Source organism: Mesoplodon mirus (assembly GCF_964341445.2).
Source record: "Mesoplodon mirus genome assembly, chromosome: 8".
Classification (NCBI taxonomy): Eukaryota; Metazoa; Chordata; class Mammalia; order Artiodactyla; family Ziphiidae; genus Mesoplodon; species Mesoplodon mirus.
Window position 1 is genome coordinate 44,086,525 of NC_138984.1, and position 288,358 is coordinate 44,374,882.

Genomic DNA, 288,358 nt, shown 5'->3' on the forward strand with positions numbered 1-288,358 from the left:
TGCTTGTAGCAAGGAATTCCAAGCTGGTGAAGATGGGATACAGGTTTTTTTCTACAAAGATTTGTTATAACAACTCTTATAATCTCCAGATCTCCAGAGAGGGATACTAGTCTGAAATTTGGGGGGCGAAACTAAATACACAACTATTGCTCCAACAGGTTAAGTCTGCATCTGGTTGCTTCAATCTTTTTTTTTTTTTTTTTTTGTGGTACGCGGGCCTCTCACTGCCGTGGCCTCTCCCATTGCAGAGCACAGGCTCCGGACGCGCAGGCTCAGCGGCCATGGCTCAGGGGCCCAGCCGCACTGCGGCATGTGGGATCTTCCCGGGGCACGAACCCACGTCCCCTGCATTGGCAGGCGTACCCTCAACCACTGCGCCACCAGGGAAGCCCTTATTCCTTTTATTATCAGAGCAGATAAGATTTTTAGTAAAGCTGAATGCTTTCAAGTGCTGTTTCTGGAGTCAGATAGGCCTGTGTTTGAATCCTAAATCTGCCCCTTACCATCGGATTAATATTGACCAAATCCTCTAGCTTCATTAAGCCAGGTCTCCTTGTCTGTCACTTGGAGATAAGAATGATACTTAGTCCTGGAGTGTATTGTGAGGATTAGGTAAAACAATGCATGTGAAGTTCTCAGCACCTTGCCCGCCTTGGAGTTAAAGCTGAAAAAGTGCTATTACGGGATAGTGCTATTACAAAGGCCCATTTGTAAGTTGCAATGCTGCCGAGTGGGCAGTAGAGGGAGCACCGTCATTGGGAACTGGACTTGAGAACTCTAACTTAAGATAGGTAGTAAGCCCCTGTACAAGACATTGTTTTGGTGGAGCTTGAGTGACCTATGCACAGATGAGCTACTAAGAGCCACAGCATACAGCCTTGTCCCAATAATCCTGCTGTACCACTCATTTGTTACCAGCTCCCTCCGAATCCGGTGTATATTTCTGTATGTATTGATAACGTGTTCTGTCAGTCCAGCATCCAACTCTAACTCACCCCAGGTCCCTTGGGACATACAAGAGAGGAAGCTTGGACAGGAGAGGTAAGGTGCCACCACAAAAATAAAAACAAAACAAACAAATGTTTATATTCTTTGTATAAGAATTGGGAGAATGTGGAGCTGGCTGACACCCTGTGGCAGGGAGAGTGACACCCCTTCTCTTCCGGTCTCACTGCTTCCAAAATAAGCAGCTCTACTTAGCACAGCAGAAGAAGCAGTCAGGGAGTTGACTGAATGCTCTCTGCCTCCAATTTACAGGTGTGAACCTGCTTATCTCACTTTAACTCTCTTCATCTCACCTCCATTTGAAACCCCGTCTGGACAAGATGGGGAAGGGAAGCTGGAGGGTTAACCTAGTGACCTCCAAAGTTTCTTACAACCTGGTTATGTTTATTACTCTATTAGCAATAGCTACTGACCATTTTTCCTTATCTCATTCCTGACATTAGATCTTTGAATATTCCCAGCAATTTCGTGTGAGCTATAATATCCCCATTTTACAGGGAGTTTGGGACTCAGAGGTTAGGTAGCTTAACCAGCTTGGCACTGCTAGAAAGTGGCAAAATCAGAACTAGAATCTATTTTTCTGAAAGTCTATAATCTGGTATTTCCTTCTTAAAATGAGGCAAAAAAAAATTACCTGTAGGGCTTCTAACGAGGGCAATTAGGGGACCATTTAAAGGGGAGAGAGAAATTTCTGAAGGCCTTTGACCTTGGGAAACTTTATGGGGATTGCACTTTAGAGTGTTTTTGTTTGTTTTGCTTTGGATTCTTTTGGGGGATATTTTTGGTTTGGGTTTTTTTTTTGTTTTTGTTTGGTTTCATTTTGGGGGTTTTTGTTTTGTTTTGTTTGTTTTTTGTCTTCTGGCTCTGAGGCACTGATGAGGCCAAGGTCAGTGTAAAAAAAGGTCAGGGTTGGGCTTCCCTGGTGGCGCAGTGGTTGAGAGCCCGCCTGCCGATGCAGGGGACACGGGTTCGTGCCCCGGTCTGGGAAGATCCCACATGCCGCAGAGCGGCTGGGCCCATGAGCCATAGCCACTGGGCCTGTGCATCCGGAGCCCGTGCTCTGCAACGGGAAGAGGCCACAACAGTGAGAGGCCCGCGTACCACCAAAAAAAAAAAAAAAAAAAAAAGGTCAGGGTCAAAAAATTGGGAACCTAGCTTTTTAGACTTGATTCTAAGAAAGAGAAGCAAAGTGGATATAGAGATACCCTTTCTTAGAAGCCTGGCTTAGTTCATGAAATAGGAGAGGAAACAGAGGTTAAGCATATGTTTTAACCAAGAAAAAGTGTTCATTCGGGTGGAGATTCCCTCATGACCTATACCTCTGGGTGACTGACTACCGTGGACAGGATATGGTGGACGGAGCAGGGGCTCTGAAAGTGTTGTCTAAGGACCCCTGAGGATAGTCTCCCAGGTCTTTTCAGGGGGTCCGCCAGGGTAAAACTATTCTTATAATAATACTGTTTTGCCTTTTCACTCTGTTGACATTTACACTGATGGCACCAAAGCAATGATGGGTAACGTTGACGCCTTAGCATGAACCAAGGCGATGGTGCCAAATTATCCTAGTACTCACTGCATTCTTCACCACCACACACTTAAAATTTTCTAAATGCCAGTTTGAGTTAAGAATTTTCAGTGAAGCAGGAAAACATATTAATTGTATTAGATCTCAGACCTTGAATCCATGTCTCTTAATATTCTGTGTGATGAAATGGCACATACACATATAAATATATGATGGTCATTTCAAGGAAAAGCACTTGTGTGACTGTTTGAGTTGCCCGTCCACTGTCCCGGCCACTTTTACTTGAAACAATGACTGACAAACTATGGCTATACGGACGTGGGAATTTGGAAGACATTTTCCTGAAAACGAACAAAGTGAGACTGTCACTTGAAGGAAAACAATTGGCAATATCTGTTGCCAATAACAAAATTGGAGCTTTTAAGCAAAAACTAGAATTTGGGAAACTTGTATCTGTCATCATGAGTTTCAGCTTTCAAATACTTAAAATACTTTTCTAATGAGATCAGTGGTGATATTAACTAATGTGATTATCTGATATTGTATGATGAAGTGTGTCAGCATTTGGAAGAGCTGCATAGTTCAGTGAGCCAATATTTTCCAAATGGACAGTGTGTGATATTACAAAATTATTAGTGGGTAAGAGTTCAATTCAAAATACAAGGTACACCAATGGATTTTAATGTAACAGTATATGTAAAGTTCACTGATATGGTTTCACATTCCACAATACAACTCTTAAGGAACTACCACTTTTTGAGTTTTGGTGTGGTATCAAAGGAGAATATCCACATTATCTGAACAGGCTGCTAAAATGCTCTTCCCTTTTCCGATTACATATCTGTGTGAGTCCCGACTTTCTTCAAATACTTCAACCAAAACAATATTTTGCCATAAATTAAATGTAGAAGCAGATATAAGAATCCAGCTGTCTTCTCTCAAAGCAGACATTAAAGAGATTTTTTAAAATGTAAATGAGTGCTACTCTTCTGTTTTTTTGGTGTCTATGTTGGAGAATACGCTTGATTTCCATTTTAAAAATGTTTAGCACATAATGGGTTTATGACTATAATTTTCGATGAATAGATATTTTAATTTTTCTCAGATTTAATTTGAAGTACAATAAATTTAAAAAATGAGTACAGAATAGAAATACACAAAAATTCTTTGGGCTTGTCAACAATTTTTAAGAGTATAAAGGTGTCTTGAGACCAAACAGTTTGAGAACTGCTAGGAGTGTCCCAAGGTGAGGTCTTTAAAAGCAAGAAGGGAACAAACTCTCTGCTTCGTACAGCAGTCACTGAACAGTTGAATATAATGATGATAAAGACCTGCAAAACCAATATGACTAATACTATAAGGCAGGAAGTGAAAAGTGTTAAGTGAGTAGGCTAGGTCTCCACTGTCCAGTATGGTAGCCACGAGCCACATGTGGCTACTAAGCACTTGAAATGTGGCTAGTCCTAACTGAGATATCCTTGAAGTGACAAATACACACCAGACTTCACAGATTTAGTATGAAATAAGTTTTTTAAATTGAAGTATAGTTTATTTACAATGTTGTGTTCGTTTCTGGTGTACAGCAAAGCGATTCAGTTATACATGTATATATACATATTCTTTTTCATATTCTTTCCTATTATGGTTCATTACAGGTTATTGAATATAGTTCCCTGTGCTCTACAGTAGGACCTTGTTGTTAATCTATGGAATGCTCTCTCATTAATAGCTTTTATATTGATTATATGCTGAAATGTTAATATTCTGTATTTTTAATGTGGCTACTAGAAACAAACATATGTGGCTTGCATTTTTTTTCTCTTGGACTGCACTAGTTTGGACGGGAAGTACGATGAGATTTCAGAGCAGGGAAAAGTTGCTTATGGGTTGGGGTCATCAGTGAAATCACTGAGAAGGAGAGGATTTCAATAAGTAGACAAGTTGGGGGAAGAAACTGCAGTTGAAGGGAGCCTCAATACTGAAATATGAGAGGTTCATCTAGAGAGCAGAGAAGACTGGTCTTCATCAGGTCATAGGCTTTCATTGGGGGGGGGTGGGGAAAGTTTCCAGGAGAGGTTAGGACCAAGTTGTACAGAACTTTGAGTGCCTTGAATCTGGACCTTTTCCTATAGGCAGTGACCTCTTCCCCAGAAGAAACCCAGGTTTTGCCCCGTAGCTTACGGAACAGCTCAAACGAGGCACTTTCTTCAGGTGGGGACAGAGCAAAGCAGAAGCTCCTGGAAACCGCCCAGTGAGCAAGCAGCCAGGACCATCTCCACCTGACCAGTGAATTTAGAGGGATGACTTTGAACTTAGATGCGTGACTTTGGGGTTCACTGACTTAATTTTTGTGAGTGAGGGAGAGGGGTAGTCAATTTAATCACATGATAATGTCTCCTGAAAGAGGAGGCGAATCCTGTGCGATGCTGGTCCCGACGATGGTGACGCAAGGCCTTTGACCTTGGCAGATGGCTCTAGGCATGTGCATAAGCAGATTGAGTCATTCTTCCTACCTCCTTTTTTCTATCTTCCTTTATTTTTGTCTTTATTTTCCTGAACTTCTGTAGAACTCTTACTGCGTGTTAGGATGTCAACATCTGGCTCCGAAGAGATGAAAGGAAAAGAGCACTAAGGAGGGAGTTGAAACCCCCAGACTCTTATCCAGCCTCTGCAGCTAACTCATTGAGGAACTCTGGTCACCTCTCTGGGCCTCAGTCTTTTCAGATATGAAAGAGGAATCAGAACCAGACGAAGCCAAGGCTCCCTCCAGCTCTGTGAATCTAGGACCAGCCCATGTCACAATGGGAGAAGGGCACCAGGTGTGGGGAGGGAAGGAGGGTACTGGGCTAGTAAGGGCAGGAGTCCACCTGCACAGGAGCTGGCCCAAACCTTTGGGTGAGGTTGTCCTCCTCCTGGCGAGCAGACCCTTTCGGAATCCGCGCACAGTGAAGTCTTCGATTTGCTGGGAAGCCAGGAATTTAGCTCCAGGCAAGTAAGTCTGCAGGGGGTCTCAGATGGTCTGGGGAAACCGGAAGAAAATGAGTGTGTGTGACCCCCTCCAACGCCCCTCCTCCTGACACCCACGGGCCACAGGCAGTGGCCGGAGTGATTGATGGGGATGAGGAAAGGGCGCCCTGCGAAGCGGCTTCAGCCAGACTGTTTCTGGTCTTTAGCTTTTCTAGACGAGAGAGTGGGTGGGAACGACCCAAGTAAAGTCCCAGAGACTCTTAACGCTGACGCACAGGAAAGCCTCAAGTGGGAGGAGAAATGCAAATCCCCTACTGACGATGGTGTCAGCGGCTGGGTTCTGGGGAACTTGAAGGGCGATTCTGACTTTGGACTTGAGCACCGCCTGGGACCCGGGCTGAGAGAGCCAGGTAAGGAGGCAGACCACACCTTGGCGTTGCTTCTCCGGAGCAGCGCGGGCCAGGAAGTGCTTCTGCAGGACGCTGCGGAGCCTTAGCTGTTGCCTTGCTGTTTCGACAGTTACTTCACGTTAACCTAGCTGAGGATGGGTAGTTTTAAAGAGAAGCGATCGACTCCACGATTCAAAGGTGCGCCGTGGCGGGTCTCTCAGCGAGACTCGGGCGCTCTACCCCCGAGAACGTGAACGGTGGGTGGGGCCGTGGTGGCTGCTGCGGAGGTGTGTCCTAGCGAAGGGCGGAGTGGGCGCCCCCTTCACTTTCTTAGCCGTCTTCTCTCGACTGTAATGTCTGACGTTAGATTGTGTGCCGCGGTTTCAGCAGACAGCCCCGCAGCTGAGGTAGCTAGTGATTGAGGCTTTGAGGCTTTGAGCAGTGATATTTTAGAGCAGGTCGCCTCTTTTGCATGCTGCGGCTCATCTCAGAACCAAAGCGGCACCATTAGCTGCCAGGCGGTGGGACGAAATGCCCGTTTATAGGGATCTTCTAGGACCAGGCATTCAAAGAGACTAGGCAGGCACTTAGTTTTCAAAAGAAATGCTCCATAGTTTTCTTGGGATGGGAGAATTAGCCCGTAGAGAGTGAAAGACGTTTTTAGAATCCTTTAAAGGCATTTCTAGAAGCTGCAACAGAAAAGAATGTCCTAAGACTGTGAACCTGTCTTTTCCCTTTTCAGCCTTGAGTTCAGCTCTCTGGAGGGTGGACTCAGGTCCTAGGAGTGATCTCTCTAACTTTAGGATGGGTTCAGTCCAGTTAATTCTTAGTTAGAAAACAGATTTTCGTCCAAATCATACCAAGGGTTTAACAATAGTAGCAATTACAATTGTAATGCTATTTTCAGCACCTGTTCTCTTGTCATTAACTAGAATAAATGGATAGAGCCGGGCAATGGCAATAGTAACATGGGAACAAATGTTCCAGTTTTGGGTGGAATATGGTTACACCCAGCATCTAGAAAGACAACCACGTCTGGTGTCAGGAGACCTCAGGTTGATCGTTAGGAGCTGTGCATCTTGGGCAAGATTCGTTTCGCCTATGTGTCCCTCAGATTTTTTACATTTTAAAGCTGAGGTAATGCTATCCACAGCCTCAGGAGTGCCACTCATTCTTCCCTTAATGAGCACTAACTGAGCACTTAACAACACACCTAGGATTTTATGTGTAAATATAGAGTGATAGGAAAGTGAAACATTTCTTTTTCCAGTTGCTTTCTTTAAGCAAAACATTGGCAATAATCTTTTTCTAATACATTTAGATCAGGAAAAAGGTGCCCCCAAATGGTTCCATTTGAAACCTGAGGAATATGTATATGAAATACATGAAATGTATTATCATGATGTTCTGTAGGCAAAAGTAAATCTTAACTTACCTACAAAATAGGTTGAAATACTATCGTCATTGATCACATAAAAGTTTTTTCGGTTTGATGTAGAATTACTGACAAAACAATAAAAAATTTGACTTTGAAAAAAGTAAAATACTGTAATTTCAAGGAGAGATGTCATATTAATTTCCCTGAGTTAAGAAATAGGTCTAAAGCTTCTAAACTGGACAGAGTAGGGTTATGTTGGGGAAACACGTACTTTTGTTTTATGACAGGCTGCTAACTATGTATCAAGTATGGTTTCTTCTTAAGTAGCTTGAGGCTTTAACTACTGTCCGATGCACATCAGAGACTAATTAAAAGTAGATTTTAAAAGCTTTGCCCAGCCATAGCGGATCATTACAGAGAGAAAGAAAAATATTTATTTGTCCAGAGGTATTTTGAACTGAAAAACTTAGAGCCCATGAAAGTGTATACATGAAACTCTTCATAAAGATCTGTCTGAATTAGACTAGAAGTCTTGGAACATAAGGCTGACTCTAGAAGCCAGACAAATTTGAAATAAAGAAAAGAGGATTAGGCAGTTTTATATAAAAGAAGCTTTTATTGGGTGTTTCTCACACGTAAAGCCTTAAGAGGGTCTTAGGAGGTATAGTTGAGTATGTTGTTTGCCTTCAAGTTGCTCAAAGCCTAATAGTGTAGAGGCAGCAAGGGATAGGGAAGGAGCTTGTTGAGATACAAATCTGTGTACACAGGTGTAGCGTAGGGTGAGGGGTGCTGAGCGGGAGTGAAAGCTTTCTAGAGAAGGCAGAACCAGAGTTTCTGTTAGAACAAAGAAAGACGTGGCTTGGGGGCCGAGAAAGAATCCTGTTTCCTTCACTAGTGATGACGTAGGAAGAAGCTCAGAATTACATTATCTTTGGATTGAAAACGTTTTAGCATTTCTGTTTTCTTCAATTGGGTGACTATAAGAGAAATTTTTTTCTCCAGTTACTTGATGGACAACATTGTCTTTGTTTGAAATCCAAGAAAAAAAGAAAACATGTACCATACTTACTAATTAACATCATTTTTAAACTCTAATTTTCCCTCTTCTTTGTAGTATGACTCAGTGGAATCAAGTCCAACAGTTAGAAATAAAATTTTTGGAGCAAGTTGATCAATTCTATGATGACAACTTCCCTATGGAAATTCGGCATCTGTTGGCCCAGTGGATTGAAAATCAAGACTGGTAGGATCAAACATTATTGTATTTTCCCTAGGGGTTGATGCACAAATGCTTTATGCTCTATCCACATGGATTTATTCTATGGTCCACTTTTGACTCAGTTGATATATTCTTATCAGGTAAAGAACTTTCCTTGAGGATTTGGAAAGCTTCCTTAACGGAGGAGAATCATTGTCCTTTCTGGTTTCATCCACTGTAGATGAAAACTTAATGGTTCTAGTGTTTTGTTTTTTATAAGCTAAACTCCAACGATTTCTAAGTATTAAAAGGACAAGAAGTAAGTCTATTGTTTATATCAATTCTCTATCACAGACTCAATATAAATATTTTTCTTAACATGTTTTACAAACATTTTTTAAAGCTCTATTCACCTTGTACAATTAAAAACGTTTTTTGCTTTAAATAGTTGTCTTAAAATTTTTCTTGTGATAAAATATACATAACATAAAAATTACCATTTAACCATTTGTTAGGTATACAGTTTAGTGGCATTAAGTATATTCACACTGTTGTGCATCCATCTCCAGAACTTTTTCATCTTCCCAAACTGAAACTGTGTACTTGTTAAATAATAACTCTTCATTCTCTCCACCCCGGCCCCTGGCAACCATTATTCCGTTTTCTGTCTCTGAATTCGACTAGTCCAGGTACTTCATATAAGTGTAATCACACAATATTTGTTACTTTGTGACTGACATTTTACTTAGCATATTCTTTCAAGGTTCATTCATATGAGTAGCTTGTATCAGAATTTCCTTCCTTTTTAAGACTGAATAATATTCTATTCTATCTAGAATAGAATAATATTCTATTCTATTCTATATTCTATTCTATTCTATTCTATATTATATTCTAATAATATTCTATTGTATGTATCTACTACACTTTATTTATTCATCCATCCTTCAGTGAACATCTGAGTTGTTTCCACCTTTCAGCTATTGTAAATAAAGCTGATATAAATGTTGATGTCAAGTATCTACTCAAGTCCCTGCTTTCAATTCTTTTAAGTATCTACCCAGAAGTGAAATTGTATATAATTTTTTGTTTTTAATTTGAGGAATCTCCGTACTGTCTTCTACAGTGGCTGTACCATTTTCCATTGCCACCAGCAATATATAAGGGTTCCAGTTTTACATTCTCACCAAAACTTATTTTGTGTTTTCAATAATAGCTATCCTAATAGGCGTGAAGTGGTATCTCATGGTTTGATTTGCATTTCCCTAATGATTAGTGATGTTGAATATACTTCCATGTGTACAATTTAATTTTTAAAAACCAGTAAATGCTTATCACTGTGGGATATATTTATCACTTTAAAATGATTATGGTTTTTAAAAAAAAGTAGACATTTTACTAAGTTGTTTCCTGCTGTGTAATAACACTTTTGTTTTTTAGGGAGGCAGCATCTAACAATGAAACCATGGCAACAATTCTTCTTCAAAACTTGTTAATACAACTGGATGAACAGTTAGGCCGCGTTTCCAAAGAGAAAAATCTGCTTTTAATACACAACCTAAAAAGAATTAGGAAAGTCCTTCAGGTGAGAATGCATTCTACTTTTTTTAAATATTTGGATTTACAAGTCCTAAATTTAGCAAAAAAAAAAAAAAATATGTAGCCTTATCTTAGTTCCAAACCAGATTTAAGAGGGAAAAAGCTGAATTCTCTTACTATTTTAAATTTTGTGCTCAATTTTATTTCATTACCCAATGTTTGTTTTGCACCAACTTTTGAATCTAAAATACACTACAAGTGGGAGGGTATGTGATTTACATGTGACTGTTTACTAGTTATGATCAAATTGAGAATGTGGAACAGGGATTTGAAAGATGCTAGGTTCATGGCTATCTCTCCCTCCTCCCTTGCCTTTGTCTCTTATGTAACAATATAGAGTTGGTATTGTTCTCATTCATAGGTGGAGGCATTATGGTTGTATGTATCCTTCCAGATTTGGCTCAAACTTCACCTCCTTAAAAAGCATTCTGTGGTGCCCTGTAGCTTCCTATTCCAAAAGTTCACCCAGGCAAAGCCCATCTCTCTGTGTTCCCATAACACCTCCAACACATCTGTACCATAGCATTTAGTATATTCTACATTAGTGTTATTTCTATGTTTTTCTTCTCCCTCAAATTGTGGGTTACTTGAGGCAAGGACATTATATTCAGCTTTGAATTCCCAGCGCCCACCACACAGCTGGACATATAGTGGGTGTGTAATATTCACTGATTAAAGGGATGAATGAATGAAGTAAGTGAAACAGAGATCTAAAGAATTAAGGGCAGACTAATAATGACCTAAACACAGAGATGCTTATGAAACAAACTCTGAACATGGACAGCTCTAATATTTACTGGGTGCCTATACAATGTATTAGAGAACATGAAATATACATATGTCGTTTCTCATTGAGGCATCTTTAGAATCTCAAACTTACAATTAATGCATTTTTACAAAAAGTTTCCTAGACTATAATAGAAATGTGCTTGATATTACTAACACTTGTGAGAGGGACATAGGTATTAATTTTTTATTGTTGTTTGGATTGTTGTTTTTAATTGTTGTTATTGTTTTATTGTTGTTTGGATTGGATTTTTTTCATTGTTGTTTTACTGCTACCTTTGCCCTTGTAATCCCCTACAAATTTGCAAGACACTTGGCTGGGGGTAGGAGATGAACTTGTTGCCAACAAAACAGGATTTTTCACAGTGTAAAGCAAACTGTCTATTCCGGAGGTAAGACATTTAACCTCGGCTTCGTTAGTTAGTGCTCTAATCAATAAACCTAAAACAGGGGTTTGGCATACCGCTACCCACAAGTCAAATGTGGTCGCTGCCTGTTCTTGTATGGTCCACGATTAAGAATGGCTTTTACATTAAGTGGTTGAAAAAGAATAAAAGTAAAATAAATAAGTGGCATGAAAATTATAGGAAATTCAAATTTCTGCATTTTAGTGGAATGCAGCTTGCTTAGTCACTTACGTATCGACTCTGGCTGCTTTTGCACTGCAGTGGCACCATTGAGTAGTTGTGACAGAGACTGTATAGCTCCAAAGCCTAAACTAAAAATGTGTATTGTGTGTGTGTGCGCGCACACGCGTGTGTGTCTGTATTAAGCATATTTACCTGGCCATTTATAGGAAAGGTTGCTGACCCTTGGTCTTTGCTAGAGGGACATGGGTGGGTAAAATAGGTGATGCATGGTCTTTGGAAATTCTGATTCTCAAAATGTGGCCTTGGGCAAGTCACTTAATTTTTCTAAATTCCTATATCTTTTCATGTAAATGAGGATGATTATTATCTACCTTTTGGGATTGTAAGAAAGACTGAAGCTTTTATTCTGGCAAAAAAATATAGGCTTTCAAAAAACGGACCTTTTTGTTGATAGGGAAAGTAGCAGGATCTTCTCAGTGTAAATCAAGGGTAAGTGTCCAGCCCATCATTTTTCTGAGTGGGGATAAAATTGTGAAGGAGCCCAAGAACCGGCGGTAATTCCCAGTCACATTTCAGCTCAAGCACGGACGTCTCTGCTTATGTCATGGGCCTTCCAGCATCTTGTCTCTGTCGACCTTTTCCAATAAACTGCCCCAAGCTCCTCAACATTCCTGCCCCAGAAAAATAGATCTACTCCTTGTTCCTGAGCACAGCCAGCTCACTCCTGAATGACTCTGGGCCTTTGTCCATGACAGTCTCATGGCCAGGAATGCTCTGCCATCTCTCTTCCTCCAGTCCAGCTCCCATTCATCCCTAGAGGAGCTGTGGAGGTCCCAGAGCAGCAAGGAAGCCTTCACCGGTGCTTTACCCCTTACTCTCATTCCTCACGGAGCATGGGCTGCAAGATAAGCAGTATCTCATCTGTGCTGGATGTGTCTAAGCAGGTCACAAGCTCTTTGAAGTTAAAAGTCTGAGTTCCTTTTGTGACCTTCCTCTTCCCTCCAGTACCCAGCATAGTTCTACTACGAACTAGAGACTCCCAAAACAGTTTGATTGGTTAGGATATTTTGTCTTTATTTTTATTTATTTATTTTTTGGCCTTGCTGTGAGGCTTGTGGCATCTTAGTTCCCCGACCAGGAATTGAACCCGTGCCCCCTGCAGTGGAAGCTCACAGTCCTAACCACTGGACCGCCAGGGAATTCCCTGGTTAGTATATTTTGAATGGACAAAAACATTTGCTCTTTCCTTTGATTTATAAACTATACTTATTGGGTATTTATATTAATTCAGAACATTGTCAATTATGTTAAGACAAGTCTTTTTGATAAAACAAGATCCCCTTCCCCTCAAAAGAAAAAAAAAAAAAAAACACCTCCTGCTGACAGAATAGTGACACTGTCCTTACCTGGTTTGAACATTTTCATCCTCTGGCATTTTAAATACAATCCATCATAACTATATAGCATAAAAGAGCAAACAGTATGGTATCAGGGAAACTAAGCAGGTATAAGGTAAATTTATTTTAGCTCTTGACAGAGCAACTGGGATCTCCAGTTTCAATATTTTAATTTACTATTTATATCCCACCTACTTCTGATAAGAATTTGGAATGGCTTGTTGTAAAAGACAAACAAAACCATTGAAGCAAGAGTCAAGGCAATCTCCGAGGTGGAAGCAGTGAACACTAATGTCCAGGTCGCCTTAGTCCCTCTAAGGGGAGGTAGCCTCAGGTGAAGGCCAGGAGCAAGGACTACGCTGGGTTGAATCCTGGCTCTGTGACTTCCTTGCTGTGTGGCTCAGGGCAAGATGTTTACACTCTCTCGCCTCAGTTTCCTCAGCGGTGTGACTGGAATCTCAGTGGTACCTACTCCACAGGGATGTTAGGAGCATTAAAAAAAATTGTAAAGCATGTGGTAAGGACTGTATTAGGATTTGCTAAAAATAAATATCTGTCCCAGATATTTCAAGAATGCTTCGCCCTGTTCTTAGGACTTTTTTTAAAAAAAACAATAGACTTCATTTTTTTAGAGCAGCTTTAGGTTTACAGAAAAATTGAGCAGAAAGTACAGAAAGCTCCCATATTCTCCCTCTCCACCTGCCTCTCCCCAGTTTCCTGTATTATTATCTGGCATTGGTTTTGTACATTTGTTTCAGCTGATGAACCTATTGTGGTACATTATTATTAACTTAAAGTCCAAGATTGCATTAGGGTTTACTCTTTGTGTTGTACAAGTCTATAGGTTTTGACAATGCATGATGTCATGTATCCACCATTTCAGTTTCACTGCCCTAAAAATTTCCTCTGCTCCACCAATTCATTTGTCCGTCCCTCCCCCACTCCCTAACTCCTGGCAACCACTAATCTTTTTACTCTATAGTTTTACCTTTTCCAGAATATCCTATAGTTGAAATCATACAGTGTGTAAACTTTTCAGATTGGCTTTCCTCACTTAGTAATATGCTTTTAAGTTTCCTCCGTGTCTTTTTGTAGCATGATAGCTCTTTTTATCGCTGAATGATATTCCTTTTTATGGCAATAGTACAGTTTGTTTATCCATGTTGGGGATTTATAAACAAAGCTGATATTAACATTTATGTGTAGGTTTTTGTGTGCGTATGAGTTTTCAATACATTTGGGTAAATACCTTGGAGCTTGATTGCTGGATCTTTGTTCTTGGGCTTTCTAGTGAAAATCTCTTTTCCTTATTCGTCTTCCTGTCTGTGTCTTAGTCTGTTCTGGATGCTATAACAAAAGTACAATTGATTGGGTGGATTTTAAATAAAAGACATTTATTTTTCACAGTTCTGGTTAGGAAGCCCAAGATCAAGGTGCTGGCACATGCAGTGTCTGATTCAGCTTTCTGGTTCATAGACAGCTGGCTTTTCCCTGTAACCTCACAGGGTAGCTCTCTAGGTTCTCTTTTAAAAGGACACTAATCCATTCAAGAGGGCTCTGCCCTTATGACCTAATCACTTATCAGAGGCTCCACCTCCTAATACCATCACATCAGGGGTTAGGATTTCAACATATGAATCGGGGAGACACAAATATTCAGCCTCTAACAACCCTTCTCTCTCTTTCTCCCTCAGAATGACTAAAAAAATTAAAATGGTGCATATTCATAACTTTAAAAATTGAAGCAATACAAAAATATGCAAAGAAAATATAAAATAATCCAAAATCTACTCACCAGATATAACCATATTAATATTTCATGAACATCATCCTAATATACATATATAAATATATGTGTATATATATACATACATACATATGTATACGCAGATAGTAGGGCAGGCTGCTATTGACATTTTATACTCAGTTGCTATCAGTATCTTTGTAGCGTCCTGTGCCCCCACCCCCTCTTCACTCTGCTCTCTCCCCACCTGCAGTAACCACCAATCTAAATTTTAAATTATAGAACCAAAAAAATTTTTAAACTATAAAACAGAACTGTGAGTAGGAGCTGACCTGGTGGCTGTCATATATTATTAGATTCTAGAAATACAGGCCCCAAGCATGATAAATAAAAAGAAACTGCAGGACACCAGAGAGGAAGAAAAGGTCCTAAAAGTAGCAAGGGAGACCAAATCTATTACATACGTAAAAATGAGAGAGGGGCTTCCCTGGTGGTGCAGTGGTTCAGAGTCCGCCTGCTGATGCAGGGGACGTGGGTTCGTGCCCCGGTCCGGGAAGATCCCACATGCCGCGGAGCGGCTAGGCCCGTGAGCCATGGCCACTGAGCCTGCGCATCCGGAGCCTGTGCTCCGCAACGGGAGAGGCCACAACAGTGAGAGGCCCGTGTACTGCAAAAAATATAATAATAATAAAATGAGAGAGACGCTGAAAGCCAAATTTAAAACAGTATTAAGTGAGAGATGAGTGGAATAAACTCTTCACAGAGCTGGAGTACAATATCCATCAACTTAGACTTCTATACCCAGCTCAATTATTATACAAAATTAAAAGTTCACTACAAAGATACGCTCATAGAAGGAACTACGAAAGGGAATCAGACACAGATGTTAAGCGCACATGCTAAAATTTCAAAAGTACCACTACAAAAAGTGAAAATAGAGTGCATGAAAGATTGAAAGTGCCCAATAAGATATCAGAAAAAAATATCCATTATGTGGACAAAACTTAGCAATTCTAAGACAAACTGTAGTTTTTTCAAGGATGTATCTAAAACATGAAATAACAAAGTGATGAGATCAAAGAGGTGAGCTGGGCTGTCTTGTATAGAAGCTTGTGGGCCTTGGTCAGGAATCTGAGTCTTATACTGAGTGTGATGGGAAACCATTGAGAGGTTTGAGCAGAGGTGTGACATGAACTGATTTCTGTTTTTTAAGCTTACTCTGACAAATGAATTGTAGTTAGTCAAGGAACAATCAGGGAGATCTGTTAGAAAATTCCATTGATTTTTTTAAAGCAACATACTGAAGTCAATCTTTTTCTATCACTGTGGGTTTATCAACTCTCCTAAACTTCTAGAAGTTTTTGCTTTGTATATTTGTTACTATGTTGTGAGGGGTATAAGTACAAGATAATACTGGTGAATGCAACTTTTAAAAAATCAATGTAAAATATCCTCTTTGACCCATTTATTGAGTTTGCATTTTGAAATTTTATTGTGTGGCTTTCTTCTTGTTACCATTTGCTAATAGGCACATGAATCCATCTCTTCATTTTCATACCCTGTCTGTTACTTTATACTGAGTCTTTTATAAATATCATGTAACCAATCTTATTATCTAGTCAACAAATATTTAATAAGTTCTTATGTTATCAGTCACATCTTAAGCACTAGGAATACAATTGGAGGAAGTCATGAAGCTTACAGTCTAAAAAATCCACACCTCCTGCATTTTTGTTTTAACTTATGGGAACTTCTATGGCTGTCCCTCACAAATTAGTGTTAGGGAAGTAAGGGGAAACAGGCAACAGCAAACTTGTCTGAAAGTAGAAAAAAACTCCATCTATTAGAAGGCTGACTTCAGGGTTTTGGTGTTAAGTCTGTGGTTAGTAATCCCACCACGTACAGAGCATTTTTCACCCACCAGGGTAATGAGTCTATTAGTGAGAGTTTTAGACTCTGTGTGTGAGGGGGAGTGGGCAAGGGCAACCCACACCTAGCATGTTCTATTCTCTGTACCCCCATGGCCTCTTTCTCAGAGGTGTTTGGATTTGCCTGAACAAAAATACATGTTGGAGTTGAAAGCTCCTTAGAAGTTGGGCAAACAGTGGTTCCTTCCTGTCCTGTCTGTAAAAAACCTATTGTTGGTTCTGAGTATCAGGTGATATGAGATTTTTAACATGACAAAGTGAAGAATAGGAGACACTATTTTATGATATGGGGGAGAAAAAAGTTGCTTTAACTGCTGAGCAGCTCTGCATCTGCCAGATTGTATCCTCTAATTCATGCTGCTTTCTCAGTTCACTCCTCTTCCTTCCTCTCTGTCACCACATGCAAGAGAGGCCACCTCAACCTCCAACCTGCACAGCGCCTGGTGTGGCCACTCGGTGTTAACTCTGAAAGAGCTGAATGGAGGGTTCAATCTTTCAGGTCATTTTCTGCACATGGGCGGCAGCCAGTGTGTCATTTTCAGGCCACAGTTATTTCCCCAAGTCCTCAGCACACACCCCCAAAATCTGTTTTCCTCTGAGAAAATTACCTGATGCCAATATCACAATGCTCATATTTCAAAGTCTAAGAGACCTGCATGTCGTGCCATCTAAGATGAACTCTGAGTTAGCTGTCAAGATTTTGTTTGCTGTATAATCTGGGACAGCCAACAGAAGGTAGATGGTGTGCATCACAATCCTTGTCCTGTGCACATCGCACTAAACTAGAAATCCAGCGTGATCAACTCAAGATCCCACCCACCTGAAACTTTATTCATGGATCATTTTGTGCAAATTCCCCCAAGCCTTCATCTTATCCAAACCTAGATTGCTCTCCCTCCTTATTAAGTTTTTTCTCACAGTTTATTACTTGTCTATAATGATTTGTCCTTTCCCTCTTTGTGAAATAATTACTTTGTCTGTAGTGCACATGTTTTTAAATTCCAAATGATAGTTTGGATTTCTTAAAGTAGGGCTCATATAATTTGCTTAGTAGGTATACTAAGTACCTACTTCATAGACATTTGTTGATCGAATATTGGTTTCATCATATGGATTTTAACAGCAGGCTTGTATTGACTGCAGAAAATTCAAGGGGAAAAGGACATAGATAAAACTCTGATGTTCAAAGAGTATGCAATCTAGAATGGAGACCAAAGTACAGATAAATATTTATGATGCAGTGTGGTAGGCACCACGGTCAAGGGATCTGCAGTCATAATTGGCAAAGTTGGGAACATTTGAGCTGTTTCCAGTAAGATGATTCAGAACTCTCTGAAGAGAAAAAGGGAGGAAAGGGAATCATGTACAGAGGGAAAAGCAGGAGCAAGACAGGGGAATCCCTATCGTGCAAACAAGCTTCGCACTTCAAGCATTAAAGGGGGGTTGTATGAGGACCTTGAATGCCATGCTAAGCAATTTGGACTTTGGCAATGGGGAGCCATCAAAGGTTTTTACTTATTTATTATTTTCTCTTTTTTGTGTGGTACGCGGGCCTCTCACTGTTGTGGCCTCTCCCGTTGCGGAGCACAGGCTCCGGACGCGCAGGCCCAGGAGCCATGGCTCACGGGCCTAGCCGCTCCACAGCATGTGAGATCCTCCCGGACTGGGGCATGAACCCGTGTCCCCTGCACTGGCAGGCAGACTCTCAACCACTGCGCCACCAGGGAAGCCCGACATATATATATTCTTATTCATATTGTTTTCCATTTTGGTTTATCACAGGATATTGAATATAGTTCCTTCTATGTAGTAGGACCTTGTTGTTTATCCATACTGTATATGCTAGTTTGCATCTGCTAATCCCAAACTCCCAATCCTTCCATCTTCCACCCACCTCCCACTTGGCAACAAGTCTGTTCTCTATGTCTATGAGTCTATTTCTGTTTCGTAGATATGTTCATTTGTGTCATATTTTAGATTCCACATATAAGTAATATCATATGGTATTTGTCTTTCTCTTTCTGACTTACTTCACTTAGTATGATAATCTCTAGGTCCATCCATGTTGCTGCAAATGGCATTATTTCATTCTTTTTATGGCTGAGTAATATTCCATTGCATGTGTGTGTGTGTGTGTGTGCATATATATATATACTACATCTTCTTTATCCATTCATCTGTCAATGGAGTTTTAGGTTGTTTCCATGTCTTGGCTATTGTAAATAGTTCTGCTATGAACATAGGAGTGCATATATCTTTTCAAATTATAGTTTTGTCTGTATATATGCCCAGTAGTGGGATTGCTGGATCATATGGTAACTCTACTTTTAGTTTTTTAAGGAACCTCCATACTGTTCTCCATAGTGGCTATATCAATTTACATTCCCACCAACAGTGTAAAAGGGTTGCCTTTCCTCCCCACCCTCTCCAACATTTATTATTTGTAGACTTTTTAATGATGGCCATTCTGACCAGTGTGAGGTGGTACTCATTGTAGTTTTGATTTGCATTTCTCTAATAATTAATGATGATGAGCATCTTTACATGTGCCTGTTGGCCATCTGTGTGTGGTATCTTTTTCTCTGTTAGGCTTTCTATATGATTATTGCTAGTCCATAGAAATACTACTGATGTTTGAATACAAATTTTCCTGAACTCTCTTACTGATTCAAACTTTGTGTGGACTCTCTTTTTTACTTTCTCTAGTCAATCATATCATCTGCAAATAAGGAGAGATTTGGTTGTTCCTTTTTGAGATTTATGCTTATTTCTTTCTCTTATCAGTTAGGAATTTCATTACAATATTGAAGTGAAGTAGTCATAGCAGGTGAAATGTTTTATTTAGATAATGCTTGCTATAGGTTTATGGTGTTAAGGAAATTTTCTTATAATCCTGATTTACAGATATTTTTAGAAATCTTGATGAATATTATTATTTTTTTGGCCACACCATGCAGCCTGTGGGATCTTAGTTCCCCCACCAGGGATCTAACCCATGCCCCCTGTGGTGGAAGCATGGAGTCTTAACCACTGGACTGCTAGGGAAATCCCACCAGTATTACATTTTATCAAATGATTTTTCTGCATTTCTTAAGATAATTATGTACTTATCTCCTATAATCCATACTTAAGGTGTATAACATAGATTTTCTTATGTTGAACCATTGTTACATTCCTGAGATAAACTCGTTTTTATATACTGCTGAATGATTTGCTAATATTTTATATAGGATTTTGCATCTATTGCAAATATATCCTTTTCTTTTATAGTTCTTATCTGGTTTTAATATCAGTGTTATATTAACCTTATAAAATGAGTTGGAAATGTTACCTCTTCTTTTATTCTCCAAAGTAGAGATTACTTGATAGGATACAAAGCCACAATCTAAGGTTTTTTTCTTTAATATATTTTATATATTTTTTAAAAATTGTGTACAATATGATGATTTGATATACATGTACATAGTGAAAGGATTACTGCAGTCAAGCTAATTAATATTATCTCACTTAGTTATCACTCTTGTGTGTATGATAAGAGCACCTGAAATCTACTCTCTTAGCGTACTTCCATCATTATGAACTATAGTCATCACGCTGTACATTAGATCTCTAGACTTATTCATCCTACATAACTGCAACTTTGTGCCCTTTGACCAACATCTCCCCAATCTTCCCCCACCCCCAAGCTTCTGATAATCACCTGAAACATCCATATGTTTAGGTCTTTAATCTCTCTCGGCAATGTTTTACAGTGTTCTTCTGCAGGTCTTTCATATCTTATGAATGCACCATACTTTACCCAGTCTTCTAGAACTTGGCATCTAGTTTCCAGTTTTCACTCCATTACATCTTTACAAGCACAGTGAAATTTAAAACCTCCCATCTCACTTTAGTTTGTCATTTTTAAGTGCTATAATTATCATCTTAAAGTGCTGCATTGTATCTTACACTTGCTACTCATTCTCCCCCTCCTATATTCTCATCTACAAGCAAGAAGTCAAAGGGCAAAGGATAACCCAGGGTGTCCTACTCTTTGGTTTTTAAAACCACAGCTGAACCACTTCAATCTCTTTCCTGTTATTTAAAATCTCTAGGAAAGGGTATTGCAAGAACAGACTTTGTAACCTTCTAATACCAACATGGTCATCAGAAAATGCCTTCTTTTGTCATTCTGCTGTAAATTAAACCCATTTTCCCATTGTTTACTTGTCAGTGAATGAAAAAACTTATCAGTGAATGGAAGAACATCTGGGGTTTTTTTGTTTGTTTTTTTTGTTTGTTTTGTTTTGGGTTTTTTTTTGCGGTACGCGGGCCTCTCACTGTTGTGGCCTCTCCCGTTGCGGAGCACAGGCTCCGGATGCGCAGGCTCAGCGGCCATGGCTCACGGGCCCAGCCGCTCCGCAGCATGTGGGATCCTCCCAGACCGGGACACGAACCCGTGTCCCCTGCATAGGCAGGCGGACTCTCAACCACTGCGCCACCGGGGAAGCCCTGGTTTTTATTTTTTAAAACTAGTTCTCCGTGAATTTGAAAACAGAAACTGTATTTTGGAGGCTATTAATTTCCCATGTCTTTAACTCTTTTATCTGTACATATCGGTCTTAATCTCTAACCTTGCTAATCAATTAATAAACATGCACTTGTTGGTAATCTGCTCTATAGGAGGCCTTTTAATAAGCATGTGAACACTTTAGTTTCAGGTCTCCTCAGAGGCAGCCAATTGTCATGAGTTATTAACCCTCAAACAATACAAATCCAGAGCCTGATAGGTGGTTTATCTCTAAGTTCCTGTAGGTTCTATCTTTTTGCCAATGTAGCTCTATATCATACCTACTGATTTTTAAAGAACTTTATTTCTTATCACAAAGGTGATGTACATCCAATAATGAAAGTTTAGAAAACATAGATAAGTAAAAATGAAGAAAATCACCTGTAATCCAATCTTTAACTGATAACCACTGTTAACATTATAGTATTATAAAATAGTATATTATAGTATATTTCCTGCCAATATTTCTACTCAAATATATCTTTCAACTTATTTTAAAAATTGATATTGTTGGGCTTCCCTGGTGGTGCAGTGGTTGAGAGTCCATCTGCTGATGCAGAGGACACGGGTTCGTGCCCCAGTCCGGGAAGATCCCACATGCCGCGGAGTGGCTAGGCCCATGAGCCATGGCCGCTGAGCCTGCGCGTCTGGAGCCTGTGCTCCGCAACGGGATAGGCCACAACAGTGAGAGGCCCACGTACTGCAAAAAAAAAAAAAAAAAAAAAAAAATTGGTTTTGTTTTATATCCTTCCTAAGCTTTATACAGTCAGTTAAATAATCAACCAACCAACCATGGAATGGCATTCCATGCCATTAAATATTCTTTTTCAGCATCATTTGTATTCACCTATTAATTGGACATTATTACTTTTTCCTGTTTTTTACCAATATAAACAAGTGAAGAACACATACCTATTGTCAAAATTTCATTCATATTTATGATTATTCTGTTAGAATGGTAGGCTTTAACTCTATGCATCAAAATCCCTTATATTGTTGTTTTTAATATACCCACTATTGACATGAGTGTAAACTGATATTAATGAGACTAACACTAGTTACTGTACTAAATAAACTATCAGACAATAGGATTTTATTTATCATGCACATAACAGTTTAATATTGGTTACTCTGTAGATAAGTGGGTGGCTCTCCTTTTCATTGCAATTCAGGGATCCAAGTTTCTTCCACAGTGTGGCTTGGCTATTGCAAAGGGATGTCTTTGGAGATAGACAGGAGCTAGAGAAAGAGCATGAAGTCACAGCCACATCTAAGATTCCTTGGCCTAGTAATGACACACTATGTATGCATCCCATTAGCAAGAACTAGTTACACACCTTCCACACCATGCAAGGAATGCTAGGCAGTGTAATCTCTGAATGGGCTGCCACTTCCCACTTCAGAGGACTTACTGCATCCTATCAGAGAGGAAGCAGGAATTTGAGGGGACAGGTAGGTATGTCTGCCACATTTAGTAAAACCATCTTGGAAAGCAGTTTGTCAATATCAAAGTTTAGTGCAACTCATGAATTCCATTTCTGGATATTTATGCTACAGAAATTCTCACACAGGTAAAAAGGATATCCATACAATGATGTTTTTTGTTTTGTTATTTATAATAACAAAATGTGAAAATGATCTCAGATGTCCATCTTTAAATGATCTCAATGGTTAAATAAATTGAATTATTTACATCCATAAACAGCTATTAAAATATTAGATCTGGGGGCTTCCCTGGTGGCGCAGTGGTTGAGAGTCCGCCTGCCGATGCAGGGGACACGGATTCGTGCCCCAGTCCGGGAGGATCCCGCATGCCGCGGAGCAGCTGGGCCCGTGAGCCATGGCCGCTGGGCCTGCGTGTCCGGAGCCTGTGCTCCGCAGCGGGAGAGGCCACAACAGTGAGAGGCCCGCGTACCCAAAAAAAAAAAAAAAAAAATTAGATATCTGGGGCTTCCCTGGTGGCGCAGTGGTTGAGAGTCCGCCTGCCGATGCAGGGGGACACGGGTTCGTGCCCCTGTCCTGGAGGATCCCACATGCCGCGGAGCGGCTGGGCCCGTGAGCCATGGCCGCTGAGCCTGCGTGTCTGGAGCCTGTGCTCCGCAACGGGAGAGGCCACAACAGTGAGAGGCCCACGTACCGCACAAAAAAAAAAAAAAAAAAAAAAAAAAATTAGATCTGAATATACTGAAATAGAATAATAACTATAATATATGTTATAGAGTGAAAAAATGCAGAACAACATGTTCTCTGGGATTACCCACAGGCAGTGAAGGGAGGAAGTGGAGGATGGGGAAGGATTTTAACTTTTTAAACTTTTTTAACATTTAACTTTTTAAACTTTTTTTTAACTTTTTAAAACTTTTTTAACTTTCAGCAATTTTAACTTTTTTATTACCTGAAATTAAAAAAAAAAAAAAGCCCAAATGACAACAGTATTTTCAAAACCCAGGTTCCCAGACCTTGCCCCAAATCTACAGAATCAGAATCTCCAGGGAGTGGGGCCCAGAAATGTGTAGTTCATAAAAGCTTCACAAGGGATTCTGATAAATTGCCAAGGTGGAAACCACAGCCTTAGGATAAATTTCTAAAAGTGGAATAACTATGTCAAACGGTATGAAAAATGTCAAGGCTCTTGATAAGAATTGCCAAATTGGCCTTTAGTAACGTACCAATTCACATTACCACCAGCAGTGTGTAAAAGCTCATTCCACCATCAACACTGAGTGGTGCAAAGTGTTTTCATCTTTGCCAGTTTGAATAATGAAAAATGGTACCTCTGATTTATTTCGACGACAGAAGCGCTCATTTGTTGCATCTGGTTTTCTTTCGGGGACATTCCGTCCCATCTGTCTTCCTCGTGAATTTTGTAGAGAGATTCATCACCCTAAGTTAGCATTTCGTTATAAAAATCACTTGGGGAACTTGTTAAAAATGTAGATTTCTAGCCCCTGCTTCCAATTCTGATCGAACAGGTTGAAGATGTGGTTTGGGACTATGAGGAGGAGGGGTAGGATTCAGAGAGTTTACAAAGGAGAGATGCATCCCAGGCAGAAGCAACAGAAGAAGAAATGAGCAGTGGTGGATTTAGTTTATGGGTATTTCATATCCCTAGAATAGATGCTTTGCTCATGATTTGCCAGGCCCTCTGCCCAGGACCCAACTCCCCTTTCCTCCCAGCATTCATTCACCAGCCCAAGACCTATCTCCATGTCATTAAAATCCACATTGATTTCTCCCTCCTCTGCATTCCCCCAGCCCTTAGTGTCTGAACAACTCATCCTGACACTTAATCACATGCTGCAATTACTTTAGATAGATGAGAATCGACTTACAGTAATAAAGATATAGTCTAATGAAAATTGTAGAAGTATTACTTCAGGACAAGAAGAAATGCCCCAGGATAGCCTGGAAAATAATCCTGCAATAAATTACTTTTGTGTTGACACTAAATTAGAAGCAGTGGCATCTCTATAGAAGATGAAAATTGAAGTCAGGCAGCCTTAAAGAATTAGAAACGAGTGCCTCTCTATCAAAACAAAATAGAGGTCACTTTTTTACAATATCTTCCAAACTAGCAAAGATTAAAAACCCTTGATACCACTCGGGACTGAGCAGTATTGTGGACTGAGCAGCCCAGGTGATTCTTACGATCAGACAAGTTTGGGAAAGAGTGCCTCAGTCAGTGTTCTCAACATTGCCTGCTTATTAGAATCATCAGAAACACATTTAAAAATTAGCCATGATCAGCTCCATCCCAGAGATTCTGTTTCAACTGGGATTTTTTTAAAGCTCCTCAGTTGATTATAATGTGGAGCCAAGATTGAGACACCTTGCCCAAGGCAATGCAAAAAAAAAAAAAAAATCATGTGTAGATAGCACATATATCTTATTATTTTCTGCCACTTTAAATGGAGGGGATAAATGAGTTGCTTTTCTAGTGGAAATGCTGGATTCCCAAGGATTTATTTAGTATCTCCCTCAAATCCATTGTCATGTGTGAGAAGTTTGAGTAAGCTGACTTTTATTCATTCATTCATTCATCCAACAAGTATATGCATTGAGGAAGTTGTCTGTCAGGAGCATTGCTGATGTTGGGGGTATTGACTTCATGGTGTATATAATCTACCAGAGCAGATGGAAATTTAAGTAATTGCAAGTAATTACATTGGAGCTGAATCTGTGGGTAGGCTTTAGTGATGTTCTGCTTTAGCCAAGAAAGTTAACCGTTATGGACCATTCCCAAAATATGCCACCTTTGTCTTAATTGAATGCGTTGTGTTTAAAAAAAAAAGCTTTTCTAATTCTTTTAGGTTATTTCTTCTAATTTATTGTAAATCTACAGTTATTTTATTAGAAGATAATTTTCTATGGTACTCAGGGGTATTTCTTTCTAACCTGAAATAACATTTCTCAACTTTTAACATTTCTCAACTTTCATTAGGCTATTTTTAAAATTATGACTAAGCTGATTCTTCTTTATCTAAACTTTATATTGCAAAGTAAATTGTATACCAGCAAGACCAGCTGACCAGGGCATGAGTCCAGGTTGGAGTGTAGTGGCCAGTAGGATCCTGTAGAGAAGGGGGTTACCAGATTGTAGGTCTAAAAGCATTGCATTATCAAACTGTTTCCCTCTTGTCGACATCAGTGGACAAAGGGTACATGTGATGTTTGTCTCATGTTGGGAACTGGAAACAATGGAAGGAACCATCAAGATTTCCATTGTCAGTCATGACCTTTACCCAGAGTATTTCATGTTATAAGCAGAGTACATTCCAAGTAAATGCAGTTTTTCTGACAATTCAACATCATTCAAAGTTTTTCTCATGATCATAAGGTTCATTTGAACCATAGGTTCCATGACCATAGGTTCATTAATCCCATTTGACTAATCCCTTACTCCTGCAAGAATTAAGCACTACTGTATAATAGACACAATCTTATCTGGCCTTTTCACGTAGCCCTGCTTGAAAACAACAAAGGACCTAATATGTAGAAACAGAGTACATTTTTGGACCCCCAAGATTTGATATATATTGATTACTATAGTCCTGGTATAAAGTACGTAAGATGATACCTAATTTATTAAGGAATTCTTCACTGTGCATTGGTAGGGAGTCATTATTTCCAAGGACCAGCCTGGACCCCCAAATACTTAAATGTAGCCCAAGATCCTCATTGGAAACATGGAGCTGTAAGCTATTGCAATTTTGCTACAGCAGGGGCATGATTCTGTCCAACTGTGCACAGATGAATAAGGACCCTAATGAGACACAATAAAAATGCTGCATAGGCTTTTGGGGAGTCTGATAAAGTAGCATTAAGCACAAGACCAATGCAGATGTTTTCAAAACAGTAGAGCTTTCAAGGTCTTCAAGTATGGTTGACAGGCTATGACCTGCACAGATGTGCTAGGCTGGGGGAAGAGAGAGGACCCCTGTTATGAAGCTGTGTGTCCTGGTGTGAGACTGCCTAGGTTGCTTTATTGCAAGTCACATTAAGTTGTCCTAGGGCCCAACAGCTGCTTTGGTTTTCTTTGTTTTTTTCTTAATTTTTTTTTTTTTTTTTTTGGCCTCGCCACATGGCTTGCGGGATATTAGTCCCCCGACCAGGGATCCAACCCAGGCCCACAGTAGTGAAGTGCCGAGTCCTAATGCTTTGCTTTTCTTTAATTTCCTATCTGCCTATGAGCCCTGACCCTTCCTCAGCTGAGACACATCCAGTTTCTTGTCCTCTTGGGTTGGCATTGTTTATGAACCTGACAGCATGAGGCAAGACATGACCACCAGCTAGAAGGGAGAGTCCAGTGTATGCACAACTACTTCAGGAGCAGTTGAGGCATATTACTGAGGTCAGGACTTACCAGCCCGTCCAACTTCAGGCCATATATGCTTAACTAAGAAATTATGGAGCTGGGAGAATGGAGTTGCTCTTTTTGCTTCAGTGAGGCTGTGTGAGTGAGAAGACTGTGTTCAAATACTTCTTTAGGGCTTCCCTGGTGGCACAGTGGTTGGGAGTCCGCCTGCCGATGCAGGGGACACGGGTTCATGCCCCGGTCCGGGAGGATCCCACATGCCTTAGAGCGGCTGGGCCTGTGAGCCATGGCCGCTGAGCCTGCGCGTCCGGAGCCTGTGCTCCGCAACGGGAGAGGCCACGACAGTGAGAGGCCCACATACCACAAAAAAAAAAAAAAAAAATACTTCTTTAAAAAATGACACAAATGAACTTATTTACAAAACAGAAACAGACTCACAGGTTTAGAGAATGAATTTACAGTTATGGGTCGGGGGGAGGGGTGGGGGGAGGGATAGATTGAGAGTTTGGAATTGACATGTACACACTGCTATATTTAAAATAAAATGCCTTTCCATTAAAAAAAAAGAATTCTTATAAACACAAGGTGAAAGCACATAAGTAAAAGGAAGACCCCTCCTTGTGCTTACTTTGGACCAAAGCCTAGAGTTCAAACTAGCCTTTAAAAAACATACCCTTTCCATCATCCTGCTTGACTTCATGAAGAAAAACTAAAGGACACAATACAGATTAAATCCAACTCCTCCTTAAGAGTACAGATCAAATCACACTTTCTCATTGGATTGATCTCGAACCCCAGAGAAGAATTATTTTCTTCTCTGGACTTTGAACAATAACTTTGTTCACACCATTGATAAAGCAGACATGTCATGGCTGTTTACATATCTGTGTTTTCTATTAGCTTGTGAGTCTTTGAGAGCGAACAGCCAGGAATCACTTTGGCAAATGGGCTTTTAGTGAACTGGTTTTTCACGAATTGACCTGGTGGTAGAATTATATTTTATTCAACTTTCCCCATTACTTAGCACAATCTCTGGCACATAGCAGATGTTCCATAAGTGTTGGTGGAATTGAAAAACAGGTAACATTTTTTTTCTGTTTATAAAAGTAATGCACTTCCATGCTTGTCAAAAAAAAATGTGGGGCTTCCCTGGTGACGCAGTGGTTGAGAGTCTGCCTGCCTATGCAGGGGACGCGGGTTCGTGCCCCGGTCCGGGAGGATCCCACATGCCGCGGAGGGGCTGGGCCCGTGAGCCATGGCCGCTGAGCCTGCGCATCCGGAGCCTGTGCTCTGCAACAGGAGAGGCCACAACAGTGAGAGGCCTGCGTACTACAAAAAAAAAAAAAAAAAAAAAAATTGTGGAATATAGAGGGAAATATCAACAAATTTAACTTTTGAGCACACAAACTAGTTTTGAGAACCAAAAACTAATAGTAGCAATCAATGATGACAACACAGAAACCAAGGCATATGAAATGTTGCCATTGAAAGTGGGACTGTACCTTCCCCTGACCCAACAAAACACAGGTTGGCTGCTAAATTGAACTGGAAGCAGACTTCCGTCCTCTTCCATTTTCATATTTGCTGTCTCCCCCTCAAAGGAATCCTCTAATCTCTCTACCCCTCAAGGGGCACGATCAACAGCACTGACCCTATGGCAGGTGAGATATTTTGGTAGGAGAGCCCCAGTGCTTTGATTGCGATGAAGGTGACGTCACATGTTATAAGTTGTGTCATGATGGTGTTCTCACTAGAAGTGACTTCATATTTCTAATAAATGCTCAGCTGAAAAATACACAGAGGATGGAAAACACAAATTATGCAACTGAGAACTGTGACTTCCTGTTGCACTTTGTGGAGGAGGTGAGAATAGAACAGTAAGAGAGAAACTATTCTTAAATGCTTCTTTTTTGACATATTGTTTCTTCTTTTGCTTTTCCCACTATCTATGCTATACAGAGAGAACACTACATTATCTGTTTATTATACTATATGTATAAGCATCCTAGAAAAATAACATTTTAGATATGGAAAGGACCTTAGAAATAATGAACACCTATGCAACAAATAACCAGCAAAACGGCTTTTTTGTTGTTGTTGTTGTTTTGGGTTTTTTTTAGAGAAAGGAACATTGTCTTGATATGTGGTCTCATTATCATGACTTTGATAAGACTTCAGGCTATAAATCTTTTTTAAGTTTTATGTCTTGTTCAGCTTTAAAAACGCTATTAGCAGCTTAGCATTGCATACAGCAACACTTAAGCCTTGAGGTTTTTCATTAATTTCATTGATAATTATTCCCCTGTCTCTATGACAATTCAGTTGCTTAAACTAAGTCTAAAAAGCTACCTACATTGTAAAACAATTGTGGCCCAGATTAAATTCTAACAGCAGCTTCCTGTATATCACACTTTGCTCAGACCACAGCTTTCTTAAGAAACAGTGTATTTTAAACATCAGATTTGATCAACCATAAACTCTAGGGGAGCCTCCTGTCTGTGTTAGTTTTGAGCAGAAGAGAGAGAGGCAAAAAATACATATGAAGACATTTTCTCTATATAAATCACTTTCTCTATTTTAAAAACCTATAACGTTCATACAACGTTCTCTGCTGCTCTTGGGGAGAACTTCCTCTGTGAAAAAGCTGCTTTTAAAAACATTTAAAATTTCCACAGATTTTCATTACAGTGCTTTCTGTAATTATTTTTCCTTGATACTATTTCCCTGGTCCTTTTGCTGAAACTCCCACTTGAAGCACTCTCTAAATTTTACCTTTAACCTATTTAATCCCTCTTTCAAGTGACAAAAGATGGTGAAAGTTGGCCCTGGTGGCACCTAGTTGCCTTCCTACATCTCCCTGAGAGGCCATAAGTTCCCTAGAGTTTCTTAAACCACTTCAGCCTTGTTCAAGTTTGGCTACCTTGTGTGAGTTTCTGAGCACTATTTACATCAAACTTTTTTATTATATCATTTCAACACTTTCCCTTCTCTTAAATTAATAAATTTTGAATAAGAGTTTGTCTCCCACATCTCAAGCCCTGTACCATGCACCTACCATAGCTCTCAAGGTTAAAGGAACAACTACAATATAGGCATTAAGAGTGAAGGTCAGATTCAAGGAAGGGAAATATGGAGGAGGTGATGCTTCTTTGGTGTGGTTTTCTCAGCACCCAGATCAGTGCCTGGCAATAATTGTTGTTCAATACAAATTTGTGGAATGAACAAATGAATGAATGAATAAGTGGCATCAGTAGTGTCTGCAAGCACTGGCAGAATCTTTATAATCAGAGGTGTGAGCAGGTGTCACAGGTGGACAAAACTATGTATGCAAGGGCACAGAGGTAGGAAAGCAATGTGAGGAGACATAGGAACCTGGACCAGGCAATTTTTTTTTTCCGGTATGCGGGCCTCTCACTGTTGTGGCCTCTCCCGTTGTGGAGCACAGGCTCCGGACGCGCAGGCTCAGCGGCCATGGCTCACGGGCCTAGCCGCTCCGCGGCATGCGGGATCCTCCCGGACCGGGGCACAAACCCGTGTCCCCTGCATCGGCAGGCGGACTCTCAACCACTGCGCCACCAGGGAAGCCCTGGACCAGGCAATTTGTGGGCACCCTTGGCCCATGCACTTGAGTCATGGGAAGATGGGTCAGAGCAATGGAGAACTATGGGGATGCCCTTCACTTGATGGAGCACAGTGAACTAGCATGGGGTACAGGGCAGAAAATCCTTTTCCTTAATATTGGGTTGGCCAAAAAGTTCGTTCGGCACTCTATGACATAAATCACAGCAAGATCCTTTTGGACCCACCTCCTAGAGAAATGGAAATAAAAACAAAGATAAACAAATGGGACCTAATGAAACTGAAAAGCTTTTGCACAGCAAAGGAAACCATAAACAAGACCAAAAGACAACCCTCAGAATGGGAGAAAATATTTGCAAATGAAGCAACTGACAAAGGATTAATCTCCAAAATTTATAAGCAGCTCATGCAGCTCAATAGCAAAAAACCAAACAACCCAATCCAAAAATGGGCAGAAGACTTAAATAGGCATTTCTCCAAAGAAGATATACAGACTGCCAACAAACACATGAAAGAATGCTCAACATCATTAATCATTAGAGAAATGCAAATCAAAACTACAATGAGATATCATCTCACACCAGTCAGAATGGCCATCATCAAGAAATCTAGAAATAATAAATGCTGGAGAGGGTGTGGAGAAAAGGGAACACTCTTGCACTGCTGGTGGGAATGTGAATTGGTACAGCCACTATGGAGAACAGTATGGAGGTTCCTTAAAAAACTACAAATAGAACTACCATATGACCCAGCAATCCCACTACTAGGCATATACCCTGAGAAAACCATAATTCAAAAAGAGACATGTACCAAAATGTTCATTGCAGCTCTATTCACAATAGCCCAGAGATGGAAACAACCTAAGTGTCCATCATCGGATGAATGGATAAAGAAGATGTGGCACATATACACAATGGAATATTACTCAGCCATAAAAAGAAACGAAACTGAGCTATTTGTAATGAGGTGGATAGACCTAGAGTCTGTCATACAGAGTGAAGTAAGTCAGAAAGAGAAAGACAAATACCGTATGCTAAAACATATATATGGAATTTAAGGAAAAAAATGTCATGAAGAACCTAGGGGTAAAACAGGAATAAAGACACAGACCTACTGAGAATGGACTTGAGGATATGGGGAGGGGGAAGGGTAAGCTGTGACAAAGTGAAAGAGAGGCATGGACATATATACACTACCAAACGTAAGGTAGATAGCTAGTGGGAAGCAGCCGCATAGCACAGGGAGATCAGCTCGGTGCTTTGTGACCACCTGGAGGGGTGGGATAGGGAGGGTGGGAGGGAGGGAGATGCAAGAGGGAAGGGATGTGGGAACAGATGTATATGTATGACTGATTCACTTTGTTATAAAGAAGAAACTAATTAAAAGAAAAAAGTTCGTTCGGGTTTTTCTGTAACATCTTATGGAAAAACCCAAACGAACTTTTTGACCAACCCAATATTTGCTCTCCAAATACATATATATATAGACATAGGACTACAAATTGTCTGTTTAATCTGAGTCACAGAATACTTATTAACTACTTTTGAGAAATGACCTTGAATTTTCTTCCTGTGGTTTGTCCAAAGAGCCCTAGACCTGAAGTCAGAGTGTCTGTGTTCCACTCATTAGCTGGAAGACTTACCCTCCTTCTGCTTCAGTTTTCTTACCTGCAGAATGTGGGTGATATTAGGACTTACCTCACACTGCTGTTAAAACTAAGATGATGTTTGGGAAAGTAATAATAATAATAACAAAAGTTTCATTTTTCATAGATTGATTCATTGCTGCTTTTGGGTTCATCACTATCCTATATTATACATAGATTGTGCCACAATATCTGCTTGTATGAAATATGTAAATGCATACACATAGCCATACATATTCATACATGTGCATGAATACATCTTAGAATAATGGTGCATGCTTAGTATACTCCAATATCTAATTTCATTAACTCATTTAATCCTTACAACAACTCTGTGAGGTAGCTACTATTATTTCCCCCACTTTACAGGTGAGAGAACTAAGGCTTAGAAAGGTCACACAGCTAGGAGGTGAGAGAACTAAGATACAATCTCAGTTTTTCTGAATCTAGAGCCTGTGCCCAAAATATTATACACATGTAGGTACTTTCCCCAGTGTTTTCTTTATATTTCTCTGAAAAAATATAGTTTATGATAATTTCAATAATTTATTGAGATATAATGATGTACAATAAACACATATTTAAAGTGTACAATTTGAGGAGTTCTGACACAAGTATCCACCCATGAAGCCATTACCACAATCAAGATAATGAACATACCCATCACCTCTAAAAGCTTCCTTGGGTCCTTCCTTCTATGCCTGCCTGCCCTGGGTCCCTTCCACAGGCAACCACTGATCTCCTTTTGCTTACTAAAGATTAGTTTTCATTTTCTCGAGTTTTTATATAAATAGAACCACACCTTGTACTGTCCTTTTAACTGGCATCTTTAACTCAGCATAATTATTTTGAGTTTATTACTTTTTGTTGCTGAGTAGTATTCCATTGTGTGTATGTACTGTAACAAGTTTGTTTATGATCATTTTTAATAATTCCCTATACCCTGGAATATGCAAGAAGTTAAAAAGCAAATCAGATTCTTAAATGTGGTGATAGTCCATTCCCCTTAATTTATATTTCTTTTAATACTTAGTATCATGTTTCCCTGAAACATTAAGTCTAAACTGAAAAAGAATGAGATAGGGAGTTAAGAGAGGAGAGAACAGAGGATGGATAAGATTTGTCTCCCAGATGTAATATCACTCTGGTCTTTCAAAACCATGTTAATTTTGAAATTTTACCCTCACAGGCATGCATATAAAATCTATATTTTTGTATTCTATATATAAAGTTCTACATTTGAAATATTATGTTTCCAATTAAATTAATCCAATTTGGTGCTATAAACTATGGAAACTCATTCCATGATACAGTGCTTCAGTTGTATCCGTTGAAATTCATACTTCTTTTCTTCGGTGATACAGTTGTAAGTGACCAATAAATTTTCCCACTTTAGATACACTTATACCACAAAAAAACACTTTAAAGAAAGACTAATGACTCTTTTTTCAGAGTTTCAGATTGAAATCAATATGACACCTGGCTCCAGATGATATAGTAGAAAGACCCATGGATCTTAGGCTGGGATCTGGCTTCCCTTCTCCTCAGTTTCCCTGTTTGTAAAACAAGAACAATAGCTCTCTTGAAGGGCTGCCCTGGGCTTTAAGTAAGAAGGCGTTTGAGAACCTATGGCACGTGGAAGATATTTATAAATGGTATTTCCTCTCCTTGCCCTTCCCGAGTCCTTTATCCTAGAGACTTCCTTAGGCTCCCAGTGAACTTAAGACTTAAGGACTCCTTTTACCATTCCTATTTTAGCACTTTTCATATACTTTCTTCCCAACATGTGTCACAGAGGCAGGCACATAGCTGGTACTGGAATATTTGTTGAATGAAGGCCTGAAGCGGACCTTTTCATCCTAGCACTGGGCATCAAACCAAATCCATGGTTGTGCAGACTGAGGAATGGGAGCGATTGTTCTGCAGCCTGTTCCCATGAAAGGCATGAAGCAGTGTCTCTCTGGGGGAACTGAGGCCATTGTGTGGTTGGCATTTGCTGCGGGGCCTTGTAGATTGTGCTGTCGGTTGTTGGGTCTTGGGTGAGAGGTGACAGCTCAGATTGGAAACCAGGGGTTTGCTAATTGTGGTCTTTCTTTGTGCATGAGGCCACCTGGGAAATGTAACAGCTTATCAAGGGCCGTTTAGCATAGCTGGAGTGTTGGCACACCCTCAAAGCCAGTGATTAATAAACCAAGTACCTTGCCATTGTGCGAAGTGCAAATATTAGCTTCCAGGGAGTCAATCAAGAGATCCTTGTGAGACTTTAAATGCTTAGAAACTTGAGCATGTTGAGTGAGAAAGAGAAAATGGCAGAATTGTTGCCAACATCAATAAGTTTGCTTAGACAGTGTTTCTGGGTCTGCAGTTAGGCCTTTTTCCACCAGTGGTTTGTTCTGTGTGTTCTGAGCCTCCATACTCTGTATTCATTCCCGCTCCAAAAAGGAAAGCCAGAGTTGAACTCTAAATGACCACATAAAACCAACAGTGGGGTTGTTTTGAGGGAGGGAGTGGGACATGAGAAATAACAGGACTGAGAAATAAAATGTTCTCAAAAACATTTTTAAAACCACTGGAATCAGAGAAATTCAATGCAATGTAAAATTTAAAGAAAAATGGCTAACCTGTGTAACTTTCTCCCTCCACTATTATAGAAAGACTTCTGGAGGGGCAGGAAAATTTGGTCTGAATTTCAAGTCGGCCTCTAACAAGGTCAATGACTCCAAGGAAGCCACTTCACTTTGAGAATGCTCATTTCCCCCATTTGTGAACTAGTGATTCATGGCATCTATCCTACCGAACTACTTAGAAGAGGACAGACAAATGCGAGCAAATTGAGGACAGACACACTGAAACAGGACTTAGCACATAGTGTTCAACAGATCTTTGTTGCATGAATGCCTGAAGGAGGCCTCCTCCTCTTAGCTATACAAATGGAAAACATCCTTCTGGCTTCCCTCCTTCTCTTTCAAAATATTTCATCATATTTTATAAGTTTCTCTGAAAAGCTGAATTTTCATCAGAAATAATAGAGTTTCCTTTCTGCCTCTGTTCTGGTATCTGTAAAATGGAGATAAATCCATCTGCCTCCTAAGGTGTGTGTGAGAACCACAGGAAATCAGTGAAAGTGCTTAATGCACACCCAATGCACCGCCGCTCAACAAGCATCTAAAAACGCTGCTTTTCTCAGGAGCAGAAACACACGGCTGTTTGCTAATACTTGTCAGTATCTGAAACCATTCAGATAGGTGGAGAGTCTCTTTGATAACTAGGAAAGTAAATAAAGCTAATATTTTGCAATTTTCCATTAGAAACCAAGAGGTTTCTGTTTTCGCCAAATGGAAAAAGATTTGTCACACATGCAGTTTTAATTTTCAGGTAGTTGAGTAGACATGGAAAATTCAATTAAGAAAAGCTATTTTGTTAGTGAATCTCTATCAGATTTTTTAAGGGAATGTACCCAGAGTTTTAGAGTTTTGGGGGAGTTTCCATTAGTGAATAGCATTTGTTCTGGCTGTGACCTTTTGGCTGGTTTAAACCTGCCAGGTCCAACCACGGAATCATGGTCCCAGGGCACAAACTTGTTTTCTCCTTTTAACCTATTCGCCACCCCTGTTTTGCTGATGCTGACCAAAAGGTTTCCTTTTCTAAGTAAGAAAAATTCACCTGCTTAGCTTCGTATAACTTGTCTGCATAGAAGTGAAATAAGCACTAGTTCATCTGTCCCTTTGCTTCTTCCCTCACCGCCTCCTCCTCTTCATTTCATATTTGACTTATTTGTCCTGAACACGCCAAAATCAGTTTCTGAATCTGTTTCTCAGAGCATCACTGCATGTAAGTGAAAAAGTATGTTTCCAAAAGAATACTCATCTAGAACAATACTGTAACTATCATTACATTTATATATAAATACGTTCCCTTTTTTTTCCCTGTTACATCTCCATAAGTTAAACAATGGATAATCTCTTTATTTCATCCTTGGTATGCTTCATAAATTACATAATAGTTTTCAGAGATCATAGAAACTACCTCTCTTTGTAAAATGTGGGCACTGATCAAGTAAGAAACATTCTATAGAAATTGGGGCCCTTCAGCCTATAGAAAATTTGGGACTTCCCCGCATAATAAATACTTGATGAAAAACTAGAGCTATCATTGAGATTCTCTTTCTGTGACCAGACATTAAAACAGCAGGAAGGGGTAATAATAATCTAGATTGAAACAATGAAAAACAAAGAATTATACCATGAATATTTCCACTTAGCCTGGGTAAGCCGAAGCCATACTCACTGACCCGCTAACACATGTATATGGAATTTAAAAAAAAAAAAAAAGGTTCTAAAGAACCTAGGGGCAGGACAGGAATAAAGACGCAGACGTAGAGAATGGACTTGAGGATATGGGGATGTGGAAGGGAAAGCTGGGACGAAGTGAGAGAATGGCATTGACATATATACACTACCAAATGTAAAACAGATAGCTAGTGGGAAGCAGCCACATAGCACATGGAGATCAGCTGGGTGCTTTGTGACCACCTAGAGGGGTGGGATAGGGAGGGTGGGAGGGAGACGCAAGAGGGAGGAGATATGGGGATATATGTATACATATAGCTGATTCACTTTGTTATACAGCAGAGACTAAGACAACATTGTAAAGCAATTATACTCCAATAAAGATGTTAGGGGCTTCCCTGGTGGCGCAGTGGTTGAGAGTCTGCCCGCCAATGCAGGGGACACGGGTTCGTGCCCCGGTCCGGGAAGATCCCACATGCCGCAGAGCGGCTGGGCCCGTGAGCCATGGCCACGGGCCCTGCGCGTCCGGAGCCTGTGCTCCGCAACGGGAGAGGCCACAACAGTGAGAGGCCCGCGTACCGCAAAAAAAAAAAAAAAAAAAGAAAAAAAAAGATGTTAAAACACACACACACATACACACATTAAAACTAAAAAGTGTAAACAATTTAAAAACAATAGCATAATGTTTAAGTGCGCGTGCATTCATGAACCAGACTACCCGGGTTGACTCCTGGTTCTGATTTATTAGCTATGTGACCTTTGACAAGTTACTCAATCCCTCTGTACCTCACTATCCTTATCTTCCCTATCAAATGGGGAGAATAGTAGTTCTATGCCCATTATCATAGGCCTGTTATGGACTAGATGACATAATTCATGTAAAGAGCTTAGCATGGTGCCTGGTACTCAAAAAGCCCTCAATACATGTTATTTTATAAATATTACCATATCTAGAACTGAGTGTAAATGACACGTTTCTTTAAGACTGGTAACAGGACAATTACAAAAAAGAAATAAGGATGATTTGGGGAATTTCAGCTCATAAACATGCTTGCAGTACATACAGAGGTCATCACACTAGGTTTGACCTTGGGGATAAAAGGATGACTGTCACACCATAGATCTCACAGAACAAGAAGGCTAATCTCTGAAACTTTTAAGCACTTTTCATCTTACTAACCTCCCTGGACACTGCATTAAAAAAAGAAACCTATATTTATTCCGTGCAATCACAAGTTTCTGCTGATGTTAAGTGTGTAGAAGTACTTGAATTCAGCAGCTATGCAGATCAGCAGATCAGTATCAAATGCAGTATCACTTGACTGACACACTAGGTATATCACCAAACACTAAACATGCCACCTCTTCAGATAGCAACGTCCTTGTGTAGTTTACTTTACCTAGAGGATTCCAGGAATGCGCTCTCATAAAACTGAGGTTTCTCCACATACTGTAATATTCCTAATGGGATCTGGCCTAATTCTAATGCTGGGCATAGGCATATGCTGTCACAGGGATGCAGTCTTGATCTGCCCCTAAAGGATGTATGTTTGCTTTAACTAAAATGATTTGATGAATCATACACATTTTATTTTTTAGAAAGCTCCTTAAATTGGACACATTTTTTTTTTCCTACGCAGCCACTAAACCGTGAAACTTAAACAGAATTAGGCACGTGTTTTGACTTGTCTCCTGCTTTGCCAAGTTGGAAAGTTCCCAGTACCGAGTGATCTGTTTGCCAGCAAAGCCACAAAAGTACAAATGAGACCCCAAGGGTTACAAGTTCTTTTGTAATATCTGTGGTCTAATGGATGGCTAATTATTTTTGGCTTGAGACCCATTAATTAACAAAACAAAAATTAGGGGAGCTGGAATTCTAACACCATTTAATCCAACTCTTAATGTTACTGATGATTCAATTGAGGCCATAATGACCTGACCAGAATTCCTCAGTAACAGAAAAGCTGACCGGGGATCTTTCTCCTGCTCATTCTCCTGCAGTCCTCACAGCAAATCCCAGTGATACACCCACAGTCTTAGGCTATCATAAGCCTCTAGGCTGATGCCAACACTATCCCACTCCAGAAGTTAAGGGTTAGCTATTTTCCATTCATATGTGTTAGCAAGGATAGCAAATACTATATTTAAAAATCAGGAACAACCTGAATGTTCGTAACAGGGAACTCGTTCCATAACTGTGGCCTAGCCAAATAATTCAGTGACACACATTTATTTAGCATCATGTTTTTGAAAGCTGTTTAATGCCATGGAAAAATTATCTTGATGTGTTATTTACTAAGTGAAAACTATGGAATACAAACTTTCATCTCAGTTTATATCATACTATATATACATATTAGGGAAAAATAATTTTAAAAACCTGGAAGTAAATTACATAAAAATGTTACCGATGCTTATCTTTAGTGAGTAAAATTAGGCATGATTTTAATTTTTTATGTATAATTTTCTTGTGTTTCATATATTTTATACAGTGGAAACTAACTGTATAAATATAAATATTTATTATTTATTATTTATTTATTTATTATACTATTTATATTATAATAGTTATTAATTATTATTTATTTATTATATTTATTAATAATATATATTTATTATAATTTATAATCCATATTTATAATATATATTATATTATATTATTTATATATAATTTATATTTATTTATTATATATTATGTAAATAAATATATATATATTTATATAAATATAAATAAATATATATTATATTTAAAATATAAATAATTTATATTATTTATAATATAAATCCATATTTATAATAATATTTATAATTTTTATTATAATTATTTATAATAAATAATGGATTATATTTATAATGTGAAAGACAAAGATGGTTATTTTAAACAATCCAATGTATTCATAATCAACTAGAAGAGAGGTGTCGGCAGCTGTAGGGACCAACCCGTTTTTAAAGTAAGATGTCAGCATGAATATGATGCATGATGTACGTGCCATGAACTGATGACTTTGGCTTGACTAGGACAGTGTAAAGACTGTGGCTTTTATTTTGAAATGAGGAACCACTGGAAGGTTTTGGTATAGGAGTGGCATGATCCAACTTAGATTTTAACAAGATCACTCTGGCTGCCATGTTTAGCCAGGTTGAACAAGGATGGTCATGGTAGAGGCAGTGAGAAGGTTTGAATTCCAACTAGTTATCCATCACAATGTTAGGTTTTGAAACCTATTTTCCTACAACCTATCATTTATTATATGGGGATTTATATTTTTTATATATTTATTGGAGTATAATTGCTTTACAATGTTGTGTTAGTTTCTGCTATACAACAAAGTGAATCAGCTATATGTATACATATATCCCCATGTCCCCTCCCTCTTGAGCCTCCCTCCCACCCTCCCTATCCCACCCCTCTAGGTGGTCACAAAGCATTGAGCTGATCTCCCTGTGCTATGCTATATGGGGATTTAAATATGTATTTTATATATATTTTATCAGTAGAACATTTGATGAACTGACAAAGCATTGGGTCTTCTCCATGAAAATAACACCAAGTCTGATTTTTCCTTTCCTTCTCAAACACCTGCTTCTATACCCACAGTTACTCTGTCTCTATGGAGCCAGGTAAGATGGACCTTCGGGACTTCTCTGTCCAATCACCAGAAGAACCAAGTCTTAGTCCAGGGGGCATCAAGCACCAGCCAGGGCCCATCCTTAATAAAATTTTCACCAGTCAGCAGCAAAATAAGAAAATTTGCGAAGTCAAATTTATTCCTTTTAAAGGATTTTTTTAAAATTCTATAACATTGTGTATCCTTTCCAGTCATTTGGGATAGGAATGTTCTGTTTTTTTGAAATGATGATGATATGCATGGCAATGTTTGTGGAGCTTTCCTTATATACTTATTGAAGCAGAACAAAAAGCTGACAAGTTTGTATCAGTCACCAAAACTTCTACTATTTTCTGGTCCACGAAATCCTCACATCTGGAAAACACAGCATTAGACTGTATGGCAAAATCTTCTTCATATGTGCCTACTGTGAATGTCTTGTTTTTTGTTTTTGTTTTTGGTAACTGAATGAGAAATGACCACTAATTCTACAATCTTGTATCCACAATCTACTTTTATCCTTTCCCAGAAAACAAATGTTAGTTGGAACTGAACATGGGAAAAACATAATTCATTGGTTTAATTCCTTCAATGCTTTGTTCAGTTAGAACAGAGTGGGTTTTTCTTTGATTATATAAGTAATGCATATTAATTATCGGAAATTTGGAAAATAAAGGCAAAAAGAAGATAATTATCCATAATTCTACCATCCGGATTTCTACCATGGTTGATACTTTAATATATTTTTTCTTATCATTTAAACTGTATTATAGATGGATGCATGCATTTTTTCACAAAATGGAGATTATATGGTTGTTTCTTTACTATGTTACATCAAAAAGCTATCACAGAGGCTCTGATACCTAGAAAGCTTAGCAACCCATTACTCATAGTCTCAAACGTTGTTTGCTCATCAGAAATGTACAAATGAAATTACATATATTTGAAAGGCTGGGGTGATGAAAAACATAGGCAAACTAGGGAAAAACTACAGATTCCCCAAAGTCTGTGAAACTTCCTTCATGTTAAAATAGAGATTAATAGACATTAAAGACATATTAGCATCTCAGTGAGACTAATATGGTAAAAATAGTGACAGCCATTTTTAAAAAATCAAATTATGTTTCAGCTTGAATAGAACCAACCCCATGAGCAAGAGAAATAGGGCTTTCTATTTTTGCTATTAGGAACTCTGACAAGAGATTAAATTTTAGCACATCCCTAAAGATGTCTTTTTCAGTCTACCATAGTGCCTGGAAACCATACCTTTGTCTTTGGTAACAAAGACTTCAAGTTTACAATTGTATATAAAAATCTCTCCAAGCTTTTAGATAAAATACATGAGAGGAAAAAAAGACAAATACATACAACATTAAAACCTAAAATGACTGGACAGTTAAATACCAGAACATGAGTGAAATCTATACCAGTATGAGACAAATAAAACTAAATCAGGAAAATCAACCCCACATTCATCCATTGAAACATTGCCTAAAGATACATGCCCAGGACTTATGAAAAAATCCTCATAACAAGAGACTGGCAAGCTCAAATTGATGTATTGAAAAACCAGCACACTTCTGAAAATGATCTACTCCACAATATGAAGAGTTTTTCAGGAAATCATCTGAATAAAATAGGAACAGAAATCTAAAAGAGGCAAATAGGTTTAAATGAAAATTTCAAACAGATAATATGAAAAGAGGGAGATGATAACTAAGATAGGAAGGGATTTTAAGAGGAAAAAAGAGAAACAGTAGAATTAAATCCATGTTGGACACAGGAAAAGATAGAATTGATACTATGGAGAATAAATAAATGATGTGGGATGTATGCTTGAAGCACCCAATGTAGTGAAGTGAAGGAAAATGGAATATGGAAATCAGAGACAGAAGGGCCAACACACATATAATTGGTGAAGAGACCAGAACAAATGGAACAAAAATAACAATTGAAAATATATTCTAGAAGAATACTTTCTTGGGATGACAAAGAAACGATTTAGACATGGAAAGTATGCTAAATTCCTTATTTTGACATGGGAATTTCAAAGCTTAACTTTTACTCCAGATACTTAAAATGAGGCTTCAATGACAGTGTCATACAGCCATGGCATCTTGTGACTGGTGCAAGAGAAAATGGCAGAATTAGAGATGGTGCAACTGGGAATTGTACATAATCCACAGCCCATTCTATTAATGTGGCAGTGCATAGAGGAGTATGTGGTGAATGTGAGATTATCCACTAGGTGGTTGTGGTGAAAACTAAGTTGTGAACTATTGGGTGCAAAAAACGGTTTTGATAAATTCAATGATAATTGCTATAAGTATGTAAAACTGTATTTATATCTTCCAAAATAGTGGAGAGGGTGACAGAAAAGAATTGTAGACTATATAGCAAAAGACAGGCAAAGGAAAGAGAAAACTGGTGACAGAGTAAAACCAAACATATTAAATATGGCAGTGAATGCAAGTGGATTGAGCTCTCTTCTTAAAAATAAGAAGATTCTCACTTAGAATCAAAACAGAAAATTCAATGACATGCTATTTACAAACAACCTCTAAAATGAGGTATAAGAAAAGCTAAAAGTAAAAGGTTGGGCAAAGGTATATCAGGCAAATGGAGAGAAAAAGAAAGTATGGTCGCTATATATTGTTATAATAACAATAATAAAATAGAAATGAGATATAACAGCTGACATTTATTTGGTGCTATTTATTTGGTAACATCTCATTTAATCCTCATGGTGGTTCTGATGTTGTTTGACAATGTCAAATTCCAGTTCAAAATTCCAGTTCAGAAGCAATAATCAGGACAAATATTGTATTATTATCAGAGACAATTTCAAATGAAAGTATAACTTTCACAGATCAATATGCACCAAATATATTGAATCAAAATATAAAGTAAAAATTATAAGTACAAGAAGAAATGAGAGGGCTTCCCTGGTGGCACAGTGGTTAAGAATCTTCCTGCCAATGCAAGGGACACGGGTTCAAGCCCTGGTCTGGGGAGATCCCACATGCCATGGAACAACTAAGCCCGTGTACCACAACTACTGAACCCACGTGCTACAACTACTGAAGCCTGCACGCCCTAGAGCCCGTGCTCCACAACAAGAGAAGCCACTGCGATGAGAAGCCCGTGCACCACAACAAAGAGTAGCCCCCTCTCCCCACAACTAGAGAAAGCCAGCACCCAGCAACAAAGATCCAACGCAGCTATAAATAAATAAAATTTTTAAAATAAAAAGAAATGAGATAAAGCAAGTAGTAGTGGGACACTTTAATAAACTTTTCTTAGTTTCTGACATATCAAGTAGGCAAAACCATAAATGAATAAGATCTAAATACTGTAATTTAATGAGGTTGGTTTAATCAAGAATATATAATATCACAGCATTTTAATGGTGAAAAATTATAAATAATCTAAATGCCAACAGTGGAGAATTTATTCAATAAATCAGACTAGGGCTAAATTAACCATTCAACAGCTATTAAAAATGATATTATAGATGTTTTAATGACATTGTGATTTAATTATCAATTAAATGGAAAAGCGGATATGTAATAATATATAAAGTGTACTCTAAATTTTATTTTTTTAATGTCTGTAAATATATGTACATTTGCACATGGAGAAAATAAACTAAATGGGCACATTAAATGTTAACATCAGTTATCTCCAGATCTTGTGATTACGGGTGTCTTTTATTAGTGATTTTTGCATTTAAAATTTTCTCTTCAAAGGATATTTTTGCTTCTGCAATCTAAGCAAAACATAATTGACCTTTGTTTAATGATTGACTCTGATCTTATGAACATCCCACTTGATTCTCACAACTTAAGAGAGAAAGGCAGGGTACAGATTTTATAGGGGAGGAAATCAAAGCTCAGAGACGTAAAGTGGCTTTTTTTTTTAATGTCATAGTTAATGGCAGGGCTGGGGTAAAACCCTGACTCTAACCTCAAATCCTGAGGACTTTCCAGTGCCTTCTGTGTAAACCATGTCTCCACAAAGGCCTGGCTCAGCATGGCAAGTGGTCCAGGCACTCAGGTAATAAAATATATATAAACCCATGTATATTGTATAAACCCTTACAGCTTAATAGGATTTTTCATCCAAGTTGATAGGAGAAAGAGGCAACTACATTTGATTATAGGCTCTATATGAGCAAGAAGTGTGGGGAGGAGACAAATACATTTTGATGGAAGCTGACGGTACAAATAGTCCTGGAAGCCAGAGCTGGTCATCTTAAAAGGCTCAGGCCCCTGAGGGATGAATTTCACATGGTTAGCGTCTTTTCTAGCGTGGCCTTGAGAGAAAATGTCCCTTTAAATGTAAATATGTTAGTGTGACTTGCATTTTAAGCCTAAAGACCACTTTGAAGTGTCACTCTGGGTATCTGTAAACCAACGTTCAGATTCCCAGTTTTAGAACTGGCTCTGAGACCTAGCCCCATGGTCACAGTTGAGTAATAGGTCATTTGGGCACTCACTTTCCATTTTCATGAGCTATTAGCAACCCTTCAGTTTCCATTTCTCTCAGTAGCTGAATGGTATTAATACCTCCACTACAATTCAAATAGATTTCAGATTTTTGTTCAATGGAAAATGTACAGGGACACTTTGAGGATTGCTTTGTAAATGTCAATGATCTTCAGAGAATGATTTTATTTCTTCCGGTTGGAATGATTTTTCCACTTCTAGATTTAGGAGTTCTAATTTTTGCACAATATGTAAATTAATAAAGAAGTTTTTACTATGGTCTTTTTTTTTGAATTAAAAATGAAACTGCTTTATTATCAAATCTTTTCATGTGAACCTCTTAAAGCATTCAATACATAGGAAAATAATTTCAATAAACACATTTTATAATAAAAAATGTCAGAAACTGTTAAAATTTCAAGATCAAAGAGAGTCAATGATACAATTGGAAGAGACTAATATGTTCTAATATAGGTACTATGGTCTTTTTTGATATGATGAAAATAGCTTTTTAGTTTTCCCCCGATTGCTTAAATAACACAAATCTTTGTAAAAATTCAAACAATAGTGAAAAGTCTAAGAAGAAACTGAAAATCCCCTAAAATTCCACCAAAATAAAATAACCACCATTATCATTTTTGTCACTACTTTTTCATGTTTTTACTGCACACTCACATATAATTTACCATAAATTAGACATAAAACATACTGCTTTTTTATTACAAACTTTTTTTCCTTTCTTTTTCCCTTACCTCCATCCACACCATCACCCCCAAAGGCATCAGTGTTAACAATCAATGGGCACTCTTCCATACCTAGATCTGATTTATAAATAAAATGGAAACATGTATAATTTATCCCCATGTATATTGCGTGTGTTTGTTTTTTATTTATTTTATTTTTGGCTGCGTTGAGTCTTCGTTGCTGTGCGCAGGCTTTCTCTAGATGTGGGGAGAGGGGGCTACTCTTTGTTGCGGTGTGCAGGCTTCTCATTGCCGTGGCTTGTCGCGGAGCACAGGCTCTAGGCATGCAGGCTTCAATAGTTGTGGTGCGCGGGCTCAGTAGTTGTAGCTCGCGGGCTCTGGAGCACAGGCTCAGTTGTTGTGGCTCACGGGCTTAGTTGCTCCGCGGCATGTGGGATATTCCAGACCAGGGTTCGAACCCGTGTCCCCTGCATCGGAGGTGGATTCTTAACCACTGCGCCACCAGGAAGTCCCTATTGTGTGTGTTTTTATGGAATTTTGTAAATGAGAAGTTTTGTTAATTTCTCTGCTTTCCAAACTTTATATCACAGAAATCTCTGGATGTTAATGGTAGCAAATGGTCCATGGAGTGGATGTGCCATAATTTATTGAGCCATCCCCATTAGTGGAGCAAGCACTTTAATTCCAGTTTTCTCTGCCATAGTGTTGTAACAAACAACATTGTGGGTGTGTTCATATGGGCTAGTGCTCTTATTTTTATGGGATAGATTCCTAGAAATGTATTTACTAGTCAAAGGTATTGATATAAGTATTTTAAATTTTAATAGGTATTGTCAAGATTGCTTTCCAAATAGGTTGTAAAATTCACATTTCCATCAGCAAAATGTATGAAGACCCACTTTCCCATAACTCCATTAATAGCAGGTACTTTCATTCCTTTTCATTTTTGCCTACCTGATTGTTAGGAAATAGTATCTCTTTTTACTTTGCTTTTCTCTGACTACATGTGAGGCTGGGCATTCTTTTCCACATTTATTAGTTACTTGGGTGTGCCCTTTGTCAATTCCCCATTCACTTTCTTCTGTTGGGCTCTCTCATCAATTTTGAAGGGTTCTTTATATATTAAAATGTTACTTTAAAAATATTTTTCATGGTAAATAACTCTTTCATATGAGTTACTAATATTTACCTCAATCTATCATAAGTCTTTTGGCTTTATGACACCTTTTCCATACAAAAAAATCCTTAAATGTGGTGGAAAATCCACCTTTTTGTATAGTTTCGAGGGGTCTAGCCTTGGTTAAAAGTCTCCCAACTCTTAAATTATACATGTTTTCCTGAATTTTATTCTAACTTTTCTTTAAAAATTGTCTTTAATCTACATAGAATTCTTTCTATAGGTATCCAACTTTTTCTTCTGGATTGATAGACAATTACACTAGCAAGATTCTTTAAATAATCATTTTTTCCCAACTGAACTGAAAATGCCATCTTTTTGCATGTTAATTTTCTCATGTAATAATTCTCCACCACCCTCTGTTATGCTCCGCTAGTCTAGTTATATGTCAAAGCTATTGATTATAATGTAAATTATATAGTATATTTATACCTTATAAATAAATATACTACACTTTGCAGTATATTTCAGGATCTTGTATGGCAAGTCCTCCTCCCCTCAACTTGGAGACAATGACCTGGTGGTTAGTTGGTTGAAAGCACACACTCTGGAGTCAAATTGAATCTTGGCTTCAAGTTGCTTCACATCTTTCTATCTCAGCATACCTATCTGTAAAATCAGGATGATAGTACTGATCACAAACAGTTGCTGTGAAGATTAAATGAAATAAAACATAGAACACTTAGAAAATTCCCTGATGTATTTTAAGCACTGAAAAATTAATTAGCTTTTGTAATTTTCTTAACTGTTGTGCAACGTTTCTTTCATATGAACTTTATTGCCTCTTTCTTTCAATCCAAGTCCTCCAAAAGCAACTCTTGGAAGTCTAACTTCAATTGCATTAAATATATGTATTCATTTTGGGATAATTAACATTTTTAGGATAAAGTCTCACATCCTAAAATTCTGTTATGCTTATTCTATGTTGTGTTTTTAATTTATGCCATCTCAGATCTTGTTTAAAGTCTTTAGTATGACCCTAGTTTAATTGGTGTAAAATGTGTACCTTTCTTGTTCAATTTATTCCTAAGTTTTAAAAATACTTTCCTTACTACTTTGAATGCAACATTATCCCCATTGTCAGTCTGAGATGATTATTGCCAGTGTAGAAAAAAAGTGTCCTCTTGTTTATTCATTCTAGAATTTTTTACTAGTCTCTTGTTTTTTCTAGATATACACATATCCTCAACAAGAGAGATGTGTGTATACCTTCTTTATCAATATTTTTACATTTAGGATTCCATTTTCTTGTCTTTATACTCTCGTCTAAATATTCTTCAATTATAATGATGATGTATCCTTGTTATCATGAGAGCAAGGGTGAAAGGGTGACTGAAGGATCCTACTAGACATAAGCAAAGGACATCGATTCTTTTACTATCAGTAAAGGATGTGTCTTACCACACAGAGAGCAAGAGACTCAGAGCATCATCCCCACTGTTCACATCTCCCCAAGGCAGCCTCACTACCAGTGACAGTGGTCAGCCAGGGTGAGGATCCCATCAGGTCTTTGAGAAGCAAAGTTGCCATCTCCAGGAATATTTCATACCTTGTTGTTCTCTTCCAACTAATCTCAAGACTCTAGTTTTATATCTTCCTGGCTACTAGGGTTAGGTGACTAATAAAAACTCCAGAAGGATTTAAAGACAGCATCTTTACCAACACTGCAATTGAATAATATGCTTTTTCTATTCTTTCTCAGTTAGGAAGGAATTACTGTAATTTATTTATCTTCTCATTTGATTATTCAACAAGCATTTATGAGGTTCCTATAAGGTGACAGCTACTTCAAGTTCCATCTTGAAGAAGACCAGTTCCTGATTTTGAAAGATGCTGAGTATAGATGGGGAATAAGACATAGAAATAAATAATAGAAATGCTATGTGATAAGTTTTATGATACAAATTGGTATCGAGAAGTGTGCAAGATCTAGAATTTTACCTTCCTCTCAAACTAACAAATGAGCTTGTTATTGTTTCATGAGTGCCAGATAAAACATGAGACTTCCGGATCAGTGGCAAAGACTTTATTATTCACAGCAAAAGTAGTAGCCAGAGCTTCATGCCCATTTGCATTGGTTTCCCATGTCCCCCAGGTCCTACAGGGGTGACACAGATCCAGCACACTCAGTGGGTTGTGTAACAGGAGAGGAACAATTAGCTTGAGGAATTCACTGCTTTTATAGCTAGGGGAAGCAAGCCTTCTCTTAAGCTGGGTCGAGATGTTAGCTCATCACTTAAGGTTGCTTGCTGCAAATACAACCCCGAAAAATGAGACGAGTGATGAGTGGTCAGGGCTTTGTATTCTTGGCATACCAGGAAGATCACACAGGGACACTCAGGGTCCATGTCAGATTGCCTCTACAAATAGCAAGTATAACTGCCAGAGGTTATTAAGACCTAAGTCATCTCAGGAAAAGTGATTTAATAATTTTACAGTCAAACACATGGTAATTTTCTGTTGGTTTGTTTAACCACTGCAACTATCTTGAGGTTCCATAAAGAAAGGTTAATCCTTGAACAGATTTATCATAGGAAATACTATAAAGATAATTTCCAGGGAAAATAAAATTAAATGCACCTGTAGCTGTAGGGGTCCAGTTAAATAAACAAGGAATGCATTTTTTATAAAGCAGTAGTGATTTGGAAAGGTCATAGTTTGTGGAATGAGATAAATCTGGTTTCTGAAGAACTCCTTCACCTTAGCTTCTGAATTCTATGACTTTTCACAAATGACATGACCTTTGGGCTTCCTATATGTACCTTGCAGGCTATTGTCAGCTTTTATAATGCACCCAGCATATAATAGGTATTCAGTAAATGACAGGTTCTGCTATTGTTATGTTCAAACATATAAATGATAAGTAGAGTTTGTTAACATCTACCTTGTTCTCATCCTGTCATTTTGAATTAAGCAATTCATTTATCTCAATTACAAGACTCTGAGTTCCCCCAAAGCATTGGATTTTAGTCATCATCATGATCTAACTAGGTTCTGACTCTCCCTTTCTCTCTTCTCACCTGAATAACAAATTTTCAAAGCCAACATTCATCTTTTACAAACACCTTTGCATAAATAAAGCAAAGAGAAAGATCTGACATGGAGTATATATGTGTAATTTATCACTACTTATTTCGTTTTAATCATATAAGGAACACATGCTTAATTATTTTTTAAAATTCCAACAATACCAAAGAATTGAGGTAAAAGTGAAAATATCCAGCCACCCAATCCCATTTCCCCAAGGATGATCATTAATGAGAGTTTGTCACATCCCTTCCCAGGCCTTTTTCTTTGCATAGAAAATGTAGTATTGATCATTTTCTTCCAAAGATGTTATGAATCATGCTCAGGTGGGAGCATGGTATTATTATTTCTAATTGCTAGCTTGCATGAGTTGAGTTTTTAGTCAAAGCAGCTTTTAATGCATTTGTGCCCGTGTGCAAGTTAATCCTAAAGAAATGCTGGGAAAGTCCCTACTCTTTAATGTTTTGAGAACCCCCAATACATAGTCTTCCTTTTTCTGGAGTTTGTTTTGTATTCATGTAAATATATTTCCCAGAATACAACGCGGTGTTCATTGGCTTCTTAATCAGTTTTCTTCCTTTCTGTGAAACTAATAAGAAGATTTTTATCTTGTTTTTACTGATTTACCATTTATGAGCTTCAAACTCTCCTAACACACTGATGAGGCACCATAGAAAACTCCTGTTTTTAGAGCGCTTTACAAGTGGCAAAGCTCTTTCTCAATTGTCTGGCATGCTCCCCACATTGACTCTATGACAAATGATAAGTGTTATTATCTCAACTGACTAAGGGGCAATTAGAGTAATGAAGGTTAAGAAGTGACTTGCCTAAGGTCACACAGCTAGTAACAGCCACAAATGCAGGTTCCCCTGACTTTATATAGAGAATGCTCCAGCTGCTTCACAGAGCAATTGTCTAGGATGAGTTAAGCCTTCACAGACATAGAACATGCTGCTGGAAATAGACTCCAAATTTATAAAAAACATACTTGATGCCTTTAAGAAGTATTTTCTTTTAATTTTGGGCTCCCCTGGTGGCGCAGTGGTTGAGAGTCCTCCTGCCGATGCAGGGGACACGGGTTCGTGCCCCGGTCCGGGAAGATCCCGCATGCCACGGAGCAGCTGGGCCTGTGAGCCATGGCTGCTGAGCCTGCGCGTCCAGAGCCTGTGCTCCACAACGGGAGAGGCCACAACAGTGAGAGGCCCGCGTACCACCAAAAAAAAAAAAGAAATATTTTCTTTTAATTTAAAAAATAGACCAAGACAAACTATTTATACCTGCAGTTAATTTTTAGTTAGTTTGTTTTAAGATGGATGTATTATTATTAGCATAAATAGAAATAGGGCATTCACTATTTGTATCCATGGAGAATCTATACCTCACTTCTCTTTTATCAAGAAAATCTTTGTGGTGATGAGAGAATTTAAAACTAACTGAACAAGAGAGGCAGGCAACTCTAGTCATTTGAATTTGTTCATTCCTGGCAAATGGAATAGCACAAAGATATGTGAGAACTGTGACTTCAGAGTGACAATTTTTAAAAATAGGCTTAATTTTTTTTTTTTTAGAGCTGTCTCAGTTTACAGAATAATTGAGTGGAAAGTACAGAGAGTTCCCACATACTCCCTTAGCCCCTCCCCCCAACCCCTGGCAGAGACTTTCCCCTATTATTAACATCTTGAATTATTAGTGTTGTACATTTGTTATAATTGATGAACCAATAATACATTATTATTAAAGTTCATAGTTTGCATTAGGGTTCATTCTTTGTGTTACACAGTTCTTTGAGTTCTAACAAATGCCTAATGTCATGTATCCACCATCACAGTAGCATACAGAATAGTTTCACTGCCCTGAAAATCCCCTGTGCTCCACCTATTCAGCCCTCCATCCCTCCCCTCAAACCTCTGTCAGCCACTGATCTTTCTACTGTCTCCATAGTTTTGCCTTACAGTATTCCCATAGCAATATGTTTTCAAGTTTCCTCCATGTCTTTGTGTAGCTTGACAGCTCATTTCTTTTTTATCACTGAATAATACTCCGTCATAGAAATCTACACAGTTTGCTTATCCATTCACCCATTCAAGGACATCTTGGTTGCTTCCAAGTTTTGATGATTATGAATAAGGATGCTATAAATATTTGTATGCTGATTTTTATGTGAACATAAGCTTTTAATTCATTTGGGTAAATACCTAGGAGCATGATTGCTGGTTTGTATGATAAGAGTATTTTTAGCTTTGTGAGAAACTGCCAAACTGTCTTCCAAAGTGGCTGTACCATTTAATAGTTCCTGTTGCACCATATCCTCACCAGCATTTGGTGAGGTCAGCATTTTGAATTTTAACCTAATAGATGTGGAGTGGTACCTTATTGTTATTTTAATTATCATGAAAGAAAATTGCTTTTTAAATCTATTAGACTGACCATTCTACATCTAAATCAGCCTTAAGATAACTGGATTAGCTCTTCTTCAATTTAGTAGTTTTTTTTTTCACCGTAGACATATCCTTATGATTCTAGTGAGGAAATCTTAGGAAGAAGCCATTAAGAAAAATCGTGTGCTCAGAACAAAGGGAAGGAAACAATAAGAGGCTGAAGCTGAGAGCGTGTTGTCATGGCCAGTGTGTTTGACACTGGTAAGGAGCAAGGATAAACATGATTTAACAGCAGTACTTGGGATGATAAAAGGGGAGAGAGTGAGCTGGCAGCCAGAAGTGTACAGTAGATTGCAGATTGCCAATAAAAACGGGAATGAAAACATTTTACTCTGTAATTGGAGACAACTGCTTCATATCTCAGAGGTACCATAAAAGAAGAAATATCAACATTTGAGTGTAGTATGGTTGCAGGTAGTTTAAAAGAAATGAGAAGTCAAAAACTTCTCGGGCTTCCCTGGTGGCGCAGTGGTTGAGAGTCCGCCTGCCGATGCAGGAGACATGGGTTCGTGCCCCGGTCCGGGAGGAGCCCACATGCCGCGGAGCGGCTGGGCCCGTGAGCCATGGCCGCTGGGCCTGCGCGTCCGGAGCCTGTGCTCCGCAACGGGAGAGGCCACAACAGTGAGAGGCCCGTGTACCACAAAAAAAAAAAAAAAAGAAAAATTTCTCAAATTGAGGTTAGGAGGAGAGCTGGAATAGCAGAGGTAGGGACTGCCCTGCCCATATCCCCTTGGACCTTATCATTTTAGTTCAATCAGGTGGACTTAAAAATGCCAGCATCTGTGTCTTTTTGCTTTAGGGCTAATAACGACAAAAACTGATGTAAAAATACTCCAGTTCCCAAAGGCCTTGGGTAGCTAACTCTAAGGCACATGTTCTACCCTATTCCCAGGGTTCCCAGCCAATCTTAGCCAATGGCTGGATAACACATCCTTTACTGGATGCCTTCTCTTCCTCCTCTCACTTATCCGCTCCCATAACTGTGTTTTTTGGGATGAACTCCCATTTATATTTCTTGCACTGGAATCTTTGTCTCAGGGTTAACTTCTAGAGAAATCTAGGCTCAGACAGTTGTTGGTTACATGTTTCTTCAGAATCCTACATCCCCTTTGGTTACTGTTGCCTTCCTCTCTCAAGGCTCTCCTGAAACTTCTTTTATTTGCCCTGGGGCCCATTACTCTCAACCTGCAGGTGTCAGGTCACTGCAGCCAGAGAGCACATCTGATAAATCCTTCACAATGCAGAGGAAATTAATTAAAAGTGTTAACTCTCCCTCATATCTTTGCATTCTAAAGGGGATCCTGGGGGAAGAAACTCAAAAGAGTGAAAGTCTAGTTGTGAAATCTCAAATTTCGTGCCACCTGAATGGAGGAGGTTATTTTGAGCAGCCTTATCACTTCCTTTACCTCTGACTCTGGTACTCCTTGAAGGAATTTAGCATAAAGCAGCAAAAATCATAAAATAGCACATTTGTTGATTCTAAGACACCTTTTTTCTGCATTTTAACATCTCTGAAATCAAAACGCATCTTATATTCAATAGCATCTCTTAATTGCTATTGTCAGGTAGCAATCACAATGGCATTGCCATTTTCTGTGATGTAAAATTGGGTCATAGCTATTCATGTTGTTGTCACTTCAGTTGAATTATGTGCACAGTTGGTACAACACATTGAATTTAATTGCTGTTTAAGTGTCATCAGTATAATACTGTGATTTAGGATTGAAACAAATAGTTTTCATGTATGCAGAATGGGACAGGAACAAATCAGCAGGGCATAATTTGATATTTGTTTAGCAAATTAATAGTCACTGGATGGATGGTCCTAAATTCCATATTTTCTTAGAAAGCAACAATAAAGTGCTTTGCAGGATGTAACAAAGGAAGGAAGATGTCCACTAGTAGAAGCTGTATTATATTTTATTATTGAGACTCATGCAAAAAGATTGCTTATCATACACAAAGCAACAGTGACAAGAGAAATCGGCAAATTCCTCACAATAGGTGAATAAAATCTCAGCACAATAGCAGTCTGGAGTAAATGAATCATGCATTGCACAGGATTATCATTAAGATGTACAATATCCATTTATCAGAAACTTCCTGCTGATTTTGAACAGAATGCACTTAACTTCCAGCATGATGCCACTGAGGAAAAATTAAAATATGTGTTTAATCAAATACGTAATGCTGGGAATTGGGGGTGGTTTTCTCTGACAAGACAAAATTACACTGTCAATGCAAAAGGATTTTTTTTAATTTTATTATTTTTTTAAATTGGAATATAGTTGCTTTACAATGTTGTGTTAGTTTCTGCTGTACAGCAAAGCAAATCTGTTATACGTATACATATATCCTTTCTTTTTTAGATTTCCTTCCCATTTAGGTCACCACAGATCATTGAGTAGAGTTCCCGGTGCTATAATAGGTTCTCATTAGTTATCTATTTTATACATAGTAGTGTATATATGTCAATCCCAATCTCCTACTTCATCCCACCCTCCCCTTCCCCCCTTGGTAACCATAAGTTTGTTCTCTACATCTGTGACTCTATTTCTGCTTTGCAAATAAGGTCATTTGTACCATTCTTCTAGATTCTACATATAAGCAATATTATACAATACTTATTTTTCTCTTTCTGACTTATCTCACTCTGTATGACAGTCTCTAGGTCTATCCACATCTCTGCCAGTGCCACTGTTTTGTTCCTTTTTATGGCTGAGTAATATTCCATTGTATATATGCGCCACATCTTCTGTATCCATTCCTGTACTGACGGACATTAAGATTGTTTCCATGTCCTGGCTATTGTAAATAGCGCTGCAGTGAACATTAGGGTGCATGCACCCTTTCAAATTATGGTTTCCTCGAGATATATGCCTAGGAGTGAGATTGCTGGGTCGTATGATAGCTCTATTTTTTTTAAGGTTTTTTAGGGTTTTTTAACCCTAACCATAACCGTAACCTCCATACTGTTATCCATAGTGGCTATACCAATTTATGTTCCCACCAAAAGTGTAAGAGGTTCCCCAAAAGGATCTTTAAAAGGATCAAGAGTACGAGTTTGGATTATGAAAAGCAGTGTATCACTGTAATCTTATGCCTAACTGCCAACTACTGAAGGTACCACCATATTTAATTTAAACTGTAAACAATGTCTACAAATAAGAACTTCTTCAAAGATGTTATTAGGAATGAACCAAAAGAGTACAGGTGGTGGTTGAGCTGATAGAGGATTGGTTAGACATCTTCTGGAACAGACATCTAGGAGCCTGCTATATAGTCTAGTTCTCAGTGACTTTATGGACATGTATCTGAACAGTTGCCTAATAATTTCATGTAAAAGTATAATGATTGTGAATCATGATGGCATGACTAGGCCACTACAACCCCTCAATGCCTCAGTCATCAAATCATTTCAGGACCATTTGCAGAAGGAATGTGAGTGAGTTCTAGTTCTTGTCTGAAAACTTTCTGTTGAAAACTTCTGGTAAGATCAAGGAAGTGCCAGCATCAAAACTCACAGAATGTAGGTAATAGTGGTGCACATTTTAAAGAAATGCTGCATCACTGACTTTCTTGATGGCCCAGAGGACATTATTTTATGGGAAAAAACATGAATGCCAATGACTCTAATTTGAAAAGAGATTCAGAAAAGTTGAATTGTAAATATGCAAAGAAGTTTTATGAATACATAACCAATTTATTTCATGTATATTTATCCTTTTATATAGGTATGATGTGAATATGTGATATTAAATATCTATATGTTTAATTAAATCAAGAATTCTTTCAATAGGATGAAATAAAAATTCTAAGTGATAATAAGCATTATGTCATAGTTTATATTTTTGTTTCAAGGCAAAAAGCATTCTTAACAATAAAGGTCGGTTCATAGTTATGAAAGATTTGACTCACTAATACATAACAAGTCTGAATGTGTATGAAAGAACCACAAGAAGAAAAATTCACAAACTAGATTTTAACATGCCTCTTTCAATATTTGATAAAATTAATGAGGCAAAAAAATCAGCAAGCATGCAGAAATTTGAACAAAACAATTAACAAAGTTGGGTTAACAAACTTGTATAAGACATTTGCACCCAACAACTGCAGAATTCACATTTTTTACAAGCTCACATGAAATATTTACAAACAGTCCATATGTTGGGCCACAAAGCAAGTTTTAATAAATTTTAAGTGACTGAAGTCATTCAGAACATCTATTCTGATCAGAATTTTTAAATCTATAACAATCAATAAAAAGGATAATAGAAAATCCCTATCTTTGGAAATTAACCAATACATTTCTAAATAAATCATAGTATGAAGGTGAAGTTCTGACTGATATTAGATAAATGAAAAGGGGAAAAAATATTATCAATACTCATACAAGATATGATTTGTATTTGCAGAAAATCCAAAAGAATCTACAGATGAATTTTTAGACTTGGTAATAGATATTACTAGTACATTATTAGAATTATTAAGAGTTTAGCAAAGTTGCTGGATTTAAAGTCAATATATAAAAGTCAAATATATTTCTACATACCAGTGAAAACAATTAGGAAAGAAAGATACTATCCATTATGAAAAATACCAGCTACATAGAAATAAACCTAACAAAAAATGTATAAGATCTCTGTGGAAACTTATAATGCTTAATAGAGAGACATTAAAGAAGACTTAAATAAATAGATTAGAACACAAAAATGCCAAGAATCTAAAGATTTAGTGCCATTCAAATTCTCAACTTGTGTGTATGTGTACGTGTATTTGTAGCTTGACAAGGTGATTCCAAAATTTATGTGAAAAATGCAAAGAAAAGCTATTCTACTTGATGTCAAAAAACTTATTATACAACTCTAGTAATTAAGACAGTCTGTTGATAAAGCAGGTAGAACCATAAGGTGGGATGGAGTCAGAAGCAAACCTCCATATATGGGCACTTGATTTATGACAGTTGGCCCAGCAGAGCAGTGGTAAAAGAACAGAATGTTCAATAAATATTGTTGGAACTGATATTCATATAGAAAAAAGTGAAAGGGACCTCTCATTATTAACAAGCTCCAAGTGAATTGCAATTAAGGGCAAAATTGTAAAGGCTTTATATATATATATATATATATATATATATATATATATATGAATAAACCTCCATGGCTGTAGATTAGGGAAAGATTCCTTAAGTCATAAAAAGCACTAACCATAAACAGAAGAGTTAATAAATTTGATTTCACTAAAATTAAAAACTTCTATTTATTGACACTAAGAGATAGTGAAAAGAGAGCCACAGAGTAGAAGATATTTGCAGTACCTACACTTAAGAGAGACAGACACGCTAGAAAAAGGGCAATTTCTCTTCCGTCCTTCCTCCCAGCAACACACACTTAAGGGTGGGTTTTCTTTTTTTTGTTGTTTCTGTTTTTCTGTTTGTGCTTTTTCTTTGGGGGGGTGTCCATGGTCCATATACATGGTAACTACTGAAAGGTGAACACAACTACATCTTTGATATGAAAATTTTAAATGCTAATATGAGACTCACAGACATAGAAAACAAACTTATGGTTACCAAAAGGGAAAGTGGAGGGGGGTTGATAAACTAGAAGTCTGGGATTAACAGATACACACTACTATCTATAAAATAGATAAACAACAAGGACCTACTGTATAGTACAGGGAACTATATTCAGTATTTTGTAATAACCTATAATGGAAAAGAATTATACATATATGGCTGAATCCCTTTGCTGTACACCTGAAACTAACACAACATTGTAAATCAACTATACTTCAATAAAAAATAAATTTTAAAAACCTGATGATTAAAAAAGGTGCTACTTTGGTTTTTGAATCTATAGCGGTCAATTTTCCATAAGATGTTTTCATCTCATACATTTAAGTGAGAGCTAAGTTAGGAAAAATGCAAAAGGAAAGTGAAAAAATAGCCTGGATAAAAACAATAGTGATTCTTTACTCTTAACAAAGGAGAAAAAATGAATAATCTAACCTCACAAGACACGGGGGAAACCAAATCTGAAAGGGAAGGTAGGAGAAGTTCAAGCAGGAAAGAAAAATGAAAAAGTATAGACAAAGGAGCTGAGAAATGCTGAAAGATAGTATCTGGATAATCAACAATGAAGAACTCCTGTAACAGTGAGAAAAACAAAAACAATTAGTGGTGATTCTTGGGATCTTAGAGGAACTCCTGATCTTGGATAGGAAAAGCTTTCAATGTTACATAAATAGCAGTCTCCAAATTAGCCCTGGGAGAAACCCTTTATTTTCATCAGTGGAATATTTTAAAAATAAAGGCAAAATGAGCAAACGTAGCTTTTCTTGGTGAGTTAAATGGAAGGAATATGGGAAAACAAATCAATGGGAAAATTTAAAAACAAGAACAAATTCAAACTAGGGAGAATCTGAAATTGTCAGCATGCAGGAATCAGAAATTTGGTATCCCTGCTTAATGAATAGGATAATTTTAATTTCTTTACCTTAAGAGTTTCTGTCAATTCATTTTTGTGTTTTTCTTTTGGAGTGTTCTCATTTAAAGGGGAAAAATGTTTTAAAAGCTATAGAATATGGAAAAGCAGGAAACCAGATACTTGGTGTTTACCCTAGTTTTACAATTAGAAATGCTAATTAGAATGCATCATCTAATAAAATTGTGGCAATGGTCAAGGCCTTAAAAATGTTTACAACCAATAACCTCATTTCTTTCCAAGAAAGACCCTTTGGTTTACTAGTCTGTATAATCTACTTTTGATTATTAATTTTCCACTTTTATCTTTTCTGCTATTGCCCTTTTGGCCATTTCATGGATAATTAACACCTCCTTCAGACAGGAGGGCAGAGGGAAACTAAATAAAGGCATTTGTCTACATTTATTGTGTTTCCTGTTAATCCTGCCATGGAAGAGTCTAGTAACAAAGAAGTTTAACACTACTGATTAAAATGATGGTGTTGTTCAAATTAATCCTGTAAACCAAGAAAACCTATAGGTGCCTGGCAGGTAAAGTAAATGAGTGCCTAGGTCACTCAGTGGTGGATACTATGGAAACTATGGGTAGTACATGTTCCCCTGAAGGGATTACAATATTTCAACTTATACAACATACCTTATGGCTGAATTAGACCCACAGGCTGCCAGTTTACAATATCTGAACCATTAACATCGGTAATAAAAAATGTATATACTTAGATGTCATAAAAATATTGTTGCTAAAATGTGTGTGATAGAGTTTCTCTCTAGCATACCGATATAGTTATGAGCTAATTGACATGAAGAGCACCAAACAGGGACCAAAAGAAATGCGTTAAGCACACCATGTAGTACAGAGTTAACAAATAAACAGCTGGGACCACCCTAGTTCATAATAATTTACAAAGAAGTAACTTTTGTAAAACTTATCCTAAGCCCAAAGTAAACTGATCCTCCTGAGTGTGATTTCAGGGCCTTTCCTACAGAGGTGCTCAAGAACTATTTTTAATTATTAAAAATAACTTTTAGAGACAGAGCAATATCCTGCGTAGGCATCTACATTCACAATATTAGTTTCTGTGGCTTTATAATAGAATAGGTTCTTGAAACAAATCCCAAATAATTTCACATATTTATTTGGAGATTATTTTTCATTTGCAAATAGTGATGTATATATTTAAGATTTTGTGTTGTGTTTGTTCACTTTTTTTCAGGGAAAATTTCATGGAAATCCGATGCATGTGTCTGTGGTTATTTCAAATTGTTTAAGGGAAGAGAGGAGAATATTGGCTGCAGCCAACATGCCTGTTCAGGTAATATTTTCTTCCATTGTAATCTGTCATCACCTGGAACTCAATTTTTCTGAAACAGAAATTCTAGTCTTCTTTCCAGCCATCTTCTTCTGCCTATGTTAATGGTCCCATCATCCTTCCAGTCACTTGGAATCAAGGTCTTCGGATTATCTTTGAATAATTCCTTTTCTCTGCCTCCTTACTGAGATAACTACCAAGTCTTTCCAGAGTTTGTTTCTGGAATCCTATCTATACATCCTTTTCTGTTTCCACTGCTTACACTCTGGTCCATGGTCTTACTATATCAATTGAGGAATAGAGTAACCACCTCCTGGCTGAATTCCTAACTACCATTTAGGCTCTGTTTCTCTCAGCATGTTTATCCTCAGGGATTGATCTTGCTCAAACCCTTCAGTAGTTCCCAATTTCCTACCCCACAAGTCCAAACTACTCCACAATCAGGAATTTTGTATTACAGAAACTCCATAAATATTTGCTTGTTTATTGTTTCAGTGTGCTTTGCCTTGCCAATAATATTTTAGATTATATTTTATCCCACTATGCTGAAAGAACTCAGAGCCCCCATCAAAGATAAATAGAGGAATATGAAGTCCCTGGGAATACTTTTTCAGTTAATCCTTTTGAAAAGCAAAGAGCATATGAGTAATCAACTTTCCACATGTCACACTCCTTAAGATAGTAAATCACACTAGTGTATTTATTTTTGAAGATCCAAGAAAAGTATCTTTTTTCAACTATTAAAAATTCTCAGATTTAGTTGCTGTCAGGTTATGGCTGTTTTTAGAGAAGTATGAAGCTTTAACAACTTACTCTTATTTTTTAGATGATAAAGAAGAATGGTATCACCTTTATTTAATTTAAAATCTAAAGTTAGTGAGTTTCTAAAGTAAATATAGTTTGATTCAGTGCTTTTTGGGTGAACATTGAGATGCTGTTACTAATGTATGATATTCGCATATATATTCTGAGCTGTCCTTTTTCATAGCCCTCTTATCTCTAGTCATTTTGTCTGTGTGTGTGTGTGTTGTTCTCTTCAAATGTCAGGTATCAGCCAAATTAGAAACATTTATTTGAATAGATGCTCATCAAAATCATTCCGCAAATAATCTGCTAGTGCTATATACTACCACAAAAGAAACACTAGTTTGTAAATTTTGAACCAGTAGACAAATATATGGAGATACACACACACACACACACACACACAAATAATGGGGGCCAAAATGAGAGTGAATTTTACAAAGGCTTTACCCATCTGAAGAATGTGATATAGTTGAAAAAACACTTGATTGACAGTCAAGGACCTGGGTTCCACTTGAGGTTCTGCCACTGATTTGATATAGATCTTAGTCAAGTCATCATCCTTTCTAACCATACGTCCCCATCCAAGTGTAAGGTGAAGGGTTTACTGACATTCTAACTCTCAACTCTAGATATCTACATAAACGTTATACCTAAGGAATGTACTCAATGCCAGATTATTAGAGTGGCCAAGAAATGGGGCTTGCGGTTCCTAACGGCGCAGACTGGTAGTGGTCCGTGGCCCTGGCTTTGGGACCCCTGCTATAAACCATCCTCTCCTTTGGGATGAAGTGGGGAGAATAAGGGGGAAGAGAAAGGGTTGCTTCTTCATTTACCTGCCTGGGACATAGAGGCTTCTCCCCAACTAGGGAAAGTAAAGCCTAAATGAAGCTAGATCACATTTGGAGCCCGAAGTGGTTAGCACCAGAGTTTGGACTTTACTGTAGTTGGTGGTGAGCAAAATGGGAGAGCCTTGACATCTCCAGACTTGCCTTTGAATTTTGGTAAAGGGTGAAGGAGAAGGATGAAGCTGGAGACCAGGAAACCTGGACTCAGGTGGTGGGAGGGATGTGCAGAATGTCACACATGAGAGGGCTTCCCTGGTGGCGCAGTGGTTGAGAGTCCGCCTGCCAATGCAGGGGACACGGGTTTGTGCCCCGGTCCGGGAGGATCCCACATGCCGCGGAGTGGCTGGGCCCGTGAGCCATGCCCTCTGAGCCTGCGCGTCCGGAGCCTGTGCTCCGCAACGGGAGAGGCCACAACAGTGAGAGGCCCACGTACCACAAGAAAAAAAAAAAAAAAAAGAATGTCACACATGAGAATAAATCAAAGAGAAAGCTACTCTTAGAATTTGGAAAAGGAATTTAGGATCCTGAGATGAACACATGACTGTTAAAGAGTTCTTTGAAAAGAAGGAAACAATGTTGTCCTTCTGTGCAGCCAACAGAAACATTTCACAACATTCCACTGACCTTACAGCTTCAAACATAATGAATACAGCTGTTAAAAATCATGATTTTCATATATATTTAATCACACAGAAAGCTGTTTACAATGTGTTACAGAATGAAAAATAAAGTTATAAAATCATACTTAATATGAAAAAAAAAAAAGAAATGGGGCTTGGAGTAGCTGGTTAGCCTTTCTATTTAGCCAGCCTAACATTTTTACATATTCTTTAGCAAACTCCTTTTGTTCCAATGTAAAAATAAATCTCATCCTGGCAGATTCAACATCCCTAATTCTTAATTTAAGTCCAACTTAATGTAGTTTCACTATATTAATTTTTAAATTACATGTATTCATTTTATAGAATTTCAAAAGCAATATGGGTCTGTTATAGAAAATTAGGGGGAAAAAAATTTAACCATAAAATCATCTGTAATTTTACTGCTCAAAGATAGCAAATGATAATATTTTGGGATGTGTGTTCTTCAGGTCACATGTACTTCAGTTTACATGTCTATACATATATCCAGATTTTTATAAATAAATAAATAAGTATAAATATATATACATACATATACAAGCAACAGAGATCACAAACATATGGTGTCTTATAATTTGCTCTATTTCTTAACGATTTAACACTACTTGTATGTCATTAAATATTTTTCTACAGCATGGTTTTTAATGCTGTAGAGTATTTCATATCATACTCATCCATACCTCAGTTCAAAGTATATTACGTATACTACATTCTTCATAAACCTGTTTTATCAACATCATTGAAATTTCAAGACATTGTTTTTCCAGGGACCTCTGGAGAAATCCTTACAAAGTTCTTCAGTTTCAGAAAGACAGAGGAATGTGGAGCACAAAGTGGCTGCCATTAAAAATAGTGTGCAGGTGAGTGATCTCTTACAGACACCAGGAAAGTCTAGCTGTTGTCACCATACTATGCATCTTTCTCTTATGTGCCCAAAGTTAGTGTGTACAGAAATCATAGGGTAATTTGTTATAAGATAAATATCTCTCACACACTATGTTCATATTAGAAAAAATTTCTTTGTGGGAAGCTTTTAACTTCAATTTACTGGAGATTAGGGTTTCCGCACCAGACTCCATCAGTGAGAAACCATGCGACCTTAGGCGAGTAAGCTGCTTCACACCTCTAAACCTCTGCTTCTTCATCTGTAAAAGTGAGGATAACCACTGTGACAGGATTGTTGTGAGGACTACGTGAGATAATACTATATGAAAAGCCTTTAGCTCAGATCTTGACACCATTATATCTGAGCAGAAAAACATCACCAGGTTTGGAGAAGAGCAAAAGTAAAAATCTCAAAGACAGAAATGAACAGGAGACACAGAGGAGCCACAGATATTTTTTTTCTAAGAGGTAGAGAGGAAAAAATTTAGACTCAACTGTCATAAACTATATCATTTGAGAATGGAGATTTTAAGCAAAAAGATAGTTGGTACGTTAATACAGAGTTGTATGGAGCTAAAATGAAAAATGTATCCATACTCTCAGATAAAAAAGATATTAGTTGCATCATTTGGAATTAACTGGGAAATGAGAGGCAAGATGCTGAAATCTGCAAACACTCAGGAAGAGAAAATGGAAGAGCAACTTCAGTCTGGTTCTTCTAGCGCTATTCAACGTTCATGGGCATTAGCTCTTTAGAAATGTAGATTCTGTATAGTTAGTCTGGGATATTACTGGGGATTGCAAGCACCAAACAGTGTATTTTGAAATACTGATGATGGGTGATGTTGTTGCATTGACATGCTTAATTGTAACAACAGAGTATGTTTTCTTTGTAAAAAGATGACAGAACAAGACACCAAATATTTAGAAGATCTGCAAGATGAATTTGACTACAGGTATAAAACAATTCAGACAATGGGTAAGTTTTTGTTTTGTCTATAATTCCACATAGAGACATAAAGGCAATGTGACTAGGGTTTCGTCTTTGCTGCAGAATTGATAAATTGATCCCTTTTTTTGAAGAGAGTGTGCAGGAGAAGTTAATTTATTTTGCTTCCCCCTTTTCTCTCCATATAAATATATCTTTTTACCCATGATTCAAAGTAAATTATAAAGCTCATGAGAAATCACCCCTGTTTCAGGATGCATCTCCAAAAAGTAAGAACGTTCTCCTGTAGAATCAAAATATCATTATCACAACTAAGAAAAGTAATAATAATTGTCTAATATGATCAGAAAATTACTAATATTATCTCTAGGTGAGTCTGTCATTATAATTTTTCAAAATTAAAAGAAATGTGACTCACTGTAGGAAATTTAGAAAGTAGAAAAAAGTATTACAAAATTAAAAACCACACAAAATTCTGCTATCTAGATATAAACACTGTCAAAATGTTAGTATTTTTTCTTCCAGCCTTTTTCCTGCACGTTCAAATACATACATATCTATTTATTTATGAAAAGTTGAAATCATCTTGTACAAAGTTTTTTGTATAGCATTTTAAGCTAAAGTTTTATTTTATGTATTTCCTCATATAAAAAAATCTTCAAAACATAATTTCAATAATTGTATAAATACCAAAATGTAAGGACACTGAAATTTATTTGACTATTTCATTGTGGTTAAATATTGAGGTTGTTTACAATTAGATGTTTTTTAAGAAATATAAGGAAAGAATGATAAAATTTATAAAATCTAAGATTTACAAGTAATAACATTTAAAGTGTGTTGCAATTAGTGGGACAATTGGAGAAATTCTCATTGGTTCTAGATTAGTTAATAGGATTGTACCAGTGTTAATCTTCTGGCTTTGAACATTGTACTGTGCTTATCTAAGACACTAGAAGAAGCTGGATGAAGGATATATGGGAACTCTGTACTATTTTCGTAACATTTTTGTAATTCTAAAATAATTTTGAAAAACACATTAGATATAAATTCTTTGTACAGATGATTTACAGAATCATCCTTAACTACTGAAATGTTAGCTTAAAATTTATTTGGAAGGAAGTAGTATGGATGATTGTGATCAAATTCTTTATTAACTTTCCATCTAAGATTTAAAAGAGAGGATATTCGTTTTTCCTGGCATAAGTGAGATGTGACATGTTCTTCTGGCACCTTCAGGATGTCTTGACTCCCATGAAATGTTATTAAATATGTTCATAATTGTATGTACCATGTTTTTTCCTTTGCAAGAAGTGACACAAACACAGGTTTCATCAGCTTATCAAAGGGGTCCATGATTCTTAAAAGGTTTAGAGCAACTGCACATTTAATCAAGCATTACAGTTCATTGAAAGCAGCCTCAGCCTAAATTTCATATGTGAACTATGAATTTTATGAAATAGAATATACATTGAAATATACTGTTTTACATTAAAACAGTGAAATTATTTTGAACTTAATATATTACAATTACACTTACTTTAGTATCTTACAGTGCTTCATAAGCATTATGAAGAATAAAAATGATTATTACTTAATCAACAAATATTTTGTTGATTATAAGTGAAAAGAAATGTTTTAAGGGAAATGAAAGATACATGGGAAACAAGTTATATCATTGCTGGTGAAGACTGGAAAGTATTAGCTAATGAAGTTTTGAAATGATAAAATGCCATATCAGCAGGATTTTGCTACATATGGGATCTAGGAATTCATGAATTTGTGAATTAATACAACCAGAAATGACTTCTTGGAAATCAGTGCTATTTTGTCGAGGACTTTGCCACAGCGTTGTTCAGGGACCTCTTTTCACATTAACACAATTCAGATCAGCATTCCAAAACTTCATTTATTATAGAGATGAGCAGTTGATATAAGCAGTCACTTACTATATACCAATAAAGTTTAAAGTTCAAATTATGTTTATTGTACATCTGTCATTTAAGAGGATAAATCATTTTGGGTTTTGTTCAGTCAGAGATTTTTCTTAATTTGCAACTCCTTCCCACTTCTTCTGGTTTTACTGTGAGGCTAGCCTGTTTTGCAAAGAAAAAGAGAAAGCAAAGGATTTAGTCTTTATTAGTTAATGAGACTATGTACTATAAAACCGCAACTCTTCCAGGAGATTGAGTAAAGGCATCGGGAGAGGTCAAATACGATTTAATCATAGGCACAAAGAAGGGCCCCTTTTCTTTCTTACACATCCCAACCAACCAAGGTCGTTATTAATGTAGAGATGATCTAATAAAGAATCCGTTATAGGGGCTTCCCTGGTGGCGCAGTGGTTGAGAGTCCACCTGCCAATGCAGGGTACACAGGTTCGTGCCCCGGTCCGGGAAGATCCCACATGCCGTGGAGTGGCTGGACCCGTGAGCCATGGCCGCTGAGCCTGCGCATCCGGAGCCTGTGCTCCGCAACGGGAGAGGCCACAGCAGTGAGAGGCCCGCATACCGCAAAAAAAAAAAAAAAAAAAAAGAATCCGTTATAAAAACATTTATATCCCCTCTCTCCCTGCCCCCAAAAGGAGCATTGTGTGAAGAATGGTGTTTTCTCAAGGTCTGTAAGATAGAGAGCTCGTCTCTGGCATGCTTGCATGTCATGCTTCCTGGCAGCCAGGGATTTACTTCTAAGCTCATCACTAATGGCTCCATTTAGGCCCTTGCATCATGGGATCTTAGGATGGCAGGTTACAGCTGGCTTTGGCTTCCAGGACAGAGAGCTTCGCCCTGGAGAGGACCCTAAGTCTGATCTCTTTTCCTTCACAGATCAGGGTGACAAGAACAGCACCCTAATGAATCAGGAAGTTTTGACTCTGCAGGAAATGCTGAACAGCCTGGACTTCAAAAGAAAGGCTAGTGAAGAACTTTAATTTGGCCTTCTGCCTATTTTTCTCCTTTTTCTACATCTAGTCCTACTGGATTAAGCTCTGAAATTAAGCTCTTTGATTTTATCAGTTCCATTTACACTGAATGAATAAAAGGCAGTGTTTCTAGGAGGAGTATCATCCTGTCTGCCATGCTGCTTCACCTAAGTTTACAAAGCAGAACCCTTCTAGAATCTATTTATCCTGCTATGTGGTACATGTACTGTAGCTACCATTAATTTCAAGGTGAACATTTTACCCAGTTTTTATTTGCCACTATTTCAGACATGACTGTTTTAGTTGCTATACTTAATATGATGGGATGGGTTCTATTGCACATGTATAATTAAAATATTACTTGACGACTACTAAAACTTTGTTGCAGAAATAAGTGTCCCAGTTTCTATTCTGAAAAATGACATTGTGCTAAACAATTTTGTAGATTTCAGGAGAGTCCATTGAGACCTGAACATGTTCAATCTAGCCTCTTCCCAAGGAGAGGAAGCAAATTTTCTGGCTCAATAAACTATTTTAAAAGAGGAGAAATATCTCTCAATTCTACCTCTCCTTGAAAATAGACGCAATTGAAATTTAACCAGTCACTGAAATCAATAGTTTATTTCTAAAAGTTTGGCTTCATCTTTTTGTGCAGGAATTTGTGTAAGCACAAATAAATGTAAAATTTATTTTCACCCTAAATTAATTATAAACTTAAACAGTTATATATCAGATCTTAAACATGTAAATATTTAACCCAAGATAAACTTAATGCTTTTATGCATAATAAATCTATGCTATACATTTTATGCATGCCATCTTATTCTACTTTAAATAAGATTTTAAGGAGAGGGGGAATCTTAGAAATAATTCAGTCCATTCACCTGACTGTATAAATGAGAAGATCAAGTCCCAACAAAGTTAAATGGCTTGTCCAAATTCACATAGCTGTGGCAAAGCCAGGGTAGAAATTTGCATCTTCTAATCCCTGGGCCTTTGAAAGTTATATTTTCCCGCTATGCTTCCCCAAACCCAGATAAAGTGGTACTAAAAACTAACACAGAAGGGCTTAAATTCTAGTCAGTACATTTAAAAATAAATGCATAAGCATATTTATAAGAATATAAATTCAATTTATAAATGGCTTTTTAAGAAGCAGATATATGGCTTTTATGACTACGGGATTCAATATTGTCATAGGAGTTACAAATTCAACCTACTTATAGTAAATGATATTATGAGAGTATTATGTGCTATTATGAGAATGTTAACTGTGGTCATGCTTCTTTCTTCATGACATTATTGAATTGCAATAATTTAATTATTTGAAAAGGCAGTGCTATGGCAGATAGAAGGTAGTATTTGGTAAAATATTTGGGCAAAATTTTAACCAAGGCTTTATCTCCCAGGTCAGACAAATTATTTTATAGATTAAATTATGAGTAGCTTTGGTTGTGTGTCATAAGAATCTTCTCAGTAGTCACTTTTGCTTCAGGAAGCCCTCAGTAAGATGACACAAATAGTGAATGAGACGGACTTGTTAATGAACAGCACCCTGGTGGAGGAGCTGCAAGACTGGAAGAGGCGGCAGCAAGTCGCCTGCATCGGAGGTCCACTCCACAATGGGCTCGACCAGCTCCAAAACTGGTAAAATGAACTGAATTTAGTTTCTAGTGAAAACCACAGGAAGTACACAACAGTGTCGCTTAGCCAGAGAATACAGGCTTAGACCCAAATGTCAATTCATTCAGCTTATTGATGGCTTATTAGCAGCTGGAACTCTACCATTGAAAACAAATGGATGTCATTGTCTGAGTGTTCTTAATTTCCATTCCTTTGGGGAGAAAAATAAAGCATCTATAGAAATCTATAGAATGCGTAAGAATTGCTTATTTTCTTATCTAATATATCAATCTTAAAAGACTCAAATGAACTTTTTCAAATCAGCAATAAATACACTTTCTTGAAGGGCATGAGAAGCACTGGCTTCAAACACTATATATCATTTTTAAAATGTGTATCTTAAGGTGTCAGAGTTAAACATTAGTTTTGTGTTTTCAACAAAGTGATTTATTTTTGTATTTAAATGAAAAAATCTCAAATGGCTAATACAACATGGCATCCCCTGCCTGTGTACACATGCATACATGCAATTATGTACAGATATTATCCTTTGTATTAAAAAAAAGTTTTTTGGTTTTCCCCTTCATCAATGTAAAAGAAAACTATATGAGTGAAAGAACAATTAGAAAATATAATGAAAAAGAAGGAAAATTTTCAGTTGAAATCTAATATTGCTTTCCAAGGGTACAATACAATACAATGAAAAAGCACAGTAACTGGGCACACTTGCACTAAAATGTCTGCACTGCCAGGCCTACTTCTCAGGAAAAGTAACTGGGCTCTTTTTAAAATTTATTGATTTTCCTTGGGGAGATACTTTGCTTCTCTAACCTCACTGTACTCTGTTGTTGTGAAAACAAGATAAACAACAAAGGGAGCATAGCAGATAATGGTGCTCATACCAAATTCAGTAGGCGGTTCACAGTTCTTTCTACAATGTTATGTGGGGAATAAACTTTCAGTAGAAAGAGCTGCTGTCAGGGCACATGGACTTAGCAAGTCTCATGAGACTTCTGCCTCCTCTTAGTTGGAGGCCCCTTCTGTGTGCCTTTCAATCTCCCTCTTTCCCAGACTTCCAGCCCAAGCTGCCACCTCTGTTTCTAAGGTAAGATCCAAGGTAAAACTCTAAGCAGATACCTTTCTCCAGGAAGATCCACTGATAATTTTTTGGCTAATACTTAGGACCTGTAAAAAATGTATATGGGGGGTCATACTGGTTTTTCCTTCAGTATTCTTACACATAACATTCTTCATATCATGTATTTTTAAAGTTTTAAATTTGCTCTCTTTGCCCTTTAGTGAGTGCAATATTTTTAAAATATATGTGTTTAACAGACTTTTTAAAAAGGATAATTAAAAGGGATTTGGTTCCAGACGTTGATAAAATTTCCTAAGTGATTTCTTGTCTATAACTGAAGGTAAAAATTTTAAAACATTGAAAACAGTTAACATCTATCATGCATTTTAGCAAAAAGCTGGGTTAGGAAAATAAACATTAAAATAAAAACTGTCACTAACCTTTAATGGAATTAAGTGACTAATTTAATTAATTTAATAATTATTTAGTAATATTTGCTAAATATGGTTAATAGTTAAAATGGTGGATTGTGGGCTTCCCTGGTGGCGCAGTGGTTGAGAGTCCGCCTGCCGATGTGGGGCACACGGGTTCGTGCCCCGGTCCGCAAAGATCCCACATGCCGCAGAGCAGCTGGGCCCGTGAGCCATGGCCGCTGGGCCTGCGCGTCTGGAGCCTGTGCTCCGCAAGGGGAGAAGCCACAACAGTGAGAGGCCCGCGTACCGCAAAAAAAAAAAAAAAAAAAAAAAAAAAGGTGGATTGTTAAGTGGAAAACTGCGTTTTTCATTTGCTGTTCGATAGCTTTACACTGTTGGCAGAAAGTCTGTTCCAACTCAGAAGGCAGTTGGAGAAATTAGAGGAGCAGTCTACCAAAATGACCTATGAAGGGGATCCCATCCCACTGCAAAGAGCACATCTGCTGGAAAGAGTCACCTTCTTGATCTGCACCCTTTTTAAGAAGTAAGTCAACACCTTGCTATACACCTGAGACTAAAACAACATTGTACATCAACTATACTTCAATTTAAAAAAAAAAAAAAGGAGTAAGTCAAATGTTATCCATTTAAATGCCTCCTGGGAGCCTCAGTCCCATGGAGTTGGGAGGACACCCTGGCTGGGGTTTTGGTGTTCAGGTGAAGGAGTGGGGGGAAGTGTTAAACAGTGAGCCTCAGGGTGCAGTGAATAAAGCTCCAGACAGTTCCAGAAACATTTCTACTCTTCACTGTTTATTCATCAACACTTCTCCCACCACCTAACTCGGTTTTTCATGAGCCACCACATCACCCACCCAAAGTTCATTTTTCATCTTTTAGAAAAGAAGATTTCAAGGATTTCTTCTCAAGTACATATCCAAGAAATGAAGGGTGGAGAACATGTTTATGTTTATAAGCTCATCTAAAGGAAAAAAAAAAATACTAGTATGTACCAGAAATCCTAATGTCTAGCTCAAAAATGGCATGAAATTAACTTTCTACTTGATGTTTAGTATGATAAAAATAGACTGGGGCTTTTATTCTTTACCCAATTATAACAAGAATTATTTACTGTTGTTACTTTGGGACAGTCTTTAGGTATTTCCCATCTTCTGGTATTTATTTATGAGAAGTCTTGGAAAGATGTGAGCTTAACAAGGGTTTGAATGCCTTCTAATTGTAGAAAATTTGGATTTTATAAGAGGACAGCATCCTGTTACTCTGTGGTTTTCAGCCTGTCAATGTTTCCAGTGTTTTCAAATGACGTGCTTTATTTCCTTTGAACCCAGCTCATTTGTGGTTGAACGACAGCCATGCATGCCAACCCACCCTCAGAGGCCGATGGTACTTAAAACTCTCATTCAGTTTACTGTAAAGCTAAGGTAGGCAGAATGTATTCTATCATTTCGTATTTATGATGCCATAGCCACTGTGTGATTAAGGCTAGTTTCTCTCATTGTGCCTTTCATTCAACTATTCTTTACTGAGCACCTCCTGTATACCCAGCACTCAGCTATGGTAAATACCCACAGAAATGTTAAGGTGAGAGCCCTGCTTGTAAAGAGTAGAACAATGAAGATGAGGACATGAGAGTTATTAGCATGAAAGTATGAAATCACAATATCGGACAACATGGGGATTAATTGCTCAAAAGGCTGACTTGAGAGAAAACTGGGGAGCCTGGAGAATGCCTTGTGGTCACTGAGGAAGGGCCCTGAGGGAAGAGCAGGGGCGTGGGAGAGTGAGACTATAGAAATAATGACTTCCTGGGTCTGTTTTGTAAGCATGGGGAGCAGGGAGAGAGAGAATTGAGTAGATAGGTTGGAGACAGGTTATGGAAGGGTTTGAATATCCTATCCAGGAACTATAGTGGAACATTCTTCACCTGTGATCACCCAGCAACTAGCTTATTGGATGGTCCATGAAAAATCTCAACACCACGATTTTCAGTACATCCTTATTATGTACCTGATTTAAAGAGAAATGATTATGTTGTTGCCGCTTTATCTATGTATCTGATCCTTTTCATTTGCATGAGCAAACTAAAGCATACAGCTTTCCCTAATGACACTCTTAAAATAATGAGTTTGACTTCAAACTTTCAAAGATTTTCATCATGCCTCAATCTCTTGAGTCCCAAAGCTTTACATTTCTAATCACTAGGTCACCTCTGGAAAGCTGAAATTCCAGACTAGTACTAGAGGTGGTGATGCCATGATAGATGGTGATTTAGGATCCCATGATAGCATCCCTGATCACAGATCACTATTGGAACTCCATTTTAAGTTTAGTTTAGTTTCATTTTATTGAGATATAATTGACATACAACGCTGTATAAGTTTAAGCATAATGACTTGACATACATAAGTTGCAAAATGAATACTACAATAAGTTTAGTTGACATCTATCACCTAGGAACTTCATTTTTAAAAGGAAGGCATTTGTCTTTCGTTTGCATTTCAGAAACCCTTCTTGAAATTCTTAATCATTTCCTTTGTGTGAATTTGCACCAAGACTTTAAGAAACAAACAAACAAAAAAGGCAGAGACCAGGTTCCTTTTTAAAATTTTATGACTTTCAGAAGGTGTTCCTTCCTCATCCCCACATCTCTATATAGCCCAGAAAATTGTAACACTAAAAGGAAATAGGATAGAAGGGTGGTGGTATATATTGCTACTTTTCCTTGAGACACCCCCATAGATGATATGTTCAGTCTAAGATGCTCTGTGGGACGAAGGGGAAGATGAGTAGGGACTGCTCGGCAAAGAGTTCTGAGAGGAAGAGGTCCCTGAACGGCGTGGTGTTTGAACTGATTGCCAGAGGCACAGACCATTAGTCCCTGGCTTAGGTGTTCTGCCTTCCTCTTCCATCTAACTGTTCGGTCCCCATCCTTCTTCTCTGTACGCTGTCCTCCACTGTCTTGATAGATGATCCTTTACTTAGTATTCAAGATTTTGCCTAAAACCCCTCTCTACCATAGCATTCCATCCTCCTGTTTCAAAGGAAGGGGGTGACCTGGGACTCCCTTTTGTCGTCAGCATCCTACAGTGAATGAGATCCTTCCTGAAATAGGATAGAGAGGAATGCAGAGGGGAAAAACATCTTGTCTTACTTCATATGACCTCCTCACCCCTCACTGCCAACAACTGTACACTTATTATATCCCAAGCCCTGAAACCAATCCTGGCAGGATTTTTAAGGAACCTCTGCTACATTATTTTTGTTTCGTTTGGGCTGTCTGTTGTCTATGATTGTATTTCTCTAATGCCATTCAGTTGCTTATTACCATTCTCTATATTCCAGCTCTTTGGCTAGACTTCTTCCTTTGATGTATAGCCATGTCTACTCTGCTCCTTCCCTCGACTTCACTATGCCAGTTTCCCAGTGCCTGGGGCTGTACAGGGTCTATATGAGGAGTTCAGTACATGCTGAGTGAATGAACAAGGTTTGGGATGAGTGCATAAGTGAATGAGTGAGTGAGTGGCTGAATGAATGTCTCTGAAGCTGAACTGAACCTGCAGAGAGGGTGTGTCATAGGGTACAGCTCGGAAGAGTTGGGAAAAGCTAAGGAGTGAAGGAGGGCTGACACAAGAAGGAATTAAAGGAATTGTTATTCTGACCTTTGATCATTTGTTTGTTTGAAGTTAGGTCTTTTTTAGTTATGAACGTTTTTGCTGTTACTTACATATAGTGTCTTTAAAGACTGCAAATGCATTTGAAGTGGAATTTTCCTTATTCTACTAGAGTCCTAGTCTTTATCAGTATTTTACCATAAAACAGTTATCAAAACATTTGGTCTTACTAAGCTTACAATTTTTTTATAATATGAGAATAAAATGGAGCCACATTAATAGGCTTGCAAAAATTTTTTTTATTCATACATTTAACCCAAATTTGGGCTTTAGCCAAAATATATAGCTATTTTTCTGACCTAGCCAATGTGTTATCCAACACACATCAACTGAAGCAATATGGAAACACTTTCCAAGTATGTGTTATATTAAGTGGCTGATGTCAATATGAGTAACATGGCAAAGTAAAGAGGAATTGGACATTTGAAAAACACACTAACATATGACTGGAAATAATGTGAGTTTGATTGATATGTGTTTGCTGTAAATATATTTAAATTTTTAAATATAAAAAGGCTTTTAGCCATTAAAATTTTTATCTTTAATTCTTTATTTATGTGTCTTTCCAGACTACTGATAAAATTACCAGAACTAAACTATCAGGTAAAGGTGAAAGCATCAATTGACAAGTAAGTTTCTAATTTCATTTTGAAACATGAAAATGTAAGACTTTTTAAAAAAGAGCTGTCCTTATTTTATAGAATAATTTTAAACTTTTAAATTTACTTCTCTAACGTTACATATCAATGTACTTCAAATATTTGACTTTGAAGTTCAAACATTTAACAGAACTCCAAGGAAGACTTACTTTAAAATTTTTACTATAAAGACTTGAAATGAAATTTTATATACTATCCCCTAAAGTGTCATAGAAAAAATATTATTAGATCTATTAAATAAATCATTTTAAAGAATCTTCTTGGTTTTACAGGAATGTTTCAACTCTAAGGTAAGACATTTACTTTAGAATTTTCGGCTGTTCTCATAAATATATTTTACCTGAGTCCACGTAAATAGCCAAGATTTTCTCTCTAGCAATCGAAGATTTGTGCTTTGTGGAACTCACGTCAAAGCCATGTCCATTGAAGAATCTTCCAGTGGGAGTCTCTCTGTAGAATTTCGGCATTTGGTGAGTTTGGCAGTAAAATTACACAAGCTTTTTTTCTCCTCCAAATTAGACACATTTAAGCTAATAGGCCTTATAATTTAATGTGTTTTGTTCTTTAGTGTTTCTTATGCGAATTAAGGGCCATACTGAGAAATAAAACATGCCATCATTGAAGAATTTTAAATGGTAAAAAGAACTCTGAACCTTGACTCTGAAGGTGTGAGTTCTTAACAACGGTGATGTTGTGCCTAAATATATGTCTTAATTAGTTAAAATATTTTGGTAATAATGACAGAGATAATCTGTCTTACAGTCGATAGGCATTCCTGGTTTCATTTTTTAAATCTCCCAAATGATACCAATAATGACATGTCTGGCTAAAGTCTCTTTCATTTGAGGAGGATTAGCTTGGGGAAATGTGATGTTTCTGGGTGTGAGTTGCACAGTTTGCCTTGGCATTTCTAGAAAGCTTCTGACCCAGCCTCATCCTGTTACTTCTTGCTTTTACCACTTCCTCTTAACCTAGAGTTCTCTTCCTGCTTTCTTTCTAATTCTTTGCATAGTTCTTAGATTCCCAAAGACCCTGCTTGTCTTGCCAAAAACATGTTGCTCATCTGGTTTATCAGCATTTGGGAGGTACCTCACCTGAATGTTGGGGCACCACTGAAGCAGTCTCTAAAAGTCTACTTCCTTAAAGATAAAATTTATGGTAACAGAAAGATATCTGCGTACATAAATTTATGCTGGTTTTCATTTTGTTTTTATTTGGTCTTCAGTATTGAAGAGTGCATTTCTTTGTAACTGAATCCCTCTATATGACACTGCTAAACCAATAAAATGTAATGAGGAGTGATGACATATACATCCTTATAACTAGAACTCTTTTCGCTTAAGTTCAATTCCTATTTTCAAGGAACTTTCAATAATGGCCAATGTTTGCTAATAAGTGAAGCTGTAAGAGGCCCTTCTGTCTCCCAAAAGAGTCACTTGGAAAAGGAAGGACAAAGAACAAACCAAAAAGTGGTGGGTCTCTATTCCAGCAGAGATAATATATAAAATAACAAAACCTTAGTTTTCATGGTGCTTTTCTAGTTGCTAAACATTTTCACGTATATTATCATTTACATAATACTTTAATCACTTTTTAATACAAAAGTAAATATAGAAAATCAGAGAAAAAATTAAAAACCACCTATGATCCCAACACCTTGACATAACATACTTATTTTTACATTTTCATTCATATATATATATATATATATATATATATATATATATTCTTTTTGTTAAGTGGGATCAGATTGCACACACTAATTTGTTTTCTGTCCTATTTTTCCCATTAAGTAATCTATGTCATGAACATTTCTGTATCTCCTGCTCTCATGGCATTTAGTACTTCACTGCGCTATGTGGCATGCTGCCCCATTGTCTATTTCCCCAGGCCTGTGTGTTAGACTTGATTTCGTAGGCTTTGAGAATCATCACGGCTGAGCTCAGATGATACTTGTCAGGTACAAAGGAGTACTGAATAGATTATTCTAAAACATCCCAGCATGATTTCCTCTTTCCAAAATGTGACTGAAAAATACAGTCTTATGCCAGCTTGCTCCCTTATCTCAGCAAAAGTTCCTAAAGTGGCATACCTTGAGATGAAACAGGAAGCTCCTTTCTGTTGAATCCGGGCAGCTATGTCACATCAGGTTTCAGTGAGTTAGAAAACATCTCGGTTACTCTTCTAGAAGTCAAAATTATGGGCCAAGAAAACCCCAACTTGATATTTAGCTGATAATGCTTCTCCATCTAAATACTGTTGTTTTCTTTTACAAAGCAACCAAAGGAACTGAAGTCTAGTGCTGGAAACAAAGGAAATGAGGTAGGAAATATTTTCTCCAAAAGAATCTTTCTAGGAAATAATCCTATAATGTCTTATTTTTGCAAAGCTCTTAAACTGCCCTCTATATTTTTATATAAAGTCAAATTCATGTTTCTCTAGTTATACATGTAAAGCTTGATAAATTGCAGACAGTATAAGAAATTTTGTTATTAAAATAGAAAATGCATATAACACCCTCCTAAGAAAATGACTATTAATATTTTGGTTCACATCATTCTAGACTTTTATCTTGACTTTTATACTTTGAAAGTATATATACACATTGTTTCATAACCTGCTTTTTTTATCACATAGCAAATGTGAGGTGAACAGCTTTCCATAAACTTAAATACTTTGGACAACATGACTTAAAGTGGTTGCATTATATTGCTATAATTTATTTAGTCAGTCCATTATTATAAAATATCTTAAAATCACTCATTTTCCACAGATAAGAGGTAAGTCTTGAACGTCATGACCCAGTATGTGAAAATCACAAGTGAAAAACTCCTATTACTTTATGGTATCAGTTACCTTGCTCTTGTATTAAAGTTGGCATTTCACTGGATGAATTGATTAAAAGAACAAACTGGTAGAGCCCAAGTGTTCGAGTTTGAGTGAATAAATAATAGAGTGGTCAAATCCTGGATCGGAAGTGGCTTTGGGAATCAGCTATTTAGTTGACCTAGATACTAGGGCATATGTTTATGCCCTACATATTTGGAATTAGAAAACCTGGGTTTGAGTCCATTCTGACAGTGACCAAAAATGTGATCCTTGGCAAATGATCTGATGGAAAAATATTGCATTTTTGTCCTCTAAGAGATCAGAGTAGTAATTCCCAGTGCTCCCTGCTCAGAGAAACTGCATATGTAAGACCACCTACATGATGCAGTTATAAAGCAATGAGGCTTGTTTCTAGTATGGTTGGTATGGATCCAATCTCCTGGCTTTATAGTCACAGCTCCTATGAGAAATCCCTTTGAATTATTTGGAAGAAGAAAAGCACTTTATAAATCCAGCCTTCAACTGCAGTCAATCTAGCGCACTCCACAAAACCACAAAGATCCATCACAACAGGTTTTATGCTCTACATTTTCCCTTCCAAGAATTCTTCATTCCCTTAATCGTATCTTAAAGATCTTTTGCCAGATATCACAGCCTCACCGAGGATGAGCTAAGCTTTCCTCCCAGGGTAGAACCTTGGCTTAAGGCAGAGCATCAGACAGGTTTCTCAGCCCAGATATCACAGGAGCAAAGCTTTTGAGTTTAAGGATATTCTAGTAAACCAAACAAGTAGGAGTTATTCTTCTCACCTTATAGAAATCCATAAAGGTTTTCCAAACTTCCTAGTTGAAACATTAGCTCATTATAAATAAAAGCCCATTTTATGATTACCCCTGGAATTTTGGGCAGAGTTGCAAACAGTATTTCGTGCAGTGACCTCCCTGAATAGTATTTACTAAGTCTGAATAGACTGAGCACAGTGCTTCTAAACTCTTCTTAAGGAAAACAAATCAAATGGGAGTAAATCTAAATCCCTGAACTCTTTAGTACCTTGTCATCTTTGTGAATGTAAAATCAAAATCTTTACTTGGATTTCTCTAGAGACAAATCTAAGTAAATCATCTTCTACTATAGAAAAACAACTGCCTACTTCTCTGTCTTTGAATTTATTTCCTCTCATTTTCTGATTAATAACAAAATCATATGGTTATATCAGAATGATTTTATTTCTTCCTTTTCTTTTTGTTCCAAGTTTGCTGGAGCTGAATAATTTTATTTTAAGCTATTCTTTGAGCTCCCCCTGTTGACAGAATTTTAATATGACTCCTAGGTACATTTAAAACAAACCATGGACTTGAATGCTATTTTACGTGCTACAGGAACAATTGAAAAGTCACACAATATATGAAGTGGACTCAGAAAGATGAGCCTGGGCACTCAGGGGCTTGGCTAGGCAGTAGGGGTGACGAAAGGAAAGTCAGGAAAGAGTGGGGGAAGATCTGATGATAAAATGGGCTTCATAAATTAATGGGGCCAGGGATTGAGGTAACCAAACTTTAGGGAGAACAGGAAGCTAGGATGTTATAACCTCATTTTTGAATTTCAAACAGTAGCTGTCGCTTATTGCTTATCTGTGAGCACCTGAAGCAGGAGTTCGCAGCCTGATAAGAACTTATTTGACAAACCCTCGTGCGGCATTTACTATGTATCGGGCGCTGTCTAAGAGCTTCACTGGCATTGATTTACGTAGCTCTTGCAAAAGCCTATGAAGTAGATACCGTTAGTGTCATACTTATTTTGGCTAGGGAACCTGAGGCACAGAGTGGTGGAGCTAAGATGATTCAAGCCATAGCAGTCTGGCTCCCATGTCCGTGCTCTTGGCCGCTGTGCTGTGCTCCCTCTGTAGTCATGAAACTTTCCCTTGGACAGGCTGCCCCAGTTGGCCCTCCTCTTTGACCCTTGCTGCCCCTTTATCTCATCCCAGCCCACCATTTGCTGAGATTCCTATAAGGGAGATCTTTTTTTTTTTTTTTTTTTTGAGATTTATGGCATGAAATTTATTTTTCTGATTCTTTGAAAAGAAAATTTAAAGATATATAATTTTATGCTTCTGTACTTTTATTGTTGCCTAGTATTACCTAATTTTTCTTTAAATGAAATACATGAGGCAAATAACTTGTGGGAGAAATTTGTTATGGTCTGGCAGCTCAATCTGCTTGAATGTTTTTTGGTTTTTTGTTTTTTGTTTTACATCTTTATTGGAGTATAATTGCTTTACAATGGTGTGTTAGTTTCTGCTTTATAACAAAGTGAATCAGTTATACATATACATCTGTTCCCATATCTCTTCCCTCTTGCGTCTCCCTCCCTCCCACGCTCCCTATCCCACCCCTCTAGGTGGTCACAAAGCGCCTATAAGGGAGATCTTTGCGGGTTTGCGAACAGCATCTCATCCTTTCCTCTCTGTTCCAGCTGCTGCTGCCGTTGTCCTTACTTTACCCACCTGCTCAGAAATCACATAGCTACCTCGCACCGGAATCCTTACGAAGGGTAGAAGGAACTTAAAATAATGCTTCCTGAGAAAACGTTGACTTCTCCCTTATCTCCTGTGTGCATCGGTGCGGTGGTGGAAATAGCACTGCCCACGACTCTGCCTCTTACAGGCAGCTGACCTTGCACTAGCTGTTTCACCTCCCTAACTCCTTAACTATCAAGTGGTTTCATGTTCCTGCACTTCATAGGGTTGTTGTGAGGACCACACGAGATGGCGTGTGTGAGTCAATTGCCGTGTGCTGTGCGGATGTCTGCCGTGGGCTTCCTGATCAGCCCTCCAGGCTGCCCTCTGGAGGCAGGTGGGGAAATGGCTCTAAAGGTGGTACCTGGCCTAGGATAAACCACTAATCCTTATCCTTCCTCCTCTGCCCACCTGCCAGGTGCTCTGCTGGAAACATTCCCTTTCAAGGACCAGTGAGCATGGCTTTCTGGCTCCAGGTCCATGCAACCTCAGACCACCCCATATATAGGCCCCTTTTATAGGATTGCATGTCTACCTGCTGCCCGCCCCATCACCACACCCCACAGCTTAGGGTCCCTCAGTTCTACATTTGTGGTTGTGAGAGCTTAGACTGAATGCGCATTAAATGATCACGGACACACCATGACAGTTTCCCCAAGATTGCCAATCCAAACCTCCTTAGAGTTGCAGCACCCCGTGTCTGTTTGACTCTGAGATTAGCCAGGAAGAGGTGACCTGTCAGGATGTTCATGGGCACCTGGCTGTAGCATTGGGTGAAGGGAGGACGTTGATGTTGCCCTAGACTCATGCTGTCCCCAGAAGGCCAGGGAGAACAATGGTGCCACCTCCTTGGTTGGGGGCTGGTGAAGGGTGGAGCTCTGGGTCCCCCACCCCTGTTTCAATCAGTCAGCTCTATTTTAAATATTTTACAGATTGGGACCCAGGTGGGAAATTTACTTTTTTTTTTTTTATTAGTTTCTGCTCTACAACAAAGTGAATCAGTCATACATACACATCTGCTCCCACATCCCTTCCCTCATGCATCTCCCTCCCTCCCACCCTCCCCATCCCACCCCTCCAGGCGGTCACAAAGCACCGAGCTGACCTCCCTGTGCTCTGCGGCTGCTTCCCACTATCTATCCACCCCACGCTTGGTAGTGTATATATGTCCACGCCTCTCCTTCGCTTTGTCACAGCTTACCCTTCCCCCTCCCCAGGGAAATTTACTTTTAAGAATATGCTTCAGGGTTAAAAAAGATTTGAAAACCGTTGGACTAGTCGATCTCTAAGTTCCTTTGACTGAGATTCTGTAATCCTCAGAAGTACAACAGAGGGTAGGGTCATTTTTTTCAAAATGAATTTGATTTTGAGAATCTGCTTTGAAATGAGGAATCTGTAGACAGGCTATCTACAGATTCCCAGGAAGCAACCTTTCCCAGAGGTCCTTAGAGCCAGCTAGAGAGTGATTTTTTTTATTAGTTTCTGCTTTATAACAAAGTGAATCAGTTATACATATACATCTGTTCCCATATCCCTTCCCTCTTGCGTCTCCCTTGAGAGTGATTGTTGAAGTGCAGAAATTGTTTGAACAGGGAGGCTGGAATTGCAGTGTCTCGAGTTTGCTCTGTCAGTAGGCTTTAACTGATAAATGACAGTTTTAGTCACAGACTGAGGTGTTAAGTAATTTTGTTTATGTGGTGGAAAGTTATGAAACACAAAGAAGCTATTAATAAAGCCTGGGTGACTTGAGTTTCGTTTAACAAAATAGCCAGACAGATGTTCTTTCAAGGTTCAGTGTTCTCAAACACAGAGCCACCACTCACACTCCAACTAGCTTGAGCATTTTCACAGGAAGTTGATTTCCTTCTGAACTAGTTTGAGTAGTTGCAGTGCTTTCTTAAGACAAACGTTGGTACCAGAATAACACTAAAAATGTAGACTTTTTCTGCAACACTCTCCATACAATCCCCTTATATTATGGGCTGAGAATCTGTTGTAACTTTACATTCATTTCCTATGAGTCTGTGATTAAAGTCTGTCTCTCATTTGACTGTACCATTATTTCCCCTCTTGTTGTTTCCCAGCATCTAGGCCAGTGGTCTCCACATGATAGGGACTCAACAGATACTCATTAAGCAAATGGATTATTGCAGTTGTTTTCTATTCCACATGGTTTTCCATGTGTGGCATTATCATAGAGTATGGCTTGTTAAGAGAAGAGCAAGATAAACAATAAGGTCTTACGGTATAGCATGGGAAACGGTATTCAATATCTTGTAATAAACCATAATGGAAAAGAATATGAAAGAGAATATGTATATATATGTATTACTGGATCACTTTGCTGTACACCAGAAACTAACACAACATTGTAAATTAACTATACTTCAATTAAAAAAATACCAAAAAATTTAAAAAGACGAGCAAGAAATTTAGATGAAAATCATCCTTATTCCAGTCATATTTTCTTAACAGAGGCTGTCTTTCAAGTCAAAATCCAAAAGCCATAGCCGCTTGTTAACATATTCTAGGTTTTCAGGGTGTGCTGTTAGACACTGAGCAGAGATAACATAAAAGAATATGGTGACATCTATACCTACCTTTCATCAGTTTGTGTATTTTTTTCCAGGTGGAGCCCTGCTCAGGTTGTTCAGCCAGTTTTCCAGTTTCTTAGCAGATTATCCAGTGGGTACAATACAGTCAATCCAGTTATAATATCCATGTCATATAATATAAATATCATAAATATGGATATTTTAAATCTCTAACCATCTCAGATGGTTAAAATGGCTTTTAATACAGACATTAATGGTACATCTTATCTATGATATTTTGCCAGTGTGTAAGGAATGGACCCTGGGAACGTGAGATTGAATAGTGTCTCTGGCTTGGACTGCACTGGTCAAATAATAAAGCCTGTGATGGATGGCCATTCAAGCTTTGAAAATTAATGACACTCTCTTCTGTCAGAACTGCTTGTCTCCAGTCATGTGTATTGTCCGTCAGCTTCCTTGTTGGATTTCATTCTAAATGTGCCTCACAGTTGCATCAGGGGTTTTAAGTAAACATTAGAAATTAGTTTGAATCACTGAGAAAACCTCTCACCACCCACATTGCAGTTTAATAAAGTAATATTTAATGTACAAAGTCTCCTTCCCAAGTTAATGGACAACCTGTGTGTCATTGCTCTGTCTGTGGAGTCCTGCCATTTGGACAGTGACCACACAACTGCCATAACCCAAAGATCTGAGGGAATTATCCATAATGAATTATCTTATCATATATATATGTACACATTTAATCATATAAATTAAACTATAGAGGCTAGAATGGGGGAGGGATAAGCACTCAAAAGGCTCCCTGTGGCTGCCCTCCAGCTGTGTACCCCCCTACAGAGAAAGACGTCTGAGCGGTCAAGGCTATGTGCTCACCCAGAGCCTAGGGCTGCAGAATTCCCAGCCCCTAAGACCTCAAGCCCAATTCCAGGGCATGTACAGACCTCCTCCCCAGGTATGCTCTTTTCAAGCACAGATGACACCATCAATGCAAACATTTCTAGGCACAAGGAGAGACCTAGGGGCCACACTAGTCCAAGGAAGCCCCTCACAGAGGTGGAAGAGAGGGGGATGGGCCTCGGTCCAGGATGGCCACACTCTCCCCAGGCCAGCATGTTTGTGGGGCTTTGACGAGTTAAAACCTGGCCAGTTAGGTCAGGTGAAGGCTTAGCTGTCAAGGCAGGAGACGAGACCATATCTTAACAGTTTGTTCACTTGCTTTGTAACAGCTAAATAGTTAGACATGCAGTATGTGGTCTCCATCTGTGTCCTTGCCTCAGGCTTCTAAATGTGCTGCCCAGGCTTGTGTCCTGTCCGCCACTGAACTCAGTGAGAATGTGAGCTCCCCCCCGCCGTTAGTGAACATGGACTTGTGGATTCTTCATTTGTCTCAGTGCTTTGCATAGCGTAAACACTTCCTCCCCATAGGGCAGTGAGATTTTCTGTTGTTTAAAAAAATGTGGTTTTTGTTCACCTTGGTGCCTGAACATAGCCAACTACTTCATGTCCTGCTCAGTCAAAGGAAGAGCAATTTATTTATTTCAACACATAAGGGGATGTCAGGGGAGGGGGCTGGCTGTTTGGTGTGTTGGGAGTAATTTTAGGGGTGGTCTAAGGGAATTTTCAAGAGGAATTTTCAGGAACATAACTTTCTACTAATCCAGTAAGAAGCAATCTCACCACGTCAGTCTAGGTTACTCCAGGCAGTATAAGGTACCACAATGATCTAGCCCAAGGGAGAGAGGAGTTTTTAATTTTCTATTTCCTTCTCAGGAACAAATTCTATTTTAATGTGCCTCATTATCACCAAAGTCTTCCCCATGTAGTTGTTATTCATATCATCATATTAGAACCATTTTTATTTTTTGAAATTTATTTTTTTTTTTTTTTTTTTTTTTTTTTTTTCTTTTTTGCGGTATGCGGGCCTCTCACTGTTGTGGCCTCCCCCGTCGCGGAGCACAGGCTCCGGATGCGCAGGCCCACCGGCCATGGCTCACGGGCCCAGCCACTCCGCGGCACATGGGATCCTCCCAGACCGGGGCACGAACCCGCATCCCCTGCATCGGCAGGCGGACTCTCAACCACTTGCGCCACCAGGGAGGCCCTATTTTTTGAAATTTAATACCAATGGATTCCAGCTTACTATCAACATATATTCAGCGGTAGATGTCCCTTTCCCTCAGGGCTGACTCAGCCACCCCCCAACCCCACCCTGACTTTTCTAACCTAGATAATTCCACTTCTGTTCATATGTTCCCCCAGGGCTTGTTGTTTTTTTTTTTTTTTTTTTTTTTTTTTTTTTTTTTTTTTGCGGTGTGCGGCCCCTCACCGCTGTGGCCCCTCCCGTTGCGGAGCACAGGCTCTGGACGCGCAGGCTCAGCGGCCATGGCTCACGGGTCCAGCCGCTCCGCGGCATGTGGGATCTTCCCGGACCGGGGCACGAACCCGCGTCCCCTGCATCGGGCAGGCGGACTCTCAACCACTGCGCCACCAGGGAAGCCCGGGGCTTGTTTTTAAAATCGTTTTGGCTTTCTGTACCATCTGTAAATTTTCCACATCCCTTTTGAGACGAAACACAATGTGGATACATCGCACTGAGAATAACTGCCTCATAAATTCCACCCGGGGTTTTTGTTAAAATGCAGAATCTGGTTCAGTAGGCCTGGGATGAGGCCAGAAATCCTGTTTTTCCAACAAGCTTTTAGATGATGACCGTACTGCTGGTCCTGGGCACATAGCAAGTTGCTGTCAGATTTCATCATGGAAAAACAGCAATTTCTGTCCCACTCCTTCCGGCTCCAAACCCACTCCCCAGAGATGACCATTTTTTGAGCTATAAATATCATGCTAATATCATACTGATACTTCCTGATTTTTTTATTTTATACACTTAACTCCTGAATTATTTCTATAAAAGATTAAGCTGTGGCTCTCTCTCTCTTTCTAAACTTTTTATTTTACATTGGAGAATAGTTGATTCACAATGTTGTGTTAGTTTCAGGTGTACAGCAAAGTGATTCAGTTATACATATAAATGTATCTATTCTTTTTCAAATTCTTTTTCCATTTAGGTTGTTGTTACACAGTATTGAGCAGAGTTCCCTGTGCTATACAGTAGTTCCTTGATGGTTACCCATTTTATAAGAGCTATGGCTCTCTTATACCAGCTCTTCATACATATGAATTTCACCCATCTTCACAATATTATCATATAACGTGTTTTGGTTAGTTAATATATTCAATGTTTACATTACTATGATTATATAAACATTGTTAACAGCTGAACCATGTAACATAGTATGATTGTATTTCCATTCTTGTATTATTTTAGCTTTCCCTGGATTTATTAGTTGCCTCAGATTTTTTATTTAATCAATTTATTTTATGTACCTGTTACTAATGTAGCCCCAAACTTTCCTTCAGAACTTGAAAGGTCCTTAAAATATAGTCATACAGGTCCATCTGAATTTCTGTCTTTTTCTTTCTTTTTGGCAACATCCCTCTGGGAACCCTCCATCTCTTGCTCCAATCTGGGCTGATTGCCCTCTGATCCTGTTGCACAGTCATGTTTTGTTTTTTTTGTTTTCTGTTTTTTTTAAACTTACTCTCATCATCATCCTGGGGAGTGCATCTCCTACTTTACTAGGTATTGAGACATTATTCTCAAACAGTGATGGTACCAACTCCCATCAGAATGTATAAGAGTAACTATTGGGTTATGCCTTTGATAGTTCCTCTAGTCCATTTCCTCTGTTCTCTTTCCGGAACTTCTGTTTGTTGTTTTGAGTTTGTTGATTCTTTATTTCTTATCTTTTCTATCCTATTTTTTATTTCTTTGGAGTTTTTTTGTTTTTCGTTTTTTTGGTTTTACTTTCTGGGACATTTCCTCAGCCCTACTTTCAGCTCTTCTATTGTTTTGTCTATTTCTCTTATTATATTTTTAATTGTTCATCATTCTTTTCTGAATGCTCCTTTTGGTAGTATACTATCCTTCTTTCATGGATGTAATGTATTGTAATATATTGTTACATCTGTAAGGATGTAACATCTGAAGTCTTTTAAACATCTTTAAGAACTTTTTAATGAACAAAACATATATGTATATACAACTATATACTAAAGTATATAGAGAAATACAATGAACCTTCATTTTTACATCACCCAGCTTCAACAATAATTAACATTTTCCCTGTCTTAGTTAATCTATTTTCCCCATAAACACACACATTTTTCCTGGAGTACTTAAATTCCAGATAGTATAGCATCTTACTCATTGATATTTTGGTAGGTATCTCTTATCTAGAACATAAAATTTTTTAAAAACCTAACCACAATACTCTTATCACACACACAAAAAGAAAATAGCATTTACTTAAAATCTTTCCTTAATAAAACTCCATTATTTGTTCAAATTTCTCCACTATCTTGAAAAGATCTTCATACAGCTGGTTTGTGCAAATCAGTATCCAAACAATGTTCACCCATTACAGTGGTTGATTTGCCCCTTTCCTATGCCATTTATTTGTTGAGCTAATGTATAAAACTGAGCCTGATATATGTTTTTTTATTATAGTTTTTTTAAACTTTTCATTTTCTTTTTGCATTCTCTCTTTTTTTCTGAGTTCTTGGTTGTTGATTTTTGTATCTGCATTTCATGTGAGAGGCTTTGTCAAATGTTGGATGACCATTAGCTTACTGCTTAAGAGCACTAAAAAACTGGAAGTTCTGTGTGCATCGTAGGGATTTAGACTTAAGAGTGATTATTAGGACCTGGCTGTCTCACTAGGGGATCCCTAAAGGCAGTGTCTGTAAGTTGTTTCTCCCTTGGTCTGGTTACCTCCCGGATATCTCTCCTGGAGGTGTCAAGCAGAGACAGGGGCATGGGCTTCCCCTAGATTTGACAGGATCTTCTCGCACAGCACCTCACCCTGCCCTCATCTTGGCCTTGTATCCAAAATGCAGAGAGCCTCTCTAGTTCCTCTGATACATCCGCTCCAGAGAGTAAACGTCCTGTCTCCCACCAGTGTCGGGGAATGTTGGGAACCACGTTGCATGGGCTGGGGCTAGTAACTGCTCCTCCTGTTCAGCCCTCACTCCGGACTCAGGGGGCCCAGTGCTTCCAACCCCTGGTTCTGAGACACACTACCCCTACTGCCACCCTCGCTCCACACTCCCCTACCTCTCATTTCAAGACCTAGATTACAGTTTTATTTTCTTGGAAAGTAAATAAAACCCTAGCTATTACTTTACTGAAGTTTCTGGAAGGAGCTAGGGAAAGTACACGTTTTCCACCTACCATGTTTAACCAGAAGGAAATCTTGCTTTTTTTAAAAAAACAAATCCATTATGACATTGACTTGTTTCTTTTATAGCTACACACATCTGGCTTGCTTTTACTAATGGTTGGTAAGTCAAAAGGACTAATTTCCAAAATTAAAAATAAGGAACAATTTGTCTGAATTCAACTGATGAAAATATGCTGGAATTGTAAAAACTAGAAATTATATTGTTTTGGAGACTTAAAATCATTCTGTTTGTGGAAAGGAAGATTTCTCAAACTCTGTATATACTTTAAATAACCTTTTAAATAATAAGAAGGAATGTTGCATAATAGGAGGTGTTTGAGGGTATTTACTGTAAGAATTTACTAATGTTTATAAAAGCATGCCTAATAATAGATAACAACTATGTATTTGTAAGATAGCAATTTCTTTCTCCCCTTAGGGCTGTCACATGGTGACTGAGGAGCTTCATTCCATAACATTTGAGACACAGATCTGCCTCTATGGCCTGACCATAGATTTGGAGGTAGGTATTTCAAGGAATATCTACTATTTACTAATAACATTTTCAGGAATTGGTCATCATTTGAAGATGAAAGCTCAGTATTTTCTAGGTTTTAGTACATCCCTTATTCATCATTTTTGTTTTAATTTAGAAAATCAGTATGTCAAATATTCACTGATTCGTCAACATATATTATTCTGGTTAAATATAAATGATAAAATCTCACAGTCATTATGATTCAAGACATTGAATAATTTGTTGCCCAGACTGTTTGTTTGTCTGTTTGTTTGTCTGTTTGTTTTCTGGGATTCCCTGAGTCATGGATACTCAGAGGAAAGCCTAAAGAGAAATAAGTATACTTGAACCATGTCATGTATGATATATTTTCAAAATTTTAACGTGTACATAAAAATCCCTCAGAAGAAAGGTTTTTATAGTATAATGAGCAAAGACCAATGATAGGAACATTAACGGTCCATTGTTTTGATCCTCTTATAACAGTTACTATTGAACTCGAAGAAGGAATAAGGAAACTGGGGATTAAGTTGAACATGATTGACAATGAGCTCTTGAAGGCAGGACATTACACCTTTATCCCTCCATTACCTGTGCCTAGCACAATGCCTGGCACATAATAGATGCTCAACATTTGTTGAATAAATGAATGAGCGCATGAATGAACACACAATTTCACACGCTTGAATATGGTCCTATTTGTAGGATATGTTGTTTTAGAGTTCTGCCTTTGCTCTTTTATCTTAACGAATGTAAACATGTTTATAAAATTTTCCATGGATTCTTTCCTCATCTCTTTTCCTTAAATGTCTGTTTCCATGAGCTATTAAGTTCCTCAGGTGGGTATTGCACTGTCTACAAGCAACCTAACCTCCGTTAATGGGAAGGGACTAATGTAAGTTGGTTAGGGTCCCAGACTAGTCTGTGAAGCCGGTTTATTCCATAAGGTTGAAAACTTCTGCACGATAGTACTAAGTTGAGTGCCATGACAACAGATGAGGCAGCTCTATCTCCCATAATGCTTTGTATTCCAAGATCGCTTGCCTCTCCGTCTTCTACAGTTAAAACTCCCATATCTGATACTGACATTAATTAGATGTTAGATCATAATTTGAATATATTAATCCATTCCAGAGATAAGTTTTAAATTAGATTCTTAATGTAATTTATTAAGAGGAAATTTGCTAAGTCAATACAAGCTCTAATTAGTTACATTTTAGGCAGTACATGATATAAGAAAGTAAAAATATCTCCACAATGTCAAGGAAGATATTGGAGCTGACTGACCAAGCACTCTGAAAGGATTCCTATTTGTATAGCTCCTTTCCTCCCTGTACCTTGACTCATGTATGCTCAGAAGGTTCCAGTGCCTTCAAGAATCATTTTAGTGACCAAGGCAGTATAGACACCACTGCCTTGGAGGAGTGAGGTTGGCTTGAGATGGCCCTTTAGGGAAGAGGGCCAAGTGTAAAATCAGTGTAAGGTACTACTACCTGTAATAACTGTGCTATTTTTTTTTAACCAGACCTGCTCATTACCTGTGGTGATGATTTCCAATGTCAGTCAGTTACCTAATGCTTGGGCATCCATCATTTGGTACAATGTGTCAACCAACGATTCCCAGGTACAGTCTCTCTCTATTTCTGTTTCTCCTCCTTTAATTCTATTTGATTTGTTTTATTGTTAACAAAACCCATCTGCCCCAAAAGATGTGTGTGTGTGTGTGTGTGTGTGTGTATAAATTTTGGCGTGACTTTGTGGGTCGTTTATTCCAAAATTCCAATATATCCAGTTGTATGATTCTTCCCTCATGTCATATTTAAAGTAATATGTTCTGATGTACTTGGACCCTGAGAGAATTCTGGCTAGCAGGTATTCTTTATTTCTGACGGTCTGGTCAGCTCCCAACCCTGTGCATCACAGAGAGTTCTAGGGCCATCCTGTGGCTCTGTTAACTAGGCTCTGGGGAGACTCCTCTCTCCAGAATTTGATATCTGACTGTTGTGTTTACCTCCTCAACTACTTCTGGCCACACCTTATCCACACAGGCTCTTCCACAAAGGTAGAGAATTGGTTTCAAATAAGTGACTAGAATATTCATCAATCTCGCCTAACGACACTATACAAATTTTCAAGCTGATTATAGATTTAATCCATTCTAGGCTCAACTTGGGTTTTAATGCCATCTGGTGGTTATTTAAGATATGGAAGAAAAATTGGCCTCAAGTTTCAAAGCAAGCAGAGAATAGAAGCTCTTCTTAAAAGAAGGCCAAGGAAGGGCGTGGCAAAAAAAGATGAGTCAGCATTTCCCCTTGTTCCCTCTTACAAAACCCCAGTGTGTTGTCCTGGAAACCATGAAGGTCTAGAGAAAATAGGTCAGATGTAAATATTTCTTCTTTTTTTTTTTTTTTTTTTTTTGCGGTACACGGGCCTCTCACTGTTGTGGCCTCTCCCGTTGCGGAGCACAGGCTCCGGACGCGCAGGCCCAGTGGCCATGGCTCACGGGCCCAGCCGCTCCGCGGCATGTGGGATCCTCCCGGACCAGGGCACGAACCCGTGTCCCCTGCATCTGCAGGTGGATTCTCAACCACTGCGCCACCAGGGAAGCCCTAAATATTTCTTCTTGATTCAAAGCAAATGTTTCTTCCAAAGGGAAGAATTCTTTTACCTCAGGTCCTAGCAGTAGGAATAGTCATGATGAGTCGGCTCCAAGTGTTCCTTGGCTTTTGTTTTAATGTGCCTAATAAGGAAACAGCATGGAAAATGACTCAGCCCTGTTCCTTCTCATCCTCTGGTGCCCTGGCATCTGAGGGAGATTAACTGCAGAGAGGAACGCTGTACAGAGTGCCCTGTGCCTTACTTCCTCTCAGCCTGCAGTGAGAACAGAACTCACTAGAAAAGTTACCTGGTCTGTAAAGCCAAGAACAGCCAACACTTCTGAGATTTAATGTCATTCCCCATTAGGAGCTACACATTTGGAGCTTTTCATCCAATTCCAGGACGTAGGAAGGAAGATGGAATACTCCTCTGTCCTCTAGCCTCAGGGTGCAGTGCTGCCACACTTAGCTTTCTTCAGCATCCTTCTTCTATAAGAAAGCCACAAAGTTGTCACACTAAGCGTCTCAGATTCTGCTCTAGTCTTGGATGAGGAATCTGGAGAGGTATTTCATATACAGCTCCTAACACATAAATGCACAGCCTACATACAGAGTTCAGCAGAGCAAGTAACTCTGGTTTCCCTTCCTAACTCTATTCTGCTTCAAAACCTAAGCTGTGGGCTTCCCTGGTGGCGCAGTGGTTGAGAGTCCGCCTGCTGATGCAGGGGACGTGGGTTCGTGCCCCGGTCTGGGAAGATCCCACGTGCTGCGGAGCGGCTGGGCCCGTGAGCCATGGCCGCTGAGCCTGCGCGTCCGGAGCCTGTGCTCCGCAACGGGAGAGGCCACAGCAGTGAGAGGCCCACATACCGCAAAAAAACAAAAAACAAACAAACACAAAAACCTAAGCTCCTAGACCTTGATTATGTTCTATGTTTTCTGGTCATTTGTCCAGACATAATCCTTAGGTTCAAGGAAAACTGCCCCTCTAGAAATTCTTTGTCTCCATTCCTCTCCTACCTATTTCTCACTCCTTCTTGGATGCTGTGTCCTCTTTTATTGCCACCTTCTGAAGTCTCTTGAATTGGTTCCTTTTCTTGCTGCCCAGCTTAGTTCAAGTTCGCCAAAGGCCTTCTCCCCATACTGCAATGGATTTCTTAATTCCTCCTCCCACCCTTCCTTTCTTAAAACATCTTTCTTGGCTTTCACACCTTCTGCTTTCCAGTAATCTGAGGTGAAGTCTTCTGTTCCACCATTGTTGACCCATTTTCTGGTACAAACAATCTTACATGCAGTTGATCATACCAAAGATCCTCTTGTCTAGAGCAAAATAAGAAAAGACTACAATCCTACCCATAAAACAGGAGTCCCAGGTTAATTATGATTCATATGGTAGGGTCCCCTTCCTTAGCCTGGGACTTAACTGTTTTTGTGCTTTGGGATGCTTTGTCTGGTCAAGGTATAACTTGTACCAATCCATGATAAACCAATTAAATAACATGATATAGGTCTTGTTTACGATTAATATTATTTCAGAAGAGAGTATTTGTCTAACTTGTTGAACAGTGTTCAGTACTTGTATGAGTCGGTTGATAGACTACAGTCCAGGGAAAGTTAAAGAGCTACACAGTGATTCTTTCAAGGATAAGATAGAGCCATATATTATATTAGACTCAAAGAACAAGGGACTCTTTAGGAAAAGGCAAAATCAGTCTTACTGTAAAAGCACAACAGAGATGAGACAATGGTTCTGTATTATTAACTTAGGCTGGCCTAAAGAGTTTAAATCAGGAATCCTATATGTTGAACTACAGTGTGTTCAATGTGATTAATACATATAATCATCACTACAACTCTGTTTCAGAACTTGGTTTTCTTTAATAATCCCCCATCTGCCACTTTGAGTCAACTCCTGGAAGTGATGAGCTGGCAGTTTTCATCATATGTTGGCCGTGGCCTGAACTCAGATCAACTCAATATGCTGGCCGAAAAACTTACAGGTAAGAGCTGGTAGATGTGGAGGACTTGCCCCTGTTTTTGGTACTCAACCGTTTTAAAGAATGAGGGTGGTATTACTATTAATAATAATAACGATCATCACAATTTATTGAGTGCCTACTATATCACTGGGCATAGGGCTAAGTGTTATATTATCTTTCTCACAAAATTTCCTTAAGGCAGAATATTGAGGATAATTCATCATTCTATCCATTTTATACATGGGGATACTTAAGTTCAGAGGTTAAGTGACTTGCCACAGCTAGTACATACTAGAGCCAAGATGCAGGCCAGGGCTGTCCAGTTCTAAAGCCCCTTCCTTTCCACTCCACACTCCAGCCTCCAGGGTGTTCTTATGCCATATCCACTGAATGTACTGTGAAGCCTTAATGGTGCCTTGATCTTCATATTAATATTGCAATGGTCATTAACCAACTGGAAAACAGCTCATCCCAGGATCAGGAAATTTGTTAGAAATTGAAAACTATCCAGGTAATACTTAATTCTTCATATCGAGAGAATTTCAGTTTTGACTGATATTTCTAAAGTTTGCAAAATAGTCACTGGTGCTCCATGTAGTGACTACAGTGTAAGCTTTTTATAAAAGAATTTTAAAAGATGTGTATATTTTGACAAGTATAGGGTGAACACATTTGGCACCAAGAAAAGAGTTAAAATTGAATTTGTATACATTTCTAGTTAAAGTAGAGCCAAAGATGAATTTGAGCAGCAGTAGTAGAATCGTGTGTGATTTGGTTAAATTTGACTTACAAGTGATGCTGGGTCGCCCTTGTACTTACTATCCGATCAATTAGTGTTTAAATAAATTGGAAATATTACAAAATTTACTTAATGTAAATATCCTTTTTGATCCTTATTTAATTCATAAACCACAATAGTAGGCATTCAATAAATATTTGTTAATGAGTGAATAAATCTTTTAAATATATACAGTATAAATAGCAGCCATATCCTTTCGGGTCTTCATCAAATTTTTCTCATAATTTCCTTAAATTTTAGATAGAACCTCTTTTTCCATTGTCCCGGATTAAAACAGTCAGTCATTCCTTATTGCCAAGTGGATCTCTAGTTCATTCTTTTCATGACAATATTCAAGACTTCTGGCATTCTGGCTTTCACAAATTTATTTTATAATGTTTATTTACCAACATTAGGCTGCACTTACTTTCTCCTATATAAGCTGTGTTCATATCCACTACGCCTCATCCTACATTATTCTTGCTACTGGAGTGGCCTCTTCCTTCTCCTCTGACAATTTATATCCCATCCATTCATGGAGGTCTTGTTCTACTAGACACCCACCCACTTCCTAAGGCTATCTTTAGCTCCTCCATTGAACAGAATTCTTTCCTAGATAAAAAAAATTTCATGATATCTTTTATTTTTACCGTTTCTAGCATTAAGTACACTGTTAACCCATAGCAGGTGCTTAAGAAATGCTTAGCAGTGGTCGGGGGGGAGATCTAAATTGAGCACCAAATTGAGGAGTCTAATTGTTTAATAAAAATCTCATTCTTTTCTTTCATTTTAGTCCAGTCTAGCTACAGTGATGGTCATCTCACATGGGCCAAGTTCTGCAAGGTACAAACAGGGGGAGGGGTAGCATCATTTAGATTATTCTTTAGTATTCCTTTTTAAGCCTCCATATTATAATTTGGGATTTCGAGGATTTCCTGGATAAGGTTATTTTAAGAAGAAACTCGAAACTGTTTTTTCATTTAAAGGAAATATTTCATTGAAAATAGGAACTTGAATTACCATACTAACATTACTATTGAAATAATCATTGTCCTAACATGTTTGTTTATTCCAATAGGAGCACTTACCTGGTAAATCATTTACCTTTTGGACATGGCTTGAAGCAATATTAGACCTAATTAAGAAACACATTCTTCCCCTTTGGATTGATGGGTGAGTTACAGCCTATATTTTCTATATGAACTCATTAGGTTCTTATTTTTATGCTGTCAATTTTTTTCCTTTTTTAAAAAAATTGAAGTATAGTTGATTTACAATATCATGTTAGTTTCAGGTGTACAGCACAGTGATTCAGTTATACATACATATGTATGTGTATATATATATTCCTTTTTAGATCCTTTTACCTTATCGGTTATTAAAAAGCATTGCGTATAGTTGCCTGTGCTATACAGTAGGTCCTTGTTGGTTATCTATTTTATATACAGTAGTGTGTATATGTTAATCCCAACATAAATCCTAATTTATCTCTCCCTCCAACCCCCATTCCCCTTTGGTAACCATTAGTTTGTTTTCTATGTCTGAGAGTCTGTTTCTGTTTTGTACATAAATTCATTCATATTATTTTTTAGATTCCACATATTAGTGTTATCATATAATATTTGTCTTTCTCTGTCTGACTTCACTTAGTATGATATCCTCTAGGTCCATCTATGTTGCTGCAAGTGACAATATTTCATTCTTTTTTATGGCTAAGCTTCCATTGTATATATATACTACATCTTCTTAAGCCAATTATCAGTTGATGGACACTTAGGTTGCTTCCATACCTTGCCTGTTGTAAATAGGGCTGCAATGAACATTAATAATAAATGCTGGAGAAGGTGTGGAGAAACGGGAACCCTTGTACACTATTGATAGGAATGTAAATTGGTGCAGCCACTATGGAGAACAGTACAGAGGTTCCTTAAAAAAAAAAAAAAATAGAGTTACCATATTATCCAGCAATCCCACTCCTGGGCATATATACAGAAAAGACAAAAACTCTAATTTGAAAAGGCACATCACCCCAATGTTAGTAGTCCCTTTTTCTTTTCTTTCCTTTTTAAGCATATCTAGTGTCATAGTGTGGAAAGTAGTTGCAGTTTCTTACACTTTATAGAGTATTAATGTTTACTTTAATCTGTATAAGAGTATTTCAGGCACTATTGACTTTTGATTATATCACAACAAATTCAGGTCTGTTCTTTGTGAAAGCAATAAATGCAAATGCAATAAATTATAGTCTTTGATCAGATAAAACTATGCATGTTCTATTTTTAGGTATGTCATGGGCTTTGTTAGCAAAGAGAAGGAACGACTCTTGCTAAAGGATAAAACGCCTGGAACCTTTCTGTTAAGATTCAGTGAAAGCCACCTTGGAGGAATAACTTTCACCTGGGTGGACCATTCTGAAAATGGTACGTGCTCACTATTATGTATTCATGTGAAATTAGTATTGTGTTTGGTTACAGGTCTTTCCATCTTCAGAAGTGTGTGGCTTGTTCTTCTGTCTTTTATGTGTTCAGTGGGTTTGAATATTAGTTGTTACAGTTGTTTCAGAGGAGGGTAGCATGAATTTCTCACAGCCTATGTGGGTGTCCTCTATCATGTGGCAATCTGTACTGTCCACATGCAGAGAAGGGCTGGCATTGTTTTACAACAAGTGACATGAAGATAATGTGGGTAGGAAGAATGGCCACAAAGAATGCCTGCAGGAACCTGAATATTCCCTCTGTTTTCTCCTTTTCCAGGAGAAGTGAGATTCCACTCTGTAGAGCCCTACAACAAAGGCCGGTTGTCTGCTCTGCCATTCGCTGACATCCTTCGAGACTACAAGGTTATTATGGCTGAAAACATTCCTGAAAACCCCCTGAAGTACCTCTATCCTGATATTCCCAAAGACAAAGCCTTCGGTAAACACTACAGCTGCCAGCCATGTGAAGGTTAGGTTCTTTCTGTTTGCTTTTCTTCTTAAGACTTTGGAAAATAATCTCAGATTGGAGTAAAGTATATGAAGTTCTTCCCTTTATGCTTACTTTTATTGTTATAAGATCTAAGAGGTATGTGGAGGTCAAAGCCTTAGAAATGAAGTGGTGTGTCAGCAGTTCCTGAAAAGGAACAGCTGGGGCTGTCCAGCTAGCAGAGCAGTTAGTAATCAGTAGCTGTAGCCGGAATTCACCATGGCCATGGGAGCCTCTCAGCCACTGGTAGAGTTTCGGTTTTTTCCTTTCTAATAGGAGTGGCACCAACTTCACCTCTGTGCCTGGGGAGAGGAAAAGAAAGAGGAGGTAATGATTAGAAAGCTGTTAAAAGTTAGGCAAGGCTGTTTTTTATGAAAGAAGCTCAGGGTTAATAAGCTTTATATTTTTTACTTACTGTAGTCTCACAACTCAGAAAGTATTGTTCATTTGCCAGGGAGGGGACAAGAGGGTCTGTGCTTCATACCCTACCTCGCAGCCTATCAATAACAAGTCTTGACATACCTGCCTTTTCTGGTTGTATCCTAAGGGTCTAAAATGATACCTGGCCAAAACAGGTATTTGGTAAATACTTGTTGAATACATGAAAAGAACATTCGTGAAATAGCTATATAATTGTAATATAAGTTCACTATTCTGTTTCTTTAAATCGAAGTATATACAATCCATTACAGTATTTCATCTGTAGCAACTAAATACATGAGCACCATCATGCGGAATATTGTACAGCTGTCACTCACAGGTGGTGACTTGCTGCCACCCTCCTTCATCCCCCTCTGAAGCAAACAAAAGACAACAACCACCACAAAAACTGTGGCTTTTAAGTGATTCTACATCTGACTGAATGAAATAACAAATGTCAATGCAACAAATTACAGTTGGTCCTTACGATTGGATCACACACAAGTTCAATGTAGTATACCAGAGAAATCTGGGGGGGTTTCCAAGGTGAGGTTTGCACATGACTGTTACTATAGCGCAGCAGTGCTTTTAGTAACACTGATGTCTGTGCCTCAAAACTTTGTGTAATTATAAGATTATGATTGGTGTCAGTTTTAATGAAAAGAATTGCGTTACTATAAATCCCCAATCCATGAATAAATCTGTCCTTATAATTAAACTTAAATGTAACATGGAAGACAGGTAATATAGTTGATTCCCAATTTTTCTCACACAGTTTAGAGCATTAATATGTAAAGTCAGATTAGGCCTGCCAAGAGATTTGTTTCTCTCTTCTTGCACATTTTATGCTCATCTAAAATGCTGTTTCATCTATTCAACTAAAAAAATTTGTGAATCACTAGACAATTGTATTATCTCTTCTTTTTAGTATCACTTATACTTTTTTAGACTTTTTTTCTAATTTTATCAATAATAATAACATTTTTCCCCAACATACCTTTCTTTTCCAGTTTCAAGACCAACCGAAAGGGGAGACAAAGGTTATGTCCCTTCTGTATTTATCCCCATCTCAACAATGTAAGTAATCTTAGTCACATATAAAATAGTTCTTATTGAACTTATCCAAAAAAAGCTGGAAATTTAAGAGTAGAGCAGCGTACATACAACTGAGAATAAAGCATTTTAATGCTCAGTGTCCCATTACCTTTAACACATAAAGCTAGTCTTCAGGATGCACCACAGCCCATCACGAAGGAATTCTAAAGTTGCCTTTGATATGCCTTATATTCCATAGCAGGTTGAATGCTCTGATTGTAAATGATGAATTAGGCATCTCAGTGTCACAAATAGATGAAGCCCTAGAAATGAGTTCTGTTGGGGAGATGGAAATTTCCCCCCCTACCCCTTCCAGTTCTTATGGCTGGACTAACAATAAAATTGACACAAGGTAGATTAACAGGATAAAAGGAACAAATCTTAAGTCGTGTGCATACAAGTCTCATAGAAATGACTGAAGAAATGGCCAAAACAGACAGCTTTTATTCTTTTTTGGGCAAAAAAGTCAATAAATTTGTGAGGAATTGACAGGACAAAGATACTTAGGCTTTGGGTGCTTACGTCGTGAAGAATCTAAACAGAGTTTGGGCCTGGGATATTAAATTAAAGAAGTAACAAGGTTCATTTGTACAGGCTTCTCAGCCCCGAATGAATCCCCTATCTCTGGCAAGAAGGATGTTCTTCCACCTCCAGATGCAAGGAGGGCGCCTCTCACGGAAGAGATTTACTTCCTGCTTTCGGGGAGGCAAAGAGCAGGGTCAGAGTGTCCCTCCTGTGTTGGTTCTTTCTTAACTAACTTAAGGCATTTAATTCAGAATAATCGATATGCCACTGAGGCACATTTTGGGGTGGCCTGCCCTGAGCCCTAACAGTTCCTAACACAGTAAGTCACTTCAAGCTATTATTTTTAATCCTTTTCCATATTTACCCTGTCATCTCTTTAAGCCGAAGTGATTCAACGGAGACACATTCTCCAACAGACCTTCTTCCCATGTCACCAAGCGTGTACGCAGTGCTGAGAGAAAACCTGAGTCCCACAACAATTGAAACTGCAGTATGTCCCCTTTCTTTCCATTGTTGTCAAGGGCATTTCTGAGGAAGCGAAGGTGGTGTGCGAATCAACGGGGGGTGAAGATCTGCAGTGTGAAAACACATTTGTTGGAACAAATCCATGAGCATAACACAAGGGGTGTGCGTCTGTATGGTCCTGCGTGTTGCTGATGTTATGGGCATTGGAAGCAGATACCTGCACTGACTTGAACTGCTTTGAGGTCTTTCCATCAAAAGCCATCCAAGGGCAAAATATCTCTGTATCCCCCCACTCAAGTACACTTCATCCCTACTTCCACCATCGGCCCCACCAATCCCCACCACTCTCCCCACTGTAGCAGACAATACTTATAAGTCATTATATGCAAGTCTAGTTTAATATTTTATTTTAGTAATTCAAGCACCACAAATTCCAATTTTTCTTGATTATTTGCCTTATTGGTCCTGTCCTGGGAGCTTCTTCAAGTAGTATATGAACAACAATCAATAGCAGTATAATAATACTCTTCTGAGAACTGAGTCATAATCTTATAAGCTACTATGTGCTTTAGGATGCATTCTATCTAGTATTATCCCCCAATATTGTCAAACAGTTCAAAACCCCAATTACATTAGGATGCATGTACATCAGAATAATAGATTCTTGGAGGGACCCTGAGCTCCAAGAGATTAGTGTCTGGCTGTAAATCAAGTGGTTTTTAGTCCTTCTCTTGAAGATTTCCAGGGATAGAAAAACTTATTCCAATGTTAATTGTCCTTAAATCATTTAGTTGTAAGAGGACTTTTGCTACATTTTACACCCATTTCTTCATTACATTTTTGTGGGATGAATAGGCCTCCTTAAAATCATTTTTATTTATTTTAAAGTTGCCTTTTACTTTAGATTGATCAACCTTAGTTACTTTTGTAAGTACTGTACTTAGTAGTTAATTGGTAGAAAGATTATAAAGTATGTATTTAGTAGACAAGAGAATGTTTACCTAAGAAATGGTGACTTACTTGCAAAACAATTTCTTGCCTAAAGGTCATTTTCATTTTCCAATTTTAGATGAAGTCTCCCTATTCTGCTGAATGACAGGATAAGCTCTTGACACTCAAAAGAAGGAAGCAAATGAAAAAGATTAAAGACTGATCTTTGCCAACAATCACATCTTGTTTCTTCAGCTTTGTTTGTTGTTCCGGTTTCCAGGAAACGGTTAAGTTCGAAGCTTTCCTCTCACTGGTATGACACCCCCAAATGGGAATGTCATGATTGAAATCCTAAAAACCAAAGCTTCAGATAAACTTGTGAGATAAAACACTTTAAGAAACCAATGTTAATATAATATTAACAAAAGACTCATTGTATGTATTTGTTTTATTTCTGATTCTGTTTCTCTTGTGTTACTTATGATTTGGGCTCTAGCAGGTTTAAGTGTTAAGATTTCACAACAGGTCAAAAATAACAAAGTCACATGTACATTACTCAAAAACCAGCAGGATGGCCTGATGGAAAAGCCGAATAAGCTAATGTCCTGAGTTCTAGGAAGTAAGAGTCATCACACTAGATACAAGATGGAAGTAATGACAGGGCATTAACAGCAGCAGTTCACACGGTGTGTGTCCAGGGGTGAATTAGGAAGCCTCTTGGTTGCTATGTCAACATTGTCCTAACTTCAGGATTCACAGCTGCTGGTACCACGGCCAGGGACACCTCTCCTATTAGGGAGAGAGATCCAGAGTCATTCCTGGTGGTATCTCAGGCAAACCGCACTAAAAGCAGACACATGGGTAAAAATCTCATGAGGAGATTTTTGAAATGAGGACTGGGAGGAAGATAACAACACTGGCCTTGGGTGAGTGATTTGATCCCTGGGTTGTGTGTTCTTCATCTCTAGAAGAGGTTAGGCTAGGTGGGCTATGGTCCTTTCCAGCTCTAAGAGTCTCTGGTCCCATGAATCCAACCTGAGCCAGGGGAAAGGAATTTAGGATGAGAAGTTCCATCCCTGGTGATGCAGGAGGGGAGGTGGTTTACCGAATGGCAATGCATGTATACAGGCTGCAGGTCTACTTTGATCCTTCCCTTGCCTGGACTGAATGCTAAGTGGTGCCATTGAACAGCTACTGCCCTTAGTAATAGTGTGGGATCTCCCAGTGCCCAAGCCCTGGGGATCTCTCCATGTCTCCAGGCCCTAGAGAAGCTGCTGAGCCAGGTGAGGAAGTCATGATGCTGAGGCATCTGCCATGACCAGCCACAAAATGTCCTGAGGCTGGTGTCCAAGGTAAGCCCTGACTGCAGAGTCAGTGATGGCAGTCCCCTGTGGGGTACTCCTCACTGACTTCTTTAACCCATTTCCCGTCTTCCCGGTAGGTCAAACAAGGAGAAGCTAATGTTTGATGGAAAAGATTTCAAAGAAAAAAAAAAAGCTTTTAATGTAACCTGCCTTCTCCCTTAGAAGAGGGAGATCCATCCTATCCATCTCATCCTTTATACCCACCCACATGATCCTAGATTGTTCCTATGGGACAAACTCTGCACCTGTCCCAAGGCCAATTCCCTTACTCCTTTGCAAGCTCTTGACAGTATTCTTTGGGTGAAAGTGTCTGTTCAATGGAGGACCACAGGCTAACTCAAGGTGCATTTTCCCAGTCTCCACTTCTCTCACCAGCCCAATTTTCTTGAAATTCAAATATATCAATTGGCAGCAGAAGCAGAAGAAATAATTTTAAACTTGGTTTAAGGAGGTAATTTCCTACCGGGAAATACTCATAAACAATTGGATTTAGATACCAAAAAATGTTGCAGCGGCTTTTTTTTTTAATGTATTTATTTTATTTATTTTTGGCTGTGTTGGGTCTTCATTGCACATGGGTTTTCTCTAGTTGCATCAAGTGGGGGCTGCTCTTTGTCCCGGTGTGCGGGCTTCTCACTGCGGTGGCTTCTCTTGTTGTGGAGCACGGGCTCTAGGCACGTGGGCTCAGTAGTTGTGGCCTGCGGGCTCTAGAGCACAGGCTCAGTAGTTGTGGCGCACGGGCTTAGTTGCTCCACGGCATGTGGGATCTTCCCGGACCAGGGCTCGAACCCATGTCCCCTGCATTGGCAGGCGGATTCTTAACCACTGTGCCACCAGGGAAATCCCGCAGAAGCTTTTTATTCCCTGGAAAATATTAAAAGTATGATGGACTCTCACTTATTTCACAAGAATTTTGAAAAGCTTGTAAATATAGAGCCTGGCAGAAGAATGTCAAGGTCTCGTATATGTGATCACAGCCATCTTTGTTATTTGGAGGTAGACAGTACAAGGACATTTGTAGTTTACTCCCTATAATAGAGGCAAAGGCCTCAGTAAGAGTAAGAGTTCAGTAAGCGGCTATTTTTTATTTAGATTCAGAAAATCAAAATCAAGTTCTTGATCCCAGCGTAGAGTTATTTCCAGCGGTGTGAGTCTTGCATTCCAGAAACCATCTTTGTGGGGGTAATGGGATTTTGTCAGGAGATTCTTGGGGATACCTGTTTAGATCAGGATAAGGTCTGCTGCATGAGATGGAAATAAAATGGGAAGGGAATTTAGACCACATTTCCACCAAATCGTACCCCAGAATATATTTTTTTTCTGCCAACTAATAGCAAATAAGCAGCATTTAATGAAGCAAAATGTAAATTTATTTTCAAAATATTAATCACCTTTTCACTTCTCCCTCCAACCATCCAAGACCAATCACAGATGCCCATTTTGCTAATTCCTTTTCATATTATTTTTAATGTAAAGACTCACTTTGACCAATTGTACTGAATATCAATGTCTTTATCTGGAATAAGTGGTGAAAGAAGGCAGCTGCCAGTGGATTTCCTCAAAGTCGTAAGGTAACAAGGAAGGCTCCCCAAAGAACCAGGAAGAGGGAGGATACTTCTGGCAAAGCCGAGGGAATTTTCTGTACCTCACATGGTTCAGGAAGCCCGTGTACTCCCTGCAGTAGCAGGAAGGGAATTAGGGGTCAAAGCATCCTAGTGCTGTGTTCCAACAGCAGGAAATTATAGTCCGAACTGGGCAAACTGGTCTCGCTGTGCACACACTCCAATTTCTGACAGACTATTTTTCCTTTTTTTCAAATTGACCGTGAACATTGATTGATTTGACTGACTGCACTTCTAAGAGTCTGGCTTATTGAAGCATAATTTACACATAATAAAATTCATCCTTTTTCAACAAACCCATACAGTTGTGTAACCACCACTGGAAGACATAGAACATTTCCACCAGAGTCCTCACAAAGAGGACACTATGAAAACATGATGCAGGACATTCTCCACAATATCCTTAGAGTAAATACAGCAAAGAATTCCGTGTGGCCTCTTATGTAGACAGAAGGCTCTATTTAAAATAAATCGGATCATTTTACTCCCTGCTTAACATCTTCAAAGGGCTCATGGTGCTGTGGATTGGCACTTCTTAGCTGGGGTATGTGGATAGAATTCTGGAGAGTCATGAGTTTGAATGGCAGAAGTTAAAGCTTTATTTTCACAAACTTCTAACTGAAACTTAGAGTTTCCTTCAATTAGGAATAAAGGTAACAAACCGTAAACCACACCACATTTTTGTCACATTACAGTTGTTACACTTATCTCAAAATATTGCTTATGCTAAGCACGATTTTGAAATTGCATTCAGCCAACCCACTGCTAGATCTTACTTAATGCCATTAATAAAGAAGCACTTATATTACTCTATCACAACGTTGGTTTTACTATTTTGATCTCTGTCTTTCAATGTAATTGGTTTCCTATTTAATCTTATGCATTTTATTATATTCAACAAAGAACATTAATCTTTGAAAGAGCTCATAGGTTCATCAGACTGCCAAAGGGGTCCATGGCACAAAAAATAGTTAAGAATCCCACCTCTGGATGAAGACTCTAATTCTCAACAGATCTTTCCAAAGTCATATATTATTTAGTTTCTTCTTAGTCTTCAACTCATTTCTCAACACTTCTCCCCAACAATAGCTTCTCATCCTCTAGAATATACACAAGACTGAACTACCTTCAGTTTCTTTCATGGCCCATGCTCCCTCTCGCCTCCCCCTGCTGTATCCTCTCAGGTTTCCAACCCCAGCCCACCTACCCTCTCACCTTAATAACATTCACACATCCTTCAGGCTCTGGAAGGACTTCCTGCCCAACACATATACACACACACACATGCACATGTGTAGGGCTCAGGTCACATCATGCCTCCTCCATATCCTCTACATTACCCAGCACCATTCTTATCACCTTGGTTATAAATGCGTATCATCTGTCTTCATTAGACTCTAAGCAAGCTCTATATGTACAGGGACGAAGAAGCCCTTGTTCACAGTTATATCCCTAAAATCTAGCACAGTCTGCCTCTTAATAAATACTAGTTAATGATTTAGTGTTTGAACTAAAGGACATACAGGACAGTAGTTAGTTCCTTTCTTTCCTTTGCTCCTTGATCTGCCTGCAAGACAAGGCTAGAATTCCCTTTATAACCCTCTGAACTCTAAAATTGTGGAACAGTCCCCGACACTTTACTTCAAACTGATTAACCAAAACACACTTGCTATTGCTCAAAAAACATAGGACGTTTCCTCTACTTCACCTCACTCATGACATCCAAACACTATAGAAATGCTCTGGAATTAGACTGTCTGTTAGCTCACTCTAACTTCCCTTTAATTTAGGTATCTCATGTGTGCCTAGCATTCCAGGCATCTGTCCACCCACAGATGAATCAAGTGTTCCTGAAATTTCCCCTTAATTCCCCGTGATTAAACTCATTGCCTTTATTACTCCCGCCCCTGGTAAAAAGTCCCACACGACTCTCTCTTACTAAGGCTGGACAGGCATCCACTGAGATGTCTCACAGGCTGCTGCAGTTGGAAAGAAGCCTAGAGGCCCTCCAGACAGCGTGGAGATGGGGGAGAGGTTGGAGGGGTGTGGAGGAATGGTGCTCTCACTGAAGTTTTTTGGAATACACCTGTTCTTAATCCTCCTCCCCCTCAATTCTAGCTCAATAGGCTAGAGCCTGTGCTGAGGTCTGAATGGTTGATTTAACCTCTGATTCCTTATCCCAGGGTTATTCATTCAAAAATATTTTTGAGACTATGTAGCAGGCATTGCCTTTTTCAACCGGGGTTTCCTATCTGAACCACAAAACACAGAAAGTGATTTACTTGACTATTTTCTCAGTTCTCCCAAGGATGGTACATAGTGCCATTCTAGATAAACAGGAGAGAAGGTAATTAATACACAGATGCCCCGGGTATTAGGCTTAATTCTCTCATGGAACCTGAGATGAGACAGGCTGTAACACAGCACAAAGTCCCTCCTGTTGTGAGGAGAGATGAAAACAGACAAGCACATAATAAAGGACAGATTTAGTAAGTGCTATGAAGAATATAAATGTGACATAGAGTAACTGGAAGAAATGGTCATTGAAGGTCTCTCTGAGGAGATGACATTTGAGCTGAGACCTAAAGAATGAGAAGAAGCAAGTCCATTCCACAGCTGGGAACACAGCATCCTAAAGGAACAGCATACACATACATAGAACCCAGGCAGGTAAAAGCTGGGGGTACTCGAGGAACAGAAAGAGTCCACAGGGTGGGGAGTGTAGAAGAGCATGGAGGGAGAGGGAGACAAGATCAGATGGTGTAAGGCTCTGCTGGGAGAGTGGAAGGCTCTGGATTTTATTGCAAACGCTTTAGGAAGGAGTGGTGTTATAATTCGTTTCTTCATTATATCTAAGTTTTCATTTGTTTTAAGTAAACATGTAACAAGGTTTCTATAGAACTCTTCCCTCCCTCCAATTCCCCTACTAGGGACCTCATGGGTGTGCAACGTGTGCATCTATAAAGGGCACAACAGTCAGAGGCTCCACACTTGGTTTAGTGCTCTGCCTTTGCCTTCTTGAAATTCTTAATAAGTTTGAATAAGGGGCCTCCTGTTTTCATTTTGCACTGGGCCTGCAAATTATATAGCGCATCCTGTCCTCTCCTAAGGGGAAAATAGATGCCCATTTGCATTCTGGGAATTATGTAAATTGCCCTTGCAGCCCTGGGGACTGGTGCTCACTGTCATGAGGCCAGAAGCTGTGGTCCAGTAAGGTGGGGCCCATCACACACTGGAGGTCTTAGGTTGGTCCCCAGGTCACCTTAAGTAGATAGAGCCTTTTACAGAATGGTTGAGCAGAGCCCAAAGAAACGCTGTCCATGCCTCCTACAACCATTCAGTAAATAACACACATAGTAAGCGGGGCCAAAACGATTTTCTCTGGTCCTGCCAAACTTTCAAAATCATGGTCCGGTGACTAAATTATTCTTCTCCATTATACTTCTTCCTCACTCCCTCTGGTATAATCACCATGAGCGATAAGGTGGGGATTGGGGGTGGGAAGTGGGAGCGACGAAAAAACGCCAGAAAAGGGAGAAAAGACCCATCTGCAGATCTAGAAAAAGACAGTTGAAGAAACAGCCAGCCTCCCACTCTCATCTCTGGATTAAGGGCAGTCAGGCAAGCTGGGTGGGGGTCAGAACTAGAAAAACTAATGAGATCTGAGTTAGCATGCGTGCAGATTGTGTAGATACAAAGTGAGGGAGAAAAAAGGGACGTCTCCAGGCCACGGGAAGAAGGAAAAGATGGAAGAGAATGAGAAAGGTTTCCAGCACATTAAGCAATTAGAAAACGTCCCCCATCCTTTCTCCAAAGTTAAGAGGCACCCAGGCCCCCGCCGTTGCCTTTCATCGTGTCCAGGACCACCATTCTCGGACTCAGGCACGAGGGCGCCGGGCAGCTACGGCTGGGCCGGGGCGAGCGTGCGGATCCCGCCCTCCCGGAGGCGGTGGGAGGGAACCGGCGGCTGGGCGGGCCGTCAGCTGGAAAGCCCCGGTCCCGCGCCTGCGTACTGCTCCCTCCATCTCTACTTTCGCTTTTCGGTTTCTTGTCAATTCTGCTACTTCTCGCTCCCAGACTATTTCCCCGAAAGCACGTGGGGCGGCTCTTCTGAGCAGCCGCGTCCCTCCCGCCACGCGCGGGGCCAGCTATTTTGGAAACGTATCAAACAGCCTGACAGACTGCACCTCCCCGAGTGTACCTCATCCTGGGCGGGCCTGGGCTGCTCTTCTGAAAGCCCAGGACTAAAAAAGGTGCTCGTAACGGTGTTTGGTCTACGAATGTAATACTGCTCGTAATAGACATTAAAAAAAAAAAAAAAAAAAAAAAAGAGAGAGAAGTAAAGAAAATTATAAGAAGTAACCCATCACCCCGGAACATGTTAGGGACATTCTGTAGAGGGTCCAGACTAGCAGGCAAAGTTTGTGTTTATATAAATGCAATGAGAGTTGTCAAGACTTTTGAGCAGGGAATGACTGTATAAATAAGGTGTTTTAGAGAATTTAATGTGGCAAATACAGTCGAGGGGGAAGGGACAGGAAAAAGGTAGTGTAACTGGAACCTACTGTAGCATTCCAGTTCTGAACTGATGAAGGCCTACAGTGGGGTATTATCAATGATGGGAAAACTAAGGCAGATAAAGGCATAGGGGAGGAAGCATCCACAGAACTTGATGACAGTCAGAATGTGGAGAGCCAAAAAGAAACATCCTATTTGCAGCCGTTAAGATTATTTAATTTCTCTGTCAATACTGAAGCTAGTCTCTGTGCAAATTTTACAGTACCAGAAAAAAATATGTTTAACATATTATCTACCTTTCGTAGAGCTTTTCTCAGACATTGTCTGGGCCCTTAGTACAGGGTGTTAGTAGAAGGGGAAGGACTTCTTTTGGTGTCCTGGCATCTTTCTTCACAGAAGGCTGCTACTTTGGTACCAAGGGTCATTGCTATCAGTACCGGCTTTGTGAGGGTGAATATGTGACAAGAGGAAGGAGCATATAGATGTGAGAAGGGAAAAAACTATAATAGATACACATATAAGCATACCTCTGGGAAATTATTTAGAGCCTTTTCCTACCCAAAGTTGCCTTATTATTCTAGGCTTGATTCAAGTCCCACGTACTTAGAGGAACCAATTGATTTTCTGTGCACGCATTCCAAGAAGATCTAGTCAAGGCTGGCCTCAGAGATGCCTACCTGGGGAAGTGACATTTAAGCTTAGATTTTAGCTAAGACCTAAAAGATGAGTTAGCCCGCAAAGAACTTGGGGGAGGGGGACATTGGCTCAAGGGGCTTTCCAGATGGAGAACTACTGGTGAGAAGGCCCTGAGTGTGTGGAAACAGCTTGTCTTATTCGAAGAACAAAAATGCTGAAGTAAGGAAAGAGTGGCACAAGATGGGGTTAAAGAAAGTGATGGGGAAACCAGGGCTTTATAGGTTACATTAAGAAATTTGGATTTTATAAGAAAAGCCATCAGAGGATTTTCAGGTTGGCAAACACATGATCTGCTTTGCAATTAAAAGACAAACCACTCAAACTGCTGTAGGGAATATGGATTAAACGGGAGTTAAGAACTGAAGTGAGGCAGCCATTTGGGGAATCTACTGTGAGGATCCAAATGAGAGAAAAGGGGGGGATGGTGTGGGAGATGGCAAAAAGCGATGAGACTTGAGAACTATTTAGGTGGAAGCATCAACAAGGCTTGAGGACTGGTGGGGGTGAGAAGGCAATGTCAAAGGTGGCTCCTAGTTTTCTGGCATGCGCCAGTTCTAGAAAAAGGGCAGGTTTCAGGAGAAAGATGATGAGTTGGTTCTGAACACAACTAGTTTTCAGAGCTTACCAGACATCCAAGTGGAGAGTCAAGTGTGGGCTGTACACGTGTGTGTGGAGCTCAGAGGAGACGTGTGGACAGGGTACCCGTGTAGAAGTTCTACATATCTAGAAGGACATTGAAGCTGTGGATGAGGTCATCACAGGACAGCCTGAGAACTGTAGGCAAAGTAGACCAAGATCCGGACACTGACCACACTTAACATTGAACGGTTTGGTGGCGGAGAAGGAGCAGAGGATGGGGAAAGGATAGCAGAGGTAGGAAGAAGCAAGCAAAGTGTGTCGGCATCGTGGCCCAGGAAGAAGTGTTAAAGGGTGGAGGTGTCAACTGCGCAGAAGGTTTCTGAGTGGTCAAGTCAGGTGAGGACAGAAAAGCGTCCCCTGGGTTTAGCAACATGGAGGTCAGCTACTAAGCCGAGCATCTAGAATGACGTCTCCACCTGTGTCCTCTGCCTCGAATTCTCAGGTTTGGGGCTGATATAAGGATCTCCAAGTTTGGGCCTCTGCAAACACATAACTTCCTTTTAGCTGTTCTCTAAAACATGTGTAAACATAACCCGCAACTTGCAACACAGAGCTGAGCTTCACCTCTTCCAGGTGGGGGCCCTCCCCAAATTCTAAGGAAAGACCCAGCGGGTTGGCAGAGCAGTGGCCCCGGGGGGGAGGCGGCGCGCGCTCGGAACAGCCGCGTCCGATTGGCCGAGAGCGGCAGTAACGCGGTGATTGGCGGGAGTGGAAGGAGGCGGGGCGTCTGGCACTACCTTTCCTCCTGGTGGTACTTTCGCTTTGCTGCGCTGAGTTTGTGGAGAGACTTAGTCGCACCCGGGACGACGCCGGTCAGACCCCAGAAAGAGCAGAGGAGACCCGGCGCGCCCGGGAGAGGCAGCACGGCCGCGCCCTCGCCCACCTCTGCCGGAACCGGAGCGCAGAGTGAGTGGGCGTGAGGTTCCGGGTGCAGGGGTGGGGCGTTCCTGGCCCGCCGTCGTCCGGGCCCAGCGGCCGGATGCCCGGCGAGGGCGGGCTTTAAAGTGCTAACAGGTAAATCCGTTATCCGGGAAAGAACGCGTATCCCAGGTGTTGTTTTCGGTGATGGCACGGTTGCCCCAGCCAGTTGTGCTCTGGTAGTAAAAAATGTCTTGTGAAATAGAATCCTGCGCCCCTCCCCCGCCGAAAATACTGCATCTCCCTATTTACCCTCATTTTTCTCTCTTTTCCGCCCCTTCCGCCAGAGTCATGTTTTTTTCTCTCCGCAGAAAGTTTTCATTTGCCGTGTGCCACCCCCAGAGAGCTAAGTTATACGCTCGCACCCTGTGCAAGCAAACCCAGCAGTCTTGGCATCTGACGTGCTGTGTGTAGCCGCTGCTTGTGTTGAATCCCCAGCCCTTCGCTGGGGCACAAGGTGACAGGTTAGTAAAATGTTCATGGAAACGAATGAATATGTGACTTTGGAACTTAATTATATATGTCTGTATTTAAGGATAAAAGAGCTTAATGTGCTCCTGGAATGTAAAGTGATAATTAGTTCCTGCAGACCCCCAAATAATATAATTAGTCTTTAAAACAAATTCTGACTAGTACCAAAGAGTTTGGGGGAAGAAAAACAGGTGTGTGATTGTGCTTTAAATGTTGTTTGTATAAGTTGGATAGTTTGTTTTTATGGGACAGAAATAAGACTTGAGCCTCCAGCACAATCCAGTTTGCAGTTTAATGCAGGACTCAAACTTGTTGGACCATAATGTGGTTTGCCCTTTACTTTCTAATTCAATCTGAAATCTACTCGATTTCAACTCAACAGACTACTGTTGAGTACATAATATGTGCAGGACACTGTCCACAGTGCAGACGAAGTTTAAAGAAAAGACAGTCCCAACAACTCTGAAGCTTACATGCTGCAGGGGAGACATCACAGAGCTTTTTAAGGAAGACAGGGACTGATGCTCTAATAGAGATACAAAATGCAATGAGGCGCACGTTAATCAAAGCTTAATTGTCTCTGGGTGAGTCTCAGACAGCTTATGGAAGAAGGGCTATTTGTACCTACTTTTGAATGCTGGTAGAATTTAGAGAGGCAGAATGTGGAGAAGCTGTTTTCAAGGGTGAGTGACAGCTGGAGCAGTGCAGAAAAAAAAAGTAGGTAATTTGGTGACTGGGTTGCTTTGTTAATGGGTGAAAATAGGGTCAGAGTGGAAATCAGCCTGGTAATGGGCAAACTAGCAATTTTGAACTAGAGAATGATGTGAAAACCCATGTGCAGCAGAAGGCCAGATTGGGAAAGAGTGTTGGAGGCAAGGTGGTTGGAGGTCTTGGGACTGGAGAGGAAGAAGTCAGGTGACTGGGGGGTGGTCTTGCCACCCCTGTGCTGGTAACAAGTTTTGTGAGAAGAGGGAATGGATTCTGGAATGTTAGCATGGATTTATTGATCACCTGCCTTGTGCCAGGTGCTGTATCTGTATTAGGTCATTCAGTCTTCAACAATCACCCTGTTGAGAGGGAAGTGAGTCACTTGAGGTCACTCACCTAAAAAGAGGTGTTGCAGTCCCCGCTGGTTGACACTCTGGCCAGCATATTTGCTTTAGGCATATCCTTATTAGACACCTAGTAGGGAGGGAGAGCGCCAAAGATTTAGTCTTCCACTCAGGTGAAATAAATTCGAAGTGAAAAATCAAATTGCTACAGCAAGTGTAGCAAAGGTGTGGACTTGGGTCCATTCGTACTGGTATTTGTGATGGTGACTAGCTTTGTAGCCTCACCACATCCTTACCTTCCTTTGGAAGGAGATTTGTGGAGTAGACATGACTTCATGCCTGCACAGGTATACTTGCCAACAAGCATGCATACGCTCTTCCACGCCCTGCTTGAAAATCCAGACCACTTCCTCAGGCCTGGTAGGACAAGATTCACTTATATCTACTCTGAATGTTGTCAGCTGTGCGCTGATGCAAATCCTAATTTACGCTGTGGTGAAGAGAGGCTTTTCATTTTCCTAATGGATGTTCGGACTTAAATCAGGTATTTTAATTTTTAATCTTCAGAACTGCTATGTAAAAGTTGACTTACTGTTATCCAAAGAAATAGTATTATTTTATCCTTTCAGATTACATTTAACAATGTTGTTTCAGTCTTTAAAAATTATTACTTAGGTTTAAGAATTTTTGTGCAGACTTATTGTTTGCAGTAGGCAAAGAGGAAAATATTTCCCTTTTAAAAGATATATAACCTGGGAATTCCCTGGCGGTCCAGTAGCTAGGACTCTTCGATTCCACTGCAGGGGTCACGGTTTTGATCCCAGGTTGGGAAACTAACGGCATAACGCTGCATGCCGTGCAGTGTGGCCAAAAAAAAAAAAAGATATATATCAAAAATAATTCATTTTAATCACGTGAATCATAAAATATAAAACACCAGTTTAAAATTCTTTGGGTTAAATTACAAATGTGCTATAATTTATAAGAGCAATTTCAGGGAGAGTTCTTACGATTTGTCCTAAAGCAAATCTAATTAGTGTTTTCCATTGGTTTACTTGATAAAAGTGCAGATTCATTTTAAAGGCATATGAACACCTACTGTATGCCCAGCACTGTTCTGAAGATACAGCAGTGAACAACCCCCCCACTCCCAAATCCTTCCCTTCATGCGGGGAAAACAGACACTAATCAAAATTAAAAAGAAAATATGTGGTAGGTCAGATGGTGGTAAGTGCGGTGGAGAAGAATACATCAGGGAGGAGGGATAGTGTTTTCCAAGGTGAGAGGTGGTGTCAATTTAAATAAGGTGGCCAGAGGAGGCTTCCCTGAGATGCTGGCATTTGAGCAAAGACCTGAAGATGTGTTTTTTGGAGAAGAAAAAAACTTTGACCCAAAACTCAATTTAAAAACAGGCTTTGAAATATAGGCACCATTTTAAAAGTATATTTCAAAGACAAATTATGTTTTTAATTAAGCAAGATATTTAGAAGAAGCACAATGCTAGACAGGCTTTCTTTGGAGCTGTGGGCTTCCATTTGTGATCTGTATTCTGTTTCCCTATAGGATGTCCCAGTGGTATGAGCTTCAGCAGCTTGACTCCAAATTCCTGGAGCAGGTTCACCAGCTCTATGATGACAGTTTTCCCATGGAAATCAGACAGTACCTGGCACAGTGGCTAGAAAAGCAAGACTGGTAAGGAAAACTCACTTGACAGAAGAAGGGGGTTTTCTACACTTTTAAAACAACTTGTTGATTAAGTGGATTGGAACTATGTTGACTGGAAGATGAATCTCATCAGTAGCCATTGGGATTACCTGTTGCAGAAAAGAGTGTTGCCTTGAAAAATGGCATGTGTCTCTAGAAAGCTAAATGCATTCATTAGTCATTAATTTTATGTATTTGTCGATTTAATTATACATCCTCCTAAATGCTTTGCACAAGTTAGATAATGCTGATACCAATTATTCTGAAGTTAGGATCCAGGTTATAGAAAGAAGTAAGTTAAAAGTAATAATTAAAGCCAAGTTTTGGTAGAACACTGATTAGAAGTATGAAGAAAGTAAAAAAAAAAATCAAGGAAATATCTCTTAAAATTGGTATATGTTCTATTTTACAATTTATTGTTTGCTCATTGCAAATATTTCAAATGTTCTGGAAGTATTTGACGTAGAAAGTGAAGGCCCCTGTTGATTTTTTGCCTCCAGAGATAATCGCCATTAACAGTTTTGTGCACAGTCTTGGAGTGCTAGAATTTTTCATGCTAATTGTAAATAATAGAAATATTGTACAAACTGCTGCTAATAGCAATGGCAATTTCAAAAGAAGGAAATAAAACGCAAGAATACACTTTAAATTATTTTTAGTCATTTCAACATGGAAAGCAGTGTTTATTTTGTCGTTTTAAAGTAGTATCTAAATGAAATGTGTAAATTTTGTATCTCCTAGGGAGCATGCTGCCAATGATGTTTCATTTGCTACCATCCGTTTTCACGACCTCCTATCGCAGCTGGATGATCAATACAGTCGCTTTTCTTTGGAGAATAATTTTTTGTTGCAGCATAACATAAGGAAAAGCAAGCGTAATCTTCAGGTATGACCTGGTTTTTGCGTTTAAGTTGAAATGTTTCCATGTTTACATAAGAATTTTTTTCACTCAGCAAATACTATTGAGCACACACTCATTGGTATTTAGAAAAGTACAACACTATAAATAAACTACCTACCGTTATGTAGTAATATTTTATAGCAGAAGTAAAATATCAATTCATTTTGTAAACACATAAGGAGTATTCAGGCTGAAGGGTATCACTTAGACATGAGTAATTCTGAGAGAAATTCAATGCTATGATCTTGTCTTATTAAAAGCCGTTGATATTTAAATTGAAGAAAAAGTGCTTTATTTTAAGAGCAGTGAGCTGTAGTAACATGTTAAAGCTCAAAGGAGCTTTAGTGATGAGTCCAGTCTAAGTGCTTGGTATACAGATGAAGAGTAAGTCCAGAAAGTGTTGAAAGTTTTGATGTCTCTAAGGCTCAGTAGTGAGGTGGTGAATTGGAGCTGACTCCACCTTGCCATGCTTCTGCTGAAGTTGCCCTCCCTTGGAAGAAAAAGTCAAAGGGAGTTGCACGCAGGAGAGAGTATGCTGCAGAGTTTTGGGAGTTCTTCATAAGTACTCCCAGCATCCCTTAAGCCTGGCTACCATTTTTATTTCGGTATTAATGGAACTTTTCTGTTTTAATGGAGGTGAGTGCTGTCATTTTCTTGTTTCATTCCTCACAACCAGACTGTTCAACTTAGCCAGTTAGAAGCTTTTTTTCCCCCTCTGTGAATGTGTATATGATTTTATAATACCAGTTAGTGGGAAAGCCAGATTAACTTTACAGAAATTTGCTCCCCTACAGATTTCGCTTGATAATACCTGTTATAAAGAGGCACGATTGCCAGTATTTTGCAAACTAGCTTTGACAAAACAAAAACTGAGGAGAATATCTTTGGTCTAATTCAAAGCAGAGACCAACAGATAAATTAATTGGGGAATATCATGGATAATTTTTGTATCATTTGCATTATCTCAGGATACTAACAAGATAATTGGGCCCAAGAACAATAAAATCAAAGTATTACAGGAGCTACATATGGAAGTACTTGTTTTTGGGGTTTTTTTTTTTGGCGGTACGTGGGCCTCTCACTGTTGTGGCCTCTCTCCCGTTGCGGAGCACAGGCTCCGGACACGCAGGCTCAGCGGCCATGGCTCACGGGCCAGCCGCTCCGCGGCATGTGGGATCTTCCTGGACCGGGGCATGAACCCGTGTCCCCTGCATCTGCAGGCAGACTCTCAACCACTGCGCCACCAGGGAAGCCCAGGAAATACTTGTTCTTTTAATCAAGAAATAATTTAGGTACCTGTGCTTAATTGGACAGTTAAAGCAGCTTTTGTTATAGTTCGTAAAAAGAATATTTTGATTTTATCAAAAATAGCTTATGTAGAATTTAATAAGTGCGGGATGAGCTTCTTTTTTTTCCTTTAAAGCTGGTATTTATTTTATTGAACTCAGTAAGTACATAAAACTTAAAGATTCCACATTGTCATGTATGCAGCTATTTCCTTTCACTACTAAAGATAATAAAAGTATAGCCACTGCCTTTGGAAATGTACCAACTCACTGCAGAGCATGAAAGTATATAATAAACTAGTACATGTTGGTTAAAGGGGAGGTTTTTTTTTGAATTTTATTTATTTTTTTATACAGCAGGTTCTTATTAGTCATCAGTTTTATACACGTCAGTGTATACATGTCAATCCCAATCGCCCAATTCATCACACCACCATCCCCACCACCCCCGCGGCTTTCCCCCCTAGGTGTCCATACGTTTATTCTCTACATCTGTGTCTCAACTTCTGCCCTGCAAACCGGTTCATCTGTACCATTTTTCTGGGTTCCACATACATGCGTTAATATACGATATTTGTTTTTCTCTTTCTGACTTACTTCACTCTGTATGACAGTCTCTAGATTCATCCACATCTCTACAAATGACCCAATTTCGTTCCTTTTTATGGCTGTGTGATATTCCATTGTATATGTGTACCACATCTTCTTTATCCATTCGTCTGTCAGTGGGCATTTAGGTTGCTTCCATGACCTGGCTATTGTAAATAGTGCTGTAGTGAACATTGGCGTGCATGTGTCTTTTTGAAATATGGTTTTCTCTGGGTGTATGCCCAGTAGTGGGATTGCTGGATCATATGGTAATTCTATTTTTAGTTTTTTAAGGAACCCCTGTACTGTTCTCCATAGTGGCTGTATCAATTTACATTCCCACCAACAGTGCAAGAGGGTTCCCTTTTCTCCACACCCTCTCCAGCATCTGTTGTTTGTAGATTTTCTGATGATGCCCATTCTAACTGGTGTGAGGTAATACCTCACTGTAGATTTGTTTTGCATTTCTCTAATAATTAGTGATGTTGAGCAGCTTTTCATGTGCTTCTTGGCTATCTGTATGTCTTCTTTGGAGAAATGTCTATTTAGGTCTTCTGCCCATTTTTTGATTGGGTTGTTTATTTCTTTAATATTGAGCTGCATGAGCTGTTTATATATTTTGGAGATTAATCCTTTGTTGATTCGTTTGCAAATATTTTCTCCCATTCTGAGGGTTGTCTTTTCGTTTTGTTTATGGTTTTCTTTGCTGTGCAATAGCTTTTAAGTTTCATTAGGTCCCATTTGTTTGTTTTTATTTCCATTACTCTAGGAGGTGAATCAAAAAAGATCTTGCTGCGATTTATGTCAAAGAGTATTCTTCCTATGTTTTCCTCTAAGAGTTTTATAGTGTCCAGTCTTACATTTAGGTCTAGAATCCATTTTGAGTTTATTTTTGTGTATGATGTTAGGGAGTGTTCTAATTTCATTCTTTTACATGTAGCTGTCCAGTTTTCCCAGCACCACTTATTGAAGATACTGTCTTTCCTCCATTGTATATCCTTGCCTCCTTTGTCATAGATTAGTTGACCATAGGTGTGTGGGTTTATCTCTGGGCTTTCTGTCCTGTTCCATTGATCTATGTTTCTGTTTTTGTGCCAGTACCATATTGTCTTCATTACTGTAGCTTTGTAGTATAGTCTGAAGTCAGGGAGTCTGATTCCTCCAGCTCCGCTTTTTTCCCTCAAGACTGCTTTGGCTATTCGGGGTCTTTTGAGTCTCCATATAAATTTTAAGATTTTTTGTTCTAGTTCTGTAAAAATTCCCATTGGTAATTTGATAGGGATTACATTGAAACTGTAGATTGCTTTGGGTAGTATAGTCATTTGCACAATAGTGATTCTTCCAATCCAAGAACATGGTATATCTCTCCATCTGTTTGTATCATCTTTAATTTCTTTCATCAGTGTCTTGTAGTTTTCCGCATACAGGTCTTTTGTCTCCCTAGGTAGGTTTATTCCTAGGTATTTTATTCTTTTTGCCGCAGTGGTAAATGGGAGTGTTTCCTTAATTTCTCCTTCAGATTTTTCATCATTAGTGTATAGGAATGCAAGAGATTTCTGTGCATTAATTTTGTATCCTGCAACTTTACCAAATTAATTGATTAGCTCTAGTAGTTTTCTGGTGGCATCCTTAGGATTCTCTATGTATAGTATCATGTCATCTGCAAACAGTGACAGTTTTACTTCTTCTTTTCCAATTTCTGTTCCTTTTATTTCTTTTTCTTCTCTGCTGTGGTTAGGACTTCCAAAACTATGTTGAATAATAGTGGTGAGAGTGGACCTCCTTGTCTTGTTCCTGATCTTAGAGGAAATGCTTTCAGTTTTTCACCGTTGAGAATGATGTTTGCTGTGGGTTTGTCGTATATGGCCTTTATTATGTTGAGGTAGGTTCCCTCTATGCCTACTTTCTGGAGAGTTTTTATCATAAATGGGTGTTGAATTTTGTCAAAAGCTTTTTCTGCATCTATTGAGATGATCATATGGTTTTTCTTCTTTAGTTTGTTAATATGGTGTATCACATTGATTGATTTGAATATATTGAAGAATCCTTACATCCCTAGGATAAACTCCACTTGATCATGGTGTATGATCCTTTTAATGTGCTGTTGGATTCTGTTTGCTAGTATTTTATTGAGATTTTTGCATCTGTATTCATCAATGATATTGATCTGTAATTTTCTTTTTTTGCAGTATCTTTGTCTGGTTTTGGTATCAGCATGATGGTGGCCTCATAGAATGAGTTTGGGAGTGTTCCTTCCTCTTTAGTTTTTTGGAAGAGTTTGAGAAGCATGGGTGTTAGCTTTTCTCTAAATGTTTGATAGAATTCACCTGTGAAGCCATCTGGTCCTGGACTTTTGTGTTATTATTGTGTTACTGTCGATTTCCTCTTTTATAGATGTTAGCAGTTGCCTTATGTATTGAGGTGCTCCTATGTTGGGTGCATATATATTTATAATTGTTATATCTTCTTCTTGGATTGATCCCTTGATCATTATGTAGTGTCCTTCCATGTCTCTTATAACATTCTTTATTTTAAAGTCTATTTTATCTGATATGAGTATTGGTACTCCAGCTTTCTTTTGATTTTCATTTGCATGGAATATCTTTTTCCATCCCCTCACTTTCAGTCTGTATGTGTCCCTAGGTCTGAAGTGGGTCTCTTGTAGACAGCATATATATGGATCTTATTTTTGTATCCATTCAGCGAGCCTGTGTCTTTTGGTTGGAGCATTTAATCCATTCATGTTTAAGGTAATTATGAATATGTATGTTCCTATGACCATTTTATGAATTGTTTTGGGTTTGTTTTTGTAGGTCCTTTTCTTCTGTTGTGTTTCCCACTTAGAGAAGCTCCTTTAGCACTTGTGTAGAGCTGGTTTGGTGGTGCTGAATTCTCTTAGCTTTTGTTTGTCTGTAAAGCTTTTGATTTCTCCATTCAATCTGAATGAGATCCTTGCTGGGTAGAGTAATCTTGGTCGTAGGTTCTTCCCTTTCATCCCTTTAAGTATATCATGCCACTCCCTTCTGGCTTGTACAGTTTCTGCTGAGAAATCGGCTGTTAACCTTATCGGAGTTCCCTTGTATGTTATTTGTCGTTTTTCCCTCGCTGCTTTCAATAATTTTTCTTTGTCTTTAATTTTTGCCAACTTGATTACTATGTGTCTTGGCGTGTTTCTCCTTGGGTTTATCCTGTATGGACTCTGCGCTTCCTGGACTTGGGTGGCTATTTCCTTTCCCGGGTTAGGGAAGTTTTTTACTATAATCTCTTGAAATATTTTCTCTGGTCCTTTCTCTCTCTCTTCTTCTGGGATCCCTGTAATGCGAATGTTGTTGCATTTAATGTTGTCCCAGAGGTGTCTTAGGCTGTCTTCATTTCTTTTCATTCTTTTTTCTTTATTCTGTTCCACAGCAGTGAATTCCACCGTTCTGTCTTCCAGGTCACTTATCCGTTCTTCTGCCTCAGTTATTCTGCTATTGATTCCTTCTAGTGTAGTTTTCTTTTCAGTTATTGTATTGTTCGTCTCTGTTTGTTTGTTGTTTAATTCTTCTAGGTCTTTGTTAAACATTTCTTGCATCTTCTCGATCTTTGCCTCCATTCTTTTTCCAAGATCCTGGATCATCTTCACTATCATTATTCTGATTTCTTTTTCTGGAAGGTTGCCTATCTCCACTTCATTTAGTTGTTTTTCTGGGGTTTTATCTTGTTCCTTCATCTGGTACATAGCCCTCTGCCTTTTCATCTTGTCTATCTTTGTGTGAATGTGGTTTTTGTTCTCCAGGCTGCAGGATTGTAGTTCTTCTTGCTTCTGCTGTCTGCCCTCTGGTGGATGAGGCTATCTAAGAGGCTTGTGTACGTTTCCTGATGGGAGGGACTGGTGGTGGGTAGAGCTGACTAGGGTGAGGTTTCTTAATGGATATGAACAAACTCATTTCAATGTATAATACACAATGGTTTAAACATTCTGAAATTTAATTTATTTTTATTCTAACAACCCATGTCTAGGATAATTTTCAGGAAGACCCAATACAGATGTCTATGATCATCTGTAACTGTCTGAAGGAGGAAAGAAAGATCTTGGAAAATGCCCAGAGATTCAATCAGGTACTTTTTTCCTAATTGAACACAAAGGATAATAAAGAAATAAAAACTCATTCATTCATCCAACAAGTACTACTGAGGCCCTGTTTCAAGGCAGTGGTGACTAGCCCTCTGATTTTATAGCCCCAAGAAGTTGGGAAAAACAGATATAGAGATTTTGAAAGGACCCCAGTCTAATGGTAGTCATCCTAGTGAGGGAGGGAGACAACACAAAAACAAAATCTTTCAGATAGTGGTTGTCGCTGTGAAGATAGTAAAGCAGGATACTGTGTGGACAGTAGTGGAGTGTCAGTTTGTTTCTTTAGATCAGGGTCAGGGACACCTCTGGGGTGCTGGGGCAGGAAAGGAAGCAGAAGACAGTGGGCTCTTGCAGCAGACTGAAGGAGCAGAGGGGAAGTGCCTGAGGTAGAGGTGCAGTCAGTGGAGGTGGGAAGAAGTGGACAGATTCCATTATGTTCTGGATGTGGCACCAATAGGGCTTATATTGAAGGATCAGATGTGAGAGTGAGAAGGAGCCAAGGGTAGAGGGTGAGTCTGATTTGTGACTTGTGTTTCTTAGAGATACTGTTTACTGCGCTGGGGAAGACGGGGAAGGGACAGGAGTGGGGCTTTTGCAGGGCACAATAGGCTTTGGAGAAGAATCTGTTGATGGGAAAATCAGCAGCTTTGTTTTCAATAGGACCGAGATACCTATTAGATGTCTGAGACAACCAAACAGTGAATGAGTCAGAGTTATACTAGTACCAAGACTTTTTTATCATGATTTTACTAATCCTAATACAAACCGTCCTGGTGATTAGGGTTCAGCAGTTTTTTGAAGTTGCCATGGCATTGATTCATGCCTTTCATTGATGGGGTGGTGGAAGCAACCCAGCAGGCAGACAGTTGTGAAACCACTACAGTATGAGTTACTCTGGCTGAGACCATTCCAGTATGACAGGGAGAAGGCCAGAGTATGCACTGGAATGCGTCCTATGTGCATTTCTCTAAGCGATAACTAACAAAGTGTGCTGTGAGATGGGGAGGTGGGGGTGGAGAGACAGAATTTAAGTAGTGGCATTGAATGCCATTTTCTGTGCACTTTCTGAGCATTTGCCCCAGTCCTTGTGAATCTGCTGCTTCCCCAGGCATTTAGTTCCTGTCTCCCTGTCACGCTGAAAGCACCTTGCTGCACTGAGCACTTAAAGATATATATTATTTGTCCTAAACTCAGACTGGCTAGTTCATCCTGGACCCAGCCTAGTGAGCAAAGGTGTCTGTCAGGAGGAAAAGCTGGCTGCGTTGTCTCCTCTGAGAGGGGTGTGCCTTCTTCAGTATGGCATGCACCTGGGAGACTTTCAGCAGGAAATTTTGACTATCCTGTGGGGTTTTCATCTTTACAGCATTATGCAATGGGCTGCTCCTGTATCTCAGACAGACTTGGGAGGACAGTCAGGAGCAGAGATGGGCAGAAGAGTGAAGTGTCCACCTTGGTACCTAAGCATTTCTCCCCTCATTTGGCCCGGAGTCACCACTGGGAGGCAGAGGAGGTGATTTCTCCTTTCCCAGATCAGCCCCGTCTCCTGGGTGTGCTTTGATCTCAAAGGCATGTCAGCTTTTGACCTCCTTTTAAAAATGTGAGGTTCCTGGGGAGAGGTTCATTTTAAGCCTCTCAGAGGACACCTGACTTATCGGTGAACCCCTGGAACGAGGTTAGTGGACTGCCCAGATGTGAGCAAGAGAAACAAGACCTTCCTGGGATTTGAGGGAAGGTCCTGGATGTCTGGGGGTATCGAAAAGATGCTGAAAAGGATGACAAAATTGAACACTCATCCCTGATTTTTAAAAATTCAATAAAATAGGAGTTGATGGATACCTCCTTAACCTATTAAAATATACATCTCCTGGTTCTAAAACAGTGTCTTACTTCACTGACAAAACATCAGTAAGTCAGAACCACGGCAAGGATGTCCACTATTTCCATTGCTGCTTAGCATTGTATTAGCGGTATTGCAGTTGAGAAGAGGAAGCCATTAGAAGCATAAGAATTAAAAACAACATCATAAATATATCGGCTTTCCCTGAGTTAATTCATTATTTTAATGTGATCCCGATAAAAATAACATTGTTTTCTGGCTATCAAGGATGAAGACTATACCCATTGCATCTGGGATGATATTCATTATTACTTTATAGGAGCAGATACTCATTGAAGTCCTTAATGGCAGTACTGTTCAATTTTTTTAATGTTTTTTAAAAATTAATTTTTATTGAAATATAGTTGATTTACAATGTTGTGTTAGTTTCAAGTGTTCATGTGTACAGCAAAGTGATTCAGTTATGTACACACACACACATATTCTTTTTTAGATCATTCTCCATTATAGGTTACTACAAGGTATTGAGTATAGTTCCCTGTGTTATACATTTAGGTACTTGCTTGTTAATCTGTTTTAAATATAGTTATATATGTTAATCCCATACTCCTACTTTACCCCTCCCCCGACCTTTCCCCTTTGGTAACCATCAGTTTGCTTTCTATGTCTGTGAGTCTATTTCTGTTTTGTAAATAAGCTCATTTGCATCATTATTTTAGATTCCACATACAAGCGATATCATTTGATATTTGTCTTTCTCTGTACTGTTCAATTTTGATATACCTCTGAATTATCTGGAATCTTGTCAAAATGGGGTTTCTGATTCAGTAATCAGATTAGGACCTGAAATTCTGCATTTCCAACAAGCTCCCGGGTGGTAAGATGCTGCTTGTCTAGGCTCCACACTGTGAATTGCATGGCTTTGAGACAAATGAGTACAGGGCTAATAAGAATAATGTTGTCTACAGAATTTGAGAAACTAAAATAACTTCCTCTGTGGGCCCATGCAACTGCATGAACTAATGGAAAATTCCAGAAATACTATTTATTTTAGGCATGAACTGAGCCTGGTCTTTCTGTAGGCTTGTTAACAGTTTGCTAGTATTTTCCAGGGCCTTGGGAACTGAGCTTTTCTTGTGCACACTCATGTGGGAGGCCTGCAGGAGGTTTTGGAAGGTCCAGGAGTTAGGTGGGGCACGGGGTAGACTTGACTTTGGAGCATAACCAGCAGGTAAATATGACAGAGGAAGTAATGGCTGTTAACTGTGTACCTTCCGTTACAGGCTCAGGCAGGGAATATTCAGAGCACTGTAATGTTAGACAAACAGAAGGAGCTTGACAGCAGAGTCAGAAATGTGAAGGACAAAGTTATGGTGAGTATTTAGTAAATGTATACATCTTCTCTGTAACTTTTTGTAGAGGAAAAAAGGTTTCAATTGCTCTAGTGTAAGCATTGTAACTGATTTCAGGCTTTTAAGTAGTTGAGAAGAAAAGTTTCGCTCGAGTTCAAAACCCTAAGTAAACAAATTGGTGAAACCAGTGAGCAGATAGACATTTTTGGCTCCTGTTGCAACTTTCAAACATTGAGCTTATCTTTTCCTTCCTTGCAAGATTGTGCAGTAACTGTTGACTTTGCCCTATCACCCAGTAAACTAGCTGTTGCCACTCTAAGTAGCCCTTTATGTCTGCACCTCTCAAATGGGGGTGTTCCTGGGGTTACATAGAGTCCTAGGATAAACATGGTCTTCCTCAAGCACCTGTTTTATTCTAAGACTTGGAAGGGGAACAAAAACATCTCAAACAAGGAAATTCTGATGTATTTCTGATTAGAATAAAGTATCCACAATAACTTTAAGATAAAACTTCCCAGACATTTATGGAGGTGGTGCCCTTGGTGGTATGTGTTCCCTCCCTTCCACTGTGGGTGCTGTTTGGGGGAAAGGGTGAGGAGACCAGCCTTCCATTGGGCCTGTATCTGTGGAAACGGCCTTTCTGCTGAGGGGCTGGCTCTCCTGTGGGCCTCTGGGTCACACCAGCGTGGCCTTGACTTTGTGCTTCAGACGGCATGTTGCCAGACTCCAGGTTTTTGGAGCAACTTTGTCTTGCTGCCTCTGAGAGAAACGCTTCATTAAAGTAGACATCAAGTGGCCCAGTCCAGAAATAGCTATATATTTTCTTTCCTAAAAAGGTTATTATATACTAGCTAAGGAGATAGAAATTATTTCATACGTGTGATTAGAATTTTGCAAGTCTGGTCCATCTTTGAGGGAGCAGGATTGCATCCATGGTTTTCTGGGTCCTATAGTACCAGTAATCTGTCTTCTGAAGTCTTTGTCCTAAGTATGGTGGAAAACTTGTTTCTGTCTTTACTTGTAGTGTATAGAGCATGAAATCAAGACCCTAGAAGATCTACAGGATGAATATGACTTTAAATGTAAAACCTTGCAGAACAGAGGTAAGAGATAACAGTGTCCATTGCCTGTAATTTTTTCTACCTACACTAGATAACAAAGGCAGATACTCCTTCATATTTACCAAACATTTTAAGACTCTGAATTGCTAGTCTTGGCTTCTTGGTGACCCAGGCCAGGGTTTTTTAACCTCAGTACTATTGACATTTTGGGCCAGATAACTGTTTTGGGGGTTGTCCTGTGCATTGTAGGATGTTTAGCAGCATCCCTGACTTCTGCCCACCAGGTGGCAGTAGAATGATCCCCAGTCCCCAGTGGGGACAACCAAAACTGTCTCCAAACATTGCCAAGTGATCCCTGGGGGGCAAAATCGCCCCCAGTTAATACATACCGGTTACGTGCTGTTCACTTTACTTACTGTGCCTAGCCCACTGATGGACATAGACGGATATGTGTGTGGAGTCCCCCTGCCCTGATAACTAAAGTTCCTCCAGATATTCCAGCTCCATTTGTATACTCCACAGGTGAAGTTCAGCATTTTTCACATGTTTTAAAGCAGTTTCGCTCGGATTTTGTTGTTGTTGCTCATTTTTAGTGATGAGAGGACGTCCACTGAAAATAATCCAGAAATGTGCATTGTGTAGAACAAGCAGGGCACTGCTGTAACCCTAGCAATCACTTGGAGGGCACCATGGTAAAATGGAGAGATTATTAGTAGTAATTTGAATAAAAGTATGAGAGAAAGAAACCTCAATTACAATTTCCTAATTGTCTGCTTCTCTTTAAAGCCACAGAGATGCTTTGTATCAATCTTTTTTTAACTGAGGTTGTGAATTTTGTCACTTATATTCATTTAGGTAATATTCTGACAGTGCCTTAAGAACCAGACAGTACTGTTTCCCGTTTACGTGAGTCATTGAAAACAAGGACTTTGTTCCAGTGTGTCCAGTTTTTGTACTTAGGCCATTTTTCCTGTTTTGTTCAACAATGACTGAAGAAAAACCAAGCTTTGACCTATCTCCAGATAGCATTTGGATCATGTTTTTCCTAAATGGATGTGAATCTTGGCGTCAGTCGGTTTTGTCTTCTTTTATATTTATATTTATCTGCTGTCTCTCCCAATTCACAGAACATGAAACCAATGGTGTGGCAAAGAATGATCAGAAACAGGAACAGATGTTACTCCAGAAGATGTATTTAATGCTTGACAATAAGAGAAAGGTAGTGATTCACTTTCCAGAATAACATGTCGCTTTTGTCACAGACTGTAAATAATGGACTTGAAGTTTGGAATAGAGGCAAAATTATTTTTATAACCATTTCACTTAGAGCAACCCAGCTGAGATGAAAGAATAAAATTCAGTGATTAAAGATGAGTTTATTTCGCTTTGTCTCTTTCTCTCCCTTTAGGAAGTAGTTCACAAAATAATAGAGTTGTTGAATGCCACCGAACTTACCCAGAAAGCCCTGATTAATGATGAACTTGTGGAATGGAAGCGGAGACAGCAGAGTGCCTGTATCGGGGGACCCCCCAATGCTTGCCTTGATCAGCTGCAGAACTGGTAAGATTCTCCAAAGCAGAATATTGGCAGCTGACTGGCTAACCATATAAACTCGTAAAGTGAACGTTCCAGCTGCGTTAGTTGAATGGACTCTGTCAAACCTCTGGTTTAGAGTTTGATGTAGTCCAACTGCTTCTTGCCCTGGAAACACTTGAAAAGCACAGTGTTAATCACACCTGTGGCCACGTTCAGCCACATTCTGCATGGCTTGGAGGACTCCTCTCCCTGCTGTGTGTGTACCGTGGGACATGTCATTTGTGCCAACACACCAGTGACATGGTCATCGCACAGCACAGTTAACAACTTGAGTCCCAAGGTTTTATTAAAAACAAAAGGGCATTTTACAGGCTTACATGAAATAACAGTTTGTGGGCCATACATTTCAGTCATCCGTCTAGTAGATACTTATGAAATGCTGTATGCCAGGCACTGGGCTAGGACCTGGGACACAAGGTGAATGATTCTTGGTCGTTGCCAGTAAGGAGCTCTCAGTGTGGAGGCGGGAGACGGGCGTGGTAATAACTGTTCAGTGAAAGGTTGGCAGGGCTCCACCGGAGACCGTCCAGAGTTCATGGAGGATTAGGAAAGGAGTCACCAGGGAAAATTAATGAGACAAAGTGGTCTTGCCCGGACTCGAGAGTGAACAGGAAAACTTCATGTAGACCAGGAAGGAGAAGAACGTGGACGGGGCAGAGGGGAGGGGAGGCTGGCATGAGCCAGGGCCCGCAGTTCTCATGCTGGATGGCTAGAGAGTCGGCTGCCAGAGAGGGAAGGAAGAAAATGGAGCTGGCAAGAGGCTGGAGCCTGGTCACCGAGGTTCCCACACTGTGCTGGGGACTCCGGGACTTTACCCAGTGGACACGGGTGAGCCGGGCGGGCCTCCCATTTAAGTGGAGGTTCATTTCTCTGATTGTTTATTTAGGTCATTCTGGCTGAAGCCTGAGGATAGAATAGAGACAGAAAGGCCAGTTGGTCTGCTCCGAGTGTATTAGCGTAGTCCAGGGGAGGGCTGACAAGAGCTGAGCAGAGGGGATGGAAGCGGTAGAATCAGTGGGTAGGAGGGGGTGGTGGCCTGGAGCAGTTCTGAAAGGCCCAAGGACCAGAGATCTCATGAGATTACTTTCTGGATTGCTATTTTTAAAAATTCACAATAGTCAGCCATTTATTTTTATTCTGTGAGTTGCCATTCCATATCCCAGTTTTTTGTGGATAGGAATGGAGCTCCCCAGCCCAGTGTGTCCCCGTGAGCCTTGTGAGATGCTGACCTCCGAGCCCCCCAGGTGCCCGGCAAGGCCCCCCTGCTGTCTGGGGCCCCCATGGTCACCTTAGGCCACAAGGAGCCTCCTGCAGAGATGTGAATACCCCTCAGTACCCCCTGCTGTGCGGTACCCGGATTGTCGGCGTTTTCCTGTGTGTCGTGGCCTGAACAAGGTTGGGAGTCACCGGGTTAGAAGCCCTCTGGAGCTCACCCACCCACCGTTATCCTGCCTCTCATTTCATGGCCATGGGCTGTGCTGTGGGTGCTTCGAACTGGACTCAAGGAATGGAAACACCGAGTGAAGGAGATGTTTTTCACTGGGGAATAGATGTTCTTCTGTCATTCCTCCAGGCCAGTAAAATGAACTTCCACAGCCTGACTTGGCTCGGAGGCTGCATTGCCTTTGGTGGTTTCCTGTGAGGACAGAGGAACCTGAAAGCAGTCGCTAGGCTTTCTCCGTGGTTTATGCATATATTTTGAGCGTCTAGACTGCGCACATTGCCGTCTCCTTTCAGTTCAGTGACACAGTAACCTCTGTTCCCTCGTCTCCTCCTAACCCGGCCTGCGTCCCCTCGCGGCCTTGCTTCCTCAGTGTCCAGGCTGCTCCCTTGCTCCTCTCTGCACAGTGTCACTGCCCACAGCATCTGCCTTGTCTCGTCCCCTGCCTCTGTCACCCCCCCACCACCTTTGCCCTGTCCTTTTAAGTCCCAATTATCTCACAGCTCAGTTGAAGTCACAGATTCCCTAGCAGCCTCCACCCCTACCCATCTCTCCTTAGGTCCATCTCAGTGGGAGGCAGAGGTTTTTTAATCTGGGCTGTAATCATTCATGTGTGTTTGTTTTTTCACACAAATCAGGTTGGTTCTGTTTCTCCCTGCACTTCAGAGCTGGGCAGATAATATCGTGTGTTGTCTGTAAAAAGTACTTGTTGGTCTCCGTGACTCTGTTTAATCCAGGCTGCTTTGGGACTGTTTCTGACGGAGACCCCTGTGGCTTGTACCTTCCCAGGTTCACCATAGTGGCGGAGAGTCTGCAGCAGGTTCGTCAGCAGCTTAAAAAGCTTGAGGAGTTGGAACAGAAATACACCTATGAACATGACCCTATCACAAAAAACAAACAAGCGTTATGGGACCGCACCTTCAGCCTCTTCCAGCAGCTCATTCAGAGGTAACTTGAGAGAGATGTTTTGGCACCTTTTGCAATTATTTTACCCAGAGGAAAATTTTTCTGGTAATTCAGATCATTTAGAAGGGTTTAATAGGTTATGTACAAATTTTTATGGCTTCCCCGAATCAGGTCTTCCCGAATTCCCTGCTTATGTCGTTGGCCTGTCATTCTTGTGACTGTTTAGACTGGTTACCAGTCTCCTTCCCCGTGGCCAGTGTGTGACGAGACCTGTCTAGTCTAACCTGATGATATTTGTCCTCTCTTTCCTACTCCATGGTCTCATCGCATTGCAAGCTCTCAGATCCTCTCCATTGAACTGTTGGGTGGTAGCCTCCCAAACGGTCCCTCCCAAGCCCCTTCCCCCCTGTCCCTGTGACCCTGTGCTCTCCCAGAGCAGAGTTCAATCAGGTTTTTTGCCACCTTCTGATCTCAGGGGAGCCCCGCATCTGGTCACCCAAGCCACACCTGCCCAGCCTGGCCCTCACTAGCCACTCCAGAATTAGCTTCTATACATGCCCCATTTCCAGGCAGACTTGACTTCGTGCCCACCCTGGACATTTGCTTCTGCATTCCTCTCCCAACAGTATTTTCTCTGCCTCAGAGCTTTCTTCCCTTGTACCTCATTTCGAAACTGCATCCTGAATGTTTCACCTTATATCTCATCATGAAATCTTCCCAGAGTTCCCGGGCAGATGTTGTCTCCCTTCCGGATCTGCACAGTTCATTCTTTATTATTCTCCCGTTCTGGATTTTATTATATCATTGTCTGTGTATTTCTGTTTTCTTTGTTGTAAATTGAAAGGTCCTAGTAGACAGAGATGTGCCTTTGTCATCTTCTTCCCCCACCAGGGCCTTACATAGTACCTTGCCCATGGGTAGGTGTTTCAGATATGCTTAGTAGGTAAACAAATGGCACTAAGTAGAAGAGTAGAGTTCATATTGCAATTTTTTAAATGCTAACATAATAAAAATGTCTTTGGTTCCCTGTGGCTAATGTCCAAACAGGAATGCTTAGATGTTGGATTTTGAAATAATCGAGGACATTTACTTGCGTTTTGGAATGCAAATTTTATTCTTTTTTTTAAATTAAATTTAATGTTTGGAAATGTTTATTAGATAATAAATATCACTAAACAATTTAAAAATCAATTTTCCAAAGGATGTTAAAATGTCAGTTTCAAATTATGGTGGTAAGCAATATGGTACATGGTTCACTTTCAACTGTAGTAAAATTGATTTTTATCTTGTTCTTATTATCTTATTTTATTTTATTTATTTATTTTTGGCCACGCCACGAGGCATGCGGAATCTTAGCTCCCTGACCAGGGATTGAACCCATGCCCCCTGCAGTGGAAGCACAGAGTCCTAACCACTGGACCACCAGGGACTTCCCTATTTTTATTTTTAAATTGAGATATTATCGACATATAACCTTGTATTAGTTTCAGATGTACAACGTAATGATTTGATATTTGTATATATTGTGAAACGATCACCACACTAAGTCTAAATAGCAAATTTGATTCTTAAATTTGTAAATGAACAGAATCCCATTCAGAATTTTCATTGTTGAAGAGTATCACAGTTCACTGCAGTTACTCTGATTTTGTTGAGTGCAGTAGATTTGGGGATTTCTTTACTGACTAGAAAACCTCACTTTATTCATCCAATTTGTTAGAATCTTTCAAACTTTTTTTTAGCTTGTGCCCTCTAACCCCCTCTCCTCTTTAGGGAAAATAACCTTTTACTGCCTCAACATTAATGGAAATGCTAACTTACCCTTTGCTGGGAATTTACAGCTCATTTGTGGTGGAAAGACAGCCCTGCATGCCAACTCATCCTCAGAGGCCATTAGTCCTGAAGACTGGAGTACAATTCACTGTGAAGTTGAGGTAATAAAGAAAAGACCCTGCACCTCCTATCACAAAGTTTACACCCCAGCTTCCTTTCACAACACTGTTATATATGGTGCTTTAGAGGAAGTAATTTTGCAGTAGGCATTTTAATATGAATTCTTATTTAGAATATCTAAGAGTCTTGTCTTTTCTATTCAGACTAGAAATATAAGAGAGATGTGTGTGTATATATACACACACACACACCTGATTTTTCCACTTATAGATGTAATGAATGTTTACTGTAAATAGGAATTCAAAATTGCAAAACTGCATATAGTAGAGAGTTGAAGTTCCCAGCAGCCTCATCCCCTCTTGAGCATAAACTCATAACCTGAGCTTTACATTCCCCCCAAAATGTATGCAGTGTGTGTGAATGTGGACTTATGACAGGTACATTTTTCTTCTGAGTGTGTTCATAGCTTTCCTCAGATTTCTCAAAGTTGTATGTAATCTAAATATCTGTAGACCACCATGGTAAACAGCCTGGTGTCAGTCCTCCCAGAATTTTGTCCATGTCTACATAAATATATAAATAAATACATTGTACTTATACGTATTTTTTTCATGCATAGACACACAAATATATATGACATACAGTGTTTAATTTTTAGAAACTAGGGTTCTGCTGTCTGTTTTTTGGCAGCCTGTTTTTCTCCTTCGTAATAAATTGTGGAAGTGTTTCCATGTTAGAACGTACAGCTTTTACAGCTTCACTTTCTTCAGTTGCACGGCCGCATTCATTTAGCTCCTCCTCTGCTGATGAGCCGCTGGACTCAGAAGAGCTGCACTTGCCTTCAGAGTTGGCCCTCGTCCTTTTTTCCAGGGTGCTGCTGAGTTAGGTCTGCAGGTGCTGCCTGTCGGCTGCCAGTGAACAGCACCACGCTTTAGCACCCCACCAGGTCCCAGAGCTCACAGCTGGCAGGAGGAGAAATCTAATTCCGTCATCTGCTTCACTAAAGGGAGCCAACCAGTGAGGGGCTCCTTCCCCAGCTCTCCAGCACATCAGAGCAGAGCACACCTGAGTCTCAGCCCCCGGCTCCTTCCATCTTTCCACACTGCCCTGGGGTGGTTATAGATGTGACCTTCACTTTCCTGATTATGGGTGATAGTTTTTATTTTCTCCCAGCAGAATAAGCATTAGATACAAGTTTTAGTAAAGGGCAGTGTTTGCTATTTTTACCTATAGAATTAGCCCAAAATAGAAATTTTGATAAAACTCAGCATTGGCGAGGCGATACAGGGAAGCAGATACTCTCACTCATGTTTGGTGCGAATATAAAATCAGTGCTGCTCTGTGTCAGAATTTAATGTTACAGTTTTGTCCTAGCAGTTTCACAGCTAGGAATTTATCCTACAAATACACTTTAAAAACATCCAAGTAGACATACAAGGATGTCACTTCCATTGTTTGTAATAACCAAAAACTGCATGAGGTGGGGGTTATTAAAATGTTCATCAGTTGGGAATTGGCATGATAAATAAATGGTAACAGATAATTTTTAAAAGGAATTATGACTTTTTTCTTTTCAGATTGTTGGTGAAATTGCAAGAGCTGAATTATAACTTGAAAGTCAAAGTCTTATTTGATAAGTAAGATATCTTTAATATTATCTAAGATACATGTACTATTGAAATGCTGGTTTTGTTAACTAAACATGGACTTTTGCACTGGGGCTCTTTGTAAGTGATCCCAGCACATTTAAATTGATAGCTCCTGTTCTGGATGTTGGGAGCATCCCCTAGAGCTGGTATCAACGTGCTTGTGCCTTTTTAGACTATAAGTGAACAAAAGAATGAGTGCATTTTATGCATATGAGCTTGTAATGATCAAGTCTCCAAGCAGCTACCACCCCTCCTCCTAGGCCAGCCCTAGAGGAAGGGCCCTTGATCAAACTCCAGGCCACCATGATTCTGCAGCCAGTGTGGACTTGTTTCTGGAGTGAAGCTGACAGCATTTTGGGGGGCCTGTGTGGAGCCTGCTGGCTTCACACTTGTCTCTTCTGGGCAGTAAGAACCCAGGAATGGGCAGGATCTCTCATGGGGTCTAAATGGAGCAGGGCCATCCTGTTTTGTCCTTTGTCCCTGGACCTGAACTATCAGTGACCTAAGCACTTACATTAAGGAACAAGATGGCTTAGCCCCTGCCATCCCCCCTTGATATATTTAATGCTTTTGTTGGTGTGTGTAACATACTGGTTTACCAAGTTTCAAAACCATTTATGATAATCCAAGTCATTTTCCTCTGGCTTTTTGTCTCTTTCCATTCCTGTAACTATAGCCGCCTTTGTAGCATAGTCTGTGCCTTTGCTTTTCTCCCATCATCTTTGGTTTCTCGGTGTATCAGTTAGCTTTTGCTGCATAAAACCCCCAAAACTTAGTGGCTTAAACTCTAAAACTTATTAATTTCTCTTATGCTGTGGGCTGTGTGTGGTCCTTCTGGTCTGGGCTGGCTTGGTTGTTGCTGGGTGGTCTAGCATGGCCTTGTATGTGTCTGCCTCTGCTGGGATAACTGGGCCCTTCTCTGTCGGGCTCTCAAAGAGGTCAGCCTGGGCTTTCTCATACGGCAGCGGTGTTCCAGGTGGGTCAGAGCAGCAGCGTGCTGGGCCTGTTAGGCTAGACTTGGAACTTGTACGGCGCCACTCCTACCCATTGTGTGGGGGAAAGCAAGTCAAAGTCCCCTGAGATTCAAGGGACAGGGAAATACGTTCTGCCTCTTGAAAGGAAAAGCTGCAGAAGTTTTGTGGCTACTGCAGTTTACCACACTCTGCTTAACTCAGTCTCTCTTTCTGTTTGTTCTTGCTCTTTTGTCTTTTCTGTCTGTTCCAGTTCTGAGTTTTCTTCTTAGCTTTGACAAGGTAGCTTTGTATCACACTATTCCTTTTATTGTGAATTTTCTTTTTTTGCACAAAATGTGGCTATAATTAATGCTACTGCATGCTTAAAATACTTAAAATAATAAATTTTCTGTTATGTATATTTTACCACAATTTAAAAAACGGACATGCCACACTGGAGAAACTCAAGTTGAAGGACATTCCTAAAACACCTGAGCAGTGATACTCAAAACTGTCAAAAACTTCAAAGACAAGAAACGTGTGAGAACGTGTTACAGATCAGAGGAGGCTAGGGTGATATGATGACAAATGTAACGTGGGGTCCCGGCTGGAGTCCTGGGGCAGGAAAAGGACGCTGGGGGGGAAGTGATGAAGTCCAGGTGAAGTGTCGAGTTAGCTAATTGTCGTATGCCAAGGCTGGCTTCTTGGTCATTAGAAATATTCCGCGGTCATGAAGTGTAAGTTCTTTTTTTTTTTTTCCAGATGGGAACATTGGTCACTGTCATAACTGACGGTGATTCTCATTCACAAAAGCATTGAACTTCTAGTTGAGACAGGAAGGAAAGTAACTCGTTTAACTACAAGTGCGCTAACGATCTCTAACCTTCGCCTACGCCTGACAGATACATTATTTGTCCAGAACATGACGACGTTATCGCTACATTTATATAAAATACAGGTCTCTCAAGATTTTAACCTCAGACTTAAAACTTAAACTTGATAGTTTCCCCAAATAATTGACTCTTCAAGTACTTCTCTGAAAGCGTTAAAAATAAGAGAACAAAAGCAAGGCTCGAGCTATCACTTTGGAAGGTCCTCTGAGTCGTGTAGCCACAGAGCAGCGCTCTCCGCTCAGTCCCCAGCGCTTAGCTCGGTGCCTCAGAAAGGCACCGACTGAGTAAGTGCTCAACAAATAGCCATAACTCAGGCTTACGTTTACGGAGGGTGTGCTCTGTGCTCTCTTTACCCGGTAACAAGTTCCTTCTCCCAGAGTCCTGTACAGTTGGTGCTGTTAGCCTGACGTACAGTGGAGTAAGGTGAGGCCCAGACAGGTTATTTGCCCAAGGTCCCTCAGCACAACTTGGCAGTGCTGGTGCGGGTTGATTGAGGGACTGAGTGAGTGAACGAAAGGGCTGAACAGCCCCGTTATTTGTTATTGATCTTGTACTTTTATATTTTTGTTAAAACTTATCTCAAGTTTTAAATACACATATATGATCATATATATATATATATATTTTTTTTTTTTTTTTTTTTTTTTTGCAGAGATGTGAACGAGAGAAATACAGTAAAAGGGTACGTGAAGTACTTGGCGCTATATTTTACGATCACTTTGTTTGTTTATGTGTTGGTGTAACAGTTCCCAGCCTTTTAAGTATTTGTACCCTGTATCGTCTAGGTTTCGGAAGTTCAACATTCTGGGCACTCACACGAAGGTGATGAACATGGAGGAGTCCACCAATGGCAGTCTGGCGGCGGAATTCCGACACCTGGTAGGGAGCTCAGTTTCCCCCTTTTCTGTTGTGTCTGGTTTATTAGGACTTGATCTGTGATCGAGTGGCACTTGGTGCCCTGTGTGATGGGCCGGGCACCCCCTAGGAGAAGGCTTCCTAGAATTCATGGCCGGTGACTTCAGCAGCACTTGGGGAATCTTGGTCCCCCCTCCTCATCCCAGGACTGTCCACTCTGTTTCCTGCCAGTCTTCCTCTCAGAGATAACCTTGTTTGGGGGGTAGTGATCTCAGTCCAATATTCCATAAACCAGAGGCTTCCCTGGTGGCGCAGTGGTTGAGAGTCCGCCTGCCGATGCAGGGGACATGGGTTCGTGCCCTGGTCTGGGAAGATCCCACATGCCGCAGAGCGGCTGGGCCCGTGAGCCATGGCCGCTGAGCCTGTGCGTCCGGAGCCTGTGCTCTGCAACGGGAGAGGCCACAACAGTGAGAGGCCCGCGTACCGCAAAAAAAAAAAAAAAAAAAGAAAAATATTCCATAAACCAGTGTGCACATAAGCTATCTGTACATGGTTCCTCCAGGACCTCAGTGATCACTCACTCTAGATTCTTGGAATTTTCCCAGAGGTCACTATTGCCCCAAATCCTGACCGTTCCTTCTACCCCTCCAAGCATGGCAGAGGCCCCAGGAGTCTCTCTTTGGCCCCTTCTTCACCACCTCCCTCCTGGGGTCTTGCCTACAACCACTGTCTCGAGCACGTTATCTCCAGAGGAGTAGGGCCCGGGCACCGGCCAGTGGAAATCAGCAGAGGGGCTTAAGTGGGTGGTGCCTTCTCTCCTCTCTCCCTGAAAATCGGGACTGCCAGTTGTTCTGAAGATGTGTTGGCGCTGAGCCCTGCGCAATTCCTGGGCTGGAGCCTGCAGGGAGGTTCAAAGCATCCTTTTTTTATTGGCAACCATTTCACGAACCCGCAAACTCATAGCTGGGAAGCTAGACCTTGTGTGAGAGCCTCGGTCCAACCCAGGAGTCTGAGGGTGTCCGGAGCTGCTCTGGGGGCTCCAGGTTGCTCCCTTTATAACCTGCGTGATTGAAGTCCTTTTGAGGGCAGTCTTAGAGGCCTGAGTCACAGGCCTGGGAGACTCTGTGGAGGGGAAGGCAAGAGAAGCTGTGCCCTGAGCCCGGGGAGCATGAAACAGCTAATGAAGGTGATGGGGGATGGTTCGGGAAAAGCTGGCCTGGGGGAGGGAGCAGGATGCTGTTCCCTGGGATCCTCCTCAACCCTGTGGTGTTCACAGGCTGTCAGAACGCTGGGAAAAGGCACTCTCCCTCGTGAACCCGCACAAGGGTCACTTCACCTCCTGTTCTGCGTTCTGAAAATAATCTCACTTCCTTCATTCTTTCTAAGTCCTCACTTTGGTTTGATTTGTAGATGGAAATAGCAACTTTGATGATTATGGTACTGTTTACTAAGTTGTTGTTTTTTTTTTGTAGCAACTGAAAGAACAGAAAAACGCCGGTGCCAGAACCAACGAGGTGAGTCTTTCTCTCTTGTGATTGGTCTCTTAACTAGCGGGTCTGTCCAGTGAGGTTGGCTCCGTGGCCCTGGGGGCCAGGGACACCTCACAGAGGGGTGAGAAGCAGGGAGACCCGGCAGGGAAGGGCAGTGGACAAGCTCTGGGACATGGTGTACCTGTCAAAACGGTAAAACCACTCTGTGCTTGTGCTTTATGGTTGTCAAGTGATTTTGCACATGAATTTATTGGACCCTCAACAGACAGCCCAGCAGAGTAGGTACGGTGGGCTCCTGTGTTATTCACATTTCACAGGTGAAGAAGTTGGACCACAGGAAGTTTGCAGGATTTAGCTAAGGGTGCACAGGGAGTTACTGTCAGAGCTAGAACAGGCCAGCTTCATGACTGCCCTGCCCAAAACGATGTGTGCCGAGAGGGTTTTCCTGCCACGTGTCCCCTACCCAGTGCATCATCCTGCGGTCAGTTTCATTTTCACAGCCAGTCCTTGAGGGGCTGTGTTTGTGATGCATTCAGATATGAAGTATGGGCAGAGGACAGAATGCCTGGAGTTGCTTTGGTTTGGACCGCTTGTCCTTTGTGTCTGCATGGCACACACGCTGTCTTTCCCCATGACAGCCAGCAGAGGTCGTGTGGAACAGTGGGACAGGCACCGGCCCGGGCCTGACCAGCCCTGGCTTGGATCTTAACTATCTTTGTGACCTCCCAGGGATTTAGTTTCCTCTCCTGTGAGCAGGGATGGCAGCCACATCTCTCTGGTTCTAAGTTGTTGTGATGCTCGTGTAAGATAATATGTATGAAGGTACTTTGAACACTATATAACTTTTCTACCCATACCAAGGCACTTTGTGACCAGCCAGGCTTATGCAAATCAGCCCTCCCAATAGATAATCACACCTGGAACACATGTACACTTTCCACCCCATGTCAGCCTGAGGTGTGCAGCCCGCACACACCCTCAGAAGGGGCTGAGAGCCAGGATGCCTTAGGTCATGAATAAACCCTTTAGAAGTTGTTGCTTCCCTCTCGACATTTTTTTCCCCTTCATCCATATCCCTTGCCATAATATCAGAAATCTGGTCTTTGAGAGAACAGTGAGATACTTGGGAAATCTGGGATAGATGGTCAAAAACTGGAATGTTCTTCTGAATTGCAGCTGGTTAGGTTCAGGCTTTCTGCAGCCTGTTGCAAAAAGTGCTTAGTAGGCTCTTGCAAGTTTCAGGATCAGTGAATGAATCGCTATATTCCTTTTGTTTCCCTTTTCTCTTTTAAGGGTCCTCTCATCGTAACTGAAGAGCTTCACTCCCTTAGTTTTGAAACCCAGTTGTGCCAGCCTGGTTTGGTCATTGACCTTGAGGTGAGACTTACATGTTCCAGACGTGGAAAACTTTATTTTTACTTTGAACTGTTAACGTGTATTTATATTTCTCAATTTTTATTTTAGATGTATTTACCTAATTGCTAAAAAAGATTATTGTTTTCAGCCAGTACTATTTTGATGTTAATGTAATCATTCGGGCAGCTAGAGAACTGAATTAACCTTCAGGTACTATAAGCTAAATGTTCCAGTTGAGATGTCCTATGTTAATTTTTTATATGAAGCATTGAAACTTATTTCTTAACTGAAAAGATATATCAAAGACAAACTCAACTACGAACCAAAGAACATAACTTTACATTCTTAATTTTCAAATATAAAAGATAATGCAAATATCCAAGGAATCCCTTGCTTAGTTGAGGGGCTGCATAGTGGTCTGAAGGTGATGTTTCTGTGATTCAGATGATTTCAAGGTCTTTGTCATCTTCTAGACGGCCTCTCTGCCCATCGTGGTGATCTCCAATGTCAGCCAGCTCCCGAGTGGTTGGGCCTCCATCCTGTGGTACAACATGCTGGTGGCAGAACCCAGGGTATGGAAAACACATCTACTTTCGTGCCAGGGGTTAACCAGAGACCGCATGCTCTAGCTTCTGCATATCTGAAAGAGCCCCTAAGGGCCAGATGTTGGAGGAAAAGTGGCACAACTCAAGTGGCATTGCTAAGGATCGGAGTAATTCTGGAAAAGTGAAGCATGTGTATGTATTAGAAATGAGAATTACGATTTTCCTTCCATGTGAATAAGCTCAGGCTTATTCAGGCTGTATGATTTCATACAGCTTTTACTGTGGAAGAGATCCTTTATTTTTATGCTTTTTAAAAAATGTATATATGCTAAATAAGCCTGCTCCATTCTTAGAGTGTGGGTACTCTAATACGGTTGATTAATTACAGTTGATTCTGGTTATTCACTGTACTTAAAGTCCTTTAAAGTCACTGTGCACACTGAGTTGGCAGATACTGAACCACTGCATCTAGGCGAAACACGGGGTTAGGTTCCCATGAGCCTCTGGCACAACATTTGCATTTGCTGATCAATATATAACCTTGTTTTGTTTAAAGATCCCTTATCTAATATGCTTGTTGATTCATTAACATTGAACTCATGGCAAGCAGCTTTATAGCTCACGTCTGAACGAAGCTTATATATCACATGCATTTTCTCCACAAGGCATTTTGGAACACTAGACAGCACTTCAGCCGTGCCCTTGAGGGCCATGTTAAAAATGAAATCACCAACAAAAAAGCATACGAAAATGCAAAAACCGTGGCACTAAACAGACCTCAAAAAAGACACTCGGGTATAGTATGAGAGCTGAAATAGAAAGGCAGGTCATAGCTTTGTTTGACCTCACCTGGAAACATACATGTCTGGCAACTCAAACGTTTCACTGCTGTGTGCCTGTGTACATCTGCAAATGACTGCAGAAGTGCCACGAATATTGATTTGGGAATTAAATTTTAGTGAGTTGATGAATTCACAAATGTGGATCTGCAAATAATGAGGATTCCTCTTCTTTCGCTGTGAAAACATCTGTGTGTCGTAGATGAGAACTGAACTGTGGCACAGATCCGTGTTTCAGTGCCAGGCTTGTGACTGGTGGCTCGTCAGTAGCCCTTAGCTTCTGGGTGTTTTCTCTCTAGAATCTGTCCTTCTTCCTGAACCCGCCTTGTGCACGATGGTCTCAGCTTTCAGAGGTGCTGAGTTGGCAGTTTTCTTCTGTCACCAAAAGAGGTCTCAATGTGGACCAGCTGAACATGCTGGGAGAGAAACTTCTTGGTATGAGCATATTCACTTTTTACGTAACTAACAATTGAAATTCGTAAAATATCTTGACTTGCTCCTTTCCCCCTCTTTCCTCTTTATTTTGTTCAAGGTAGGAGAGTGTTAAAATCTATTGGCTTTTCCAGCAGCAGTTTATTATAGCTAAGTGAGAATGATGCCTCACCTTAGAAGGAGATAGAGACCTGATAAAAGATTTAAATGAATCATTTCCCCGTTATCTCATATTAACATTTCTGAGCAGGGTTCCTAGGGGAAAGACGTCTAAATTATGTAAAATATATTACTTGTGGCTAAAATAAATTCTTTGAGAAATATGAAGCTTTATTAACCTTGGGGAGAAAACCAGTAAGCCCCCAACATGGTAAGAATAAGGTCCTCGGGCTGCCCACCACACAGCACACGCCCAGGTCTCTTACATCAGGTGGCCCAGGTGTGAGGAGACACTGTCCACATCAGGAGGATGCCCGTGACCAGCACTGCCTGATGGGCAGGGTGCAGCCCATGATAGAGAATTTCCTGTCAGTGGCTGATGTCATGGATTTATTGGTTTCCCACACTAAGCAAACCGAAGACCTACTGGTCTCAAGGTCAGATCTTCAATGAATGGGACTCCCTGAACTATTTCTTTAAAAATCCACGGTCACCTTTTTTCCAGATTTGCTTTCTATATAGCAGAACTGCATGTACTACAGACACCGGTGGGCTTTTCCTAACCAAATGGCTCTCAGCAGTGCCTTGGCCATGCAGCTGTCACAGTGAGAGTCTTGTGCAATTTAATGAAAAGAAGTCACTCCTATTCCTTTCCCTTATTTGGTGAGAGTTAAGACAGATATCTTTTCTGCCTACAGTGGCTTATTTGGGGTTCTCTGTGCAGAGAGATGTCAGGCTCACCACCTCTTACGGCCAGGCTTCTTCAATTTGTGTAGCTGATAACCCCGAGGCTTCCTTCCCCTCTCATTTCTCTCACTGGGCTTTTGATTTGCATCTACCTCCCTGAGCCTGTGTCCTGTTTGGAGGAGGGCTGAGGGAAATGCCTAATTAATATCTAAAATAATCTTGTAAAGTCAAGTGTCAGTTAAATCGATCACCTAGGGGTGATCTTGGTCTTAGTCTGAACTTGAAAAAAACTCCCCAGGGTCACCGGGAGAGGAGCCTGCCAAGGAGGGAGAGGGAAGCGATGGGAAATGATATTCACAAGGGGGACCAAATCGAGGCTTCTCCAGAAAGCACAAGCGATTGTATTAGTGGATCTGAGACTCTCGGCTGTGTCCGCACAACCTGCCTTTGTTGAGTGTTGGCTCTATGAGAGCTAATACAGCAGCCGTCAGTCCAGCCAGAGCTTCAGAATGGATTCCCATTTCCTTAAAACACTTGCTTTTATTTGTTTAGGACCCAGTGCTGGCCCTGATGGTCTTATTCCATGGACTCGCTTCTGTAAGGTGGGTGCTGTCTGGAGTTTATACTCTGAGTGCTTTCTGCTCTCTGTTGAGGGTCTCGGGTTTCTCGCCGCGGTGCCGGCTGCACTGTGCTTGCTTTGGCGTGTTCCTCTCGCCCCCAGAACCCCTAGGGCAAGTTGTTTCCTTTCCTTCAGCGCTGAAGGTTAGCCTCCAAGTGTGAGTCCGACAGGAAGCACCTGCCTGGGTGATAACATTCTCTCACATCCGAAATGAGGCTTCTGTTTGCTCACACTGACCCCTGGCCTGGCAGCGTTTTAGCTCCGTCCACGGGTAACGTGTGGTCTGTGCCGGCGTAGACAGCCTGCTGGGCCGGAGGGGTGTCTTGAGCCTGCTCAAGCAGTGAGACCAGTTGGGGGGAATAATCCGACCCCGCTAGGGTCACCAGACAGTGCTGACAAGCTCACGCTGCTGGAGTTTAGCAGTGTGAAGGCAACTGGTATTCTGGGATCACGCTGGAGGTCATTCCCTGGCTGGGTCGCTAATGTTTGGAGAGGGAAGCAGAGCCTGGCTCAGGAAATGGAGAGCTTGGTGTCTGAAAGCTGGTAAGAGGGGAGGGACGGCTCTGTAGGGGGCAGTGCTAGCTTTGGCAGCTGGGCAGTCTTTGCAACCTAAAACCTGATGGCGGGAGGAGACATGCTAAGTCACTGTTTTGGATTTCTTGGTTTCTAATATGTGCATCTGTATACTTGCAGGAAAATATAAATGATAAAAACTTTCCTTTCTGGCTTTGGATCGAAAGCATCCTTGAACTCATTAAAAAACACCTGCTCTGTCTCTGGAATGATGGGTAAGGGCCATTGATAGGTGTATTTCTGAAACATATGTTGAGCACACACTCCATTACTGCAAGGCTGAGATAGGCCTGACCCAGACAGGCTTCATTATTTGGCAAGACTTGGGTGCATCTCACAGAAACAGATGCTTGCAGGCTGTCCCTTCGGGCATTCACTATAGTAGACCCTCATAAGATTAAAATTACATTTTCGTAGTGTATGTATATGCATTTTCAAAGCTAAATTTAAAAGCCCTGAGTGCCATTCATGCCTTCATTCATTCTACGAAAATTTCTTGAGCACCTGCTTTATTGCCTCCAAGGAGGGAAGAAAAAACTTTTTTGACTCGGTAAATTGTTTCTAATTTTTCCCAGGGTCAGTTGATACTTCAGCAAAGACTTTAACCTGGTCAGAGGTCTAGAATATGAAAATGGGTTGTCTGAGCCTTTCTCTTCACTAGAAAGGATGCATGAATTCAGACATTTTCATGGCCTTCAGAATCCCTAGGTGAAAAGGAAAGGCTCATTAATCCAGCAAGTATTTATTGATCATCTGTAGCATCCAACGGGCACCATGTTAATGAGCTTTTTTTGGACTTCAGCATATGTATGTATGAGTGAAATGCTTCCTGAAGTGTCAATGAAATAGATCTTAAAGCATCTAAAATAGTGGATACATTTCTATCCTGTGTTCGTGTGTCACGTTGCAGTCATCTTGATTTGTAAGTGAACGTGGAAATTACAGTCATGACTGAACCTCAGAGTACCTCCATCAATCCCTGTCCACATGCAGGTGTATCGTGGGCTTTATCAGCAAGGAGCGCGAGCGGGCTTTGCTGAAGGACCAGCAGCCGGGGACCTTCCTGCTGCGGTTCAGTGAAAGCTGCCGGGAAGGGGCCATCACGTTCACGTGGGTGGAGCGGCCCCAGAACGGAGGTGGTAAGCCAAGGCGCCTGCACACACACCGATTCAAAATGTGGGTGCAAGCCCTTCTTCTTCGCTGCAGATCAACTCATACAAATAATGAGCTTCTGACATACAATCGCAGCTCCTCCACTTATCCCTAGCTGAGCTTCCCCAGTAGGATTTGATACATCACCAAGGGCTATTTGGGATTCGTTGCGTGGAGCATATTGTGCAAATGATGGGTTTTTTTTTAAAGACAAGGCCACATTCTTTCCATTTTGTCAGGTATGTCACCTGTAGGTGAAAGATGCGAGTCAGTATGACTGGCAGTCATTTATTGGGAGGAAACCCACAGTGCACAGGCGTGAGCTTCCAGACCCACGGAAGGGAATCCCAGGTGGATGTGCACGGAGGAGGGCAGGCTCCATGAGAGGGGTCCTGGGACTTGGGTGCAGCCCTCCACCCTGCCTTCTGAAAGAGAAGGCTCGTGCGTGTTTATCTGGGTTATATCTTATAACTTTGACCAAGTGCATCCATGGCAAAAACAATTCCGAAAACCTACGCGTTATGGAACAGGTTTCAGTGGAGACAAGAAAGTGATAAAGACAAACTGGTGACTTTTCACTCTTGCTTGTAGTTTGCTCTGTTTGAAGGATTGGAGGGAAAACTGATTTGTTCCAGTGACTTATGCTTTCAGTTAGAAGATGCAAAAACATGGGATACTTTTCTTGTTCTATTTTTTTTTCTTCTGGTAAAAAAACAGGAGAGCTGGGGTTAGAGCCCAGTGAGGACAGTAGATGGTAGAGCCTGCCCTTTTCTTCTTCTCCCCCGGTAGTTCTTTCCTGAACTTGCTGAGAGATGGAACTAGCAAACCAGGCAAAGATGAAAACCGTTGGCAACCGGAAAGTTTAAAGCAGGGCAGCACCAGCTACAAAGCTTTGGTCTGAAGTTCTAGAGCAGAGTCCCCAGAGCACCTGACAGCAGCCTCTGGAGTGTGTGCCCCAAAAGTGAAATCCTGGATCAGTTAGGAGGCAGGATTCCGGTGAAGTCTGGGACTAAGACCAGGAGTGAATTAAACTGTTTTTTTACATTAAGGATTAGAGAAAAAAATAGCAAATAGGGTCTCTTTTTGGTTTGTTTAAAAAGTTGTTTTCCATGTGTTGTCGTTGTTTATTTTTATTTTTCAATATGAAGAGAAAGACAAAGTGAGTTTATCTTCTAGTAACTTAATCTATGGCTTGAGCCAAGAAGACCCAATTAGTAATTAGTTATTTTAAAGGTATTTAATAAATTTCTTTTGGCTAGACTTACAAATCTAAGTAAATAATGACAAATGCAGTATTACCGAGAGTAATGATGGCCTTTATTTTTCCTATTTTAAAGAAAGGATAATAATCTATTTAGGCATAAAGCAGTTACACGCTCTGTGATGTAACTCCTAGATTGTGTTTAGTTCTTACCAGTTTCTGTCGAATCCATAAACTCTGCAGTGTTTGTTTCTCTCCTCTATTGTTGAGGGATATTCTGTGGGACTCACTTTGCTTTTCTTCCTTTTAGAATCTTGCTTCCATGCGGTTGAACCCTACACAAAGAAAGAACTTTCTGCTGTTACTTTCCCTGACATTATTCGCAATTACAAAGTCATGGCCGCTGAAAATATTCCAGAGAATCCCTTGAAGTTTCTGTATCCGAATATTGATAAAGACCATGCCTTTGGAAAGTACTACTCCAGGCCAAAGGAAGGTAAGTGGGCAGAGTGTGCAGGCATTGCCTGATGAGTCATAGCACAGCCCAGTCGTTCCTGTGGTTGTGTTCTCCCTTCATCTAGTCCAAAGGTTTGCGGGAGACAGGTGTTAACCCCACACACTGCCCTTGCCTTCCTGTCAGTGCAAGGTGCCAGCACAGACTTCCCCCACGCCATGTCACTAGCCCACCCCTTCTTTTGAATTGGTAAAAGCAGGCTTTCTAATCAACACAGCGCAGTTGAAACATAGTATATTGTTTGGCCTGACACAGTAAGAAAGGAGTAAATGGTTCTTGATCTTAGGGGCATTGGAGAAGGTCCATTTCTGGTCATGTGTACTTGTTACATTTTCACTTTTTCTACGTGGAGGGGTAAAACGTAGGGCCTGTGGTGGTCACCTGCTTTATGTCCGCCTGCTGCTGAAATTGAGGAAACGGAGGCCCGGGCAAAGTGAGGTGGTCCCTTCATGGTGACCTGATAAGTTATTAGGTCACATCACTGAGAGCAGGTCTAAGCTTAGCATACGGGTCTCCCGCTGCTTAGTCTTCATTGAACTGCATTTGAGAAAGTGGAAGTTAGACTAATCTGGTTTGGAATGCACCAACAAACTTAATGATTTTTCAGGATCAGTAGCCTCAATATTAGCACAATTACTTTAGATGCACCCAGCTTACCTTGACAGATGTGTTTATTACACCAACCAGGCCAGGACCATAAACCCGATAAAACTTCTGTAGGATTTCAAGCCTTGGAAAGAGGACCGTCTTAGCTTGACTTCTGTGCTGAATGTGCCTCCCCTTTTCGTCTGGTTGTTTCTGCATTCGCAGTACAATTTCAGGTGACCCAGGCAGGGAGTCTAACCTGACTGCCAAGGAAAACAGTCCAGTCTTGATCAAAGAAGAAGTTCATTGTTCTTGTGTAATTTCTGCTAACGGAAAGTGTACGTGATGTGTTTGCTTCTAGCCCCAGAGCCTATGGAACTTGATGGCCCTAAAGGAACAGGATATATCAAGACTGAATTGATTTCTGTGTCTGAAGTGTAAGTGAACACAGAAGAGTGACATGTTTAAAATCCTCAAACAAGCCCCCCTCCTGGCTGGGGCCTGTTGAAGATGCTTGTTCTTTGCTTTTCCATTGTAATTGTTGCTGCCACCATCACAGATGGACCTGTGGAAAGATTCTAATTAGAGATCCTGGTGTCACTGCCTATCAGCGTTTTATTGCCTTTATAAAAACAAACAAACAACAAACCAAAAAAATCCAAAAAAACAAAGTTGTATTTAAGGCATATAAGTTCTCCCCAAACTGATATTTTGAAAAAGTGTAAATAAAATGAACAAAAATTGATCAGAGTGGGAAAGCAGTTCTTTTCAATCTAGAAAAGGCCAAAGTAATGACTGAGATACATTTTTTTCCGTTTGCTTTTATTTTGTTGTTTCATTTTGTAAAAGGTAGAAAAAATTTTGGAAAAGTCATTGTCAGTTATTTGGCCTGCAGCACTGTCTTGGGGTGGATGGATGTAGCCTTCATGTAAAAACCCTCTGGAGCAGCTTTATCTGCATACAAACCTCAAGGTAGGGATGAGGGACTCCCCAGACATTTCTCTGGCGCTTCTCGGGCCAGGGTAGGTGACACAACTGCACAAGCTCGTGCCCATGTTCACCCAGGCAGAAGCGGTGCCGGATCCAGACTGGCTATTTCTGGCTCACATCTCTAGAGTACAGTGTGTTTCCCAAGGGGCTGGGCTGGGGACATGAACCTCTCGAGATCTGTCCTTTTTCAGATGTATTTTACAAGTGTATACACTTCCCTGAAATAAAAATCTAAAATGATGATTCAGTCACAGGCCAAAGATGAAATGGCAAAGTTTGCACCACTGTTCTCATAATCTAGATGTTAACATTTCCTGTTCCTTTCTCCCCATTTTAGTCACCCTTCTCAACTTCAGACCACAGACAACCTTCTTCCCATGTCTCCTGAAGAGTTTGACGAGGTGTCTCGGATAGTGGGCGCTGTAGAATTTGACATGGTGAGTACCACACAGGGACGCTTTTGGCATGCTGAGTCTTTGCTCTCTGAGGCAGGGAGGGTGCCTGGCAGACCCTGGGCCTATCTGTGAGCTCTCAGAAGGAGCCTCTGGCAGAGCCCAGAAGGGTGGTTTTTAGACTAGCTGTGACAAGTTGGAGCCTGCTGTGTTTAAACAAGCTACGTCGTCACCAGGATTTTTACTCCTGGCCTTCAGCAGCTTACAAAAAATAATGACATTTCAAATATTTAAAAGCTCCCCCTCTGCCTTTTAAATTTGTCCACATAGAAATCTCATATGTTAAGGAACTAGGATTTCTTTCGGCCCGTTGTTTCAGCACTGTGTCTGGGTGAAGAGGTGTTATTTTTAGGAAGGGAGGAGACTAATGCTTGGTATACAGTCATTACAGAGACTTGGGCAACCACAACGAAACACTTTACCTGATTTATGTTTGAGAACGAACTTGTACTGCTAGCACCTGGGGCCGTGAAGGGCTTTGCCAAGAGTAAAAAGTTCAAGGAGTGAAGCAGAGTGTCATGAGTACCGTGACAGGGATGGGAACAGGGCTGTCCACAAAAGAGTGCATCTTTCTTTGGGAGAATGTTTTTCAGTATGTCAGATAGTATTGTTTGCCTGTCAACCTGAAATCCTTCCCCTTAAAGATTTTATTTATTTATTTATTTTGATTGGCTGGATTTTTGCTGATGCTGTTTTAATTTTAAGCTCTTTTCCACATGAAGCTATTCCAGGTCATTTTTTATAAATTTGTCTATTTTACTTATTTAGTTTTGGCTGCGTTGGGTCTTCGTTGCTGCGCACGGGCTTTCTCTAGTTGTGGTGAGCGGGGGCTACTCTTCGTTGCGGTGTGCGGGCTTCTCATTGTGGTGGCTTCTCTTGTTGCAGAGCACAGGCTCTAGGCGCGCAGGCTTCAGTAGTTGTGGCACACAGGCTTCAGTAGTTGTGGCTCACGGGCTCTAGAGCGCAGGCTTAGTAGTTGTGGCGCACGGGCTTAGTTGCTCCGCGGCATGTGGGATCTTCCCAGACCAGGGCTCGAACCCGTGTCCCCTGTGTTGGTAGGTGGATTCTTAATCACTGCGCCACCCAGGAAGCCCCCCAGTTCATTTTTTTAAATTTGCTTAACGTTTTAAAGAAAAGCCTCTCTGAGTCGTTACTGGCCCTCCTTCATCACTGGTGCCTGGCACAGATTGCTCAGCGACGCAGGACGAGGACAGGATGAGGGGAGAGGCCGCCATCTCCCAACGTTCAGGGTCGCTCAGCCCTGCGTTCAGGGAATGCATTTGTGTGGCATTAGTAATATCTGTTTAGACTCAGGTTTCTGGTATGTAACCTTTTCCTTATCCTTTTCCCTCACCTGAAGAAACACAGGCTAAAATCTGTACACCCTCCTGATTGTTAAGGCTGAAAAAAAATCACTTAGAAAAATGCTTAGGTAGTGTAATAGCACAATAGTTCTGTTCCTATTGGCAAGTGAAAGATGAACCTTGTACCTGTGTACGGTTGCGTCCTCTGTTGGAATGTAGCTCCCCACACTGCTCTGAAGTGTTCTGTGAGCCCTACACAAAAATGGAATAGCTGTAAAGCCCTGTTTAGAAAGTGTAAGATCAATGGACAGAACCAAACAACGGTGCGATCTTCTTTTTCTCCTCCTTTGCTGTTCTGAGCAAGTTACATCATCATCATGGTCATCACCACCATTAATAGGTGACACTTGTTAAGCACTTACTGTGTACCAGGCACTCCACGGGTAGTAACTTAGTCCTCACAACAGCCTTCTGAGTTAGGTATTATTGTTTTTCCCACTTTACAGATGTAGAAAAAAGAGGCTCTCCAAAACTGTGAAACTTGACTAAGATGAAGTAGTTAGTAAATGAGGGAACGAATATTTGAATCCACCTGGGGTGTCTCTAGACTGCATGTTCTTGTCTACTCTCCTGGAATGCCCCCCACAGAAAGCTGATCTCTGATTTTTCAAAACCTGCACCCAGGGGAAGCTGTTTGCACTCGACACTGAGTATGTCTTGTTCTGGTTTATTAAGACGAAGGCAGTGTAGCCTTTGGGTGAGAGGCCTGTGTTTGGGATGTGGAGATCACAGCTCCAACTCTGTCATACTGTTATGCCCTGTGACCTTGAGAAAATAAGATGGATTAGTCCCCTCCATCTGTGCGTGCAGTGTGACCGCCTTCTCTGTGCTCTCGGAGCGATACTGTGGGAGCAATTTAATTACTCGAAATAAATGCCAGGAAATGGTTTTGTGGCTCTGGATCCCCTCTCCCCCTGCCCAGGAGCCATCCATTTCATTCCAGATGATTTCATTTATAGAATAAAATAAAGCTATTTTTATATACACACACACACACAGATCTCTAGAGTAAACCCATAGAAGATTTAAGAGCTATAATATGGGCACAACACTGGTTAGACAAAATTAAAGTTGGATTAGTCTCCGAATTGGGTGGACTCCACCTTGTCTGTCCCAAATTGTCCTCAACCTTGGCCACGATTTCCTTTCCGCGTCCATCCACTCTTGGAGTTAGGGCATGTGCTCTGAAATAGACCTTTCATGGAGCTGGCTGGTTTCGGCCATGTCTGGAGGTTGCAGCTCTGGACCAGGGGGCACTGGGGCCAGCGCCTGGTGCCGCGTCAGGAGCAGGAGGACCGCAGGCTCCTGAGAGACAGCGCACCAGTGTTTTCTGTAGCCTGGCCTCAGTGCTTGTTTAGTCTGGCTTTCCTGTACAGTAAACTTTTTCCTCTGGGGCTACATGAGAACCAGTCTCCTCTCCTAGAGGCCTTTGGGCAAAGCTTGGATGAAGCTGATAATAATTTAATGATAAATATTAAATAACACTTATTAATTGTCTGATATTTTCCATCTAGTCTACTAAGCATTCTACATATGCTGTATAATTTAATCCTTTCAACAAATCTATCTGTTAGAGACGATCAGTCTCCTTTGAACAGATGGGGACCTTCGGATTTAGAGGTTAAGTAACATGACTTGGTCACACAGCTAGTAAGAGACAGTGACAGGATTTGAATCCAGGGTCGCTTGCTTTCTCTCTCTCTCTCTCTCTCTCTCTGAAGACCACCATCTTTACATATTTTACTCTCAGCCAGACTGAAACATAGGGGCAAAACCTTCATTGTGCTTTTCAATCCAAAATATTTTCCTAAGAGCCCATTATGTACCACCCACTATCGAGTGCTCGGGATTAAAAAAAAAAAAAGGACTCGGTTCTCAAGAGGCTTATAGTCTAGAGCTGTGTTGCTATTGGTGTTTTGGGTCTGAATGATTCTCTGTTACGGGGCCGTGCTATGCGTTGCAGAATGTACAGCAGCATCCCTGGCCACTACTCACGAGATGTCAGTAGCACACACACCTCCACACCCGGTCATGACAATCCAGAATGTCTCCAGATGTTGCCAGAAGACCGAATCACCTCTGGTCGAGAGCACCTGGTCTAAGGGGAGAGCCCAGCATGGGAGTGAGATAGGAAATCGGTGGCAGGCCGGTGTCCTTTGGATGAGCAATTCACTGCCTCCGAGGGGCCCTGCTGGGGGAGGTGGAGGGGTTCCTAATGATTCTACTTCTCTCTCCTCTACCTGAAACTCATTCGTTTGTTATTCCTGCTGAGTGGCCTTTAAGGAAAAGTCGTCATTTCCCCCAAAGCCCCCTCTCCCTCTGGCATACAGCTCAGCATTGCCTCACTCTTGTTTTGCACGAGCAGATTTGCCACGTTGCTCTGTCCCCAGACTTGCATAACAGCAGAAAGCTTTATGCAGCTTGGATGAATTGACAGAATTAAGCCAGCAGGCTGCAGAGTAATAATCCATCAGCTTAGGTGACATAAAAGGTCTCTGTTAGTCCAGGAGAAAAGATAGCACATGCTGAAGGCCCTCTAATTCCATGGTGGTTTTTTGCCGGGGGATGTGTCTTTCTACTGCTCCATTGTAGAGCACACAAGTGATGTTAAATATATGAGTCTGCGTTTTACAAGAGCGGTGTAATAAATGTAACCACGTTTTCCTTTTACAGATGAATGCGGTATAAGAGCGTGAATTTTTCTCATCTTCTCTGGTGACATTTTTCCTTCCCACCTGTGATTCCCTCCTGCTACTCTGTTCCTTCACATCCTGTGTTTCTAGGGAAACAAAAGAAAGGCCAGCAAATTCACTGCAACCTGTTGATAGCAAGTGGATTTTTCCCTAATTCAGAAACGTCTGTTACTCTGAAGGGCTTCATGCATCTTATTGAAGGTAAAATTGAAAGGCCCTCTCCACAGAGTGGGTTTTACAAATAAGAAACATCCAGATACACCAACAGCATCAGAACTAGACTGAGAGTCCTTTGGGAAAGGTGAAATATTTAGCAGCTTCTAGCAAATGCCATGCCTAGAGTCAGTGCTCAGTGTTATAGGTGGTTGGGTAGGTCACACGGTTATTTAGGCAACTGCTTCGTGCAGAATTGGCATATTTCTATCCTGGAGAATTCTTATTTGTTCTCTCTGCTTTAAATGGGGCTAGAAGTTTTCCAGTGGTTTGCCTATGAAATAGTGCAAAGTTAAGTTTACATAGGATTACATCACCTCTTTATTGAAGGTAGCCATCCTGTATCTGGGCAGAGGATAAAAGTTGTGTTCTTTATTGTATCTTTCACACTAGCCATTGAAAGCTAGAGACAAATTCTCTCTCGGGAGAATTAGTTTTTCTGTTTGTTATGGCTTTATGATACTGGCTAATATGAAATGGAAGGAAGTAAACTTTCCACGTGAATAGTGTTTTCCGTTTAAACTTTAATATCCAGAGCTGAATATATTCTGCCTTCATCATGGTCACTAGTAAATGAAATTGTCTTCACAGTTCTATCAAGGGAGCCAAACTATTAACAGCTCTCTTAAGGTAAATCCTGTTATTTTTCAAAAAGTTGAAATTAATTGTAGATGTAGACAAACTCAGAAAGTTAATGCATGTTTCTTAAATGGGTTCAATTATCTTTATTGTTTTTAGGTGGTATTTAGTCTTAGTCGTAAAATTTTCAAATTGAGAAGAGAAAATAGTAACCGACAATCATTAACCAGAGATTATGAGAATCAAATAATTTGAAAACTCATCCTGTGTAACTCATTGAGAATTGCGTATTTTTCACTGATGAATGTGTTTTTCTCACAAATACATTGCAAATGGTTCCACTGTCTCTCTTGTGCTTTTTCTAGACCCTTTTTGGACTGGATGATGTTTTGTGAAGTGTGTTGTGTTACTTACCTCGTCCCTTCATTAGCACTGACATGGTTTAGGGAGTGGGTTTGACAGGGTTCTTCTAGATAACATTCACAAACTGCTGTCTGCAGCTGCATCTTATGTTTCTGCTGTCTCCACCACAACCATACTGTTATGTAGATACTGTATTTTTCTGGTGGGAATAAAGTTTCCTTGAAGTCTATCTCAAACTTAAAGCTAAAGTATATATACTGCATTAAATATAATATGCACATTGTTCTTTCCTTGGTATTAAACACAAATCAAGGCCTCCTCTCAGATTTTACATAAGATGATTGGGTTTGCATTGACTTTTTAAATTGAAATGATGAAGGAACAAAGATGACAGTTAAAAAAATTGTTTCTAATTGCTAATATTTAACTATTTGGTATATATTTGCCCTCTAAGAATGCTTTGGCATAGTTTCATTTTACTGCACCAGTCAAGAGACTTTGTTTACTTTTAAAAAGTATTAAAATTATAAAGTTAGTCTCTTACAAATAATATTTAGTATAAAGATTTTAAAAGTTACTGGCATTACGTGTAGGTTTGATGTTTTTCTCATCTTTTCTTATGATTAAGCATAAAAATATATTAGTCCTTATTTTTAAATATGATTAATACCTTTTTCCTAAGTGTTACCCTTTCTTACCCAGATTAAGATAGGTTGGTGGAAGAGATCAGAGGAAACATTATTGAAACAAGCTATAATGAGTACCATAAATAGCAAACAAACGAAAGTCCTTTGGTCTTGGTGACCACCAAAGCTGCCTCCAAATGCAGAAATAATTTGGCATTTATTTTAAAATGAATTTCAGTACTGCTATAATGCAAGTTTTTAATTTTAAAATACATGTAAAATGGGACTCTGTATTGTGTCCATAGCAGCATCTAAACTCCACACCTCCTTGATGGGGTGTGAGGTATTACTTTCTGAGAAGTTAACTACACCCACACAAAAAGCTGCCATTTTTTTCTCGAAAAATGTTATAAGCTAGAAAGCTGTGCCCTTCTCAAAGTAAAAGGCAGTGTGTGCTGGAAAAAAATAGTAAAATAAAAGAATTGCCAAGTTAGATGCAGGTCTGGCAGGTTAGACGCAACTGTTGTTTGATGAGCTATCAGTGAATAGTGGTATAAGCTTGAATTCTGGCCTCATAGCAAATATGACTGTTCTCACCTCCCTATCTGTAGTATTTACATCTAGGAAATATAAAGTTTCTTCATAACGAACATGAAGAGTTGCATTTCTCCAGGGAGTGAAGTAGATACTGCCCTGCCTAGCCGGTATGTTTGTATTTCTATATAATTGATCATTGTAAGAAGTCACCAAATAGATTCTGGCTAAGGGATGTTTGTGTGTTTTAAGAGTATTTCTGGTTTGGGGTTTTATAAGCCCTAGGACTCTTACGCACCACTCAGGACAAATTTCTTCCTTTTCAGGAAAGTGTCTTCTGAGATGGCAATAAATAGATTTTGCTATTTAGTTAGCATTCAGTGATGGAAGTCTATTTGTTGCCTGTAAGCTGAAATGGAATATTAAGTCTTAACTGAACAAAGCACTCCTTTCACATCTGACTATCCCAGGAAAAAACTGGAGGTTGTTTTGAAAGCTCTGGTACCTACTTTTTGAACTGGGATGCTGTGCCCAGAGTAAGGGGTCCTTACTCAAGTGGCTTCTTTGGTTAGTTAACATTCATTCATTTATTAGTTCACAGATATATATTGAGCACCTGCCATGAGCCAGGCACTATTCTAGATGGTTGGGAAACGAAGTCGGTAAACTAAAACAGACAAAGATCTCTGCTTTGGTGGAACTTAAGATGTTCTGAGATACTGGATCATATGTTCTGGTACAAACATCTTACCTATTAAAACTTAAGAAAGCTTTTGTGAAGCAAACATAGCCAAAAGCTACAAATAATTTAAAGGGTATACAAAAATATACACAATTTCAAAGTAATGGCATTCATCTATGAAAGGGTGAGAAGATTAGAGATTTCAGATATCTCTTCCAGTTCTAAAATGTCAGTGATACAGACAAATAAACACATTTGACTGCTATAGCAAAGCAAATTACTTTGTGACAAACAACTTTGTTGAAAATGGACAGCCATGGTATACATGGTGTTCGTGTACCTGCTCTGTGGTTAGAAAAACGTATGCTAACCCTAAACCAGAGGTTTCTGGCATTGGGAGTGAATGCCATTTCACACACCCATGGACCAGGTGGAAGCTGCCATTACTAGCTTGTCCTACGCAGACCCCAGTGTGGCAGCTCCACAAATAGATGTCAAGACTTTTGTGAAAATACCTTCTCTTCTCATTAAAGGAGGTTAGAACCCTCCTAGTGAAAGATTCAATGCAGCAAATATTTACTGAGCACCTCCTAACTGTAAAAGGATAGTGTTAGCTTCTAAGAGGACTAGACACATGCCTGCCTGTCTTCTCACCTTCAGGGATGAACTGCTTACAGAATTTTCATCTTAGTCATTGCGGTAGCCCCACTGGACACTGTGCATAGTACCTGGCCCACAGAAGGCATTAAAAATGCCTCGACATAGTCCCTGTGTTCAGTGGAGTTCCCAACCCAGTGATATAAGAGAAAACCTTAAAAAAAAATTCATTTCCAGTTTTTTTTGGATACATGTATTTATTAAGCTGTAAAAAGCAACACTACATAATTTCATTTAAAATAAATATTTTCCAATTTCAGAATACTTACAACTTACAGTTTTAAGATTAGATTCACTTTGGGAGGTTCTGGAAGCAAATACATTCATAGCTGTACAATCCCCAGGAAGAATCTAAATCCAACATCAGGTCATTCAGTCCCTGCCAGGCAGGTAACAGCATTAAATGGTTGATAGCTAATCCAGCTCTGCAGCTAAAGGGCAGTGTGGGGGCAGCAGTGGGGTACAGCACATTACACTCAAAGATGAGATGATAATTAGAACTGAGACCAGCAAAAACAACAGTGTATACAAAGCTTTAATTAAACACCACCATATAGAGCTCTGTGGTACAGAAAAAGCACATATGATCCTAAAGCCAAAACAAAAAGGTCTTTGGAGTATACTGATGGCAGCAGTTAACAGCACAGTTAAAAGCATTTAAATCAAATGTTCTCGTTATTATCTGCAGCCAACAGCAAACAGCCGGAACAGGAACCAGTGTGCAGTCATAACTAACCTCATGGGTAAATAAGGGCACATTTAACTAAACCACAAAGATTTCACAAAATAGTTATGATCTGAGAAAAGATGAAAACTCTTTGTTCCCAAATAACAGTTAGAACCTCTTTTTATTAGAGAAAAGCCTCAAAATCATTGGTAATCTTTAAGCTGTGTAATTGAACCATCTTAATGTTTCATTTAAATCACACAGAGCAAGCTGCTGTTCGAGCAGTTATTTCAGTTGATTTCTATTAAACAGTGTCTACCCCATAATATCTTTGGGAATAATGCTGTTCCTCTGCAGCGTTTTACAGATACCACCTGTCTACATGTCTTGGTAGATCCATGAGGCAGGAACACAGCAGCAGGGCTGGACACCCACCCACCATACTCCCCACAGAAGCACACACACGAGAATGGCTTCATGCCTGATGCAGCTCAGTTAAGGAACACCGGCCGTGTTCCACCAAAAGAACACGTCTAGGTTAATAAGGGGGCAATGGCTGAAGTCACTAATTTAGACTGGAAGCAATAATCAAAACACTTGGAGGCTGCTGGAGTGGGAAAGGAGCCATTAGGCATGATAGAGCTTGGAAGCAGAGTGTGTGCTGATAGAAAAGGGGAAAAAAAAAAGGAATTTGCTATATTAATGAAACAACCAGCATTCATGTAGTTGAGGATTCTGCACATTTCACTAAACACAGCTTCAAAGAAGTCCATTTGTGTGTGTATGTGCCTGTGTGTGTGCTTAATATCAGAAGTCCTTATTAACATACCCTTTTACCTCTGAGGTATGACAGGATAACGTATGTGTGCAGTTCCCCTCCAAGACAAACGACGGGTCTCGATTTAAAATGAAATGGCCTTTTCTTATTATTAAGCTCTAAAGTCCACAAAAAATATGTGGTAGAAAATCAGGAGAAAACTGGAGTGATCTAGTGATCCCTCAAATAGAACAAATATCTTGATGCAGACTTTTAATGACAGGTTTAAAAACAAATGTTATCTGTAGCAGTTCCCATACCTTCATAATAACTTTGGTAGCTTAGAGCACTTCTGAATTTATCTTTATCCTGAAAGCTGAAAAATATCTTCTTAAAGAGCTGAAGTAGCACATCCCTTCCTTTTATTGGCCGACAAATTTGACTAATTTGTACTTAGCTTAGTAATTTGTCTCTGGTTCATCTCCTATAGACAAATGGCATAGTTACAGCTCGGATGCCAGGTACATGAGGCGTTTTCTGATTTATTGTGGAAAACATGAAAACTGCATAGTATGCCAGCACCCACTTTCCCAGCTAAAGGAAAGAGGCAAATAGCTAAACATCTGGGAAGAGAGGCTGGTCTAAGGGGATACAGAAAAAGGAAATTATTTCAAAAATTACTTTAACTACATTCACACATATGTTTTGATCACCAAACAAACATATCTTAAACAGATTCCCTGATAAAATCTAGTCAGAATTGGTCTATCCTACTAATAGTTATTAACTATTATAATTTTTAAAGTCACATCATGAAGCTAGGGTGATAGGAGATATTTCAGACACATAACCATAAGTGCATATAACTGTTGAAACACTCAAACTAAATAATATGTGAAGTCATGAAAATCACACTGCTTTGCTTCTAAAGGCAGCCTTGACCCATTTGGACAGACTGTACAACAGAGTTTAATTTATAAATGCATATCAGCAGATCATCACCATAAATTGAAAATTCACAAAATACACAAAAATAAATCACGAAGACCACACAGTTAAGCTAGCATTGGTAACTGTTTCTTTTACATCAAATTATACAATGTGCGAGGTAAATATTGCTCACATTATGGAGGAAGATTGTTTTATTTCTATTTTTTCCCAAAGAGATCAGATTTGTCCTGTTGCACAATGAAGAAAATGCCAGTAACACTGACATGACAAACGTTGTAAAATATACATCACTACCAGATAGAAATACACATGTTCTTCATAATCATGTTCCACAATTAAATAGGTAAGTGATTTAAATCTTGGGCTTAAGACCATTATAACAGTCCATCAAGATTCTTATGGACGGTTTGGTTCTCCTTTCCATTGTCGGAATCTCCTTGAGGCGTGTACTGGACTTGGTATTCCTGCAGGATTTTAAATACATCATGGTGTCCAAAGTGCAGCGCTTCATCCATGGGAGTATTATTCCACCTAAACAAGTAGCACAGCATGGACTGGGTCATTAGATAATTTCTGTACAAAGATGATAATCCAGCATTCTTAGATTTTAAATGCCTGTTAAAGGGCCATTCAAATTTAGCTATTTAAGCAATATTACAAGTAATATTGAAGAAATGCAGAAAGGGATTTATAATCCAAAAAGTGGTCTTGGAGACAACTTGGGATATGGGGAGGAAGAGAAAACTACCTTCTGCAAAAGGGTCTTGTTCACATTATCTAAGTGCTTATGAATGGGAAGCTCTAGTGTTGACAGATAAGATAGACTCGAGTATTTCTAAATTTTAACTTCATGGAAAGCCCAAAGGATCATTCTTTAAATAGAATGTTCAAAGAAAAATCAGCTCTATAGCATCTATCACCCCAGCCTTTGGTAGAAAATTGGTGTTCCTGTCAATGTAAAATCACGGTAAATCTCCGAAGTCTGGTAATAACCACGATCTTATTAGGGCTCAGATATACTTTGGAGGAGCAAGACCGGCCTCAGAGGAACTGACATTTTCCTCATCTCTGGTAAGGATGGGACTCTAGGGGCTCCGCTGGACCACTGCACAACCGGAAGAACAACTGCCCTTTCCCTAGGAAGTGTGTCTCTGAGCTGTGCTCTTTCGAGTCATATAGATGAAGAAGACTGGAGATAAGAAGAAAGGAAGAGTTGCCAGCAGTGGTTGATCAGCTAATTAGCCTTTTGAAAGAGGAGCTGACACTGTAAATCACAACCCAAGTAAATGACAGAGCATGATAATTAGTACTTCACAAACTATTAAGCTTCTCTTCTCATCCACTCTCTATGTCACTTAACTTCTCCATGGCTACCAGGCTCTCTGACTCCACTTTTTCACATGCCACTCTCACCAGCTTCTGGTTTTCCTTCTTTCTTTGTTCTTAACCTTTTACCTTCTCAGTGGGGCCCCAATATGGAACTCAAAGGTTTTTAAAACAATCTCATTTAAAAAATATTTTTGAATAAAGTTTGGTAACCTGTTCTTAATTTTTAAAATCAGGTAAGTAACATTTTACATGTATCTCTGTGCTTCTCAAAAAACTGCTGAATTAAGTTGCTTTTTACTTCTACATTGGCCTTCATTAAGTTAGGGAGTCAGTGGCCTGAAACCGGGAGGTGGGGTGACTTTTCAATCATCTACAGCATATAATTATCTGTCTTTCTGGAAAAACTGAATGTTAAGTGCAAGTTATCTTTTTTTTTTTTTTACAACTCTTCTTTTCCGTGAAGTAATGCAAAATATCAGCTCTAAAGTATACACTAAATCTGCTCAAGCCTATTTTACAATTTGAGGTGACACTGATTCTATGAAATAGAGAAAGAAGACGTGTTGGTCTAGTTTACATTCTCAAATCATGAATACTCAGTTACCAAGTTAGTTACTGAGCTAACTTTTGCCTCTCGGATGGCTGTTTCTGCTTTCACATTCCTAGGGGCCAGTTTAAGGCAAAAACCAAAACAAAACATTTTGATCCTTAAACATGCAAAGCACAGTAAATATTTCCAGCCTGTAATAGCGTTTTACTTGGGATTATAAATACTGGGGGCAGGGGAAAACACTCTCTTCAGTTTCTTGCTCTAGAAAGAGCTGGTATGGGCATTACATTTGAGGATAAAAGGGAGAATTGTCACCCTAACATGAGGTTTTAGAATATTGCCAATAAAGATCATGATTTTAGGTAATCAGAGTGTTACCATACTTAAAAATTGCTAACAGTTTTCAGACACTGATGTCATAACTTTTCTGCATATCTTGCAAGCTGAGCTAATAAAACCCAAACCAATAATTTAAAAAATAGTAAAACCTTACTAAAACAGAAAGATCTAATAGCTAGAGAATAATCAACTTGCTCCAAACTTACTTCGTATAGTCCTCAAATACCCAAACTCCTAATCATAAATATCAAACCTCTCCCACCAAGTATTTTTTTTCCATTCTTCTAAACCTTTATTCTCATTACTCACTGACTCATCCAGTTATGTAACTCCAGTTATATAACATGCCAGTATATTAGTACAGGCTTTACTTTAAGCATATGTATATATGTAAGCTGCACTCTTACCCGCCCCCACCCCTTGACTATCCACTTTGTGAACAGTATTTTACCGCAGGATGAATGTCAGTTTGCCGTGTGGACCAGAAGGGAGAGGAGAGGAGAACATATTCCAGGCATATTTCTCCCACTCTATCTGGAGTGCCCTTCTCTTCTTTCTGTGCCCTCAAATCTCATCTCTTCCCCAAAGCACTGGTTAAAATTCAGCTTCCATGAAGCTTTCTAAAACTGACTCCGACCAAATCCAGGAATTTCAACAAACTCCAATATATTCATTTTAGAGGTCTGTAACAGTAATCTCCTTACACATATTTAATATGCCCCTGCAAATGTTTATCTTGTCTACCCTGTGTAGTCAAAAGGTCCATGAGGATAAAATTCCTATTTTATCTTTCCAGACACCAAGAATTGTTTTCTTCATACAATACAATGACAGACTAACCAAGAAAATTCTAAGAGAACTTCCTTAGGTAAGAAAGAGGATATAGGAGAGAGAATGAGCTACTGAACAGAAACAAGGTTTTGTTGGTTGCCTTTATAAGGCTCCATAGCAAGTTTAATAACGACTCCAACATATACATAGTGGATTTAAATATACCACCATATAACTATTATAGCCCTGTAAGATAAAACACTGGCTTGCCAATTTTATGTTAGAAAGTAACTTAAGGGCTCACCTGTCCTTGGGGAAAGGATTTACTTTGCAGGCTTCCAGCAAAAATTTAACAACTTCAACATGACCTACATCGAAAACAAAACAAGCAGGTTTTAGTATTAAGTAGAAATTAAGTCTGAAAAAAAATAGATAAATGAGTGGTTCATATATTACCCTCTGCAGCAGCTACATGGAGTGCTGTTCTAGAATCGTAGTCTCGCTGTTCCATGTCCATGGCTGACAAAGCAAACCTGAAAATTTGTTAAGTATAGCTATTCATTATATAAAAAATTTAATTCACTCTTGTAACATTTCCTCCATCAGTTCAGTCTAAGGTCCTGTGAGAAATGTGTCATCCTTCACCAGGCTCACTAATGGGACACCCTGTTCAACCAGTACACAGGCACCTTGAGTAAATGCCACTTCACCGTTCTTCCTTAGCTTTGCTCTTTTTGGGTAAGAGGAAGTGTTCACCATCTCTCACAGAATTAAGCTTCATTACATTATTGTCCAAAACTCAAGAATGGTGGCACAACGGTACCCTAAATTTGTGCCTTGGAAGGGCAAGAAACTAACAACTATACTAAAGTTAAATGTTTTCACTAAGGCTCCCATTCTTTAACATTTTACAGTCTACAGATTACAAGTACTAATCAGACTTTAAAAAAATAAAGTGCACATTTTTATTGAAATAAAGGTATGTGAGTTTAAGGTATACAACATGTTGATTTGATGCATTTATGTATTGCAAGACGATTACCACTGTAGTGTTGGCAAACATTCGTGTGACATAATTTTCATTTCTTTTTTGTTGTGAGAACAATTAAGATCTAGTCCCTTAACAGCTTTGAAGTTTATAATACAATACTGCTGATGCAAGTACTAATCACACTTTAAAATGAAGGTGGAAATTAAGCATAGACATTTTTCCACCTTAAAGTTCAGTTGCAACTCTCTACAAGAGACCTTATGTTAAGTATACAGTCCTATATGACCTTTCCAACACTGGGGATCTGCAGAACACCAAATACCCCTATTTGCCCACTCCCCTCACCTCCAAAGATGGAGAGTGGTGGGTAGATGGGGACTGAAAAGTCATTGTCCAATTCCAGTAAAACACTAATACCAATTAGCCAGATTAATTGAACAGTTACCACTTGGGAAAACAGAGGACTGGGCTTTTATAGGAGGTTGAAAAGGAAGGACTGTACAGCAAGACTAAGTCACTGGAAGTGGGAACTTAATATAACTTTGGATCATTTTTTTTTTTTTTTTTTTTTTTTTTTTTTTTTTTTTTTTTCCGTACGCGGGCCTCTCACTGTTGTGGCCTCTCCCGTTGCGGAGCACAGGCTCCGGATGCGCAGGCTCAGCGGCCATGGCTCACGGGCCCAGCCGCTCCGCGGCATATGGGATCCTCCCAGACCGGGGCACGAACCCGTATCCCCTGCATCGGCAGGCGGACTCTCAACCACTGCGCCACCAGGGAGACCCTGGATCATTTTTATTAGAGGGAAATGGAAGTGAGACTTTATTTAGCTTTAAAGTGGCCCTTTGCTCAGAAGCAACTTCATAAACATCTGTAAGCCATATGCTAACCCACCCTGTTAACATACCTTCGAAGTGCAGATACATCTCCAGTATACGCAGCAAACAAAAGGTTTATCACCGACTTCACCTGTGAAGAAAAGGAAGTTGAGGTATCCACAGGGGAAAATAAATACATAGAATGTACAACTGTCACCAGGTAAGTGATTTCCATGTGCTTTGAACACTTCAGCTGGGCCACACACAAAAATTTATCATAAGTATACTGCTGTAGCCACAAAGAACCGGCGTGTGTGTTTTTCTTTTTAAATAGAGGATTATGAGGGGAAATCCAACAATAAAGAGACATGAGGGAAGGAATGGAATGATATCAATTGGCACAAAAGAATGGAAACTTCTGACCTGTGAGACACACATAGTTGGGGCAACTGAAAATTGGAACCTTTCTCATTTAGTATGTCTCAGTGGTGGGAGCTGACTTGTATACTCATAAAATTCACATCATTTCATTATTAAAAACTAAGTCATGCTATATAAATGTCTAATCCCTGCCAACAATCCCTGTCCTCACCAATCACTGGCTGCTTTGGAAATCTTCAGAGACAACATTCAGTATTAATCATCTCAAACTAACTATACTTCAGTGAACTATACTTCACTGGAAAGGCAGTCTTCAGTCCAATTGCCAGGCAGTACAAACGGGGGCATTCTCAGAGCCTGTGACACTGCCTCGGCCCAAAAGGTGGATAAACTCCCAAAATATTAAGTCACTGACATTGAGTGCTCCAAGAATTCACAGTGTATCTTCTTTTGATATTATCCACTTTCTTGTCATTAATTAAGGAAGAGGCTAGTTATCCTAAAGGCCACTGGATTTTGGTCGGGTTTCATAAAGACTATCCAACCCTGTTTTTGAGAAACCAAACTATTGAACATACACTGTTTGTAAGTACTTCATAAATCCCCACTTTTGTCTTAAACTTTGCAACTTCAACATTCATATTGATGATCCAACTGATATTGGACTCAATGGTAGAAAAGTTTACCTGGAGGGATGGAAAGTAACCCAGCTATCCACAAACAAAGCCACAGCCCTGGAAGATCTAGATCTTAACCTGGACATTCTACCTTTCCACTACAGCTTCCCTTTCCCACAACCTGTGAACTTTTAAATGGAACTGGAACTAACCATTGCTGGACTTCCCTAATTCAGCATTTTCAGAATGTGTTCTGCAGAAACTAGTCTACAAAGGCGCCATGAAAAAAAGGGTTCCGTGGTCAGCTATTTTCTTAAAATATTAAATCCCCTTCTTGGAGATAGAGCCTTTCGTGTGCACATGAAAAGTTCTGCAGTACAGGAACTTAACCAGCTGAGCACACCCCCCAAAGTTTACTGCTACTTACTCTTATTTTTGAGATCACTCCAAAAAGCCTTACTCTTAATCTTTCAGTCCATTAGCTTCCCTTTGGGCTACGCTTTACTACTCCTGCCCTGCACTCTGTCAATCTCCTACTAACCCCAAGTCAAGAACAGTTTTCTCAATGTGGGTAGGAGTTTAACAGAATCACCCAGAATGTTTTAAAAGTATATGTAAGCATCTCTCCTCCCATTTCTAGTCGTCCTATTCCCACACCTCAGTTTGACACATTTTAGGGGATACAATATTTTGAAAAAAGTCTCCAGGTGATTTTGATATGCACTCTTCTGGGTTATGAACCACGGTTTCAGGTGCCCTTAACGTTTAAAAATTGGATAAATTAGGAATTCTCAATTCCCTTGTGCTCTTGGGCCCACAGAAAAACACGATGGGCTATTACAAATTACTCTCCATATTTCCAACTGGTCTCTCATCACGGCTTGACAATTTTTTCTCTTATTGGTTCCCTTTTATACTTTATTCAGACCTTTAATACCAGTGGTGACCCCCCAAACATATGACCCCTCACCACAACTTTACTAAGATGATAAATTGTTTCCATCTCTCCTTCCTCTCATGCAAAATATCGGCTTCGAATACCTATTCTCTCTTCCTTTCCTCCTTTACTGGTTCCCTCATCTCTGCCTTAATACAGACACAACCACCCTATTTTGAAAAAATATATAACCCCATTGTTACCCCCTTTCAGTGCATGTTTTCTGACAGTAGTTTATATTTTTAATTCCCTGGAAGTTACCTTCATACCCACTATTACCTCTCAGTGGTACCTCAAGAGCTTCAGCAGCCTTCCTTAGCCCTGATCCTTTCCGACCTCTCCACATGCCCCGCCCTCACTCCTTGTCTTCCATAATGCCGATTACCAGGGTCTTCCTCCTGTTGACTGCTTTGCAGAGTCATTTCCCACTTTCCACTGCCTGATAATACCCCAAAGGCAGTCTCCGTACTTCTTGTTTTTCAACATAATTTCCCTCAAAGGTTTCATATATCCCTTTGGGCAGAATGACTTCCCGATACACATCTTTAATCTACATCTCTATTCCTAAACCCTAATTCTACGGCTCCACTTGCTTGTCATGCTGTCACTTCAAACTCAAACCACAGAGCGCAAACCTGTCTGTAGCCCCAGTGGCCTGGCCTCCAAAGATCATGTCCATCTGCCTACCTGACACTGCTCGAGTTAGAATGTGACTTCCAGCACCTTCCCTCACCCCAAGTTAGCTCCTCTTGCACAGTCCCTCATTCTGGGATGACACTACAGTTTATCCAGTTGCTGAGGCCAAAAACAGAGTCATGATCCAGGGCTGCTGCCTTTGATGGCACAGACTGAGCCCCCCACCAGGATGCCTGGCCAAGTAGGGGTGCTCAGCCCGTGCTCCTCTCACCTACCTCTGGTGCCCAGCGCCCAGGTGTGTCTACGGGAGGAAGGGAGCCCTCTTCACAGAAACGTGCTGAGAGGGTCTGCTTACACCAAGAGGCAGAACTAGCTTTTTCTAATTCACGCAAACCGACCATCTAGACTCAGGGAGTATTCCTGCGTTCTATTTCATACAACCCACATCTAGCTCAACACATTTGCTCCACCTCCAAAATATATTTGGAATCCCACCACTTACCACCCCCATTACTATCACCCTAGGCTCTGAGTCACCACCTTATCTCACCTGGCAGACTGCCTCCTAACTGTTCCACCTGTTCAACTCTGCTGCCACAGGGGTCTTTTGAAAACATAGACTGTGGCACTCCCAGTGACTTTCTGTGAAACCTAGAATAAAATCCAAGCTCCTTACCATGGCTTGCAGGACACTAAATGCTCTGTTCCCTGGCATCTCATTCCCCACCACTCTGCCCCTTGCGGCTCTCTCCAGGCAGGTGTGTCTTCTTGCTGGTCCTCGGGGCACTCAGGGCCTACACTTGCTGTGCTGCTGCCTGGGATGCTCTCTCCCCAGGTGGTGGGGAGGCTCCACTCCTCACTTCATTCAGGTCTCTACTCAAACGTAAGCTCACTGACTCTAAAGCATTGCCCTCTTTTTCATTACTCCTCATCCCTTATCTTGCTTTTCTCTTCAGAGGACTTATCATTATCTGACATATATACACTTACACACACACACACACACACACACACACACACACGTTTCTTGTCTCCCCCACTAAACGTAAGGTCCAAGTGGGCAAAGACCTTGTCTTTTCTCTTCCCCACTATAGCCACAGTGCCTACCACACATAAGTACTCATTAAATATAGGTTGACTCAAATCAACACACTGTATAAGTTAAACTTACACACTGTTATATGTCAATTATATTTCAGTTAACAAGTGTTGACTAAATCAATATTCTCTCCAGAAGCATCAAATATTCAAATTGCTACCAGCATTTGGGGATTAAATTGTAATCATTATTAATTCTTCTACCTCCCTTGACTTTTACTTCTTCAAATATCATTACCACATTTATTCAATCCTCCTAACTGGTGCCTCTGCTTCTAGTCCTTCTTCCACCCTCCAAAACCTTCCCACATATGTCTAAGCATCTTCTCAAAACCTGATAAAATTTACATTCATTAGCCTTGCATTCAAGATTCTTCAGTGTAAACCTCAACTTCAACAGAGTAAAAACTGGTCTCTCTCACTACCCTTGTTTTGTTTTTATCTTAGTGCCTATGCTCCTGTCTTTGGAACATCTAGATTCCTAATCTAATCCTTCCCTTCCCGCAAGGGCTAGCTTGAAAGCCCCTTCCCCCAAGCATCCCATCCAGCATTCACTATCCACGTAGCTTGTTGTCAGTTACCCACATAGTGCTTTGTGGCAGCATGTGCCGAGGAGTCATCAGTTACATACCTCCTGCTCCTACTAAACCATAGTGCATACTATTTATTTCCTGAAAGTACCTTTTCTCCACCCATTTCTCACTGCAGTGTTATTCTTAATCCCTTCTTTGTGAGCCCTACACCAATCTCTTAAATCAGAAGTCATCTCTATTACATTTGCCCCACTATGGCACTATCACATATGGTATATTTACTTGTGTTTCTTATCTCCCCGACTACTCAAGAGAAATCCAGAATTCTTATGTGCAAACCATTGATATATTAAGTACCCATAGTTCTTACTCTTTAAAGTATATTATCCTTCTAAGCAATAAATCCTTGACCTATTTCAGTTACTGTATGCATGAACTACATCCCTTTTTATAATTCTGTATTTAGACCAAGCAAGTTTAAAGATATTTTATTATATATCATATATACCACTTAGTCACTTAATTATTCAATATTTCCAAAGCTCTAAAAGAAAATTCCTTATTAATGAGACCCAAGAAAGGCTGATCTTAGGGTGTAATCAATTTCTTGAGGGTATACTAACACTTTATTCACAAGCATGTTTCAGCTCACAGAGAAATATAAAATGTGTCATTCACTCCAAGACAGAAAAACACTAGGAGGCAACACACGCACAAAGCCCCATTTAAAACTAAAACCACGAATGCCTCTTTACTCTAGCAAATAGCCACCTATATTTTTAAGGTTTGCATAAATCAAGAAATGAGCTATGAGTAGAATGCCAAGAAAGACAATGGAACAGTTGAACAGTTTGAGACAGCAGATGGAGTGTTATTTCACTTAGGGACAGTCCACTTCGTGGCCTGTTAAAAGAGTTCCATAAATACTCCTCAAACTCACACACCCTCTGGAATGACTGCTATGACAAACCAAACTGAAGGAGAGGACAACCTATAAGATGACTCATCCAACTCCAAGCCAGCTGTTGCAAAGGATGTAGGTGTGCTAGCCACTGATCAAGCCTCATTCTCCTAATTTCCCAATGGATACTTGAGTTATATTAATTTTGAAATACCTGTCAAGAAGGCCAGGGTCCAGCAAACAGTGAGTTAACTAACAGTAGCTGCCAGAGGCATGGAGCCTGTGTTTTGATGAATCATTCCTCAGTACAAAGAAACAGAGCTTATACAGCAGAACAGTAGCCCATGTAAATCAAGGACTCTGAGGTTTAATGTATGTCTCTGCCTAGCAAAAAGAAACTTCACTTGGGCAGGTAGCCACTAAAAATTTATAAATTAAATGTTAAGTTCTCCTTTTATTTGCAGATTTTCCAGTACTACTAGATTTTCCTTATCAAATATCTTTATCGGAACCTGCCAGAACCAGACAACCTTATCTTAGTTTATTTGTACAAAGTTATGACAACAGTGGAACAAAAATCTAACAGTTCATATGAGTTCATTTAACGCTGGCATGCTTGGCATATCAAAATCATACTTTTTTTCCCAAAAAAGCTAGAAGCAGTTATAGATTCTACCAATTTTACAAGTCTAAAACATGACATTCCTCTCCAATCCTATCATTCTATTTATTTTGAGCCTGTTTAAAAGTTGAATTGTGTATCTTATGTATCTTTTGTATCTTCCTCCCAAATACCCCAATCCTGTACAAGTAGGAATTTTTAGAATTACATAAGCATATTACTTTGTATTTATAGTAATTTATAGTGATTGACCTTGAAAAATTCAACATAAAAAATTATATCTGTTTTTAAACATCTTTGACAGGCTTGCTGTAAAATATATTTATTACTACCACTAAGGTTAAAGGCCTTGGCTCAAGGTCATATAGCATATGAATTAGTAATGTAGCTGGGATACATTTCCAATTCTTAATAGATCTCAGACTGAATCCAAAGGATAGAAGTAAACTAAAAGACTAAATAGCAATTTAACTTTAATCCATAAAGATCCTTTGCCAAAATACTGGAAGGAAGGAAGGAAATATGGGAGGACAGGAGTGGAGAAGGTAGAGGAGGAGAGAGATGAGGGAGGGAGGGAGGGAGGGAGAGAGAGAGGGAGGGAAGATGGATACGTTGGCTTGATACTTTACTCCAAGTATTTTATTTCCAATTCTATTACCAGCTGCAAAACTGTGGTTTCCCTTGTTTTTCATCATTAGTTTCTGTCTTCGTACAAAGACTAATTCGTCCTTTTGGAAAGGCTTTAACGAAGAAAAGCAGGTAACTGAAAGCCATCCTTCTGTTCCTACCACGTCCAGTTTGACGTAAGCTGCTCTCTCATTTCTAGCTTCACCACAGTATCTGTTGCTGTGGAACGGATACTCTTCTCCATCTGTTAAATAAACCAGCATCACTCCAGATCCAATTCTGTTTTAAATGCTTACCTCCAACTTGGCCTTTTATAGCCTTTTAACGAAAATAACTTTTCAGCCTTCTTTCATAAATATTTTTCTTAAGGTCAGGTTAAAAAATACAAGCCTGTATAGTGTAGCTAAAGAAAAACTTTGAATTTCCAGCAAATGTAAATTAATCACTTGCCAACAAGGTTAGAAATATAAACCTGTACAACGTGTATGTGATCAAAGATATTCTCTCTTTCCCTCACTACTGAGTTTAACATTTGTATGGGTGTATAAAACAAAGTTATGATGAGACAGTCTGAGTAGGAGGCCACATGTTCCTAAGCTTTCCAATGACTTATTCAGACACAATTATTAATATATAGTTGGCCTTCCATATCCGTGGTTTCCGCATATGGAATACAGAGGGCTGACTGTAAGCATCCTCGGATTTTAATATCTGTGGTGGGATAAGGAGGAATCCTGGAATCAATCTCCAAGGATACCGAGGGACGACTCTTGCTATATATAGACAAAACTAATCCAACTGACATGATCAGAGGATTAGAGAAAATCCTTTATAGGAGTAACAGTTCAGCAATTTCATGACCACATTTCCAAATTTCTACACAAATGCAGGAGGTTCTCATACTATAATTTTAGTAGAGAAGAATAAATCAAACAGTAAATTTTACTCTAAAAAGAGAGTATAGAAATTTCACTTACAAAACACAACCTCAAAATGGCAGCTCCAAACACTGCATTTTGCTCTCCGTCAGCTAAGTGATAAACTCTCTTAAGCATACCATTTTCAAAATTTCTCAATGAGTAGACTAATTTGTAATAAATTTACTTACTCTTAAACTAAGAAGTCACATGTCAAAGAAATCAAACAGCCCATGAAGACAAAATAATTAGGATTATATATCTTTTACAACAAAATAGCTAATATATAGCACCTACTCTCCCTGGACTGAACTAAGTGCTTTAAGTGTTGTTGTCCCTGTTATTATTCAAAGGAACCTGAGCAAGGTAAAGTGCTGCTAAGTGGCAGAATGAGGGCTCAGGCACAGTCTGTCTGACGCCAGGGTCAGTGTTCTTTCAACCTCTACTCAGGATCCACTGGGCCAAGAGATTTTAACAAAACCTGAGATGAGATTTCCTCACCAATATGGTACCAAGACTAAAATATGTTGTGATAGAAAATCAGAAAATAGCAATTAAGAAACAATTTATAGGGAAATCAGAGATACTAATTTTCCATTGAGGTGCTTTTTTTAATTGAAGAGAAAATAAGGGAACAAAACAAATCATTCAATTCAGCATATCAATACCAAAAAGGAAAAAAAGAAAGTATCTTCATTCTTTATGTTTAAGTCTCTAAAAATGAAATACGAGTTTTGGGTTAATGTGAATAGAGCAAGTATGACTGCTACAGCATTGGCAGCAAATAAACTTCTTATCTCAGTGGCTCGTATTATATCTGGTAAATGCCAATGAATGGTCTAAAGATACCAATGGGCTCATAAGCAACCCTCCTTTTATATCCGAGTATAAAAGTAGCTAACAACATATCTTTGTGTGGGCTGACAAACAGCACTCTAATTAAGAAGCAAGCAGCAAACAGGAGAAAAACAGAAATGAGCAGGGCAAAGGCAGCTATTCCTTTGAAGAACAAAAGTGCCTTTTCCATGTGGCAGACCTAAGAGTATTTGTACTGCACTGACAACTATCAAAGTTTTATTTATATTCACTATCTTCCTGGTTCTCTTCCTCTCTTATGCAAATAAATATTTATAAAACTCTATGAAGATCAGTTAACATTCGTGTTCAGATAGAAAACAAGGTGCCACACTTCTGGCACGACAAAGTGTCATGCTTATTTACAATTATTATTAACGAAAAAGACAAGTACACAAAACTCCAAAGAGTCAAAGAAACTAAAAGCAAAGAGTAAGAAGACAGGAAAAAAAATTGGTCACAAAATGCTTGTACATACTACTTTAAAAAAAATCAGGATCAGGGCCACTGGAATTACAAGATGCTATACTGTGTGGTATAAATTAAAAATAAGGAAATACAAACAAGTTCCCTGAAAGAGATAGGGTTCTCTTTCTGATGAGAAACAAAACAAAGTTTTGGCAGCAATAGAGACAGAATTATTTCAATTTAGAGTTAAAGGACCTGTCTCTCCTTTGCATGCCCTGAATACTGCTACCACAACAAAGCAAGGCACATGTACATGACTATTCTACAGTTATTCCAACCACAATACATCCTTACTGATTGCTTTTAGGAAAAAAAAAATCCCTCATTTTCATCGGTCTCCAGAGAGCCATACTTAAGTCTTTACCTTCTTTAATGTTCATTTCACAGTTCTACTGTGAAAACTCCAACATGTGTGCTTTATGGACAACACACAGAGAACAGGTACATTAACGATATGTTTCTCTAGTGCTATGTACTTTTCAAAACGCTTTCAAAGACGTTCTAATTTGATTACTATTCAAGTTATGAGAACATATTCCTCCCGCATATAATACAGGAAGCTGCTGGAGAATAGGATGTTTTTAAGACCCTCAAAAATAAAGCAACAGGGAATCCCCTGGCGGTCCAGTGGTTAAGAATCTGCACTTCCACTGCAGGGGGCACGGGTTCGATCCCTGGTTAGGGAACTAGGATCCCACATGCTGTGTGGCGCAGACAAGAAAATAAAATAATAAAACACAACAATGGAAGAATTAAACAACAGAAAAAATATTTTTTAAAAATTTAAAAAGTAAAGCAACATAACATTTTATATATACATAATTAGGCCTTATCATGAGACTGCTTACACCTATCTATATTTAAACATTTATAATTCTTATCAGTAATACTTTATTCTGTGAAGCAAGGAGGATGGACATGACAAAATTATACCCAAAATGCACTTGTTAGTGTAATCTGTACTTGTTGAAAATTCTTTAAGTAGAACCAGCTTCTAAAAGGGAAGAAGACCTTCTAGGTCTAAAAGACCCTAAAAGCATGCCTTCTATGTAGGAAGGGTCTAAAGTACATTCGAAAGCCTACTGTTAAAATCAATTTCTGGTAAATGCTCTAAAACCTCTTGCCTGACCGTCTGCAGTTCCTAAGCCCAAATTTGGGATACAGCCATAGGATACAGGGTGGGGTGGGAGTGGGAGGTACAACAGAACAGACTGCCAGGACCATAAATCTGTGGTTACCAACCTCAGTAGTATTCTAACCATGTCACCATGTTTCCCTCAGCTCTCTCTCCCACCCTCCAAGAACCAACATTTCCTATCTTCTCTATGCGCTGAAACCTCAGAGCCTCACTCCAACCCAACTCATTCTTAGCAGAAAGCCTTCTTTCATATTCTTCAGGAAAATGGAAACCAATGGACAGAAACTCTCTCAACCTCCTCCTACCATGTCTGCAAATCTACCTACCTGCCTGCTTGCCTCTCAATGACCTACTTTATTGGAGGAGATGCTCTTCCTTCTACCAAACCTAATCTTCCACTGTGCTGAGCTCCAGCTCTTCCCAGGGATCTCACTTTACTGGCCTTTCCTTCTTTACTTTTCTATCAGCTGCCCAACCTGCTCTACTCCAAATAGTTCTCTGACCTTTACATCTCAAAGCCAATAAAATATTCTTAGAAGGTGGGGAGGAAGTTACCAATACGGGCCACCAATATTGTATTTTCTGAGTGCAAACAATAAAAACAATCCTACCATCTACTATTATCATTTACGAAATAAAAAGACATTGTAACACCAAAAGAAAGAAAATTAGGAAGGACATCATGTAAATGGACACTCCTCATCTTACTTAACACTTATCTGCTTTGGTACAGATGACTGCTCAAAAATTCTTAAAATACTTTTTCTTTGACTTCTGATACTACACTATGCTGGATTTTCTCTTCTCTGGCCACTTTCCCCAAACGGAGCCCTACTACTCTATCTTACTTTCAAAATGGGAGCTCCTTAGGGTTCCTTCTCATTTCACACTGTCTCCTGGAGCAATCTCACATACCTCCCCACAGCTCTGAAGCTACTCTTCCATGCGGACCACTCACACAATTCTATCTCCAGCTTGGACCAACCTCCTAAATTCTAGGCCTGTATCTGACACTTACTCAACATCACTACTTGGATATCTCACAAATACAGACATGCCAAAAGACGTTAGCTTTCACACACTGCTAATTGCCTACCCATTATCCATTTCCTACCCTGTTAGTATGGACTAACAGAATTTCTATTTGTTAGGGGTAGCAATAAGCCCAATTAAAAAATAGTTCCCTAGATTCCCTTACATCTAGTCTGGCCAGTGTCAGGTGGGTGTCTGGGAAACTTCTTCTACCTGATTTAGGTGTCACTCTTTCTTCTACTTTGACCATACAAGTGAGGCCAAAAGTGAAAAACCTATCTGGCAACTATAAGGTGGCAGGCATGAAGTCTAACATCCACACACTAAGGTTGGTCAGAGTAGAAAGCATACCTTACTGAGAGCACTAGTCCTGTATTATCTACCCCCAGACTTGTTATATTAGAAAAATAACCCCATTTGTCTAAACCACTGTCGATCAACCTCCTGATATCTATAGTCAAACAGATCCCTAATTGTTACAACCAAAATTAATTTTTCTGTACTTCCAAAGTTTGCAGGAACAAACTGCCCTATTGTTCCTACTAAAAACATGGTAGTCAACTTGGTATTTCATTCTTTTTCACCCACCAAATACTATCAACAAGTGCTGCCAATTTCATCTCTTAAACACATATCTGTCTACTTTTCCCACCTCTAATACCCTATTCTAAGCCACTACCACATCTCATTTCGGGCCCAGAACTTCAACTTTTGTCTCTAATCTGTTCCCACAGAGCAGTGTTTAAAGACCAAATCATGTCATTCCTCTTCTTAAAAGTCTTCAAGTTTCCAACTGCACTTTGAATAGTCCAGAACTCTTAATATGGCATATAAAACCCTACATAAATGTTTGCCAAACTGTGTTCAGAGAAGTACCTGCAGCAGAAACAACCTGGGATGCTTAATAAAAATGCAGATTTTAAAATCAATCTTCAGGGTTGGGCTTTAGGAATCTCCATTTTAAAATCAGGACACTAACAATTCAGATGTACCTTAAAATATGAGAAGGCCTACCCTTACATAATGTGATCTTATCTCTAAGACTCATCCAGGGCCAATCTCTGTTCACCTTGCCTCACATTTGCTTTCTTTCACCTTCTGAAATGTACTAAACTCCTTCCTGTCCTGGAGCCTTTAAAACCAGACTATCCTATTAATCCTACTCTGCCCTTCCTCTAACTCATTCTAAATTTAACTATCCCCTTTCATGGAAAACTAACCATACCTCTTCATCCAGGTAAAATGAGGTCTTTGTGTTATACCCTCTCCTAGCACTCTACTCTGTACTTTTCATTTATTACCATCATATTTGATTAGTATTTTTTAAAGAGATAAAATATTAAAGATACAGTTAACTATTTCCTCTGCATCCACTCCCTTTCCTCCCAGAGGTAAACTTTACTGAAGACTGGAGTGCATGTTCTGATACTTTTAACTACATTGTGTATTTGTCTCAAAAAGTCTGTTATGGGTATATAAAAAGTGTCATATGGTATATATCATTTCACTTCCTTTATAGCAGTTAAAATGAACTAGATAGATCTACATGTATCAGTATGAGCAAATTACTTATCACCTTTTAATTATTTTAGTAATGATTTATTCCATATCTGCAACCCCCTCTAGAATGCAAACACCAGGAGCTGGATCATACTTGTCTCATTAACCACTGCATACATTAAGCACTCTGCAGTTTCTAGCACATAATGGGCAATAAATAAATAAACACTAGTTGAATGAAGAACTAATTCATGAATGAATAATAAACAAGATAATGCTAAGGTTTATATAAAATCTGACTCTCTGCCAAATTAAATTAGCTAAATATCTTGAATTAATTCTGTTACATGCTGTTTAAACAAAAACTAATAAATACTGAGGGATAACTGGTTCTTAATAGAAAGAAAGAAAAATAATTTTAAAGGTTATATGTATTAACTTATATAAAAGGATCTAATTTTGGACATTCGTGGGGACCTACACATAGTAACAGAAAAGGAGAAAACACACACAAGAGGAAAACAAAATTCTTGGTATACAGAAGAGATGAAAAATTGTTTGGTAACTAAGTAAAACAGGGACTAACAATATTGAAGAGGAAACCTAGAGACCAGAAGAGTCTTAGCCACTTTCTTACAGCTACATAAGTGGGAAAGCAACTTCATAGAAAAAATGGACTACTTGACCACTTTTGTACTGTACTACATTATTATAAACGCAATTCTGGAAGAAAGGAGAATAGATGGAAAATGTGTACATTTACCACTCACCACCAGAATATAGACATTGGGAGAGGCATAAGTTATTTTTAAAATAAACTTTAATAGCAAAATTGTTTCTTTTTTTTTTTTTTTTTGCGGTACGCGGGCCTCTCACTGTGGTGGCCTCTCCTGTTGCGGAGCACAGGCTCCGGACGCGCAGGCTCAGCGGCCATGGCTCACGGGCCCAGCCGCTCCGCGGCATGTGGGATTCTCCCGGACCAGGGCACGAACCCGTGTCCCCTGCATCGGCAGGCAGACTCTCAACCACTGCGCCACCAGGGAAGCCCCAGAATTGTTTCTTCATAGTCTAGTATACATGGCATATTTTTGTGATTTTTGCTTATATTTAAGTCAAACTAAAAATCAGATGTATAGAAGGACAACTGTAAATGTCTCTAAATGAGGACAGAATATTTCATTATTTCATCTTTTCATCACTGAATCATTCTAGTTTTGTTGGTTTCCAAAAAAAATTGTATACTAAAAACAAGCAGGGGCTTCCCTGGTAGCACAGTAAGAATACACCTGCCAATGCAGGGGGACACGCGTTCGATCCCTGGCCTGGGAAGATCCCACATGCTGCAGAGCAACTAAGCCCATGTGCCACAACTACTGAGCCTGCACTCTAGACACTGCAAGCCACAACTAGTGAGCCCGCATGCCACAACTACTGAAGCCCGTGTGCCTAGAGCCCATGCTCTGCAACAAGAGAAGCCATGACAATGAGAAGCCCGAGCACCGCAAAGAAGAGTAGCCCCTGCTTGCCGCAACTAGAGAAAGCCTGTGTGCAGCAACAAAGACCCAACACAGCCAAAAATAAAAACAAATAAATTAATTAATTTTTTAAAAAGTGCAGATGTGAATAAAGATACATTCATTTTTGGATAATAAAGTTCCAGATCATAGAACTTTTATACTTAGATAGGATTAATGAAAACCCCTAACTTTGAGTTCTGTGAAAAGGATTTATAAAGGTATTAATAAATTGAGTTTAGCTAATAGACATTTAGAGGAGACAAACAAAAGGACTGAAAAATGTATCTTCTGAATCTGGAAGGGGGGGAACTCTTCCAAACTCATTTTACAAGGCCACCATCACCCTGATACCAAAACCGGACAGATATCACAAAAAAAGACAATCACATGTCAACATTCCTGATGAACATAGATGCAAAAATCCTCAACAAAATATCAGCAAAGCAAATTCAGCAATTCATTAAAGGATCATACACCATGATCAAGTAGGATTTATTGCAGGGATGCAAGGATGGTTCAACATCCACAAATCAGTAAATGTGTTCCACCAAATTAACAAAATAAAGCATAAAAATCATATGATCATCTCAATAGATGCAGAAAAAGCATCTGACAAAATTCAACATCCATTTAGGATAAAAACTCTCAACAAAGTGGGCATAGAGGGAATGTATCTCAACATAATAAAGGCCATATATGACAAGTCCACAGCTAACACCACACTCAACAGTGAAAAGCTGAAAGCTTTTCTTCTAAGATCAGGAATAAAATAAGGATGCCCACTCACTATTTTTATTCAACATAGTATTGGAAGTCCTAGATAAAGCAATCAAGACAAGAAAAAGAAATAAAAGAAATCCAAATTGGAAAGGAAAAAGTCAAACTGTCACTATTTGCAGATGACATGACATTATATATAGAAATTTAAAGGCTCCATCAAAAAACTGTTAGAATAACCGAATTCAGTAAAGTTGTAGGATACAAAATCAATATACAATAAGTCTGTTGCATTTCTATACACTAATAACAAACTATCAAAAAAGAGAAATTAAGAAAACAATCTCATTTGCAATTGCATCAAAAAGAATAAAACACCTAGGAATAACTTTAACCAAGGAGGTGAAAGACCTGTATTGAAAACTACAAGGCATTAATGAAAGAAACTGAAGACAACACAAATAAACAAAAACATATTCTGTGTTCATGAACTGGAATACTGTTAAAATGTCCATACTGCCCAAATTAATATACAGATTCAATGCAATCCCTATAAAAATTACAATGGTATTCTTCACAGAAATGGAAAAAAAAACCTAAAATTTGTACAGAACCACAAAAGACCCCAAATAACCACAGCAATCTTGAGAAAGAAAAACAACGCTGGAGGCATCACACTCCCTGATGTCAAATCATATTACAAAGCTACAGTAATTAAAACAGATGGTATTGGCATAAAAACAGATACAGAGATCAATGGACCAGAATAGCACCCAGATATAAACCCAAACATATATGGTCAATTAATTTACAACAAAGGAATCAAATACATACAATGGAGAAAGGACAGTCTCTTCAATAAAGTGTTGGGGAAACTGGACAGCCACATGCAAAAGAATGACACTGGACCACTATCATACACCATACACAAAAATTAACTAAAAATGGATTAAAAAACTTGAACCTAAGACCTAAAATCATAAAACCCCTAGAAAAAAACATAAGCAGTAAGCTCCTTGACACAGATCTTGTGATGATATTTTTGAATCTGACACCAAAAGCAAAAGCAAAAATAAACAAGCAGGACTATATCAAACTAAAAAGCTTCTATACAGCAAAGGAAACCATCAACAAAATGAAAAGGCAACCTACTTAATGGGAGAAAACATTTGCAAATCATGTCTGATAAGGGGCTAATATCCAAAATATGTAAAGAATTCATACAACTCAGCAACACAAAAAATAGTCCAATTAAAGAATGAGATCTAAATGGACATTTTTCCAGACATTCAGGCGGCCAACAGGTGCATGAAAATATGCTCTACATCATTATCGGGGAAATGCAAATCAAAACCACAGTGAGATATCATACCTGTTAGAATGGTTATTATCAAAAAGACTAGAAACAATAGGTGTTGGCAAGGATACAGAGAAAAGGGAACACTTGTACACCATTGGTGGGAATGTAAATTGGTGCAGCACTATGGAAAACAGTACGGAGGTTACTCAAAAAATTAAAAACAGAACTAACATATGATCCAGCAATTCCACTTCTGGGCATTTATTGAAGAAAATGAAAACACTAACTTGAAAAGATATATGCACCCCCATTTTCACTGCAGCATTATTTATAATAGTCAACATACAGAAACAAGGTGTCCATCAATGGATGAACGGATAAAAAGTTGTGAGATACACACACAGGAATATTACTGAGCCATAAAAAAGAATGAAATCTTGCCATTAAGACAACATGGATCGACTTAAAGGGCATTGTACTACATGAAGTAAGGCACACAGAGAAAGACAAATACTATATGATCTCTCTCATATTTGGAATCTAAAAACAAGCTCATAGATACAGAGGACAGATTGGTGGCTGTAAGAGGTGGGAGTGGAGGGTGGGGAAAATGGGTGAAGAGCCACCAAACTGACTTCTAGAGCACTGAAGAGCCTACTCAGAATCAGGTAGAAACTTTGCAAATGGGCTATTATCACCAGTATCAGTTCTTAAAGAAGTTCTTTATTGTTTCCTATACTTAAAATATTTGCAATTTTAACATTCCAAGAAGATACACACTATTCTGTCAAGTGGTCCAGGTGGACCAAGAATCCAGCTAAAGAAGGCTTTTTCTTGGTTCGACAATTAGCTATGTAATGATACAGACTGAAGTACCCAAGTTAGCCTTTTTTGGGGGTGCCTGCTTAACAAAGTTGGAGATTTCAAAATTATTAAGATAGAACAGTGACATAAGTTCATTTTTTGTAGATATAACACTATTTGAAATTATCTTATGTAGTTACTTATCTAGGCTGTTATTTTCTGTATTGACTCCTGGTATTTATGGTCTATGAGATCATGTCTCATGTGATCTTGCCCAGAACATAGAGTAGTTCCTGTCTTGTAGGTGCTCCAAATTGCTGCATAAAGGCAAATGAACAAATGAATAAACTTTTGCACCTATTTTGCACGTTATTTGTAAAACACTTTTAAACTTCTCTAGTAGTACTGCCTTCCTCCCTTTTCCTTGCATCTCTACAAAGGAAGTTGTCTAGGGCAAAATAAATTACAACACGGTCACTGGATTTGGCCCCAAGTCCTGTAAAACCTGTTTGTTTTTGTGCATTTGGTCCAGCAGCCAGCAAATACTTAATGAAGACAGCTAATTGTAGTTTTCTAATCAGGAGGGTGGCACACTATTACTTCATAGTCTGAACCAGTCCTTTCTCTTTTCTCCTTTCTGCTGAAGATTTACAGTCAACATGCAGTTTAATGAGATGCTTTTAAAGTGAGCTTAAAAAAAAATTCATGTGTTTGTAGACTCTTAGGCTTATATTTAGTCATCTATTTGGTAGGAGTGAGTGAACAGATAATTTTACTTTAATATCAGGATTTGAAGGGCGAATTTTATTAACTTACCAAATTGGAAATATTTCTTTGAGATTGTAAGAATTATAGTGAAAAATCAGTGGTAGATAGAGTCACTGTACAAAATTTCCTTTATCAATATTAGACTTGAGCCTTAAAACTTTATGTCAAACTCACTTGGCATTATGTACATCTACAGACAAGTCAGTGTCTATTATTGTTACTTACTGAAGAAAAGCTGACAGTGACATAAAAATGTTGGCTATTATTTTTTCTCTTGGTACATATTTAAAGACTTTTTGGTTACCACCCTTCATTTTATCCCTTCAACCTTCCAGGGATTGCTTAGTCAGTTATCAAACACCTGGCATTTTTTTCAAGCTTTATATCCTGAAGTTTTCTAGATAAGAAATGAAAAAAAGTAACTCACTGATTTACCATATTGAGTTGGCACAGGGTAACAAATTTGTGCCAATGCTAAAGAATGGCATATTTCTGAACCTCTAGCTGAGTGGAATTAAGTGAGCCAAACATACAATTGATGAAACTGAAATTTTATCTAGGAGTCCCAAGGATGTTTAGATGCCAGTGTTATATATGGCACAGAAAACTCAGCCCCGTCAATCCTAGAGTTAGAGAATTGAGGCAGCTTCCCTGTTTCTACAGATTGTAACCATCACAGGGCGAGGAACCTTGCCTCTTGGAGCAGCGCAGCATCTCCAACACCTAACATACTGCCTGAACTGTGTGTGTGTGTGTGTGTGTGTGTGTGTGTAAATAGAAAAATAAAAAAAGCAAAACTCAGAAATTCATGCCCACAGTATATCACATCAGGCTACCCACTCAGATCCTATGCCCAACCGCTAGCACTCATTGATGCTATGTAAGTCCAAAAAATACTAGGTAAACCAAAAGTTTCAATCTATTAAAAACTTCTGCAGAAGATCCCAAATTCTTAACTAACACAAAATTCTAAACCTCTCAATGGCAATGAACAAGAACTTTCATAAAGCAAAAACGGTAAAACACAATATGCAAACAGCAGCAGCTCTCTATCCAAAAGCCCCATATGTACAAGGTAAATGTACTAACATGCCAGTAAGTAGATCATTACATGACAAAGCCCAACATGTAAGGGATACCAAATAATCAACAGTGATGGTTCTGTGGCAGACATATATGGTGGATGTAAAATAAAATTGCACAACAGAGACAAAATAAAAATGAAAGCTTCTCCAGTTTTTATTACTTGGCTAAAAACACAGCAATTCGTTTTTTCTCCTTTGTTTCTCCTTTAGGTGATAAAGAAAAAATGTCATACAATGACTGTTGTAACAGCATATTTTAGTTGAAACACTTCACAAATAGGTAATAGAAAGTTAAGCTCTACTTGCCTCCTCCTGAAAACCATTCTCTTAAATTTCTCTTTTGGGTAAAAAGAGGAAACATTAAGGCAGAAATATTTTATTGGTTGATTAAAGAGGGTTAATAGTATCAGTCACCACAAGAATTTTAACAAAATCACTTGTCCTGCAACTTCAAAGGATGTCAATGAAGTTCCACTTTGCAGAAAATGTAACATTTATTCATTTCAATTCAAAGTAGAAACAGTATTATTTAGTTCATTTCTTTATTTAAGTTATAAATCTTGTGTATAGACCTGGACCCACAGATGCATGTATTCAAAGTTGATTGTAAAATAAATTACCAACAATAAGCTATATCATATTGAAAAAAAGTTTATACTTTAACACTTACGGATTTAAAAAAATATTTTAAATAGAAGTAGTGGCAAATGTCAACAACATTAAAAGATTTGGAAATGAACATATCAGCAATGTGAAGATTTGAAAATGAAAACCCGTTTTACGAGCAACTTTGATATAATTTTTAAAGTTACCTCATTTTCAGCCAAAAATTAATTATGATAGGAAAGGGTGAAAAAGAAAGAATACTCAAGATTGACAGATTTTGAGTTTTTCAATTAGGATCTTTAATTTTGAGGGACTATGAGAAAGAACAAAAAACAGACCTTGGATTGAGTTCAATAAATAATTTATATCACATCATTCATCTCTTTTAAATGGAAACAAGACTAGTTTTATGTTATCCCCTCAAAGGATGAACTGTAATGATCCTTAGCGATGATTCGTGAAAGGCATACACAATAATGAAAACTAATAATTCTAAGCTAAGGAAGAGTTTAACAAGAGGCTGAAGATCATGATTTTAATTTGGATCTTACAATGGAATGGCCCAAACATGAATAGTTATATTTGCATAACTGACGCTAATATTTCAGCATCATTCTAATTTTAATAGATACAAGGTGAAAGCAAACAGAGCTTATTTGAACAAGAGCCAGTCACTTAAAAGTTCAGGTTCTCACCTATACAAACTTGTGGGGAGAAGAGCTTCCTAGGCAAGTTTAAGTTTTGAGAAGAAACTGGTACTTTTTTTAAAGAGTAAAAATATTTAAGTTTTAACATTTAAGTCAACTAAGTCTTTTAAAAATTAATGCATTTCAAGAACAGCAATATACATTTACTTCATGAATAAAAAATAAAAATCCCAGAACTATGAAAAAGATGGATGCTAAGGACAAGACACAACAGAGTAATAGACAAATACAGAGCCTTATTCTGAAGCCACTCAAAGATCCAAACATCTAAAATAAAAACAGTGTGCTGGGAAAAGCTAACCTGAAAAGAAAAAAAAAAAATTTTTTTTTTGTTTTTTTTTGTTTAGAACTCCAATAATCTTTTGGTTACTTAAAATCTTTTTACTTATATATTTAGCCTAATCCCAAAGGAATTTAATTTAAAAAGCCAGTGGTGCAACATCTATTTTTAGAGTCACATTTCTGCTACTCTTCACTTTCTTTCAAAGGTTCTGGGGTAATGTTTTGGTTTTAGAACTACTGTATAATTGTGACATTCACTTCTAACTTTACTAGTCTTTATAAACATGGCATATAACTATATACTAGAAAAATACAATTAAGTAGTTTTAATAAACACTGATGGGATAATCAGTTTGCCAAATAACTTACAGTCATATTAACCAGTACTGCTAGTTATGCTTCTCAATAAAAAACCAACAAATAACTGTCCCAAAAAACATAAAATAAACCAACCCCATCAAAAAAGAGAAAATAAAAGTAAATACGTTAATTGAGAAAGCAAGGTGCTACCTGGAAAAGAGGGCTGGGAGGAATGGGAGTTTGCACCAGATAACCTTTAAGATTACTTCCCAGCTCAACCATGTGATTCTAATAAATTACAAGATTACGGTAAATGAAAGAACATCAAAGATCTAAAAAGCATGAACTATGTTTTAAAAATAAAACAAATTCTTCAACTGTTTACAGGATATGAATTAAAATTATAACTAAGGGTTCCAAGTGGAATTGCTAGGCCAAAGAGATTTTCATTATATAAACAAAAATCACCAGAAATATGAAACAGACATTTAAAACTGTCTCAGGTAAGAATTTTTCCTTTTAAAAGCTAAGCCCTCCAAATAGATAATTTTAATCATCTGATACATTAGGACTGAAAACATTTCAGCAAGGTAAATACTTGATGAAATAAAAATCATTATTTTTTATAATACTATATCCAGAAAAATCAGGTCCTCAGATATTAAAATTTGGCCTAAAAATAAGTATTCCAAATTGTTCTCTACCACTGAGATTTTAACTAAAATGATTTCGAATTAGTAGATGAAATTTAGAGTTAGAAGTCTAATAATAACAACCACAGTGTTATGAGATCAACTGCCAGAATTTGTCATTTCATTACTCTTTTCTATGAGCCTCCATACTGGACTGCTTTCAGAATTCATCAAAGCACTTGGAATCAAGGACCATCACTTGTTCACTTTTTTATTTAACCAAAATGTAACAGTTCCCAATAAGAAGTGTTTTGTAATTTATGCCAAAAATACCACGGACACCACCAGAAAAGCAATGTGCTAAGTGCTAATTAGTAGCCTATTCATTTTAATTAAAGGTCAATGGATCAGGAAGCCATTATACACGTTTTGATCAGTGCTGGTTTTACACATTTTACATATCTTAAAAATCTCTATAGCTACAACTTATTAAAATTACTAACAGATCTACAATCTACAAAACAGGTAAGGTTAACTAAGTCAACCTTAAAATAAATTTCCTTCCTTTCGTATGCTCACAATATAAATTTAGAAAGGAATGTTTTAAAACCACAGTAATAAAATCAGTTCATTAAATAAAGATTTATCAGTCTATTTAACTTTTTTTTTTTTTTTTTTTTTTTGCGGTTCGTGGGCCTCTCACTGTTGTGGCCTCTCCCGTTGCGGAGCACAGGCTCCAGACGCGCAGGCCCAGCGGCCATGGCTCACGGGCCCATCCGCTCCACGGCATGTGGGATCCTCCTGGACCTGGGCATGAACCCGTGTCCCCTGCATTGGCAGGCGGACTCCCAACCACTGCGCCACCAGGGAAGCCCTATTTAACAACTAAAAAAAAAAAGGTACCTTTTCTATTACTATTTAAGTAGTTAAGGACTCTTAAAAAAGTCAAGTTTTGCCAGCTCTTTTATATTGGATGGATTTTTGCCCTAGATGACCTTATAGTAGTTTTAAAAGCAAAAAGTCCAGACTAAGACAGTGTAATTTCTAAATTTCTTCAATGTGCATTGTATGGTATTCCCATTAATAAACTACTACTGGGTCAGAAAGAGGGAGAAGAGGAGAAAAAGAATCTCTCCTAGTCCAGTTAAATTCTTTCCATTTCTAAACAGTGTAGAAAACAAATGTTTTAACTGTGTTACAATCTGAAAGAAAAGTGGTTGAATTTGATATACTTGAATGTATGTTCATGTGTAATTTTGGGCTTGAATTCCATGACAGTGAATGGACTAAAGTAACCTGAATAAATGTGAGTAAAAATCTGAGGGATGGGCCATGATGAATCATAACAAGCCCCATCTCCAACATCTAGTTTTAATTAAATATTATATTTAATATAAAATGGTAAAGAAGGAACTGAACAGAAAGCATGTTACTTTAAAAAAATAAAGCATTCTATCATTTTCAAGACCATCATGGAGAAAAACAAATTTTTACAAATGAATAGCGAAGACTCTTAAAACTAAAAATTGTGCACAATTTTTAGAATAAAACTATTCCATAAAGTAAACTGTTCAAACTAAGAAGTACATTATTTTAAGTTGAATACAATCCTTCAATATAAAAATTTTGGACACTACTTTAAAGTCAGCTTCCACATGAAATCTGATGTTCTTGCTTTCCCTTTTGTGGAGTTCTCCAATATCATTATTCTATTCTGACAGTGCTAGTAGTGAATGGGAACAAAACAGAAACCACAAATCTTTAAAGGTAAATTGAACAAGTAAAATATGTTGTATTTTATAAATTCTGGGGCAGCAAAAATGTTCAAAGTTCTCTTACGACAAAACCTGGAATAGATCGATGAACCATTTACACATGACATACTATGTAAAAATAATTGCTGTTGATTTTTAGGCTATGGATAATGGACACAGATAAATATAAAGATAGATAGACATCTATTAGATAAACACATAAACACATACAATGTATATAAATTATCAGAATACCGACTGACAATATCAGTCTATATCAGTGGTTCTTTCCACATACGTACATGCCTATGAAACTACACTGTCAGATCAAGCTCTGAGTTACCTCTCTGTTTCAAATGGATTAAAAACATCAACAACAAAAACAACCCCAAATGTGTCTTTAATAGCAAGTGATCACAAACTTACATATTGAATATACCATGACAATGGAACTGCCTATTTACTAATCCAAAAGAACTTTATGAAAAAAGCCCACAGATAAATACAAATTCCTGTAAACAACAGTATTTCCCCTTCAAAGAGTTTTTAAAACTTCTACAATATACTTGGGATGTCTTCTCTGGATATGAATGGAAGATTTCATCAAACAAAAACTTAAAGTACTGTATCTGACCTACAATGCATGTAACCTCATTATAATTTGGATCATGCTATGGAAATATACTAAGTTCCTTCTGAAAGTTAAATTCCTTAAAAAGTAGTTAGGGTGAATTTCAATATTACAGTTATTCTACTCAATATAGATTCTACTGAGAATGACAGTTCTATTCTAAAGCAATAATACTCCTTATTTGATTTTAGCAACATGTTATTCCTACTCTGGACAACAGGTAAAACAACAGTTGCACAGTGAATCACTGATATTCTTCCTCAGAAAGCAGAAAGAACCTGCAAATGGGGTAGTGGGTTTTTTGGGGTTTTTTTAAGTTGTCAAATGGAAAAACAACCAAAAAAATTGGGAGAAAAGTCTTTATTCAAATACTTCTAGTACAACCAATAGAAAATGTCCTCCCCGCAAAAAAAAAAAAAAAAACCCACCAACGCTATACTGCCTTAAAAAAAAAGAATCAAATGAAGCCCTTGAGTATTTCTATACTTTCTCTTCACAGCAGCCTCAGAATTAGCTAAAAATATAAAGCATTTAAATAATATCTTCACCAAGGATGACTTTTTAAGTTAAAATTTCAACTACTGTACTTAAACTGCTGAAGTTGCTTTCATAAAAAAAACCAATAAAATCAGCTTAAAATAAATTTATTGTACAATACAAAAAGTAGGTGTACTGGAAAATAAAAGGTACATTAATATACAAAGCAAATAAAAGAAAGCTAAATAACACAAATGGTTTAATCCAAACACTAAGATAAAATGCACAACATTTATGCTAAAAATAAAGTATTTCAGAAAGGATATGCATTTCAAATGAAATGTTAATGATGGAAAAAAAGGAAAAACAAATATGCTAACTTCAAAATGCTTGAATATCAAGAATCAGTAATGGCATAAAACATTAAATCCAACAATACTGGGTACTTTTCAAGAACTTTATTTGAAAAGATATTTAAAATACTGAAAGAATCAAAATAATGTCTTTCAATCCGGCAAAGGTTTTCCTTTTTTTTTTTTTTTAAATAAAGTTTGGGGGCCTATTCACAATATCTTCCCTCTTCTTCCACTTATACCTTCCTACAAAAATTTCTGGATGCTCACCCTTAACAAGATTCTATAAACAAAGTAGCTTAGGTAACTCTACTTCATTGGTAAGTGTGTATTTAAGCCTTACCAACATAGTAAGTGGCACAAATTAACATAATTTTGAAATCTATGCAAATATGGACACAATATGACACATTAAGTTTCCATTTTATAAAGTAAAACCTACCTCCAAATGAAACAGTAAAATGTAACAATTAGAGCACAGGGGGGAAAAAAATAAAGCCTGTTTTGCAAACTATAAATTTAGACATTCAGTTCTCCAAAGCACAATAGCTCTGTGAAACTAATTCGAATGACACTATTCAAAGGTATAGCAGAGGTAAGGCCTTTAGCCACACCATTCTCATGTAAATGGCCAAAGCAGAAGCATCCAGTTAGGATATGCATCTGTACATCAGAGGAACACTGAATTAGCCATAAAATCCTTGGTAATATCCTCTAAAACCTAATGTATAATTATTTAAATATATGTTTAATACTTCAGTTAGGCCAAAAGACTTTTGACCAAGTTTGGAAAGGAACTTCTTTTCCTAATATCATAGTTCCCAAACTCATATAATCAAGACTTTCTATATCTGTATTTGCACTAGCATCTAAATCATCCAGGAAAAAACTTTTTGCTACACTACAATTACTTTTATAGACTTTACCCTACCACATGTATGCCATGATACTAAGAAACTATCAAGTTCTCCTTCTGACCTCACTCCTGCCCTCCAAAATCTTGAAGCTGTGGGGGAACTGTGGGGAGAACCAGAGAGGTATACAGAGGAAGGAAGAAGTGTGAATAGGTCCTACACAATTTTACAATCACTTTGCCAAGACTGACTTTAAACATTGTGAAATATTTGAAATTAGGTTCTGTAGAACCTATAGTCCTTTTCTTAAAAACAAGTTTTGATTCTCAATATTGCATTTATATAACCGAACAAAAGGATTCAGATCTAACAGGCATTTTAGTAGCATACTAACTACCTTCAGACTGAATTCATTTCCTAAATACTCTAAACGAATTCAAATAAAACAAACTTTATGAGATGTTATTATAATTTATCATAAAAGATTCATTAGCATTTGTGAAATTATTAAAAGCTAAAAACCAAGATTCACCATTCATACTTAAATATAACATGGAAAAAGTTACGTGGATATTATGAAAATAAAATTGTTCAGGTAAACATTTCACTTGAAGACACTCCCTGTTGCTCCTTCTGAGTAACCATTATAGCTTTTTAACAATGAAACATGTCATATTACATCTGAAATTCTTTGGCTGGAATGCTTTAATAACATGACACTCCTGTACATGACAATTCTGACAGAACAAAGGAGTTGCAAAGTGAAAAAGCAAAAACATTTTAAAGTGTTTGATAAAATTTTAAATAAATTTTTAAAACTTTAAAGCCAAAAAAAAAGTTAAAGCCAATCTATTACTAAAAATAGCATAATATCTTAAGCTAATTTTGTAATCTACTGCTATATTAAATAATTTGGATTTTATTATTAAGTCTTTTTATTTTTGTATTTAGCACAGAAATACTTTCTATTGCTACTAGAGACATCATGTCAGTTTTAAAACTGGAAAAGAAAAAAACAAAATGGATGAAATTTATGAGTTCAGTATGTGGGTTTCAGAACCAAGAAATTACAAATTTCTGTTACTATTTTAAATTGGGATTATCTGACTGCATATATAGTTAAAATTTTAATTACACTAAGAAAAAGTTTTAAGAAATTTTTCCTTTCATTTTTTTAAAATAAAGCAAATTTGCTTTATTTACTTATAAATACTTTTAAAAGACTGACAAATTGACCTTTTAATCTATTAACTTTACACAAAGATTAAAAAAAAAAAAGCTTTATGGCTCCAGCACCCAAGGTTGAGAACACAAAAAACTCAAATAAATATAGTATGCCAGAAAACTAAAGATGTTTGAAAGGTTAAATGAAGAACATGCTGAAACTAGAACCCATTTCTTTAGCTTTTCTCTCCCAGACTTTCCATTCTATATACTACAGTTGTAGAGATGTCCTCATTTGACTCAGGTGACACTTTTTTCCATACTGTCTCTTTTAAAGCAAGTTCTTGTTGGAGACTTTCATAGTCCAATGGTCCAAAGGAATGCTAGTTGTTCAAGCAACATACATAATTTATTAGTGCACTTGAGTGAAGAAAGGTCCAAGCTATAAAACGGTATTTTTCAATGAATGTTATTAAATCTGTTAACATTTTCACCCACCACCATCTGATGTTTTGCTCCATGTTACTCATGTTGATGCCCACGGAAATTTCTATTCTGTCGGCTTTGCATAATTCTCATATATTATCAGAAGTTACTTTGATTGGAACTAACGATAGGAAAATTTACTTAGTATGTGTTAAAATTTTTTTCTACTTATAAGTGCTTCATACATATTAGTTTCAAGTCAGTTAGGTAATTTTACTCTAAACATTTTCCATTTGGGATGCAAAGAAATTTAGATTCAAAACAAGTCCTTTACTTCAGTGAACAACGAAGACAAAAAAAAATCTTGTTCCTGGAATGTGAGCCCTGACTCCTTTAAAAAGGAGTATATATGTGCAAAAATATGAAGCCAAACACACTGATAATAAACAAATATTACCTTAAAATAACAGTGTCAGGAATATTGCATTAAATATTGCATTTCTACAGAAAAATCTTCATCTATGGTGACCTATAAAACTTACTATGAAGCTTTGTCAGGCAGGTCTCTCACTAATACTATAATCCTTTCCCATTTACATATCCATCCACATCAAAATAAACTTCAATTTAAGACTATAACTGACAAATATTAAGAGTAAAAACAGGCTTTCTCTTTATAGCATGTAGCACTTTCCAATTTGTCTTCTTTTAACAGAATCAATTTTTTAAAATATTGCTTAAAATAGCAGAAAAATGGGGGAAGGGAGAAACCCCTGCTCCTAGGCTAACCAGTTCCAATTTAAATAAAACAATAATATTTAATATCTATGTACTATCGGTCCAGGATGATAATGTCAACATTTTTTTTACACTCATTTGTTATTAGTAAAGATATGAGGCCACTAACAAACTAAACTAAGTTTTACTTAAACTGGTGAACCTCATTTTCTCTCTCTTAAAAAAAATTACATAGTAATCTAAATAAGAATTTTGCTTACCCTTTGATCACCACCTTCTCTTCGAGGATCAAGTTTTTTTGCAAAGTGTCTCAAATTATCATAGTTATGGAAATTACACAGAGAAACAAGATCCTATAATTAAACAAAACAGGTATAAGAAACTGGCTAGTCACTGGCTATTGTTTTTTCACATTTTAATAAATTACACTAATACTGTCCAACTTAACTACTATCTCATGGAAAGGACCACTGCATGTTAATAAAGCAGCATGATGCGTCAAGAAGAGAACTGAAATCAGAATAAGAAGACGTGGGTTACAGATCTTGAAAACACTGCTTACTAGTCTGACCCTAGGGCTCCGCCACTCAAATTGTTTAACTGTCGTTTCCTGTAAAATGGGCATTATAATAATAGGCCACATGAAATAATTTTTCTATCAAATAATTATAAAGCTGCACAAAAATATAAAGAAATATTCTGGTTATAATCTATTTTAATCTATAAGGAAACCAATGTCACTCTCTAGTTTTTGTAAAATATGTAAAACTGAAAAATAAATTGGAATTTTAATTGAGAAAGTCTGCAGAAAAAATTATACTTAGTGCAGACTATAGGAAGTAGTAAATGTAAATAAAACCAGAAGATAAAATATTAGCAAGACTTGGGTAACAACAAAAAATACTGAACTAGTTAAGAGTAGTAATAATTTTAAATTGCAGTACTTATGTCCTCAAAAAAAAAAAAAAAACTTTTAAAGGTAGTTTATGGATAAAGATATTCAACCATGCAGATTAAAGATGACAGTGTAAACTATAATAATCTTTCATTTATGTTGGGATTTAAATGACTTCTCCAAGTTTAGTATCTTTTGCTGAGCTTTCGGAAACTGAAAACTAATTATAACTATGAAAATTAAAATATGAGCATCAAACAAATGTAATTTGTAATTAGTGACGATGATTATATGGGAGCTGTGTGGTGGAGGCAATTTAAAGCTCCTTTATGAACATGTCCATGGCTACAGAGTAACTGACAGACTGGCAATGAGAGTGCCAACAATCAATAAACTCTGGAAATGAGTAAAAAAGTAGAATCATCAGATGGCTCAACTTATATGATCATTATTTTCATTAAGAAAATATGCTTACGTGACAGAAGTGAATTCCCTTAACACTGTTGCCCATCTTGTCCAGGGGAGGAGACCAGCACATCATGCCCATGACATTGGGGACAACTAAAAGAATGCCCCCAGCAACTCCAGATTTTGCGGGAAGACCAACCTGAAAATAATTTGAAAAAAATGGACATTCATGTTAACATTTTAAAATAAGAAAAGTTATGTCCAACAATAAGGGAACTGGTTAAAATATTATGGTATATACATCCATATAGAATTCCAACATGAAAAATGTTGTAGATATGTATTTATCAACATGTTTATAATATAGTAAATGAAAAGAGTTATAAAACAGTTGGGATATATTTAAATATAGGAAAAAATTTGAAAGATATACTCTAAGGAATTAAAGTAGATTACATATAAATTGTGGGGCTATGCACATTTTTATTTTATTCTTTTTGACTATATTTTCTTATTGGTTTATAATAAACATGTATTGCTTTTAAGTATGAAGTGATTTCCAAAAAAATATTTTATGACTAAAACAATGAGAAATTATCTCTTCTTAGAAGATTCTCTATTGTATACTGGCAGGGAAATTCTGAAGAATAGAAATAAGATAGTACTAATTCAAATTAATCCTCTTCAAAACATTTAAGCTTACATTATGTAAAATTTGACAACAATTATGATAAAAGACAAAATTAATGTCATCAGGGCAGTGTTCATTAATGGCTTACTAACCATTCAGACCTCTTACTAGTAAGAAGTAATCTTGCACAAAAGTAACAAAACAAAATAATCATCTGAATGGGACCTACCAATTTACAGGGAATACCAGGGACAAAGGAAGGGACGTAATAAGCAAAATCAAAACTCTAAGAAACTGTACAGGAAAAAATGACAAGAAAAAAGAGGTTAAGGGGGAGACTAAAGATTTAAAAAATAATAATAGAGACACAACCAACCACACTGTATGGCCCTTATTTATAACCCAAGTGAAACAAATTGTAAAATAATAATTAAGATAATACAGATAATCTGAATATTGACTAAATATTTTTTAAAATGTATTTTATTGAAGTACAGTTGATTTACAACGTTGTGTTATTTTCTGCTGTGCAGCAAAGTGATTCAATTATACATATATTCTTTTTCATATTCTTTTCCATGATTGACTAAATATTTTGATGATATTAAAGATTAAAATTCTTTTCAGATTTTTATACATAACAATGGTGCTGTGTATTTTTTAGAGTCCTTATCATTTAGAATTACATACTGAACTATGAAAAGGGTGGGGGAAGTAGATGTAATATAGATGAAACAAGATTGGTCATGTATTGATAATTACTGAAGTTGAGTGACGGGTGACTATTTATTTATTTACTTTTATTGAAGTATAGTTAATTTACAATGTTGTGTTAGTTTCAGGTATACAGCAAAGTGATTCAGTTATACATACATATATATTTTTTTTATTTTTTAGATTCTTTTCCCTTATATGTTATTACAAAATATTGAGTAGAGTTCCCTGTGCTATATACAGTAGGTCCTGTTGGTTATCTATTTTAAATATAGTAGTGTGTATATGTTAATCCCAAACTCCTAATTTATGCCTCACCCCCTTCCCCTCTGGTAACCATAAGTTTGTTTTCTATGTCTGTGGATCTATTTCTGTTCTGTATATAACTTCATTTGTATCATTTTTCTTTTAGATTCCACACATAAGTGATATCATATGATACTTGTCTTTCTCTAACTTTAAATGCATCTATTTTTAAAATTTTCAAAATAAATTTTTAGGGCATTATGACTAGACTAGACATAGAATGAAACAAGAAAAGTTATAACATTTGACAAGTGGCAAATGCAAAACAGAGCTTAAAGGAGTATATTTTTGTTAAGTTTTAACTTTAATATACTTTAAGTCCTTTAAAACACCTATGGCTGTAACCAAAGATGTTAAACATCACAGTTATGCACTCCTGAATTTAAAGAATTCCTGAGGTATGTAATCACCATAATATTAAACATTAGCAACTAAAAGTAAAGTCTGTACTAAGCCTGTACAGTGAAATGCCTTAAAAATAAGTGATAAGGTTCTATAAATTAAACTTCAAGTTCTTAAGAACATGTCGTAGACTGCTTAACTCTATTTCTTACCAATTCTGTAACAAATTAACCTTGAAAACAAGCCTCTCTCTCAAAAATTAATGTACAGCTCTAGAAGCAAAGTTCAAACTGTATTTTTTTTTTCAAACTGTATTTTTAAAGGAACTAGTCCAGACTAGTTTCCTGCCAGAGAAATTAAGATTAAACAATTACTTACATGGAAAGCAAACTGCCCCGAGAAATCATACATGCCACAGGAATGCATCAAACTGAGTGTATTTCGAACTGCTTCAGGACTCAGTACTCTTTCACCACTAATTGGGCAGAAGCCACCATTAGCCAATGTTGCCGCCATCACACTAGCTGATTCACATGTTACTTCAATGGAGCATAGCTAAAAGGAAGAAAAAACTAAATTCTGAAAATTTAGGCTCACATTATTTTTAGTAGTACAGTTGACCTCTAAGATAATCTGTGTCATCTGGTATTTCATACAGATCTGAATATTTCTTCCAAAGGGATAACTTGATGACATAGAAAGATTTAAATGTGAACAATGTTCTAGCCCCTTTAAGGTTTATCCTAATTTGCCCAGTTTTTCAGTCTTTTAATGGCAGACCTAAGATAGGAAGAGCCAGCTCCTAAGCACTAAGATTTGTAATTGCCTCATGTGATATTAATGTGATATTCAAATTTGCTTAAATAGTAATGCTTTCTGTAGGATAGACAAACATAATTATTTTTAACTCAACAGGGAAAAAAGAGCCGAGATCTATTTTTAAAATAAAGCAACATTCATCAGTATTATGATAGCTAGCATCTACATGAGAAACTGCTACTTTAAGAAAAAATTTACTGACATCTTGCCTGTAACAAAGCTCAGCATCCCCATACGGCAACATGCAAAGGACTAAAGGAAAAAAATCTAAGACAGTTCTAGCCTACATGCTCTGTGTGCCTAAAACCAAAATGTTATATTTGAAACCATTTATTAACATTCAAATAGCTATTTGATATTGGCTATGGGTGCTAGGTATACTATAATGAATGAAAAAAGCGAAGTCCAGGTACACTGTAGGGTGAAATTTTTGCATTTCAATATAATCAAAATAATGGAAATAGTTTACCACACCAAACCCAAATTTACCCATAAAACTAAAACAATAAATAAATGCTCTATTTTACTTTTCACTAACAGTAACCAAAACTGAGAGGAAAGTGGAAGAGAAGGAGAAGGTAAGAAGTAGGAAGAAAAAGACATGACAGTTCTCAACTTATAATTTCCTCTCTCATACCAAGATCTTTAAGAGGCACAAAGGGGGTTGGAAATAGCAGTAAGGAAACTAACTAACTGCAGTGAATTTGAAAACTGATTAGGAGCCACTTTCTGACTGACTTCCACTTTTGCCTCTTTATGTTAAAACCCCTTCCCTATTTCTTCAAAACTACAGAATCTACTTATTATACAGACTCACATAGCAAAGACTTATAGTACAGGTGATTTAATTATAAAAGGCTTTCTAAAAGAAGTAAGATTTAAACTCCAATGACCAATTCCTACTTTATAATTAGTATTAACAGAAATTTTGTTTGTCATAAGGTGACACACTCCAATTTGACAAATCGCAATTTAAGAGTACCCTCCTGGTAGCCTGACAGATGTTCAGTGAGATGCAGCCCTTCTCCAAAAGAGCAAGTACGTTTTCTATGGCTGTCTCTTGATTTTTGCCCTGAAGTATAGAAATTTCACAGTAGATTAGTAGCACCTAAGCTATGACAGCCAAAGTTAAATACGTGTACCAAAGGAAAAGAAACATTAACATATGGAAGAAATCCATATAGGCTAGGGAAAAAATAAGGGACACTGGATAAAAAGTAAATATGACACTGTATTTCATATAACATTTTATAGGTTCAAAGGAATTTCACATACATCTCATGTACTTGTCCAATGTAATGCAGGAAGTTAGGCCAAGCATATGCTACAGATAATGAAACCAGGGTTCAGTAATTGAAACTAAGTCACATGGCTAAAACGTAGCCAGGTTAGACTGATTTTCTATTGATAGTCTGGATTCCCAATTCATAGTTCTTCACAATGGGCAGGTGACAAACTGTGACCTAGACTTCCATCAAATCTACTCATTATCAACTTTCCTTATATATCCTTTACAATTACTAAAAGGTTACCTTAAAAAGTAAAGGCAGGCAATGTAAGGTAAAACAGAAATTAACAGTAATTAATTTTTTACTACGTAGCTTCACATTACAAACTCATTAGAAGCACCAATGGCATTAAATCTGTAAGAATGAATTGAACTGAAAATAATGCGGGGAAGAGAGGGATGTCCAGGAAGGCTATCTTGAGTTCTATACCACAGAAGATTATGTAAATGGACCCCTCCCCCATGAATATGGAAAGCTACTCTAACTTTTTAGAAAATCCATTATGTGACATTGTAGAAATGAACTAAACAAACTGAGAAAATGCCACTTTAGAATGCTGAATACGAACCTTCTGATAAAGAAACAAGTAACTCCTTCAAACAAAATTTTAAAACTAAGAAAACAGAGCTCGGTTTATAATAAAGAGAAGCCAATTGCTGGAGCTGTACATTATTTTTCATACTTCTTAAATATAATATTTTTATAGAAAAAAACATTTCCCTGTTACATTCTGAGACATCACTTTTTAGGAGATACAGACATTAGACTGCCTTTAACAAGGACATTTTTTCGAAAGTCAATGGGAAATGTATTTTCTCTCTGCCTAAAGCCAAGATTTCAGAGACATCTATATTCTGCAAAATGTGACACACCCATTTATGTACATAATTCATACAGTTAAAATAAATTACCTGGAAATAGAAGTCTAATATACCAACCATGTCCGTGCCTTCTGGAAAACACTGAAAAAATAGAAAGGCAATTAAAAATATAGGCACACAGAGAAAAAAAAATGCACACAAGTTAAAGATACATGGAGATTAAATTTAAAATATACACACGTTTCATTCTAATTGAGAACAAAATAGCACACAACCTATAAAAGGGTGCAAACATGAAATAATGAAGAATAAATCAAAATTACACCACGTAATTATCTAGATTTCTAGATACTAGTTTAACTGGCAATGATAAACTGATTCATAATTCATGAACCAAGTTACTAGACCAGCCACTTAAAATTTAAAAATCAAGTGTAACCAGCAATAGCCAAGCATTATGCTTTTGAAAAATGGGCCAATCCTTAAGCAAAATTTGCATTACTATAACTAGTCAAATATTTGAATACTACCAAATACAAATTGCTTGAATATTAACACTTTGATAGTATTAACTCGAGTGTTTTGCAAAAACCTCTGCACCTTAGTCATAGGTAGCTGCTTAAAAGCTATTGTTGAGTTTTATTATACTTCATGTACTTTAATAAAATTTTTTATTTAATAAATAAAAGAATAATTTGAAATAGAAACAGAATTTAAAAACCTTTTTTTCTTTTAAGTAATATCCTATTGCAAAATTTCGATCTCCACTTTCTCTTTCAGACTGAAACCTAAAAGAAAAAAAAACATTTGCTCCATTTATTTACTTTCTGTAAAAGCATGATTGTTCTGTAGGTTAATTTGTATAGCAAAGTGCAGTATAAAGAACACTGACCTAAGAGTCAAGGCTGCTGGGTTCCAGTCCCAGTTCTGTCAACAGGTTAGCTATGTGGCCTTGGGCAAGTCATTTAAGTAACAATTCTTTCTGCCTTAATTTTCTCAGCTGTAAAAGGACTGAAATGAACTAGGTCCTTCCTAGTCTTCATATTTTGTGAATAAAGAAGCTAATTTTTAAATTATCAAATATTCAACTGTTAAAATTTACTACTAATTACAGACTCTACTGACTCCCCCCAAAAGTACACTAAATCGTCAATTCCAACTGAGAGAATCTATGGAAATTTCACTGAGAGAGACATGAAATGGACCTTACAGCATTTGCTGGATTAATAAATTTCTGGGGGAAGCCTAGGAAGTGAAAAATATTATACAGCATGAACAAAGTTATAAAAAACAGGACTTCATTAAAGAATGGCAAATATTCTGATGTATCTCAGAAAACAGTTTCATGGAGAAGAGTGGAGAAATACCAAACCAACAAAGGAGACTAGGACCAAATTATCAAGACTGATAAATGCTAAAAAATGTAATGGCTACTGATTACCTACAAAATGAAAGCTTGAAGGCTTTCAAACAAGTTACCTTATCAGATCTACATTTTAGAAGGATAATTCTGACATCAGTTTGGGAAAAGGGAAAAAGAAAGGATGAATGATATTATTAGAAGACTACTGTAATGAGAGCTATAGGAAGCCTTAACTTAGGTAGTGATGATAGGAATGGAAGGAGAGGTATGATCAAACATGAGAGCAGTGGACAAGTCTTCCGACCTAATAGGAAAGAGGAGAAATGGGGAAAAGTTTGGTACAAAGCCTAGATTTCTAACGTAGTCTACAGAAAGGATGGCAATATCAACTGACATTGGGATCCTTAGGGCAACGAGCAGTTTAGTAAGGAAGAGAATGAGTTTTGATTTAGACAGATTTTATCTGTGGTACATTTGAGAGCTCAACCTATAAGAGTTCAGAAGGAGGACTTCCCTGGTGGCACAGTGGTTAAGAATCCGCCTACCAATGCAGGGGACATGGGTTTGAGCCCTGGTCCAGGAAGATCCCACATGCCGCAGAGCAACTAAGCCCATGCGCCACAATTACTGAGGCTGTGCTCTAGGGCCTGCGAGCCACAACTACTGAAGTCCACATGCCTAGAGCCCATGCTCCACAACAAGAGAAGCCACCACAGTGAGAAGCCTGCGCACTGGAACAAAGAGTAGCCCCTGTTCGCCACAACTAGAGAAAGCCTGCGCGCAGCAACAAAGACTCAATACAGCCAAAAATAAATAAATTTAAAAAAAAAAGAGTTCAGAAGGCTGCTGCTAAAAGAGGAACTGTGTGTGACACTCTTCTTATTATTGATCAGGGGCGGACAGCTCCTTCTAACTGCACATTTTAATATTTCTATGGTCGGAAAAAAAATGCTGGATATGGAAAAGTTCTTGGAAATGAACTTGTCATACTTTAAAAAAAATCAATATAGTATAGATAAAGTACTAACAATTCAGCAGTGATCACAGTGCCTACCACATAGTTCTGTTCATCAAACATTGTGTTCAGTACTTACTATCCACTAGATAACAGGAATACAGAAATGAATTGGAAGATACTCTATCCAGGTCTTAAGGAAGTCAGAGTCTAATGGTGATGACGAGGCAAAAAGAGACACAGAATCATAGAATAAGTTCAATAAAATATGGTAATATGAGAGCACAGAAGGAAGGTGAGATGAGATTCATAAAAAACTTCCTGGAAAAGATCCTTAAGCTGATGAATAGAAGCTGGTAAGGCAGACAACGTGAAATACAAAGCATCACCTAGTTTAGTTTTCATGCCAAAACTGCTTAAGCTTTATCTAATCACAAGGAAACAATCAGACCTACTCAAAATAAGGAATGTCTACTACAGCCCATGGGCCAGATGTGGACCATGCTTTTATAAATAAAGTTTTTTGGAACACAGCCTCATAGTGTTTATTGCTTGCTTTCCTACTGAAACAGTGGAATTGAATAGTTGCCACGGAGAACATATGGCCTCCAAGTACAAAATATTTACTGTCTGGTCCTTCACAGAAAAAGTTAATTCCTGTTCTATAAGACAAATGGTTGGTACTCTTCGAAAAAAGCCAGTTAGTAAAATTTTAAAAAGGGTCTATCTAGGGTAGGGGGACTGTTCTATTTTAAGAAGACAAAAAAGACATAACAAACGTTATGCATGACACTGATTTGTTCCTGAAAAAAATAAAGGCCATAAAAGGCATTTATAGGACAGTTGAGGACATTTATATATTGATTAATATATTTTAAAATTAATGTTCTTAATAAATGTGTTGCTGGCATTGTGATTATAAAGGAGAATGTCCTTATTCTTAGCATACACATGCTGAGTAATTTAAGGGTGAAGTAGCATGAGGTCTACAACTTAATTTCAAACAGTTCTGGGAAAAAAAACCCCACATACATGTATATTTACACATATGTACATGTATATGCATGTAGAGATACACACTTGTTTTAAACTGTCCATCTAAAGAGAGACAGGTTGAGAAAAAGCAAATGAGACAAAATATTAATCAGAAAATATAAGTGAAAGATATCCAGATTTTCATATTTTGTCTTTCAACTTTTCTGTAGATTTGCAAATTTCAAAATAAAAAGTCAGGGTAAAAATCAAGTTAGCCAGGCACAGAGAGATTATGAGAGGTAAGACAGTATTATAGGCAAAGAGAAAATTGAAAAAATGCCAGTCACTTAAGGTAAACTTAGGGTCTCTTCTAATTCTACGATTTCCCACAAGAAGTTTATCAAAACTAGTTAAAGCATTTTAAGTGTCCTCCCTCAGGTAATTTAGAAATCATACATTTCTAATGACCAAATTCTAATTATTTATTCACTGAAGTATACATACATGGAGTCACAAAACAGTATTTAAAATAAAATTCTATAATCTAGATTTTTAAAATTAATTTCAAGAGATCTGACCTATCATAAAAACCTAAATCATAAATCAGACTCACGTTGCATTACTGAATCCAACGTACTCATTACCAGCCATCTTATTCAAAAACTGCATTACCTATAAACCAAAATTAGAAAGTATTTTTAGTAATCAAAAAAAACAAACATAAAAAATGTAGCATGAAAACAATTCTATATTGTACTTACATAGTCAAATTTTTCAGCATTATTCACTCCTTGCTGCAAAGAAATGAGACATAAATATGTTAATATAGGGCCCCACCCCAGTTAAGCTTTAAGTGAATATAATATCAAAATTCCAAACTGCTATCATTATAATTAATATACTGCACATTAGTACTTTTAAATCTAGGAAATACTTCTAAGGTAATTTAATATTTACATAAGCTTTTTTTATAATGTTCTTACATTAACACCCATATGTTGAGAATGGATCTGAATTACAAAGGGAATGCTTTATTTTAAGTATAACTTTTCCCAACCCAAAGTTACAGAAGTTTAAATATAAGCTCCTCAAACCCCCTTATCCTTCATAACACCACATAATCTGCTAGAATGTATGTTATTTATTTAATTTCACATTTTAAAAAAACTTAAAATAAAGTTTTACCCTTAGCAAAGAATTAGGTATATATAAATTATGGTTTTCAATTAAGAACAATCTACTTATATTTCTAAAATAAACTTAAACCAGTATTAGAGTTAGAAAATGAGTTATGTTGCAAAGCTATCTTTTACAATTCTAGTATATGTAAACATTCTGGATACATTTTACTAATGTAGAGAAAGCTCTACCTTTAATATCTCACTTGTTACAACAATACTTGAACTAAAAAAATTATATTTCATAGTCTAAAAAAATCAGCTACATTGGTATTTAGCATTATGCCAATTCAGAATATGGAAGATGTATTGTTTCATCACTTCTATTTCTGACATGTTAGCTACTGCAAATGTCAATAGGAAAAACCTATGTAATGTAGATCAGTTCAAGTAGCCAAATGGTTTCATTTTACCTCGGCGAAGTTTACAAAGCAGTAAGTTGTAGATCTGAAATCAAACGTATTAATTGGTGATATGCACCCAAAAGAAACAATACATCTCTAATTTTTAAAACAAGTTTAAAATGAAGTAATTTGACAACTAAAATTGTAAAAACGAAAATTTTTAACTTTACCCTCAAAAAACCCAAAACAATACACTTTAAAATTTTATTTGGTTGCGGGGGGGGGGGACTTGTACCAGAGTATTATTTAATTGAATAAAGCCAGGTTCATTATCCACTTTACAAGTGGATTAGGATGTGGCTGATAATCTGTGAAACCCTACAAATCAACTTATTTGAGAAAGAATGTGCAATCATATACACAATCAGTAGCTGGAAAGAACACACTATTTCATCAAAATCAGGCATTAACAAAGTTTAAACAAGTTAAGAATAATTTAGCTACAACCATATAGTAATCACTATCTATGTATTTTCTCTAAAGCGTCCTTTGACGTATTTTTAAGTTTTCTTTCTTTATAATACACCAGAAATCAAAATGTAGAAATGTAACTCCAAAGCTGTTCAATGAAAAATAATTAAAAGAAGAAATTACCAACTTCATTGAACTGTTGCAGTTGTCAAAATATTCCATAGATCCTAATGCTGTAAAATATGTAACAACATTTAAACCACAAAAACCTTTTTAACCTTTGAAAAAGCACAAAAAAACAACTCTTTTGGAAAAGGATGTCAGCATTTGCATTGGGATGTCACATGGATAATTACTGGTTATACAATTAATCAATGTAAAATAAACAAGTTATATTTGAACTTTCATTCTCTGACCTAAACTGTACCCTATAAAACTAATACAAATGTTCTTTGTTTAGCTGTCATGTTTAATTTTTAAAAAACCAAAAACCGTCTCAACTCTTGACTATGGTCACATTCTTGGTCTACTTTGCAGCATACTAAATTAAAGTACAATTAGGTTTTACTTCTATGCTATTTTAAAGAAACAACTGGCATTTATCAATGTCTATCATATAACATTTTGGGTAAGCTACTTGAAATGTGCTGGCAGATTATGTAAATAGGCAAAATAAAATATTTGAATGATTGTGTTGACTCAAGAAAGTCTCTACTCAAAACTTCCCAATTTAAAGGTAAAAGTACTTGCTTAATGTTTCTTCTTATTATCTACCTAGAAAGAGCATTTAATTGAAATCAATAAAATATATTCCCCCCTGTAATCTCTTGGAAAGATTTCATGTACCCCAGGGATATGTGGGATTTAGTAATCATTATCAGATGTCACATCATTTTAATTTTGAAAAATTTACAGTATAAAGTTTATGTGCAAAAAGATGTTAGAAAAAAACACACATACACATACCAAATAACCTAGAGTAAATGCCCCCAGCCCCTGCACCGCCCTGCCAAAGCAAAAACACAAACTGTTAAAAAAAAAAATCATCATTTCTCCAGTAGTGAGGTACAGAGGGGTGAAGGAACAGATGTTATGAAACTGAAGCCAGGAATAGGTAGATGGGGGATGGTTATACTTTTCTGTTTATTTTGTGAATGTTTGAAATTTTTCATACAAAATTAAAGGAAAAATGTTTATTTGCTAATAATTTTGCACAGTAATTACAAAACTGTTCCTTTAGAGTATTTTCTTCTTTTTTGAAATAGTAAATGATTTTTAATTAGTTCATGTATCAGTGGATATTTTCTATTGCTAGAATAGAAGTTTAAATTCTCTTACTATTCTAAATTTTTACAGATGTACAAGTTGAGAAATCCTGCTGACAACAGGTGAGTAGATGGAAATAGGAAAGACTTTGTTATGGCAATGTACACAATCCTTTACACATTTATCTCATTACATACAAAGGTCACACAGCAAAATATACCCTCAAAAACTACACTTAATGCTCTCATTAACTAACAACTTGATCAGATCCTCTTTCCATTTTGTTGAAACCAAAAATCTGGAAACAACCTGGTATATAAGATTTGTTCCCAGTCACTACAGTGATTACAGTGATTCACATCCTCAATACCATGACCACAATATTTCAAAATGTTCTCTTTTGATGGTGCCCAAGACGTTTTTACAACCTGAAGCAGTGCACCACAGTAAAATTTAGGACATGAGAAGCATACACGTTTTGGAAAATGGGAGGAAACCTAGACCAAAGGCAGGTTAATTTTAAGAAAGGCACATATGCAAACAGATTTAGAAACTGATAGTCTTAAAACTATCAATGCCTCTTTATCTCTTGGAAAAATATTCCCATGCCCAGGGATATGTTTATTTCAGTTTTAAGTCACTGCACAAGTATTATTAGATATCACATTATTTTAATCTTAAAATTACAGTAATTTATATTAAGTATGGTAGGAAAACTTAAAGATAAACTGGACAAAATACAGTTACCAAAATTTCTAACCCATTTACCACATGACTTTTAAAAAGCAAACCATGTGGTTTGTTTGAAAAGGTTAGTAATCAGACCTTGAGATTAGAAAATTATACAAATTTATTTTTCTATAAGCATATCTATCAAGTTAAAGAATTTACATACCTTTGAGGAAAACTTTTATGAATGAAAATTTGATAAAGAAGCACTGAGTTTTAACACTGGCTATTAAAAGAATTAATAAGTATACTGGAGTAGTTTTATAACATGTTTATACAATATACTCATGAACTGAATCATGTATTATACATCACAACACAGGTGAAAATATCACTATTAACAGGGACATGTGCCAATAAATTTAATATAATATGACCAATTTAAAGTCAATGCATTAATCACAGTTATTTTGTAAGTAAATCACTTGATTTCATTCATAAAGTATGGAGGTGTAGAAGCAAATTGAAAATTAGAAATCATAGAGGAAAGAGGCAAAAAGAGGTAACTAACAATGATTTTACAAAATACTTGGTTTAATCTCTCCAAAGAAAATGCTTTAAAGCTAAATAATACATGAGAATTAATATAAATATTACAGGTGAAAAATGTTCTAAATCTAGTATTTTCATAGGTTAGCCCTAAAAATAAAGTAACAAAAAAGGGAATTCTGTTGACAAATTACCCGCCTTTTATTTGAGGAAAAAAACCCTCAAGCACATCAACTGATATGATCATGAAGAACTGATATAATCATGAAGTAAATAAGCCAATATAATCCTTCCTTATGAATGTTACCAAGTTCAAGGCATCATTCATTGCTCCCCAGAGCCACAAACTGCCTTAAAATGTGGCTTATAAGCATGTGTAACAGGTGATTGCTAACATAACCAAACTGAACATTACACACATATTAACTACATTTGTCTTGATTTTTTAAAGGAGCATGATTAAATTATTTTTTTAAAAAAAGATAGGAAAAAACCTCCAATATTTTAAATTCAAAAATACTTCTGATTAAAAAAAAATCAAGTCCTTCAAATGACAAAAACCAGAAACTACCATCAGAATAGACACAAACATAGAAGACAATGTGACTTACTCTTTATCTTAAAATTAAAAAGAGAAGTGTGACAATTATAATATGTTGTCCTCATTTTTCCACTCCAGCCCTCAAGTTATCAGAAGATCTTAACTTTTAAACTGAAACTAGGTGAGATTAAAAAATTAGGTAAGGATGCTGCTATTTCGTCCAGAGTAACTGTGCTTTCAAATTTATTTTTACTCTTTCCTTTAAATCAAGCAACCACATTATCATCATCAAATAAAATCAACTGCAGCAAAAAGTATTCCTTTAAGTTTAGCAGCTACCACAGATAAAGAGAGAGGAAGTATAGTACCTTCATGGTTTTTTAAATTATGTGCCTTTTAAGTACAAAAATGACATTTGTTTTTATGAAGGTATTTACCTATATAGTGTTTAAAATTTTAAATACTGGAGTTTTCCTACAAGTTTAGTAGTTAAGAAGTTATGCAACAGGTTCCTTCTGTCCAAACTCTCCTTTCTTACATAATCTGCTAAAATCCTTTTGAACATTTGCTCTGCCTCTTCCCCCACTTTCCTGAGGACCACCACCAATCCTACAAAATTATGAAATAAAGAGTCTTACTAAAGATTCTAGTAATTTGTGTGTGTGTGTGGGGGAATAACATGAGGGGAATGTTTTAATAGCATCATAATAAAGTTCTGAATTTTGAAAGAAAAAAATAGCCTTAAGGTCATCAGCTAAAAGCTAAAAAACAGAATTCACATCTAATAGCCATGGTAAAATGGCCACACTTTGGGTACTCAAAGCGCAAGCTCCTTGAGAAGAAGCCTAGTTCCTTATGGATAGCAAGCACTGACTAATGTCCAAAGAATGACTGCATACACTCACTGAATATTAGATTGACTTTTAATCCAATAACTGGTATCTTCTGTAAAAGTTAAATTAGGACAATTTATATTGCCTTTTGGACAATATAACTATGCTAGGTAAAGACAAAATGTCATCAAGAGAAATAGCAAACATCTACATTAAAAATGGTAGAGTGAATTTGAATGAATAGCAAACAGAAAATTGGGAGACTTAGCTCAAGGTCAACTCTACTGCTGTTAGAACCTATCCAGTCTGTTTCCTCATCCTATCTATTTACAGAGTAAGAAGGCTGAACTTGAAAACTCCTTCATCCATGGTTTTATTACTTCAATTTCAACTACCAATTCATCAATATTATGTGATCATATAATCTGCAGAGATCACAGATAGGTATTTATAAAAGTTTTGAATTCTTTTTTAGAAAGTCCAAGAAAAGTATTACATTCTGGGACAGTCAGTTTTACACAGAGGTATGTCAAGCTTATCCCTTCAAGATTTAGATGAACTTCATTAAAAAAAAAAAAAAAAAAAAAAACCCAAACCAAAAAAACTCCCATAATCTGTGAAACAACTTCTAAAAATAAAACAAAAAAGGTCAAAGAAACTGACCTTAAATATGAACCATATCCCAAAGCCTCATTTCCAACTGTCAGTAAATTTACAATTTTTCTAAATTTAAAAACACTGATCAAATTTGTAAATACAAGATGACTTAGTTAAATGTTTGCACAGTTGGATGCAACCACACTTATGCTGTGTATGTGTGTTTTTTTAACTGTTTCTGAGTACTCATATTAATGTTGCTCATTGTATAGTTTATGGCTTGTGACTAAACATCATATCATGATGTGAAATGACCAGACATGCATTTCCCACATGCAGCATTTCAGTGTAGTATATTAAGCCCATGAATCATTAAACAAAAGATGTTTAACTGCATGCAGTTAAGCAAGACTTCTGTTAATCATTTACATATGCCCTTTCTTGAAAATACTATTGGTGTACTATGTTAATCTTTTTCCAGTGTACGAGTTCTTAAACTGAGATCCATGGGTCTGTGAATTCCCTACAGTTTATATAAAATCATGGTATGTGAACATTTTTTCTGGGAAGACCCAAAAAAGGTTCAGAACCATTCTAGTGGTTTTCTCATCAAGCACGAATACACACATTTTATTATCATAACTTTCTTTACCTCTAACTTACTTGTTCAAATCTGAACAATTATTAATGAGACTTTTCTCTCATCACAGTATTTACTGAATTTCATTGTAAGGACCCATTTACTGGTATATACCCCACATTATACTGTAAGTTGTGGCATGACTGTGCCTAGTACATATTCATATTATTATTTTCTATAATAAACAGTAGTTTCTTTCACCTCAAACTGACAACTTTTCTCTTACGTAAAACAGTGACAACTAGATTATAGTGGGCAAACTGAAAATTTTCATAGCCTAAAATTAGTTACATTAAAAAATAATACCTGTCTATAATATCTCCATCACTAGAGTTACAAGGATTAAGTGGGCCAGTGCTTATGAAGCATTTGCTCTAAAATAACAACATATATATTCTTAAGATAGTACTCTTCTATTGTAAAGGCTTTTCTCATGAATGAAGAAAAAAATTCATTAAAGTTAAGAGAGGATTTCTAGCATACAAATTAGACGAATTTTTATTAACTGGGCCAAGGGTATAATTTATATTCAAACATTCCTTGTGTAACCAGGGTATCCCATCTTCAGAAATGCATCTACAAAGGCACATAGCTATGTTTTTTTCAAGCATGGAATAGATGTGCACAGATTTACTGAAGAAAGTATATAAATGTTCCAAACACAAATGAAATATAATTGAATACTAATGAAACTTATAATTAGAAATTAAAATCTAAGCAGTATCACAGAATAGAACCATTTTCAAAAACTTATTTCAATACATTAGTGTTTCCAATTATTAAGGCAAACTAGACACTTAACAAAAGAAACAAAACATACCATGTAAACCAAAAAGTAGGAAAATAATATAACTTAATAACTGGAATAAGTTTTATTTAGTTATTACATGATTCAAGTAAAACAAATGAAACAAGTTCAAATGAAAATTGTGATTACAGCTCATGAAAGTATAAAGGACTTGAGAACAGTCAAGAGTAAATGTACTTTGTTTTAACACAAAGTACCAGAACATTTGTCCCTACATATGCTGATGACAAACATCAAACAGTAACATGCTGTTACTTCTGTTTACATCTGTTCATTCTAGAAGAGCCAAAAAGAAGAGAAAGAAAAAAATATTAAAACTTTAAGAAGAAAAACTTCTGTGACTACTGTTCAGAAGAGACTTCTTTTTGAATTTTTGCCAGATCTTCAGGTCAAGAGTAACTGTTGGAATTTATAATGTCATCTGTTTTAAGTTTTGTCCTTGAAATTACATGATTTATTTTGAAATAAATAAAAATCCTAACCTTATGCCATACCATTAATTTAACACCAAAAGAAAATTTTTCACATTTCTACATAAATAAGATTCCTCTTTATGCCTTAGTATTTAAAATTTTTACTGGATTAAAAGGAAATGTCAACATTTTACCTTTATTAATGAAGTCACAACAATTGCTCCAGCATTTACCATAGGATTGTGTGGTTTATCTGAAAATATAAAAGCAATAGCATTACTTTAAGTAGCTGATATAATTTTCTGTGATGCACAGGTACTTCCCATGAACATACATCTATTTTCTTTATGTAAGCCATTGTTACAGTTCTTTTTGGGGGTCGGGGGTGGAGAGTGGAGGAGTGCATTAAAGTCAGTTACACATCAAACCAGTAATACACTTCTAAGAAGCTGCTATAATTATACAGGCAAACAAAGATTCAGGTACAGAAAGATAGTGAATAGTGCTGTAAGAGCACATCCAAATTTCCTAACTCTGCCATTTGATCCTGGGCAAGTAACTGAACTTCACTGTGCCTCAATTTTCCCATCTGTAAACTGGGAGTAATAACAGCACCAATACCTCAGCAAGTCATAATACTTCAATGAATTAAAAAACATGAAATGCTTTGGCACAGCACTAAGCAATCAAATAATATTATTATTAAAAATCACCTTGGAAAAAGCGTATCTAGTGTGGACCCAATTTTCCTTTTTTAAAGTATTTTATGTTTATGTATATACATATATATATATGCAGAAAATGAAAACAGGTGATACACATAGGATAAAAAGATTACAGGGTATTTAAGTTGCATTCAGCATGCCTTCTATATTTCCTGACAATAAGGATGTATTTCTTGTATAATTACAAAATTACTTAAAATTTAAGTTCATCCAAAATCCTACCTCTTCTAATTCTTACAACAAATAGAATTTCAAATCTCAGCTGATTATACTGTCACTCATAGCACAGCACAAACGCCAAACACAAAACTCTTAGGGCTCTGAAAACATTTATTTGAAAGCATAATTCCTAATCTGTTTGTGGTAGTAATTTACTTCTTTGGGAACAAGTTCTTATCTAACTTGACACATCTAGCAGAATTCATAAGTTATTGCTACATTATTAGTCTCCTTGAATTTTAAGCAAGTTACCTTCTGTGAGATGAGTCTACAGCTAAACAAGGAAATTCTTCAATTTACTATATGACCCAGCAATTCCACTCTCAGGTATGTAACGAAGAGAAATAAAAACATGTGTACACAAAAACTTGTACACAAATGTTCTCAGCAGTATTACTGATAATTGTCAAAAAGTGAAAAATAACCCACAACCCAAACATCCTGCCAAATGGTGAATGGGTAAACAAAATGTGGTACTATTATCCAAACAATGGAATATTATCCAGCAATAAAAAAATGAAGTATTGACATAAGCCACAACATGAAAGCACCTTGAAAACATTATGCTTAGTAAAACAGGCCAGTCATAAAGACCAAATATAATGACTCCATTTATATAAAGACCAAATATAATGATTCTGTTTATATGAAATGTCCAGAACAGGCAAATCCATAGAGACGGAAAGTAGATTACTAGTTTCCATGGGTAGAATAGAAATAGGTATTGACTACTAATATCCCTAATACCTAGGGTATCTTTTGGGAGTGATAAGTGTCCCCAGGGCTTCCCTGGTGGCTCAGTGGGTGAGAGTCCACCTGCCAATGCAGGGGACACGGGTTCGTGCCCCAGTCTGGGAAGATCCCACGTGCCGCGGAGCGGCTGGGCCCGTGAGCCATGGCCGCCGAGCCTGCGCGTCCAGAGCCTGTACTCCGCAACGGGAGAGGCCACAACAGTGAGAGGCCCGCATACCGAAAAAAAAAAAAAAAAAAGAAGAAAAAAAAAAAAGTGTCCCCAAATTGACTGTGGTCATGGTTGTACAACTCTATGAATATACTAAAAGCCATTAAATTGTACATTTTGAGTGAGTAAATTATGCAGTAGGTAAATTATATTTCAATAAAACTGTTAAAAATGTTTAATTAAAAAAATCAATAATGACAAAAAATTGGGTAACTTAACAGTACACCATTTTCCTCAATATAAGATCAACAATATGATTTAGTAGCTAGCTATGCTTTAAATAGTGTACATTTTGGGTTACTCATGATAATGACAAGTTCCAAAAGTTAAAATAAAACAGTACAGGTATACTATCTAAATAGTACAGTCAGGATTTCACCTATTTCAAATTATGCTAAGGGAAGTCTGCTTTCTTTGAGATCACACAAAATGACAGTAATAGTTGTCACAGAAAAATACTACGCAACAAAAGGGAAGCCAAGAAACAAAAAATTTCCAGTATTATCTATGTAAAAGAAAAACCAAATGCAGACACAGAAATCAAAATATGGAAATCAGGGGCTTCCCTGGTGGCGCAGTGGTTGAGAGTCTGCCTGCCGATGCAGGGGACACGGGTTCATGCCCCGGTCCACGAGGACCCCACATGCCACGGAGCGGCTGGGCCCTTGAGCCATGGCCGCTGAGCCTGTGCGTCCGGAGCCTGTGCTCCACAACTGGAGAGGCCACAACAGTGAGAGGCCCGCGTACCGCAAAAAAAAATAATAATAATAAAATAAAATAAAATTTGGAAATCAGGCTGTGCTAAATTAGTTTACACTCGTATTTGTGTATATTCATGCATCTGTCCTTTCATTTTTTTTTTTTTTTGGACGTTATCAGGTTTAGACTTTAGGGCCCTAGGAGGTAGCTAATGTGTGTATTCCAAATGGTACCACATAAACGTGGGCATTTACTACTTTCTAAATCATAAATATTCAGCAAATACTACATAAGCTACATTTAAGATCTTCCGAGAACACTAAAGCATTTCACGGCATGACAGAGCAATTTTCAGATGTAAGCACTGCTCACTCTGACTTTGGCTCAAAAGCCAGACATTTGAACACTTGGAAATACACCAGAGATATTAAAACACCAGCTTTACTGCATTATAAAACCTCAGTCTAAAAGTGGAAATCTCCTTTTCCACTCTGCTCTGCCATAGTCAGAAGGAAAGAACTGAAGGGTTCAGTTTAGAATTTTTAATTTAAAAAGAATTATGACAACAGAAATAACATAAGCTAATTAATAAAGGCTACTATCTGAAGTAATGACATATATTAGCTTAGTATGACAAAATGGACATATGAAATTTTGGGGCATGTTTTTAACTAGAATGCAAAAAATTGATTAATTTTAACAAATATTTATTCTAAGGGAATAAAACAAGCAAAAAATGCTTCCATATTATACCAGAAAAAGCTTTTCAAACTAAGTATATGAACCTTACAAAGATGTGGTTCATGACTGAGGCTGATATTAAAAGAGTAACTACTATAATTTCTTTATCTATTCATTATATTCAGATTAATGTTAATTTATCATCACAATCTTATAAAGTTAGGACAATATTAATATATTTATTTCTTTTAATTTTATAATGCTAGGTAGACACACATGCACATACATACACAGAGTGTAGTTTCACCACAAATTACCCTTGAAATTTTCAATATAAAAAAGACCCACAGGGCTTCCCTGGTGGTGCAGTGGTTGAGAGTCCGCCTGCCGATGCAGGGGAGACGGGTTCGTGCCCCGGTCTGGGAAGATCCCACGTGCCGCGGAGCGGCTGGGCCCGTGAGCCATGGCCGCTGAGCCTGCGCGTCCGGAGCCTGTGCTCCGCAACGGGAGAGGCCACAGCAGTGAGAGGCCCGCGTAATGCAAAAAAAAAAAAAAAGAAAAAAGAAAAAGACCCACAAACTCTTTTCTTGCTGGGGCTAATCTAAAACCAAGACTCTAGAGCACAGAACCTATGCAGAACTCAAGAAGGAGTGGTATGGTATAGTGACGCCTTCATTTTCCCATTATTTCCCAGATTCCTGGTATTGGCTCAGGCTTGGAAAAAGTCAAAGAATATCAAGGCAAAACCTCTTGTTAAACTTTATATTCAGTTATTACAAAACAGTGCTAAATTCCTGAGTTCTTATTGTGATTTTTTTTCTTATAGACTTAGTGTCAATAAAACGTACATGGCAAAAAAATGTATTACTTACAATGTTAAAGTCATTTACCCCAAGCCTATTTTATTTCTTACCAGTCAATTCACCAGAACCACCTAGTTTATTCAAGTTTGTATTTTTGGGAAAATAGTAATTTTTCTTATAAAATGTTTAATCTTGTGAGAACAAAAATATTCTTTCCATATTAAATCTAGATGTCAGTGAGTTTAATAAATAAGGTACTTCTACATATGATGTCCTTACTGAAGTTGCTAGTTTACAGTAATCTCCATAAAATCAAATGTAGCATCAGGATAGAAAGATTATGGTAAAATAAATAAGAAAATGCAACTGCCCTCAAAACAAATAGAAAGAGAAGCATAAGAAAGTATCAGTCCTGTAACTTCATTTTAAAAATTCATAAAACAATACTGAGTATAAGGCATATTTTTTATTTTTCATCCAGCAGAAAGAAAAAATACAAAAGTATATTTCTCACAACCATTACTGTAATCACTGAATTCCTTCACTCTTGTTTTCTTCAATTCTATTTTAACTTGTCACACAATGAGGAACCTAGCATATGCCTGAAAGATTAAAAAACAGAAACCAATCTATAGGTTGCTGTTTAGATTTAAAACCTCTATCAGATCAAAAGTACTAACTACCTTTGTCCTCCCCTTTTCTTTTGGATTCCTGTAAAGCAATAAGACTTGATAGTTATCCAACTATTTAACACAAGATATTTCCTTCAAATACTAAATGTTATGAAGGAGAAAAAACAAAACACCACCTCAACCAGGGCCACCATTAAAGCTTTTTATTATGGAAGTTTTCAAATATATACAATATACAAAAGTAGAAAGAAAAGAATATAAGCATGCATGTACCCATCATTTAGCTTCAATGATTACCAACATACAGTAATAATCACATGCATCACTCCCAGCTACACTCCACTGAATTATCTTAAAGCAAATTCCAGACCCTGTGAGACTTTATAAGATATTCCCCTATAGGTGGTTATAAAGTGAAAATCTTACTTCCTGACTCTGTCTTTTCTCTGGCCCACTTTCCAGTGGTATGAGATGCCTAAAAAATCTGTTTTTTAAAGTAGGTTAACTATCTCTATGGGTTTCACAGAAATTCCATGACAAATGAAAAAGTATCAATGTTTTAATTTTCTTCTTCTTCGAAAAAAAACTAGTTAGATTTACACAGGAAAATGAGGTATTTCTTCTTCCAAGTAACTTTTATATAGTTCTTACCATCTTCATTTAAGAACAGTTTGTTGAACCTTAATCCACTTGGCTCTTTCCCAACATATCGATGCACATATTCTGTTCCAAGATCATTAACAGCAATGGCATATTTCAAAGGTTTTACACAGGATTGAAGGCAAAATGGAACTTTGGTATCTCCAATAGAATGCCTATTTAAAAGTAGATTTAAAAAATAATTAAGATCAACTGTGAAAAAATGTAACAATAACTGGAGCTGTTATTTACATGTTAATTCTAATTTATAATGGTTTTCCCATAATTCAACAGCAAGTTTACTTGGATACTGAAGAATAAATATAAGTATGTTTATTTTAAGAGGGATACTGCAATAAAAAGGCAAAGGCTTACAAGTACTCAGGTAATAGACTGGTTCAAAATTAGATAATAAGTAATGTAAAAAATTGCCTCTGAGGGCAAGAGGGTATGGCCCTCCTTACTCCTATCTGTATTCAATCATACAAAATGAACTAGCCCTTTTAGAAATTAGTCACAATTTTTTTTTACTCATAGCTTTAATCATGGCTAAACTGTGGTTAGTTTTTAAATGGAGCCCAGTTTATTCAATACCACTCTCTGAGACCCTGTCTATAAATGCCTCATCTTGTGAACCATATCTATGGACAATTTCAGCCCCATTAAAAGAAACAGCATCCAGTTTTATAAACCTGATAGAACTGGCACTAATGGCAATCATTATCACCATGTAGATAAACAACAGAACAAACTAAGATGCAAATGAAATAGAGAATAGGTTTGAAAATGAAAAAACTGTGACTGGCCCCATTATAATGTAAGCTTCACAAGGGCAATGATCTTTGTTTTATTTGCTGAAGTATCCCAGGTGCCCCAAACAATGTTCCAACACATTACAGGCACTCATTTATTCAAGTGAAATTTATTCACAGTGAAACTGGGCACTACAATGACTACCCCTGGGCAAACAGGGGATTTAATGGAGACATCAGAAAGACACCTTACTTCTAAGTATATGATGGAATATAAATAAATATGTGTATATATATAAAAATATATAATATTTTTCCTGTCAAATTTATGAATAACTTCTAAGTCAGACCATAACTTCAATTTGGCAATCATTCTGAAACCTGACAAAAGCCTGTCTTACTACCTTTGGATTTAAAAATACCTATGTTCTAGCCCAAAGTCAAGTTTCTTATCTCTAGATAAGAAAACTGAACTAAAAGAATCATCTCTACACACAAAGTATGTTTAAGAAGAAAAAACACATGTGCAATAATTAGGTGATAATAATTTCTTCCAAATATAAAAATTTCCACTACATGATAAACCATTTCCTCCAAATACAAAAAATAGGAATACCGCTCCCTACTGGAATTTGCTCCGTAAGGATAAGCCATGTCTTCTCATGCATTTGTGTCTGTTCATAGCACCCGATATTTAATTCAACACACAAGTGTTTAGTACATTTCACAGGCCCAGGTAAGGATAAAAGCCTGTCATAATGTAGAGAACAGTGGACTGGAATTTAAGAGACCCAGGTGCTAGTTTCACCTCTGCCAGTTTTATACAAACTCTGAGCCTCAGATTCCTTATTATAAGAATGAATGAGGGGCTTCCCTGGTGGCGCGGTGGTTGAGAGTCCGCCTGCCGATGCAGGGAACACGGGTTCGTGCCCCGGTCCGGGAAGATCCCACATGCCGCGGAACGGCTGGGCCCGTGAACCATGGCCGCTGGGCCTGCGCGTCCGGAGCCTGTGTTCCGCAACGGGAGAGGCCACAACAGTGAGAGGCCCGCGTACCGCCAAAAAAAAAAAAAAAAAAAAAAAAAGAATGAATGAGCCAAACCACATGCCTTTTTTTTTTTTTTTTTGTGGTACGCGGGCCTCTCACTGTTGTGGCCTCTCCCGTTGTGGAGCACAGGCTCCGGACGCGCAGGCCCAGCGGCCATGGTTCACGGGCCCAGCCGCTCCGCGGCATGTGGGATCCTCCCGGACCGGGGCACGAACCCGTCTCCCCTGCATCGGCAGGCGGACTCTCAACCACCGCGCCACCAGGGAAGCCCCACATGCCTTTTTTAACTGTAAATATTTGAGGAAGATTAAGTAGTAAAAAATAAAAGGATCACTTACAATGAAGGCACTTAAGAGAGACAAATTTTAATAAATGGGTGGAAAAGCTTTAACTGGGACATTATCTTGAAAAATAAAATCTAAAATTATATGGCTAAATGACTTGTAGTTTTAACAAAATTTAGGATAAAATTGTATCTCTGATATAAATTCATCAAGCTATATACACCTCGGAGTTGTATATCTCATTTTATTTAAGTTATATTTTAATGAAAAAAAATAATTACCTTAGTAAAAGCAAAGAAAAAACCAGAAAGATTATACCTCTGAGCTAAAGTCTTCCAAGGAGTAAAAAAATATTGATTTTTCTTTTTTTGGCATAATTTTTCTGACTGATAAAACCAAATTACAACATGATAAGAAATCTTATGTCTGACTCATAGCATAATAAAAAAGGTCATGCTTAAAAAAATATTTCAGAACTCTGTCCATTTTTCCAAGGGCTTCTCATAATTTACTTTTCTTTTAACTGACTTTTTAAATCAAATCATTCTCTTTGAAGTGCCCTCATATTGTTATCCTTTTTATAATTCTGCTGGATCATCAAATGTCAGTGGTTATGCCTGGAGTGTGAGTACATCACAAAGATCACCTTCATAGACTTCATGAAATCCTGTGTCTTTTGAAAATGACTGATGGGTAAGAGACTATATTACATTATATTGCCTTAACTACCATGCTAATCATATAAGCAGCAAGAGGAACAAAGATAATGACAGGATAGGTAACCCATGTTAAGCCAGGAAAGGTGAACTAATTTTATTAGTGGTCAGTTCATTAGTGAATAATTTCATGTTCTGCCAAATCCACTTTTCCTAAGTAAATATGTAACTGTAGTTCCTTGAACGGTAAGCATTCAAGTAACAAGACTACAACTGTGAATAAGATAGATGAAATGCCTCACAAAATTTAGTATAAAGTATTGTTTCAGTTGAGTTTTCTAACTTAAACTAAAATCTAAACTTCTTTACCTTCTTGAATTTTTGTCAGGTCAGGGGGCTAATTACTATTACAGAAGAGGCTCCTCTCTACCTCATGTTCAGTGTTATGCAAAATTTAAGGCTTAGAGTTGGTTTTGATGGATCTGAAATAAACTTACCTCTGTCCATCTACTGTACAAACGGACACACCCCACAAATCAGGACTGAACTTGGCTAACTGAGGAATATAATCTGCAACCTATCCAAAACAATGGAAAGAAATGAACAGATATAATATAGGCAAATAGTATTTTCTACCAAAAAAGTGATCTCAATTTAGCTTCTACCAATGAACAGTTATTTTATAGTACTCAGTGGCTTTGTAGTCTTTTATAACAATATTCATAAAAACTAAGGGCACAACAGACTTGAGAATTACAAGTGAAATCTAAGTGACTTCTCTCAGTCTCCATCACCTACTATGTTTTCCAATGCATTCTGTCTTCCTAAAAAAGCACAGTCTAAAAGAGGAACTAGGACTTGATTTTTTTTTTTTAAGGGAAACAAAATTTCTTTAATCAGGGTCATGCTAATAGGGTTTCATTACCTAAAAACTTTCAATATGGAGAATAAATAAAATAGTGCTTATATTATGTAGAGGATTTTAAAAACTGGGAACATTTTATTTAATGTTCAAGGATATCATACCTGCAGAAATTCCCAGTAAGCTACTTTTTAATTAATTAAAAATTTAGAAGACATCTCAATCATTTGAAAATCAAAAAGAACTCTTAAGCTTAGATTTCTTTTTAGCCAAAATAACAATTAAGTTAACTATCTGAAATATTTTAAAAGCACTTACTCCAGTGGCTCCACTTAGATTTCTTAATTAGCAAAACACAAAACTACACAATTTTACTCTCTACCTCAAGTTTAGTTGAATTTATTAAGTGATAGGCTTAGGAAAATATTCACATCAAAAACGTTACCTTTCCTCCAGACTGCTTTTTAGCACTCTCATATAACTCATCAATGTGTGAAGTAAAAGACATAAAGTCAGGAATGACAAACTTTCTTCGAAAGGCTTGTGTCAACAAAACAATGTTGCTTTGAACACATCTGTGGAATATGAGAAAAAAATTAATAGACTGGGTACCTTTCAAATATTATTGCTTGCTAATAATAACAATATTAATCAGGAGAATATTCAAACAATAAAGAAATTCAACATTTTAAACGACAAACTAAATTCTATAAATTATACTCTTTCTACATTATTTTCTTTCCTTCAAGCAGCCTTTCATGTAGCTGCTTGTAAGCTGCTGAACAAGTTAAAGAAATAAATTAGCCTAAAAACTGTGTCAAAGATTAAAACAGCAGAGCATTCCACCAGATTAAGTACCAAGACCATCTAAAAACAAGCTTTTCAGCCTACCAGAGTTGATAAGCATTCAGCATGACATTTGGTTAACAAAAATCAGACTTGAATATATAGTTGAGATCCTGTTTATTCTTCCATGAAATAACCTCAGACATATATCCTTTAATTTCTACGTATTACTAGTATTTCACAAAAAAATAAACATTTTGTATTTTAATATATTTTTCCTAAATTACATTTTGAAAAATTTGCATTTCTAAGCTAAAAAAAGGGAAATAATACCAACTTCGTTTAGTCAGATTTGTCTCTTATATGAAATACTTATTAAAATGCTGATAAAAATAATGTATAACTTTAAAAACTATATACAGTAGTATAATAATTTTATATTATTTGAATCACCAAAAATGTTAAATTACATTATTCTATTCACTGTAAGATGTGTATATACATTGTAGAATAAAATTGTTTCACTGTTAAAAATTATTTAAAAGATATGGTAAACCATCTGGATGGGAAAGCATGAAATCTAATGATTTGAACCAATATTCTACTTTGTTTTAAAAAGGATTCAAGCTAGAAAATCAATTTATTAACGTAACCTTAAAGAGTTTAAAAACAGGTAACAGCCAGCCATATACTCTAAACTCATCTTAAGAGAGTCTCAGAAACTTAGTAATAGAATAGTTAATTGATAGAGGAAGACATTTGCAGACCTGAGCATCAAGCCATAATACCAACTTAAGACTAAGCCCATAACAGACTAAAAAGTACTAAGTTTCAAGTACTATTTATCCTGCTTAACCCTCAAAACATGAACACTATGAGAAGATGATTTCCCCACTTTACAGATAAGAAAAATCTGTGTTTAACTTGCAAGTAAATAACATGCACTAATTATAAATGGAGAGTCGGAAAAGTAGACACTCTCGGTATTTCTTTTTCAATCCATGGTAAATGATAAATTTTTATATCTCAGTATCTTAATTCAAGTTGTTCTAAATTAAACATCAAATTAGAATTAAAAGCCAGCTATCACACTTTAACTATTAATAAAAATCCAGAATATATACTCACTTGGTCAACATAAAATTAAACACTGATTTAAAATAAGTTATTTTCAGTGATAAAGATGTGTTTCAGTTACAACATGAAAAAGTTACAGTCCTAATTTCCATTATTAATCTACAGACGTAGAAATAATTGACATCCAAGAGATAACAAATATTTACTTCAATAACCTTTGATAAATTTTGACATAGTTTCAATGTTAATCTAATAAATACTTTTTGCCATTGACTTAATATTTAATATGCTCCAAACAGCAATTCAACTTGCACATGAGTTGCAAGTAATATATAACAAAAGACACATTTCTCAGCAGAAAGAAGTTAGGACAATTCCTGACCTTAAATCACTATACCTGTATCAAATCAAATCTACATGCCCCCCTTTTCAAGAAGTATTACATTAGAAAATATGAGGACTGCCAAACAAACATAAATTATTAACCTTACTATTTAACTACTGAAAATTAAACAGCACTTTTAAAAGGAGGCTTTATCATTGACAATATTGTACAGTCAGTGAAACTGGGATTTTTTGTTTTTGTTTTTGCTCTATCAGAAGGTGCTCATAAAGCTGTGCTAACAGCCTTCACTGGTGAATTACTATGGCCAACCAAGGCAATACCATTCAAAAGAGTGTCTAGCTGCACGCTGATGAACAAACTGTAATGTTTTTCTTGGGAGTTACTTTAATATAGATGTCATGAATCTAAGTAGAAAATCAGAAGGGATATAAAGCGACCTGAGGAGGAAGTGCTTATGCTTTTCAACAGTCACATCTTTCTCATGCTTTGTTCAGTTTTCTCATCTGTAAACTGGTAATAATAATTTTTCTTTCCTTCTTTACTTAAATGTTTAGGGTTAGCAACTGTAACGCACATCAGTGTTTTATAAAGTATCTCACATATAATTTTTCATTAGTAAAATAACATAGTGGATAAGAATTTTTTAAGAAAAAGCAAATACAAAGACTACCACTCATTTCCTCCAAAACAAAAAAGATAAAAAAATTATGATCACACAAAAAAATACTTCTAATATTTATATGGCTAAAAATGCATGAATAAATAAGGTATTCCTTTTCAACACAAATTTTCTACTTCTATTGAGATTATTAGCATTAAAAACAATTGATTATCTAGATAGGTACAGGCAGTCTCCAACTTTCAAATAGACCATGCTCCAGAAAGTACGCATAGAACTTATCTTCCCATTCAGAAAAAATTCTACATATTAGTTGTTTCTCAGATTACCCTCAAAGGCTAAATATATTAAGCAACAATGTATTTTAGGTAAAATATCAACACATTGACTTCAACCAAATCTTTCCACTTTCCTTTATAAATTACTTCTTTGGGAAGATGAATTCCATTGTACCCACCTGCATGGAGGTGAGATTATTTCTGGCAACACTAACTAGAAAACTTCTCATTTTGAAAACAGAGAAAAAACTTCTCTGAAGCAATCACCGTTCCAGGTGACCTTTAAAGGTTAATAGTCAGAGGTTTTGAATCACCTCATTCTAGGGATGAAAAGAGAAATCATATGCCTATAGACGTAAACTTTTCCACTGCTTGTTCACATATACCACTAAGCATTTGTCAAGTTGGGAACTGCCTATATTACAATCATCAATTTTTTAAAAAAATTGGATTAGTGTTTAAAATAATGCTAATTGTTATTTTTTAATATACTTATAGGTAGAAAATTTTATGATTGTTTCCTGGCTTCATACTCAGTGTATTTAAATTACTTTCAATTTCATATTTAAACAGAGCAATATGTTTATGAAGCACAAAAGAAACTTGACCAGTACTAAAAAGGTATAAAATACTGCTTTCACTTAGGAATTCCAAAGCAATTCCTTATACCCATTATCAACAGACCTACCTACCAACTCTCTGACAACTTCATTCTCAGATATACCAAAATAACTCCCCAGAAGGCACCACAATCAAGATACTTTGCACAGATAGTTCATGAACACTAAAAATAAAATAATCTTTACTGCAAAGGCACAGCTAACTAGAAGTGATTTCCTTCCCTTCACAAAGAAACAGGCTCTGAAGATTCAAAATTCCTAACACCAATTCCAACATGGAACTGAAATCTGCACTTAATAACGTCGGCTGAGTTCACAGAATCAAGAACCTTGTAGTGAAAAGACAGAGACCTAAAATTGCCAGCAGTGCTTCACAGTATGCCAAGATACTTGGGAGGATCTCAGTTAAATACTTATACCTTCAGATGACTTAATATTCCAGGATATTCCCAGGAGACATCTAGAACAAATCATCTAGCCCCCAAAAGACAATAAAAGAAAAAATAAATAAAAATGCATACATACAAATAAACTTTCAAGGTAGATGCTGGAATTCTTTGGATCTATTCCAACCTAAGCCTATGGTCTGGAAAAAGCCAATATCTTACAGTAGTGTTTACAGTTTTACACTAGTTTTCATTTAATTTTAGTTGCAAAATACCATTTACCTCCTTGGGATCCATGACAAACTTGCTGTCTATTAAATCATTAAGCAATCAGACTAGTAGGAACATATTAATGAAGATAAATAATAAAGATATGCAAATATAAGAAAGTCAAAATAAATATTCTCATTCAACCAAATCAAGGTATACATGTCAAAAGTTAGCATTAAGTTTTTAAACATTATGAAAAAAACAAAAATAGCCAAAAGCCTATGTAGTAATATGTCTGAAGAGAGGAGAGAAGCAGACAACAGAGGCATATAAAACCAATGAATATAGGCTGCCTGAAGCCTTCTCATTTTATGGTGTCATCTAGAACACCTTGTAGGCAAGAACAGAGACCACGCTGAGAAAGGCTGCAAGATACGCAGATGAATTAAGAGATCAATTTAAACCATGACAGGACAAAGAGTGTGCTCTATTCAAACCGAATGCAGTCTCCAGGTACTATAAATTGGAAACATCCATGGCTACGTTTCCTCAGAACAGTTTCAAAGTATATTCTTAGCCCCAATGTATTATAGAACTTTAATGTGCACCAAGTTGTTCCAAACAATTTATGTTTTAAGTCCCTTCCCCCCTTTTTTTCAGTTACACAGGAAGCACTGGCCTTCAAAGATGCAATTTTGTTTTAAAAGAAAAATCACCATATAGCATAGCAAGTGACCATTAAAGGTTTGGCAGAAATTTTTACTTTTTAAAAAGATCTTTGTCTAGCATGACACCATCTGATGTTGTTTGAAGAGTTAATCTTAACATATCCATACACTCTTTCAACCTGGGATCAGACGTTCGCAATCCTGTAGATTTGAGTGCCTGTTTTTAAAAAAATAAGACTTTGTAAATATATAGTGCAAATAAGGTATATGCTTATTCCAACTACAAGTTTTTAATTCCTGTATATAAAAACTTCTACACAAGACCTGAATATGTATATGGCATTTTAGTGTCACTAATACCCACTTTCTGGACAAGTTTCTCATTGTTTCTTTCATTTTCTTTCATTGATTACCTTGAAATGAGCATGATGAAAATTTGAAAATAAGAGAAACAGTGTCAGTCAGAATCTACACGTCAGATGACCTTTAAGACTACATTTCAATATTACCATATTATTGATTCAGTATTACTGATTTTTAAAAAGTGAAGATAAAAAAATATAAAAACTTACTGTAATAAATTTATGAACAGGTATTTTCTCTTGTCCTTCTGCGATTGTATAGAAGAGCAAATCTTCCAAGCTAGGTAACAGACCCTGCTTTATTTTACTAAAGGGGGAAAAAAGAAGAAAAAATTAACCCTTATGTGAACATTCAAGTGGATTTTAGCTATACCCATTTAAAAATAATCACTGAACCAGACTACAGTTGAGTTGATCTATTCATCAAGACCTACTATCATAATAAATGCTGATTTACCAAAATCAAACAGTATTACTGAAACCGCACTGAAAAACAAGTTTAAAAAATGATTCATTAATTAATACAGATATCTTTTAATCCCAAGTTTTAAAATCTTGAGTACTATTTCTAGTGGTGCTAATGCCTAGCCATCTGTTATGCTAATACCTTCCTGTACAGCCTAATACAATCACCCAGTACTAATTATGGAGCCTAGCAAATGCTCAGGTAAGAGTCAATACTTTGTTCTCTTGTTGTTATTGTTTTTTAATATGATGACTATACATATATATTGTTCAAATAGTTAACCTGATTGTATATCTGGGGGAGAGAACAATTAAGTACTGGACAGTGAAGACTAGTGCATAAGTCCTTGAATCCTGGCTACAATACTTACTAGCTGAGTCACCTTGGATAAATTAATTAACCTTTCTGTTAATCAATTTCCTCATCTGAGAAAGGGAGATAATAGGGCCTACCTCACAGGGTTCTTGTGAGAATCAGTTGACTTAATACATTCAATATCTTTAGAGCACTACCTGGCAGTGAGTAAGTACTCAATTGTTGGTAGTTGTAGTTACTATTTCTAAAGTGACCTAGGTTTTTTCATGTACAGCTCAAATGCCACAAATCACAAAGACTGTTAGAATAAAAATTTTACCATAAAAATACATTAAAATCTAGTATAAAGTGCTATGATTAACCAAACTTTTAATCAAGAAAAATTTTTTCCTATCCATTGAAAAGCTTTCAGGTAAACAAACTATAATGAACCCATTTAATGTCTTCTTTTTGGGGGGCTCTGAAACTGAAATGAACACATTTCAATATTCTGAACATCTATGACTGTCATAAGTATTATAGTGATGTTATAAGAATTTTAGATCTAGGGCAGACCAATCCCCTCTCCATCCATCACTATTTATTAAAATCAAAGGTAGAAATATATATGTGTGTATGTATAGAATGTGTATATATATAAAATCTCTGGAAAGACTTTACCTGTATTTCAAGAAAGAGAAAATTACAGAGTGGTCCATATATTTCTAACTTAAAAGACAACAGAATACAGTGTTGTTTCACAGAGCATGTACATTTACATATGGACATATAAAATTTCTCCTAAAAGACACATTAATGTTGGCATTAATATCATTTATATGTTTTCAAAGCTGTTACACCAACTTTTAGTTCTTAAAGTCAACCCTAAAGTATAGGAATTTCATACCAATGTTTAAAAAAAAACACTAACACATAGGATTATTGTAATTTAATGATATATCCCGGATATATAAATATTCCCTGAAACAATTCTGGCTCTTAAAGAACTTTTAAAAATGTATTTGGGATATTTTAATAATAAGAGTTAAAATTTATTGATCACTTTTGTTAAGTACTCTGCTGTTTTACATTCGTTCCAAGTTAATCCCTCCAATGATGTCATAACAGAAGGTACCATTATCCAAAATATAGTATGGCTCCTGGTACACAGCAGAAGCTCAATTTATTCATTATTTGTTAAAAACAATGACTAACTCTATCCCCATTTCACAGAGGCTCAGACAGGTCAACAAACTTCCCAAGACTGCAAAGTGGCAGAGATATAGTTAGAACCTCTGTTTCTCTGAATCCAGAGTCCAAACTATATACCACTACAGTTTTACTGGCTCTCAAACGTACTAGCTAGTTATTACTTTTATAAGGTACAATTTTTCTAGGTTTTACCCTGATCTAAAACCATTAAACAGGATTCAAAAATACTGATGACTTAATATAATACATTTAAAGAAAAATTGAGCCAGCTGTCAAAAACAATCAGTGGAAAATAACATACCAATTATTTACAGAAAGTGGTTTGTCAAATAAACTTCAGATACTGGTAGTTTATCACTTTAAAAAACTGCAGAATAAGCTTTCTATGTATTTATCACACTAGTAAATGGTATTTGTTTTGCCTAAAAGCTATGTAAGTAACATAAAATATACACCTCTTTAGCTTATGGTACATAGGGCAAAAAAATTAAAATGACCATGTTTACTTCCACAGCTAGCAAAAAAAGGTAAATATTTACTTGCTTTTGGAGAAGAGACTAATTTTTATCCATAGGAGAGAGATTTAAGTCATCCCTCAAAAATATGCTCGCAAAATAAAATGTTCAAAATTGATTTAAAAAAAAGTACTACCAATCTCAGCATGTAAAAGCTCAGACTCTGATTTGAGAATGAGTTCACTTCAACAGCCTGGTGAACAAATGCACAGATTCTCCCAAAACAACACACAGAAATTATTCCAAAGGCCTTTCTTGGTATTACCCCCTTTTCTTTCCCCAAATTTAATATGGTTTTGTGGCAACGCGTCATGATGACACATTTTGCTCTTAAAATTCAAAAGCTAAAAATTATAGTTTTCAGACTATATAGTAACTAGGATATTCTTGAGAAGTATTTAAGTTTTAATGACAAAAAAAATAGACTATAACAGGCTTTCAAATTGTAATATCAACAACTGTTGATAAGCCCTCAGATTCCCTAAGGAAAAACATGAATGGTTATGACACTCAGCAACTAAAATGGGACATACATAAAAGATTAGTAAATCCAAAGTACAGTCCTTGTTCCATACCTTTGTATTTCTTCCCTTTTACTCTCCCTCATTTTCTTTCTAATTTCTGCCTTTAAGATCTTTTCACTGCCATTTTGTTCCTTCTTTTACCCATTCCTTCTCCTGCTTTACCCTCACAAAATACCTGCCTACAACACAGAAATGATTTCTTTAAAAAAAAAAAAAATCCCATGCATTTAACTGGCATCTATAACATGTAGAGCATTATAGTAGTCATTACTTACAGTCTAAAAGGGAAATAGAAGACATACATCATGAGGAATTACAAGAAAGAAACAATGGGATCCAATCACTGGAAAATTACTTCACTGTGGACTAATAAGGTAAAGTTTTAGGAGAGGTGGAATTAGAGCTAGACTTGAAAGATGGGTAGAAGCTGGAAATATGCCAACAGAAGAGGATTTCCGGCCAAGGAAACAGAATGACCACAGCAATGAAGGTAACCATTCACTGGGTGTTCACAAAGAACAGCGAACTGTTAGAGCACAGTATATGTGAATTAAGGTGCCTGTTTCCACCCATGAGCTGTTAAAATATCTAATTTTCAGGGTTGAGAGAGACCTATATAAATCAACCAATAAATGAAGAGACTACCAAAAATTTACATGTGGAGTTTAAATTCAGGGGCAATTTCTGCAAACATGAAAAGAGACACTGTCTTTGATTACTGATCAACCAGTTTCCCAATACCAAAGGACAATTAAAACTCCTCAGTCTGATATTCAGTTTATAATTTGGCTTGGTACTATCTATTCTATCAAAATTTTCTAAGTAAAAAACTGTACTATCAAATGAAAGGAGGAAAATGAACTGCAAAATGAGAAGAGGAAAAGAAATGGAAACTAACTATATTGTCTTATTGTTAAATAACGTTTCATATTACTTGACCTTTCCAAACTATAAAGGCTGGAGTAATGTCTGTCTTTTTTTTTTTTTTGTCAACTCCATATAACTTAAATGCGTAATATAGTGTAATGTGGTAAACCTATTAGATAATCAAAAACTTTCAACTAGGTTAAAAAAAAATTATGCTCACTGATAGAATAAAAAAGAATGCTTTGGTGTTTTTACTTATGTCTTCGTTTTAAAACAATGATCTTTAAAAAATATCTGGAGTTGTTTTTAAATCAGTTTATCATTTTGATTTTCAGAGTGATCTGATTGATAGAAAGTGTCCATCAACACCAGTAAATTGGCAGATTAAACCTGTGAGGTTGAAAGTTGAATTGATGGTGGCTGACCATATACCATTGTAAGTCTGACAAAGTGATAAATTCTGCTCAATCTCTAAATCATTTTGCCCAAGGTTAATTATTGGGGAATTTAAAAACAAAATCTTACATCTTTTAAAGTTTTATTGTTAAAAAAGGACTTTCTGTTGTTTCATCTTATAACTTCAGGTGATAAAGCAAAGTGGGTAAACTGTCCCCTATTTTACAGATAAGGACAGAGTCTCAAAGTCAAGCAATACGTATGTCCAATGTCACACAACTCTTAAGTGACTGGACCAGATTTAGTCCTAGAAAGCCAGTACTTGGTTCCTAATCCCAGATTCCTCCTGCTATGCCACACCGGCTGTGCTGAGTTGTTACACTCCATTTTAGGAGGAATACCTGGAGTTTATTCAGAATAATCAAAGATGAGACTCCTTACATATTGAAGAATTTCTAACCAAAATGCTAATAGGGGAATTACTTATGTTAGATGACTAAACTGTTATTCTGTCTTGTTGAAATTGTACCTTGTACAAAGCAAGGATGAGATTATATTAAATTAGTGCTGCTGTTTTGGCTGGACTTTATTTAAATTTATTCAAGAGCAAGTCAAAGTAAGAAGCACAAAAGCCAGCTTTACGTAAGGAAGTGGCCAGGTTGTCCACATCAGCTGATGGCAATTTGTCCATGTATAGAGCTTTAGAAGTCTAACCCAGGGGGACAGTCTGCCTGACTCCGATGGAAGAATGAGGACCTGGGCAGATCAAGTCCCTAAGGGCCAATTCTGTTAGTCCTTCCAACCTTGTATTCCTTCAGTCAAGTATCTGTTAACAACTCATTCTAGTTGTAAAAATACAGATGTGTGAACTCTGTAACTGCAATCACTTTGATATCACACTAGAGATGACTTCTTCAAAATAACTAAAATATATAGGTAGAAGTTAACAAAAGGCAGACCAGCTACACATAAGGAAAAACAAAACAACTCTGAAAATGGAATGGGCTGCCTTCCAAGGGACTAAATTCTCTTGTCAAGAAGTATTCAAGCAGAGATGAATAACAACCTGTAGGGAGTATAACAGAAGAGAAAAAACCTGCAGCTGTGGAGATGGGTTTTTAAGGTCTCTTCGAATACTGAACCTAAAAAAGTAATCAATTCAATAAAGTACTTTATTATTCTCCTAATATTGGAAGAAAAAACACAATAAGTCCTAATATTGTATGAACTTGGTTAGGTCATTTAATACCTGTAGCCAGTTTATAAAATATGTAAAATGAGGTGGAACTAGATGTCTTTAAAGTCACTTCCAACCCTAATTCTCAGTTTTTGAGCTGCTCAAAATAGATGTCCTCCTAAACTCCTATACTAAAGATCATAAACTTTACTCACTCAGGACCTATGTAGACATAAAGGATCTATAGATACATATTTTACATATAAAGCTTAATTATCTGGGTTCTTTAAAAAAGTAACGGGAGTACTTAATACCACTGAACTGTACACTTAAAAACGGTCAAAATAGTAAATTTTATGTTACATTAATTTTACCGCAAATTTTTTTTAAAGCTAAGGGGAATTAGATATAGAAGGTGAAAGTGAGGGAAAATAGCTAAAATGGGCACATGGAGGCCAAGAACAAAATGTAGCAACTGATACAAGATACAAAAATCCACAGAAGAACAAGCCATTCAAAACAGAACCAATCAGAGTATGAGAGAACACCTTACACAAATAAATACATTTCAGTGCAGGGGCCACTAATAGCAAACTACCGCAATGGCCACAGGTTTTTGTAAATCAAGTTCTATTGCAAGACAGCCATGCCTACTCATTTACCTATTGTCTATGGCTTCTTTACTACAACAGCTGATCTGAATAGTTTTAACAGACCAGATAGCTTGTGAAGCCAAAAATATGTACTATTTGACCCTTCAGAGAAAAAGTTTGCCAATACTTGTCTTAGAACATCACTGTATTTTAGCACAGTACAGTAGCACCCCCTTACAGTAAACCTAAGTTGAACAAGAAATGTTAAACTCTATATTTTATAATATAAATTTTAATATGGCAGAAAAATAGGCAACATTTTCTAAGGAGACTTATGCCAAAAACAGTTTAGAAATTAAAAAGTTTGATGTTTGAGGATAAAAGAGAATGCAACTGGATAATGCTGATAAACAGCTGTACAAATCCATTCATAATCTTTTTCATAACTTTTTCAATGTGAGGATGCTTACTGTTATACATATTAGAAACAGGCTATTAGGATAGCAGACTAGGACAGTAGGGTAGAGATTTACAAATTTTAAATTTAACAGATGTGTTTTCTCTGATGACAGAAGTTATCATAATGAGAAATCTTAGAAGTAACTATAAGGAGGCAAGGAAAACCAACATCTATTCTCACAAACCACAACTGCTAACATCATTTTGGTTTATTTCCTTCTACTACTTTTTGTAAGCAACTGGAGATCAAACCGCATAGAAAATTTTGTATTATAACTTTTGACTTAACATTATATTTTCCTATATCCCTAAAAAGTATCTGTATTCATTTTATATTACTGAATAAGAAATTCTCATGTGGATGTACCATAACTGACTTAACCATTCCACTTATGTGGACCACAAGTTTTTCCCCACTTTTCTCTAATAAGCATAATACTGTGCTAAAAATATTAGTGAATAAATCTTTCTACACCTCAGTTTGTTTTGTTAGCCTAGATTCCTAAAAAGGTACAAATATAGTTAGTTTTTCTACAGTTTAAAACCTGTTCTTCAGAAAGTCTGTACTCTTTTAATAACTCCCACCAAGAATCTAAGTGCCTATGTCATTCAAAATATCCTCATCAAGGTGACAATTTAAAAATCTTCTTTTGAGGCCTATACCAGAAATTAGTAGGGGAAAAAAAAAAAAGTCTAAATCCTGAAAGCTATCAATCTTTTGTTCATTATGCAACATTGATAGTTCATTGTTTTAAAATAGTACTTCCGGGCTTCCCTGGTGGCGCAGTGGTTGAGAGTCCACCTGCCAATACAGGGGACACGGGTTCGTGCCCCGATCCGGGAGAATCCCACGTGCCGCGGAGCGGCTGGGCCCATGAGCCATGGCCGCTGAGACTGCGCGTCCGGAGCCTGTGCTCCACAGCGGGAAGGGCCACAGCAGTGAGAGGTCCGTGTACCGCAAAAAACAAAAGAAAACAAAAAAATAGTACTTCCACTGTAAACATTTCTTTAGAAATCACCAACCAGAGAATACTTTCCAAAGGAAGCCAAGATTAACATTTTGCTTCTATTACACTGTAGGTGGTCAGAAAAATCACTAAGCACAGTTCTCAGTCCTGTGCACCTGTGTTTCATAACCAAAGCAATTTTATACCTGAGTAGATTCCAGGATAAAATCATAGTAACAGCGTCTCTACCTGAAAGATATCTGAAAGATATTTACCTTATTTAGAGATATCTATAGTTAGATATATATCTGTTCACTTAGCTTTAAGCATTCCCCTTGGTATCAAATGACTTAACAAGTGAAATGGCACACAAAGACAACTCCTTGGTTTATATAGGATTTGAAGACTGAGGTCCTTAAAAAATGCAAATCCTACAAGTAGACTTTCAGTTTCTACAGTCATAATTTTTCTTCACCTCAATGTCACAAGAAGGAAGTAGTGCAGCTTTTTACTGATTTTTTAAAACCTGAAGAAACCCACAAATATCTTCCAACAAATTTCTCTTCAAGGTGACTTTTATCTTTCTCAGACTAAAATTGTGTCCCCCCCTCCCCCCCACCCCCACTGTTCCCTACATACAAGACTTCACCAAAAAAGACTGAATTCTATTTGGTAGTCACTTCCTGAGTTAGTTGATTTTTAGGTAGGCAGACTTCTTTGTAAAAATGTAAAGCCTAGAAACAAGAAGCTGAAACTCAAGTAGACTAAACTTCAGGATCTCATTCATGCTCCTTCAATGAACTACATCTAAGTATTAATTAAGAGCATGCAGTTTATTACAGATTATGTCCAGATATTATCAATAGCTAAATAGATACATGTGGTTTAAAATAAACATTAGGGGCTTCCCTGGTGGCACAGTGGTTGAGAGTCCACCTGCTGATGCAGGGGACACGGGTTCGTGCCCCGGTCCGGGAGGATCCCACATGCCGCTGAGCGGCTAGGCCCGTGAGCCATGGCCGCTGAGCCTGCGCGTCCGGAGCCTGTGCTCCGCAACAGGAGAGGCCACAACAGTGAGAGGCCCACGTACCGCAAAAAAAAAAAAAAAAAAGAAAAGAAAAGAAAAAGAAAAGAAAATAAACATTAGGCAGCAAAAAAAAATTTTATGATGTATGTTATGGCTGGCCATTCAAACAAAACTAAAACTCACTGATAACTGTAATCTAGAATAGAATTTTAATATTGAGGAAATCGCAAATAAGATGACTGAGGGGTTCACTGAGAAGCCCCACATCCAAAATTAAATATATTTTCAATCTTGATTTTAGTTTAAGTGAATTGTAAACATGTTCACTTTTACGAATTAAAAGCAAATGCATTATTAAAGGATCATAACAGAATTTGTCCCCTATTTCAACAAAGGTTCTTTCTATTCCAAAATATATTATCTATATTTCCCAAATACTGCTTCAACCTCATTATCAGTACTATTATACAAGAGACCTAATTCAATGTTGCTGAAATGCTTAAGTACTTAATCTTTGAAATTCAATTTGCACAGCATGTGGGGTAACGATTCTTTCCCCCTTGATTTCCATTGATCGTGACCACCTAGAGAGGTGGGATACGGAGGGTGGGAAGGAGGGAGACGCAAGAAGGAAAAGATATGGGAACATACGTATATGTATAACTGATTCACTTTGTTATAAAGCAGAAACTAACACACCATTGTAAAGCAATTATACTCCAATAAAGATGTAAAAAAAATGATGTTAAAAAAAAGAATAAATATGAACTACCAAAATAAAATCATATTATCTGAAGCTAGCGGAAATCATTTTTGTTTGCACCTTCTCTTTTAATATATTTCTAACTATATAGATGAGCAAACATACAATTACTGCATCATGGGTATGCAGTTTTTAACAGATACTACCAAACTGCCTTCCAAAACAGTTGAATTTATACTTCCATCAGCAACGTAAGAGTTCCTATTTCCTATACCCTTGGCATCACTTAATTTAACATCTGCCAATCTGACAGGGGGAAAATGATCTTATTTTAATGAAATACTTTCAATATTGTATCCTGTATGAATTACCTATTTTCTAAAGAGCATACACGTGCTGATACTTTCTCAGCATGGTCCTTCTTTCTCTTTCCCTTTCTAATTAAAAAATAAAATGCCCAAACAAAAAGTAACTTAAAAATACGTGCCCTCTTCCCCACCTGCCAACCCTTCCCAGAGATCCTTCACTAAGAATATACACTTCTGGGTTTTACAGAAATGAAGTGTGGCATTCTTGAGAGAAAAGAGTGTGATAAAAACGTTCATGTTGGGCAATAATTGGCCTAAAATAAAGGTTAATCAAGAATCTCAAATGCTACATAGCACTGTTTGATATAATGCTCATCCCAGTCCATACTGGTTTTCTGGAAGGAGTGGTATTTTGAAATTAAAACTCTATAATTAATCTTGAAACAACATACAAAATAGATTGAAATGAGACAAAAGAATGGATATGGGGGTACAGATTTTAAATCTGAAGTCATCAGATATGTGGAGATAAATGAGAACAAAGCTTGGATGAAAGATGAACTATTATCTACACAAAGATTAGAGGGTATGCCATAGAGAAGGTAGACAAGTAGGAAAGAAGCAAAGGCCTCTCAGCCTCAGGGTTTACCCAGTGAGCAAATCCAAAAAGAGCCACAGAACAAGAGAGAACAATTTAAAAAATGAAGAGATGCTATAAAGCACAGGAAGCTCAGCTCAGTACTCTGTGCCGACCTAGATGGGTGAGATGGGGGCGCTGGGCTGGGAGGGGATACAGGTATACGTATAGCTGATTCACTTCATTGTACAGCGAAAACTAACACAACATTGTGAAGCAATTATATTCCCAAAAAATACTACTAATAAAATAAAATATGTGAGGAAAATAAAATAAAATAAAAAATGAAGAGAGCCATGCAAAGTGGTTTCCAAAGTGATGGAATAATAGTAACAAAATTAAATAAGAGCACTGCAGGGAAAACTGAGCAATGAACATTATATTTTTCTGTAAGATATTTAGGACAGTAGTAAAATCTTAACCTTAACCAGTGCCCTAAACCAGAACTGAAGTTGGTTGAAGGAGATGGCTAGGATGACAGTGGTTCAAAGAGTCCGACTATGAAAAAAGGTAAGAAGATAACTCACTTACATCCTACCTCCTTCCAGAATATAATATGGTATGGTTAGTAAAATATAAAGTTAGACCAAGGGAAGGAGGAAAAGCAAATATCTCAGCCACATGAACTAATAAAATTGCTATAGTTAAGTATTAAATTCACTCTGAGCTTACTGGTAAGCAGGGCAAAAAAGTAAACAGTGCGTATCACATTTTCACAGAAGTACAACGATCTCTCAAGAGAAATTTTTTCTGGAAACCAAAAAGAAAAAAAAAAAAAAAAAGAAATTTCTCATTTGAGCCTAAAATTCAAAGGCCAATGTCCTTGTAAGGTTTTATAAAAAATGAAGCAATTTTTTAAAATGAGAAATTATAGCGTATTTAACAAATGCCAAATATTGTCCTAATAAGCCTTTTACAAAATGTTAACTCATTTAATTTTCACGTGGCTATTTCTTTTAATAATCCTCTATAGAACCTGGCAGAAACCTGAGGGCTGGCATTCCAGGTGGCTTGATGATTCAGGGATGACCTATGCTTTGGAAGCTGAGCATAAGAAAGGATAACAGGATCAGCTGGAACCTTACCTCCCAGAATAAGAGAAATGTTTACAACATAAAGTCAAAATGGATGAAGTCAGGGGAAGAAATCTACATTTAAAAACCAGATCATTCAGGAAATAAACCTTTAACCAGATTAAAAATTTTTTTCACAATCTTGAGGCCAGTGCTCTTAATTTTATAATGTAATTTGGAGATGGCTGGGGTTCACTCTTGAAATCCTTGATTGAAAGCTCTCAGGTTTATCATATACCTAGATTGCTCCTAAACCCATCTAGCTATTGCTCCAAACTTTGGTGGCAAAAACAGACTCCTTTGAACTAAGGTAAACAAGGTTTTGTTATTGGCCGTTCAAACTCCCAGGGCATCTGAGCAAATATTTGTTTTTTTAAAAAAATTTTTTAAAGTTTATTTTATATATTTAATTATATTTAATACTTTTATTTATTTTAATATATTGAGGTTTTTTGGTTTTTTTAAAACATCTTTATTGGATTATAATTGCTTTACAATGGTGTTAGTTTCTGCTTTATAACGAAGGAATCAGCTATACATATACATATATTCCCATATCTCCTCCCTCTTGCGTCTCCCTCCCACCCTCCCTATCCCACCCCTCTAGGTGGTCACAGAGCACCAAGCTCATCTCCCTGCGCTATGCGGCTGCTTCCCACTAGCTATCTGTTTTACACTTGGTAGTGTATATATGTCCATGCCACTCTCTCACTTTGTCCCAGCTTACTCTTCCCCCTCCCAGTGTCCTCAGGCCCATTCTCTACATCTGCATCTTTATTCCTGTCCTGGCCCTAGGTTCTTCAGAACTTTTTTTTTTTTTAGATTCAATATATATGTGTTAGCTTACGGTATTTGTTTTTCTCTTTCTGACTTACTTCACTCTGCATGACAGACTCTAGGTCCATCCACCTCACTACAATAACTCAATTTCGTTTCTTTTTATGGCTGAGTAATATTCCCTTCTATATATGTGCCACATCTTCTTTATCCATTCATCTGTCTATGGACACTTACGTTGCTTCCATGTCCTGGCTATTGTAAATAGAGCTGCAATGAACATTGTGATACATGACTCTTTGAATTAATAGTTTTCTCAGGGTATATGAGTAGTGGGATTGAGCAAATATTCTTGAAGGATTCCCTCACTAAACAGGTTTTTTTTGGGGGGGCTGGGAGGGACAGGATGGGACATTTTTTATGTAGAGTTGTCAATAAGTATTAGACAAAATAGTGTTTCAAAGTTATTGCTAAGAAATGATTTCTTATTTTGACGGCAATGGAGCTAGAAGCTTCTGGGAAACATGTAAATCACAAAAGCAGCTCAATTTTCTATCCGACAGAAGGGGAGAAAGGAGGGATACAAGCGCCACTGAAGAGACAGAATGCAAGGCATATTTTCAATAGAAAGCTGTTCCCATCATATAACCTTTAAGGACAACTTCTAAATGCTAGTAACCTCATTTTTCAATTCTGGGCACCTGTACTTAAACTTGTTACATGCCTGATAATTCAGATGATAAGTAAGGTAAGTGAGTACCAAATGAAATTAAGCATACACATTCGAAGAACCTAGGGGCAAGACGGGAATAAAGACACAGACCTACTAGAGAATGGACTTGAGGATATGGGGAGGGGGAAGGGTAAGCTGTGACAAAGTGAGAGAGAGAGAGTGGCATGGACATATATACACTACCAAACGTAAAACAGATAGCTAGTGGGAAGCAGCTGCATAGCACAGGGAGATCAGCTCGGTGCTTTGTGACCACCTGGAGGGGTGGGATAGGGAGGGTGGGAAGGAGGGAGATGCAAGAGGGAAGAGAGATGGGAACATATGTATATGTATAACTGATTCACTTTGTTATAAAGCAGAAACTAACACAACATTGTAAAGCAATTATACTCCAATAAAGATGTTTTAAAAAAGCATACACATTCTAGTCTCTCAAGAACATTAAAGAGGTAGAAATTTGACAAAAGTCTAGCTTTTTAGAATGTGAACACATTTGAGTCATCCAGCTGAAGATGTTAAATGACCTGCCCACAGTCATAAAGCTACTTTGTGGCACAAAACCATTATCACAGGATATCACAAATTTTGCTCATCACCAAGTGATTTTTTTTTAAGTAACATTTTTCAGTCTGGGAAAACAACTTTAGCTTGGAATGTTTTAGGAAGGTGCCAATTTCAATTACAGGAAACATTAAGCCAGGTCTGAGACTGAAAGTATAAGAATCACACTTTCAGTTTGACTTAAGATACTATGGGGCTGGAAAAAGCAATATAAGTAGAAGGGAAGCAAAACAGGTCACATAACGTCAGTGCAAAATCAGAAAAATAGCAGGATATAAAGAAAGCAGGCAGGTAAATTTTTACCTACAGTGAGAAAAAGTTTGCGTCCATTTATACTACTCAAGACAAAATATCCAGGAAATTGCCTCACATACTGCACAGGAAAAACCAATTTTGTTTTAAAACTCAACTGCTGTGCGGAATAGATGAGTTAACACCCTACCACAATTTCTTTAAGCCGCAAACGCTACTTAACTCGGGTTTTTTCTGAGTTTGTGTTTTACCCGTCACATTTCACCTTGGCTATTTTGGGCTGTATTTTCAAAAATTCTCCCATCTTATGGAAGATGGTAGACAGGCCAAAGCTGGTCCTCGGTGCCAACAGGTGGTCTGTACTGCGTGCCCTGTCTTCTCGGCCACATGACCCTTTTCCTCCTAATCTCCTTTCAGAAACGTTATTTCCGGTGCCCCAGATGGCTCTACACACGCCTGAAGAAGCCACAACAGAAATATTCAGAATACTCTGCTACGTTAGGCTTCCAAAGAGACGGTGGCAGAGATCGAAGGAGGGCAGGCAGAGAGGAAACTCGAGCCTAGAAAAGCAGCGAGTCAGGAAGGCCCACGCTTTGCCCATCGCCCGACTCCTAAATATCACTCGGTGATGTTCGTGGGGCACCACCCACCAAGAACTGGGCAGGCGGCCAGGCACTGCAGCCCGGAGCCGGGGCGCTGAGCACGCGGCGTGGGCTGGGCTGCCACAGCTCCAGCGCGGGGGGGGTGGCAGACTGGTCCCTCCAGCCCCTTGGCTGCTCCACCCGGCGGCGGGGAAGGGAAGTGAGGGCCGCGCGAGGGGCTCAGGCGGGGAAGGCGCGGGCGGGGCCGGGCCTAATCACATGGCGCAGACTGCGCAGGCCGCCCAGCATCTCTTTCTTTCTCCTTCTCGAACCTCCGCTCCCATCCCGCCCCACCGCAGGCCCGTCCCGGGCCCGGGCCCCACGCGGGACAAGGCCTCCTGCGCCTCGCGGAGACACTCACTTTTCGCCTGAAGCCACCAGCTCCTTGCCCTCGCTGTTGCCGAACCCGTCTGTCTCCCCCGGGCCGTCCTTGGGGCCGGACGCCGGCGGGGCCGCGGGCGGCGACGCCCCGGGCTGCGGCTGCTGCGGAGGCGGCGGCTGCTGCTGCGGCGGCTGCTGCGTGCCCCCCTTGCCCAGCTCCTGCAGGATCTCCGAGGGGGAGCTGGACAGGCCCCTCACGAGGGGCCCCGCCGGCTGGCCGCCCCCGCCCCACCACGGGTAGAGCCGCGCGGCGGCCGCCGGGCCCGCTCGTCCCCCACCCCGGGGGCGCAGGCACAGGGTGGCGAGGGGCTGCGCCCGCCTCAGAACCGCGCAGGCGGCGGCGGGCGGGCGAAGGAGCAGGTCCCGCAGCATCGCCGAGCCTCGCAGCCGCATCATGCCGCCGGGTCCGTCAGTGCCCGCTCAACAGGGGAGGATGCTCCGGACGTGGGCGGCCGCTCTCCTCCGGCAACTTGATCTCCGGCGGGACGGCCAGAGGGCAAAAGAGGGCAGGGACAGTGAGGTGGGTGTGGTTCCGGCTGCGGCTCCCACAGGCGATGCTGCTGCTTCTGAGGCTGCCCGCGGCTACTTCTCACACCGCGGAGGACTCCGCACTGAGGCTGAGGCGCAGGGGCGGGCCCGAGACATTCGGCGCTCACCCTCTCGGGGGCGGGAGGACGCCGGCGGCCTGCCCCCTTCGCCTGCTCCGATTAGCTCAGATCCCCGACCTCGCTTCTGATTGGTGACTGGAGCAGTCAAATTTCTCTCGGCGCCCGGTGCGCGGAGAGTCGTGCGGGGGACTGGCGGGGGACTGGGAGGAGGAGTCAAACTGACGTGTGAGGCAGCGGGGCCAGGCAGGGCTCCGGAGTAGCCTCTTCCCTCTCGCTTCGTCAGCACCGGGAGTGCCCTCGTTGGGAACTGGGGCCTTAGCGGTCTCGTCATTTACGAAGCGGATGGGCTCCTGGACTCTGGGGCCTCGAACTGTTTCGGAGACTGATTGGCAGGAGCCCCTGCCGCCCAGGGGCCGGCGGTCAGGGGGCTTGGCCGGGGCTGGAGTTTGGCCGTCGGAGCTCGGCTGGTCAAAGCTTGCCGCTGGTCCCCGGCTATCCGGTAAGGGCGTGTGGCGACGCCTCTGAGGGCCGCGGACCCGCGGCGGCAGCCCCAGACGAGCTTGTCCCTCTCCCAAATGTTACGTTTACTTGAAACTTTCCATGGTTGGCGACTGCCCAGATGTGAAGTGCTTTGGAAAAAATGAGCAAAATCCTTTCAGCTATGCGACTTAGCCATTTGGAGGATTGGAGTTCGGGGGACCGCAAAGAGAGAGAGGGAAATTCCAGAACACGACAGCTTTCCTTTTTAAAAATTGCTTTTTAAAATGCAAAATTGTAGACACTCTCCTACTTTAAAGCTGCTTCATCGTTGTAAAATAGAAGCATACGGGTACTGGTTCTCTAAATCGTTTTCAGCCTAGTATCACTTTATCCATTTATCCTTTTGGACCTGAGGAAAAGAGTTACAAGGAGGTGATAAACTCTGAATTTTTCTTTGAGCCTACATGTACAGTCCACTCCACGCCAAAAGAACAAACAAAAAACCGAAAAACACAGACTTTAGATGATATCCTGAAGCAATTAGGTTTAAATACATGGATTCACAAAGGTTACTGGGATAATTTTTATGAAACGGGAAGGGTGTGTGTGTCAGGTGCATCGTTCACTGATCATCAGATTTAGTAATCATCTTAAAATATTGCACTAGATTAGTAATTAGGAAATCTGGTTGGACCTACAGGTTATGTGACCTTTGGCATGTCACAGGCTTGCCATGTTTAGGTTTTTTCTATCTACTCTTTAACCAGAAGAACATGGAAAAAGCTGTATGTGTGGAGCACTTAACCCCATTTTTTTAAGTGAAGACAGTTGCAAATTATTTAGAGGGCTTTTATTACTACTTAATGTTAGCTGTCACTAAAATTTGATAAGAGTCAAAGTAACAATATATTCAAGAAAAGGAACATTAAGTTTTGGAGGAAAGGTGACATACTACGTCTGCCTAACGTTTCCAGTCTGACTTATCAAAGACATAAACCTGAATATTGTTCCATCTCTTAGGTATAACAAGTTAAAGGACCGCCTCCTTTCTCTCAGCCACATCCAAGCTATTGACAAATCCAATTATTATTTTCCTCCTGCTTTTTCTCTTAGTTTCTCTAATTTTCCTATGAAAATGCTTTCCAGTGTTTAAGGGTTTAAATACTTTATAGTATACTTAACAAATGTAGAAAGTAAACCTAGTAAAAGATATTTTTTTAGAGTTTCTACTTTCAAGGATGAGCTGGTGAGAATGGACTGATGTTACTCCTGACATTTAGAAGAACTTTGAGCCCGCTGAAATTTAACCCCTTGTTTGAGAAGACCAATACAAAGTTAGCAAATTGAAACTACTATAAATTGAATTAAAATGTGACTCATTAATGCTTTAATTTGATTATTTTCTTCATCTTATATAATTTTTTAAATCTTTATTGATTTTTTAAATCAAATACAATTTTGGAACTATGAGTTGGAGTTAATTACTATTCCCATTAGGTTAATTATTCACCTATTGAGTCATATAATCATATAAAATAAAGTCTATCACTGTACAAGCATTTTATACACATACAATAGTCTACCAAAATTCCTACAAGTAGAAAATGGCTCTTCAGATTAACTTGTGGCTAGGTTGTCAGAGCTGCTCTTAGACTTCCTCTTTGCTACTAGACACGTGCAGCTATCCTACGATAGGTTGGAGTCTCATAGCCATTCAGAAGGTAGTCAATCATAGAAAGGAAAAATTGGAATTTTTGCACTTTCTATTTATTCTAACTAGAAGAACAGTTCCTGAGCTTCTGTGTTCTTTTGAAGATTAGAAAAGGCTAATGTTTCAAGATGGTAATGTAACCTATATATAAGTTCCAGATCTTGCCCTTCATAAAAACTAAAAGGGTATTATCACAAAAACTAAATAGAAAATAATTCTCCTTTGACTAACAGCTTAAAAGAGTTGCCTACATTTTTTAGGTTTGTTGGTTTGTTTGAAATTCTTCTATTTAGAGAATACTACTCCTTCCCTTTCTTTTCTTGGTTTCCTGCTTTAACTGGCCAATTTCCTAGCCTCACTGATAAACCCTGCCAAACATAACTTATTTTTCCAAAGCTGAATTTAGATCTTTATTAAAGTATTATAAATCCCTCATCTATAAAATGGGGATAATATTGGTATCATATCTCATAGGGTTGTTGTATTAAATGAATCAATACATGTAAAGCACTTGGAACAATGCTAGTTGCACTCTATAAGTGTTAGCTATAATTATTATTTTTCCATGAGTGAATAAATTTTGTTGTGCAATGTGATTAGTTGCCACATCTATTATTGAAAAGGAAAACTGGGAATTGTTTTAAACCATCTAATCATAAAATAGCATTTAAGAAGAAGCTAGCTCCCTAAAATGAGATCATTTTCTTCATTTTTAGAAAACAAACCAATAATTTCCAAAGTATCTTAAAACAGAGAGAGACTGCTGCAAAGACAGTCAGATTAAGCAAAGCTGGGCTCAGTGCCCAACGTACAAGCTACTTACAAATAACTAAAAAAAAAGTAGTAAACAAAGAATTGCTAGACCAGAAAAAAAAAAAAAGACTGGCCTGAATATACGTCACATACAATTAAAGCTAAAAATCTATCCTTTGCCATCTAAAGTAAAATGTTCCTGTTCCTTGCAACATCACACAAAAATGGCAAGAGAGATTTTAATCACATCTGAAGAGACTATTTGCATGGTCTCATTTAAAATACTAACTATATTAAATTCTTTTTGAGGGTCCCCTGATGGCTGGGATGGAAGTGCAGTGGTAATCAGTCATTTTTCTTCTTTCACAGTGATATGGTAAAGATTTCAGTTAGTTCAGTTTATAAATTAATATTGTTTAGACTTAGATCACAGTTACATGCATGGGGCCTCCAGATATTTATTGATTTTTCAAAGTGATTTTAATTTCTTATTTTTTTGTAGATTCATGGAAAATATTAAATTGGGCTAAATCCCATCCTAGATATCAGAAGGTCTTACTTGTATATTAGCAAAACCTAAAAAAGTTTTGATTTTACAAGAATCCTAAAAGTCAGTCAAAAGGATACCTATTTGACTATGAAAACAACTTCTGTGGTAGATTGTATTACTGTTCCCAAATATTTTTGTCCCTCTCAATGGGAGGTCTTTACTTCCTCACCTTGTTGAATGGCAGGCTTGGCTTTATGCCTTTGTTCAACAAAATGTGAATGGAAGTAATGTAGGCCACTGCTGAGCAGATAATGTGAATCATCACTTGGTTCTATCATCTCTCTTTTCCTTTTGGTACATGAACAGCAGGTTCCAAAGAGGGGATGATTCCTTTACCTGGGTCCCAGATTGATGGAACAAAGCTGAAGATGACTGTGATTGACAAACAACATGAAGAGAAATAAAGCTTACTGTAAGTAATTTCAACTTGGGCATTATTACCATAGAATGACTTAGGTTGACTGATATATCATCCAACTTGAATGAAAATTTGGCAACCATGAGACTAATATTGATAACAAAGAGTATTTGAGAACTCTGAAAGATAGGCAGTCATCTAGAGCAGTGGTCCCCAACCTTTTTGGCACTAGGGACTGGTTTCTTGGAAGACAGTTTTTCCATGTGTGCGGGGTGGGGGTGGGGGGGAAGGTTCAGGCAGTAATGTGAACGATGGAGAGTGATGCGGGGCGGCAGATGAAGTTTCGCTTGCTTACCTGCCACTCACCTCCTGTGCGGCCTGGTTCCTAACAGGCTGTGGACCAGTACCTGTCTGCAGCCTGCGGGTTTGGGACCCCTGCTCTAGAGCAGTTGAAACTGAGAACCACTGAGAAGACAGTCAGAATAGGCATTCTCTTTCAGGGATGATTAAAACCAAAGTTCAGCGAGGAGATGTTTGATATATATATATATATTTGGACACTTTGGGGAAAATTAACAGTGGTTTGAAGTATGAGCTCCATATCAATTATGCTATGTTGGTTTTATGCTCTGAAATCTAATGTTGGTTCCACATCTGAAATTTGTCACATTTTCTAAGCCCTGGAAAAGAAAAATGAATCTGGACTTTTGTCACTTTATGCTCATCAAATGGTAAGATCATATTACCACTTTGGAAAACAATTACTGAACTCTGCTGAAATCATTATTTATGGAGCTAAATCCAAAATTCAGACATTTGGGAAAAAAGCATCAGAGTCCACAGCAATGTAGTTTGATATTCTGGGGTGAAGAAAAATCAGTATTCATTCTCTGTAAAGAGCAGGTTCCTTCAAATTGTCTTTACTTTTCAAGCATCTGACATTTACAGTTAGCATGTGAGTCCCTCTGTCTAATTATAAGTCACAAGAGGCAACTCTACAAAAGAGGTTGACTTGTGATAGTGCTGCTTCTCATAGTGACAACACCATGTGGTATGTTCTGATGCAGAGCTTTATTCATATGCACCCCAGATAGTACAACAAACGAACGGTGTGACGTATGAAAAAAATCTCTGTAGAAACAATCTAAATGTTTATCAGTAGGAGAATGGATTAAAATAATGTGATATTTCTACATAATGAGATAAAATATATTATTTAAAATGAATGATCCCCAGTATCACGTATTAAAGTGGATAAGTTTCAAAAACAAATTACAGATGGATATGTATTTTATGATACCATGATTATAAAATTGTAAAACGTGCAAAACAATATATTATTTATAGGTGTATACATATATGGTTTCAAAAGTTTCAAATGTGCATAAGAATTATAAACATCTAATTCAGTGCAGTGGTTATTATCTCTGGGTATGTAAAATGGGGAATGGGATTGAAAAAATGTACAAAGAGCTTCAACTGTAATGAATGAACTGTCTGTAATGACTGAATTTTTAATTTAATTTAATTTTTTTTTGGCTGCTTTGGATCTTCGTTGCTGTGCTCAGGCCTTCTCTAGTTGGAACGAGTGGGGGCTACTCTTTGTTGTGGTGCGCAGGCTTCTCTCATTGCGGTGGCTTATCTTGCTGCAGAGCATGGGCTCTAGGCTCTCCGACTTCAGTAGCTGTGGCATGTGGGCTCAGTAGTTGTGGCTTGCAGGCCCTAGGGTGCAGGCTCAGTAGTTGTGGCGCATAGGCTTAGCTGATGCTCAGCATATGGGATGTTCCCAGACCAGGGCTCAAACCCGTGTCCCCTGCATCGGCAGGCAGGTTCTTAACCACTGTGCCACCAGGGAAGTCCCTGTAATGACTGAATTTTTAAATAATAATTTTTAAAATCTGAAGTGAATATGGTACCACGATAATTGATACACAGGTGTTTGTTATATTCTCTTTTTCTCTGCGGTTGAAATATTTCCTAATTAAAGAAATGAAGCTTTGTTATAATGTTGAAAGCCATTACTTTTCTCTAAAAATTATAAGTGTAGAAAATATTATAAATCCAATATTCAATTTTTAATGTTTCCTTTTAAACCTTTTTTAATTTTGCCTAACCAATGCTGGGTGATACAAGTAGTAGGCATATATTTACCTTGTAAATGTAGTTCAGGTGTGCAACCAACAAACAATATCCTTGAACTAAAGGCTTTACAAAAGGTACAAATGACTCATATTTAACTGAAAAACCTATATAAAAAATTATCTGGTTCTTGACTATATTAAACATAAATATGAAAGCAATTCTTTAATTAATACAATATGAATAAAAGTACAACCTTTTTTCCTTTGAATTTAAAGAAGTTATTTATCTTTGTAACATTCCTGTTGGGGACAGGTGTTAAAACAAAATTATCTGACTTTTAAATGCAGCTCATTTGATTTTCTTTTAACACTGTGCTAGTCAAACAAAACATCTACAAGAATAATTTGGTGCATGGGCCATCATGTTTCCAACTCTGCCCAGAACAATCAGATGATGATAGCAATATAACATTTTTGAGGTTTATCCCTGGAGCAGATTCTACTCCAGCCCATTAGTCCTAGCCAGCCATGGAAATTCCATTTCCCTTGAAATTGCTGCAGCTATCTTAGTACCAGGAGAGAGCCAGCCTTAAGGCAAACCCAACACACCAAGGCCAACAGAGTGGAGAGATAGAAAGAATCTGGAATCTCCATGACATTCATGGGCTACTGACTCAACCAACTCTGATGCCTTCCCTCCTTAGTTACATGTGATACATTTCTTTAATATTTAAACCATCTTGGATCTGGGTTTCCATTAAGACAACCTGACTGATTGAAAATCACATTATAGAAGACTCTTTCCCTGTGTTTATCTTTCTCTTTACCCTGAGTGCAATTTATCAAACCTTTGTCTCTCTCATTTTTTAACCCCACTAAATTATATTATCTATGTTTTAACCTATTTACATATTATATGACTCCCCCAATTGTTTGGGGGATATATATGATACCCTTACATGATTTAAAATAAAAGGATGGAGTTAGAGATACAGTAAGCATTAAGGAGCCTGCCCCAACCTTCAGTTTGGATCCTGAATCACTTCTATAACTCTAGATTTGCTTCCCTTCTATCCCAGCAAAAAATACTGAGACATATTAAGACAACCAAGTTTACCTTTTTGCTAAACTAGACTTCTCTACCTGTTTCTGATTGGTTAGTGTTTGAACCTTAACTTGCTGTTATTTATTCTTGCCAAAATGATCAGTTTTCCTTGGCTTAACCAACTTTCCTCCTTGGAGTCTTCCCTTATACCATTCTTATCACCTTATATGTCCTAAGCCCCTTTCTCTATCCATCAAAATTCCGCTGACCCTTCAAGGTCCCCATCTTATATCTTCATGGTGCTCTCCAATTTCTTACATAATAGCCTTTTGCCTCATAACAAGCCATTTGAGATGGGCAGGTACATACAGTCTTATTTTGCAGGTGAGAAAATTGACACAAACTTTAAATAATCTGTTCAACATTCTAGTGACTTGCCTTAAAAGTACCACATATTTCTTGACTCTACCCTTACTATTACCCCTTACCATTCCCATCTGGATATACCTTCTGTTTCCTAAGAACTCAGCTCAAATATTGTCTCCTCTTCAAAGCCTTCCTTGACCTCTCTGGGAAGAGTTTAAGGGTTCTTTGACTCTATATCAGGGCTTATTTGGTAATATCTTCATTTATTCCCATACTCTAATTATTCATGTTCACGTCTGTCCCAACTGGACAGGATAATTTAAATTTTTTAGCTTTCAACATATCCACTATCATTTTGAATAATATCATTTTCAATAACATAATTGAGGCTGTTTAATATAACATAAGAGTTTATTAACTAGAAAATAAAAGAAATATATTAGAACAAATAAAACTTTCACAATTTTATTTGAATCTTGAGTAAATTCCTTCCCTATTATACAAAAAGGAGGATGCTTATTAAAAATTCAAACTGCAAAAGGACTTTATAAGCACCCTGTTTTTTAGTGACTGTCTACCTGTGCCAACCACCGTACGGGAGCTTAGATTACACAGATGAATAAGACATACTCTTTTGGTCTAAGGAGGTAGATGAAACACAGACACATAAAGTCCTAATTAAAATACAGTATTCTGGATGCCATAAATATTATGTATATTCAATGGATAAAGATGATATAAAATAAGTTCTTTCAGGGAGATTATGGAATATTCTAGAAAGTAGGTGATAGTTGCCAGATAGAAACTCAGGTGTAAGAGGTTAACAAGGGCATTCTGTCAAGAACAAAAAAGAGTGAAGTTAAATGGTAGGTTCAGGGAATTACCAGAGCAATCTGGTGTGGTATTATTAACACTCTTCACTAAATATTTCCAGTCTCCTCCTGTGTAGGACTGCACGTCCCTGCTCCCTAGAAGTTGGATGTATCCATGCAGCTTGCTTTGGCCAGGGAAATGTGATTATAAGCTTTAAAAGCCAATGCATAATTTTTTACTATCTCTTTCCCTATGCCATTCTAACTATTAATGCTTAAAGCTGGTGGCTGCTGTCTACCTAGGTCTCTGAGTTCAGAGAAAGAAACTGTTACTTTAAGCTTCTCTGCTTTTGGGGCTGCCCTTTCCTGACTGATCCATCTAATATGAGAGGAAGGTAGGAGAAAGAGCATTGGATCATAGAGAAGCCAGTCCTACTGGCAGCACATAGAAAGGTCATCCTATAAAATGACCATTTACCTAAAAGTGTTTGCACAAAATATTTGAATCAGTGAATTCCTGTAAACATATTTTATGCTTTTTCAGTTAAATTCCACTTCTGACTAGCTGTTCTTATTTCCACAACTAACTCTGAAGCTGACAAATGTAATTTGAATCAAGAAATAGGTGTCTTCATAATCCATCTTTACTTAATCTCACAGTTACATAATAACTGACTTACTCCCATCAGTGTTCCAGATGCAGAAAAAAGAATCCAGAGGCATCTGCCACCTTGATATATATTAGCTACACTTGGTGATTAGGACTGGATGCTAGTACATTTCTACTTCAAGAGGCATGGTACAAAGGAAAATGCTTACAATTTCGGAGGGGGACAGGCTTATGTATTAATTCCAGCATGGCATAGTGCCTTCACACGGTATTGTCTTCATGGATTTTACCTCCCAGCTAAAAGTGATTCATTTTAACAGGGGTTTGTAGAAATAATGTCTTAATCCAACAGAGTGACTAAAATAGTGAGAACTTGACATCTCGTGATAGGCAAAAACAGGAGGACTTTGTGTTAGTTAGCACGTGAGCTTTGCTAACATACTACCTGAAAGGAGGAACTAAGAAGATAATATATACTGTATAGGTAAGTTTATAGGCAGAGAAAATGAGGTCTAAAAAGGTCTAGATGTGAAGGAGTATCCTAAGCTGTAAGCACGTAAGGCCAAGGGCCCATGAATAGGTTGGGATACACATCTTAATACACCAGAAACACTAAGAGGAAAACCCAAGGGAGAGGATGGGGAAAAAAGACAATGACTCTGGAGATAAACTGAGTTTCCTTCATAATGTTGTTTTTCCTAAGTAATTTGTGACATAGGCCAAAGGAAATGCCTCAAGTGTTTATACTTGGGATCTGCCCAAATATTGAGAGGAAAATCAAGTCCTTGTACAGTAAGAAATACAATAAATAAATTTGAAGTCTAACTTTGAAGTCTAAATTTGTGGTTCTTTATTAAAAAGTGTAAAAATGTATATGGGTCTCTAAAGTCTTTCTGAACTGAGAGTCAGGCAAGTAGAATTTAGCTTGAGCCTGGCCATTGCATCCCTGGTGGACCTAGGAAGTCCCTTGATCTGCCAGTGCCTCAGTTGCCTCGTGGGAACATTAACCTAAGTGACCTTAAATGTGCCGCCTGGGTCCGAACTGTGATTCTGAGCACTGGTTACAAGCAGTTGTGGCTTTTATCTAGAGATTATTAGTCACTTACTGATGAAATCTCATGTCTATTTTTTTTCCAACAGATATTATGGGAGTTGCAGGTGATACGTTATAAATATCAAACAAGGTTACAGAATGTTTCAAGTCCAGTCACCAGACAAAAGTTACAAGGAGCCTAGCATATAGCAGTTTTGCAAGAGCAATGAAGGGTTCACACACCTTTTGCTTAATAATCAAAGATTTTGAAAGGAATGGTATGAGAAGGGACAAAGGCTTACACAGCTAAGAACCTCAGGGCCTGGGTAGGAACTTGTCCCACTGTGCGGAACAGTGTCCCTGTAACCTGGTTGGTACAACTTCAATCTCGATGGATTTTCCCCCAGTGGTAGACATTATCAGAATGTAAAGGCAATTATATTCAAGGGTAATCATGTACTGTGTAGCCAGCTGACATTCACACTCATGGCAGGGGGCTCTGTAGTCACTCAGTGTGCACGTGCTCACTGTCATTAGAGGCAGCTGTTGGCTCTAAGAGCCCTGCAGACTCCTCTAACCGTCTCCAGGACAGTATTTTGGTGCAAACCTTAGTGTGTGCTTTCAGAGAATCATTAGCGAAAGGAGATAACCAGAAGTAAATAGAAAGCAGGTGGACTGGTACAAATGGTGTTGCAAAAATACTTTTCAAGTCAATTACTGTAGGCTTTTTTTTTTGTACTTTTTAAGGGGATGGGATATCTAGGCTCCACTTATCTCTAAATAATAAAACTTTTCACTCCTAGCAACCACTTCCTGGAAAACAACCTGACAAAAAGATCAAAACAGTGAAAAGAGGTCTTTCGCATATTTAACAATGATAAGAGAGGTTTTAAGAGCAAAATGCTATAATAGCTCCAATCGTACGGCTATATCCACTATCTCTCAGATGAACAGCCAGGGTCAGGAATACCCTTCTGGAAAAAAAACATGTATTAACCTTTCTGTGATCACTGCATTCTGGATATGACTATCAACTACCTACAGAATTTTATGAGAAAACAATCATTGGATTTTATTGGCTGTAAAGTAAGCCCTATGCATTCACTGCACAATAATAAAACAAATTGCACTCATTTCCTTGCTTCTCCCTGTGCTATGCTGGGCAGTTTATAATCTCAAAGGGCCTCTCAGTTCCCTTACTTGTAACATGAAGATGCTAACACCCACTTTGGGGGGCTGTTGTGAGAATTAAGTGAGTAATGCATGTGTATTGTTCAGGGACAGGCCCATGCAGAAATTCAACAGATGTTAGCTCCTTGTCCCTTGCAGTTCATTTCTATCCAGAAGCCAGAATGATCTCCTTAAGCTATAAATCAGATCATGTTACTCTCCAGCTTAAAACCATTAATGGCTTCCCACTACCCTTAGGATAAAATTAAAAATTTGCAATCTTCCTTAGAAGGCCTCCCTGGCTCTACCTAAATTGTAGCTGCATCTTCAGCCGGTCTCCCACTGAGGTTTATGCTCTGGCCACAACTGCCTTTTTTCAGGTCTTCAAATAAGCCAGACCTATCTCATGGCTCCTGCATGGTAGTAGTACAAGGGGAGAGTTGGGGGGCTTTATCTTCTAGTATTCTATTCATCAAGCCCATCTTTTCTTTGACATGAACAATTGATATTTTAAAAATCCATGTAAAATGCTATGCAAAAACAGCTTGTAGCCCACCACTCAGAGTCAAATCGCTGCCTCTAAGGCCCTCCTAAATTGTAATTTGGGAACTGTCACTGCTTCTGCACGTGCTGTTCCCTCTGCCTGAAACCCTCACCTTTCCTCTTTGTTGCTGGTGAAATTTTACTCTTTAGGTCTCAGCTTAAATGTCACCTAGTCAAATATGCTTGCTTGTTAACAACTCTCATAGCTCCTGTTCTTTTCTTTCAAGAAAATGGATAATCCTATGTGACTATTTCTCTCCTACTGGACTCTAAGGTTCATAAGGGCCAGGATAGCACGGCTGCTTCATTCAAGGCCATAGTCTGACATAGAGAAGGGATGTGGGAAATGCTTTTTGCTGACGTTAAAGATTTACTAACTAATAAAGTCCACCCAAAGGTATAGCAGAAGGTCTGACCCTGACATGAAAAATTGAAGAGCATTACTCCAGCCAGCCTGACATCAAATTTTGAGGGTCCTTCTTGAGTCAACATTCAGGAGCAGAAGAGAAAGCAAATGCCTCCATCAAAGCCTGTACCTTTGTATCCTGGGCTCTTTCTACTTCCTCTTTAACTCACTTCCTTTCTTCCATCCTGTTCACTGTACTTCAACAGACAGTTCTGGAGCAAAACTAAACTTTATGTAGAAAGAGGGATTTGAGAAGGAGGAAGTGCAGAGGCCACCAACTATGAACAGAAGAGATAAGCCACGAGTACTGCCTCAAGGCATTCCTTTTCCCGAGCTCTCAGCAGAAAAGACCCTGCCAGGTATATCTTTGTACCTTGCTTCTAGTCTGTGTCACATGTGCTCTGGATCATTTATCAATGAGCTAAGCTACCTGTTTTAGTTTCCTGAGCTGTGCTTTTGCATCGGTCTCTGAAGAGAAGTAGTAATATCCTTTTCTGTTTGGATTCCAGATTTGGCCCCACGTTTGTTTTAGTCATGATAGCACACGTTATAGCCTTCCACCTCTTCCAACAACTCAGGATGCTTTTATAGGAGACCCTGTCTTCCCTCCCTTCCTTCCATGATACTTAATGATATGTCCCTAAGCGTCAAAGATGGTGCTAGGTACTACCCCTTCTGCATTCTCTGGCCTTGGCAGTCTATCTAGATTGACAGTCTTCTCCTGCATTTTCTTATCCATTTTGGGTCTTCCCTCCTATCTAGCTTTGATTTTTCTTTAAGGTTCCTCTCCCCAGCCTGGTCTCACATCATCCTTTAGACTATCCCTGTTTGGAAACTCCCAATGTGGAAGGTAGGTCCCAGGGAAGTTCTTGGAGAGATTTCCATGTCTGTGTTTAAATATATATTACCACTTAACCACCCGGTCTGAGGCTCCTCTGAGTGAGGACCCGAGGCCCTTCCTCTGAAGTATGAGAACACAGTGGCATCTGCTTTGTCAGGGCCCTTTGTGTTTTAAGTTTGCTCAGAATTTCTATCCTTCCATTAGTTGAGATGGCCACATATTCTGGTCTTTGTCTCCAAAATTCTACTGTGTGTCTTGCCTACTGAATAAGATAAACAGAATCAGAACAGTCATGGTGTCAATGATCTATTTTTTACACTGTATTTCATTTGCTTTCTTTGCCCTCTTCACTCCAACTTTCTATGGCAGTTTTCCCTCACTACATTAAAAATAGCTTTCTGGAAACTTTCATGGAAATTCTTGTGTATAATAGTGTGAATTTAAGAAATCATCTTCCAGGCAGATATCTTTAAGTTTTATCTTTACAGAGTTTAAGATTTTGGCATTCAGCTGCTTAAACCCCTATAAAGAAATTTCATCCCATAGTGTCTTTGTCTCCTCTAAAAATCACGCCCCAGAAGATCTGTCTGTTCCACCCATAAGTGAGCCTTGCCCTGTCCCGATGTTCCAAACCCTCCCCTTTGGGTTCTAACAGTCACCTCAATTCTCAGGGCACATTCCTCCTCTGCCCCTATTTACAGAAACTACCCACTTCAGTCCTAATCTTGTGAAACCAAGCAAACTGTCCAGGAGATGGGAAGAGGGAGAGACCATAGTCTGTAGCCTGTGGTTTTATTTAGTTAGCAAAGACTAACTTCAGAAAGTTGTCAGTGCTTCTAGTCACACATTTTCTACACTTTGGCACAACCCCTCATCTTGCAGGAGCGTCAGTAGGGAGAAAAGAGGCCAAGAAATCTCTCCATACTGTGCCTAAACACCATGGATTCAGATGTATTGTGTCTAGTCCGAAAAAGTACAGAAGTGTAGAATCATAGAGGTGAGAAGGCAGGGACTTGAGAAATATAGCCCACTCCCCTATCTGTTTGTTAATCCCTCTAACATTCCTCAAATTGGCCATCCAGCCACAGTTTTAAGAAAAAGATTTTAAAAATAATAATGAGCCTAATTCTAAAACCCTAATCAGTATTTCTTAAAGAATACTTTGCAGACAGCCTGCATCAGAATCACCTGGGTGCTACTGATGGGTCCTTGGGCTCTACCCTAGTTGGACAGAATCCTAGACTCTGGGGGCGGGGTGCAGGAGGAGTCTGTACCCCCAGGTGTTTCTTGTGCATGCTAAAGTCTGAGACCCTGCATTCTAACAGGGATCTGCCAAGGCAGATTTACCAGGGCTGGAGAAAGACTTTTTGTGCCTTGAGTGGAGCAGTCCGTGCCTGCAGGCATTTTCACAAAAATGTGGTAAAACAGCTGCTACAAACCTACCCTCAACATTTTTTTCCACATCACACTCAGGGCAGCCAAGAGCGGTTATGAAGCTGGCAGATGCATAGGTTTCTACTTCCCGATGAAGATGAGGAAAAGAAGCCATTCCCTGTACCAAGGAGAGGGAGACTGAGCGGAATATTAACATCGCACTTAGTGCTGGCAATCATGTTCCAGGCCCTCTGGCAGTATATCTAGGCAACCATACTAAGGGAAAAGGTTTGAACATTAATGACAGTCTGGAGAAACTGTGATTTATAAGGAAGCATAAGTAAATGCATCTAGGCCATGTGGAGCATATCATAGTCAGTTTGTTCAAAAACCCAGAACACAGGAAGCAAAAAGGAAAACTATGAAAGTAATTTAGCTACAATTCAAAGTATAGCAAAACAAGCCTTAATAGTTTAACCATTTCAACAAAACAGCATATTTTTAGAACAAGGAGGGCAGTGCAGCTCTCCCTACGGAGGAGGCCCGTGTTGAGCATTCCAGAAAACCACGGAGCCTCTGAGCTCAGTATACAAGGGTCGGCTGTGTTGAAAATGCAAGAGCTAGAAATGACACATACCAAGCAGATGACCAAAAACTGACCAAAAGCTAACCAAGAGAGAACAGAGAAATCCATTCTTCTTTCTCCTAGAGAGGAAAAAGTGTCACACTACACCTCTCTTAACCTCCTTCCACCTCCCTCCCCGAAGAAAGAGCATTAGACAAGGAATCAGAAAACCTAGATTCTAATCCTGGCTCTGCTACTCTATGATTTTAACCACCAAATTTAATATTCCCAGCTCTTCATTTCTTCACCTAGATGTAATAGAGTATCTTGGCTAGAATGTACTTTAAAATTTGTGAACTTTTTTGTGTGTGTTTTTGGTTTCTACAAATAAATATTCATTCATCTTTCATGTAAACAGTTTCTTTGTTTTAGGAAGAAAAAAAACCAGAATGGTTTCTTTTAGTTACACAAAAAAAGAGCAAGTACTGTTAACCTGAATGGGACATTAAACACTATGGTTTGGTAAGGGAAATGGCTGATTGTGTAGCCTCAGGCTAGATTTCTATCTCCAAGTCCGCTGTATGAGTGTGTGTGTTCACGTTTACTTGTATTTCAGTGGTAGGGAAAGAAAACATTTTTCTTGGAAGCATATAAACAGAATAGGGAACACACAGAGAATGCTGCTTCTCCCTTCTGTTGAGACAAGTTTTTGTTTAAAGGTGATAGAGGAAGAAATTCTATTTTGAGAGACACTGGGTGCTAGCAATGGGGGTCTTGGAGACCAGTTGACTGTAGAGGGGGGCTTTCTCCTACCTTCCATGGCTCTGCTGGGTAAAGGCAGAATTAGGAGTGGCATCCCTGACATGCAGCATGCTTAACAGTCTTTAGCAGTAGTGGCAGTTTTCTTAAGGAAGCTTCAGTTGCAGTGGACATTGGCAAGAGGGAACCCAAATAGGAGAGGAGAGACTTGATTTGTCTCTCCATGTAAGGCACCCTGGTCGATGACTCTCAGAAAATAACAGGGAGAAGATTTTCAAGTTGGTAGGAGTAGTGTGTGAAATACAGCTATCATACAAGAGTTGTATTGGTGGCATTCGAGGTAAGCTTTGTATAGGCTAAGCAGCGCTGCTCAATATACACTGGCTGGCCTGCTGTGCAGAGCTGCCTGAAGAGAATTAGGCCCTGGGGACAGGATTATTTGACACCCAGATATGATGGTTTTGCTCATCTTACATAACTTGCTTGCCTCTGGGAATCTGGGGAGCCAACATATAAATCCTGTGATCATCCCATCATCATAGGATTAACTCCTCCTTAAATTCTACTAGTTGCTGCCTTGTTACTTCCTCTGTTATAGCCCATTTAATAATGAATGGAATGACCTGTGGCCCTTTCCTCCACTAGAGGGCAGAGGCTTGTCTTATGGAAGCCTCTATCTCCTGGTGCAATGCCTCACTCCTACCAGGCACTCAATAAATAAACCCAGGTCTTAGAGACCTAGATTTGCAGTTCGGTGCCATGTTATCCCAAACAAATTACTAACCTCTCTAAGATCCAGCTTCTTTATTTGAAAATGTTGATAATAATGCTTGTGCCATGAGGTTGATTTAATAATCAAATGAAATAATGGTCATCTTGTGTCTGGCACACAATAAATGCATTATGATTTCTTGTTATTAACAATCAGAGTTTGTTGAATTGAATATGGTTCAGGGGAAGAATCACCAAGAGCTATGGCTATCACACTAGAAGAAAGGAATGAATGTTTTTCAACTCATCCACTCCTTCGAGGGCCTTCTATGGGCTAGGCACTGTGCTCAGGCACTGGAGATAGAATAATATCAACATGGCCCCTGCATTCCTGAACTCGAAGTAGAGTCACTTTATTTTTCTATGTTGGTATCCGACCAACACTTGGACCATTAGAGAAGAAATACAATTGACTTTCTTATCCACATAACCAACAATTTAACCACCTATATCACACCAAATCAGCAGCATTATGTCCCAAATGTCCAATATTTAAAGTGGAAGCCAATCTTAATCCTTAGTTCGGAAATAATCATTAATATTGTGAGAACATGTCCATTTTCTCAAAAGCCATGTCCCTACCTTCCATACTCTCAAAGCTACCACAGATATTATATATTTTACTTTAAATAAACTGTTTAAAATTTATTTTCCATATGATTTCCTTGTCAGTCAAGTTCTTTGAGCATTATTTAATAAAATAGCACTATTGCTATTCACGAGCCTTCTACACATATATCTTACCTAAATGAAAACAAAAGGACTTTACTCCTCCAGTGAAACTCTTTATGGCCCCTGAAACTTTGAGCTACCCACCATAAACTGGAAATGCATTTTGCTATGATGTTATATAGTGCTTATCCTTACACACATCTTTAAACCATTTAATCCTAAGATTGTGAAAAATTAATGACAGTAATAGACTTATTAAAACTGTGTCCAGTGAGAAATTTTTTTTAAAAAAATCTATATTTTAGTGGGTTACCATGGCATTTGAGACAATGGTACCTCCATTCTTATTTTTCCTTATGTACTGATTCTTTAAAAATGATCTTTTGAATGAGACCAAATGCGACTCCAACAGTAGTTAGATGAAATTCTGAAGTTATGTTCCCCCCAAGGGAATAGTTTCTTCCAGGGATGCTGTCACAATATTAGAAAGATCAATGTCAAAGCATCGAACGACTCCTCACTAAGATGCCATCCGAAGAAAGCCCTGATTTTCAGAAAAACTTCCCATCCTTTTAGTCTGAATTCCTGACTCACGTTAAGAGAGTCGACTGGCATTAGTCTGAGGATATTGAAGGGAAAGTTCATGTCAGCTTTTGCCCATTCACACACCCTATTCCTGAACAGAGATATGGTCGCTGGAGGTCCAAGGCAACTCGACCCCTTGGAGGATGTGGCTGTTGGAGCATGTTGTGTTTCCCATTAGAGAAGGTTCTAACGGACTCTAAAAAGGGTTGGCTAAAAGTTCTCACCAAGGTTGTTCCACACATTTGGAAATGTGTAGGAGGCATGTTGGCTGTCACAGTGACTGGGCAGGTGGGGTGGCAGGGGATATCCTTTTGGAATTTAGTGGGTTGAGACCAGGGATGCTAAAATATCCTGCCATGTATAATACCATTTTATAAAACAAAGAATTGTCCTGCCCCAAATGCCACTTTCATCCCTTTTTTTGAGAAATAAATTTTCTTCCAGTAGGAACTGTGGAAAACTGGCCTGGGCTTATTGAAACAGAGAATGCTACAAAGGTGGGGAAGAAACCACCTGCCTCTCACAGATTTTGGTAAGCATGCTATTAGGAACTCTTCTAAGCAATGCAAACACTTAGCCCATTTCTTTTTTCCCAGCCCTCCTCAGGACAGGAGAACAATGTTGGCAGGCCCTCAAATGATGTATTTGATGGACACAAGAAGATTGATCAATCATGCATGTGGAAATCCCCACCATTAGAGTCATTTCTATGCATTTAGATATTGTCTCTAAAAAAAAGAGAGTAAAATGTACATATGTTACTCAAAAGGATAAAATTAGGACATACCTTAGCATGGATTAATTTACCAGATTAGCTAGTTGGCATTTTGGCAAATAGTCCTTAAGAAAATAGATTATAAGCAAGTGATTTTGATACAGCCATATTAAAAGAAGGAATTGGAATGCAGAGAATTTCCAGAGCTGAGCCATGAGACCTCTGAGAGATCAGGAGAGGCTACTGGGTGCCTCAAATAGAGATCAAAACATAGAAGACAGCTTAAACAATTTTGCCCATATTCTACCCATACTGTTGCTGCTATAAGCTTTCTGAAAATAAATATTTCAATGCCAAAATAACCTTATTTGAGGGCAGAAACAGTATCTTTTCTTTGCTTAATTTTACAGTGCTTTGTACAATGAACACAATAAAATTTGACACTTAAGGAATAAAAAATAATGTGTCTTAGACTGGCTTGCTGGAAAGCTATCAAATTCCAGGTTCAAGAAAATATACGCCCACACAAAGTTTTGTTTTGTGTTTTAAGTTCACAGTACAATTTTTATGAACCTGAGCATACAAGCTGCTTTCTTTAAGCATGAGGAATGCTTCCAGGTGTTTCAGAGCAAATTGAAACTGGATAAAAGTGAAGTGGACTTTAAACTCCACATCAGCACTCTATATTTGAAAAGATTAGGCCACTTTCTCTTATTTTATGTAGAATCACAAATTTTAAGATTTGAAACAATGTAAATGAAAATAATCCTGTCGAAATAATAAATGACCGGGGTTTACCCTGGAAGTTGGTGTTTTTCTCGGGTAAGACAATAATAGTAAAACTAACAAGAAGTTATTCTTTTTTTTTTTTATCGATGGAGTATATTCTTTTATTTATTTATTTATGGCTGTGTTGGGTCTTCGTTGCTGTGCGCAGGCTTTCTCTAGTTGCAGCGATTGGGGGCTACTCTTTGTTGCAGTGCGAAGGCTTCTCATTGCAGTGGCTTCTCTTGTTGCAGAGCACGGGTTCTAGGCACGCAGGCTTCAGTAGCTGTGGCTCGCAGGCTCAGTAGTTGTGGCTCACGGGCTCTAGAGCGCAGGCTCTGTAGTTGTGGCGCACGGGATTAGTTGCTCCGCGGCATGTTGGATCTTCCCGGACCAGGGCTCGAACCTGTGTCCCCTGCATTGCCAGGCGGCTCAAGAAGTTATTCTTAAAGTTCTTAAAATGTTATAATGCAAATGTAAATGAGACATGAGTATTTTGTTTTATTTAACATATTACATCTCAAATGTTCTTAAAGTACACTCTCGAAGTAGATCTTAAGCCCCATGTTAAAAAATCTATTGCTATAGTTTATTGTAAACCCAAAATATATACCTGGAAGTCTTGAAAAATATGCTCTTGAATTCTGTACATGTGAGAAAATTGTAAAGAAGACCCTTGATTGAGTGCAGAGTATCAGCACTGCCAACTGTCACTCTCCTTAATGTTTTCAGTTTTAAAGGTATACATTTGGATCCAGGGACACAGCCTATGCAGTCTTTCCACAAATTGAATAAAGGTGCCTGTTTATAGGGGCAGATGAAGTCTCCCCCACCCCGCAGAGAATGAATTTTGATAAGCGAAATTGGGTCTGGATTTCAGTTCCCCTAGCTGTTCCATCAAGTGTCTGCTTAACACTCACACTAAAAATCTGTTTGTGTGGCTGCCCTACTCACATCTCATAGTCTTAAGTCTTCTCACCTCTAAGGTCCATCTGCATTTTCTGTTAATCTTTCTTTTTGCCTAGACTCTTTGTTGACCCCTTAGTCTTCTTTTCCCGTTTCCTTTCTATTCCTTCCTACACTCACCTCTCCCGCATCCTGCTTTCTTAGGGAGAGACTTCCACAGAGCCAGAGGAGACTGATGACATTTGATGTCAGGAACTCTGGTATTTCACCTGGGGGTTCCCAGCACCTGGCATGTAGGTGGCATGATGTACCCCATTCATGTTTGATGGATGAATAACTGAACACATATGAGGGTATCTCACTAGTTAAGCAATCCAAGTTCCCATCATTTGATTAGTGGAAAATCCAATATTAAAACCCTGAAAAGAGGTAATTTCTATACCTGTGGAAGGATTTCAACTTCCACATTGGCTCCCCTTGACTCCTCTTCCAGACAACCTCCCCCATCAGACTAGTCCTAATACTAACCTGTGAAGAAAAAATTTTAGTCAAACCTGCTGGGGGCAAAAATCCTACTTAATATTTTTAAACTTAAGAAATTATGTTTGGTTTATCTGCCTGTTGAGAATATCTGGACTGCATTATGGCAATAATGCATTAGTGCCTCACTGCATTAGTGGCAACAATGAAATGTTGACTGCGAGATTTCCTCTTCAATTCTCTGGGGCCAATTGAAAATGTTTTACACATTTAAAATTAGCTTTCATTCAATTTCAAAATGTTTCTCCTATCTCAAACACATATCAATTTCTTTCTTTTTCAGTTTAGTGTTAGTAACAAAATAACTTAAAATGTCTGTAGATCAGATGAAACAATGATAATAACAACAGAATAATATAGGGATACTTTTACGCGTGTTACACTGAAAGAAGAAAAATGAATATTTCAGAATTTCATTTTTCTGACAGTGGTAAATTCCAGTATTCAGGGCTCTGAGCCCCACGTACTTGCTCTGTTTGGGAACTGTACTAATGAGGTTGACTCAAAAGTACATCATGATCATTAAAAGATTTTCTTCTGAATCTACTTCACTTTTAATACAAACCTGCCTCCATATACTCTAGTGTCAAGAAGTCATTGGTTATGAGTGATGTCAGTTAATAAATATAGAAGAAATAATAGAAACAGAAAATTACCATTTGGCAGTCATCACTATAATAATTTATTTAGGGAGGGGTGTGTGTGTATGTGTGTAAAGGGAGAGAGAGAAAGACTGCAAACGTAGCAAAATGTTAACAACTGTTGAATTTAGGTGAAGAGTATATGGGTACTCTTATTTTTCATTCAACTCTTTTATAGGTTTGAAAATAATAAGTTTGAAGAGAAGGTAGTTGATTAGAAATTTTATATGGAGCTTGGGACTGTGAACTAGGGCCCAAAATACGAAATTTGGTCTATAAAACGCTCTTTTTTTAACCCGCTAAACCAAGGATAATATAACAAGGTGACAAGCCTGAGTCACTGGGCCTCTAAGTTTTGGGTGAAATTGAGAGATATGCCATCTTGAAAACAGAATCAAATTTTGTTTTCATTCATTCAGCAAATGATTTTTGAATCCCTATCATATGCCAATATGTTCTTTGTGCTACAGAAACAGCTGTCAACAAAACAGAAAGGTCCTGCTCTTAGCTCACACTGCATGGAGGTAGAAACATCAACAAACACATAAACAAAGAAATGAACAAAGTAATTTTAGAGAATGGTAACCATGGAGAACATCAAACATGATGTGATAGTGGGTGACCAAGGTGGAGGAGTGTTACCTCTGACTGCAGGCTTGAGCCGGCAACATTAAACTGAGGCCTGGGATGACACAAAGGACATGCCACACAAAGAACTCTCAAGGCAGAGGGAGAACAAATGAGAGATATACACAAGCTTAGTGTATTTCAGTAGCTGCAATGAGGTGAGTGTGGCCAGAGCAAGGAAGAGGGAGGAAGAGGCCCAATAGGGAGTTGTGGAACAGGAAGCCTCTGGAGGATTTTCAGTGGGGGAGTCATGTGACCTGATGGGCTTGCTGGGTGGAGAATGTGATGAAGAGGGCAAAAAGTGGAATTAGGAACACTAGTTAGAAAGCTATTGCTGAGGCCCCAGGTGAGAGATGATAGTGGAGTAGACTCAGGTCCCAGGGATGGAAATGGAGAAAGGTGGACAGACATTTTGAAGTATGAGTCAGTATGGATCGGATATTAGAGGAAAAGAAGAATAAAGATGAACAATATAAATGAAATATCCAAACCAGTTTCAAGGCTTGATCAACGAAAGGTACAGTCACGACAATTTTAGTTCTACTAGAAGAATGAATTGGATTTGAAGAGCTGGTATTTTATCTTTACAGGAGTGATCCCCTGGGGGACAGGTCCAAGCAGAGCAGAAAAGGGTGAACTACAGTAGACATGCTGCAAGGAATCCTATGAGCTAGGCTGACCTCTGCCTTTCCCAGTCCTTGACGGTGCTGAGAAAAGGATGGAGGACCCAGGGAGATAGTGCAAAATCCTCCATCACATTGGTCCACCTGTCTCATTTTGATACCTCACTGACATGAAGAGCTGTTTGATATTTTGAATTTCCAAAGAGATTATGTTATTTTCCTAATTTTTTCCATTTAAATGTACAGATTTTTCCAGAAACTGGAAGGCTTCCCAGATTCTGGAAATCAAGATTTTTGAGTATCTCAGCAATAACTTTTGGATACTAGCTTTGCCCACAGAACTTGTTTATGACACATCATCATTTTTTACCCTATTATGAGATGGCATGTTTCCATTTCCTTATGCATTTAAAAGTGGAAAGAGCGGGAGGAGTAATTAGTAGTTCCGAGCAATACTAACAAAATGTGTTTTGCTATGGCTTCATTTTGAAATCCCTAAATGTATGATTACAAATTAATATAATGCAAGAGAAACTTTATTTGTTTGATCAAAAATCTAACTAAGGGCTTCCCTGGTGGCTCAGTGGTTGAGAGTCCGCCTGCTGATGCAGGGGACACGGGTTTGTGCCCTGGTCCGGGAAGATCCCACATTCCGCGGAGCGGCTGGGCCCGTGAGCCATGGCCGCTGAGCCTGCGTGTCCGGAGCCTGTGCTCCGCAACGGGAGAGGCCACAACAGTGAGAGGCCCGCGTACCACAAAAAAAAAAAAAAAAAAAAAAAAAAAAAATCTAAGAAACATTCTAAATAGAAAAGACTGATTATCCTACTTTTAAAATCCTGAACCATTCTCTCTTACTTTATAGCACTCAAGTTTTAAGTTTGGTTATGGTGGAACTGATAGAGATTGTATTTAGAAGTCCATATTTTAAGGTTCAGCTTGCTTATTCAATTATTGATCAATGAAAGATTCCAAATGACAAGGGAATCCTATGGTCTAGTGTATTTCAGAGTCTATGTCTTTCTATAAAGTTAAGACCACATAATTGGCAGAATTTTAAGGACTCATTAACTCTTATTAGTAGTATCATTATTATTTTATAACAGCTTTTTTGTGATATAATTTACATACCATATAATTCTCCTATTTAAAGTGTGTAATTCAGTTTTTTAGCATATGTCACAGAATTGTGCAACCACCACCCCAATCAACTTTAGAATGTTTTCAACACCCCAAAAGGAAACTCCATTACCCCTAACATTCCCTAAGCCCTCATTATGGATTTTTTTTCAATTTTTTATTGTGGTAAAATACACATAACATAAAATTTGTCATCTTAACTATTTTTAAATGTACAGTTCAGTGGTATTAAGTGGTACTGTTATGCATCCATCACAACGTATCCACTCCAGAGTTTTTTTCATCTGTGAAACTGAAACTCTATATCCATTTGGCAATAACCCTCCATTCCCCCCTTATCCCATCCCCTAGCAACCACAATTCCATTTTCTGTCTTTATGATTTTGACTTCCTTAAGTACTTCATGTAAGTGAAATACAACATTTGTCCTTTTGTGGCTGGCTTATTTCCCTTAATGTAACATCCTCAAATTTCATCTACATTGTAGCATATGTCAGAATTTCCTTTCTTTTTAAAGTTGACTGATGAAGGACTTATTGTATCATTTGCTATTTGTTTTCTATATGCTTTCTGGCTTTTTTGTCTCTCATTTTCTGCATTTCTGTCTTCTTTTGTGTTTAGTTTTTTTTTGTAGTGAAATGTTTAAATTCCTTCCTCATTTTCTTTTGTGTGTATTCTGTATCATTTTATTTATAGTTACCATGGGAATTACATTTAATATTCCAAAGTTATAACACTCAATTTTTTTAAAATTAATTTATTTTATTTTTTGGCTGTGTTGAGTCTTCGTTGCTGTGCGTGAGCTTTCTCTAGTTGCGGCGAGAGGGGGCTACTCTTTGTTGCGGTGCGCAGGCTTCTCATTGCGGTGGCCTCTCTTGGTGTGGAGCATGGGCTCTAGGCACACGGGCTTCAGCAGATGTGTCGCGCAGGCTTCAGTAGTTGTGGCGCACGGGCTTAGCTACTCTGTGGCATGTGGGATCCTCCCGGACCAGGGCTTGAACCCGTATCCCCTGCATTGGCAGGCAGATTCTTAACCACTGTGCCACCAGGGAAGCCCAACACTCAAATTTGTATTTATGCCTCTTAACTTCAATAACATATAGAAGTTCTGCTCCTGGGCTTCCCTGGTAGTGCAGTGGTTAAGAATCCACCTGCTAATATAAGGGACACAGGTTTGAACCCTGGTCCGGGAAGATCCCACATGCCGCAGAGCAACTAAGCCCATGCGCCACAACTACTGAGCCTGTGCTCTGGAGCCCGTGAGCCACAACTACTGAGCCCACGTGCCACAACTACTGAAGCCTGTGTGCCTAGAGCCCATGCTCTGCAGCAAGAGAAGCCACCGCAATGAGAAGCCTGCGTGCTGCAATGAAGAGTAGCCCCTGCTCACCACAACTAGAGAAAGCCTGCACGCAGCAAGGAAGACCTAACACAGCCAATACATTAATTAGTTAATTTTTAAAAAAAGCAGCTCTGCTCCTTTGCATCCCCATTCCTACTGCTTTTAGTTGTTGATGTCACAAAATTACGTCTTTATACATTGTGTGTCCAAACCATAAAATAATTTGTAAGTTATTAGTCTCTTGAACAATGCAGAAAAAAGGGGAGTTACAAACATTGTAGCAAAAACACTAGCTTTTATAATTGCCCATGTATTTACCTTTATTGAGATCTTTATTTCTTCACATGGCTTCAAGTTACTGCCTAGTGTTCCTTCATTTCAATCTGCAGAACTCCCTAGAGCGTTTCTTGCAGGACAGGTCCAGTGGTCATGAACTCCTTCAGCTTTTGTTTATCTGGGAATGTCTTAATTTCTTCCTCACTTTTGAAGGATTCTTGGTTGACTTTGTTTTTTCTTTTATACCACTGAATATATTAGCCCACTGCCTTCTGGCTCCAAAGTTTCTGATGAGAAATCTGCTAGTAATCTGATTGAGGATCCCTTTTATGTGAAAAATTCCTTCTCTCTTGCTGCTTTCAAGAATCTCTTTGCCTTTGGTGTTTGACAGTTTGATTACAGTGTGTCTCAGTGTGTGCTCCTTTGAGTTCATCCTGCTTGAGTTTCATTGAAGTTTTGAATATTTATATTCATGACTTTTATCAAATATGGAAGGTTTTTGTCCCTTATTTCTTTAAACATTCTCTCTACCCCTTTTGCTCTCTCTTCTCCTTCTGGGACTTCCACTGTCTATGTGCTGGTCTGCTTGATGGTATCCTACAGGTCCCTTATGTTCTGTTCACTTTTCTTCAATCTTTTACTTTATGTTCCTCAGGCTCAATAATTTCCATTATCCTATTTTGAGTTTGCTGATTCTTTTTTCCACCTGCTCAAATCTGCTTTTGAGTCCCTAGAGTGAGTCTTTCATTTCAGTTATTATACTTTTCAGCTCCAGAATTTTGCTTTCTTTTTAGGTTTTCCATCTCTTTATTGATATTTCCATTTTTTTTCATGTGTTTTCTTGACTTCCTCTATGTCTTCCTTTAATTCTTTCAGCATCTTTAAGACAGTTGTTTTTTCTTTCTTTTTCTTTCCTTCTTTCTTTTTGTTGAAATATAGTTGATTTACAATATTACATTAGTTTCATGTGTACAACATAGTGATTCATAGTGAAATAGTGATTTTTGTAGATTGTACTCCATTTAAAGTACTCTGGGAACTTCCCTGGCAGTCCAGTGGTTGGGACTTCACCTTCCAATGCAGGGGGTACAGGTTTGATCCCTGATCGGGAACTTAAGATCCCACATGCCTCCCACATGCCTCGGGGCCAAAAAACCAAAACATAAAAAGAGAAGCAATATTGTAACAAATTCAATAAAGACTTTAAAAATGGTCCACATCAAAAAAATCTTTAAAAAAATAATAAAGTTATTATAAAATATTGGCTATGTTCCCTGTGCTGTACAATATATCCTGGGAGCTTATTTATTTATTTAACATCTTTATTGGAGTATAATTGCTTTACAATGTTGTGTCAGTTTCTACTGTATAACAAAGTATATCAGCTATATGTATACATATATCCCCATATCCCCTCCCTCTTGCGTCTCCCTCCCACCCTCCCTATCCCACCCCTCTAGGTGGTCACAAAGTAGCTTATTTATTTTATACATGCTAGTTTGTACCTCCTAGTCCCCTACCCCTATGTCACCCCTTCCCTCTGACCTCTTCCAGCTGGTAACCTCTGTATCTATGAGTGTTTGCTGTTTTATTATATTCATTAATTTGTTTTATTTTTTAGATTCCACATATAAGTGGTAACATACAGTATTTGTCTTTCTCTGTCTGACTTATTTCACTTAGCATAATACCTTCCAGGTCCATCCATGTTGTTGCAAATGGCAAATTTTCATTCTTTTTAAATGGATGAGTAATATTCCATTGTATATATATACCATATCTTCTTTAACGATTCATTTGTTGGTAGACAAGTAGGTTGCTTCTCTATCTTGGCTATTGTAAATAATGATGCTACAAACATTGAGGTGTATGTATCTTTTCTTTTTTTAAAAAATATATCCACTCTTTTAGATTCTATTCCCATATAGGTCATTACAGAGTATTGATTAGAGTTTTCTGTGCTATACAGTAGGTTCTTATTAGTTATCTATTTTATATATAGTAATGTATATATGCCAATCCCAATCTCCCAATTTATCTCTCCCCCCACCGTTGCTCCCTTGGTAACCATAAGTTTGTTTTCTACATCTGTTGCTCTATTTCAGTTTTGTGAATAGGTTCATTTGTACTATTTTTTTTAGATTCCACATATATGTGATATCAAATGATATTTGTCTTTCTCTGTCTGACTTACTTCACTCAGTATAACCATTCCTAGGTCCATCCATGTCGCTGCAGATGACATTGTTTTGTTCTTTTTTATGGCTGAGTAATATTCCATTGTGTGTGTGACATATATATATATATACACACACACACATATCTTTTCATATCAGAGTTTTTCTTTTCTTTGGATATATACCCAGGAGTGGAATTGCTGGATCATATGGTAGTTCTATTTTTAGTTTTTGAGGAGCCTCCATACTGTGTTCTATAGTGGCTGCACCAATTTACATTCCCATCAACAGTGTACAAGGGTTCCCTTTTCCCCACATCCTTGCTGACATTTGTTATTTGTCATCTTTTTGATGATAGCCTTTCTGACAACCATGAGATGATATCTTATTGTGGTTTTGATTTGCATGTTTCTGATGATTAGCAGTATTGAGTATCTTTTTATGTGCCTGTTGACCACCTGTCTGTCTTCTTTGGAAAAATGTCTATTCAGGTCTATGACCACTTTTTAATTGGGTTGTTTGTTTGTTTGTTTGTTTTTTAAAGTACTTGAGTATCTTTTTTTAAAATTTATTTATTTATTTATTATTTTTGGCTGCGTTGGGTCTTCATTGCTGAGCACGGACTTTCTCTAGTTGCAGCGAGCAGGGGCTACTCCTCGTTGCAGTGTGCGGGCTTCTCATTGCAGTGGCTTCTCTTGTTGCAGAGCACGGGCTCTAGGCACGCGGGCTTCAATAGTTGTGGCATGCAGGCTCAGTAGTTGTGCCTTATTGACTCTAGAGCACAGGCTCAATAGTTGTGGTGCACGGGCTTAGTTGCTCCATGGCATGTGGGATCTTCCCGGACCAGGGATCGAGCCTGTGTCCCCTGCATTGGCAGGTGGATTCTTAACCACTGTGCCACCAGGGAAGTCTGGGTTGTTTGTTTTTTTGATACTGAATTGTATGAGCTACTTATATATTTTGGATATTAACCCTTTATCTCTCATATAACTTGCAAATATTTGTTACCATTCAATAGGTTGTTCTTTTATTTTGTTGATGTTTTCCTTTGCTGTGCAAAAGCTTTTAAGTTTAATTAGGCCCCACTTTTTTATTTTTGCTTTTGTTTCCTTTGCCTGAGGAGACAGATCCAAAAAAAAAATTGCTATAATTTATGTCAAAGAATGTATTGCCGAGATTGGTTCAAGATAGTGGACTAGAAAGACGTGCTCTCACTCCCTCTTACAAGAACACCAGAATCACAACTGCTGAACAATCATCAACAGGAAGACACGGGAACTCACCAAAAAAGATACCCAACAAACAAAGACAAAGGAGACGCCAAAATGAGACAGGAGGAGGGGCACAATCACAATAAAATCGAATCCCATAACTGCTGGGTGGGTGACTCACAAACTGGAGAACACTTATACCACAGAAGTCCACACACCGGAATGAAAATTCTGAGCCCTACACCAGGTTTCCCAACCTGGGGGACCGGCAACGGGAGGAGGAATTCCTAGAGAAACAGACTTTGAAGGCTAGTGGGACTTGACTGCAGGGCAATGACAGGACTGGGGGAAACAGAGACTCCACTCTTGGAGGGCACACACAAAGTAGTGTGCTCAATGGGGCCCATGGGAAGGAGCAGTGACCCCATAGGAGACTGAAGCAGACCTACCTGCTAGTGTTGGAGGGTCTCCTGCAGAGGCGGGGGGTGGCTGTGTGTCACCGTGAGGACAAGGACACTGGCAGCAGAAGTTGTGGGAAGTACCCCTTGGCGTGAGCCCTCCCAGAGTCGGCCATTAGCCCCACCAAAGAGCCTGGGTAGGCTCCAGTGTTGAGTCGCCTCAGGCCAACCAACCAACAGGGAGGGAACTCAGCCCCACCCATCAGCAGACAAGTGGATTAAAGTTTTACTGAGCTCTGCCAACCAAAGCAACAGCCAGCTCTACCCACCACCAGTCCTTCCCATCAGGAAACTTGCACAAGCCTCTTAGATAGCCTCATCCACCAGAGGGAAGACAGCAGAAGCAAGAAGAACTACAATCCTGCAGCCTGTGGAACAAAAACCACATTCAAAGAAAGATAGACAAGATGAAAAGGCAGAGAGAGGGCTATGTACCAGATGAAGGAACAAGACAAAACCCCAGAAAAACAACTAAATGAAATGGAGATAGGCAACCTTCCAGAAAAAGAATTCAAAATAATGATAGTGAAGATGATCCAGGACCTCGGAAAAAGAATGGAGGCAAAGATCGAGAAGATGCAAGAAATGTTTAACAAAGATCTAGAAGAATTAAAGAACAAACAGAGATGAACAATACAATAACTGCAATGAAAACTACATTAGAAGGAATCAATAGCAGAATAACTGAGGCAGAAGAACAGATAAGTGACCTGGAAGACAGAATGGTGGAATTCACTGCTGTGGAACAGAATAAAGAAAGAAAAAATGAAAAGAAATGAAGACAGCCTAAGAGACCACTGGGACAACATTAAACGCAACAACATTCGCATTATAGGGGTCCCAGAAGGAGAAGAGAGAGAGAAAGGACCAGAGAAAATATTTGAAGAGATTATAGTCGAAAACTTCCCTAACACGGGAAAGGAAATAGCCACCCAAGTCCAGGAAGCGCAGAGAGTCCCATACAGGATAAACCCAAGGAGAAACACGCCAACACACATAGTAATCAAACTGGCAAAAATTAAAGACAAAGAAAAATTATTGAAATCAGCAAGGGAAAAATGAAAAATAATAAACAAGGGAACTCCCATAAGGTTAACAGCCGATTTCTCAGCAGAAACTCTACAAGCCAGAAGGGAGTGACATGATATACTTAAAGTGATGAAAGGGAAGAACCTACAACCAAGATTACTCTACCCGGCAAGGATCTCATTCAGATTCGATGGAGAAGTCAAAAGCTTTACAGACAAGCAAAAGCTAAGAGAATTCAGCACCACCAAACCAGCTCTACAACAAATGCTAAAGTAACTTCTCTAAGTGGGAAACACAAGAGAAGAAAAGGAACTACAAAAACAAACCCAAAACAATTTAGAAAATGGTCACAGGAACATACATATTGATAATTACCTTAAACACGAATGGATTAAATGCTCCAACCAAAAGACACAGTCTTGCCGAATGGATACAAAAACAAGACCCATATGTATGCTGTCTACAAGAGGCCCACTTCAGACCTAGGGACACATACAGACTGAAAGTGAGGGGATGGAAAAACTGATTCCATGCAGATGGAAATCACAAGAAAGCTGGAGTAGCTATACTCATATCAGATAAAATAGACTTTAAAATAAAGAATGTTACAAGAGACAAGGAAGGACACTACATAATGATCAAGGGATCAATCCAAGAAAAAGATATAACAATTATAAATATATATGTACGCAACACAGGAGCACCTCAATACATAAGGCAACTGCTAACAGCTATAAAAGAGGACATCGACAGTAACACAATAATAGTGGGAGACTTTAACACCTCACTTACACAAATGGACATATCATCCAAAATGAAAATAAATAAGGAAACAGAAGCTTTAAATGACACAATAGACCAGATAGATTTAATTGATGTTTATAGGACATTCCATCCAAAAACCACAGATTACACTTTCTTCTCAAGAGCGCACAGAACATTCTCCAGGATAGATCACACCTTGGGTCACAAATCAAGCCTTGGAAAATTTAAGAAAATTGAAATCATATCAAGCGTCTTTTCTGACCACAATGCTATGAGATTAGAAATGAATTACAGGGGAAAAAACGTAAAAAACACAAACACATGGAGGCTAAACAATATGTTACTAAATAACCAAGAGATCACTGTAGAAATCAAAGAGGAATTCAAAAAATACCTAGAGACAAATGACAATGAGAACACGATAATCCAAAATCTATGGGATGCAACAAAAGCAGTTCTAAGAGAGAAATTTATAGCTATGCAAGCCTACCTCAAGAAACAAGAAAAATCTCAAGTAAACAATCTAACTTTACATCTAAAGGAACTAGAGAAAGAAGAATAAACAAAACCCAAAGTTAGCAGAAGGAAAGAAATCATAAAGATCAGAGCAGAAATAAATGAAATAGAAACAAAGAAAACAATAGCAAAGATCAATAAAACTAAAAGGTGGTTCTTTGAAAAGATGAACAAAATTGATAAACCATTACATTAGCCAGACTCATCAAGAAAAAGAGGGAGAGGACTCAAATCAATACAATTAGAAATGAAAAAGGAGAAGTTATAAGAGACACTGCAGAAATACAAAGCATCCTAAGAGACTACTACAAGCAATTGTATGCCAATAAAATGGACAACCTGGAAGAAATGGATAAATTCTTAGAACGGTATAACCTTCCAAGACTGAAACAGGAAGAAACAGAAAATATGAACAGACCAATCACAAGTAATGAAATTGAAACTGGGATTAAAAATCTTCCAGCAAACAAAAGTCCAGGACCAGATGGCTTCACAGGTGAATTCTATCAAACATTTAGAGAAGAGCTAACACCCATCCTTCTCAACCTCTTCCAAAAATTGCAGAGGAAGGAACACTCCCAAACTCATTCTATGAGGCCACCATCACCCTGATACCAAAACCAGACAAAGATACTACCAAAAAAGAAAATTACAGGCCAATATCACTGTTGAATATAGATGCAAAAATCCTCAACAAAACACTAGCAAACAGAATCCAGCAACACATTAAAAGGATCATACACCATGATCAAGTGGGATTTATCCCAGGGATGCAAAGATTCTTCAATATACACAAATCAATCAATGTGATACACCATATTAACAAATTGAAAAATAAAAACCATATGATCATCTCAGTAGATTCAGAAAAAGCTTTTGACAAAATTCAACACCCATTTATGATAAAAACTCTCCAGAAAGTGGGCACAGAGGGAACCTACCTCAACATAATAAAGGCCATATACGACAAACCCACATAAACATCATTCTCAATGGTGAAAAACTGAAAGCATTTCCTCTCAGATCAGGAAAGAGACAAAGGAAGTCCACTCTCACCACTATTATTCAACATAGTTTTGGAAGTCCTAGCCACGGCAATCAGAGAAGAAAAAGAAATGAAAGGAACAAATTGGAAAAGAAGAAGTAAAACTGTAACTGTTTGCAGATGACATGATAATATACATAGAGAATCCTAAAGATGCCACCATAAAACTACTAGAGCTAAGCAATGAATTTGGTAAAGTTGCAGGATACAAAATTAATGCACAGAAATCTCTTGCATTCCTATACACTAATGATGAAAAATCTGAAGGAGAAATTAAGGAAACACTCCCATTTACCACTGCAACAAAAAGAATAAAATACCTAGGAATAAACCTACCTAGGGAGACAAAAGACCTGTATGCAGAAAACTATAAGACACACTGTTGAAAGAAATTAAAGATGATACCAACAGATGAAGAGATATTCCATGTTCTTGGTTTGGAAGAATCAATATTGTGAAAATGACTATACTACCCAAAGCAATCTACAGATTCAATGCAATCCCTATCAAATTACCATTGGCCTTTTTTACAGAACTAGGACAAAAAATCTTAAAATTTGTATGGAGACACAAAAGACCCCGAATAGCCAAAGCAGTGTTGAGGGAAAGAAACGGAGCTGGAGGAATCAGACTCCCTGACTTCAGAATATACTACAAAGCTACAGTAATCAAGACAATATGGTACTAGCACCAAAACAGAAATATAGATCAATGGAACAGGATAGAAAGCCCAGAGATAAACCCATGCACCTGTGGTCAGCTACTCTATGACAAAGGAGGCAAGGATATACAATAGAGAAAAGACAGTCTCTTCAATATGTGGTGCTGGGAAAACTAGACAGCTACATGTAAAAGTATGAAATTAGAACACTCCCTAACACCATACAGAAAAATAAACTCAAAATGTGTTAGAGACCTAAATAAATGTAAGACCGGGCACTATAAAACTCTTAGAGGAAAACATAGGCAGAACACTCTTTGACATAAATCACAGCAAGATCTTTTTTGATCCACCTCCTAGGGTAATGGAAATAAAAACAAAAATAAATCATAAAAAGGAACAAAATTGGGTCATTTCTAGAGATGTGGATGAATCTGGAGTCTGTCATACAGAGTGAAGTAAGTCAGGAAGACAAAAACAAATATCGTGTATTAACGCATATATGTGGAACCTAGATAAATGGTACAGATGAACCGGTTTGCAGGGCAGAAATAGAGACACAGATGTAGAGAACAAACGTATGGACACCAAGGGGGGAAAGCCGTGGGGAGTGAGGGTGCTGGTGTGATGAATTGGGAGATTGGGATTGACATGTATACACTGATGTGTATAAAATGGATGACTAATAAGAACCTGCTGTATAAAAAAATTAAATAATAAATAAATAAAAGATAAAAGAGTGTATTGCCTATGTTTTCTTCTAGGAGTTGTATGGTTTTCAGTCTTACATTTAAGTCCTTAATCCTTTTCGAGTGTATTTTTGTATGTGGTGTGAAAAAATACTCTAATTTCATTCTTTTACATTTAGATATCCCATTTTCCCGGTGCCACTTATTAAAAGACTTTCTTTTCCTCATTGTATATTCTTGCATATTTTTTTGTAGATTAATTGACCGTAAGTGCATGGATTTATTTCTAGGCTGTCTATTCTGTTCAGTTGAGCTTATTGTCTGTTTTATGCCAGTACCATACTGTTTTGATGACTGTAGCTTTGTAGTATAGTCTGAATTCAGGGAACATGTTACCTCCAGCTTTGTTCTTTTTTCTAAAGATTGTTTTGGCAGTTTGGGGTCTGGGAGGTGGGGAATGATAGCTGCTACTGCGCTAAGAGCTGAAATTTTCCAAAATTAATCAAAATTTACCATCCACGCCTTCCCCTGGAAGTTGTAAATCTTCAAAGGACTCCAGAATTTCAAAACTGTTGCATCAGACAGATTCCATGAGTGCAATTTTCGTCTAGCTGGAGAGACATTCCTAGAGCTTCCTACTCTGCCGTCTTCCCCAAAGACTCACTAACTTTTGACTAAAAGTCTCTTTCACTATGAGGATCTTGTTCATCTGCATCCTAATTATTAAACCATCAGGATTAGAAAAACAGCCATCTTAGGCCTCCAAAGCATTTTCCAAACTGTAATATTTTGTATAGTTTTCTACACTTTGTTTTTATCATATGTATTATTTTGATTCTTCACAATAACCTGTGGGAAGTAGTAAGGGCAAATATTGTTATCCCTATGTCATAATCAAGAAAATTAAGCCCTAGGGTAGGAGTAAATATTAATGACTACTCAGTGAGCGATAGAGTAACAATTCGAACCAAACTTTTTTCACTCAAAGCTAGAGCTCTGTCTGCCACCCCAAACTACCTCTATAGAGCAATAATAGTACCTTCTCTATGAAATCAGAAAGTTTGGGTCTGAATAGTGAGCACAGTCTAAAAAGAAATATACTCACCATCAAAGCTATCACTGGCCTTGGAAACCATCACTAGCTCTCTCTGCATGTTCTGATTGTGAGTGAACTCACACAAGAGTGAGAAGAAGGCAAAAAGGAAGAGGATGCTATCTTTCTAATCTCCTCCAGCAGTTTTTTCCACTTGCTAGAGAGACAATGAGATAGGTAAGAAGTTAGGAAACTGTCTAAGCAAACTCCTCAAGACAGCTGTGCAATTCTTGCTTTTACTTCAAACTAAGAGAATGATCAGATGCCAAATTGGTATGAAGTAACAAAATATATAGCCTCTCTAGGAGGACCCTGATTCCTTCTGGATGTGGATTTAGGATGAATATCCAAATTTCTGTTTCAGTGAGAGGATAAGAACAGCGTTAGAATAAGGTAATTTAAAGTAGTTCAGCATTAGTGAAAAACATAAAATTATACCTAAAATTTGGTCATTTAAAAATACGTTGATCTCTGTATTAATTTTCAATTATTGTATTCCTTGATGGTACAATGTTGTTTTTAGCAACAAAAGTTAAAATTTTTACTTAAAGAAGTCTAGAAGGTTAATGCATATAATCTTTCTTGTAACCATACTTCCTGCCTTAGCCCGATTATTCGGATGAAGAGTTCACACACTAAAATGCCACAGAGGCCAGGCAGGTAACCTGAAGCAGGCTGGGTGTAAGCACATGTGCATATATTATATGAATGATGGAGTGCTGGAGACAGCCTGGCTCTCCAAATGGGGCAGCTGGAGTCAGCTACAACCAACTGTTATCTTGAGGAAACACAGAGCCAGTAATTGCTAGATATTCTGATTTTTTCCAGAAAAACTGAAAGTCTATATTTTTATGTGAACACTCCTGATTTTTAAATGTTGACTTGAATTTAAAGTGAACAATCCAACAAACCACTTGAACGAAACAAAATATGGCTGCTGGCCACTAATTTATCTCTGGTTCTGACCATGTGATATTTGTTGCCACCTGGTGGTAGCTTTCCTCAATTCTAGGTTTAATTTTAAAGGATGATGTGACAGCAAATTTCAGTGTTTGGCTTACTTGTGTGAGGAGCATGGTCCTGCTGGGTGGGCGAATTGCCCACTTCCAATATCCATGCCAATGCTTCCTTATATTGGCACAAATGGCCAAAGTGAAAATCTGCACTGAAATAAGAGTTGGTGATTAAAATACTGAAAATAAATGTTGATTAACACAGATATTTATGTGATAATCAGTGCAATATGGAGTTATTTTTATGCCTATATTATCAAATATTCAGAGTGTATGTTGGGCACAGCTAAAGCAAGGAGTCAGAAATGTGGGGTTATTGTCTTGGGCCCTTGTGGCTGCAAGACTGAGCATCAGGACCATGACTCACTCAGGCAGTTGGCCAATTCCCCAAATGATACTAAAAATGACCTGAAATACAGTTTTCTCATCTGTAAAATATGGGGATAATAATACCACCTGCCTCATAGGGCTATAAAAACTCAGTGTCCTCAGCATGCTTTTTTTTTGGTTGGGGGGGAGCTTTTCTTATATATGAATGCAGTGAGCCCAACCTACTGCCATACCCTTGGTCAGCAAGGCAGGCAGGTAAGACTGGCTTATCTTCTAAGCATACACTCTGCCCAAACTGGGTGTGGCTCTTCTGAGACTTCCTCATTCTCTTCTTTAAGGTTGATTTCTTTTAACCTGATGTTCCCATATAAAAATGTTTGGAGCAGAAAATGGGAGAATACAGTGTGATTTGGGCTGGTTTCCAGTCCCACCTCAATGTCAACCATGTAGTTAGAGCATATGAAAGATGTGTCTGCTTTAAAGGATCTCGAATACTAATTTATGATGGAAAATTACAGGAGCCCATCAGAAAAGAATTATTATAAAATACCACCTTTCACAGGGGAGTTGAGAGTGCCTTCATCTGCACTTTGCTTACTTTTTTTTTTTTAACTGGGAGACTGGAATAGTAGAAAAGTTCCTAAGATTCCAAACAAATTTAAAACCATGAATTACTAGGCCCAGGAGTTTTTTTTAAAAAACCAATATAATACAAGAAATTCCTCTAATTTAAAAAAATGTTATAGACACTCACTCTCATGTCTTTCATATTTAAATGTGAGGATGTATTGAAGGAAAACAAGGGCTGCTAAAAATTAAAATCTACCCAGTTCTGAGAGTTATTAACATGAATATTAAAACAAGAAGGTGTCATACTCCAAAGAGAAAACAGACAGCGTATTAATACCAAATATAAAGTGAGAGTATGAACAGTGTGAATAACTTTGTAAAAAAAAATACTACAGTACTTATATATTTAAAGGATTCAGCAGAAAAGAAGTTATGTGCTTGTTCCAATGCTAAGATTTGTGAAGTTTATTTTCTTGCACTGTCTTCAGTTTTTGTTTATTTTGAAAATTCCTCACATTGGCTTATAGTCATGCTTCACAATGAAATCATTTAGGTGATGGTTAGGTTTTGTGTCTACATTACATCAAGGTGATAATATTTTGAAGGTGACCTTCATGGGGGGGGAGCAGGAGTAAACAGGAAGTGACAGAGGGATTGAAGAAGGTTTATCAGAGAGGCAGAGAAAGCAGATGGAATCCAAAACAATCTAAAACCAATCAGTCAAGGCATTTTAAAAGTTACATAAATATTTATATAGCCATAGAGATATCATGAAATATTTCTTTTTGACAAAATATTTTTTCTACCCTAAAATAATACTGTAAGCAATAGAGCAGGGTAAATTTTTTTTCAAATAAATGTGGTATTTTAATGAAAGGGGGAAATGAGAAAAATATTTCATCTCATGCAGCAACTCTAAAGTCCTGATAAAGAAATATGAAACAAAGCAGAGCAAGTTAAACTATTAAAGAGAACAAATGGAAGCTTCCCCCTGAGATAATCCTGAGCAGAATCCTCAGTACCTTCCTGGAAAATTTTGAGTTTATCCATCTCATCAATTTTCTTTCTTTTTTTTTTTTTGGAAGAGAGAAATGTTTATGAAATGAGTTTGTATGAGACTGGCTGCAGTTCAGCTTTTACAGGAACAAGCTGCTTATCTAATTCCTGTCTGAATGGCATTTATTTTTATTAGTGGACATTGTACCAGCTATCCAATGCCTTTCCTTCTCAATGAAGGAAAACAGATCTGAGAGCCTCCTGAAGACTTTTAATTATACTTTAGGTAATTACGTATTTGTATCGCCGAATGTACACACACATGCACAATAGTGAGAAAATGCATGGAGAAAGAGGTACACACATTTTTATAAAAACAAAAAGGAAAATTTATTAGCACATTTATAATAAAAAGCTTTTAGGACTTCCCTGGTGATGCAGTGGTTAAGAATCCACCTGCCAATGCAGGCGATGTGGGTTCAAGCCCTGGTCCGGGAAGGTCCCACATGCCGCAGAGCAACTAAGCCATGAGCCACAGCTACTGAACCTGCACTCTAGAGCCCGTGAGCCACAACTGCTGAGCCCACATGCCGCAACTACTGAAGCCTGTGCGCCTAGAGCCCGTGCTCCACAACCAGAGAAGCCACCGCAACGAGAAGCCTGTGCACCGCAACGAAGAGTAGCCCCCTCTCGCCGCAGCTAGAGAAAGCCCACGCACAGCAACGAAGACCCAATGAAGCCAAAAATAAAAAATATAAATAAATAAATTATTAAAAAGATTAAAAACCTTTTAAGTAGTTCTATGTGAAGAATAATAAATTTAGGTTTTAAGACCTTGTCTCAATTACAAGTATATATGGAAATATTGACTGAAGGTAAAATCTTGCTGTCTGAAATTTGTTTTTTTTTTAATCTTTTTTTATCGAAGTGTAACCGATTTACAATGCTGTGCCAATCCCTGCTGTGCGGCAAAGTGACTCAGTTACACACATGTAGACATTGTTTTTTTATTATTCTTTTCCATTATGGTTTATCCCAGGATACTGAATATAGTTCCCTGTGGTATACATTAGGACCTTGTTGTTTATCCATTCTAAATGGAATAGTTTGCATCTATCAACTGCAAACTCCCAATCCTTCCCTCCCCCTCCCCACCTCCCCCTCAGCAACCAAAAGTCTGTTCTCTTGAAATTTAGTTTTGAAATTCAAGCATCCGGTCCTTCACTGAAAAGAAGAATGATTTTAACGAAGTTAAAGAACTTTAGTTCAAACATGCAAAAGACTCCAATAACATAAGAACTATAAATAGGAACTGTATTTCATGTGCAGATTTGTACCTTTCTGAAGCCCATTCTTCCAGAGGGTCATGGCCATACCCTGGAGACCATTACCCTGACAATGGTGGTTGGATTTTTGTCCTGAAAGCATCTTCTATCTTACCTGTCACTTCTCTGCCCACGACCCCGGCCTACATCTTTCTACGGTTTATCCTATTGACTTGGCATTTTACTAACTGGAAGTTTCGTGTCATATGCCACTTTGGAGATTTCACACATATGCTCAACTCTGACTCATTTACCAAACTGTTTTCATAAGAATGCTTTAGAGCCAATCCCTGGCTTACCAGGGATGTTTAAATCTCTTCATCCAGGTGGAATGGAATGTTAAAGTGGAAGTTTCAGCTGAGATCCTAAGGTATCAGGTACCTAAGGGAATTGTTAATTGATGAATTTTAGATTTACAACACTCACATCAAGGGCATAAAATGGTGGTTTTACTCTGCATGTAGAAGTATTTTTTTTAAGAGCGAGAGAATTGTGAAATATTACTTCCCCCTATATTTCAAGTCAAGAGAGAATTGTGAAATATTACTTCCCCCTATATTTCAAGTCAAGAGAGAATCTTAAAGTGAACTCTTCTTACATAAGAGTAAGAAGAAAAGCCAAGTTTTTACAGAGAAGCAGGGGAAGGACCAGACCCACTGAATAAATGTAAGTGGGCAATTGAAGAGAAAAGGAAAATTGTTTTTCTAAGTACATTCCACAAGTTAGTGCTTGCTCAGTGTACTAATACATGCAAGTGCCCATTTATCCTTATCCTTTGTTTAGTGCTTTTAGAGCAGTTCTTTACCCACAAAATATTTTCCATGATGATTTTTGGTTTTTTTAAGTGTTTTTAGTATAGAATCTTATCAAAGTGTACTAAAACATTACATTTATTGTTGTGCTCTCATTAAGATATTTAATTTTGCTTTCAAAGGAGTCTAACACATTATTTAGATATGATTTCCCCTTAATGAAATAAAATACATTTTCTATCAATATGTAAAGTTTGTGCAAGTTTTCAATGATCTTATACTCCGTGGTAAATTATATCAATAAAGCTTAGATAGAGATAAGACTGTGCTGCTCTTCCTGCCTTTTAAAAATCAATAAAAGACAGAATAATAAGCTAAGAAAGAGAAGTCAGAGAGGTAGAGGTCTCCGAGAAGCCAGTGGCAGAAAAATTTAAAGAAAGTCAATAGCGTCAAATGATGCAGAGACATCAAGAAGGATAAAAACAGAAATTATTGTGATTTAGGGAGTCAGGACTGACCTTTTTTGAATGTTTTTGAGTGGAGTGGTAAGATGAGATACAACAGTGAAAAGGCTGAGGAGCAAATGAGGGGTGAAGTAGTGAGGATAAAGATGTACGTATAGTGCTTTTACCAAAAGTTGGCATTGGAGGGCAGAGTAAAGGAAAGGTTTAGTGTTTTTTAAGTCAGGAGACTTGAGCCTACATGGCAGCTGAGGAAAACAAGCCGCAGAAAGCACAAGAGTAATGGTATGAGCATGTAAATGGGTATAACTGGGCCCTGGAAGGGGAGAGGAGGAAGTGCCCAGGAGGATGGAGCAAGTCTGGAAACAGTATGTCTTCCAGACACGAGGGAATATGCAAAGACAGAGTTAAATCTGAGGTGGAGAAGATGGAAGGTGAAGTTCACAACTCGTGGTCTTAATTTTCTTTGAGATTTGATGGTAAGTTCATCCACTGAATGGGTGTGTGAGTGGATTAAGGTTGTGCTCTTCACAGGATAGAGTGGAAGCTGAAATTCCTGAGGGGATGCCTTTTTCTAATTCTTACAAAGGTACCATAAAGACTAACCACAGCCTTTGGTAAGAGCCTTAGTAAGAGTGGTGAATTATTGGAAAAATATGTTTCTAGGGAGTTATCCTGTAAGTTGTTGGTTAATTAGTTGTACAAGATGTAAACATTATCACAATTTGATCCAATCATTCTAATTTGGTTGTTCAGAAGAAAATTTGGGCTTGGAAATCCTCTGATGCCTCCTAAAGGGAGACAATTAAATTTGTACTTGTTATCTTTTAACTGGACTCTGTCATTTAGGGATTTTAAAGAGTCTCTTAATATTGTTTTTTGAGTCTCTCTAGATGCTTTTTTCTTGAGTTCCTTTTTGACATCTAGATTTTAGTTGATACGTTTAACACCCGTACTTCTGTGATATTTTGTGAAGGCAAACGTTGCACTTTTTGAAAGTTGCCTTTCCTCCTATAGCAGCCTCTTTTGTATTGCCAGTTGGGCATTTAGGTTTTGTTTTGTTTTTTGTTTTTTAATTCCTGAAGAGCCTGATCTTTCTATCCATGGTTTAATATTTTTCTTGTACTTTAAGGTTCTTTCAAATGCCGCATTGTTTTCATTTTTTTTGACATTTCTCGTAAACAATGCCCATGTACTGTTTTTTTTTTTTTTTCTTGAAATGAATTACTCCGTATGGAACAATTGGAATTGTCCTTTTCCTACCAGGATGTTGAATCATTCAAGATTTGTCTGGTAGCTTGAGACATCCAGTAGGAGAGTCATAGGGTTGGGCACTTTTTTACGACCTCACTTCTCATCTTCTCCTGTCTCACAAAAGTTGTAACAGATACTTCACAGAAGGCAAGGAGAAAACAGGCTAAAAGTAAAAAGAAAACAGGACTTTAGGCTTGATCCCCTAATGTAAAGTCCTTACCTCTATGTCTTGGGTTACTCTGACAATTCCACTCATCATCCTTGCTTTAATGGTAAACTGTTATTAACTCAGTTTTCTTAAGGTGAGTCCATTTTTTATGCTGAGGACTTACAGAGAGGAGAGGTGGGGTGAAAAGAGTTGCTGATCATCTGAACTACTGGTCCAGTTCAGAGTATGTGTATGTTGTTACATATGCAGTGGTTGAAAGGATTACAGAGGGTATGTTAATCCAGGTCTCTTGGGAAGCAGACAAGAAGAGATTGGATGAAAAATTTTATTTAAAAAAAGGCCTGTAAGGGAAACAGTGAGATGGGAGTGGCCAAGAGAGCCACCAGACCATAATGCAGGTCTACCTTTAGATAAACTGAGAAAGAGAAGGAAGGGAGGCGGGTAGAAACATCTTAGACTGCAGTGCAGTTCTAAGAAAGTTAGGTAAGGCTGTCAGGAGTCCTTAGGCAGAGTCACCTTATGGGGAGTCCTGTGCCCTTCTGGGAATGGACCTGCTTTGCTCAGTCATTGCCTAGGAGCAACCTGTGAGAAGCGTGGTTTCAGCGCAAATGCAGTGATATTCAGAGCACAACAGCTAGGGCTGTCAGTCAATTACGCTTCCCAGGGTTAGAAATCTGAAAGTCAAATTTTCATGGCTATTACTATCCACCCCATTCATCAAACAGGTCCAATTTTCCACATAGGTTTAGGGAGCAGCAACTTCATGGTTATCATGGACCTATCTTCCTAGGGGGAAACAAAGAAGAGGGAGGTTAGTGAGATAAACTACAGACCCTGTTACTGCAGTAGATCTCAGAAAGGCAACTGGTACTTATTCCCTCACTCCTCCAGATAATGGTGATAGCTGAGGCTCTGTGAGCAGGAAAGGCAGACCCTAACCTAGACTAGGTATCTATCCCTTGCACATGAACCAGTCCCCAACGTAGTCAACATTAACCACCAAATGGCCATCTGGTTTCTTTGAGAAATAAATAGTGCCTTACTGGGGGCTCAACATTGGTCTCTGTTGCTAACAGGCTGGACATTCAGAGACAGCAGTTGCTAAATTAGCCTCCATATGTGGTAGGCCATGCTACTGGGCCCTAATATAGCCTCCATGTCTGCCACCATGGTTACTTCATTCATGTACCCATTGTGATAGTTGTGTGATGACCAATGACAAAGACTGGCTAACATGAACTAACTAGTCATTTTGTCTACTTAGTTGCTGAGAACTTCTTTCATGGTAGATGCTTTTTCATGAGCATTAGTGACAATACACTTCATGTCCCCTCCCACATGTTTGCTCACATACCTTCTAGCCCTTACCCCCGTATCTCTAATCTTCCAGTGTTTTTCTTTCCAGATCTCTGATGGCCAGGCCATTGGCTACTACCCAGGAACTTGTACATATTCTCACCTTCTACATTAAGTAGATGCCAGGTGTACTGCTTACAGCTCTGCCCACTGGAAAGATTTTCCCTCTCCACTGTCTTTCAGGGCCACCCTCAATATGGCTGAAACGCAGCCTATTTTTGGTTCACTCTCAAGTATCAAGCCAATCTTAACCAAGCTCAGACTTTTTCCTTCTCTTTCAGCTGGTCAAATAGACTCCTCCATAATGCTATATGGTGCAGAGGAAGGGGTATGGTGCAACTGTGATGGGTAAGAAAAAGTCTGGGCTACAAAATCATGGCCTTATTCCATATTTCAGGGTCCCACATTGTGAAACTGCCATGGAGGTCTTTCATAAACACCATCCTGCCTATTTTCTCACCACTGTCACCTCCAACATCATGGGTTTTGCCAGATCATATGGCTTAAGCAGCAAGGCTTTAATCACAGCCTAGACTTCAATCAGAGCCCTTTTCTGCTCTGGGCTCCACTTAAAGCTGACAACCTTTCATGTCACCAGGTCAATTTTCCTAGGTGGTGAATGTGGTGCCTGCAGAACACAAAGAGGCCTACCAGGTATTATGCTTTCCTCTTTGTGGGAGAGTATGCAAGATTCAGCAATTTGTCTTTTGCTTTGGAAGGCATCTCCCAGCATATCCCTGACCACTGGACCCCTAAAAATTTCACTGAAGTGGCAGGTCCTGAGTCTTCAGATGGTTTATCTTTTACCCTCTGGAGCACATGTCTTACCAAGGCCGTCAGTGTATTAGTCACCTCTTCTTCTCTTGTCTAATCATTATAATGTCATTGATGTAATGAATCAGTGTGATGTTCTGTGAGTGTGCACGGGATTCAGATCTTTTCAAGCAAAATTATGACAGAGAGTAAGAGTACTAACATAACCCTGAGACAAAACTGAAAATTAATTTCATTGTCTATCTCACATGAATACAAATCATTTTGATCTTTTCTAAGTGGAATGGAAAAGAACACATTGTTCAAATCAATGGCTGCATACCATGAACTTGATTTCTTATTAATCCCCTTAGCACAATACCATGTCTGGCATATGATCAGGTTTGCTACTTGATTAAGTCTGTAACAATCCATAGTCATTCTCCAGGATCCATCTGTTTTCTGCAAGGGGCCACACTGGTGAGTTAAACAGAAATAGAGAGCTCACCACTTCTGCATCATTTAGGTCTTTAAGAGTAACAAAAATTTCCACTATATTTATGGGATATGATATTGTATTTTATTTACTATTTTGGTTGGGGGCTGGGGGCAGTTTCAGAGGTTCCCACTTAGTCTTTTCCATTACGATAGCTTTCACCCACAGCCCAAGGACCCAATGTGGGGGTTAGTCCAACTGCCAAACCAATTTTAATAATACTTTCAGGAAATGTCTAAATGACCAGTAGGTGGATCTTTGGATCCAGTGGGCCAACTATGAGCCAAACTTTAGCTGACTTATTTATTTCCTGGCCCCTAGACCCTCACACTAGCAGGGGGCCATGATGATACTTTGGGTTTCTGGCTATCAATGTCAACTATGTTTTTGTGTAGTAGTTTTAAAAATGTTTGGTTATTTGTAGGCATCTTCCCCCCCCCCACCTCCCGTTGCCATAAATTTCAGATGTCTGCACCATTGTACTTGCCACAGCATTCCCCTTCACCAGGATAATTTCCCAGGTCACCAAGAGTGGAATCTTTAGCAATCTTGAGGCACTACTACTTAGTGCCAGGGACCTGCCAATCTGGATGATATCTTCTTCATCCCCCAAGTGACTAGTAAACTCCCATTTCCTCACCTATTTTCTCAATCCATTCTCAGTACCACTTGTGTTAATCTGGGTCATCCAAGATTCAGATTCCAAGATGGGATTAGAGGATCAAGAGATTTATTAGAGGCAATACCTGTGAGGGAAAATTAAGGCAGGAAAGGGGTAGGGAATGAAGGCCAGGAGAGTCATCGGATTACAACACAGGTCAATAAGAGAAAACAAGAAGGAAAGTTGAGGAAAGCATCTTAGACTTCATTTTAGTTCTGAGGAAGTTTGGCAAGGTCATTGGGAAATCCTGGAGTCAAAGCTGTCCATCAGAAGAGTCCTGTGCCTCTCAGGAACAGGCCTGCCTTAGTATTCCCAACTTGCTCTGTCACTGGCTGAAGATAGCCCATAGAAAGCATGATTGTGGCTCAGATGCAGTGACGGATTTCAGAGCACATTAATGAGGGTGGCCACAGTCAGGGATCTGGCAGATACATTTTCATGGCCACCACAAAGTAGAACGGTTGGAGAAAAGTGGGGAAGAATGATCATTCTCTATGCAGGGAAAAGAAAAGAGATAATGGATACAGAATAAGAACAAATGATGATCTCTAGTGAAACAAATGATGTTCTCTTCCCCTGTAGTTGACCTGTCAGAAGTTAACTAATGTGGAGCTATTGGTTGAAAGCTGGTAAATCAGCAAATGTTCACCCACACATACGGATACCCAGAAAGCAGCAAATATAGATACTTGCACCAGTCTCCAACAGGAAAGTAGGTGGAAGCAGAGAGCAGCTCTGCTGATTCAGATTAGATGAGACTGTCCACCTATCATCAGGGTTTGGTTTATGTTCTAGAATCTAGACAGTGAAGAACAACATGTCCCAGTAAGTGGGTGCTCTGCTGAAATTGAGCTCTGAGGTATTTCTGGAAACTCTGATGTCCATGAAGAGGGAAAACTTCCCATTTTAAGTGACAAGAGTGTTTTTGTGTCCCTAAATGTGGAGTTTATGATTTAATTTTGGAGCAAATTGCTACTTGTTTTGAGAAATAATCACTGTATCAGACATTTTATGCAAAATTAAGTGTGGCCCAGTTTGGAACTGAGACATTTGAGACACTGAGGCATTAAACTGTCAAAATGAAAATTTGTCTTCATTGAACATAGAGATACATTTCTGCAGATTGTATCTTTTAGGGAAATGTTGCTTTTGTAAACATGAAATTTAGATTTCATTGTCTCTGAAAACTGTTCTTTTTTTTTTTTACATCTTTATTGGAGTATAACTGCTTTACAATGGTGTGTTAGTTTCTGCTTTATAACAAAGTGAATCAGTTATACATATACATCTGTTCCCATATCTCTTCCCTCTTGCGTCTCCCTCCCTCCCTCCCACCCTCCCTATACCACCCCTCTAGGTGGTCACAAAGCACGGAGCTGATCTCCCTGTGCTATGCGGCTGCTTCCCACTAGCTATCTATTTTACGTTTGGTAGTGTATATATGTCCATGGCACTCTCTCACTTTGTCACAGCTTACCCTTCCCCCTCCCCATATCCTCAAGTCCATTCTCCAGTAGGTCTGTGTCTTTATTCCTGTCTTACCTCTAGGTTCTTCATGACATTTTTTTTTCTTAAATTCCATATATATGTGTTAGCATAAGTATTTGTCTTTCTCTTTCTGACTTCCTTCACTCTGTGTGACAGACTCTAGGTCCATCCACCTCATTACAAATAGCTCAATTTCGTTTCTTTTTATGGCTGAGTAATATTCCATTATATATATGTGCCACATCTTCTTTATCCATTCATACAATGATGGACACTTAGGTTGTTTCCATCTCTGGGCTATTTTGAAGAGAGCTTCAATGAACATTTTGGTACGTGACTCTTTTTGAATTATGGTTTTCTCAGGGTATATGCCCAGTAGTGGGATTGCTGGGTCATATGGTAGTTCTATTTGTAGTTTTTTAAGGAACCTCCATACTGTTCTCCATAGTGGCTGTACCAATTCACATTCCCACCAGCAGTGCAAGAGTGTTCCTTTTTCTCCACACCCTCTCCAGCATTTATTGTTTCTAGATTTTGAAAACTGTTCTTGAGTGATGCTTTTGTGTCGTTCTGAGCAAGCATTCAGAATGCAGGTTAGGAGTGGAGAGCAACTTTGGCAGAAAGGATCTGGAGATACACATTTACCTTCTTCTAAAGAAGAAACCCTAGAGAGGAGTGACCTGGCCTTGCAAATTCCCATATTAGACCAGGCTTCTCTGGGGTTATACTGAAATAAATAAACTCTGGAAATGTACCCATTATTATTTTTTTTTTTTTCCTTCGGTACGTGGGCCTCTCACTGTTGTGGCCTCTCCCGGTGCGGAGCACAGGCTCGGGATGCGCAGGCCCAGCGGCCATGGCTCACGGGCCCAGCCGCTCCGCGGCACGTGGGATCTTCCCAGACCGGGGCACGAACCCCTGTCCCCTGCATCGGCAGGCGGACTCTAAACCACCGCGCCACCAGGGAAGCCCTGGAAATGTACCCATTATTGAGTCTTGATTAATTTTTTTAGAAAAACAAACCATTTAATTCAATCCTTGAATTATTATTGAAGGCCTACTATGTCAAGGTACTGTTTCAGTCACTTGGAATATGTCAGTGACAAAGCAGACAAAAAAAGCTCTCTGGAGCTTATGTCTTCTCTCCTGGTGTCCTATCACTGGAGAAATGAGTCTTGGAGTAGGACATAGAAGAAGGAGAAAGAGTTTCCTCTCTCTTGGCCTTGGGCATGCATTAGAGCTTCAGCTCTGGGAGAGAACAGAGTCCTCAAGAAAACTCTCAATGGGGGAGTAAGCCAGCCCTGTACCATGTGGGCAGGCCAGGAGCCAAAGTGAGAGATGTCTAGTAGGAAACTCCTCTGGAAGGTCCTTGGCTTGTAGATGCTGAGAACTACTATAATACATCTGGCATAAAGTTTTAAGCTATTAGGGAAGTTCCCCTCTATTATTTACTAAACCTCTAGGCAAGTCTTGTTAAGGATTACATCCTGGTCTTAGATACTACTGTGTGGATTTGAATGAAGGGCCTGGGATCTACATGGTGGTAAAGTGGTACAAGAGGAAGTTTCACTGGCTGACAGTAATGAACTTTGACCTGCAGAGGAATAGAGCAGCAGTCCAGAATCAGCTAATGGGCTGGGATGTCAAGTCAGGGTGTATTTGTGGAACAAGAAAGCCCTTTCTGGGAATTTTCAGGGACACTTGGGAAGCAGAAGCTGGTAAAAATTGGACTTCCTACAGTCAAGCAGGATTAGAGGCTTGAACTATTGTTGATACCCTAAAGAGAAGAGTGACTTCTAGGCTGGAAAGGACTGGGACTTCTGTGTTATGGCCCCTGCCTGCTTCAGGGAACACTGAAGATGGTGTTTGTGTGAGAGCTCTAAGAAAGGTTAGAGGTCATATCACAGAATAGGGTATGAGTCAAAGTTTTCAACACAAACATAGTGAATAGGATTTTACATTCAGGGCACTTAACAGTTCTGTGTCTAATTATATCTGCACATGCTTTAATTAATAACTGATATATGTGCTACCCAATTTTTCTATTGTCTTCTTTCTGGTAAAAGCGGCCAACATTTCAGGTCATCTTAAGAGTAATATGGGGTAGAATGCATGCCCCAGAAACAATCTATGTAGCTAATTTCCCTGACAAAATGCATCTACTTTATGAGAGATTTCCAAGATGAAAACAGTGAGAAATGCTAAGTTATATAGTGTCCAATCCTCATCCATCCTTTCCTCCCTCTCAGATATTTGTGAAAATACTGATACAGCCATACACATATTTCCACAGAAACAAATACACCACGCACTTATAGTCATATATGCTATACAAAGTATATCACCCGAATGATAGGAGTGGGAAACTCACAGAACTACCTAAGGTACATTATTATTTAGCATTTTATGTTCACATCATTAAAGTTTGGTACTCCCACAATGTAGAATATAAAATGTAGGGGACTACACCTGGACTGTATAGATCAATAAGCACTGACAATCTGCTAAAGGTGATGCACCTATAGAAATGAAGTTTATGTGCTTATATGAAGTTTATAATGCTGTAATCTTATACACTATAGAGCCTAAATTCTGCAGCAGAGGGGCCTGGACCCTAAACTTCCATTCTGTTTCTGTTGCTTTTATTATAATTCAGGTGTCTGCTTTTAGATATAAGAGTCTTTCATAAAGGTCACATAAAACTCTGAAATTGGATCAGGTGAACTGAGCAATATTATAATGTTCACTAGAATAGTGAAATTTGACCAAAGTTTGGAAAAGTAGTAAGAAAGGAGTTAGAGGAGCAATCTTCTTTTTCCCTTCCTCCTTGTGGTTGATTGCAAAAATATGTGGGAAATACAGTGAGCAACAATACTTTGCAGCTCCTACATCAAGAGGTAGGGTCTATTTCCCCATCCTCAAGATGAGGTGGGCAGCTCTTGTAATGAGGTGATATTTTGTGAGTTTTGAACCTAAGCCTTTTTTTTTTTTTTTTTTTTTTTTTTTTTTTGCGGTACGCGGGCCTCTCACTGTTGTGGCCTCTCCCGTTGCGGAGCACAGGCTCTGGACGCACAGGCTCAGCGGCCATGGCTCACGGGCCCAGCTGCTCCACGGCATGTGGGATCCTCCCGGACCGGGGCACGAACCCGTATCCCCTGCATCGGCAGGCGGACTCTCAACCACTGCGCCACCAGGGAGGCCCTGAACCTAAGCCTTGAGAGACCTCTCAGCTTCCTCTTTCCTGCTCTTGAGACTCTCCTGGGATAGCCTGAGCATCCGAAGAGACCATGTAGATCAGAAGGCTATTCTAGCTGAACCATCTTAGACCAACCAGCCCTAGGTGACCTGCCAACTGACCACACACACACATGAGCAAGCCCAGCTGAACAATCAACTGAGCCTGGTCAAGGCTAGAACCTTCAAGCCGAGCCCTGTCTAATTTGCCAAACTGCAATTTGTTTTAAGTTAAAAGTTTTGGGGAAGTTTATTAAATAGCAAAAGCTAACTGATAGCTCTACATATTTCTATGAGTCATACAGCTTAGAAATGTTTTAAAGTAAATACTTTCCTCAAAGTAAGTTAAAGTTTTATTGTCGCTTAAGCCAGTGTCACTAAAATGCTGATCCACAGAGAGATACAGAGCTTGCCTCAGAATGTAAATCTATCCACTGCTTTCTTCATCAACAAAGTCTTAGTGCAAAAAGAACATCAGCTTAATTCAATAGTGTGCCTATGACCTAGTTGGTTTCTATTTATAGTTCATGCAAGCTCCTCATATTACTGAAAACTGGTGATAAATAAATAGTACATAGACCAATTACAGTCTGTAAACCACACTTTTGATAGCAATGACCGAAGGCTTAGGAATAAGCAAAAAAAAATTTTTTTCTATAAAGAACCAGATAGTAAAAAATTTAGGGCCATACAGTCTCCGTCAACTTTGTCATTATAACAAGGAAGCATCCATAGACAATATGTAAATGAATGGGCATGGCTGTATTCCAATAAAACTGTTTTAAAAACAGGCAGCAGGGCTTCCCTGGTGGCGCAGTGGTTGAGAGTCCTCTTGCCGATGCAGGGGACACGGGTTCGTGCCCCGGTCAGGGAAGATCCCACATGCCGCGGAGCGGCTAGGCCTGTGAGCCATGGCCGCTGAGCCTGCGCGTCCGGGGCCTGTGCTCCGCAATGGGAGAGGCCACAACAGTGAGAGGCCCGTGTACCGCAAAACAAACAAACAAACAAACAAACAGGCAGCAGGCTAGATTTGGTTTGTGGGCCATGGTATAGTGACCCCTGAATCCTAAGTCATTTCTGAGGCTCAGCCTAATCAAAGCTCATTATCGGGTCTGTTTTTGGTCAGTTTTTTATTACTGTCAAAAGAATATAGGCAAAGGCAAAAAGAGAATTGGAGATAGCTTTTATTGGAGAGAGGAAAAACTAATACCTTAAATAGTTATTTCAGATGTCCCAACGCAGAGCCAGCCATAGGGATAAAATGAAAGGTGGAAATAGGTACATAATTATTTTTTAAATAGTTAGGAAAATATAAGTATAAATATAAATATATGGGAAAAACAGTGAGCAAGTACTGCTAATCAAAGCCCTTGGCTAAATCTTGGGAAAAAATTAATATTCTAAGAAGCTTTCATTTCAAAATTTTGACATCTTGAAGATACAGAACTGTTTAAGAGTAGAGAGTGAAAGTATTCCTTCCTGCATTTTTTTCCTCCCCACCCTCTCTTCCTGTTTGCTTCCTTTTTTTTTTCATTAAACTTTTTTTCTTTTGCTCTTAACACAGAGGAAAAGATTTCCAACACCATTAAAAGCAACCAGTATTACATTCTTGAAGAGCAGGTTCATAAGAGCAGCCATTAATAATTTATGGTTGCCTCATTTGATTCTCCTTCAGTGTAGTTTGGGAAGAACATATTTCTGTGTCATTAAAGTGTTAGACAACAAACCGTCTTTAGATTTACCCTGAAAATGGGCAGGGTATGCCCCCGTGAGGGAGTTTCAGGAAGAGGTGCAAAAAAAGAGATGTCAACCATCGCCATCCATTTCTCAGAAAGCATGCTGGGCAGATTTCCAAATTCCTGTTACATTCTGTTTTGGTTTTTTTGTTAATGCAAGATGATTAGCTGCTTTGACAAATATGCTCCTCCCCAATTAACATCAGCCACGATCAAAATCATTAGAGTGAAAGAAAAATCTGAAGTACTGTGTGTTCTGTTTATTTTAATGAAATATGAAATGCTAAACTATTTCTTAAGGATCTCAAGCTCCTTAACCCATAGTGTGGGTTAGCTTTGCAAACAGTTTCCTTTATTTAGCTTTTAATATTCACTACACCTTTTGATGAAGCCACTGAAAATCTCTAGCAGAATGCATATTTGGAAAGAATAACACATTAAGAACCGAAGCCGGGCTTCCCTGGTGGCGCAGTGGTTGAGAGTCCGCCTGCCGATGCAGGGGACACGGGTTCGGGCCCCGGTCCGGGAAGATCCCACATGCCGCGGAGCGGCTGGGCCCGTGAGCCATGGCCGCTGAGCCTGCACATCCGGAGCCTGTGCTCCGCAACGGGAGAGGCCACAACAGTGAGAGGCCCGCGTACCGCAAAAAAAAAAAAAAAAGAACTGAAGCCGTTGTCAGTCATTAACAATTTGGTCCAGCTCTTCCCTTTTACAGCCATCGCTGAAGCATCAGCGGCCAAAATGAAGTTCAATCCTTTTGTGACTTCTGACTGAAGCAAGAATTGGAAAAGCCATGTCAATGCACCTTCCCACATTCACAGGAGGGTTATGTCTCCCTCTCTTTCCAAAGAGCTGAGACAAAATTGCAATATAGAATGATAAGTGCAAAATGGAATTATGTACAAGGTATTGTTTTGTTCAGTGGAAGTAGTGAAGGACTCTGTTAGGCTGAGGAAGAAAAGAGTTCCCTGAGTGGGAGAGTTTGAGCTGAGTGATGAGAAATAATGGAATTCACAACAAAGGGAGAAGCAGGAACAATCACTCTAGTAAAATTTGCTGTGAACAGGGAGTTCATGTAGAGGATTGTTAGGAGATTTTAGCCCTAGCGGCAGCAGAACTAAAAATAGGAATGGCTAAGTATGAGAGATGTTGAGGAAATGAAATGACAGGTAGAGTTTAATTATACAGAAGAAGAAGGTGAACGTGACTTCCAAGTCTCTAAGTGTGGAAAGAACCTTAGGTCTTATTTATTCCATTTCTCACTCAACACAGGAGTCTCACCCACAGTATTCCCAAATGGTGGCCCACTAGCCTCTGCTGGGACTCTTCTAAGGGGGGATGCTGTCTGCCTCACAAGGCAGCAGTCTGCTCCATTCTGGACAATTTGGATTTTAGAAAGAGCTTCTTTACATTGACCTGAAATCTGGCTGCCCTTAAATTCTACCTGTTGGTCTTAATTCTTTATTCAGCAAAGACTAGGTCTGTTTTCTTAGGTCTAAGTCCAAGTCCTCTATATTCTTAGAAACAACTATTTTGTCTCTCTTTAGTCTCCTCCAGTCTTCCTCAAAACATTTCCAAGTCTTCAGGAAAATCCTGACAAAATCTCTGTTAGTCACAATGCTGACATATATAAAAGGCAGCTTTTCACATTTCTCCAGAGGTTGGATTTGGTGTCAGAAACATATAGTGCCATCATCTTAAAATATGAAGCTCTCTGACTGAAGCTGTTAGCATATCAGCCTCGTCAGCAGCCCCAACAAAGCAATAAGAGGACAAAACAAACGTTGGAGAAATAATAGCATATATTCTTAAAATATTATTCATCAAGGGATTGTGCCCTTTTCCACTGCCTTAGTCATTTGAAGTAACAGTCTGGTTTTATTACTGCAGAAGAAAACAAGATATGGCTTGATTCAAATAAAGTTAACATTAGACCAAGAGAATAAATTAATGTTAGAATTGAAAGTTAAGATGATCTTGTCTAACCCCTTCATTTTATGGACCAGGCAACAGATGACTACATGATGATGAC

At 38.4% G+C, this 288,358-nt stretch overlaps 3 protein-coding genes across 7 annotated transcripts; 2 read left to right on the plus strand and 1 right to left on the minus strand.

Moving 5' to 3' along the window:
- Positions 1 to 8,379: 8,379 nt before the first annotated feature.
- On the plus strand, positions 8,380 to 100,262 carry STAT4 (signal transducer and activator of transcription 4; the record flags this gene model as incomplete). Of its 2 annotated transcripts, XM_082630727.1 has the most annotated exons (23): positions 8,380 to 8,507; positions 9,903 to 10,047; positions 59,523 to 59,621; positions 62,679 to 62,771; positions 63,697 to 63,775; positions 66,571 to 66,660; positions 68,165 to 68,312; positions 70,165 to 70,323; positions 71,126 to 71,218; positions 74,038 to 74,097; positions 74,400 to 74,417; positions 74,504 to 74,597; positions 76,405 to 76,449; positions 87,751 to 87,834; positions 89,354 to 89,452; positions 92,287 to 92,422; positions 93,973 to 94,022; positions 94,258 to 94,352; positions 95,463 to 95,599; positions 95,933 to 96,124; positions 97,573 to 97,639; positions 98,564 to 98,672; positions 99,717 to 100,262. In XM_082630727.1, 23 exons carry the CDS (start codon positions 8,380 to 8,382, stop codon positions 99,741 to 99,743), a joined length of 2,247 nt encoding a protein of 748 aa, XP_082486853.1. The 2 variants fall into 2 exon arrangements, with proteins under 2 accessions (XP_082486853.1, XP_082486852.1); XM_082630726.1 differs by lacking the exon at positions 99,717 to 100,262 and having other exon boundaries at positions 98,564 to 98,714.
- An 8,909-nt stretch (positions 100,263 to 109,171) lies between these two features.
- STAT1 (signal transducer and activator of transcription 1) lies at positions 109,172 to 150,678 on the plus strand. Of its 2 annotated transcripts, none has more exons than XM_082630743.1 (25): positions 109,172 to 109,322; positions 109,646 to 109,798; positions 112,421 to 112,549; positions 113,303 to 113,447; positions 119,339 to 119,437; positions 122,574 to 122,663; positions 123,667 to 123,745; positions 124,831 to 124,922; positions 125,112 to 125,263; positions 127,530 to 127,688; positions 129,488 to 129,580; positions 131,117 to 131,176; positions 133,687 to 133,716; positions 133,820 to 133,913; positions 135,362 to 135,403; positions 136,673 to 136,756; positions 137,209 to 137,307; positions 138,419 to 138,554; positions 139,950 to 139,999; positions 140,710 to 140,804; positions 141,583 to 141,728; positions 143,253 to 143,438; positions 144,403 to 144,478; positions 145,369 to 145,468; positions 149,521 to 150,678. In XM_082630743.1, exons 3-25 carry the CDS (start codon positions 112,422 to 112,424, stop codon positions 149,533 to 149,535), a joined length of 2,250 nt encoding a protein of 749 aa, XP_082486869.1. In that variant the 5' UTR covers positions 109,172 to 109,322; positions 109,646 to 109,798; position 112,421; the 3' UTR covers positions 149,536 to 150,678. The 2 variants fall into 2 exon arrangements, with proteins under 2 accessions (XP_082486869.1, XP_082486870.1); XM_082630744.1 differs by having other exon boundaries at positions 109,173 to 109,430.
- A 2,691-nt stretch (positions 150,679 to 153,369) lies between these two features.
- GLS (glutaminase) lies at positions 153,370 to 235,036 on the minus strand. Of its 3 annotated transcripts, XM_082630745.1 has the most exons (18): positions 234,404 to 235,036; positions 220,091 to 220,187; positions 219,614 to 219,735; positions 214,974 to 215,103; positions 214,164 to 214,243; positions 210,940 to 211,103; positions 205,763 to 205,821; positions 198,021 to 198,053; positions 197,873 to 197,931; positions 194,688 to 194,754; positions 194,057 to 194,107; positions 191,416 to 191,592; positions 189,112 to 189,243; positions 188,002 to 188,094; positions 160,454 to 160,515; positions 159,015 to 159,091; positions 158,863 to 158,926; positions 153,370 to 156,100 (listed from the first exon to the last, which is right to left on the minus strand). In XM_082630745.1, exons 1-18 carry the CDS (start codon positions 234,817 to 234,819, stop codon positions 155,944 to 155,946), a joined length of 2,040 nt encoding a protein of 679 aa, XP_082486871.1. In that variant the 5' UTR covers positions 234,820 to 235,036; the 3' UTR covers positions 153,370 to 155,943. The 3 variants fall into 3 exon arrangements, with proteins under 3 accessions (XP_082486871.1, XP_082486872.1, XP_082486873.1); XM_082630746.1 differs by lacking the exons at positions 153,370 to 156,100; positions 158,863 to 158,926; positions 159,015 to 159,091; positions 160,454 to 160,515 and adding an exon at positions 184,358 to 186,960 and having other exon boundaries at positions 234,404 to 235,032; XM_082630747.1 differs by lacking the exons at positions 153,370 to 156,100; positions 158,863 to 158,926; positions 159,015 to 159,091; positions 160,454 to 160,515 and adding an exon at positions 186,931 to 187,019 and having other exon boundaries at positions 234,404 to 235,033.
- Between the last annotated feature and the right edge of the window lie 53,322 nt (positions 235,037 to 288,358).

What these genes read in the sequence shown, in the direction of transcription:
- STAT1 (XM_082630743.1), top strand. Translation starts at nt 112,422, where the DNA reads ATGTCCCAGTGGTATGAGCTTCAGCAGCTTGACTCCAAATTCCTGGAG. An exon ending in AAAGCAAGCGTAATCTTCAG is followed by an intron (nt 113,448 to 119,338) that starts GTATGACCTGGT and finishes ACCCATGTCTAG; the next exon opens with GATAATTTTCAGGAAGACCC. An exon ending in GAGAGAAATACAGTAAAAGG is followed by an intron (nt 133,717 to 133,819) that starts GTACGTGAAGTA and finishes TGTATCGTCTAG; the next exon opens with GTTTCGGAAGTTCAACATTC.
- GLS (XM_082630745.1), bottom strand. Translation starts at nt 234,819, where the DNA reads ATGATGCGGCTGCGAGGCTCGGCGATGCTGCGGGACCTGCTCCTTCGC. An exon ending in GACAAAGATCTTTTTAAAAA is followed by an intron (nt 215,104 to 219,613) that starts GTAAAAATTTCT and finishes CATATTCCACAG; the next exon opens with ATGTGTTCAAAGCAACATTG. An exon ending in CGGGGCAGTTTGCTTTCCAT is followed by an intron (nt 189,244 to 191,415) that starts GTAAGTAATTGT and finishes AATTATTTTCAG; the next exon opens with GTTGGTCTTCCCGCAAAATC.